The 288,358-nt window shown below is 41.9% G+C and overlaps 6 protein-coding genes and 2 long non-coding RNA genes across 17 annotated transcripts; 6 read left to right on the top strand and 2 right to left on the bottom strand.

Moving 5' to 3' along the window:
* Window positions 1-45,228: 45,228 nt before the first annotated feature.
* Window positions 45,229-47,412, top strand: LOC135497167 (uncharacterized). Its single transcript, XM_064786916.1, has 2 exons — window positions 45,229-45,532; window positions 45,875-47,412. Exons 1-2 carry the CDS (start codon window positions 45,229-45,231, stop codon window positions 47,410-47,412), a joined length of 1,842 nt encoding a protein of 613 aa, XP_064642986.1.
* A 163-nt stretch (window positions 47,413-47,575) lies between these two features.
* On the top strand, window positions 47,576-49,283 carry LOC135497159 (uncharacterized). Its single transcript, XM_064786905.1, has 2 exons — window positions 47,576-48,444; window positions 48,560-49,283. Exons 1-2 carry the CDS (start codon window positions 47,576-47,578, stop codon window positions 49,281-49,283), a joined length of 1,593 nt encoding a protein of 530 aa, XP_064642975.1.
* A 39,604-nt stretch (window positions 49,284-88,887) lies between these two features.
* LOC135490818 (uncharacterized) lies at window positions 88,888-90,294 on the top strand. Its single transcript, XR_010447777.1, has 3 exons — window positions 88,888-89,240; window positions 89,800-89,988; window positions 90,157-90,294. It is a non-coding gene; the product is annotated as an uncharacterized LOC135490818 (long non-coding RNA).
* Window positions 90,295-93,619: 3,325 nt separating this feature from the next.
* On the bottom strand, window positions 93,620-165,505 carry LOC135497153 (protein qui-1-like). Its single transcript, XM_064786897.1, has 22 exons — window positions 165,464-165,505; window positions 164,104-164,203; window positions 150,741-150,843; window positions 148,506-148,648; window positions 147,330-147,404; window positions 145,041-146,381; window positions 143,495-143,800; window positions 139,254-139,487; window positions 138,652-138,906; window positions 134,697-134,820; window positions 133,863-134,050; window positions 132,216-132,344; window positions 127,333-127,412; window positions 126,669-126,848; window positions 125,675-125,810; window positions 124,742-124,932; window positions 123,246-123,436; window positions 121,790-121,952; window positions 119,071-119,266; window positions 118,184-118,525; window positions 113,643-113,800; window positions 93,620-97,211 (listed from the first exon to the last, which is right to left on the bottom strand). Exons 1-22 carry the CDS (start codon window positions 165,503-165,505, stop codon window positions 97,056-97,058), a joined length of 4,833 nt encoding a protein of 1,610 aa, XP_064642967.1. The 3' UTR covers window positions 93,620-97,055.
* A 9,188-nt stretch (window positions 165,506-174,693) lies between these two features.
* LOC135488224 (solute carrier family 38 member 10-like) lies at window positions 174,694-232,579 on the top strand. Of its 6 annotated transcripts, none has more exons than XM_064772743.1 (18): window positions 174,694-174,749; window positions 177,882-178,092; window positions 190,101-190,219; window positions 197,289-197,406; window positions 198,159-198,204; window positions 198,624-198,717; window positions 199,267-199,407; window positions 199,950-200,071; window positions 209,719-209,821; window positions 210,998-211,183; window positions 211,798-211,918; window positions 212,578-212,696; window positions 214,768-214,903; window positions 215,254-215,340; window positions 215,946-216,043; window positions 216,425-216,553; window positions 219,724-219,864; window positions 227,575-232,579. In XM_064772743.1, exons 2-18 carry the CDS (start codon window positions 177,945-177,947, stop codon window positions 228,541-228,543), a joined length of 2,877 nt encoding a protein of 958 aa, XP_064628813.1. In that variant the 5' UTR covers window positions 174,694-174,749; window positions 177,882-177,944; the 3' UTR covers window positions 228,544-232,579. The 6 variants fall into 6 exon arrangements, with proteins under 6 accessions (XP_064628813.1, XP_064628822.1, XP_064628805.1 ...); XM_064772752.1 differs by lacking the exon at window positions 174,694-174,749 and adding an exon at window positions 176,818-177,011 and having other exon boundaries at window positions 215,946-216,031; XM_064772735.1 differs by lacking the exon at window positions 174,694-174,749 and adding an exon at window positions 176,818-177,011.
* Window positions 232,580-239,236: 6,657 nt separating this feature from the next.
* LOC135488466 (uncharacterized) lies at window positions 239,237-251,172 on the top strand. 5 transcript variants are annotated; one of them, XM_064774309.1, is made up of 5 exons: window positions 239,237-239,309; window positions 244,414-244,482; window positions 249,710-249,749; window positions 250,163-250,315; window positions 250,580-250,810. In XM_064774309.1, the coding sequence occupies exons 1-5, from the start codon at window positions 239,301-239,303 to the stop codon at window positions 250,693-250,695; spliced, it is 387 nt and encodes a 128-aa protein (XP_064630379.1). In that variant the 5' UTR covers window positions 239,237-239,300; the 3' UTR covers window positions 250,696-250,810. The 5 variants fall into 5 exon arrangements, 3 of the variants coding, with proteins under 3 accessions (XP_064630379.1, XP_064631151.1, XP_064629523.1); XR_010447419.1 differs by lacking the exons at window positions 239,237-239,309; window positions 250,580-250,810 and adding an exon at window positions 244,029-244,071 and having other exon boundaries at window positions 250,163-250,567; XM_064775081.1 differs by lacking the exons at window positions 239,237-239,309; window positions 250,580-250,810 and adding an exon at window positions 250,833-251,172 and having other exon boundaries at window positions 244,264-244,482.
* A 2,339-nt stretch (window positions 251,173-253,511) lies between these two features.
* LOC135487965 (uncharacterized) lies at window positions 253,512-256,563 on the bottom strand. The gene is made up of 5 exons (XR_010446941.1): window positions 256,477-256,563; window positions 255,912-256,151; window positions 255,310-255,472; window positions 254,692-254,885; window positions 253,512-254,377 (listed from the first exon to the last, which is right to left on the bottom strand). It is a non-coding gene; the product is annotated as an uncharacterized LOC135487965 (long non-coding RNA).
* Window positions 256,564-260,239: 3,676 nt separating this feature from the next.
* Window positions 260,240-260,875, top strand: LOC135497145 (uncharacterized). The gene has a single exon (XM_064786883.1). It carries the CDS (start codon window positions 260,240-260,242, stop codon window positions 260,873-260,875), a length of 636 nt encoding a protein of 211 aa, XP_064642953.1.
* Window positions 260,876-288,358: the final 27,483 nt, after the last annotated feature.

The following is a 288,358-nucleotide window of genomic DNA, read 5'->3' as shown; positions in this document are numbered from 1 at the left end:
GGCAGGACCTGCCTGGCATACGGGATTGAACCCGATGCCTGCTGGGGCCTCTCTATCGTTCTAGCGTTAGGTAGAGAGGTCTTGGCCCTCTGTGTCGCAGTGGGGGCATATAATTTGTCCCAATCTTTCTGTGCTTGAGCCACCTCTTGTACAGAATCTGCGAACAGGAAAGAACCGTCCATAGGAGCGGTTCTTAAGGCCCCTTCCAGCTGGAGGGATCTGATGACATTGAGAGAGCCCAGTGCGGCGTCTCTACGGAGTAGGACGCTATTTGCTGCGGTCTTGGCGGACAGAGCAATAGCGTGCCTAATCGAATGTAACAAGGATGTCACAAGCGATTTTGTGTCATCAGATAGTGACTCATTATCCTTTAGGGATCTGGCTAGGGCCAGGTTAGTGTGCTCTGCGTAGGAGAGCACCGCTAACGTGTTTTTGGCCAGATCCTCTTGTGTTCTAAGGTCTCGGTAAGCCGAGGAGGAGGTCACCCCAGGCACAAGTTGGTCCAGCTGTACATCGTCCTTTAATATGGAAGTCGATGCTGCAGTTGGACAGCCGGCCGAGCTGACTCGATAATAGTCAGCGCGGTACTGCCTAACGGGAGGAAGTTGTGCTGTGAACAACTTCCCCGGTTTACACCAAGCTTCCGGTCCGACTGCCGGAAGGACAGGGATGGAAGTACGTTGGTGGGCGCCTTGGGAGTCTCTGATTGTATGCTCCAAAAGTTCAGAGACTGCTACCACCGACGGGGAGGGAGGAAGGAATTCAAGTGCCCGAGTGGAGCCCTGAGAAACCTGTGAATTGGGATCCACTTCCTGTCCCCAAAGTGAAAAGGTCGGTGTTGATAAGGCTGGCAGTTCCGGCGGGGTAGGGCACAGATCCTGCGGGAGGTACGCTCTGATCAAGGATCTGAGTGTCCTCATATCCGACAAGATACTGGCCTCCTCTGGTGACAGCTCCTCCTGATTGGGGGAGCGGTAGCCTGGCTGAGAACTCTCGTTCTCAGAAAATTCCTCTAAAATAGAGGAGTCGGATGGTGGGTATCCGATGGGACCAGGCGCACCAGAGGAACCGGAACCCTGCTCCAGATAGCTGAGTCTATCAGTAAGACCCGCTACCATCTGGATGAGTTGGGACAGTTGCTGTCCCGACTCGGGTTCCGGACCCGACGTGCGGCTTCTCTCAACGACGGGCGGTTGAGGCGAGGGTGAGTGCATAAGCGGACCCTCGAAGCCGTATGTACGGGCGAATGGGTCTTCCGGAAGCGGAGGATGCCCATATTCTGAACCAGAGTTCAGATGTTCTCTCTGCGTAGCTCGTTCCATGGGAACGACGCCTCTGCAACAAGGAGGGGGTGGCACTTCCAGGTGGCTCCACCTAAGAGGTTGGCCAACGTAGGGAGGTGCCTGCATTTCCGGCAGGACGAAGTCCGAAACCGGAAATGCCCGCAACTCCTTCGCCGGTATGGAGCTACCGGTTGCCCTTTTAGAGAGGTTGCCCTTTTAGGAGGTACGGAGGGCGGAAACGCTGTTACCGAAGACGCATGGCGTTTCGGAGGTGGCGTCATAAAGTCCGTCCCTACTCTACTGTGTCCGTGAGGACTGGGGTTATTTTGCAGTAAAGACTGAGAAAAACCCCCAGTAGAGTCTTCGGTTACTGATAAACGGGAACCCGCGTCAGCAACCGGAACTGCAATCGGTGGACCAGAAGCAGGGTGCTCCCGCGGGTACAAAGGGCTTGTACTCGGGGGAGCGGACGACAGAGGAACCGGAAGGTTCCCTGAGGTCCGGGGTATATTAAACCCTTGGAGACTTACTGGATGTAAGTCTCCCTTGGGACCACAGACATTGATAATGTCTGATCCCGCATCCTTCGCAGCCGCGGCCGGAACCGGAACTCGGCTGACGGAAGGGGTGGTGGCGGGAGGTTTGGTAGACCTCCGGGTTATATGCCCAGAAACAGAACCGGAATAGGGTTTAGGCGTCTTCGCGGCCCGTTTCCCGCCACCAGACGCATTCCTTTGTGGTGAGACAAAGGATGCCGTCGGAGGGGTACGCCATATAAAAAATGGTACCAATGACAATAAAAACACTGGAAACCCCAAGTAGGCCAGAAAGGACGCAATTATTAATGGAAAGGAAAACATGCCTACTTGAATTAAACACTATTGCAATGGATCTGAGTCTTGTTCATTACAATAGAGCGGAGAATAGCCTACGTAAATCTACCCTACCAAGATCAAAATAATGGAGCCGGGTCGACTAAGCTAGCTAAGAAAGGTCTATAATTAAATAGACTGGACAATACTAATGCCAAGATTAGTTTGGCGGTCTACTCCGTAGGTGAATGAACCCAAAAATCGTCTAGACTTGGCTGGTTGAATTTGGTTTTAAATCGAATTCACGGCAGCTTTGAAAACACGATGTGCTTCGTAGAAGCACAAGAGTAAAGACTGAATATGGCGGCATGAGATCGGCGCGATCTCGCGGGATCGGTCAGGGCGCCGCCTGGCGGCCGAGCTGTTTACTCAGTTCTCCCTTTAGAAAATTAAAGGGATACTCTTGTGTTTGAGCCCAAATGGAGTAACATGCAAAAGTGTTCCATAGGTAAGTTTGAATGACACAAAATGGCCAGGGCCATTGTGCTCACCTGTCGATATGAAAGGGAGAGTATGAGGAAGAACTTGTCATTATTAGGGGTTAATCATGCAATAGTTGTGGGATGGTGTGGTTTGTCTTGAAAAAGTGGAGTTAGTCGTATTGTTTTCCACGTGCACATGTTACTGACGTTGGAATAAGTGAATCGTTATTTGTGGGATAAGCTGAAAAATGTTTTCTGGCCAATTAAGACGGGTTTACATGTGTCTTAGCTATTCAGTGAATATTGAAAATTAACAGCGCATTTACATTTTGTAAAACCTGCTGTCATTGGCCGAAATTTCAAATGAATGGGATGTACCTGTGGAATTGCGTGTGAATACGCTAAATTTTAGAGTTCGATCTCTGTGACCTTGAAATGAAGGTCAAATCAAAAACCTGTGTGATATGTGATGTATCTTTATTAGATACACCCACCATAAAATTTCATTGCTCTAGCTTTAACCATAAGCTTCAAAATGACAAAAATAGGTTTTCAAAGAGCACCCCCCTATATGGCAGACCAGCAGTCAAATTGCGCTGATTTTCATTCTGAAGGAAGGTCTTGCCAGGGGTACCCACACACCAAGTATGAACTTTCTGGGTCAAGCGGTTAAGAAACGTGCCACGATTTTGTCAAAAGTTAACGACGGACGACGACGACGACGACGACGGACGACGACGGACGCCAGACGCCGCGGTATCGTCTTAGCTCACCTAACAGGTGAACTAAAAAGGCGAGATGAAACGAAGGCGAATTGACAACAAGGCAAAATAGAACAAAGGCAAGATAAGCAAAGGCGGACTGATAAAAGGCGAGGTGAGATATGGCGAAACGAGAGAAGGCAAAATGGGACGAAGGCGTAGTGAGACAAATGCAAAGTAAAAAAAGGCGAGATGAAACGAAGGCGAATTGACAACAAGGCAAAATAGAACAAAGGCAAGAAAAGCAAAGGCGGATATGGCGAAACGGGAGAAGGCAAAATGGGAAGAAGGCGAATTGACACAAAGGTCAATCAAGAAAAGGCAAGATGAGATAAGGCAGGATGGAACCAAGGCAGAATAGGACAAAGGCGAAATAAGAAAAGGCAAACTTGGATGAGGCAAGATGAGAGGAAGGCGAGTTAGGAAGAAGGCCAATTGAAACAAAGGCGAGATAAGACGATGGCGAAATCGTAGAAGGCGAATTGAGAAAAGGCAAGTTAGGAGAAGGCTAAATGGGAGAAGGCAAAATTGGATAAGGCGAATAAGGTTAAGGCGGAATGGGCAGAAGGTTAAGGCGGAACCGTCTGCAGTCTCATGTCGCCATCTTGGTTTCGTGCCTCCATTTCATGTGTAAACAAAGATCGATTTGGTCATCTTTAAAGGGATGGATGGTCAAAATATTAGGTTTGGCACATAGATAAAACATTCCTTCTTATTTATTGATAATTATTTTGAGAACAATTGTTGGTAATTCGCCGATGTTGAGTGATTAGTATTGGTCTCTGATCTTGTGTTCACGTACATAGTTGGTAATTCGCCGATGTCGAGTGATTAGTATTGGTCTCTGATGCTTGTGTTCACGTGTTCACGTACATGATGTATGTATATACAGTGAGCCATTCATGACGAACAGAAAAAAAGACACAGTTCCACAGAATCACTTTCTATGAACTGAATATAGCAACAACACGCCATTTGCGTCCATGGAGGGCTCGGGGTTGTTACAGGTCAGATGCACAGCAATTTTCATGTAAATATGTTGTGTTTCCATCGAAGTACAGACAGTTCAAAGTCACTTCGTAACATTAAAAGATTCGTAATAATAGGTGCCCAGATATATACTAGCACTTTCCACAGTATGTGGCGAATTTAAGTTGGCCTGTGCCTCATATCTTTCTTTACCTCTTGCAGTAACTATGTCATCGCCGCCATCATCATCATCATTATCATCATCATCATCATCAGCAGCAGCATCATCATCATCATCATCATCAGCAGCATCATCGACGTCATCATCAGCAGCATCGGCATCAGCTTCACCTTGAAGATAACGTACTCCACAACCACAAATTACACCACCCCTTCAAAGAACACTTCATCATCAACTTCAATGACATCATCCCCATCACCCTTGAAGAGATCGTCTACAAGCTCAAATTACACTACCCCTTCGAAGAAAACGTCGGCGGCGTCATCATCACCAGCCACGCAAGGCAAGCAGGAAGTTGTCGTTGGAACATAAGTGTCAACTCAGGTCATTGTTAAATGAGCATTGTATAGTTGTTGGCCGTTGTTTGGCCTTTTAGAACCTGTAGACTGACACCAGAAGGATGTGCTTTTGTCTTCCAAGCCTCTGTACGTTCAGTTGGTCTAGCAACGGACAGGTGGCAGCACCTTAAGGTACCTGGATGTGACATGAATGTGACTTTGTCTTTCTGACACATTGTCTTTGTTATTGTCATAGCTACGGACAGGTGGCAGCACCTGACGGTACTTAGATGTGACTTTGTCTTCTTGACACATTGTCTTTGTTATTGCCGTTTCAGTTTACATGATGATTTTGCGATGAATAAAAGATTAAGAAGATAAATATATAATTATTCTGGAGTCGTTATAGTAATGTTTTAATGAGTTTAACGACTGAAAATATTTATCACTTTCCGTATTCTTCTTTCAGTGATGACCATTGGGTGGATGCTATTCACAGTGGATTGTTTTTTATGCTCAAAGCCAGGTGTGCAGAGGGAGAGAAGTCAATAGATCGAGGTATTCGTCTTGGCAAAACTAAAATCGCACAACTTACATTTCAACTAAACAACTCCAAGCAGGAGATTGCTGACTTGAAATCAAAGTTATTGTCTGCGCAACAACATGGAGATTTCAAGCATCGAAAAATGGTTACTGCCAACAAACTTTGTGAGGAGAAGAACTTAGAAATTTCTGCCCTTCAGCTAGAATTGGCCACAAAGGGCGACCATGACGACGGCAAGTTACTGCTGGCCACTTCAGCAGTCGCACTTCAGGAAGATGGCCCCAGTGCCCCATCTCATCCAGACACAGAGGAGAATGCCGAAAATGGTGTACCTGAACAAGAATAAACATTTCCTCCACAACTCTATTTGAGAGGCGCGGGGGATACTACATGTACTTACAATTAGTGAGGTCACATCAAATTTGGAAATAATTTATGAGTACATGTCTTCTTATGTCTGTGTACCAGTGCAAAAACACCTAATATTGCGATAATAACCATTTCAAAACGATCCCCATCAAGCTCAGCTGGCCCAGAACGCAATGGGGTGCCACCATCGCAAATTACTTTCTTCACTTTAGGTCAGACCAATTATTTTATCTGAATAGCAGGCCCGCCGACATTGTTTTTGCTGTTTTCGGAAAAATTTAAGGTCACATTTCAAAAAAAAAATGTTTACATTTTAAAAATTAAAAAAAATAAATAAATCAGGAAATGACCTCCTGATTCGATTTATCCACCTTAAAATGCTATATTATGACCCCAAAAACTTTAAAAAGCCTGTGAAGTCCTTCACATCTTCAAATAGGACTTGTTAAGTGTCTCTTGCCAAACTTTCATTTTTATTCCTCCCACCGACAAGACATTTTTGGCACCTCAGCCCGCTATTCAGATAAAATAATTGGTCTGTCCTTAACAACGAAACTTTACACATTATTTTTTGTACGGTACAAAAATAAATTTAAAAAAAAAAAAAATTATTGCCAAACACTTTCTTGCCATTTTCGCCATGAATCGAGACATAAACACTCATGTATTTCACACAGGTAAAGTGTACTGCTGAAGCTGGCCACCCTATTATAATGGTCATTTAAATAGTCATCATCACTGGTGAATTTGCCTGCAAGCCTCGCAAATGTTACAATAGTCATTTCAAAACGCAACATAACTGCTGAATTTGCCTGTAACCGTCTTAAAGTTTATGAAAAGTTAGAAATAAATACTCATATTTTGAAACTACCCTACTCTTCCTTCCATTTTTAAGGTCACCATGCCTAGAGGAAAAAAAGGAACAGCGCGAACTCCGCTGCAGGTGCAAGAAGCAGATCGCACACGTAAACAACAAGAACATGCCCAGAACAGATATACTCGCCTCCTCCAGCATGGTATGTCGCCTAGCAGTCCCAAAGAACCTTCACTTATGGACGCCTATTTTCGGGACCAAGGTCAGAAGTACTTCACGCAAATAGCCCCTCGCCCCAGTACATCAACAGACTATTGTACGCCAGTGCCAGTGCAAACTCCTAATCATTCGCCCAAACTTGCCCAGGCACGGACTAGATATTCTACAGATCCAACCTACTCTGCTGAAAAGAAGCAGCGTTCTAGAGAACAGTATGCAAAAAAAATATCTGAACGATCAGTAGCCGTAAAACGCCCCAGAGACATTAGTCCTTCCACCCACAATAAGGAACACAAGCGGGCACGTTATGCTCTTGACCCTGAATATGCAGCTGCTAAAAAGCAGAGTGCCCATCAACAATATCGTCACAACCTGTCACAACCACTGTTGTCTAACGATATTAACAACAACATTGCTGTATTCAAAGCCCAGTGCCAGAAAGGACCCATCCACTCATGTGTGTGCTGTAACCGCCTTCTTTTCAGAAAGCAAGTACTTCCTTTTTCAGTAAGTAGATATGCCACCTGTCCATATGTACCACAAGATAATATCGAAGACAAGTGGATCTGTCATTGTTGTGACACAGCTCTTAAAAAGGGCAACATGCCTTCACAGGCAACAGAGAACAAACTCAATTTGCCTAAAATCCCCCAGCAACTTGCTGACCTCAATTCAAATTGAACGACACTTACTGGCAAAAGTCATTCCATTCATGAAAATTCTAAGCCTTCCGTCTGGAGGTCAAAGAGGTGTCCATGGTCCTGTAGTCTGTGTACCTTCTGATGTTAAAACAACCACAAATATACTCCCACGAATACCAACAAATGACCAACTCATAAAATTAAAATTAAAACGCAGCTTGCAATACAAAGGCCATTACTCATATCAGTTTGTCTCACCTCTAAAATTGGACACTGCCTTGGATTACCTGAAGGCAAACAATTTCTTGTACAAAGATGTTGTTAAAACGGATTACAGTTCCAATCAACTTGCCACTGGCCTCCCAGCACCCCCCACTGAAACAGCAGATGAACTTGAAACAGATCGCACCCAATTGACACGCCCTCCAGAAATGCCGCAACCTCCAGCTGCCACAAATGATGAGCCATTGTCAACCACACACCCCAGTCAGCAACCTCCATCTAAGAACAACCAGCCTAGAGACAACCCACCCTTGGTTACGCAAAACCTGATGCCAACTACTGCCATGGCCCCAACAGATGTCAACAACAACAACACCGACACCTCCGCACCAGCCACATCCACTCAGCAGCAAACAACGGAATTACCCCCACCTGATCCTGCATCAACAGTCGCAGCACCCACAGATGAGAACACCAACTTCATGTTCCAAATATCCCTGCAGCCGACCAATATCGGACAGCAATTCCTGGACACAACAGATTCAGAGAGACGTTTACTGCTTAGCACCAGCACAGAAATTCACTCCGATCAGCATTTTCACCTGGCCCCACTGTGAGGAAAAGGCCTTCCCAAGACTATTCCCAACTGGAAAATTCAGCTACAGCGTTCAATGCCCTAAAAAAAACTTTCCCTCACCCGCTATTTCAACTCGCGTTTATTTAACACCGACACACGCTTTGCCCAGGACCAAGACTATATATTCTTCGCACAATATGCTTCAGAAATACATTAAATTCAGTCAAATATATCCATTGCCCTTCGCAAAGCCACACCAACAACCACAGATGGAAGACAGATACCACCACCTGACCTCACCAACAACGACTCTCTCAAGAAATTCTTCAAACAAGATCAAGGGTATCGCTTCCTCCAACCAGTCCGAGGAACCCCAGCCTACTGGGAACGAACTCTGAAAGACCTCATGGCGATGATACAACAGCTTGGCATCCCAACATGGTTCTGCAGCTTTTCAGCCGCCGACAGAAGATGGCCAGAAATTGTCAATGTGATCTTGTAACAACAAAAAAAAGCCCATCCCAGACACCATCAGCTGGAAGCGTCACCAAGAGATTATAGCCAGCAATCCAGTCACCGCTGCCCGCATGTTTGAGTATCGTGTTCAGACTTTCATCAAGACGATAATTCTCTCACCCGCTGAACCAATCGGCCCTGTACGGGAGTACTTCTATCGTACCGAATTCCAACAGAGAGGCTGGCCACACATCCACTGCTTATTCTGGATAAAGGGGGTGCCACTGTTTGACGTTCAGACAGATCAAGAAATCTCCCTCTTTATAGACAAATACATCACCTGCAAGATGCCCGATGAACAGTACAACAAGGAGTTGTATGACATTGTCTCAAAAGTGCAGATGCATAGCAAAGACCACACCGCAACATGTAGAAAAGGGAACCGTGTGTGCCGATTCAACTTCCCACGACCACCAGCAAGTATAACCTTCATTTCAAGACGCAACACCGAAGATGATTTCACAGAAGCCGAAAAATAATAAGCCCGAGAAAACATCAAGAAAGTCTGTGAGGCAATCCAAACAAATACAGCCGCCAATGTATTCGAAACCGCAGGCCTACAAGAAGACGACTTCAAAAAGAGTTTATCCATGACCACGAAAAAGGATACAGTCGTGTTAAAAAGACAACAAGATGATTGCTGGGTCAATCCATATAACGAACCGCTGTCATATCGCGTAATACGAGGCCCAGATGTTTCATTCAAATTTCCCGCCAATGACGTCAACGTGTGTCATTTGTTTTTAACAATGTCGCAATTTTGGTCGGTAGGACACTTTAAAGTAAAATATGAAATTATTCCAAGTAGTCTTGGGGTGAAATTAGGGTTTAACATTGATAAATTACGGAACATGCAATTAATCAATACAGATTGATCTTTTTTGCGACAGCCGTCAACCACGGCGTACAGGCGGGAAAGTCATCATCATGTGTTTCTACAATTTGCGCCCCAGGCCAAGGCCTTCCCGAATTGCTAAAAACTGCGGTGCGTGTGATGAAACTACAAACAGAATCAAGACCAGAAGAAAACAGAAAGGACCGTATTGGCCTTGCGAGGTTAACGACTACGACTTCGACACAGACAAGTAAGTTGCAACTGAAATACTAGCTAGGTGCGTGTGATTGTGCCCCCACATCGGGTGTGTCAACTCACTGTCGTGTGTATACTACATACCATGCATACAACCAATGTACGCACAGGCTACAAAGGCAGACATGTCAGCCTTGATCATGTATGTACAATAATTAAATTGGCCCTATGTCATGTATATGTCAATGATGTTTCACTCCTCAGCCAGCAGGACACAAAGCTGCCTCACAGTATTGGGGAACAGTAGCCTAGGCCTACCGGTATTTGCTCCCCCCCCCCGCTCACACTGAGGACAATTATTCATTGCCCAGTCAGATGCTTTCCAAGATACTATTTACCCTGGGGCAACTAGTGCATATACATCATGAATTGTCTTTCTTATATTTCCAGGTATTTCGTCCACTACACAGGCTATAGTGGAAAGTGGGACCAGTGGGTGTCAGCAGATGCAGTCAAATCAATTTTTTCAAGGACAGAGGACACAACATTCATCCAAGAATTACTTGAACTTTTCCAGAAAAGTTTAACTATCGGAAGACAAGGCATTAGAAAGGTCCAATTTTCGCTACCGACAACGACAGCCAAGTTCGGAAGGGTATTTCCCAAGCACAAACTTAGAAAGCTTCCACAAAGTGAACAGAGGGGATTGCTGTACACGGTAAAGAACTTCCGTTGTATGGACAATTTCTTCGGCCAGTATTGGGAAACGCGAATTATGAACAATCACGGTGACCATGCAAGTATCGTATTACCAACACTTCGGATGTGGTTGCAAACACCGAGATGTATCTCAAGACGATTTTACCAAGGAATTGGAAGCGCTGGCTACCCCTACGATCAAAAGGACAATATCAAACGACAATTGAGATTGCATGTCTCCTTCGTAAAGAAGCTTGGTAATAAGAATGATCTCCAACAGCCAGCATCCTACACCAATGAAAGAAGGCGCGGTGCGCATTAAAAAGTAAGTTATGAATGAATTTTAAAAACCTCAGAGTCAGACATAATAGTATTTTGCATCTCCTCGGTCCTTCTACCCTACACAGTAGAAGAGATGAAAGGAGCAGGTCTTGCTTCAGCTATAGTTGGAAGCATAAAGGCACTGGTATATGTACTGGTAACTGGAAATTTTCACTTTGCAGCAAATTTACTTCAACAACCCCTCTCACGGTATGAAAGAAAATAGGGTGTTTTTCTGATATTCCATACAAATATGTTGTCGTCAACATTGGATTAAAATGTCAGTCTGCAAGCAACTTAATTGCACTTTCCATTTCAGGTCTTTCATACTTGAGCAGCTCATCCAGAAAGATGCTGTGAAAGCGCCATTGACAAAGACGACAGTTGTAGAAATTCTCGTGGCCATCTCCAAAGACAAGTGCATTGACATTAAACAATCAGAACAGACTATGGCAAACCTGAAAAATTGTCTTCACAAGATTCGAAAATGTTACAAAGAAGCCTGCCGAAAAGGCGGTCAAACAAAGATAAACTTTGAAAAAAAACTTCATTCTGGTATAGTCCATGGGCTGAGTAGGCCTACCTTGCACCCCCCCCCCTAAAACTGATGAAAATACATGCAAGTTGTAGTATTTGATCTATATTTTCATATTTTTTATGTTGCCATGGAAAATGTAGGGACTCAATACCACTCTTGGGGTGTTTTTGTGGGCGTGGCTCCTTTTTTTTTCTGCGGCCAGTCTTGGGGTAGGGGAAATCTAAATTGACTTTCCTCTTGACTGGTTTATCATAGGAAAGTGTATGACCCATCAAAATGTTTGTCTTGAGCCACTCTAGACTTCAAGATAATCAATATGCAAATTAACTCAATATGTAGGTCAACAGAGGTCAAAAGGTCACGAAATTTAAGGAATGCCTAAAATCTGGAAGCCGGGCCTGCAAATGTTCCCCGAGGTTCTGAAATTTGGAACAATTGAGCTAGGAGCCTACAATATCTTTTACTGACATCCCTTCATATATTTAATCCACCAATATTCAATTATTTTCAAAACTTATGGCTCTGAGGTTAACGCGAAAAGGTCAAATTTCGAAAATGGCCAAAAAATCAGTGATTTTTATGCGGTAAGGCTATAATTCTTTAACTCATTGATATCCTTTTCTAGATATTGTTTTTCAGCCCTGAGACTGGAGCTCCACCTGTCAAGTGTGACAAAAATCAAACTCAAACTCAGTAGTGCCATCACTTGCCCCTCATGTAAATCACACTAAAACAATAGAAGCATGAAGCATGGAAGCTGAATCTTCTTGAAATGAAATCACTCTTTTTCTCATATTTCCCAAATGAATCACGACTGTTGATCAGATGAATGTATAAAAATTTACTCATCACGTAAGTAATTTCTTTATCTTATTTGATGATTAATAAATTGAATTAAGAACGCACAAATCTTGCAAGAAAGTGAAAGTGGCTCTGTGTACACGCTTAGCATTTCTGCATGCAGGTGCATGCCTAGATGTACCGTATGTTTAGGAGTACACACATGTTGTATGAGCTTGTCTAAATACCTGAAAATCTGTGTTTTTGAATTAAGAAGTCAACAACACTAGTGTAGAATGGTTAAGTATGCATTGTTAAATGGCCATGTTTCACTTATGGTGCCATCCTTGCCTGTTTCAGGTAGCCTGATATCAGCAGAAATGTCAAAAAGAAAGGCGAGCACTGAAAGGCCAGCACCCATCGACAAAGACATCTGCATCATTCACGACAGTAAGACGAAAACAACTGACTTCATACGTTTTTCTAATTTACCGAAACCACAGGAACGATTGGACCAAATCCTCGAAATCCGGGATAAGAGACAAGCTCAGCCGCCCGGGTCAGAACATCGACAGGATGTCATTTGTGCTCAAATTCCTGAATCCCTTGGTGACAATCATGGTTACCATCGTGAATGTTACTCAAAATTTACCAACCATCTTAACCACCTGAAACCAAGTGTTGCAACTAATGATGATCGGCCTACAAGTACGAGACAAAGTCGTCGCAGTTCAACTGAAAAGATCCTGTTTGAGCAGAACTGTATCTTCTGTAAAAGTTATGGGCGAAAGAAATACGTGGACAAAGGGTCGTGGACCTCAGAGGGTCTGTCGCACTTTGCCCATGGTGGTCGGGACTCAATACTCCCCATAGCAGAGCAAAGAGGCGATGAAGAACTCGTCACCCGTATTCGAGGATACGATCTCTTTGCTTCAGAGGCACGTTATCATAAACATTGTCGCATGAAATATATCGATACATCAACATGGAAGAGCACTGACGAAGACGCTGAGCAGGATGTCAAAGACCGTGAAAGAACTCATGAACTCTGCTTCTCGAAGATTTGTGAGGCTATTGATCAGAGGATAATCATTGGCCATGAAATAATGAAAACGACTGACCTAAGAGACATGTACATTGAACACGTCGCGCAGCAACAAGAGGAGAATGGAAGCTACCCAAACACATTCTAGTTTGCATGACCTTACGCCATCTTTTCCAAAGCGCGCAGCTCAACACCCTCATGAATCGACTTGGGCATGCTGAGAGTTATTCCTACTCACTTGAACTTGAAACTGCTCTTGCAACTGCACTTGAAGAGGCTTCCAGTGTCCTTACTCCCCATATTGTGCGTAACCCTTCTGGTCCAGCAGTGTTCCACATCGACTTTGACAATTTCGACCAATACGTCAATGATCTTTCAGGTAGTGGATCAGTACACACAGCCCATGGCATCATGTTGCAGAACGTGCGGAAGGATCAGGTCGTGTCTGATCCACTCATCCCCTCAGTACCGAAGACAGGAAGGAGGTCCTTGGACATCAACGAACCAGACAGTCTCCCTGCTTGTTTCATCAGTCAGAGGAACAGCCCGCAGATGACAATAAAACATCTATCTGTTCCTGAAAGTGAGGGTGCCTTGACGAAATCAGAGGCGGTGAACTTTGCCTGGTGCATTATCAGAATGCTGAGTAGTGCAACAAGTCAGTGTGTCCCAGGATGGGGTGGTTTCATATCCGAAACTGGGATCCCTCCCACCAACCTGACTAGCATAGACTACTATCCTGTGATAAACCAACCCATTACAGACAACAGCACAGTTCAGGAGTGCCTAAGGATGTCAAAGCAGTGCTCAGATGAAGTCGGCCAGAGATATGCAATCACAACCTTTGACTTGGGTGTATGCATGAAGGTGTTAACTAGCTGGTCGGTCCTGGTTATAAAAATCTGTGGTAATTGTTTGTTTGGTGAGCCATACGAAAGGGGCTTTTATTGGGACAGTAATTCTTCTGGTATGCGATACTTTTAGTGACTTAGAATGTAAGCCTTATGAAACGCGTAGGCCTGGACGATAATTATTTGGGATAGGTTCCGAGGGAGTTATAAGACATGAAATGGGGTCTGATTGGATATATTCGGGGCTGGGTTAATTTACATACGACATCGAGGGGCGATAGGATTTTTGTTGTAGTTAGTTCTCCTTAGGATTGAAAAGGTGCTAATGGCAACGCAACGTTACGGAGGCAAATCGGAGACGACATCCGAATCGGAGAGCGAAGGAAACAACACAATCACCTTTAAGTACGAGAAACCAAACGGTAAGAACTTTTCAACTGATCTGGACGACACATTGAAAATGCCTAATTACCGTCTGTATGGGGACGATAATCACGAAGAAACAGCCACAACATCGGCCAGGACATACCTCTTTGATGAAAACCCCGTCGTTAGGACGGCACCCAGGAGTAGCTCGTCGACGTGGTATGGAGCATATAGTCCTGCTATCGATGCGATTCACCAGGAACCGGGTATGTCGTCAACAGCCGACAGCAGCCCGTCATCACTGTATCATCCCCTACCGGAGCCGACTTCCTTAGCGTCAGAAAGGAGCGGTGAGAGATGTGACCTGCTCAATTCCGACAGATACCGGTCAACACCGACCACCTCCTCGTCTAATACGCCCAGCATGAAGCAGGAGGCATTCGGGTCAGTATACTCAAGCTATGGCTCCAGATCAATGTCCGGACCCTCAAGCATCGCGTCGTCATCATATGCTCCGCTGAGGGAGAGTACCCCATCGGCGGCAAGGTCAATTGGAGTGAGATTTAACCCCATGATTTACCAATCGACACCAGTAATGACGTCGGTGACTACACCAATCGGAAGGCTTGGTACACTCGGAACCAACTGTTCAGACCCGTTTCCATTTAGGCCAGCATCCTCCATTCGGGGAGCGGTTAGCCCAGGAGTCACCCAATTCGCGCCAATGAGTTATCCGGGAGTTGACGACACGTCCAATAATACTTTAATGGCATTGACACGGGCCGAAGAACGGATTGCGCGCCTCGAAAAAAGGCTCACGGACGATAAATCGTCAGGGGGCTACAAATTTCAGGGTGCCAAGGTTGAAACTTTTAGCGGTGGTCACGATGCTAATGCGTTTTTGAAAAGTTTTGACGCATATTGCGCAAATATCAGGCTGCCCAGAGGGGAAAAGGCTGGATGGTTTGGTCATCAGCTCAAAGGTGACGCCAAATCGTGGCTGTATGAGCAGAGCGAGGACGTCAGGACAAACTATGACAGGTTAGTGGAAGCGTTTAAGGGCCATTTTATGAGCCAGACTCTGGCCAACGTGAGAAGGCAACCATTGCATGCGAGGACGATGGCTCCAGGCGAAACCGTTGACGGCTCTTCCGCTGATATAGCCCGGAGATGCGGTGAGCAAGGAATGGGGGATAAGGAGCGATTGGGATTTTTCATCAGAGGTCTTAATGGGGATCTTGCATCGTATGTTATACGCATGAATCCTGCGAATTTTCGGGAAGCGGTCTCTTTTGCCCAACTCCACGAGGCGTCTGAGAGGCCGGTGGCGGTTCGCGTTATGGAAAAGACATCCCTTCAAGTCGAACACCAAAATCATGTTCTTCAATCTCTGACAAAAACAGTGGAAGGTTTGGCAAAGGGGATGGAGATGATGAAAAGGACATTGGCGCAAAATCCCAGCGCAAGAGATATAAGGAGTCCCAGCGGTGGTGTTGTATGCTCTTTCTGTTCCGGTAATCATCATGTCTCGAAATGTTCTCAGCGTCAGCCGCAGGCGGATAGATATTGCCCTTTTCATAGATCTCGGGGACACAATACGGACGAATGTTATACATTGCGGAACGGAAATGCTAGGAACGGAAACGGACCCCCCAGGAATCAGGATCAGGGGCGTCCTTTAAACTAGACGTGGTCCGTGTAGCCTCGGATCCACACGGTATACACGGACCAGCAACCAGAGTTGAAACGGGACCAGAATATCAGCGTAACGAAATACAACATGACAATTTTTTGTTAATAGACGATGTGACAACGATTCATCGGGAAACCAAGAAGCAGGATCGGAGAGGTCTCTTGAGGTAGGGGCAAAATCATACAATTATATAATAAACGATAGCGGCGAATCACAGCATGCTGGTATCAGGCGCAATACCGATTATGTCCGAACACACATGGAGACTTCAGACAAACAGAATTCGAGAAAGAAGTTATTAGAATGGCTCGACACCCTGGGGACCTCTTCAATGACCCCCGCAGAGAGCAAATGCCAACCCGCAGCTATAGATTATGATAATACAATCACTTCAGCTAAATCATTACGGCCTAATCAGGCGGACGCGCTAACCACTTACCAAAATAAAATAAGTCTGCCAGGACAAAAGGTAAAGGTAGCGGATCAGACAGCTGACGAAGCGGAAAAGGTAAACATGACCCCAAATGACATGGGCAAGTCTAATAAGACAGAAAACATAAATGCTAACGCGGACGAGGACATGGGGATAACTGTAAGTCAGGAGGATTCCCTCATATTGGACGGAGACTCGCTTGAAATTATGATGGCGTCTAGGTCCCATGGGATAGATAAGACAGACCGTAAATCTGTGAAGGATGATTATTACCTGCCGTCGCCGGATAAAGATGATATCGCCAGGAGGACAGGTTTTGAGCAGCCAGATTCGGGGGCATTGACCCAAGCCTCCGTAATCGGTCCCGGCCCCAAGGTGAAGATGAAAGAGATAGACAACGAATCACATAACTTACAGACTACGACTCCCTGCATCGGGCAGCCGGACTCTGGCGCGGGAATACAGGCGTCAGTACTAACACCAGGGCCGAAGGTGAAATTTAAGGAGGAAGTCGAGGAGATTGCAGACAATGGTTCCTCGTCACACTGCCCTCTACTGGCCGGACTAACCAGTTGCCTGGAAGCGGAGATCGAGGGGAAGAAGATCGTAGCCCTTGTGGATAGCGGAGCTGAAATATCGGTAATATTACACAAGTTTTGGAAGAGCCATCCTATATTAAGCCAACTGAAGCCGGAGAAGCCAACTACTACCGAATGCCAAGCGGCAAACGGGGGACGAATTGATGTAGTTGGTACGATTACCGTCAAGATACAATTATCAGGACGTATAGTCTCCCATAAGTTTTCAATAATCGATCAACCTATTAGTATTCCAATCATACTGGGTTGCGACTTTTTAGAAGCCCACGGCGCTGAACTATCATTCGCCCGGAAGGAGCTAATATTGGACGCGGACCTCAGAATTCCTATGTTGGGCTCCATTAGCATACGAGAATCTGCCCACCTGGAATTAGAAAAGAAGCAGGTGATACCCCCTGAGTGCGAAATTATCGTATCGGGCAAGCTCGTCTGCAAGCGGAGCGAAAATGAGTCTAAGCTGGATGGATTTCTGGCATATATGGAGGCCGACAACCGACTCCCGACGGAACACGGACTCATGGCAGCCAAGACTCTGGGTACGATCAGAGGCGGTACAGTTCCCTTATACATTATAAATGTTTTTGATCATCCAGTGGAGCTTCAGGCGGGAACCTTTCTGGGTCAAATTGACCTAGTACACGATGATGACATAATAGCACTGGCGGAAGGGCCTGATGACTTGATGGGCGATGACGCGACACAGCAAAAGGCGGGAGGTACCGAAGCGGTTGACAATTTAGATTTGGACACGTGTGACTGCACGGCCGAGGAAAAGGAGAGGTTGAAGAAACTGTTGTATGAATATCACGATCTCTTAGCGTCAGGTCCTATGGACTTAGGGCAGTGCACAGTAGGCGAAGTTAACGTGGAGCTACTTCCTGGAACTGCGCCAATATACCAGCGACCGTATAGGGTAAGCTACTCCCAGAGGGAAATCTTGAACCGAGAATTGCGGAAAATGGAGGAAAAAGGGGTTCTTAGTAAGTCCAGATCGTCTTGGGCGTCACCCCTAGTGATGGTACCTAAGCGCGGGAAACCGGGGCAACCAATCAAGTGGAGAATATGTGCAGATATGCGCGCAATTAATAAGGTTATCAAGGCCGATCGACATCCACTTCCTTCCCCGGAAACCTTACTCTCCCAGGACTTAGGATATCAGGCGCCAAAATATTTCAGATGTATTGATATGGCCAGCGGATTCTGGCAACTAAAGCTATCACCAGGTAGTCGTGAAATTTGCAGCGTCTCTTCGATGGACCATCTATATTCCTTTAACGTTTTACCATTCGGCCTTAAAATATCAGGGAGTGAGTTCGCCCGAACGATGAACATCGTGCTCGACGGATTGCTATGTACTGCGTGTCTTTGCTACATCGATGACGTCATCATTCACGGTGCAACTTTTGACATACATCTTGACCGCCTGCGACAGGTATTTGAAAGATTCCGTAAATATAACCTCAGATTACAGCCGGATAAGTGTTCCTGGGCTAAAATAAAGGTCAAATACCTCGGACACATAGTTTCGGAACACGGAGTATCACCGGATTCAGCAAAGTGCGACATCATAATGAATATGAGCGCCCCGGCAGACTGCGCGGCACTGCGACGGTTTCTAGGGATGTCAGGATATTATCGCCGATTTATCAAGGACTACGCCCGGATCTGCGCGCCGCTAACCAGACTATTGCAAAAGGGGCTATGCTATGAGTGGATGAGCGAATGCCAAGGAGCATTCGAGACATTGAAACGGGCGTTGTGCACAGAACCAATCATGCTGTCGTTCCCAGAAGCGAATGTTGAATTCAAGCTTTACGTGGACGCGTGCGGAGTGAGCATTGGGTCAATGCTATGCCAAGAAGTGGACAAGGTTATGCGCGTTATTTCATATGGAGGTCGTTCGCTGTCAAAGTGTGAGCGAACATATGGCATTAGTGAAAAAGAGTTGAGAGCAATACTAGACGGAGTTCGACGCTTCCGATCATATCTAAGTGGGACGCATTTTGTCTGTATCACCGACCATTCTTGCCTCCAGTGGCTGAACCGGTTCAAGGACAACAACCCTAGACTATTACGATGGGCGTTGGCTTTACAAGGCTATGATTTCTCGATTGTGCATGAGAAAGGACACCTGATACCAATAACCGATGCCATATCGAGACTGCCATACAACGAACCAGAGGAACCGGGGACGCTAGCCGCTCTATTTGCAGACAACGCCATGGGTCGAAAGCCAGATGATGATCCGGAAAGATTAATGCCAGTCACGGCGAATGACCACGCTATGGATGAGTTGGCAGGAAAGCAACGGGAAGATCAAGACCTGGCGGACATCATAGCATCTATAGAAGGGAGCGAACTACCAAATGACAAACGACGGAGCCAAAGAGTACAGAAGATATCGGCGGAGTATTTCATTGGCGAAGACGACATACTAAAGCATATCTGGACGAGCGAAGGCTCGAACATGGGCCAGCATATGCGGGACCAGGTGGTTATCCCGAAATCCATGCAAAAGGAGATGTTAGTATGGGCACATGATGACCCGCTGGTAGGAGGGCATTTTGGTGTTGATAATACACTTGGAAAGTTAAGAATTAAATACTACTGGGAAGACATGCGCAGAGACGTAGAAAACTGGTGTCGATCATGCTGAGCTTGTCAAGCGCGAAAGTCCCCGTCGAAACTTCCGCGCGCCATGCTCTCACCAATTATCTCCAGTGAACCGATGGAAAGACTTGTCATGGATATCAAAGGCCCATTACGACCCACTCCGCGTGGCTTTAAATACATTTTGGTTCTTCAAGATCATTTCACTAAATACGATATGATCTCAAGGCCAAACATATCAAATACGAAGTGGGTCAACAATGCTGGCTGTGGGTGCCCCGAGTACTCGGTCCGGGATGCAAGCGCACTCTCGGAAAAATTTGGACAGGTCCATACACTATAGTAGAGATGGTTGGCGACTGCAACGTAAAATTACGGGATTGGCGCAATCGCAGGCTTCCTAAGGAGGTACACCATAACAGACTGAAACCTTATTACGGACCGGAGCCGATCGAATGTGGCCCGCCCAATGTGACCCGAGAAGAGGAGGGGGACGATATCCCTATCGAATACATCCCCGATAATCAGTTGCCAAGGGTCGTAGATGACACGGAAGATATGGCAGGGGAGATAGAAGGGCATACAGAATCTGACGACGTGGAAGACGCGGCCGCTTTGGGTGCAGACCAAGAGGAAATAGACACTCAGTCAAACGGAAACGAGGCCAAGGCTTCAAATGAGGAGGAATGGGAGGACGAATACCTTCCGGCTGACAAACTATTAGACAAAAGGTGGCGTAATGGTAGGACGCAATATCGAGTCCTATGGAAAGGAATTCCCAAGTCACAAGCCACCTGGGAACCTATAGATCACATTACGCCCGATCTAATAGATGACTTTGAAAAAGAAAGAAGGGAACGCCGGTCTAAGAAAAAGCGTCGTAAGTGATGCTATAGGCTATGGACACCCCATATGAACTGTCTCTTATATTACCGATAGGTATAACTATGAAATATACTTCAACATGATAACTCTTTTATATGATAACCATGTATGCTTATTAATTCATATAATTTCAGTCGAACTATGGCGTCGCATTCATTGATGTGCTTCCTTATGCTGGTGAGCGGTTACTTGTGTCCAACCTTGGCCGACGACTATGTCCTTAGGAACAACATGGGCGTGGTGTTTCACAGAGTTGCCAGCTCCAACCTAGCTAGGGGAAACTGGAAGGTAACCTATGTGAAGCCGTTCCTTAAGTTACCTGAGCTGGACATCAGTCCGTCAGATTCCTGCGCCGCCACGTTTCCGCCAGACGACGAAGATTCTGCCGACATATGCCGGCAGATCCATCAAGTGATCGACAAATTAGATGATAGGAAGCGCGACGCTATGGTAAAGATAAGGAATCACATGGCTGTTGTAAAGAGTTTGATTACCGCCCGAATCGCGTCAAGGAAACGGAAAAGTCTACTCCCTTTCATGGGGTCTATAGCCAAAAGTTTATTTGGAGTGGCTACGGAGGAGGATGTCCAGGCAGTGAAGCAAAACGTCAATGCGATACGCAGACAAGCGGCCTTAACTGCGGGAGAGGTAAGAAAGGTTGAGGGGAAATTATCATCCTTCATGAACGCAACAGATGAGCGATTTCAGAATGCCTTCCTCGGGATACAGTTGTTACATGTTGATATTTTTGCGATTTCACCTGTGCCGCTACCCATGGCCCATAACGACAAGTATAATTCAACATTAATTTCAGGTCTTCCAGGATATCTGGCAGTTAGCCGGGACGCCCTCTGGTACACGGAATTTGATTTTAGCATTTTTCAGACCTGTATGGGAGAGGAAATTAAACACTGTCCGGCCATGATGAGTCTGAAGTCTCGCACGGAACTTAGTTGTGCAGCAGCAATTTTCTTTGACATGGGGAGGGATGCTCATCGACTGTGCGATATTCGATATCAGCACGGCCCCCCATTCGACGGCGCTATTGCACTGGGAGAGAATACATATTTTGTATCGGGAGCTCGAGAAGATACTTGGTCCCTGATTTGTCCGCCAAAACCCCCATCCCCATCAACGCTTGCTTATTATGCAAACTTGTCTTACCATGTCAATGTGGTGTCCAGGCTAAATACTGGAAGATATTCCCACGAGCCAGTCAATGTGATCAGGGTGTTAGGAATGTAACATTCTTGCACGGCGCGAATCTGCCTGTGTTACATACGTTATACGACCACAAGGATCTGGTCAAGATTCGTGGCAGTACGCTTTTCAAAACACCAGTGTCGGTAGAAGTACCACAGTTTTCAATAAAATCAGCTAACTGGTCGAAGATTACTCAGAAGGAACAAAAATTTTCATTAGATTTTAAGCGCATGGCACACAGTATTAAAAATTCTGAGGCGATTTACGAAACAAAAAGTGATATGTTGGCTGACTCTATGGAAACTAATTCTCAACCTCTCAATCTTACAGACATACATACGAGCTCCTGGATCTGGAACCTAGTTAACTCCGTTATTAGTGTGGCAGCATTGCTGCTAGGGCTTTATTCTATTTTCAAGGGGCGAGCTATGGCAGGCCTTATTCCCGTTGCCACTGGAGTGCCGGTAGCCCGCGCCGCGGTGTCGAATGACACTCTGACGTTCATGTTGCCCGTAGAGAAGGAGATGGAATCCTTGAAGGAAGAAGTGGAGATGATGATAGACCTAGAGATCATTCTTCTTATCACAATATTATGCCTGGGTGTGGTAATTGTGGTATATTATATGATTTCAAAGGTTCATCGTAACCTAATGTATCAATGTGGAACCATAGCCATCTCGGACACGAGAAGGTTAACCTGTTGGTTGACGGCGGAATTGATCGGAAAGACCAAGACGGTAAGGTTGACTTTGGGACCTTTGATAGGCCATCCCTTGGATTTTCAATGTGTGGGGGATGTTGATATTAAGAATACGCCGGTTAACATTTCGGGCACTTGCTGCCGGGAATATGTGGTATTTGGTTGGCGTGAGGAGGTGTATCTACGGCACACGGGAGCTGAGAACAACATCAACTTGCCGAATAAGATAAAACTTTTTACCTTCCACAAAAATGAAATCGCGGAATTGCTGGAAGGCGATTATAGGGTAGCACTCTCCATTTGTCACGGGGGAGTATATTACCCGATTGGACCAAAAAAGGGGGCAAAGCAAAAACGCGAAAAGGGACATAAGTCACCTTTATATCCAGATTTGAATATAGCATAATATAATGATTTTTGTTACAGAATAGCGGAATGGAATCGAGGTGATTGGAATTATCAACCGAGGGATGAGGCCTAATAAAGTTAAATTACATATAGTTATATGACAGAAAATGAACCAGGAACATTGGAATAAGAAGGAGCGAGATTATAAAATAAGTGGGTTGACAGATTTATTTCGGCGGGCAATATACAGGTAATCCAAAGCAAACGGATGCGGAGTTTCAATAAAATCATGGAACAGAATGGTTCCAGGGGAGTATTGAGTTAGTAATGCACTTCTTATTCCAACCAGCACAAAAAAAAGGAAAGGGGGGAATGTTAGTATTTTGCGAGAAGTTCGATATTTTGGGACAATACTGTGTATATGACTTCATAGTTATGTGAATACGGATACAAAAGGAATGTTATGGTCTAAGGAAACTAACAATGTATATGACTTTATAGTATATGGATACGGATACAAGGGAAATTATGATCTAAGGACTCTAACAATATATGACCTTATATTTGTATGGACACGGATGCAAAAGGAAATGAGACGGGGGCAGACGGTCAGTCGCGCGGAATGGATAACCAAGAAGGAAGGAATAGTCAATGTAGTCATTGGGAGCTAAACTGAGTAACTGTATGTCTAAAGCTGAACCAAATAGTACTATGAATAGAATCGAGATCTGAAATTGGCGTGTGATGGAGGCAGTCGGCGATAATGATTTTTGGTCGCCGTGATGGCACAAACCGTCGGCCTGTGTCATGTAATTGGTTAGCCGGACTCAAATTGTGGATATCGCTGCGGAGAAAGCGTTGAACACGCGCTATATGATTAACATTGCTGCGAGGCGATACGATACTGAATGGATAGATTGATAACGGGAATAGTGCCAGTGGTTGATATATGCTGATGTGATTGACGGCCGATGAAGTCGGAACGTTGTTGCGAACCGAAGGGATAGTGGCCAGGATAGTGGCGTTCGGCGGACAAAAGTGCTTGCTAATTATGAACGAGACAATGTATGAAGACCCTAAGTTGGATATGAGAAACGATTCCGTCGGGATAGTATATGTGGGACGTAATTATTAAACTTGATTTTAAAGCGTCAAAAAGCAAAGAGGTCATATTTCACTCTCCTCGTAAAACTATCAATAACCATCCACCTCTGTCTTTGGGTACGGGAGTTATTCCAAGGGGCGCATTCCATAAGCACCTTGGTGTTACACTTGATGAGTGTTTGACTTTTAGCATGCATATCAACAATATTGTAGTAAAATGTAACAACATGTTAAATCCACTGAATGCTTTGAAGTTTACGGTTCAATCAAGGCATCTTGAACGCATGTATCTATCATTTATATTACCTCATCTTGAATATGGATCTATTATATTTGACTTTACCAATCAGGGTCTACTTTCTCAATTAGATAAAATCCATTATAGGGGTGCCATTATAGTCAGTGGTTGTATTCATGGGACTAACACCCAAAAGGTTTTAAAATGTTTGGATTGGATGTCACTTTCTGCTCGGCGTAGGGAAAAAAGATTGGTGCTTATGTATGAGGTACAACACAATTTGGTACCATGTTATGTCAATGAAATCTTTGACATTTATCGTAATCGGGCGCCTCCTGGCCGTTTAAGGACTCAGCGAGACTATGTACTTCCCCCAAGATCATCTGCAAGATTTAGCAAGTCAACTGTGCCATGTGTAATTAGAGATTGGGAGTCTGTGCCTGTCAATATAAAAAACTGCTTCTCAAGAAACTCATTTAAATACAATATCCGAATTTTTCTGAGAGGTAAACATAACCTTCTTACTTCTACAAAATTGGCTCTTACTCGTAAAAATGAACTTTCACTCAATAGGGCAAGGTGTGACTTAGTTTTTCGGTGTCACTTTTATTCCCACAATTTCACCAACGTTTTAAGTCCATCTTGTGATTGCGGGGCTCACTCCCAATCTACTAAACACCTTCTCTTTAATTGCCCTTTATTAAATGATTTACGTAACGATTTCTTGAATGATCCTGGTTTGCTGCCACACCTTACTTCTGTTAGGTTTTTCAATCTTCGTGTTGATGAGAGGCTCCATTTTTTTCTTAATGGTCAATTTTCATTGGACCTTACTTCAAACAGGCTTGTTGTAGAAAAAACAGCCACTTTTCTCAGTAATATTATCGCCTTTTCTGGTAACTAGTGCCAGATCAATGGAACCCCTCATCAATCACTACCTTTGTACAAACTATAACTATTTGTGTTACTTTACCTTTACTTGCATCCCTTTCTTTCCATTCAAAGTACCTTATCTTGATTCAACTTGTTCTTTGTATACCATTGTAACCAGGGCTATTAATGCTTTCAGCCTAAGCCCTGGCAATTGTCTCAATATGTAATTTTGTTTATTTGGATTTAATAAATAATAAATAATAATAAAAAAATCTCAGTTTTACTTAAGGCTTATGTGGCTAAATAGTGAGACTAATAGGGCGGATGACTTGGCGGAAAGGCAGGTTGTCGCCAGACTATATTATTGTACGGACCTCAGACGTTGTGTGGCTCTTAATGTAATGCCACATTGCTCACAAATCACCGGATAGATTGAACCTTGCTTCGATTTTAATTAGAGGATTTACTGGAGCTGATGTTTCATTAAGCGCGACTGGCAATAGGAGAACTTAACGAGGATAGTGGGAGTTGTTGAAATATTATGGAGGACTATCTGCAAGTTATTATGCAGGAACATTAACTTTAAAGTATATATTATGTTGTAGCTGTTGGAGGTTGACGGATCATTTATTACAAAAATCATTCAATCTTAAATCTGTCTGATTCAAGTCTTCTATCGGCTTGAATTAGGACAAGAGCCCCGATCATTCATTCCTCCACGTTTCAAAGGCATACCCTATACTTTGGAAAAGCCCCGACACATACAAAGACCACATCGTGATGATAGGTTCCTTCCACGCAGTGTGTGCCTACTTGAAGATGGTTGGCAAGAAGATGGATGGTTCAGGATTCTCTGAAATCTTGCTGGAGTCAGGACTGACGTCAAGTGGCTCCTTCAAAGGAGTGATCTCTGGAAAGAACTACAGCAGGGCAATGCACTGCCATAAGAGCATGGCTGAGGCCTTAGAAAGAATGCTCCTTCTCAAGTTTCAACAGCTGGAGGGTGAATTGAACCAGAAACTACCAGAAGAATCGATGTCAAAATTGTCTGAGCTCGTTAGTTCCAGAGACAAGGAAAACTTGGATGAAGCCTTAGGGGATGCAGCATTCCAGACGTACATGAGTGATTACGTTGAATTCCGTCTTCAGGTCAGATCAGGAACCCTTGGGAAGACTGCAGCATTTTGGCTATCTTACATGGATCACATCTGGCTTGTGCTATCCCTCCTCATGGCAGTAAAGACAAATGACTTCTATTTGTACGGAGCATGTTTGAACCTGATGGCAAATCTGTTCTTTAGTTTTGATGGCCAAAACTACGCTCGATACCTGACATTCTTCTCTGTTTATTTGGCAAAAATTGAGGAGACGCATCCAGGAGCCACCGAACTGCTGAAACTTGGAGCCATCAGCGTTGCCAGATCTTACACCCCAGGGCCCGTATTCATAAAACTTCCTACATTAGGTGTACTTAAACTCTAAGTGTCACACTAAGCCAGGTATGATACTTATGTTGCTATTCATAAATGACCTTAAGTATCATACCTGGCTGAGTATGATCCCTATATGTAGGCATCATGCCTAAGGAATTTTAACCAGGCCAGTAATCACATTTCAGGGATTATTTTGTTGGTTTCTGTGGTTTGGCCGTATACCATGAGGACGTTACGGGATATTTTCAGCTAAGTTATTGGATTATACAATCATAAATGCATAACTTAATTGGTCGTGTAAATTGTATAGGCCTAGACGAGGGCCTATGGATGCGCCTGCATTCACTTCGATATGGACAAGAGTAAGAGGAAGCCGAATTTCTCAGAGACGGAAAAGTTTCGTCTTTGTGAAGAATATGAAAAAGAATTTGCTGTCATAACGGGTAAATTTAGCGCCATCTTATCGACGAAAAAGAAACATGACGCTTGGATTAGGATTACCAAAGCCATGAATCGTAGAAATCCATCCGTCATCCGTTCCGATGCCGACTTCCTCAAGAAGTAGCAGAACTTATGCTCCAAAATGAAAGATGAGTACAGGGATTACAAGAAAGAATTGGCGAAAACAGGCAAGTGCGATTTCAATTTCAATTTTAATTCCTCTTTGGCATGTTCGATATTGCTATTCGTTAGCCTTTACATTCGACAACACAGCTATCAAAAATTCTTTTTTTCACTGACAGGAGGAGGTCCACCACCAGTTGAGCCGTCCTTGGTCTCGCAGAAAGTAGCATCGATTATCGGTGAAGACGACCCAACTGTTCATGGTATTGAAGGTGGCATTGATAGTTCACAGGCGAAGAAAACACAAGATGTTCCGCAAAGCATGCAATCACGAATTCAAAGCAGCAAGCCTGGGTAAGTTCACGCTTATTATAGCATAACCATGTGCAAGCAAAATATAGTTTTGCTAGTCATACGCCGATACTATCAAAAATGTTTTTGTTGCAGTACGCCTACCAGGAAGACCCCATCTAACACTGCTATCCTCTCAACGAGAAAACCATCAGCCGCTGCAGCAATACCCAATCCTTGCCCTGCGTTGTCAGATGAGGATACTGGTGTAGCTGAAACAAAGAAGCGAAAGGCCACTAATGATGATATCATCACGATGCAGAAAGAGTTGTTGTGTGCTGAAAGGTCAAGAGCGACATTGGAGATACAAAAACTTCAACTAGAAAAAGCTAAGCTTACTTTGGAAATGGAAGTTCTTCAACTTAAGAAGCAAAAACTATCTGTTGACAACCAGTATACAACCGATGAAGAACCATGTGACTACTCTCTGACAACTCTTTGAATAAAACTTGTCTTAAATGGCATCCATGAAGCATATATCTCATGTTTTAATTTGTTTGTACTTACGCCTATCAGAAGTGTTGGTTGACTAGTTGATTTCTTCGCGCAGCCCCATTGTGCCTGTCTGGTAAGACTATGACATTGTCTACATCATTATCTGGTTGTGGACGATATTCTATCGGCTCCTCATGAAAATCAGGCAAACCTCGGTTGATGGCAATATTGTGTAGAATTGCACATGCCGTAATTATCTCACATGATTTCTTTGGTGAATATCGCAGCTGCCCATGCAGGCAATGGAAGCGTCTCTTCCACTGCCCAATCCCTCTTTAAACTAAGCATCTCGTTGCTTTATGAGCGCGATTGTATAGGCGTTGCTGAGCAGTGTTCGGGTTAAGGAAGGGGGTCATCAACCATGACCTCACCGGGTAACCACTGTCGCCTAAAAGCACTACATCGCCATCTCGATGCTCAAAAAATGTTGAAACTCCACTTTCTCTGAGGATAACTGAGTCGTGGGTGCTTTCCGGCCACCTGGCAACAACATTGATGAATCGACATCGAGCGTCCATGACAACTTGGGTATTAATTGAGTAATAGTTTTTCCGGTTGACGTATAGCAATTCGTGTTGTGATGGCCCTAAAATCCAAACATGAGTCCCGTCGATGACCCCCATAACACCTGGAAAGTTTGCAATTTGATGAAACTCTTGCACAACGGTCGGAATGTCTTGAGCACTTGGGAATTTGATAACTCGAGGTAGAAGAGGAAGCAAGGCATGAGTTACCTGAGAGATAACCCGACACAGGGTAGGCTGTGAGACGTGAATAGTATCGCCAGTAACTTGCTGAAAAGACCCCGATGCGTAGAACCGAAGAGCTGCAAGCACTTTAAGTTCCCTTGGGAGAGCATGGTTCCGCAGTGTTGTCGGATCAAGTTCCTCACCGATTGCATCTACCAACTCCAAAATAGTCTGCCGATCCAATCTGTACCGTTGGTATAATTCCAAGTCATTATAAACTTCCAATGGGTGAACTCGATCTCTAAAGACCCTCTCCCGACGCATTGCACGCCGCCTTGCCATTTCGTCTTGCGCTGCGAGCATAAATACTGCCATCCTCGTCAATGTCTCGTCCACAAATGAACGAAGTTAACTCTACACAACCAATATACTTTGACTTAGGACAACCCATGAGGTGTCTTATATATAAGTAGGAAATTGAGTATCATGCTTTGGGTAAGTAGCATATTGAATTCCACTTGAGCATGATACTTGACTTAAGTAGGTAGATAGGTATCATACTTTGACTTAAATACGTTTATGAATATGGGCCCAGGGAATCAATGCGCAGTTGATAAGACTATTGAGGAAACCAAGTCCCACGCTGGAGCAGGGGGAAGAGGAGCTGGGACGTCTGGACTACTAGGCAACTATGAGGCATACAAACGTTGGGCAAAAACGGCTCATGAAAGATCGAGGTACCTCGAGGTGATGCTCCAGATGGTGAATATGGGAGGAGAGACAAGCAGAGATAGCAGGCACCGTGATACCAGACCATCCCAAGTTCAGAAAAGCGAGAAGGCCACCAAGAAAATCATTGATGCAGTGGAGAGTTTCCTCAACCCATTTGACATTGAAGAAGATGGACTGGTCTGCCTCCTCTCTGGTGCATCTGTGCCGCCCCACATTGCCGAGGACATCGAGACTGCTGAGGAAAAAGGGAAACGTGCCAAAGATGTGTTCATAAATGACAGGTTGAAAAATAATCAGGACTTCTTTGCCCCACTTACCAGACAGAAGCTGAAGACATTTGCAGACATTGGCAAGACAGCAATTGTGAAAACGACAAACAACAAAACCATCGAGTACAAACAGCAGGGGAATGTGGCATTCAAATTGTTGGTCAAGTCCCAAGCCTACAAACTAGACTTGCACGAACTCCTCCGATATCCACTCATGCCTGTGCCGTCATCAATTGGGACACCAGATGGGCATCTTCTCAAGACGGACAAGAGCAAGGGCTTTCACAGTCTTGTGAAAGACACAGAGGATGCTTCTGTCCCTCCTGATGAACAGACCATGCACATTGAAGATGGGAATGCCATATTCCACTCAATGAAGGAGCTGCCAAGGACTTTCAAACAGATCTGTCAGAACATGCTATCCATTGCAGTTTCAGCCAAGACAAACATGATTTTCAGCACTGACAGTTCCCTGCCCGACTCGATAAAGTCATTGGAGAGATCAACACGTGGCTGTGGAGAGAAACGTCTTGTTCATGGTGAAAACACACGAAGACCAGAGAACTGGAAGGAGTTCCTCAGCAATGATGAGAACAAGATCCAACTCACTGAATTACTCCTGAAAGTTTGGTGTGCCCATGAAAATCTGCCCAAGTTTGAGGAGAAGAACCTGGTTCTGGTTTGCAAGGGCAAGGCCTACCAACTTGAAGCTGTCAGTGGGAGGATATCTGCATCTGAAATCCCATCTCTGGACTCAACACAAGAGGAGACGGACACACGAGTAATTCTGTACTCATCCTATGCCCAAGAAGAAGGATACAGCTTCGTGCGTGTTCGAAGTCCAGACACAGATGTCTTCTTCATTCTGCTCTACTATGCCCCGAACATGAAGGTTCAACTCCTGTTTGATACTGGCACAGGGAATAGGAGGCGACTGATTGATGTTACGGAGATGTCGAAGGATTTCACCCCAGTATACTGTGCTGCTTTGCTTGGCCTCCATGCCTTCAGTAGATGCGATACCACAAGTGCCTTCAAAGGAATCGGCAAGGTGAAACCTCTGAGGACTTTACAGAAAAAACCAAAGTATCAGGAAGTCTTCAAATGCCTTGGAGAGTCTTGGGAGGTTACCGATGACCTCTTCCTCACTCTTGAAGAATTCACCTGCACAATGTACAGTACGAGTACAAAGACCAAGGAGGTGGACTGTCTCAGATACGAAATGCTGCAGTCAAAGTGTGGTGGAGCATTGGATTCAAAGAAGAACATAGACCTCTCCTCCTTGCCAACCCCAAGAGTGTGTCTTCAGGAGCATATTAAGAGAGCAAATTATCAAGTAGCAATCTGGAAAAGAGGTCACATCCCAAAGCCGGAAATCCCACATCCAGCGGAGGATCATGGTTGGACGATTGATGACGGCCGACTGGAACCGTGTTGGTTCAAAGGAACTGCACTGCCAGCAAGTATGGCAGACATACATGAGAAGACCAAAGAGAATGAGACAGCAGAGAATAGAGACAGCAGTGACGATGACTATAACAGTGACAGTGACGACAATCATGACAGTGACGACAGTGACTTTGACTAAGAACTTGGTACCCGTATCTGTAATATGGATCATTTGCATTGGCCATGGTTTGTCACTGGCATCAGGGGGTTAATCCTACATATTGCATCTTCAGTTGGTATTCCCGTATCTGGATGTATCTGTAAAAATGTCCATTTGACTCCTTGATTATGGTGTACAAATATGTAAATGGCATGTACACACACCACTCCTAGTACATGCTACTTCCATGACTTGACCATTTTGACCTTTAGTATTTGCCTAATTTGCATAATTCAAGAGATAATTTAGGTGAATCATTTAAAATTTTGAAATGTAAAATAAAGCATTCATTGAATGGTATCTAATTGTTGATTTTGTTGTGGCATACATAACTCATAATCACCTATTCCTTTACCACAGATTTAAATCACCATTTTTTTTCATTTTCGAAATTCGATCCATTTGCGTTAATCACAGCGGCATCAGTTTCGAAAATAATTGAACATTGGTGAATTAAATATGTGAAGGGATGTCAGTTAATGATATTATAGGCTCCTAGCTCAATTGTTCCAAATTTCAGAACCTCGGGGAACATTTGCAGGTCCGGCTTCCAGATTTTAAATATTCCCTAAATTTCGTGACCTTTTGACCTCTGTTGACCTACATATTGAGTTAATTTGCATATTGATTATCTTGAAGTCTAGAGTGGCTCAAGACAAACATCTTGATGGGTCATACACTTTCCTATGATAAACCAGTCAAGAGGAAAGTCAATTTAGATTTCCCCTACCCCAAGACTGGCCGCAGAAAAAAAAGGAGCCACGCCCACAAAAACACCCCAAGAGTGGTATTGAGTCCCTACATTTTCCATGGCAACATAAAAAATATGAAAATATAGATCAAATACTACAACTTGCATGTATTTTCATCAGTTTTAGGGGGGGTTGCAAGGTGGGCCTACTCAGCCCATGGACTAGTAAGCTCTACTGGCAATGGCATGTACCATACACTGTTCGACACAGCAACTTGTTGGAAGAATTAGATAACCAAAAAGAAACAACGAGGGTACATCTTCTTGAAAACAAAAAGCTCAAAACTGAGATCTCTGCCCTTGACCAATTCAGAGCAAAACAACTCCTTCTCGAATCAAAAATTAACAAGGGATTCAAATCGTACTCTCGTGCACAAAAATGGCGCCTGAAGAAGAAACTAATGGTAACTTGTAGAAGCAAGTTAAGTTTTGCAAAAGCCCTGCGTCTTGTACCTTCATCTGTCACTTTCTCATATTTGCCTGAAAATGCAACACCATCTGATGAAGGCTTGATTATTGAAATTCTTGAAGAGAAGGAAATGAAAGAAACCTCTGAATTGGCAAGGAAGGAGGAAGTGAACAAAACTTTGATGACCTTAGACAGGCATAATATTTGTGAGCAAGCATATCATGCATTGGCAATGACTCACCGGTATCTACCTCGTCTTCATCATATCAGAAGTGAAAAACAGGGGCTGAATGCTTCATTAGATATGTCAGCATTGACAACAAATGGCATTGATTTGGTGTGTCAGGATTTCGATTTTAAAGTGTCTGAAAGAGTCCGAGGGTTGTGTCAAGCAGGCTTTGAGGGTGACCGCATTGGCATTAAGCTAAATGGAGATGGCTCTCCATTTGGCCGAAATGTCAATGTAGTCAACTTTGGTTTCACAGTGCTGCAAGAACAACGCTGTATGGCAGCTACTGGCAACTATCCTATTCTCCTCTACCATGGGAAGGAAACCTACAAGAATCTCAAGACTGCATTGACTTCTAGTCTCCCAAGCCTAGCAAACAAGGACTCTATTATGGTAAATGGCACCACATACTTGTTAGATCAATACCACTGTGGAGACTATAAGTTTCTGACGTGTGTATGTGGGCTACAAGCACCATCTTCCAACTTCCCTTGCATTTGGTGCAAATGCCCCAAACAACAGTTTTGTGATGCTGAACGAGAATGGTCAATCAAAGATCCGACCAAAGGTTGTAGGACAATGGAAGAAATGAGGCAGTGTCTTCAGGCAAAGGGGAAGAAGCCTTTCTGCATGAAAGAGGAGCCCCTCTTCCCATGGATTCCTGTAGCCAGGATAGTTGTTGACCCTCTGCACATGTTCTTGAGAATTTCAGATCAGCTATTTGATTACATTGTTGATCAGGTCAAGTTTCAAGATGCAGTGGAAAACCCAAAGAAATCTCCTGGTGAAAAAGGTGACCACATGATCAATTTAGAAAATTACATGAACGAACATGGCATCTCCTTCTCATTCTATGTGCAGAAAAGCAACAATCCTGGATTAAAAGCCAAAAGTCTTAGAGGGCCAGAGTATCATGCTTTGCACAAGGTGATTGATGTTGCAAAGATCTTGCCATTTCTATCTCCCGACAAAATCCAAGTCGTTCAAAATCTCTGGAATAGCTTTTATGCTATATACAAAGATGTAACTGGTGAGGAGAACTCAATCACCCCACTGTTAGTTCAGTCAATCAGGGCCAGAACAAAAGCATGGTTGGAAATGTATCTAATCATTCGCCAAGCAAAAGATATCACTCCCTACATGCATCTTTGCAGCGCATTTACCAGAAATGTTTTCCTTGCATGGTAGTCTGCGCAAGTTTACCCAACAGGGATGTGAAAAGTTAAATGATGTTCTGACCAAATCATATTTCCGTGGTTCTAATCACAGGGGCTTAGAAGCTCTCCAGCAGATTTTCCAGAAGTGTAACAGACTTGACATTCTAGAAGACAAAGGAATTGGCGTGAAACAAGTCAAATCACCACACTGCAGCAGGCTTGGATCAATCACTGTCCTGAGACGATGCCAAAGCAAAGTACTAGCATAGTACAGTAACATTTCAAGCTGACATTGAGGGCAAAGTGCCCTGGTATTCGTTTTTGATGATTCAATTACATGTATTACTATGGTTCGCTACTGATAAGCACTTATTTTGGAAGTTTTTCCATTTCCAGTGGAAATGTCATTTTATTAGTTCATACCTACCCAGGTCAGACTTTTGCATGTGTACTCCATTCGGACACACCCGAGGAAGAAATAATCTATTTATAATAAAAATCTCTTAGCTAGTTCGCTTAGCTACACCTAGGCGGCGCCCCTATACAGCCTCTGCCTCATGAGAGCCGCCATTCACTAGTACTTATTACTCGAGCGCACCGAGTAAGTCCCGTTGCTGTGGGGACAGGCAGGGCGGGTAGTCTGACCTGGGTAGGTATGAACTAATAAAATGACATTTCCACAGGAAATGGAAATTTTATGTCGTTCATACTCTACCCAGGTCAGACTTTTGCATCGAATACCAACAACCAAAGGAAGTAGGGTAAACGTTGACTTACCATGTAGTGAAGTGAACTGTCTCCAAGCTGCGCAGCAGAACCCAACGGGTGAGACCAGGGGACCCAGAGAAAGAATGCTTGGGGGAGACCTGAGCTAGAGGTCAACAGGCCCTTTGACAACAAAGGGAAGCATACCTGGGAAAACCCATCCCCTCCTAGATGGGGACAAAGCCACCTCAACACGGTATAAGCTCAGCACATATCGTCAAGAGACACAATGTGGAAAAAAAAATTTTTACAAGAAGGAGAGCACGCCCCAGAATAACCTGGAGCGGCCTCACTGATTAACTCCCAAAAGTCCTAGGCGGCTGAACTCTAGGACAGCTGGACGGGGCGAACGCGCAGGCCCGAAGACCCGGCGACAGTCTATAGAACAACCCCCCCCCCTTAAAAAGGAGGGAGGACTAGACAACCAGCAGGAGAGAAAATCGACGAGTGGTCTGGGCAGGGAAACACCTAGACCACGTGCTGAGCGGCGACAATTGGACCAAGAGACAGCATACCGTCTGTTAACCTGGAACAATCGCGCATATAATACTGGGAGAATGTAGAGTGAGAACTCCATGTAGCCGCATCTAAAACCTTGTTCAGCGCCACTCCCTTATACTCGTGAATGGACGCCAACTCGACCGCCCTCTCGTGTGCGAAATTGCATCCCCACGAAGACATAATCCTGAGCTGCGTCCAGCTCGGATTTGTCCCAATTTTTACAACCACCCCGCCTGTCTGGTTGTGACGAGCAGAAACTTTGCCCGCTTTCCCAGACGGCGATGAGCCTGGTGCCATAGCAGCCAGTCGTCGAGATAGCAATGGAGCTTTAAGCCCATGGCGTGAAAAGGCGCGGCAAACGCCTTGACGACTGTTGTGAAAATCAGCGGAGCAGAAGCCAGGCCGAAAGGAAGGGCCTGAAATTGATAAACCTTTCCTTCGAAGAAAAAACGAAGGAAGGGCCGAAACTCTGGATGGACCGGGACGTGTAAATACGCGTCCTGAAGGTCCAGAGAGATAGCCCAATCGTTGGGCTGCACCGCGACCGCTACTGACCTGGTTGTCTCCATCTTGAAGCTGGGGACCCGGAGGAACCGATTCAAGGTGGACAGGTCGATGACCAGTCTCCACTTCCCCGACTTCGTGGGGACCAAGAAGACGTGGCTGTAAAAGCCCAGGGAGGAATGGTTGTCCACCAGCCTCACTGCCTACTTCTTGAGAAGAGACAGGACCTCCGATCGAAGGGCAAGCGCCCTGACGGGGTCTACTGGCGGGGACACCGGGGTGGGAGTCGACGTCATAGGGGGGACGGGAAAAGTTCAATCGAACACCGTGTCGGAGCATGTCCGGCACGGGGGAGTCTTTTTGACACCACCGGTCCCAAAAGTCTGCGAAGTGTCGCAGTCTGCCACCCATGACGCCAACTGTGGGGCGCCACCTGGAGGCGCAGGAGGAAGGACTAAAGAGTCACTTGCGCTTGCCCCCGCGACCCTTCTCTTGGAAGGAACGCTTGGGCTGCCCGCCGCCCCCGCCCCTGCCTGAGGAGCGGTGGCGCTTATTGGAGCGGCGAGAGGGAGCCGCAGCTTCTGCCTGCCCCTGGGGACGAAAGGAGGAGGAGCCATCGAGGACGAGGGCCCACTGAACCTCGGGGGCGTCGAGACCCCACCTGTTGTCTCCTGCCCGTGGCCTGTGAATAGGAACGCGGACGGGGGGCGGCCTGGGGAGTCAAAACTGACTCCATCAGACAATCAGACTGTGCCTGAGCACCCATGGTGTCAGGCAGGGAGTCATGGAACAAGAAAGGGCCGCTCAATGAAGCGGTCCTTAACGCCCCCCGCAGAAACTGGGACCTGACTGTCACAGCGTTTTAGCACGCCGTTAGCCGCCTGCTTAGCAGTCAGATCGCTGGCATGCTGCAGGGACTGCTTCAGGGACTGCTGGAGGGACATAGCGAGAATACGCTGTTCCTCCGAGGCATCCGCGGCTAAAGACCTGGTAAGGGCAGACAGAGTCAGGTCGGCGCAAGATAACACCGCCTGGATCTCCTTAGCCAGGGCCTCGTCATTCTTCGCATCCAGGCCGAATAAGAGAGGACTTTAGGGGGTACCAAACCTGAAAGTTGGATGTCGTCCTTGAGGAGCGACAGTGAAACCGGGTCGGTTCCCAACGGTGAGACCCGATAATAATCGGGTCTATAGGGCAGGCTTGGAGGGGAAGCGGTCGTGAATCGCTTCCCAGCCTGAGTCCAAGCACCCGGCCCCGTAGACGGGAGCGTCGAGACCAGGGCGCGCTGGTGACCCCCGCAAGAAGGCGCTGTGTCCCTGAGAGCCGTATCCAACCATGTGGAGGCTCTAATCAGGGCCAGAGACGCAGGCAATTCTTGGAAAGCCTGGTCAGGGACCGCATCCGACTCCTGCTCGGAGGCGTCGCCGAACAAGTCGAACGGCACCTTACCGAGAGCGGGGTTGACCGTCGGGAGAGGACATGTGTCTTGCGGCACAAATTGCCGAACAAGAGCGCGCAAGTCGCGCATACCCGCGACAATGGCAGAGTCCTCACCCCCAGAGGGGTGTCAGCCTGAGAGGCCGAAAAAGACTGTGAGTCGCTAAACTCACAGTCCATGGGCTGATGACTCAAATCAAAAGCCACCGGCATCTCAGCCGGGCGAGCCGAGGACCTGTCAGGCTCCTAAGCAACTGCCGTTGCTCCTCCGTGAGAGAGGAAGCAAGAGAAAGAGGCTCAGAGCTCAAACCGGACTCCCGTGGGGCAGACACGGGAGGGGGGAGAGGGGCATGCCTGATCGGCAGCAACACCCGTCAACCCCGACATACCCGACAGAGCAGGGTGGGGTCGGACCGGGGAAATAGACGGTCTGACGGCACCCATAACGGGGGGGGGGGCACCAGGGCCCCTCGCCCGTGAATAGTGGTTGATCACCGACCCCCTGCCCACACCGGGCAGGACACCTCCGGGTGCGGTGAACAGCGGCAAAGACGGGAAAGTGAAAACCGGTCTTGCCCCGCCAGGGGGCGTCCGAAGAGACGACCAACTCACAGAGTGAGGGTCGGACGGACGAGCCCGCCCCAAAGCGAAGGGGTGGCGGATCCCCGGAGTGGCCGTGGACTCAACCGTGGTGCTGGCAGAGCCAGCTGCCGCCGGCAAGGGCAGCGGCCGCAACCCTGTCGCAAACCCCGGAGGGGGACGGGGGAGCACACCTGAAATAACAGGAGGCTCACCGGGGGCGACGCTGCTCACCAACCCATGACAGGTGGGGGCGTCAGCGAGGGATCGGGACGTAAAACGTCCAGAGTCCCACCCGGGGCCCTGCCCCCTGGAAAGGGGGCAGGGCCAGTCCTGGGGAGTGTCCCTGAATCAGGGTCACCAACACTCAAACCCAAGGACTCCCCCAAAAGAGGGGTGCCCGGCCTGGGGTGAGGGGTCGGGAGGGGTCGAAACCCCCCCCCAGAGCCCCGTGGACCTCGCCGCTTAGCGAGGGTCCGGGAGGAGGGGGAGGGAGAGGGAGTCAAAGACCCCCTTCCCTTTGAGGGCCGTGCCCCTCTCCTCACCTTCTTCATCTTCTTGCCGGCAGTGCCAGGAGAAGAGGAAGGCATCCCGGGGGCGAAAGGGTCTGGCCCAATGGGGCGGAACTACCCACACTCCGACACGGGGAAGAACCGGGCCGGGGACTATGAATCCCCGATACACCCGTAAACGGACCTCGAAAACCCGCCCTGAAGGGCAGGAGGTCCAGAACAAAGGGTGGAACACCCAAAGAAATCAGAAAGGACGGCAATAACGATGTCATTACGTCGACTTTCTAACAGAAAAATCACAAAGGTATAAAACGAACGGTCACGTGACCAACAGCCCGGGAAGACGGAGAAAAAATTTCTTGGGAGACGGCAGAAAAGCACGCTCCAAAAGCATAAATCGAGGGAGGATAGTAAAAGAACGATCTCACCCGTCTCCTAGAATCAATAAGCGTCCCGAAGGTGTCCCGGGGTGTCCTTCTCGAGCGTCGAATCGACCAAATTTGGCGAAAACAACGTAGGAAAAACCCGGCACAGTGTGATACAGTGTGCCGAGGAATAAGTACTGGTGAATGGCGGCTCTCACGAGGCAGAGGCTGTATAGGGGCACCGCCTAGGTGTAGCTAAGCGAACTACCTAAGAGGTTTCTATTATAAATAGATTATTTCTTCCTCGGGTGTGTCCGAATGGAGTACACATGCAAAAGTCTGACCTGGGTAGAGTATGAACGACATAAAATCCTTCATGTTCAAACCATTACTTTAAGATATCTCGGGAGATGATTACTCTCTGAGCTGCTACATATTTTGACTGAGTGGTGGTGGTGGTGGGGGGGGGGGGGGGCAAAGTGCCCTGGTATTATTTGTTTATGTTCTTTTTCTAATTTTATTTTGATTACATTCTGTGATTTTTGAAAATTCCATAGTTTATTTTAGTCAATAAAAACAATTGAAGTAAATGAGAAATGTTTTGTGATGTTGTATTTAACCTTGTCATCATTAGGCATACCATTGGATACCAGGATTAGATTGCAAGTGACTTCACCAAAGATTTAAGACAAGCCACCGCAGGAGAATAAGTGGTCCGAGAGTGACCATAGTGGAGGCCCCTTGTGAATAAGCCGAAGAAGTTGTCCCCATTTGGCAACAGGAGTCTGTCTCTGGTCACGCTGTCACGTCCATCCAAAGTGAATGATTCCCGTCAGGACCCCCTCCTACTCTTCCCTCAGTCCTGACCCCCAGGAATAATTTCCTCCTGGGAGAACATGTTTCACGTTGCTGCCCCCAAACCATGACCCCTGCACAAGCTGACTGAGGAAAATCAGGCCGGATCTCTATTTTATTGGGGCTGGAGATTTAGCCTCCCCCCCTGAAGGAGGTGGGGGCCTGCTGAGTGTTGGTCTTAGTAATCATAGTCAGTAGTCAAAACAAGTCACCCGTTCAATGTGGATTTGCTTTAAAACCCTAGTTGAAATCATTCCTAAAGCCTCATGCAGTCCCTAATACATTCCTAGTGGGCTCGCACCTTATACACCCTATGGAAAATTATCATTTCCGACGCCAATTTCGCCCCCATCATGGTTCTATGAAGCTGTAATTCAAGCTTAGCCTATTAACAATTAGTTTAGTTTGAATCCCGCGAGATGGAGACACTGTACGACTGTAGAAATGCATGTCACATATTGGGAAACGGCATTTAGGCCATGTTGTCCCTTTTGGCGGGTGTCGTTCCGGGTCAGTTCTACACTCGATTCCGGCGGCGAATGAGAGCTTATATTCATTTTTTAGCGTTTTTCAGAGAGAAAACCCTTTTCTACACCAATTTAGAATGGATCTAATTATCAAAAGTGTGTGTACGCGACCCAAAATACCGCGAAACCTCATTTAGCCGTCGACTTCGACGATAGACAGCGTAGTTTTTCATCCAGAATACAGACGGCGCTGCAAGCAAATGAAACGGCACTACGCGATATGTGACAGCCTGGAATGCCAATATGGACATACAGTTTGTCCTTGATGCGTACAGCTGTATAATGTACATTTTATCCTACATCAGCAAAGCTGAATGTGAAATGGGCGCATTGCTCAAACAGGCACAACAAGAGAGTAAGGAAGCAAATGAAGATGTCACGAAAGAAATGCGGCGTCTTGGGAATGTGTACATGACACACAGGGAAGTCAGTGTTCTCGAGGCCGTTTACCGTGTGTGCAGCATGACACTCAAGACCTGCACTACCGATGTTGTCTTCATTCCCACAGACAAAGATAATATTCGTCTCTCCCTCCCTCTTCAGACCATCCAAACCAATCACCACAACAACAACTCGCAGGTCTGGACAAATAATCTTTTAGACCGATACATTGCCAGACCAGCAACACCAGAGTTTGAACAGATGAATCTTGCAGACTTCGCCGCCAACTACCGCATGCATAGCACACAAGGTAACGTTGAAACAAGTTCTGATCAAGATCAAGATACTACAGACCCAATTGTACGTCAACACCAGCCAAAGCACAAGTTACAGCAGCAACTAGGATACATCCAGCAACGCAACAAAAAAGCTGTTATTCGGTTTCCCAAGATCAACAAGGAGAAAAATTCTGAAAAATACTACGAAAACCTTCTTCGACTGTACTTGCCTCACAGGAACGATACCGATCTCAAACCGCCCCCTATGGAGAGCCATGAAGAATACTACACATCAGGCATTATAGGCAAAGACAATATCACCACAATCATCAGAGAGCAACAGCAGAAATATGAACCCAACAAGCACATCATAGACAACGCTCTAGAAATGATACAGGGCAACCCTAATCAGGAGGACGCATGGGCAGAAATGGCTGCTGAAAGTGAGAGGCAAAGACAAGAAGATGAAGAAGAAAAGCAAGACTTCCAGACAAGGACGTTGTCAATGAAGAAGACATTCTCGACCTGCTTAATCCAGAAAACCACCCCCAACAACCAAATACCACCCAAGAACCCCTGATACAGGCTGCTGCTGCAAAATGTCCACCCTCTTTTACAATAGAGCCAACCACTTCAGACACAACAAATAACAGGACGAACATACTGCAGCTCAACGAACAACAAAAACGCCTCTTCAATTATATAAGCTGGTGGTGTACCCAGAGGAGCAAGGACCCCGAATCCACACCTTTCAACATTTTCCTTTCAGGTGGTGCAGGCACAGGTAAATCACACCTTGTGCACTGCATATTCGCAGAAGCAAATAAACAACTTGCCACATCCACATCCACTCCTTCAGATATCAAAGTTCTTACTTTAGCCAGCACAGGACCAGCTGCTAAAAACATTAACGGCCAAACCACACACACTGGCTTGGGAATCCCGCAATATATTGCTCTCCCATATAAACCCATGGGTGAAGATCTCATGAACACTTACCGTGCTAACTACAGTGAACTCCACCTACTGATCATAGACGAAATTTCAATGATTAACCAATGTCTCCTCACCTACATCCACGGCAGACTTCAACAGATCAAGAAATCAACATCCAACACAACAAACTTCGGAAACGTCTCCATTCTGGCAGTAGGGGATTTTTATCAGCTACCACCTGTCCGACCAACTCCACTTTTCAAAGATCCAACAAATCCAACAAACATCTGGCAACACTTCTCAATCTGGAAACTTCAGGAAATCATGCGACAAAAGAACGATCGTCCCTTCGCAGAAATGCTCAACCGACTACGCATAAAGCCAAAAGAAGATCCAATGACACTACAAGACCATGCCATGCTACTGTCTGTTGTGGACAAAACCCCAATCCCTGATGGAACACTCCACATATTCCCAACAAGAAAAGAGGTCAACCAGCACAACCAGGTGCAACTCCACCAAAACTGCAGTAATATTCAGCATATCCCACCTATGGATGTTCATAAATCAAAACCACTGTAAATCTTTGTTGCAATTTTTGGTAGGGTTTGCAGCCGTGAAGACGGCTCCGTCCGGCGCCCCCGGAATTGGTCCGGTGGCCAGGTGCTGATGTTGTTGCGTGTGCGTAAGAAGACGGGAGGAAATGCTAAACCCAGAACAAATAACTGTTTTAAACCGTTTTTAAGAGAAAGAATGTAAGATCAGATGTGTCACGAGAGAGATCATTAAATCATTCATTAAAGGTACAACGCGTTAAGAAGTTATTGATGACATTCGAGGCAGCAGCCACCACAACCAGATTTTCAGTTTAAAACAATTTGATCTGATCGGCTTGCACGCACACACATACATAATGTATTCGATGAGTGAAGCACACGACGGCGCACCGCGGAGTGGAAGGAGAAATGGTCCCGCTGGAAATGTGTCTTTAGAGGTAGCCGAGGCCCTGCTGCAGTTGGCGGACACCAAGTTACCCAGTGGTGCATCTTCATGGGCTAGTAGTAGGCATAACAACAGTTGTAGCAATAGCATAATAGCCACAAGTAGAAGGCCTAGCACTAGCAGTAATAGGTCCACCAAGTCCAGGCAGAGCCAGAGGAAGTTGTTGGAGGCCGAGATGGAGAAGACGAGACTCATCGCTGAACAACAGATGGCTGAGGCCCAGATTGAAACTGAGATGGCAAGAAAACAGGTTCAGATTAATATGGCAATGAGAAGAAGGATGATTGACATTCGCGCAGAGATGAGCGCCACACTTCAGTCTGTAGACCGAGATCTTGAGGAACGGTTGAGGGATTTTGAGGATGAGGACTTAGAGGTCCAAAATCAAGATGAAGAAGCAGTTTCGAAGGATAGAGTCTGCAACGAAGATACAGGTCACAAGTTGTTTGAAGTCCTTGAGTCCCACAAGCAGAATGGTAGGGTTGATGTTGCCGGGGACCGAGATGCCATGCCTGGGCCTTATGCTTTGCTGTCCAGTTGGGGTGATGCTGCCCGAGAGGGTCCAGTCGCTGTTGAGAACAGATCTGTTCATCAAGATATGGGTGATAAGTCGAAACCGGATGATTTCTGCGCTGATGCTGAAGTTAGGAAGTACGCTACCCAGGATAGAAATGAAATTGGTAATGGCAGTCCTACAGGGATCGAGTCTGATGAAGCCCAACAGAAGAACACTGAATCAGCTGATATGGGTGTGAAACCTTGGCTGCCACGTTTCGATACTCACAGTGAAGATGTTCGAGATAGCACCAGCACAAGCGGATACATGCATGCATGTACATGGCTTGCAAAGGATAAAGAAAGGCAGACACATAGTGGATCAGCAGATAGAGTCCAACCCTGGTTATCACATTTCCACACCCAAGATGCTGCTCAAGAGACCAGATCAATGATGGTGCGCACTCATGATATAGGTCAAGAGGTGGAATTTCAGCGGCACACTAGGTCAGAGGATAAGGGTGCGAAACCAGAGCTGACACATTATTCCACACAGAGTCATGATGTGAAGCGAGGTAGCCGTGCCATGATCCCAAGTCATAATGATCACACTGCTAGTATCAATAGTCATAGGGAGGTTAACCAGTTGACACCGCCTGTAAACCTTGGTGGGAAACCAAGCAAAGCCAAGCTACCAGGGCATCTTGATAGCAAAGGTCAAGTTGTTAAATCCTACCCCCTGAATGTTGATGAGAGACCATTTCAACCAAAGCCTGATGAGATTCAAGTTGGTCAAAGCCGAGATGTAGAGCATGTCAGCAGAGAGGGCAGAGGGTACATCTTTCAAGATCAACAGATGAAAGCTGATCAACATCCTAGTTCAACAGGTCATCGTCATGCTGAAGACAGGGGATACAGCTTTCAAGGTCAACAGATGAAAGCTGATCAACATCCTAGTTCAACAGGTCATCGTCACGCTGAAGACAGGGGATACAACTTTCAAGGTCAACAGATGAAAGCTGATCAACATCCTAGTTCAACAGGTCATCGTCACGCTGAAGACAGGGGATACAACTTTCAAGGTCAACAGATGAAAGCTGATCAACATCCTAGTTCAACAGGTCATCGTCACGCTGAAGACAGGGGATACAGCTTTCAAGGTCAACAGATGAAAGCTGATCAACATCCTAGTTCAACAGGTCATCGTCACGCTGAAGACAGGGGATACAACTTTCAAGGTCAACAGATGAAAGCTGATCAACATCCGAGTTCAACAGGTCATCGTCACGCTGAAGACAGGGGATACAGCTTTCAAGGTCAAGGTCAAATGGATCCTAGAGATGCCTTCTTGCCCATAGTCGACCATCTGCAAGCACTCCAGACACGGCTAGAGCTCCCAAGGCCCAAGCTAAAAGGGTTCTCTGGAGACCCGCTTGATTATCCACGATTCACAACAGCATTTAGACAGAACATCGAATCCAGAACCCGTGATCCAGGAGAGTTATACCAGAATCTCAGGAAATACTGCAGTGGAAAGGCCAGCGAAGTCATATTGAAATATGATATGCTAGCGACAGATGAGGCCCGCAGCCAAGCTAAGCGAGAACTGTATCTAAATTTCGGACAGCCTCATCTCATCACGATGGAGTTTCACAGGAAACTGAAGACCCAGGGTGACGTCAAGGCTGGCGACAGGAATGCGATGCGAAAATATGCAGATCTTCTGGAGACCACAGAGTTGTCTCTACGTAGTGTTAACAAGGAAAAGTCACTATATCATCCAGATTACCTAGTCGATGTAATCGCAAAACTACCGATGCATGATCGCCGCAGCTGGTTAAGAAAGGCAGCCAAGATCAGAGAGGAGTACGGGGAGGTCACTTTTTCAGAGTTGTCAGATTCATCAAGGGACTTTCAAGGGAGGTAAACGACAGCGAATTTGCAGCCTTGCTTGAGCATAAGTATGATAAGCGGAAGAACAATGATGCAGTCAAGATCGGAACAAGACCCCCTCCGTAAAGACATACTTTATCACAGATGGCCAGGAGAGCTCGAAGGATGAGAAGTCCAGATCAAATGTCAATAATACTGGCGAAGCTAAGAAGAAAACTGGGAAGAGTACCAAGCAACAAGGATCTGAAAGGACAACCCTGAGTACCAGTAAACCTAGAGTGAAATGTACTCATTGCACCAGTGGACCATCGCATTCCATCTGGGAGTGTTCAAGTGTCAAGAGGTTGCCATGAAAACAGAAGCAGGACATCATAAAGGGAATGGGACTCTGTTTTAATTGCCTGACAACAAGGTCACTGCCCACAACTCAGCCAGGAAATGCCCTCTCCCTAAGGAATGTCAAAAGATGGGATGCAAGTCTACAACTAAGCATCATACTCTCCTACACTTTGACAAGGCTGAAGACAGGGATGGAACCACCCCAACTGTAATTGGTAACAGCTTCCTGGGAAAAACCGAAGATAAAGTCCTGTTCCCAGCATTCCCTGTCATAGTCAGATGTCCAGCTACCAGAAAGGAAATGAAGACTTGGGCAGGAATCGATTCCTACTCCAGCGCCTCTCTGTGTGAAGAAGACGTTCTGCAGGAATTATCCATAGAGCCAGATGAAAAGCCAGTCGAATTGAAGACATTGAATGGAGTTAGTGCGGGTAAAAGCACTAAAATCAGTCTGAAAATTTCCGGATTGGATGGTAACAGCTGGATCGATATTCCTGAAGTATACTCTTGGGAAAGTTTGCCTATGGGAGACAAACACCTGCCGTCTAAGGAAACTTGGTCAAGTTATGAGCATCTGAGAGACTTACCCACCCCAGAGAGTCCAGTTGGAAAGATTAAGGTTTTGATTGGAGGAAACATCCCAGCAGCCCACAAGCAACTCGAATGGAAAGAAGGATCCAAACCAGAGGAGCCAATTGCAGCCAGATATCCATGGGGATGGACGTTGTTAGGTGGCTCCAGTCACAGCTGACTAGAATGTAATCACATTGTAGTCAAGGAGAAGGAATTGAGCGAGCAACTCCTACGATTAGCAGAATTTGATCAAGCTGGGATTGGAACCAAGTATCACTTCACCAAGCCTACGTCAGCTGAAGATGTCAAAGCGAAGGAAATTCTCGACAGCGGCACATACCTATGTGATGGTCATTTGTACATTCCAATACCTCTCGGAGATTCAGCCAAGGAGATACCGAACAACAGAGGGTATGCACTGAAAAGACTTATGGGAGTCAAGGCGAAGTTTAAGAGAGGAAAGTTTGTCAAAGAAAACTTCACAGAGTACGAGGCCTACCGTGACCTGTTCCAGAAATACCGAGAAAAAGGGTATATAAGAAGGATTCCAAGAGATGAGATTGAAGCTGATGAGCCAGTGAATTACGTACCCTTCCATCATGTATACCACCCAGCAAAACCTGGTAAACTGAGGATAGTCTGGGATGCAGCTGCACGCTATGGAGACACCTGCTTAAATGACCATATTTATACAGGAGAAGACAACATGAACTCATTGCTGGGAGTCCTACTCAGATTCCGGACGGGGGGAGAGATAGCATTCCAGGCTGACGTAAATGCTATGTTTAACCAGATCTTCATCACAAGGCAACATTGGAATTTGATGAGGTTCCTATGGTTCAAAGATGATGACTTGGATGCAGAACCTGAAGAATATCAAATCCTCCACAATTTCTTTGGTGGTACCCATGCTCCTGCCCTAGCTGGATATGCTGTAAAGAAGACATGCATCGACAACAGAGATGATTTCCACCCAGAAACAATCAAGACGGGACTCAGAAACAGTTATGTAGATGACATACTTAAGTCTTTGGGGCCTGAGCTGGCAGTCATAGTCGTCTCAGAGATCTTCAAACTTTATGGCAAAACTGGATTTGAGCTGGCCAAGTTTGTAACAACTGAGAGAAGTCTTCTAGAGTTGGTTAAACCAGAGCTGCAGGCACCTTCAATGAAAGAATCTTCCGATCTTGAGATGGGATGTGAACACGAAGAACGAGTCCTTGATGTCAAATGGAATGTCACCGATGACACATTTGGTTTCAAAACAAGAGAAAAGGAAAGGCCTTTAAGAAGAAGAGGGCTGCTCGGTAACATAGCCGCTATGTTCGACCCAGAAGGAAGTGTAGCCCCTGTGACGCTCATACCGAGGCAAATTCTACAAGATATAACAACTAAGGGGTATGGCTGGGACGAGCCATTACCAGAGTTGGAAGCCACTCAAGTTCAGAAATGGCTGCAGTCAATACAGAAGTTGGCAGATTTCAAGAGAGAACGAGCAGTAGTACCAAAGGGATTTGGCAAGATAGTATCAAGAGAGTTGCATGCGTTCTCTGATGGCTCAGAGACAGGAGTTGGATTTGAGATCTTCATAAAGTCGACCAACGAAGAAGGAGCATGTCACATCTCATTCCTGCTTGCAAAGGCCCTGGTAACTCCCACCAAGGTCAAGACGATTCCTAGGATTGAGCTGCAAGCCATGCTGCTGTCGATGAGGGGGGTCAAGTTTGTCATCAAATAGTCGGATTGCAGCTTCCTTAGGATATATCAGTGGACAGACAGCTCGGCAGTTCTCATGATGGTACAGAATTCCAAGAGATGCTTTTTGCCTTTTGTAGCAAACAGGCTGCAGGAAATTAGAGATCTAAAGGAGGAGCTGAAAATCGAGATCTGTCCCAGGAGAGATGAACCTGGCCGATGTATGTAGTCGAGGGTTGACTGTGGAGAACTTTCTGAGACATGAACTGTTCCACCATGGGCCTAGTTTTCTGCAGAACACTGAGGAGGATTGGCTTAGTATGCCGAAGATTGGGAGTCTCCCTGATGACCATCCAGAAGTGAAGAAGGATGTGACTGTTACAGTTCTGGCTACAGAAGTTAAGGAGGACCCCCTGATGAAGTTAGTACATCACCACTCTAGCTGGGCAAAGTTGAGAGTAGTAGCATGGTTAATACGCTTCATCATATGGAACAAGGACACTCACCTTGGACGCAATGCAGTCAACTACACCGGGTTGAAAGGCAGGATTAAAGGAAGTGAAATTCAAGATGCTGGTGAAGCAATAGTTCGATATGTTCAGAGACAGGAATTCAGCAGCGAGATCAAGAAATTGGGGAACGTTGGTCCAAAAATGAAGCATAGTCAATTCCAGAAGCTTTGCCCATTCATCGACCCCAAGGGATCACTGAGAGTTGGAGGCCGTCTTTCTGAGTCGAGTTTGCCATACAACAGGAAACATCAGCTACTTCTGCCAAACAGTCATCACCTGACAATGATCATAGCCGGATACTACCATGAGTCATACATGCACGCCCCACCGAAGACCTTACTGTACATGATCAGGAAACATTATTGGATCATCCACGGGACAAGGCTGAGCTACAAGATACAGGAGACATGCAAAACATGCATTCGGACAGTCGCATTACCCAAGGAGCAAGTACAAGGAACTCTGCCAGTCTCCAGGGTCGCTGTTGGTAGTGCATGGCTGCACACAGGATGTGACATAATGGGTCCTGTACTCAGCAAGATGGGACGCAGCACGCCAAAACGGTACATCCTGGGACTGGTGTCATACAATCAAGGCCGTTCATTTCGAAGTCTTGCCCGATATGACCGTGCCTGCATTCCTGAACGCTCTAAGAAGATTCATTGCCCGTCGATCCAGGCCCCAGAAGCTGTCGACTGATTGTGCTGGGACATTTGCGGCAGGGATAAAGGAACTGAATGAACTTCAAGATGTCTACAACAACTCAGCAGTAGAAGATTTCTTGAGACAGAAGGAAATCTGCTGGGTCCCGAACATTCCCAAGGCATCGAATCGGAATGGTCTCTTTGAAAGGCCATTCAGGTCACTGCGAAGAGCCCTCCTAGGAACATTAAAAGACAGGACGCCAACAGAGGACCAGCTGTTGACGATCGTTGCTGAATGTGAGTTCCTCTACAATAGTCGTCCTCTATGTGCTCAGAGCAACAGCCCTGACGACATACAGCCGTTAACGCCAAACGATCTCCTCAATCCAGAACCAGCTGCAGCCTATGCTCCAGGGGTATTTGTCGACCGTGACTTGATGGTTCGCAACCACTTCCGTCAAGTTCAAGCCATGGTCGACATTTTCTGGCATCGATTTCGTCTCGAGTACTTGACCTCACTGCAAGAGAGGACAAAACAGCTCAAGGAAACACGTAACTTCCAAGTTGGCGACGTCGTTCTACTCGTCGAAGACATGAAACTTGGACATCGAGGACATTACCCAATGGGACGAATCACCGCTGTAAATCCGTCAACAGCAGACAACAACGTGCGAACGGTGCAACTCAAGACAAGCAAGGGAACGTATGCCAGGCCAGTGAAGAGCATCGTACCACTGGAGGCTGAAGGAACAGACTAACGTGTCGAAATATGAGCTACTCGCGTCAATATTATATATTTGTGTCAGGAATATGCGGACACTAATAAGACTAAAATGAGTCTCATCCAAACGTAAACTGAACTACAAGGATTGCGTAATTCAGAAATAATTTGGTGGTGCATATAATGCCTGCATCTTGCTCGCGATAAACTGGAACTGTGCCGAGGGGCATAATAATCCCCTGTTCCAGTCTTCTTATTGTTGGGTTGGGCAGTCTACCCATTCCAACGCATTATCATATTTCTAAAGTTTCGCATAAGACATCAGAACAATCCGCTGTTTCAATTGTCTTCTCCAGTTTGAGAGTGCAGATATAATCTATGTTGTGTTAAGAATTTATTTCAAAACGCGCCGTAATCATTGCGCTTTGTGCCTAAATTGAGATTTCCATTGAGATTAATATTACTGCGCTTTAATTCGCATTCTGTGTTTGTTGGACTATATATCAGTATAAACTGATATCTTCCTGATCATGGACTATATCGGTATAAACTAATATCTTCCGAAGAGTGGACTATCTTTGTGTGATAATTACTAGTATTTCATTCTTGTGAAGATTGTGCTGGAATTTGGAAACTTGTCTTTTCCATAGGAATTTTGCAAAGATTTTTATTGATGTTGGAATCATCATTGTGATGATTCGGGGGGAGTGTAAATCTTTGTTGCAATTTTTGGTAGGGTTTGCAGCCGCGAAGACAGCTCCGTCCGGCGCCGCCGGAATTGGTCCGGTGGCCAGGTGCTGATGTTGTTGCGTGTGCGTAAGAAGACGGGAGGAAATGCTAAACCCAGAACAAATAACTGTTTTAAACCGTTTTTAAGAGAAAGAATGTAAGATCAGATGTGTTACGAGAGAGATCATTAAATCATTCATTAACCCTTTAAGGACGGATGACGGCCATAGCAGCATCTTTTTCCAAGCCCCGGTGGCGGATGACGGCTATAGCAGCAAAGGTAGTACCCCTAAATCGAACGGTTCTAGCACTTGAACGGGTAAACCCAAGCCCCTAGCAACGGTTTTCAATGATAAATAGTATACTCAGCTAAGCCCAGACGGCAGCACAAGTCGATATGTCGTCTGCTTCTGCCAATTTGCGCGGTTCTATGCACGTTCTTTTTGCATGCAAAAATGGCGAGTTCGAGAAAGTCGAAACTTACGACTTCTCAAGTTGTAGCCGATTTGATGGCCAGTAGCTGTTCTGAAGACCTTGATAATGATAACGAATCTTCTGGAGAGTCAAGTGGGGATGATTCTTATGCAGGTAGGCATGACCAGGATGCCTTAGACGATGATTCTGGAGGTGAATCAGTCAGTGAACATAATGAAAGTGAAATTTTTGATGCTGATTTAGAATTTGACAATGATTATGCAGGTTATGAGACTGATACGAATGAAAACAGTGCTGAAGCCAATTCAGACCAATCAGATGATGATGCCAACTCAATATTTGGTTCTCTACCTCGAGTTTGTTGTCACACCGATAGGCGCCGCCACATGACGGCGGTATCAACCCAACTTTCGGTTTACAATCGTCAGTGTAAACAGCATAAACAGTAGGTTTCGCATGGAATAATTCTGTGTTTCATGCCTTTTTACCACACCCAATGATTAAATTAAGGAGTTTTCCATTCATATGAGTGCTCTGTCAGCGGCCACAGCATATTTTCTTTGCAGAATTATTAGTATTCAGTGTAGTTTCAGACGAAAACTATGCACGTCAACTCAAACTGTGACAGTTGTGTACTTTATACATTGTACATGTAGATTTAGTACATGTGGAGCTGTACTCATGTACTGAAACCGTCCATGGGGAACATTCTATGTAGTACATGTACTATAAGGATGTGTGTAACCCTACTATTCTATATTGTGAGCCTTGCTGCAAACGGCCCACCCACTCCTGGAATAGCTAGTACTCCACTATCACACCAGTAATCTGCTCATTCCTGACCTGGTGTCTTGTGATACACTCATTCATACTGCAGTGCTGGGTGCAGGTCCGGGGGGGGGGGGGGGGGGGGGGATGCCATGAGGTGAGGATGAATCTTGACTTCAGATACAGCAGAATTAAACTGAAGTGAAGGGGTAGGAAAAAGTATTAGCTACTTTGCATGAGGCATCCAGCACAGTTTGAGTTTCTGATTGGGTTGATTGTGCCCTCACAGTACACCTTTATTATTTCAGGTATACGTTCCGTCCTGTCATTCCTGTAGACATCTGCCTTTGCTTTCTCCATCGTAAAGATGTCTGCACCCCATCTGTCTGCAGCGCTTATCAGCTTACCTATCTGAACTAACCATCCTTCGTCTTTGCTTGTTGGTGGCGGGAATTTTGAAAAGATGCCTCACAGGACTTGTGCTGTTGTTGATTGTGTGAATAATGCAAGACAACTGACTCTTAGGTGCTCACGTGTTTGCACTATTCATAACAGTAACTTTGGAAGTGAAGGATGTACCTGTCCACCCCCATTTCTATTGTTTCCTTTTCCTTCCGAGAAAGAGAAACCAGAACTGTTCAGATTGTGGGTAAAAATGGTGAACAGAACTGAAGGTAAAGGTAAAATATGGTTACCGAAGATATCATCCAGTATTTGTTCTGACCATTTCGTTGATGGTGAACCATCAGAATCCAATCCCTACCCGACTAAACGTTTAGGTTATGAACTGAAAGCATCTGATATTCCCCACAGACGGCCTGTGAGAAGGAAGTTGTTGGTGCCAAAGCGTACAGTGCCCATTAGGCCGCTGAAAAAAGCAAAGTTGTCTGCCACCATTTCATCTGATTCTGGGCATCATACATCCCAGCTTCCTACAACAAACGATGAGGAGCAAAATGACTATGAACACCATGATGACATGCTTGATTTTCCTGATATGCTTCCTCTTGCTCTTCCTCAAGAAACTGTTGAAATTACTTGTAATGAAATGCAGAACTTGAATCCTCCATGTGTCTCGCCCCCTTTGGATGAAGATAATGTATTTCATACGAGTTCTTCCTGTCAGAATTGTGGTATCAAAGATGAAGAAATTTCTAGATTAAAGACCAAAATAGACGAACTACAAAAACTGTTGGGACAAAATTGTAAAGCCAGTTCTGGTAGATTTTCTCATCTAAATATAAGTAAGGACAAAGACATTCAGTTTTACACAGGCCTTCCTAATAGGAAATTTTTTGATGATTTGTATCAGATTTTGCAGCCAAAAGCAATGAAACTTAGGTATTGGCGTGGCCCAGCTGTTGTATCCTCTAAGGTAAAGAGAAAATTTTCCATATTCCCAAAGTCTCCCAGAAAAAGCAGCAATGAGAGAAAACTTGTGTTAAAGGATGAGTTTCTCTTGACCCTTATGAGACTGAGAGTTGGCCTACTGGAGAAGGATTTAGCACACAGGTTTGGAATGTCCTTGGCAGGCGTGTCGCGAATTCTGATAACTTGGATAAAATTTCTTGCTCGTGAATTGAAAGGCTTGATTTTTGTCCCACCAGCTGAAGTAGTACAAGAACATCGCCCTCCTGCTTTCAAAGAGTATCCAAAGGTGAAACATATCATAGATTGTTCGGAAGTGTTCACAGAACAATTAGATGACCCTGTGATACAGGCAGCTACTTGGTCAAGCTACAAACATCACAATACTGTGAAATTTCTTGTGAGTATCACAGGTTATAGTGTATATAGCACTAAAAATCACCCAAGCCCTTATACAAAGGCATTTGCAGTAAAAATGTAAAAAACGTTCCCCAATAAATACCAATGAACCGGGGCTTTGGTGATCTTCCACATTTTTAGCTGAGGATTTTAATGTTTTGGGTTTGGGCGGGGATTAAAGCAAACCAAGAGTGCATATAAAACCCTAGTAAACCTTACTCTGCATGTTTACCAAAGTTCATGTGTACCCAGTTCGGTATAAGTGTGAACCCCCGAGAGTTCGAAAAATAGCTGGAAGAAATTTGCATACCACCATTTTTGGCTCACCTGTGGTGAGCCTATGTCATAGCGCAGCGTCATCCGTCGTCGTCGTCGTCCATCGTTAGACATTGGTGGCAAGTTTCGTAACCGCTAAAGCTACTGACTTCAAACTTGGTACACATGTACCCCTTGGTGACAGCTACTTGGAGACTGAATCACGACCTTATTTGATTTGTCGTTTGGCCACCAGGGGGCCAAATGTAAAAAATGAAAGAATTCAATAACTCCTTTAACACAAATTTTGAATTTTTTATGGCAGGTACTTGTAGCTAGGATACATCACATATCCTCCGGGTTTTTGATTTGACCTACATTTCAAGGTCCCAGAGGTCAAAAACAAGAAAATGAACTTTTTTTTTACCTCTGTGACCTTGGAAAGAGGGCCTAATCATGTGGTATCGTGTATCTCCACTAGATACACCTATGATAAAAATTTGGCAAATATCTGGTCAATAATAAGGGAGTAATCACATTTTTTTTTGTTTTGTATTAAACCGCATTAGCTCATAGCTTAACAAAGATTCTCTCTCCTTTGTGTCCTTGGTTACCAGGTGAGCACATGGTCCATGGACCATTTCATCAATATGTATTATTACACACATGTAATTGGAACAAGAGGCCCAAGGGCCTGGCGCTCAGCTGGATCACCTAATAACATAGGACTGAGGGTGTAAAGTAGTAAATATCAGCTTTATACTACTGTTTGAAGGTCAAGAGAACACGTTATACCACTAAGATTTCCAATGCAGAGCTGCCAGCTGGATGAAATATGATTGAACTAATCAGCCATGGTATGTAAATATTACAGGAGGCAACGGAAGATATCCCTAGTTCAGTATGTTGTATCGGTAGCTTTACAGAAAAGAAGTGTCAGAGAGGATGAGACTTCTCCATGGACAACTGTGGTATGTCCAGGCTGGGTTGTACAGCACAAGGATTCAAAATGCTGTCTGTAATTGAGAGGTATCCTGATTTAACAGAGGTCAAAATAAATAGAAATGACCAGTTTGGGACTAACACCACTGTCTTTTTTTTGATAAGGTAGAGATTACAGGAGTCAACAAAATTAATTTTATTGAGAGAAATTGACCTGTCCTGCAGGTGATTGGAATTTACAATACAAAGGGTCGTTTTCATATTTGAAAATCCCTTCATAATCAAGGGCTACCTCTGACTAAAACAGCACCCATAAACAATAGACCGCCAATTTGACCCCAGCTCCTAACTGCGGGAAAACCCAAGTCCAGCAACCAAAAGTACCAAAAATACATTTTTGTTTACATTTGAACTGCACACATGCGTTTGTTTACAATTTCCCGCGAAATCTCGAAAATCAGGTGACCTGCAATCGTGGATTGAAAATAACATTTATCTGGGTTCAGCAGGTCAGCAGGTATACCGGCTGTTCCAATCATCCCCCTACAGCCAGCTGTTCAAAAGGTAATGTTATTCACCCCAAAGGGAGTGCAGGTAATCGATTAAGCCCCTGCATAACTTAACAGCAATGGCTTGGCTTCTGTGAGTGGTAAGGAGAATTGACAGTGTGCGATTAAAAATCCCTCATTTCTGCTCCGCTGAAGTAAATTTTTGAATAAAACCAAGACGTTGCATCAGGGTAAGGTGTCACCACCATTCATGCAAAATTTCAAGGCGATCCAACGCCTCTAAATGTGACTTTATTCGTCCCCCTTCTAATATTATTATATAGAAGATTGAGACCAGCGATGACGTCATTTCTGGTGATTCCCTACGTTGTCCAATGAACGCTTTTTAAAGTGTGCCATTTGGCATACATTAGCAATGTATTTTATCAGCGCTGACAATTGCCGAACAGAATGCCGTAGCTCCGTCAATTTGCAATCAATTTTTATGGGAGTAACATTATTGTGTTGCTTAAAACGTCTACTTTTTACTCATGTAAGAATCGTAGTACTAAAAACTAATATGCAAACAGAATCATGCTGATTCACTGCACATACTGTGGGAATTCTCCACTTCATCAAAATACATCGCGAACAGAGCGTGCACTTCCGATATCGTTTTCACAGAATTGTGGCCAAATTTTCAAGAACTAATTTCTGAAAGTATTCCCTTAAGACCTTATGACTACCCACTGAAAGGAACTAGTGATAATATCGCCTACTTGACTAGTTTTTAGCAGAAAATTGATTACTTGTTGCAAAATCAATCTTCCATCTTTACACTGGTCACAGTGGGTATGCTGAAATATAGTCTGGTTCCCTGGCCAATTCAATGCGCAGAATACAACTGCGCAACTATACGTCATAACCCGGGCTTTTGAATCGTCAAAAAATCTGTCAAATGTGCCTGTAGCGCCAACTGGTGGTGAAAACTAAACTAATTCCATTACAAGTCAAAATGAAAAATTATTAAAAAATATTCGGCCAGATTTGAAAACAATATTTCCTCTGTGGCCCGAGGTATAAAGGAAAGAAGTTTAAACTTCCCGATGACCTCATTCGCCGAATGTAGGTCGGATCGCGCTGATTTTTGGTTTCCGAGTTCCCCTTGGGCTACTCCTAATTTAGCAGCGTCAACAAAGTGCCTAGGTCTTACGGTTACAAAATGCCCAAAATTGACATGGAAGGATGGCAGGATGGCAGGAAGGACGGACACCATTCCCTTAGTAATATTACCAGCTTCGCTGACTTTGTCAGCTGAGCTAAAAAAGCTACATATACTGCTGTTGAACCTGAGTAGAAAGGTTTGTCACTTATGATTACCTATGCACATGTTTGTCACATATGGTGACATATGCAGTTGCGTGGAGAACCGATGCCATGGCCTTTAAAAACAATAAAAGAGAAGTCCTCTGTTTTAAGTATGTCCTCTTTTTGTTGGTTTGCTTCAATACAAGTCCTTTGTTTCATTAATGTATACATGTTATATATCAAATGGCACAGTCACAAAGTGAGAAACTTTCTTTTGCAATTTGTTTTGCATCAAACCACATCTTTGACTGGACTGACTACAAGTCATGCAAAGGAAAAGATGATCTGGTACTGGAAACTGGAACAGGGACATAGATACTGTAACCCAGGAAAATGTTGGCGGATTTGCAAATTTTCAGTCAAAGAAGTATATTTTGTGCATTTTAATTTCAGGGATTGTGGTGCCATGTAAGTGTTTAGTTATAAGAACAGAATAAATTTTGCACATTTTATTTTTGCGGGTCAGAGCTGACCGCAAAATTTTCCTGCCCGCTAAGTTTACCCGGTTTACAGTAGTGGGGCCATAGAGATGCTGTAACAAAAATGTAATGCATGCACATTGAAGTTGATATATGGTGTGGCCCTTAGATGGTGTGGCCCTTGATTAGCATTGTAAGCCTTGAAACCTGGCAGGGCTCCCACCGCTCCTATATTTCCTATATTTTTGTGATCTGAGCTAGATAATTCCTATATTCCTATATTTCCTATATATCCATGATTTTTTCCTATATTTCCTATATTTTCATGCATCCTGTTTCCAACGACTGTAAAAATAGCAAATTGCGCATAAGTGGAGGGTTCGTCCGACCCTCATGTCTGGAACTGCACCGCGACGTCGTTGTGGCCTCGCTTCCCAAAGGTTGTTCATACGTGGCATTTGTACATAAGGGCCCCGTAGAATGGCGTTCGGAGTGAGGTTGACTACTTATTGATGGGCTAAAGCAAAAATCGCCCAAGTCATTTTCCGAGAATACAACAGATGTTTTTTTGCCTAGTTTGCCCAATTCCGAAATTGATGACTTGGGCAAAAATGTTCAAATGTGAATGTATCCATCTTGATAACGCCTTATACAACACAACCCTATCCTTGTGTATACTAGGGAGGCCTACATGAGTGGTAGAGAGCCATCTATTGGTTGGCAAAGAAAATCTGACAAGAGATGAATTATCGGACTTGGGCATTTCGACTTGGGCAATATTGACTTTCCTTTATTGCTTCATTATAAATTTGTATGGAAATAGTTATGGTTTCTTCTGGTAGAGGGGATACAGGGCTACATTTTGGTACCCAAGTTGCAAAATCACCCAAGTCTGACTTGGGCACTTTTTGCTCTAGCCCGTCGTTATTCTCGCATCCATTCTCTCCTATATTTCCTATGTTATTTTAACCAACATGTGAGGGAGCCCTGACCTGGTGTAAATACTGGTATAATCCTACACTATTGACAGAACGTCTGATTACTGGAGAGCTTGGATCAAAAGATACACTCCTTCGTAATAAAATAATATGTTGAGCTACCAACAGAATAGCAAGAGGTACGGTAAACTTTACATATAACGTAGTAACTACTAGCTGGGACCAACGATTTTTGTCTGTTATATATGCGAAGTCCATTATATGTGACACTGATTTAATGGAAATGCATTTAAATGTACCCGGATATTTCGTATGTTATATGCGGAAGTCCAGTATATGCGAGTCTTTACTGTATATTATGGGCCCATGTATCATTTGTGTCAATTTGAAATTTGCAAAGGGGGAAAATCCACCAAAATTATCTGCACCTAACAATTTGACGAACAATAATGTTTATTCAACATGTAAAACCTGTTGGTGACCATTTGGTCAGTTCTTCATGTTCTTTCATCCTATATGGGTTTATCTAGGCTTGGGATTAGACCATACCTTCATGTATGTATCAGATGTGCTGTGAAATAAAGAAAATTTCATTACTTTTCCTACACCGTATATTTGTTACTTCTTTGATTGAATAGGATTACTCTTCACGGCCATCACACTATTGTCTTCAAGTTTTTCCTCGACTTCAGGTCCTATCTTTGGAAATCAGCTTACTGATGTAAGTTCCCATCTCCCCCCCCCCCCCCCCAATCCGCTAGTATGTAAATAAAAGCTGAGCATTTGCACAAACATGAATGGGAGGACTGTCTCTTGGACACACAGAAAAACAAAGGACCTTTTGAAAAGAGGGGACATGAATCGTGGTCCTCTCTCTGCAGCCTGCTGTGAATCAAATTTGGACTACTCCAATGTTGTGTTTTTCAATGTCCGAAGTCCTTCATTTTGATGTTCGTCTCTAGGGATAAAGAGAGGACCGTTTGCCAGTATGTGACATACAATGTAGATAAGACACTGTTTTGGCAGTTCCTCTGGTGGGGGGGGGGGGGTGCATGTCGCACTAGTATATCTTACTCCCCTCCTATTAGTATTACCAACACTCCTCAGTTTCTAACCGCTGGTCCCCCACCATACATTTGATCTTGCCTCGTCTTTTAGAGCGGTCCCCACTCCTTGGGAGAAATCGACCATCTCTCCGATGATGCCACCCCCCCATGGTGGGTGTCTATTTGCGAAATGGACCAGTGATCCTCCACTAGTTCTTATTAAGACTGGTTCATGAATCCCCTGTCCTTGACTCCACATAAATTTAAGGATGTGCTTTTGCCAAGTCCTGTCATGTCACATTGGGAGTTTGGAGGACAATATCAAATCGATATTCCCTTGCCCATGCTCCATTATGACACATCCATGTATGCCCATGTATTTGTCTAGTGGGGGGGGGGGGAGTTCTGCCCTTGGCAAGGATGATGTCTTTCATCATCTTAAAATTTCGTCTGATATCTTACAATGATGTAAGTTAGACAAAATAATTTGTAAGATTGCAGAGCTCCTCCGGGGGATGAAAGACACCGTCCTCACAAAGGACAGGAGAACCCAAGACAAATACATATCCAGTTGAAACATGCATCCTCTTAACGTGGGATTTAAGGGTAATTGCACTCCGGTGTATACAGTGGAACCCCGGTTGGCGACCACCCCGGTAACGCGACCACCCCGCTAACGCGACCACGATTCTCCGGTCCCGAATGGTTTCCTCTCTAATTACCATTAAGAGACCCCGCTAAGACGACCACCCCGGTACCCCGACCGCGACCACTGGCTTGGCCGGTCCCAAACTGAAAATCAACCCCGCTAACCCGACCACCAGGCCTAATTGCCGTAATCGGTCGCGACCGCGGCATAGTAATTAGCACCTCGCTGCCAAGCTTTGTTGAGACGGGGACAATGGCCATGGGAATACATATGAAAACAAAAAATACAATGTGATTTTGCAGGTATGATCAATTGTATAAGTGTAAATGAATAAATAAACTTTCCTTTTCAAACGTTTTCATGGTTTGTTTTCATTACTGAGCCAGTTCAGTACCAGACATGCGCACTCAGCAGCAGCAAAATCATGTGATTTGCGTGATTTGCATATGAACTTATAATAAACGGCGGGTAGTTTGAAGACCACACTTATGACAATAACAAGCTTGCGAGACGTTTGAATGTTTTATGATATGGAGAACTTGGTTGATTTACTGCAGTATCATTTTATATTTCTTTAAATATTTTGACTGAAAATAGATTTGATTAAAACTGTAGCATTACTCAACTCATCATTCACGTGGAATCATACGACAAGTTTACTTCAATCGTCACAAACAGTCGGGTACATGGAGGATGATTCACCAAATTGCCCGCAAATGCGTCACGTCGGGCAGATAATGAAACTTTGTGGATAAAATGAGTTACAAAATTACCTTTTCTAACTCATTCTGAGAATGTAACATGTAATTTTATCGACGAACTGTTCTTGCGAGGCATGATAACAAAACTTTGGAGCGTGCATCATCTCAATCAGGCAGCGTTGCTATGGTAGTACAGCGTACACACATGCCATGCAGTCGGCAATTTTGGCGGGAAAAATAATCATGTATTTCGTCTGGGGATTCCCAACCTCGCTAACACGACCACCCTGGTAACACGACCACTCCGACCACGGTCCCATGAGTGGTCGTGTTACCGGGGTTCCACTGTACAAACTAGAGAATGATGAATGTTTATTCAGGATAGAGTCTGAGAAAGAGGGGGTGTTCCTCGAGAGAAAAGAGGGGACACCCTGATGTATTTTATGTTCAATGTCCCAAATTCATGGTTGATTTCAAACAATGAAGGGGCGCGCACTGGCGCCCCCCCCCTCTAAATCAACCCCCGATAGTAGTATTTGTACAACAGAACAATTGCCACATTCTTATCTTCAATTGTCCTCAACTGAAGGTCCTATTTTTTCCAGCCCTTTTTACACATATGTATGAGAATACTCTGTTCTACCTATCGACTAATGTGAATTAATATAAAGATTAAGTCTCAACATATACCTGATGGACACAATACTCGATGCCCCATCATATCACATAATATGAATATCTCCTCTTTATTATCAGTGTGCAAATGTTTCATGATCATTGTTTCCAAAATTTGACTATAAATTTGAGTTATTTTATTTCAACATCCCACTTTTAGAAGACACCTGTATACATAATCATTAAAGTATTGATTGTGGGTTTGTGACTAGAGCTACACGCATCCACGCATAGAACAGGTATGTTTACCTATGTGTGTGTGGAGTAGTCCACGGTAGGTGACCCCCGCTCGTACAGGTTACGATGCCTATGTCCTTAGTTTTGGGGGTTGGCCCACGGCACCATTGCATAGATTCGTAGAAGGATGAAAGAGTGGACCTCCGTACTTAAACACACCAACAACGAGAGGACTTTTACAAAAGAGAGGACATATTTTCGGGTCCTCTCTTTTTTACGTCAGATTTTGCTCTCTAAGTTGGTGGGAATATCTAATAATGGATGACTTAAAATATACCTGAAAGGTGGTGAAGTGTGTTTTTGAGTGTTCAAAGGTGTTCCAAGGTGTTTGTTCCAAAACACCCATTGGATGGGTTCGGACACCCTTCAAGTGAAGGGTTCCAAGGGATGTTCAATGGTATCTCTAGGGTGTTTGGGTACTCAAGAGAAACCATTGACAACCCCTCAGACACCCTTCACTTGACCTAGTCATATTGTTTAGCAGAATAGCTGTCACATCCTTGTCTTCAGGTTTGTCCTTAACTTCTCTGTGGGCGTGCTTTCATTTGTGAGTCCTCTATTTCATTCATAGACCACATGCACAATAATTTGGGTACAGGTTTTGTGCCTCATCATATTCCCACAAGGAACATTTTACCTCTATATAATGCAAGCTCAACAAAATAAGGAGCAATGTCATATTTCCCACCATGATGGCTCAACAAAATACTTCAAAGTCATCTCTCATTACATCACAGCATTTTGTCTTTGTCTCGTATTCAAGACACAAACAAAAATTTAATGTACGATTAGTGTACATCACACATAATTGCATTATTATCCAACAAAACCTGTCGAGGAGTTGATCATATTGATGCAACAGTACAACTATATGCCATATACTTGTCTGTATGTTCATCGCGACTGTCACATCTTTGTCTTCAAGTTTGTCCTTAAACCCTGGTCCTGTCTTTGTTGGTGTGCTTTCATATGGGTCCTCACTTCCACCGATCGACAAATTTGATTTTGCTTTATCATACCCACAACTTCAGAAATGATTAACCACGTACTATTATATATCACATCTTTCAAAATCACCTCTCATAGCATTATTCACCTCACCTCCTAGGTACTATACCGTTTCTTGATAGCCCCACAGACGTAGGTATTTTTCTTTTACCACTATTGATCACTGCAACCTTGGTTTCTGATCATGATCCCTGCAATGGTCTTTAACTCTATCGCTACCACAATGGTTTAACTTGATCCAGTAGCCCCTTCGACCTGAGCCCACTCAAAAACCCTGCGTAATGTTTTTTAATGTTCCCCATATCCTAGAAGTCCCACCAATAGATTCACGGGTTACGCGTTGATATAACTCCACCTTACCTAAGCCCTCAACAAGGAGACCTATTCATAGGGGAACACTAGGAAACAGAATCACTGTGACATTTACACGGCGGTGTAATAGAATGTGATGCCCCCCCCCCCCCCCCTTATGTGATCCCACCCCTACAATAGGTTGACAGATTAAGCGGACAGTCTCAATGGGAAAACTAACCCTAACCAAGCAATTTAATCCGTGGTGCTATTGTATGGGGGGGGGGGGGAGCATGGAATAGCAGAAGCATCTGATTCCATGACACCGTCACATTCCAGGTGTGGTAGTATATACATGTTAAAAATAATGTCATATTTACATGTATATGACATAGGCCTGTTTTTTTACACTTGCAGTGTTGGTCCATCACTTACAATGCACCCTATGTCCACAACAAATGGAAGCCACAGATTGTGTACATTGAAGGGGGGGGGGGGGTTATGATGATATCCTAAAAACAAGCAAAACAGAAGTATTAAACATACAATGTAATTGTTCGAGACCAGGAAATGGAGGACATTTCTTATTTCGAAACTACAATTGGAGGATTTCCATATTAGGAAGTCCTCCCATTGTAATTTCCAAATATGGAAAGTCCTCCAATTGCTAGTCTGGAGCAGCTATGTTAAATAACTGAGATATTACTTTCTACTTTTGTTCTTTACTTTGTCACCATTTACCCAGCCATTATGCAAAATTTCATTCAAACTGCACCAAGGAAAAACTGGTCCTCTGTATGCATGTTGGAGGCCAGGTCCTTCTTTTGTACTATATACACGTATGTATGAGCGCCTCAAAAAACAGTCACTGCAGTCGGGATCACTCATGTTCCAACAGAGCAAAGTACTGTAGATGTAATTCTTACAACCATAGTATTGAGTCTCTATTGTTAACAGAGAAATGTATAAATATTATAACAGATCCATAACAAGTAGGGGAGAACCGGGAAAGAACAAAGGTGGACCAAAATTAAATTATTGAAACAATACTCCTTATCCTCCATCCACCAGGTACAGAAAGTTCATTTGAATACAATAATACAAAATCCAACCTTTCATGATAAACATTCCAAATGCAAAATTATCCAGTACAAGAGCTTTCCACCGCCTGCAGCTAAAACAAGAATATTACTGGAGCTGCCACTTGGACATGAGGGCAAAATAGAAAAGAGGGAAGGGGGGTTGAGTGTGACAAAATTCAATTAAACACTTGGACATTTAATTCTTATGAATACAAGACTAATGGACTAATGGACATCAATTCATAATGTGGCAATATCAGAATTCAAAAGGATCTTCTACGAAAACATTATTATTTCATACTTATGTATGGGCAGTTATTACCGCAAATAAAGACAAACCAATGCAAAGACACTTGTGTAGCATATCAAGGACACGTAGATTGATACTCCTATGTGTGCCACATCAAAGACATCTTGAATGCATGTCTATCCCAGAGAGGTTGCGGTCTAGTTTTATCTATGCTGTATCAAACAAAAACAAAACATGCATTCCAGATGTCTTTGATGTGGCACACATAGGAGTATCAATCTACGTGTCCTTGATATGCTACACAAGTGTCTTTGCTTTGGTTTGTCTTTATTTGCGGTAATAACCGCCCATACTTATGAGTGATGGACATCAATTCGAAACATGTGATAGGATTCAAATGGATTAAATGGACTAATGGACATCAATTCATAATGTGGCAATATCAGAATTCAAAAGGATCTACTACGAAAACATTATTATTTCATTCTTATGAGTGATGGACATCAATTCGAAACATGTGATAGGATTCAAATAGATTACTGAACACACATTAATACAATCTCATGAATTATTGGGCACAAGATTTTGGTACCATAGCGAACATTGGTTGCAGAGTCAGAGGAAACTTGAAACAACACTACTGGCACAGGATTACACAACACTGCAAAAATCATGTAATTATTGCAAATGTTCAACACCGTTCTTTTTAGGCATCAGAATTTCAATGAAATTTTAAATAATCCCTTTCATCAATCACTGAGGACCAAATATTACAGACCTATCTTGCAGTATTGGCTAATCTTTTATATCAAATAATGCTACATTTTTATCATTTCATTTCAGAATACACGTACAGCTATTATTTCTTTAAACTAACAAAACTTTAACTTGCAATAACTTAAATATAAATGGAACTCAATCAATCAACAGAAACACCTAAAAAAATTACACATTATGCATAATCTAAATCTTTCATTCCATTTCAGACTCTTGACGACTTCACAAAAATGGCTTCCAACAAACCACATGATCAAAAACCAAGCACTTCGAAATCAAGCACGTCGACCAAAAGATCATTGCCTCTAACTCAAAGTCCTAACAAGAAACCACCTGCTGAGGAAGACTTACGTCACATAGGGTTCTTGCATGATACATCCCCAATAAAAAGATCATCAACCAATCATGACTATTTCAACTCAACTCTACAGACTGGACCAAAAGACTATCAGCGTGTAGTCTGTTTCGCCAAAAGGTTTCATTCCCAGTTCAAAACGGCAGAAGAAAAACTAGGTAAGTCAGACTCAAAAATTTTCTGAGGCCAGTATACTTATGAACTTCATCACATCAAATCCAGCTATTCCGTTCAGCAAAAAAAATCCATGCTATTACGCTGAACGCCTCATTAAATTATTTCCTGTTCAATTTATTCAAAATGTGAAGAAACAATGTAATAAAATTGAAAATAATGGAACAATAAAAACAAGATAAAAAAACATCACAAATACATATGAACAACTTACTTCTTTTCAGGAGCCCTGTAAAGATCATCAATGCTGAGACTGATGAAAACTGGCAAGACCACTCCAAAAAAGATCTAAAGCTGAACTCAAAAAGCCTCATGGAAACACTTCAACTTCAACCGCCCTACCAGCACAAACCACCAATAGCCATCAAAGCCCTTCAAACAACAGTTACCAATTTCACCAACAATATTTCATCTACCGAAAGAAGGAAGGTAAGTCACATCTATTGCGTTGTCAAGCACAATTATTATACATGTTTAAAAAATGCTTTGTTTTAAAGAAGAATAAGACATATATTAGGCGCCCAATCGCTACTCCACAACAACCATTTAATTCAAACCTACCAAAGAAACTTCAGTCTTAACGTCTTCATAAAAATTTGCTACATGTTTTCAAATACAACAAAACTGTTTCAACAACCAAAGTCAACCAGAACTATAACCAATCAAATTTCCTTTGCAGATCGACTTAACAGGCCATATTACTAAAGTCGTCAAGGACGAAATTGACCAGACCACCCGATTCAGCAAGACAAGTATCAAAATGAAAGTTTTTGCATTGTCGGACAATGAAGCCTCTGTAAACCTTACAGCTTGGGGAAATATGACATCTGCTATTCAACTTAACACAACATATAACTTCACTGCCCTGTCTGTCTCGGATTACGACACTAAACATCTCCAGACCACATCGACAACGACAATAACTCCAGTAGATAAGATAGAAACCCATGCATGGAAGAACCACAACAAGGAGAGCACACCCGCATAGAAAATGCTGAATGTGATTCAGTCCAGGCAGAAATATCGTACTCTTGCAACGCCTGCAAGAAACCATTGGATATAGAGCAGATCTTTGCCTTAAAAACTGCAACATTCCAGTGCCCACTTTGTAACATGAGACAAAATGCCTCTTCGATCATTACAAAAGTTAAGGTGAAACTCAACATATCATCCAATCACCAGAAATACCGAGTCACAGGATATGATCCAATCATAACAGATTTCCTTCCAAGCACAGGATGCGTCTCATGAAACTCCACAGCAGATTGAAGAATTTTTCCTTCAGCTTGAAACCTTTTCACTGTCCGTCAATTCTAAATTGGTTGTAACAGCATTGTCATCCTAAACAGCAAGAAATATTACCATTACCACTAAGCAGCTCTATTTCTAAGAACTGAAGTAAAATTTAAAACTTTCTTACTATTTGAATTGAACTATTATGTCACCAAAGTGAAAATATCTCTAAAGTTGCAACTGGATAGATAATCCTTTCATGATTCATCATGTTTAATTCAATACAAAATTGTTCTGCTGTATTTGTATAGAACCCACAACATACCATCAGCAGTTACCAATCACAGTTAAACAAATCCTGTTGTTAGCAATTTATTAGATACATAATCACATGTTGTATTCTCTGAACAACTGTTATTGAATAATTCCACCGTTAAGCTATAAATCTTTTCTTTCGAAACTACTTCAAGATCTAAAGCTCCAACTTTGCCATGAATTCCAGTCATCTAGTGACATTCTCAAATCTCTCTTGATCATTGTTTATTTGACGAAACACCCTTGTATTAAAATGTTCCTATATTTCATATTTTCTTATATTGAAGAGATTCATCAATTTGAAATAATAATCAACCATTTTCAATCAGACATACCACTAGATAACTAGAATTCAGTTTCAGAGTTGAAGTCAAATTGAGAGTGCTGCAAGCACATGTTGCACAACCGCACTATCAGCATTGTTTTACGTAAACAGCCTTCAACCACTATTCATTGGCACTGAAATCTACAATTCAAGTAGATTCAAAACTTGTCAACATGTGTACCTCAATCTTAGTTTTAACTGAGTTTGACTGTAAATATTACAATATTGTAATTGCTTATGTAGTCATGATTTATTAGACCTGTGATCAAACTGCTACTTCACTATGTACAAGTTGATAGTGACTACTAGTATTTAGTATTAAAATTGTTCAGTTCTGACCCAACGCAATATGTAACTTTCCATAATAAACCCTGTTGCAACAATTTTTCAAGAAAAAACAACTATCACTTTTAACCTAAAACATAACCTACCTAATACATTCCACATCATCCATTGTCACCAACATTTTGAAATACTACCTTAAACCTTGAAAATTCGTTGCACTTAAGATTCACTGCATTTTACATGTCATTGTGCTTTATATTTGTGACTTCATTCTGTAATCTGACTAGTAATTCATTATCAGATCAGGGCAAAGCCTTAATATTTATGTTAACACTGCTTTTTACATGTCTGTGCTTTATAAAAGGCAAGTCAACAAAAAGGTCATCCACAACTACAGCGGTAACCAACTTCTACTTTATCATGCAACCATCATTTCACCCAAAACATTTTTCCCGTACCTATTGAAAATTTACTCTTGGATTACCTTTTTATTGACTTGCCCTGTATCGATCGTTTTCCATGACACCATCTTGATCTCCTTGCTGGTTGATTCCAGACAATGCTCATTCACAATGGCACTTTGCAAAGGTCTAATTTGATCAACATTGACACCATTACAAGTAATTCTTGAATTAACATTTTATTTCACATTTCCTTCAAGTCATAAACTTATCAATCGAAAAAATCATCTGAGTAAATAGTGGCTCTATTTTCCTTAATCCAACTCGAAAAAAACATCAAAATTTCGATGATTTGGGCACCACAAAATGCACAATGCCCAATTTCTTGGAGTCACCTGACAACAATGTCAATTCGGTGCTACAGAAAACAATCTACCATTAATCTTATTTTAATTGTGTTTAACCACTTCGCCATTAGTGATTCTGATGTGATTTTTTTACTTTTAAACTTGTTTAGGGACCATCACAAAAGTATTTTGAAACCAAAACAACTAGGGCACTTAATGTAAGAGGAAGGGGGTTTTTGATTTTAAAATTGCCACTTAATCTTTATTATTACTTTCCACTTCGGGATGTAGCCAAAGTGGACTGCCCATTTAGTTTTTGAGGGGGGAGGGGGTCAGACCCAAGTCTTAAGTGACTTAGTCTTTTTGGCTTCAAAATACTTTTCACATGGTCCCTTATCACATTTTCCATACATGTATCACTGATTCTCATGTGATTTTCGTAAATAATTTTAATCAACATTTGTAAAATTTCAATCACCTGCTGGTCAGGTCAATCTTTTATCAATACAGTTCATTTTGTTAAGCCCCTCTTTATCTTATTTTCTTCACAAACAATATCCACTTCATCAGTGTCCAGACAATATTGAGTTCATTTGACCATTGTACAGCACCAGGCTCGAGTTCACAAAAAAGGCAATAGGGCCTGGGTTAGATCCTGGGGAGAACCCAGGATTTGTCCTCTGGATGAACCGGCGTGGATTTAAGGAACTAAAATTCCTGGCTCTTCACAGTCCTTTGAATGAGACTTACAACCGAGATTCCTTGTATCTGGTGTCTTTGCCAGGGCAAGAAAAAGACCCCACCACGTGAGAAACATGGCCCTTGCCTTCACCTATCCTTTTCAGCTGAGCGCCAGGCCCTTGGGCCTCTTGTAGTGGCAAAATGTTTACTTTAGTTTCAATCCATAAGTCCTAGCTGTCAAAGAGACTTCCATATTTTAGTAATTTTATTATTTTATGTGCAATGTTCAGTGAAATTAGTGTTGAGAGCTAATTACTGGGAATCTGCTGTGAATTAATCCTAAACTGTATTGTTTTTCAGGTAGTGGATGTGCCAATCTGTGTGCCAATCTGTGTGCCATGACATGTCATGATGTGTAGTAGATTGTTATGTTATGATTGTTCTATTTTTTTTTTTTTTTGTACATACTTAGTGTTCAGAAATTCTCAGGTTGACCGTTACCAGTATCAAAACCAGGCATTAAATAAACACCAAATTTTAGCAACAACTCATATTGTGTTAACCTTTATTTTGTAGTCCTGGATAAAGAAAACAGCAGCATTTTTGTTCCAAAGTACCCCCCCCCCCCCAAATACAACAGTGTAAGAGTGATTTTACAGTTATCTGACTCGCAACTAACTTGAGAGTCCTGAAAAAATTGAAATCTACAGAAAAAAGTCCTGAAGGGCTAAATCAGGGGTTGGCAGCTATGCATAGGGGATAGCCGAGGCCAAGGGATGGAGCTGGTGATACAATGGGGTAGGCAGGAAGAGGCGAGGGACACGAGAGGAAAGGGTTGGGCAGGGACGACAGTGTGAGGAGTGACAAAGGGGATAGCCAAGAGATGGAGCTGCTGATACAATGGGGTAAGGCAGGAAGGGGTGAGGGGCACAAGAGGAAAGGGTTGGGCATAGAAGGATGGGGAGTGACACAGGGGATAGCCAAGGGATGGAGCTGGTGTACAATGAGGTAAGGCAGGCAGGCAGGAAGGGGTGAGGGACATGAGAGGAAAGGGTTGGGCATGGACAGAGTGGGGAATGACATAGGGGATAGCCAAGGGATGGAGCTGGTAAAATAATGGGGTAAGGCAGGAAGGGATGAGGGACACAAGAGGAAGGGGTGAGGAGTGGGTACAGGCCGGGCAGTTGTGGGATGTGCGAGTTGAGTGTGACAAGGGGGTGGCACTTGGGAGTGTCTTTTTTGTGTTTGTTTTGGGTGCTAGAAGGAGGGGGGCCCTGATAATTTGGATCTTAAGTACGCAATAACATGAGTGGGTGAGGGAGGGAGGTCGGAAGCTAGTGCTGGAGAGACTAGGGTGGTACTCTGGGTGACGCCCCGGGAGTGGCAGGTAGGGAGGCTGGGAATGATCCCAGTAACTCTGGCCCCTGTGTTGTTCCCGTTACCAGACTGGCGGGGCTCAGCTCTTTCGTTTCACCTAGTGGAAGGCGTTTTTTATCAGTACTGCACCGGCGCATGTAAGTTCACCTAACCCTTTCGCTGCGGATGTACGCATTTTTGCGACCAAAAAAAATTTCCGACCTGTGCGGATGTACGCAGAACTGCGACTTGGGAGAGACCTGAATCAGACGATGTTTTCAATAGCAAATTAGTACAGGAACTTGTCGTTAGGTGTCCTGCCATGTTGTTTACCGCTAGAACTTCCGATTTCTAGGTGAAAACTTCGGTGTTTTTATTCAAAGTTTAGGCGATATTTTGAGTCCAAAGTTTTGTAAACAAATTTAAATGCCTCAGTCACGTGTTCGACGAACTGCAGAATCAATAATTGATGAAATAGTGAATTCGAGGCGTTAGAAGACGAGTCTGTTTAGTGATTATGATTCTGAACATAATGCCGATGTACACAGCGTGCATGGGGATTGAAAGTGTGCATGATTCAGGGTCCGAGGGGGATGATAGTGATAGCCTGGGTCAAGATGAAAAATGGTGTTTTTCTCCTCGTTGATTAATACTAATTAGCGTTATTTAGTTAATTAACATAATTTCAGGTGATTGACAAATGCATAATTTGAAAGTCCATGCTGTCCCCAACAACCTTTTCCAATAGTCCAAAGCTCTATCTCTTCTCCTTCAGGCTGTATATTGGCCTCAAAGTTACCTATGTTAAAATTGGCTTTTACAGTATTTTGGGGGCAGCAAGGAATCAATATTGAAATAATTTTGAGCGGCGCAGCGAAAGGGTTAAAGTGCGGTTGAGTAGCCCCAAGCCAAACCAGGAGACTGTAAACGGTGCAGGAGGACGAACGGCGGAGGCGGAGTGGATCTGTTTCAAGCCGTTACCAAAAATGAAAAAAAAAAAAATGGGGATGATGTAAGTTTCGAAAAGAACATTTTGGTCTTTAAATTTCATCAAATTTGATTGAAAATTGACCGATTTAGATTGATTTGTCAATGTGGAGTGCCAATGAACTTTCTTACTCCTTTGGCTTTTATTGTAAAACTTTATATGAATAAAAATGTTGAGATACTTATACTATAGGCCTATCTATTCGCTCATTCATTGCCTTGATTGTTGTTGGTATTGTTGATATTCTATATAAATCTAAAAGGAGTAGCCTACACAGGCAGGAACTGACATTTGAATCCATTCCATCATTGAGAAGAGTTGTCTTTGATTGACAGGTTGCATACATACATGTATATACTCTAGACTCGATCTTGTAAGGACAGACAATACTAGGATACAGACAATACAGTAAACCCACCTGCTCCACGCGGTACTGAATAGGCTTTACTATTCCTTAATGTACAAGGGCCAATGACTCGCTTGACTAAGGTCTAGGCGTCACAACTGCACTGCATATGCCCGCCTTGCGTTTCTCTTCGGAAAGCCATTGGTGATGTCATGCGTGTACAATGCTTTGTGAGGCCTGGGGACTGGACACATGTACTGTTTGTTGCCGAGGTTAACCGGTTTAATTGAGTAGAACGGCTAAAACCAGCCACATGTCAACATACAGGGTGACCCAGCAAATACGATTTGACATTTTCAATGAAGTCCTATCTGGGGTCCTTTACACCTAGGCCTAATCCAGTTCATGTTCAGGGTGCCATTTCATCCTCTTGATCATCATTGCCATCGGCAGGTAATTTGAGCGGTCCGTCGTCAATGTTGTCTGGACGAAAAGCCGTCTCAAAGCCATTGACGACGACCTGGACCTCCACTGCTTCCCATGCCCGACTGACAATGTTGATCACATTAACTAGGAAATCTGGTCACAGGCACCCTGTTCATTAGTGTTTGTACTTTTCCAGTCCTTCCATTCGTTCCTGGCATGTTTCTTAAACGATGCCATAATAGACACATCTAAAGGCTGTGCAATTGAGGTACACCCCGCAGGTACCAAATCTATGATTCCCCCAGTTCCATCACTGCGTTCCCAAAGACCTCTGTTAGATGAACTCTGTATCGGTCCACGATAATAAAGAACTGATCGCAGTTTTCTCCCTGCACATACGGCTCAAGAACAGTATCTGTCCAGTGTTCAATGGTGTCTTGCCTCATCCAGCCAGTATCAGAAGTGGTAACTTTCACATTATGTGGCAGTTCTTGCTGAGCAACTTGCTCCATCTGCCTCACAAATCCACGACGAGGAAATGTTATGTGAGCTGGAATTTTTACTCCTGTAGCAGCAATGCACAATGTAACGGTGCAACCTAACTTGGCATTTGCACGAGATGTCCGGATATCGACCGATTGCGCCCCTGTGGTTTCACATGTATACACAGGACGACAATCCAATAGCAAGAAAGTTTCATCCATGTTGAAAAAGAATCCCATTGGTATCTGAAACTGTTCAAATACCCCAGCGACATCATTTCTGAATTGTGCGACTCTAGCTGCGGCGTCTGCAGGGATCGTAGTAGTGTTTTTATTAGTCTTCCGAAAAGAAATGTTCTTTCTCTTCATGAAATCGGTCACCCAACCTGCTGAGGCGTGGAATTCATGCCGAATCGGTCTGGAACGGACAATTTCATTCCGTCTGTCTTCTGCCAAGTTGTCCCACCACGTTTGGAAAAGATCAAGTGCTTTTACTTGGAGGTCCGAGACAGACACAACCAGACGCTTTCGCCTTTCACCTACGAACCACTCATGGAGATTAGTTTCTACTTCAGGCCATGTTCCGACATGATTTTCTCGTATTTTACGAATTTTACCATTTTTCTCGTACAGTACGGCATCTAGCTCCTCTCGGTCCCATTTCCGAAAGGTGGAGGGCGGAATTCTGTGATGATTTGCAAATTCATCACTACTGGCGACTGTCCCGTTCGCCAAGGCCTCTTCGCAATCGGTTAGATACCGAATTTGTTCACTGATACCGTAGCTACGTCGACGCTTTCTTAGCGGTGGTACATCCATGACAGCACATGTAGGCCTACAGCAAGCCAGAGTGTACAGGCCAAAAATGACATGACAGTAACGGCTTATGAAGATGACCCAGTAAACGTCAGCTAGGCCTATAAACCTCATCAATTTCATAATGCAATAGTATTGTGAAGAATTCGGAAGACTCGCCCATGACAATTGGCCTACAATTCCAGGTTACCACTCTGATCTGCATGACATCACAGAGAGTTGGACTTGACCAAGAGTGGTGGTCACCTGCAGGGTTGGTTGATCGGACACATTGATTTTGGTCCTAGGAGTCACATGGCCCCTCCACACAAAAGAAAAGTAACGCCTATTCAGTACCGCGTGGAGTGGGTGGGTTTACTGGGGTTGTATTGTCTGTCCTTACAAGATCGAGTCTAGAGTATGTACGAAAGATCTGTAGCATATAGGCCTAGTTTCCCCCGAGGTCAGACAGAATAGGACATATGTTGACAAGTAAATGGTGTGAGTGATATACCAGGCTGGTGTTTACCCTTTCCTGGCAGAGATCAGAGATAGTTGATATGGATCATACAGCCGTCCTTTACTTTACAATGAAGATAGTCGACTAGGTGAAAATAATATTCACCTAGTTGAATAGCACCTAGGTGAAAATAATTTTCACCTAGGTGAGAATGGTATTCACCTGAGGATAATATTCACCTGGGTAAAAATTACTATCACCTTGGTGAAAATAGTTTTCACCCAGGTGAGAATGGTAATCACCTGAGAATGATATTCACCTGGGTGAAAATAGTTTTCACCTGGGTGGAAATAATTTTCATCTGGGCCCTCTTCTGTTGGCTCAGGGCCAAAGTAGCAAGGTTTCTCTTACTGCCCCCTGATGTAGGCGAAGGTAGGTAGATCTTTGAGGATAACAAAAAATGTTTCTGTATTCCACTAACAGGGCAGCCATTCCCGGGTGCATCATCGTTAGCCTTTACTGAACAAGCCGATGGAGAAAAAGACAAGTATGTTGTATCCGCCAAATATGGTGTTTTCAAAGTGCCACCTGGAGGGTGGGAAAAGGCCGGCCGGAAGTATTTTGTTATAAAAGGTACAAATTATTTGATATCGAACTGATTAACCCCTTGAACCCAAGCAACTCTCAGGCAAGTCTACGCATACCCTAGCGACCCAAACGAAAAATCCTAGGACTTTTTTATTTTGGCGGGCCCTAGCCTTGTTAGATTATTTTTAGGCACTGCTCATTAAAGATGTGCAATAAATGATGCTATAGGGATATCCTAACGTCTTACCCTCAGATGCCTGGAAAATGCATATTTAGCCATTTTGATTTTTCTGTGGGAGAGGGTTAAATACGGCCCTGATAGCATTCCATTCAGAAATTCACGTATGACTGAATGATGCTGTATCTAAATAATATCTAATTCTCTCTCAGGTGCCAGCCGCGGAACAACAAATGATGCTAAGATTAAAGACATAATGAAGACAATAAAGCTTGGGAAAGGGAAAGGATTTGTAGCAAAGAAACAAAAGACTACACTTGAAACGACAGTAGGCCAAAAGGTGAGTTGGAGGGGGTGGCTACAAAACAAAGACCCAACTACAAAACAAGGACCACCCTACTACAAAACAAAGGCTCAAATAATACTGAACAGTGTTTGATCTGGTCTTTGTTTGTAGTAGGGGTGGTCTTTGTTTTATAGTTGGGTCTTGTTTTGTAGTAGGGGATCTTTGTTTAGGTCTTGGGTATTGAGTCTTTGTTTTGTAGTCACCCGAGTTGGAGGAGCCGCCTGTCGGTGATCATAGAATGTCATTTGAGAATTTCAGACATACTGGCAAGTAGGCCTGCATGTAAGTTTGACTCATTTCCCATACCCCCTGATCTCTTTAAATATGTATTATTCAAATTTACGGAGACTTGGTTCTATGTCAGGTTTGTTTAAAAGACATAAGGAATGTTCATCAGGAATGTGCATAACAATTATTCTATGGAACGATTTGAAAATCATCTGACAGTGAAATATTCTCACCTCTTCCACCTTTCTATTCCAGGGCAGCAGTGGTTCAGCGAAGATGTCGAGGTCAAGAAACCCACTCGTCCGTCTCGGTTGGAAGCACTTTAAGGGTGCATGTTTCAAACAGATCTTTCTGAAGGACGGTGGTGGGGTTAAAAGTATTCCTACGAACCAATCCCTAGATATGAGTGTGGAGGACATAATAGAAGAAGGCCAGCGGTTGTTTTTTATGGATGGAAAGTCGAAGTTTGGGTTACTGTGCGATATGGAAGTTAGCTTTGGTGACCCTTAAGGACAGATTATATCGAAATTCGAAGACGTCAATGGCAACAATTGCAACTATGGACAGTATCTTAAATCTCATGGACTATTTTCTTCGAACTGCACTCTTTATATGATGACTACTAAGAAAATAGATGGCACTTTCCCTACATCAGATACTGAAACGCATGACAATGATGCAGCAGATTCAGCAGGTGCCGAAGCCACAGTGATGCCTGCAAACAGACGTGATGTAACAACGAATGAGATGAGTGTTATTGTAGTTTCTCCAACATTGAGGAAGCTGACCAAGGAAGGTGCACCGGATTCCCCGGCTATTTCAGTCACGTACGGCCGGGAAATGACATCAATGTACTCGGCAAATGCAAGCTATCTGAAATGTTGCAGCATTTCACAATGCAAAGACCACGCCAACATCGACACCTTGCCTGATGACGAATGGTATAGCTCCGGCACAGATGGCTTCACTGTTTCTTCTGTTGTTGTGGGCGAAAGAAAACTCCTTAAAAATTATCTACAACGAGACGAATGAACAAGGCACAAAAGAAGTAATTTGTCAATATCCATATGCCCCTAAAAGGACAGGGTCGGATGTTGCGGTAAAAGAAATTCTTTTACCGAAACGTTCGAGACTTTCCATGACAGAAACGATCCAGAAGGAGACAATGGTGAATACAAAGCTCAGGCATCCAAACATCGTCCAGTTTCTTGCAACTGCTAAAGACACCGGTGGTGTTTACCTGGTCAGCGAATTCATTAAAGGCTCCAATATGGATGATGCCATCTTCGACCTAGATATTAAGAAGGCGATGGGAATAAAACCTGAAGATAAGCTGGGTATTATCAAGCAGGTCATGCAGGGAATTGCATATATGCATTCCCTTAGGCCTATGGTGCTACATCGAGACATAAAGCCTGGGAACATTCTGATAAAAGAACATTGGGTGATATGAATAAAGACTAGCAAATGCTTTTACTTCAATTTTGTACAGAAAGGCCTGTGTAAATGTACATGGAGTTTTAGATAAAAGCATTTGCTAGTCTTTATTCATATCACCCATTGTCTCACAATCAAACTGTGCGACTTGGGAGTAAGTCGAGTCAAGTCCTTACTTGCTGCAACAACAACATCAGTAGGCAGCGTCCCTGGGTCACCTTCGTATATGGCCCCTGGGTGTTTACTGGGTGAAGAATTATCATCAGCTGCTTCCGATGTGTGGTCTGTTGGTATCACAATGATAGAGTTTTTCGCTGAATGGGATGCGTGGAATGTGGACCAATCGCTGACTACAGTTGATGATATCAAGAAACTTATGAAGGAACGCAAGCCACCTCTGAGGACGGATGACAAGGTTCCAATGGAGATGCGATCATTGATAGATCAGTGTACTAGCTATGATGTAGGCAAGCGTCCACCGGTCATTGATATTCTAAAATCAATCAAATAGGCTCATCATCTCCTCTGAATCTGGTGTTGATCTCATGATCAAGATGTAAAGACGCGTCGTTTTGCTCTTTATATCCCTCTTGTGTATTTATACATAATTTTTTGCCATGGTCGAAAAGAAAAGCTATCTAGCTTTTAGCACCTTTTACTTTAAGTAACAAGTTTTAGGTTCGGGTTTGAATAGATGCATTGAAATCAGCAGTATGGTGATCGCTCTTGTTTATTGTAGCAATTTCTTCGTTCTTGTTATCCTTGGCTTATGTCATGCTCATACAGTCTCATGGACCAGTTTCCCGGGATACCTCCCCTTAGCACAGTTCCCACCGTAGAGAATCAACTGCACCCTCGCCGAGCATCTCCAACCTCTCCGAGTATAATGGCTCAGCACCTCACCTAGCACATCAAACATCTGACTATTAAATAATGTCCTCATATGGACCGCTCATCGAAAGCCAGAACATGGATCATTGGGTATCTTGGCATAGCCTCGCCACAGTGAGGAAGTTGTAAGTGGGATAAACGGTCAATACGAGGACCTTGTCTACAGAGAGGTCGGAGATCTAGATGCTCAACGAGGGTGCAGTTCTCCGTGGCGGTGGTTCTCGTCAAAGGGACCAAAGTAAATTGCAAGAGGCATTATTTTATTGATTTATTTAGGATAACCCTTTTTAAATCTTACCGTAATCTGTTGATGTATGGGCGCATTAAAATGTAGCATTTATGCAATTTTGACTCCAGCAGAAGGACTTATTGTGGAAGATTAATACTTATAATCAAGTAGCGTACTGTATACTATTAGGCCTACTGTAAGGTAATTATATTTGTGTTTTGTCGTTAATGTGAACATAACTCTGTGTCAGAATTCAACATAGTAGAAAATTCATCATTATTGTATGTCACCGCCGAGTGCAATCCTGTATATATAATAATTATCAGAACGAAATTTTTTTGATTAAAAAGTGGTCTTTATAACCTCAACATATTTCGTTTTGAATTTGTACAATCTTTAGGAGGACTGGTTGCCACGTGGCATCTTAATTGTGGCATGTCTCACCAAGGATTGAAAAGGAAAAATGATGCCTGCATACATGTGAGCGTAAAGTGTCTCTAAATGCTAGAAAGATATATCTACACTTGTCGACACCTTGTGACAAAATAGAAGACCAATCAATATCAATAGTCATAAACAATTATTACACGTACTTAATTGCCTACCACACAAACTGAGGGTTGAAAAAAAGACGACTCTAGTTCAAAGTGGATTTCCGACAATTCTGAACAGTATCTGATGTTGAGTCGCTTGTTGTATGGCGATACAACATTTTACAACCTACCACATGGCTCAGTGTCTCCCCCCTAGTGGTTGTAGCGATTGATTTCCTTCATGAAGAGTTCATACAGATCCGCAGCTTCGTTCACATTTGTTGGTCGTCTTGCATTCGGCAACATGAGATTCACAAGTTCAATGAAGTCGGAAGAGCATCCATGCAAGGGCCGTTCTTGACCATAACTTTGTTTACATTGCTGTATGGTCGCCGAATCGCAAGTAACTCGATGGTCATAAGTATCGTACTTGACCGGTGTAAAAAACATTACATCTGGCTTTCCCTTCGGACTGTCACAATTCTTTTTAACTTGAATGGTGTGCTGATTCCATTGAATAGCGACTTCGCTGAGTTCCTCTTGCAGAACATCCATAAAACAATACCGTATACAATCAACATGAAGGGGATCACCATCATTGAATACGTTTGCGTCGCGCAAGGCCTTAAAGAAAGTAATCCACCAATCAGCATTATGACGACGTAGAATGCTCCACCATGCTTCGATACGCTGATTCGATGTACTTTTCCCATAAATAAAACAAGCATCTTCTTCCTCATCATTCAGTGCATGGAAAAGGGTCTGCAAGTCCTCAATTGTTCCGTTTTCAGTCCCAAGATCACACCTACAAACTCGCGGACAGCCTTTCAGTTGCTCCACTGCATCAAGAAAATAGTGTGCAGTCACGGCAGGGTTGTTGTTACTTGGGCCAACCTTCAGTCCGCATACCGAGAGGGTCACTCGGTGGAAACAGCACTTCTAAAGGTGCACAACGATATCAACTCTGCTCTTGAATCACGGAAGTGCGTAGTGCTAGTTTTGTTAGACTTAAGCGCTGCATTCGACACGGTCAATCATGCTGTTCTTCTGGCTCGTCTCAAGTCGATGGGAGTCGACGGGATGGTACTGACTTGGCTTCGCTCGTACCTGTCTGATAGGTCCGAACGTGTCCGCATTGGCAGTGAAGTGTCAAAACCTGTCAAGCTTGGTTATGGCGTCCCACAGGGATCCGTCCTTGGTCCGTTGTTGTTCACACTCTACACGAACCCACTCGCGGATATCCTGGAAACGGCTTCCGATGCGAACACTGACAATGCAGATCATCTATACGCCGATGATACACAGGACTACCTGGCATTTCGCATTGTTAGTCTGTCATCTGCGATTTGTACTGTAGGGAAATGCGTGTCAGATGCTAGTGCATGATGGTTGAACATGGTCTGTCTTGTAATAATGACAAAACAGAGTTCATGTTTATCAGGTCACAGTACATGCGTTCCCTTCCAGCAATACCGGGCATAAAGGTAGTGGACTGTATCGTCGATTCTACAGACACTGCCCGGAATCTTGGCGTTATATTTGATAAACATTTCTCCTTCAAGGCCCACGTGTCGGCCACCGTCAAGCGGGCAAATCTCGCAATTCGTAACATTGCTCGTGTCAGAAAATATCTTACAATGGACACAGCAAAGTTGTTTGCCAGTCTGCTTGTGACATCAAAGATTGACTTCTGTAACTCTCTCCTTGTCGGTTTGCCCTCTACAACTATTCTTCCACTCCAAAGAGTTCAAAACTCCGCTGCGCGACTCGTAACAAGAACCCGGAAGTCAGCGCATATTACTCCAATCCTCGAGGAACTGCACTGGCTTCCCGTCGCGCAGCGGATTCATTACAAAATCCTGGTTTTTGCGTTCAAGGCAATTCACAATCTTGCCCCATCCTACCTCTGTGAACTGGTCAGTGTGAAGCGTCCGTCCCGGGCGCTCCGATCATCAGTTGGTGTTCATTTGTCACAGCAAAGGTCAATCATCCCATCATATGGGGACCGGGCCTTTCCTGTGGCGGCTTCGGCGATGTGGAACGAGTTGCCTTTGCCTTTGGGGCTGACGCTTTGCACTGACATCAACATCTTTAAATCAAATATAAAGAGCCTTCTGTAAAGCGCCTTGAGCGGGACTAGTGCCTGGATACGTGCGCTATAACAAGTTGCATTATTATTATTATTAAGTCCATTTCATCCAGTCAGATGCTTCGATTAGTGTCACATGACAAAATGCCCGACAAACTGTGTGGCTCCAAAGTCACTCTGGGTCAAAATAAGCCGAAAATGAAGAGAAAAACACTGAATGAAGGAAATTTTGGATCTACTAGATAGGTAGGTATCCTTAGAAGTTTTAAATGGCCCTGGCTAATAGTAAACCTGTGGCAAACTTCCACAGTGTACGACTGCTGAAGCTCATTGGAGATAGAACCTGCTGACACCCATGTTCAGGGAATTTGTCACACTGGTAGTTAGTACAGTGGAGATCAGATAGAACCTGATGGCATTTGCAACAAATTACAAAAGGACTTTGTTCTCTTACAATTTTTGCAAACCTTTCAGTCTCCTTCAAATGTCAATAAGCCCTATTTACACGGTGCCTGTTCGATCTGCATCGAGGCCACTTGCACTTCAGGTATAGGCCGGTTATAAAAGCACCATCTAAATGCGATTCAACGAGCCTGAATCCGGATTGAGGCGCGTTCCAAATTTCAGTCTCGGGCTGGCGTTCAGTGGATTTAGGCTAGTTTAGGCCGGTTGTATTTTGTCGTCTATAATATATGTGAACGCGCCTCGGGCTGGTTCGTAGTGGCTACTTTACTGTACTTTAGCTCAATCTAGATCGAGGCTTGTTTGACTAAATGAAATTTTATATCTCATGCTCAAGTGAGACTAATGGTTACGTGCGTGTATCTGTGTAAATAAACTGTTGTCTATGGATCTGAAATCTCGCAATGATTTTCTGACGGATCCGTGATCGTTGGTGCCGGAGTAAACTCCATCGGACGCAATCTCTGGGCGTTGATGAATTCTGCTTGATCATGACAGAAAGGGATGGTTGGGAGGGGTTACCCTATAAGCCCCTACGGCAGAGAGGGATGGTTTGGGTAGGGATTAGCCTATAGTATCGGTTTCTGAAAGAGAAGGGGACAGGATTTGGGAGGGTACCCAAATGGCCTTGGTTATAGTCAAACTTTAAGGAGGATCTGAAATTGTCAATGGTGACACCTGTGTTGACTAACATCTATAGGCGAAGCCTGAAATGCACTACTGCTCAAAATACACAAAAACAAAAGATTATTATCAGACAGTTATATCACCAAAGCCCATAGGCCTACTGTTCATGGACACTGCTTATAATGTACCCCCAAAATTTTTAATCACTCTCAGCACTTACATGACTGTACGCACCCACTAAAAATATATAAATGCCTAAATATCATGATTAATAATGCATTCTCTCTTGCAGGAGTTCAGAATTCAGTGAAGCAGAGGATGACTCAGATCTGGATGCTGACTTTAAACTCAATGAGGGTGACATGGAGGATGAGTCGACAACTAGCAGTTCAGAAGATGAAAAAGAAAACCAAAGGAAAATTAGAAAGAAGATGAAGGGACAGAAGAGGAGCAAGGTAAGCTGGAGCAAAAAACTCAAAGCCCGCTGAATTAAAATCATGCATGATTGTAATAATGTGACAGGATTACATGACATTGTTGGCCAAGGACTTGCATTGTTCAAAATCAACGCAGTTTAGTGGTTGTAAGCCCCAAAGCGTGTGGTCATAGATAAATCGTAGATTCCTGCATGTTAACAAGAGGCCCAAGGGCCTGGCGCTCAGCTGAGTTGTTGCTGCGTTGTTCGTATATATTACATTACTCGTCAAACTCTACTAAACTAAGGACTCAAAGCCTAAGGATATTAGCTTCTGGATGTGTAACAGTGAATTACGGTAGACTGGCGCAATCTACTTCAAGCAAGCTCCACCCTTGCAATGTGTGCGCAAACAGATAACCTAACCTATATTGGACCATCAATTCTACACACAGCAACATGATTCATCCTCAGCTGTTACCATGATGATGATGATGATGATCCTTTTCGCAAATTGGTCGTCTTCTGTCTTTCTTCCATACTTCAGTGCCACCGGATGTAGTCTGCCCTTGTGGAGGGATCCTTTCAGCACCGGGACACAAGAATCCATGCGAATTGAATCACATGGAGAGACTAGCCCAATCACCCGCTTTTGGCTGGGTAGAAATGGGTAAATCTCGCAGACTGGACCTTAAACTCTACTGCCGACGTGTGAGGCCGGTCTGACAGATGAGTAAGTGGGGTCCACCTAATGCAGAAGGCACCAGTTTCCCTAACTAAAAGGGTAACATTAACAAAATGCTCTACCCAACTCTATTATTGCCTAAAGGCCTGTGTACACTAGTAAAATACAGGGCCTTGAAGGGCTTGTTGCAAAATTGTTGTAAAAATGTTGGTAAAATGTTGGTAAAATGTTGGTAAAATGTTGGTAAAATGTTGGTAAAATGTTGCTAATATTTTACTAGTGTACACCCTGCTTAAGTCAAGTGAAACTCTTAACAAACCTTAGCAGAATGCCACCATTGAAATGTTGATAATAATGATAGCAAGTAAAAACTTTAAACAGATAGACTTGATTTTTTTAACCAACTGCCACACGCGGTTTTCTTTATTTAGTAAATTTTGAGGTAAGTATTACAGAATGAAATACTTGAATACTAGAATTGCCTGGCTCTTCTGATGATTGCACTGGTGAACACCGAAGTCGATGGGATGTGCAAAGTCATAGCTCGATCCTCTCTCTTGGTCATCTTTGAGATGTAGTCACCAAATATGTTCAAATGCAGCTGCAGATCATTCCTGTCCTGCAAAACATGATGAGGAGATAACATTTTAATTTTGATAGAATAGGTAAGCTAGCCAAGTTTTATATCAAATACAAGGCCAACAACAACTGATAAGGCGCTAGGGCCGAATGATCAAGGAAGTTCATTGATATGATTGGGAATACATTGTGATAAGAGTGATGAATCGGCCCCGTTTGAAGCATTGTGCTATGTACAGTGTGCAAGTGTCAGTGTGTATCATATCGCATTTACTGTTTGTTGACATTTCAAATCGCTGGCGTCGATCCTCAATTACACTGTTTATGTACATTGGCAACCTTACCCGATGATATCAGAACGATGTTTATTATTGTCTTGTTTATTCACATTAGTTCTGCTATGTGACAAGAGTTATTTGTTGAGAAATCCATGATTTAAAGCCGGACTTTGACATCGTTTCTCAGACCAACCAAGCTGCATTTCGCAGATCGTTTTTCAACGATCGTCGACGAACTATTTCAAATTAATCACATCCAATTAAACAATCCAAGCCTTCCCTAATGTCATCAACATGCAATAACACAAGCAGCCAAATATTGTCGCCTATGAAATTGTGAATTTAATGAGAACTTACCTCTGAATTGACAGAACGCGATCTATTCCATAGCATGGTCTCCTTACGTCTGAACTGCGCAGACTCGAGACGTGACGTTCGCTGCATGTGTGATTGGACGTGGGATAACTCGCGCGAAATTTAAAATGCTCTTCTTGGGGGGTGCTCACTAAATTGCGCCAGTAACACCACCTGGTGAGAAATTCATGAACTACGCCTATTGATAATGAAAGAGAAAGCTTTGCTCTATAAAATTAGATTTGATTCATGATCCCCAACTGAGAAATCAGCTGCTGGAAAAGTTTTTGGAAAATTTCGCTTGGTGCCACCTAGTGGCCAAACCGCTCATCCTGCCGGACCCACATTTGGTCTATTCAGGAGTCCTGAAGGGCCTCAACGCCTCAGAGGGAAAATCTATCGCCTATCCGCCATAGTTTTGAAACGTGCCTGTTTAACGGACAGACAGACAGACAGACAGACAGACAGACAGACAGACAGACAGACAGACAGACAGACAGACAGACAGACAGACAGACGGACACTCATTCTACCATTTACTCATATGAATAGCTTTTCAGCTGAGCTAAAAAAATGAATTCATTCACCTGAACCTGTCATTTTGTGTTTCTTTTAGGTCAATCATAGGCCTGCCCAAGACAAAGTTACCCGACCCACTGCTCAGGCCGAGATCGCCGACACTTCAGAACAGAACAGAGCTGATCATCATGCTGATCAGGATGAAGGTACCCGTCCCACTGCTCAGGCCGAGATCGCGGACACTACAGAACCGAACAGAGCTGATCATCATGCTGACCAGGATGAAGTTTCCTGTCCCACTGCTCAGGCCGAGATCGCCAACACTACAGAACAGAGGAGAGCCGATCATCATGCTGACCAGGATGGTTTACGTCCAACTGTACGTAGGCATCAGAGAACTGATAAACCCCTGACAAGGAAACGTCAGAGGCACCCAGAATCCTGGAAGCGCAATGTTCGGAAAAAGTTGAGACAAAGTGGGTCACAATATATTGATTGCAATGGTAAAGCACAGCCAGCAAGGGGGATAAAAACAAAAAAAGATTGCACAAAATGCAGATTCAAGTGTACACTAAACTTTTCAGAAGAGGATCAAGAGCGCATTTTTAATGATTTTTGGACCCAAGATGCTAATGAAAAAAGGCAGTTCTAGGCTAGGACAACATTAGTAGCATTACCAGAAAGAAAGCGTACCAAAAGTGATGTCAGTCGCAAGAAGAAGAGTTTACTGTACTACCTTCCATCCGACGGCAAAAATGTTTGTGTCTGCAAAACTTTCTATCTGACGTCGTTAGATATCAGTCAAAAGAGAGTTATAAACCACTACAAAACAAACCAAGATGCAGCAGGAACACCAACGCACCATCTTTGGGGGAAAAAAACTAACAAATCAGTACCAGAGAGTGTGAAAAATGATATAAGAAACCATCTAAATTCCCTTCCACGTGTTGAACCCCACTATGCCAGGGCAGACACAAATAAGGAATATGTTTGCCAGTGGGGGCTATCCGTCACAGCTTTGTACCGAAAGTATGTTGAGTGGTGTGAAACCCAAGGGAAGATGGCTGGAAAACTTCACCTATACAATATCGCGTTCCATTTCCCGAAAAAAGACAGGTGCGACAAGTGTGAAGAGAAAAAGGCCAACAGCAATCTAACAGATGAAGAACGAGCACAGTACAAAAAACACATGAAGGACAAGCTTGAAACCAAGGAGGAAAGGGACAGAGATCGCCTAAACAGAGACTCATTCACCATCTGCTTTGATCTCGAAAATGTGTTTGCACTTCCCCACACTAATGTTTCAAATTTCTTCTATAAGAGAAAGTTGAACGTGTTCAACATGACAGCACATTGTTCGGTCGACAAAAAAGGTTATGGGGCTATTTGGAATGAAGCTCAGAAGGGACGAAGTGGTGATGATATTGCAAGTTCAGTGGTGAAAGTCATTGACGCCATTGTAACTGACCATGCAGAAGACCCCGCATTAGCAAAATAACACTCTGGAGTGATTCATGCGTGCCGCAAAAACAGGAATAGTGTGTTCTCTACTGCCATAAAACATTTCTTGACCACTCATCCCATTGTGAATGAGATAGAGCACAAGTATTGTGCACCAGGTCATAGCTCCATTCAGGAAGTGGATAATATCCACAGTAAAATTGAAATTGCCTGTGGACCTGCAGAAATCTACAGTCCAGTCAGTCTGATGAGAATCCTCACAACCTTCAACAATTTGCAGGTAATTCAAATGAGACCAGAGGATTTCAAGAACTATCAGGATATTTCAGGCAAGTGCAGGAAATATTCCGAAGTACCGTACACAAAAGTGAAGAGTCTGTTATACACGAGGGATGAAACTAAAATCATCACGTACAAAACCAGTTTTTCACAAGATGAGGATTTCAAGGCGGTGACTGTAATTAGTAGAGTGGAGACAAGAAATGTAGCTCCAAATAGACCGACTGATATAATTGCTGATCTATTCCGAGGGTTAAAGACAGCACGGTGCAACCAGGGTGTTTCAGATGCCAAAAAGAAAGATATCAAAGCAATGTTGAAGTATATGCCTCATACAGACAAGGCATACATGTCCATTCTTGCTGAAAATTAAGTTCCAGTTTGGATGCATGCACATGTATGATATTGATTGTACTGGTGACAAGCAAGACCCTTTCTGAGGGGGCCGCGTAATGGGCGTCCGGAGATAAAATCTGTGTGAATATGGGCATTTTTATGGTTAATATGTTATGTACCTACGTATCTACAGTTAAGAAAAGAAATGAAGAAATGACTTTGTGGTACCGGGTAACAGTTTTTCTGAGGTGCGTCCAGAAAGTGGGTAGGAATCGAGATCTGGGGATGCGGAGGTCTCGAGAAAATCTGTTTTCACAAAATCATTGGCGTTTTTTCCCCATTTCTTTTCTAAACTGTAGACAAATATGTATATTACACATTAAAACCCACAAAAATGCCCATATTCACACAGGAATGTGTTGCCGACACGCAGATTTTATCTCCGAACGCACAGAAAAGTTCTCGACGCCCATTAGGCGGTCCATTTCTGAGGCCCAGCCAACTCTCTTGCCTCAGGCCTAAATATCATATGATGTCAGCGCCCATGTCGGCAGCAACGAGTAGTCTATTTCCCTCTTGAGTTTGCTAATGATTCAGATCCCATAGCAATGGTACATGTATTGGCAATTGTTTCTTAAAATGATACAGAATTCAAGTAGTCTCATAGATGTCCAAAAAATGCTGGAGAAAAGGGCAATCACAGAAGTAGTCAACCGAAGCACAGACTTATTTCTGAGTCACATCTTCCTTCGGCAGAAGAAAGATGGGACTTACAGACCAGTGTTCAATCTGAAGAATCTGAATGCATTCATCCCATACGAACACTTCAAAATGGAAACCACCCCAATGTTAAATGAAATGGCCAGGGGCCATTGTGCTCACCGTAAGTATTTTTAGTAGACAGTTACAGAAAGTGCTACAGTATGACAATGGTGAATATATTTTTAACTTTGACCTCAGTGACCCTGACAGGTAGGTCAAATAACAAACCAGAGTGATATGTGATGTAGACACATCCACCTGACCATAACAATTTCATCACTCGTTACACTACAGCAATCGGCAAAAAACGATTTCCAAGATGGCCGCCTAATTAAATCTATGGCACCAAATAAATAAAAAAATGAAGAAAATGTAAGATAGAACTCAGAAAAGAAAAAAGGAAAAGATGAAAAATAAAAATATTTTTGGCTGTCCTTGACCGGGATTTTGAACTCACGACCTTTGGATTGCCACAATACGAGGAAAAACCCACAAAACATGCAAATTCGGCCATATTTTAATTCCGATCTGGCTGAAACTTGGCATACAAATAGTGGCTTCTTAGATGCATCATTACACAAAATTAAAACTCTTTACATTGAACAACGACAAAACGTACCAAGAACGGTAAAGTTTTCAACTTTGACCTCTGTGAACTTGAAAGGTGGGTCAAATCAAAAACCCGTAAGATATGTGATGTATCCTTGCTAGGAGTACCTACCATGAAATTTTATCAAAAACAAATCAGTAATAAGCGAGAAATCACACTTTTTGAGTTTTGAGTTTGGGCCCCCTGGTGGCCAAGTCAATAATCAGACCGAACCAAAATTCCGTGTAAAAGGTCAACTGACCTAGGGGGTCATTTGTTCAAAGTTTCAAGTTCATTACTGTTGCGGTTGAGAAACGTGCCATAGTTACACTCAAACGGCAAATTTACGCCATTTGACCTCTGCGACCTTAAAAAGTAGGTCAAATCCGAAAAATCGTGCAACATCTGAGGTAACCTTGCTAGGGGTCATGCCATAAAAATTTCATCAAAAACAATTTGCTAATAAGCAGGCTACTGCACTTCTTACTTTTTCTGTATTGGCCCCCTGGTGGCAAGGCAAGAATCAGATCAGGCTGAAATTCAGCACCAGAGGTTATCTGATATAGGGGGTTATATGTACCAAGTTTCAAGCTCATAGCTTTGGTGGTTGAGAAACGTGCCATAGTTACACTCAAACGGCCAATTCACGCCATTTGACCTCTGCGACCTTGAAAAGTAGATCAAATTAAAAACCCGTTAGATATATGATGTATCCTTGCTATGAGTACCTACCACAAAAGTTTTATCGAAAACAAGTCACTAATAAGCGAGATATCACACTTTTTAGATATCCACATTTGGCCCCCTGGTGGCCAAGTAGAGAATCAGATCGGACAGAAATTTAATGTCACGGGTCATCTGACCTAGGGGGTCATGTGTATAAAGTTTTAAGTTCATAGGCCTAGCGGTTAAAAAACGTGCCACTGTTTTTGAACTAGGATACGACGGACAACGACGACGACGACGACGACGACGGACACTGCGGTATTGTATAGACTCCCCTACGGTGAGCCAAAAACCTACTGCAGCCAGGGGACTGGATGGTAAAAATAGACCTGAAAGATGCATAATTTTGCGTCCCAATGGCAGAAAACACAAGAAGGTTTCTTTGCTTCCAATGGAGGGGTAAGGCATACAAGTATCGGGTTCTTCCATTTGGCTTAGGCCCAGTTACACGGCTTTTCACCAAAATCCTGAAGGCCCCAAGAGACGACTGGGCTTCAGGCTAATGCTATTTTGGACGACCTCATTCTACTACACAAGGACCCATTGGTACTACAGAAGCAACTCCAGACCTGTGTTTGGTTGCTTCAGGCACTAGGCTTCATAATAAATTGGACCAAGTCAATCCTGAATCCATGCCAAGTGATGGATTCTTACCTAGGTTTTGTTGTAGACTCCATATACATACAGCTACAGTTACCAGAGGACAAGATTGTGCAGATATAAGCCAAATGCAAGGACATGGTGGCAGAGGACCAGACAACAGTCCGAGAGTTGGCACAACTAATAGGGAAATTAGCGGCGACAACCAGTGCGATTCTTTCCGGCCCCATGCACTCCAGAAACCTGCAGATGCTGAAGAGAGTAGCCTACGTTTGAGGGGTCAATCTTACGAGACCACAGTTACGCTCAACCCAGACTGCAAAGCAGACCTATTAGGGAGTTTCAAAATCCAAACGATAAACATAACCTTTACGACATTGAGGTGGCCATAATATTCCACTAGGGTTTGAACGTTTTCTGCTAACGTGCGATAAACCAGGTAATATGCCATTGTAAATGCTTCACTCTCCCGTACCGATTTACATGTGTCAATTGTATTGAATTCTATTTGGGAGAAGATTGTGGTGAACTAGGCCAAACGCCTTGACCCGAAGCATTAAGGTACATCATAATTAAGTCATGAAATGTCGTCTTCATGGCTTTACCGGACGGTGAAACCTCATATGGGGCCTTTTGTAGTGAAGTTGTCACGTGAACGCTGAACATTGGTGTCGGGATATATAAAAGACTTAGGCCTACACCACTTTGACTCTGACTTGGGGAGATAAACTGCAGCTATGTCGGCAGAAAAGAAGGAAGCAGAAAAGAGGAAAAAGTTTCGCTTTACAAGGGAGCAGGATGTTTACCTGCTCAGAGAGGTCTTGGCCGTGAATCCGTACGACGGCCCCGATCAAAAGAGCCAGAAAGCTAAATGGTGTATTGTTGCCACTCATCTGAATGACACTGAACAGGAGTTCAATGTTATCCATCGGCTCTGCAGAGAGCACACAGACTTACTACTCAAGAAATTTAAGAAAGACAATTGAGAAAGCCTGAAAAAGTGAAAAAAGTGAGTACAAATTATTTCCATCCATTGATGATTTCATAGGAGCCGTAGAGACATGGGAATTTCAGTAATTATGGTTCCCAGATCTTTCAGATCTGGGAACCATATTGTGCTTGGTCTTGGTGTCTGTGTGTCTGTGTGTGTGTCTGTTTGTGTGTCCGCTTGCCACACCTTTTTCAGAACTCCTGTACCAGTTACATCAACAATGTCCTCGCGCATTTTGCGTCATGGCGTCACCATGACTTCAATGCATTTTTCAAAATACAGACGACGTCGTTGGGCGTCACATCTGCTGTCGTGAGGACATTTCAAGATTGAATACAGTGGTCCTTTAAGGGTCAGAGGTCAAGGTCAAATGAAATTGTTCATAACTGCTTGTAGGCCATGGGAATTGTTCCCAGCTCATTTACAAATCACATAAATCTGGCGGGAACCATACGACATCAATCCGATGTCCCTTTCTTGTTTTGTATTTTTAATGCATAGGCTAATGGTCACATGTGACCACTGTATATGACAACTGTATGCATAAAAGGGTTTTAATGGCTAATTCTTTTTTCAGGAGTGGAGTTGATGAATGGTATGATGAACTGATGCAACTCCTTCAAGAACTCGTGGATCTTGTAAATGAACAGGAGACGGCATCAGAGGTAAAAAAAAGCGGAAACTAGTAACAAGAAGGAGGCTGCTCGAGAGAAAGCAGAACGCATCAGAGAAAATGCCATGAAGGGACAGGAAAGAAATGACAAAGGTAGGCTATGTATATCATGTACTTTATTCAGAGACGTCATGCAGTATCACTGGGATGAACTCCGGTACAAGACAAATGAAACGAAATAAATGGTGTCATGCAATACATGTACATGAAGATGTCTCCCCCATGAATGATATGCCTACTCTTTTTTTCATCTTTGTGCAGATTCGTAGTCGGAGATACAGCAGAAGAAAGAAGGCAAGGGTAGAAAACGCTATGCAAAAGATGATGTAATAAGGTACCTGGGAAAAAAGAATAAATCTGACGAACAACTGAAACGGGAGGAATTAAGTATCCGGCGCGAAGAACTCGAACTGGAAAAACGTAAAGTTGCAATCGAAGAGCAGAAATTAGAAGTAGACCGAAAAGAACGTGAAAATCGTTCTAAATTAGAGACGCAATAGAGAAGCCTTATTCTAGAAACATTGAAGGGAAAACTTTGAATGAACTAACTGTAACCTTTTACATCATGGACGGCTGTTAAGGATCAACTAATTAGTAAATCGCCATTTTGGAAAATGCCAGAAATAAATTTAATCAGTCTGGCCTAATTACTATGGGGTGCCGTTTGTAAATAAAGTATTTTGCAACTTTATATGCATATAATTTTATTATATTGCGACATGTCTGTGGTTGATGGATCCAGTACAAATGCATATGCATTTGTTAGTTTGGCCAGACTGGCATTCTGATTTCTGGATTTTTCCTACATTTTCCGAAATGGCGATTCACTTCAGTTGACCATTAATTTTGTTTTTGAAAAGTGAACCAAGACCTACAAGGTTGATATTTATTGGAAGTGGTGTGGCTAGCAGTATCCAACAAAACCAAGTTGTGTGATAGGTTTTCAGCACTTATTCACTTTTCGACTTTTTGCCTCAAAAAATCAGGGTTCAAATTGTTAAATAAATGCTGTACAGAGCAGGTAAAATGAATTAAATACTTGTCCTCGTTTTTACTTCCACACTCAAAGTTTTAATTGTCAAAACTAGCGCCGAGGTTCGTCTCCCCATTTCGGACTCCAAGGAAAAGTTCTAATTAATGACCATTTAAATACTCCTCAAGGCCAGGAGCTTCCAAGCCAAAGTACAATCCTGTTTGACTGCCATATAAACATGTATGGCAATTGGTTAGTATGGTGCCGACTATGTAGTACATGCCTACAGGCTGTAAGTACAACTTCAAGTTCTTTTTGTAATCCAGAAAGGCGAAATACTGGATTATCTTAGAGAACCCCCACTCAACACTTTGACAACACCTGCTCATATCATGGTTAAATTGTTGCTGCTGCTCATCAATGTTGGCACCACGAAATGGCGCCATAAGCGTTGGTCTCAGGGGGTGTGCTGGGTCGCCGTAAAGATAGAACAGTTCTTCATTATTTGCACCTTGAAATAATTCAAACTGATCCAACAAGTGGCTCTCTGCCAACATTGCAGAGTCATGGCGCCGACCTTCCATCGGTCCCCAGAGATTCGCAACTAGTCCATTCGGAATGACCACTGACTGAAACTTGAGTCCATGAACCCGCTTGTGTCCATTGTAGACCTCTTGTTGATCGTGGCCCATCGACAGATAGGACGAACTGTTCCATCTATAAATCCCCAACAGCGCGGGCGGGAAGTTCAGTGCATCTCGCAGCCTGATAAGCGAGTTTCTATCGAATCGAAACATCTCCACACAAGTTTCATTGGATATATCCATTAATCTGAATCGCTGTGGAGCGTCCCTCCTCGGTCCTAAAGGACCCCGTCTAGGCCCAAGGGCATCGTACAGGAGTAAGACCTCGATGTCATCCTCTGCGAAAAGAAGTGCATCCATTCTTGTTACAGTAAATGTTCGTCTGAGTATGTGCGATCTGTGTGTAGGCCTAGGGGTTATATACACCACTTCAGCCAGACTTTTCGCAATACAAAATAGTTATGCAAGTCTTTTACGAAAACCCGCTGCCCGATTATTCTTTCTGGTTGAGTGGTCTTCGGATTTACCGTTTACGCTTACGTTCATGGGTAAATTTCAATCTTAACTGTGTTTACGTCATTACCAATTCACGAACGACAAACTGCCTTCGTCGTAAAGTTTACGTTTATCGTTTGGATTCTGAAACTCCTTAATGTGGTGGATAGAACAGCTTCGAAACCACAATGGGAAGGCAACAATATCGGCCAACCCAGCACTGACGTTTACGACAGATGCCTCGTTGACGGGATGGGGAGTGGTCCTAGAAACGACGAAGGAAGCAGCACAGGGACGATGGACCAAAGTAGAGTCAAAACTACAAATCAATGTCTTAGAGTTGAAAGTAGTGGAGATTGCCCTGAAATCTCAGAAAATTGCCACATACACTTCAGGTTGGACAACTCGTCAGCCATTGCCCAGATCAACAAATTGGGGGGGGGGAAGATCCCAAGACTTGCTGAAGATCACCCAAGAAGTATGTAAGTATCCAGAGAAACATCTCATTGACAGCAGAACACCTCCCAGGGGTGAAGAATGTGGAAGGAGACCAAGTCTCCAGGGTATTCAGCAACTCCAGCGACTGGCACCTGAACCAGAAAATCTTCCGAGAGATCGAGAAAGTTCTAGGCAGACAGACCATAGACCTGTTTGCCAGCCGACACAACAGACAGAAACAGCAATATGTCAGCTGGAAACCAGACCCAGAGGCGATAACATTCAACGCGTTTGCACTAGATTGGGGGACATTGGAGGCATATGCATTTCCACCTTTTTGCCTGATCGGACGATGCTTGGCAAAGGTCAAGGAAGACAAGGCGAACATGACCTTGATCACACCAGTGTGGCAGGGACAACAGTGGTACCCGACGCTACTAGAAATGGTGGTAGACCGACCAATATTACTTACCCCGACAACAGACCTGCTGACGGACCCCAAGGGGGACAGCCACCCCCTAGTTCGCGGCCAGAAAATGTACCTGGCGGCATGGAAAATTTCAGGCAGACGAGCCGAACACCAGGTTTTTCTGAATCAGCTGCAGCACTCTACAGAAGAGGCTGGAGAAAGGGAACTGAGGCTGCTTATGCATATGTAAAATACATGAATCTGCTATGTGGGACAGCTGAGATATCCTGCATGACAGTTTTGTAAAGACGAAGGCTCGGTGGCCATTTTGGCTACCTACTTAACATAATTTATGCAAAAATATTTTTTTTAAATTTAGTTCAATTCTTGTACTTCAGCTTGGTACTTAAGTATTTTGGCTAGCTTCAATAGTTTGAAAAATGGATTTAAAAGGCACTTGCTACATTAACGGTGGTTACAGGACATTTACTTGTCATCTGCAGTGCTACAACTAGACTTTTTGCAGGTGTCACTGGTTTCATATTAGAAACAGCGAAGTTTTTGGCGCCCTTTTTTGAATGTCGCGCCACATTTTAGACTGTCCCTTGTCACGTGGTAACGCGGGGTATCAGGTGCTTTTGCCAAACATGATTTTGAGAGGTTCGCTGTCTCGGGGCTCGTCCCCGCTCTTTTCCGTCCTACTCACCGTAAATGCGACTAACTGACGGAGGCAACAGAGGTAAATGATTAATGAATATGTATAGACTGCACTGAACACTAAGATAGAAATCTTGCTGGCCTAAGATGGCCATATAAAGGGTCAAAACGATGCGTCTCAAGCGCACCCTGCAATGAGCTTTATTTCTAAATGTAACGACAGATGGCAGCACCGCATAGCGGAGGTGCCAGAAAATATTGTCAACAAAGGAAAAAAGGAGATATCTGTGCACTTTAATAGAAATGTATTCAGACCTAAGGACATTTACTTGCTCTGTGAATAGGCCCAGTCAATGTAATACTATCTAGATGTAAAATAAGCTACGGGTCATGCCCAAATTTCCATTCGATTTATCTCCTCCTAGCCCTAGTCTTCTGCAGGCTTGCTCTTCTTTCATCTGTATCTTGGTATCCGGCTTGGTTTCATTTTTCTTATGTTTGTTCAATTTTATATACTTTCAGTTATTACGTGATCTGTGATCTGCGGAAATGGGAAATGTTAAGACCAAAAGAGATGACCAATTAAAATAGTTAAAAGGACATTTGACTTCGTTAAATAAATGGGCTAACGCCGTCACAGCTGGTGTTGACGGTGGTTACAGGACATTCATTTTTTCTCATGGGACCAGAGATTTTCTCAGAAAATTCGATGGTTTACTGGTAGGTTTTACCCTGGAAAAAAAAAGTGGTGGTAATTACCCAGAATATCCTTTAAAAAAAATTCACGGGGGGTGAATGAACCCAGGAGTAAAGCTGCAGGTGTGAGACACATCCACTGATAGGCAATCATTCGAAATACTGGTAGTTCCGGTACGATCAAGGTGATCACAACTGACTGAATTTATGTGCCAAATATTGAAATCCATTGGGTATTAAATTTGGCCATTCAAGGGGCAAATATATTGGCACCAAAAAAAGATGTCATCTGTGGGTGCTGCGAATCCCATAACTCTAAAGTAGACCTCGAGATCAAGACACAAATACCAAATATTAATCTATGGTCATTAATGAATCTGAAACTAACATAAGCTTTAGAACAAGAGTGTCTCATAACAACCGGAGCTTTTTTTGGATGAGCAACGCCTACAAAATCCAGATAAATATTTCAAACGTTCGCTGACCATATACATTATGGTTTAATTCAGGAATTATTATAGATTAAAATAACTCCCGTACCTCTAGCCTTCTCATCTTGGGACATAATAGAAAGGCTCTGACTAGATGTAATAATATTATCTCTAGTCAGAGCCTTTCTAATACGCCACTTAATTCTATCAAAAAAATAATCATTGAACCCTACTAATGCCCACGAAAGAATTATTTACCGGCAGAAGCTACTCACACTGACGGCTGCATTCTTTTCCAAACCTGTCTCATTTCCACCTTAACCAAATCTACCGTATTTAGGCACACTGCACTTATATTCAGGGTGCGCTTATCTCCCGAATATTAGCGCATGCGCTTAACAATGAGAAAACATAAAGCGAAGGTAACTTACAAAACCTGTGTTGTTTAGTGTTCCAAGTAAACGAATGCTGGTTATATTTAATCTAATATCTATTGTTTATAATCCAAAACGAACATATGTATGTGTAATAATACAATAATAATTCCACAACCTGGCAGGGATCAGGGTGCGAGGTAAAGCAGAGTTGCATCGGCCATACAAGAATCCCACACTTCTGGGACACTGCGCAGTCACATGCACACGACGCAGTATAAGAAACAGTATAGTATAGAATTGACCCCACAAAATTTATAGGCGCATGCGCTTAAGAATGGCAAATTGGACCAGGTAAAACACGGGCGAAAACAAGCGGTTTTCGTTTATATGCGCATGCGCCTAAATACTCATAAATACGGTAATGGTTTTGGTAAATTGATGTGATAAATCCCCCAGCATAAACAATTATCATATGATTGAAATATGGAATTCCTTTGCATCAGTTTGAAAGACAAGTCATATTTACACTCACTCACATCTCTACTCGGCAATCAGATCTGCACAAAGGGTAATTAGTTGCTACGGGTAATCATAACGAGTAAGGCATGTAATGAATCCTTGCAAATTACCTTAGCGAACTTCTCAACTGATTTGAGCATTGATTAAGGAAAATAAGAACATTGCGATTATTAACACCTCAACTCTGAGTCTGAAGTAGATACATGTAATTAGTTTTCCCATGTCTCAATCATTTTTTGTTGTGTGAACTAACTTGAACTTGCAAACTCTATGTTCATGTTTGTAGGTTACCAATCCATGGTGACAACTTGTACTAACCATCTTCGGGAACCATCTAGCCTGTAATGACCTTATTTTACACTTGCAGTCTTTGAATAAACCTCATACACAAAGCATGCATCGTTTCGAACACTGTCGTCCTTTGCATGAACCTACTCATGCGCACTTAACCTGGCTAGCAGGTTGTTACGTGCCATACAACTGGCGGCAGAGTACAGACATCTCAAGACAAATATGAATCAACAGGTAGGCTGTCTACCATTAACCCTATAACACCTGTAGGCGCCCGATGACGCTCAAACACCCATATTCAAATTTCGCGCGCTAAGCTACCGATTTCCTTCAAAGCGCCGCCTATTATTAATCTATGAAACTTAAGCTTTCAAATGCCCGGATGAACAATGGTGGTTGCTGTAGAACTTTTTGAGATATCTGACAATTAAGTTTTTCTTTCTCTTCAAGCCAGTACATGCTGGTTGGACATTTGAATTGCTGAAATGGATTTTTTGGTTTGATTCCAATTCAGATGTACCCTACCTAATAGGAAATTTCATCTTCTTTCAAATAAACGGAACTTGTAATACATTATTTGGAAGTTCACCTATGTCATTTTGTGAAAAGCTGGACCCAACGCAAAAAATTTGATTTCCAGGTAAAATTACGTCGGGGCCTAGGGGAATAAGTTCTCGCGCTGGCAGTTGGTCTAGGTGTTATAGGGTTAAAAAACTGTCTAGTTCAATATACCGAGTGTCAATTAAGATACCTTCTAAAAAGTAGAAGGGCTCAGACATCATTAGCAGCCGCCTGACTCCATCACCGATGTATTATGAGTTGATTCTCTTTTTGCGTTCTTCATCATCAACTGCACAAGGGTTTTCCAGAAGTACGTTCATACTCCCTTGCAAAACAGGAATAGTCCATCATCGACTCGTAAGCACTCTCCCACCACAAACTCTTTTCTCTCCCTAGATTCAGGGCATTCCCTAGTGTTTCTGATCCATAGGATCTCTGCGAAAAGCGAATGCCCTCTGATGGCAACAGAACACTGTAAAATGGACGTTTTAGGTGGGTTAAATTTTCCAAATTTTTTGTAAACTAGTGTGCATACATTCATGTAAATCAACTCGGACTGAGAGTAGTGATGCTGCTAACCGGTCAAACTGAACAATTGAGCGCAGTTTCCAATAGGACTTGAATTCGGAGTCGGGGCGGATGCTAATCTTGTCTATTATGAATAGATAACACTGACCGTTTTAAAGTCTGCATACAGATAAAGTATGGTCAACTGGACAGATTGTTTCTCTACAAAATATCACAGATCTTTGAGCTCTTCTTGTTGGCTGTATTATTGAGGGAGTTCTTCGCCACTTTTTCCTTCAGCGATTCCTTGTATTTCCGTTTCTTCTCACGTGACTCCAACGCCATCTTGATTGGCGCTTTCACAGGTGATGACTGCAACTGGAAAATGATAATAATCATATACATGACAACACCATGAACATAAACGGCCTTTCAGATCCATTTCAATCGATCTACAAAGTTGGCCATTCTACTGAGACGGCCCCGCCTCAAAATAAAGGCTGACATGGACGCTACTCTCGACAAAGGCAAAGGAGTGATACTTGTACTGCTTGACATGTCGGGCGCATTCGACACTATAAGCCATGACATACTTGTTTCACAACTTGAAAGCAGACTGGGTGTCAAGGGCACGGCCCTGAGTTGGTTCTGATCGTACCTCACGGCCCGAAATAAGAGTGTTATTGTGGACGGCAAAAAATCCAAACCAATGACCCTGATTTCGGGGGTACCCCAGGTTTCTGTTCTTGGCCCCCTAATGTTTTCAATTTACATTCAGCCACTAGGCACTGTTATAGAGAGGCATGATATGGATCGGCATGGGTTTGCTGATGATGTCCAATTATACGAAGAATTTGACGCACACCGGAAGGTTTACGTTTAGCTATCACCAAAGCGGAATCATGTGTTAAGGAGGTCAGGGAGTGGCTTACACCTAACCATCTCAAGGGAAATGATGACAAAACAGAATTTATCATTATTGCCTCTAAACTAAAAATTTCTAGGCTACAGCCACTCCCTGGCATCCAAATTGGAGCTGTAAACATCAAAGCCTCTCCTGTGGTTTGGAACGTGGGCACCAAGTTTGATTCAAACCTAACGATGACGCAACAGGTTTCAAGAAGGGTTCAGTCGACATACTTTCAAATCTTCAGGTTGGCAAAGATACGGAATCACCTTGATGATGTGTCATGTGCCAGAGTTCTCTATACCCTTGTTGCATCACAGCTGGACTTTAATGAAACGGCCAGGGGCCATTGTGCTCACCGTATAGATATTTGGTGCTTTGGAATTCAACCAGGTCAAGAAACATTGTACATGTATAGTATATAGGTCAAACCAAAGTCGGTATGACATGTGATGTATCGTTGCTTGGAGTAAGTACCATAAGAATATCATCAAAAACAAGTCACTAATAAACGAGATATTGCACTTTTTACCTATTTTAGTTTTGGCCTCCTGGTGGCCAAGCTGAGTACCAGATCAGATCCAAATTCGGTGTCAGAGGTTATATGATGTAGGGAGTCATGTGTACCAAATTTTAAGTTCATAGCCTTGTTGGTTAAGAAACGTGCCAAATTTATGCCATTTGACCTCTGTGACCTTGAAAAGTAGGTCAAATCAAAAACACGTATGATATGTGATATATCCTTGCTAGGAGAACCTACCATAAAAATTTCATCAAAAACAAATCACTAATAAGTGAGATATCACACTATTTATGTTTTCAGTTTTGGCCCCCTAGTGACCAAGTCAACAATCAGACCGGACCGAAATTCAGTGTCAAAGGTCATCTGGCCTAGGGGGTCATGCAAACAAAGTTTTGAGTCCATAGCCCTAGCGGTTAAGAAACGTGCCACTGTTTTAGAAATAGGATACAACGACGATGACGAACGAGAGACACTGCAGTGTTGTATAGACTCCCCTACGGTGAGTCAACAACAGCCTTCTACTGGGTTTACCAGAGTGTGAACATTCGAGACTGCAGAAGGCGCAAAACTCTGCTGCTGGGCTTTTAACCCGTACAAAAAAACGATAACACATAACACCTGTTTTAAAAGAACTTCACTGACTGCCTGTGAGACTGCGCATTGAATATAAGACTCTTCTTATAGTTCATTATTCTCTCCACAAGGATTGCAGCCCAATTCATCTGCGTGAGTTCCTTAAGTCTGCGGAAGCCGGGTCGCTTGCTGCATTCTGCCAAGGACAGCTGGCTCCTGGACTTAAATAACCCAAGGGCAAAACATATGGGGACCACTCATTCTGTGTCCTGTCTCCCAGACTGTGGAATTCACTGCCGGCTGCCTTGCGCAGTTTCACAGACAGTGATATTTTTAAGAAGCACCTTAAAATGCACCTTTTTAGAAAACACTTTTATTAATCATTCTTTTTATTATATACCACCTGTCTTTCAACAATCTATAATCTGAGACTATGTAAATCTATGTTTTTATTATTGTAAAGTGCTTAGAAAATGTATGCACATTTTTTTTCACTATGATCTGAATAAATTATTATTATTATTATTATTATTAATTCTGTTCAGTAGTTTTTGTTGTAGAGACTCGTTCATAAAGCAAGGTTGGAGTGACTTGGCCAGGTTCAATGCAGAAAAATGCCCATTTCCTTACAAGAAATGACCATTTTGTTAGTTCATACTTACCTATGGAACACTTTTGCATGTTACTCCATTTGGGCTCAAACACAAGAGTATCCCTTTAATTTTATAAAGGGAGAACTGAGTTAACAGCTCAGCCGCCAGGCGGCGCCCTGACCGATCCCGCGAGATCACGCCGATCTCATGCCACCATATTCAGTCTTACTCTTGAGCGTTAACGAAGAGTATGTCCCATTTGTGGGGACGGCGGGAGGGCCGTGTTCCATAGGTAAGTATGAACTAACAAAATGGCCATTTCTTGTAAGGAAATGGGCATTTTGTGTCATTCAAACTTACCTATGAAACACTTCTGCATCGAATCCCAGCAACCTATTGGAGGTGGGAAACGAGGACTTACCTAAGGCTGAGCTGTTGTTCCAACAAGGAGGCACCAGCGGCATAGTAGCTTAGGAGGACCGCCAGGGGAAAGAAATGGGGAGAACCGGGGGACCGGTATTTTGATCTCGGTATTACAATCGTATTTATAGAGAGTAATAGACCCATTCTCCGGAAAGCGCTAGAATTGCATAATAAAAACCATCTTCTTTCCGGCAACAGAGCTTAGAGCAAGTAAGGCATGTTCAAGGGTGTAGAATGAGTTATTGCTAAACAACAATTGCGTCCTTTCTAGTCTACTAGGGGTTGCCTGGATTGTTGAAGATAGGGCATATCAAAAAATGGCGCAAGATGCGCGTTTGACTCTTCAATCGGGCTCCCCCTCTTTTGATCTAGCCAGGATCAAACAACCTGCCCCGCAGACACAATCGGGCCGATTGTGTGCATGCCATCTACGAGGGAAGAAACGTCTCGTAGGTAGAAACGAGAGAATGTGGAGTGATTACTCCAACATGCAGCGGAAACGACTTCTTAAAGAGCAACTCCTCGGTCGTTAGCCCAGGAGGTGGCTAGTGCTCTAACTTCGTGCGCTGAGATGTTAGCTAGCACATGAAGATCAGAGGAAGTCCTCAAGGTGTTGTAGGAAAGACGAATAGTCTCCACAATCCACCTTGAAATAGTGGCGGCCGCTATCTCTCGTTTATTTCCCTCCTTATAGGACAAAAACAAACGCTCTCTCCCCCGGCGGATACCGGGAGGTTTTGTCCTATTTATGTAGAACTTTAGGGCCCTGACGGGACATAAAGTTCTGTAAGGAAGATCATAAGAGATCGTTCTTGACAGAGAGGGAATAGTAACCGGGGGCCGAGAGGCGGCCGGTCCCAGGTTCTTCGCCAGAAAGCCTGGTATGAAAGCCAGGATAACCTCCCCTCCCTCTCTAAAAGCCAGCTGAAAGTGCATGGAGCTCTGATCTCTGTTGGGCGGTAGCCAAGGCTACTAGAAAGACCGTTTTGAGTGCGAGATATTTCATGGATGAAATAGACATGGGTTCAAAAGGATGCCTCATGAGCACCTTAAGGACAACAGAAAGATCCCATTTAGTGGTTATGTGAACCGGTCTAGGACGCTCTAATAACATTCCTCTGAAAAGAGGGGTTATTTGGTCCTACCAACGAAGATCCCAGGTGCTTAAAAACACGGAGGGTAGAAGCGATGGTGGACTTGTACCCTTTTATAGCCGTGACAGATAGTTGTCTTTCCGTGAATAATTCAATAAAGAAATCAACTAATCTGTATAGAGGGAGAAATCGGATTAACTCCGTTCTCCCTGCACCAGAAAGTGAAGGTAGACCACTTTCCTTGATACACATTAAGGGTTGACCCCCTTTGAGGTGCGGACATGCGTTTGACAGCGATGTCCGAAAAGCCTCTCTGGTGGAGATGCAACTGGATAAGTTCCAGGCGTGAAACTTGAAAAATCCAGGGTTCTGGTGGTAGCATCTCCCCAGGGGGTGCCACAGGAGGTGCTTCCAAGTCGGAAGACTCCTGGGGTGGTCTATCAGGAGCTCCAGCAAAGCTGGGAACCAGGCCTGATTTGGCCAGCAAGGTGCGATGAGAGTTATTCTCACCGGGTGGCTGGTCAAGATCTTGTTCAGGACTGGTTGGATGAGAGGGAGGGCTGGAAACACATAAGCGTTCAGCCCGACCCAAGAGGCTGTAAGGCTGTTGACTTCCAGGGCCTCTTCGTTCGGAAGTGGAGAGTAATAGATGGGAAGGCGATTGTTCAGCCTGGTGGCGAACAGATCAACCTACAAAGATTGCCGAAGGCGACAAAGGTCGTCTACAATCTCCTGATGGAGTGTCCACTCTGTCTGGACTAGTTTGTCCTGACGGGACAGGGCGTCGGCAAGGATGTTGCGTTTGCCCGGTATGTGTCTGGCACATATCGATACTCCAAGGTCGGCACAAAGATGGTAAAGCTCCCAAGTTAGCTGGCAAAGAATGCCGGACTTTGTGCCTCCCTGTCTCCTGACATATGCTACAACTGTAGAATTGTCGGAGAACAGGGTTACTCTCCGATTTTTCAGGTGAAGGGAAAGAGCCCTCACGGCAAGAAGGACAGCCTTCATTTCCAATATATTTATTAAAAGATTGGTCTCCTCCCTTGTCCATAGACCCCTTATGGACCTGTCCCCGTTGTTCAGATGTGCTCCCCACCCTAGTAGAGAAGCATCTGTGAACAGGGACACTTCTGGGGGCGGTGGAGCAAGATCTACACCGCTTTGGAGATGAGTTTCCGACTCCCAGAAGTTCCAGATGTTCTTGAGTAGGTATTGAGGTATCAATACCAACTTGTCTAATGGGTCCCTGTGGGGTTTCCATAGAGATATCAGAAACATCTGGATGGGACGCATATATAGACGGCCGAGAGGGATTTGGTCTGCTGCCGAATTCAGAAGGCCCAAAAGGCTCAAGCATCGCCTTGCGGGAGCTTGAGTCCTTCCTCTGAATTCTGCGATGAGATGAAGAATTTTCGTTATCCTGTCTAGGGGGGGAAGCATTTTCCCTATGGACGTAAGGAACCGAACTCCAACGTAAACGAAGTCTTGGGATGGCGCGAATTCTGACTTTGTTTCGTTGATAATCCAACCTGCGGAGACTACTTTTTGATTTAGAACATGAAGTTGTTGCAGTAGTAGTTTCCGCGATTTGCAACGGAGAAGCCAATCGTCTAGGTAGTGATGGAGCTTGAACCCCATCACGTGAAAGGGAGCGACGAAGGCTGTGACTATCATTGTAAAAATTAGGGGTGCCAATGCCAGACCGAACGGCAGGGTCCTGAATTGATACGTCTTTCCTTCGTAATGGAAACGAAGGAAGTGTTGATAGTCTGGATGGATCGGTACATGTAAGTACGCATCCGTTAGATCCATCGATACTGCCCAATCGTTGGGCTGTATCGCCGTTGCTATAGACCTGGTGGTTTCCATCTTGAAATAAGGAACATTCAAGAAGGTGTATAACCTGGAAAGGTCTATGATCAGCCTCCATGTCCCTGCTTTCTTGGGAACCAAGTAAATGTGGCTGTAAAAGCCGGGGGAACATGGATTTTGAAGGACCTGGATAGCTTGCTTCTCCAGTAATGTCGCGACCTCTGCTTGGAGGGCAGAGGCCTTGACTGGGTCCTTCAGTGGCTGAACTGGGGTTGGATATATGGTAGTCGGGGGGGGGGGGGGGGGCGGTTGAAATCTAGTTTCACTCCGTACCTCAACATGCTGGGGACTGGGGACCCCTTGGGGCACCAATCGTCCCAAACGTCTGCAAATTTTTGCAGACAGCCCCCGACTACTGGAGTCGGCTCCTTTTTGCGTCCGGGAGGAGAAAGGAGGGGGGAGTCACTTCTTCCGGCCTGCACCCCTTGGACGAAAGGAGTGCCTAGTCGGACCGGATCCACCCTGGTTAGAGGAAGTATTTTTCCTCTTCCCAGTCCGGCGACCCTCCGCTTCCTGTCGGAAGGATCCAGCAGGAGCAGGCTGACTAGACGGGGTAGGCCTAGGCAGGACCTGCCTGGCGTACGGGATTGAACCCGATGCCTGCTGGGGCCTCTCTATCTTTCTAGCGTTAGGTAGAGAGGTCTTGGCCCTCTGTGTCGCAGTGGGGGCATATAATTTGTCCCTTTCTGTACTTGAGCCGCCTCTTGTACAGAATCTGCGAACAGGAAAGAACCGTCCATAGGAGCGGTTCTTAAGGCCCCTTCCAGCTGGAGGGATCTGATGACATTGAGAGAGCCCAGGGCGGTGTCTCTACGGAGTAGGACGCTATTTGCTGCGGTCTTGGAGGACAGAGCAATAGCGTGCCTAATCGAATGTGACAAGGATGTCACAAGCGATTTTGTGTCATCAGATAGTGACTCATTATCCTTTAGGGATCTGGCTAGGGCCAGGTTAGTGTGCTCTGCGTAGGAGAGCACCGCTAACGTGTTTTTGGCCAGACCCTCTTGTGCTCTTAGTTCTCGGTAAGCCGAGGAGGAGGTCACCCTAGGCACAAGTTGGTACAGCTGTACATCGTCCTTTAACGTGGAATTCAATGCTGCAGCTGGACAGCCGGCCGAGCTGACTCGATAATAGTCAGCGCGGTACTGCCTAACGGGAGGAAGTTGTGCCGTAAACAACTTCCCCCGTTTACACCAAGCTTCCGATCCGGCTGCCGGAAGGACAGGGATGGAAGTACGTTGGTGGGAGCCTTGGGAGTCTCTGATTGTACGCTCTAATAGTTCAGAGACTGCTACCACCGACGGGGAGGGAGGAAGGAATTCAAGGGCCCGAGTGGAGCCCTGAGAGACCTGTGGATTGGGATTCACTTCCTGTCCCCAAAGTGAAAAGGTCGGTGCCGATAAAGCTGGCAGTTCCGGCGGGGTAGGGCACAGATCCTGCGGGAGGTACGCTCTGATCAAGGATCGGAGTGTCCTCATATCCGACAGGATACTGGCCTCCTCTGGTGACAGCTCCTCCTGATTGGGGGAGCGGTAGCCTGGCTGAGAACTCTCGTTCTCAGAAATTTCCTCTAAAATAGAGGAGTCGGATGGTGGGTATCCGATGGGACCAGGCGCACCAGAGGAACCGGAACCCTACTCCAGATGGCTGAGTCTATCAGTAAGACCCGCTACCATCTGGATGAGCTGGGACAGTTGCTGTCCCGACTCGGGTTCCGGACCCGACGTGCGGCTTCTCTCAACGACGGGCGGTTGTGGAGAAGGTGGGCGCACAGGCGAACCCTCGAAGCCGTATGTACGAGCGAATGGGTCTTCCGGAAGCGGAAGATGCCCATATTCTGAACAAGAGTTCAGATGTCCCCTCTGTGTAGGTAGGGAGGTACGGGGGACCCTTGGGACCACAGACATTGATAATGTCTGATCCCGCATCCTTCGCAGCCGCGGCCGGAACCGGAACTCGGCTGACCGAAGGGGTGGTGGCGGAAGGTCTGGTAGACCTCCGGGTTATCTGCCCGGAAACGGAACCGGAAGAGGGTTTAGGCGTTTTCGCGGCCCGTTTCCCGCCACCAGACGAAGTCCTTTGTGGTGAGACAAAGGACGCCGTCGGAGGGGTACGCCATATAAAAAATGGTACCAATGACAATAAAAACACTGGAAACCCCAAGTAGGCCAGAAAGGACGCAATTATTAATGGAAAAGAAAACATGCCTACTTGAATTAAACACTATTGCAATGGATCTGAGTCTTGTTCATTACAATAGAGAGGAGAATAGCCTACGTAAATCTACCCTACCAAGATCAAAATAATGGAGCCAGGTCTACTAAGCTAGCTAAGAAAGGTCTATAATTAAATAGACTGGACAATACTAATGCCAAGATTAGTTTGGCGGTCTACTCCGTAGGTGAATGAACCCAAAAATCGTCTAGACTTGGCTGGTTGAATTTGGTTTTAAATCGAATTCACGGCAGCTTTGAAAAAACGATGTGCTTCGTAGAAGCACAAGAGTAAAGACTGAATATGGCGGCATGAGATCGGCGCGATCTCGCGGGATCGGTCAAGGCCAACTCAGTTCTCCCTTTAGAAAATTAAAGGGATACTCTTGTGTTTGAGCCCAAATGGAGTAACATGCAAAAGTGTTCCATAGGTAAGTTTGAATGACACAAAATGGAACGGTTCTGTTGTAGGTTATAACCATCTCGGTGGTGTGCTTAGGCCTGGCCATGCTTAATGCTTACACAACCTCTAGTTGGATGCAAATGGTCACTAACGCTCTTGTTGACAATACCTCGTATCAGCATTATTACCTAATATTTAATCCACCTGCTTACTAAGTTGAATTTACCAACACAGTTCACCTATTTCACTGTGCGAATGAACCTGGACAAATTGTCTCTAAAACAGAAACTACTGAACCAGGCAATCTTGGTATTGTCATGATATTCAATTTGGTGTTGTGGTAGTCTTGAGATGGTCCCTTTTAATATCATTTTGTAAGGTGCTTCCACCTACATGTGGCTTCGGAAACTACTTCCGGCATGGCGCTCATTCAATAAAATTATCGTTGTTGAAGTCCGCTCTTATCTATTCTATAGTGGACTCTAAACAGGTCCACAGGAACGTTTATATGGTGTCCGAAGTTATAAGAACCTGCTAGACAAGATGGACTCGCTCGCTCCCCCTAAAGAATTAGATTTCACAGGTAATATGGCCGAGAACTGGCGCCATTGACGTCAACAGTTCACATACTACATGCATGCATCTGGGCATACAGAAAAAGACCCTGATGTACAGTGCGCCACGTTGTTCCACTGTGCAGGGGAGACTGCACAGGAGATCTTCAATACGTTTCCGATCCCTGATGATAAGAAGAATGCACAGGGTAGGTGCAAGGATGTGCCTTGGTTGTGCGAACAATTCGAACAGTACTGTACACCCAAAAAGAATGTGACACTTGAAAGACATACTTTGAACTCAAGAAATCAGAAACCAGATGAAAAGTTTGACCACTTTCTCACCGATTTACGCATTATAATGAAGAATTGTGAGTATGGTGAACTGTCGGATCAAGTTTTGAAGGACCATATAGTCGAGGGGATTCGTGATAAGCCTGTTCGGGCGAGGCTGTTGAGAGAGAGTGATTTAGCGCTAAAGAAATGCATAGACATTTGTAAAGCTGCCGAGGCATCAGACTCTCACCTGAAAACGCTTGCTGAAAGTGGCAGAGAAGGTGCGCACGTACACGCCGTTAAGAAGAAAACACAAGGTGCTAGCAGAGGTCAAAGTAGGCCAAGTTGTGGACACAAAGGCGAAAACCTGTGTTCAATAAGGAAAAATCGAGTTCGTCTTCAGATAAGTGTTCGCGGTGTGGTTATGACAATCACACAGGTGGGTGTAAGTGTCCGGCAATCGGCCGTACATGCGCCAAATGTTCAAAAGCTGATCACTTCGCATCACAGTGCCACTCAAAAGTGACACAAAAGTCCAGATCGTCCAAAGTGGATGCAGTCTCAGAGCAACAGTACGATGATGAAGATTTCTTCATTGATTCCGTCAGTGCAGATAATGATTCAAAGCCGTGGATTGTGCCAGTCTTGGTAAATAAGACGATTGTTCTGATGAAGCTTGACACAGGTAGTGATGTCAATATCCTGAGTGATGCTGATTTTCGGAGGCTAAAGGAGAAACCGCCGTCACATGATCATAGATCAAGCTCACTGCTTACGATGGTGGTGAGGTTCCTGTGAAAGGACGCGCTATCCTTTCAACGTCGGTGAAAGGTCGTGTGTACAAGACCGCGTTTGTCATCAGTGACAGTGATGTGGTGCCAATCATCGGAAGGAAATCCTGTGATGAACTTGGTTTGGTGAAACGTGTACATTCGGTGGCTCAAACGGAAACTCCTTCAGAGTATGGACAGTACTACGAGGAATACGCCAAAGTATTCTCAGGGCTAGGGTGTCTCCCTGGTCAAGTTCACATATCGACCCGCGATGATGTGAATCCAGTGGTTGAACCTTGCCGCAAGGTTCCGTTTGGACTAAATGAATCCTTAAGGGAAGAACTGGACAGGATGGTTGCAATGAAGGTGATCACACCGGTTACAGAGCCCACTGAATGGGTTAGCTCGATTGTAGTGGTTAAGAAACCATCGGGAAAGCTAAGAATTTGTCTGGATCCCCAGAACCTGAATCGAGCCATCAGAAGGGAACATTTGAAGCTTCCTACTAGGGATGAAATATCAGCTAAATTTAGCGGTAGCAAATATTTCTCTAAATTAGATGCAAAAAATGGCTACTGGATGTGCCAGTTAGATAAGGAGAGTTCATACCTCACATGTTTTAATAGCCCTCAAGGCCAATTCAGGTACCTGAGGCTTCCGATGGGTGCAGCTTGCCATAGTGAAATTTTTCAGAGAAAAATAAACGAGTTATTTGGTGATATAACTGGCGTAGAAGTTTCACAAGATGATCTTTGTGTGCATGCGGACACAAAGGTGTTACATGATCAAATTTTGAAAAAGTCTTTGGAATAGCCAAGGACAAGGGTGTGAAGTTCAACCTAGATAAGTGTGTGCTAGGAGTTAATGCCATTATCTTCCTAGGTGACAAGTACACAGATGAGGGCATGAAAATTGATGACAGCAAAGTTGAGGCGATTGCCAAGTAAGCCCGTCCAAGCAACAAGACTGAGTTGCAAAGTTTTCTTGGTGTGATAAATTTTCTAGCAAGGTACACACCAGATCTCTCATCAAGATCGGCACCTCTCAGATCCCTACTGGAAAAGCAGAACCAGTGGAAATGGGAGCATGATCAAGAGAGAGCATGGTTAGATCTGAAGAGATTGGTCTCAAGTGAACCAGTGTTGCAATATTATGATGTAAAAAAACAATTGAAAATTTCTAGTGATGCTAGCAAGGGTGGTTTAGGTTGTGTACAATTGACTTGTGATTCCTTAGAGAAACAAAACTGAATACCTGTAGCATATGGTTCAAGGGCCTTGACAGAATGTGAGCAAAGGTATGCTCAAATAGAGAAAGAGGCATTGGGTATTACCTTTGCCTGTGAGCACTTCCATCAGTATGTGTATGGAAAGTTTGTAGAGATCGAAACTGATCACAAGCCTCTGATCCCTATTTTCAAGAAGTCACTCAATGATAGTCCTGCAAGGTTGCAAAGGTTGAGGCTTAGACTACAGAAATATGACTTTGATTTGTATTTCAAACCAGGCAGATACTTGTACACAGCTGATGCTTTGAGTAGGAATTACCCTCCTGATACTGGGTCAGGTGAAATTGAGCTGGTTGTGCAGGCCCAGGTAGACTGTGTTATGGAAAATATTCCAATTCATGATAGAAAACTAGAACAGATAAAACTTGAGACAGGAAAAGATGAAGTTCTATGTACACTCAGAGAGGTGATCTTGAAGGATTGGCCTGATAAGAGACACCGATGTCCCAACAGGTTGTTACCATTTTGGAAAAACAGAGATAAACTCACTGTAATAAATGATGTGATCATGAAAGGCATGAGAGTTGTCATACCTCAGAGTCTGAGGAAAGAGATGTTAGACAAAATTCATGCTGGGCACTTAGGAATTGAAAACAAGAGGCCCAAGGGCCTGGCGCTCAGCTGAGTTAATATCATTAATATCTTCCCGGTGTTTAGTTCATTATGCATGAAAATGGCATGCTCCATGGTATTTGATATCCTTTTGCGTTCACTACGGTACCAATGTTTTTGGTTGACATAATTATGCCACTGTTCATTCCTCAATCCTGATCATAATTCGGGTGAAATCATCGTATGAAAATATTTACCGTAACATGAAGTTTATGCCATGAATGAGCATACTCATTGTCATAGCCTCGTTTACAAGTTGGAAGTATTTTCCCGCGAATATTCAAAACTGCTTGGCTCCTTGCCAGTAAAATAACATGTGACTATACACAAAATAGAAAACTTTGATGCAAATTGTAAATCATTTTTTTATCTATCAGGGGAAAACAAGCTGATGATGATCAAGTAAATCATTCATGAGAAATTGTTTTGTTGCTGAAGCTTGCATGACGAAGTTAATGCTAAACCTTTTCTTGTGCTCCACTGCGCCACCGTAGTTTTCTATTTAGACCAGCGATGACGACATTTCTGGTGATTCCCTAGGTTGTCCAATAAGCGCTTTTTAAAATGTGCCATTTGGTATTGTACAGTATGCAATGTATTTTTTCAGCGCTGCCAGTTGCCGAACAGAATGCCGTACTCCCTCAATTTCCAATCAATTTTTATGGGAGTGACATTATTGTATTGCTTAGAATGTCTACTTTTTACTTATGAAAGAATCGTAGAACTAAAACTTAATAGGCGAACAGAATCATGCCGATTCACTGCACATACTGTGGGAATTCTCCACTTCAAAATACATCGGCGATGTCATCGCGAACAGAGCATGCACTTCCGATATCGTTTTCACAGAAATGTGGCCAAATTTTCAAGAACTAATTTCTGAAAGTAGTCCCTAAAGACCTTATGACTACCACTGAAACGAACTAGTGATAATATCGCCTACCAGACTACTTTTTAAGCAGAAAATTGGGTTCCTTCCCACGGTACGACCGTAGTACCAGCCCGTAGGCATAGCGGGCCATCGTCATCGAGCTGAGTACTCATTGAGCTCCAAGATTATTGCACATGGCGTAAACAACATGCCGCCATTTTGTCTCCGCTTCGGTATTTCGCAGGCCGCTTATAATGCACCTTCTCAATTAAAACCAACATAATAAGGCCTTACATCATTGATTGAATAGGAACACCACACAAAACACAATAAAGTGGGGGTACAATCGATTACGAAGCTGAAGTGAACAATGATTTATTCCTGGAGCTACTGCTGCTTTGTTTTGTAGCTGCCATGTTTTGAGAACTGGCAAATAGGAGACTTCATTGATGGCTGACGTCATCGGGCGGGAATTTGAATCGGCAGAAATAATTAAAAGGCAGGTAGCGCCCTATCCTGTTAAAATTTTGAACTTTTTCTCAATAAAATAGTTTTTTAAGAATTTTATCTTAATATTAAAGCATATTTCCACTAATTCTGCTACTCCTAGGCCGATATAGGCCAGTTACCTTCATGTGCTCTCACTCGCAGGAAGTAGGTCGAATGGCGACAAATTTTGTTTTGAAAGTAGAGTTTGACCAGAAGTATCCAGAAATGCAAAATTGAAGTCTCTAGGTCTTACGGTTACAAAATGTGCACCATGGGTTTAACGAACGGACGGACAGACGGACGCCACTGAGCAGCTAAAAACAGAAAAAGAGCCAGAAGGTCTGTGTTTTGGCCTCTTATCAATCAGGACATTGAAAACATGGTCAAGACATGTGATGCATGTATCACTTACAGTAGACAACAGGCTGATGAGCCTCTAATTCCCCATGAGATCCCAGATGTTCTGTGGCAGAAAGTCGCAACTGACTTGTTTCACTGTGGCAAGAATGATTACATCATTTCGGTTGATTGTTACTCGTGTTACCCAGAGGTCAGTAGGATTGCAAACCAAACTAGTGAGACAGTCATCAAGGGGTTGAAGAATGTGTTCTCTAGACATGGTGTACCAAAGGCTTTATTCTCTGACAATGGCCCGTGCTATGATTCTGCAGAGTTTACAAAGTTTAGTGCTGATTGGAATTTTCGGCATGTCACCTCTAGTCCGACATACCCCAAGTCGAACGGTCAAGCAGAAAAGACTGTGCAAATAGTAAAAAACATCCTCAAGAAATCACACCATTCTGGTGATGATCCATTTGTTGGTCTTTTGGCTTGTAGGTCTACCCCTGTAGTTGAAGACTTTTCCCCAGCGGAAATGTATATGGGTAGAAGACTGCGGTCTAATTTGCCAATCAATGATAGTCTGTTGAAGGTGAATAACCAAAAGTTGGTTGTAGGCCTAAAGAAACAAACCAGAGACAAGCAAAAGATGTAATATGATAGAGGTACCAAAGAGCTGCCTGCATTGAAAGAAGGTGATGTTGTGAGAATCCGAGACAAAATGAAGCAGAACTGGTTTGTAAAGGCCATAGTCTTTAAAAAGGTTGCTACGCGATCTTATGATGTTAAGACAGAGTCTGGAGGTGTGTACAGGCGAAATCGTGCTGACTTGCTGAAAACTCGAGAACAATTCAAGTCTCGTCCTGGCTATGATGAGCCAATTTCTGATCTTCCTGCATCTGGTCCTCCTAATGTCGCTGTAAGACAAACTCCAAACACTGTCTCTGTAGGTCCTGTTTGTGACAAGGTAAACTCCTACCAATAGTGTTGATCCCAACACAACTGTTCTGAACAATGGTGGTTCAAATTCACCTGGAGGTGAAACTGGTATAGGCACTCCCCAGCCTACTGGTGTTGTTAGTACTCCGGTGTCTGCTGAGAGACATCAACCAGAACCAAGAAGGTCTCACAGGACACATAAACCTGTGCAGAGATTGATTGAAAACATGTAGTTATGACACACTTGGAAGGTTGCCAATTTCTGGTATGGTGGACATTACAGTAGTGTGACTAAACATAAGTTTGTAGTTGGTATTACTAGCTTTTGTAACTTTTGTGTCCAAGATTATTTTCGAAGCTCGGACAGAGTGTATGTTACCTGTGTAAATGTGTCAAGCTTATATTGCTTGATTCCTGGTTTATTGTGTTTATCTAGTTTGGGTAATTTCAAGTTAATTTTAGAAGTTTATCATAGAAGCTTTTAGGTTTATCAGTTATGATCATTTGATCTGGATTTTGTGTTAGTCTGAATGAAATGGCCAGGGGCCATTGTGCTCACCGTATACATCTTTTAGTAGGCAGGATCATGCTTAGTTTAGAGGTGAATATGGTGAACACAATCAGGCATGAAGACTTTTTTTAGATGTGTACTGATGTCAAGTAATAAAACAGGGCAGTATATATAAGTTTATGATCCAACCAATAATTGTCTATGACATCAACAAGATCAATATCATGTGATTGCTAAGAGTCCCTGCAATAAAAATTTCATCGAAAAAAAGTCATTAATAAGCGAGATATTGCACTTTTTAGATTTCCACTTTTGGCCCCCTGGTGGCAAAGTTGAGAATCAGATCAAACTGAAATTCAGCATCAGAGGCCATGTGATATAGGGGGTTATATGTACCAAGTTTCAAGTTCATAGCTTTAGTGGTTAAGAAACGTGCCATAGTTTACACTCTAACGGCCAATTTACGCCATATGACCTCTGTGACCTTGAAAAGTAGGTCAAATTAAAAGATGTATATTTGCTATGAGTACCTACAACAAAAGTTTCATCGAAAACAAGTCACTAATAAGCGAGATATCACACTTTTTAGATATCGACATTTGGCCCCCTGGTGGCCAAGTTGAGAATCAGATCAGACCGAAATTCAGTGTCAGAGGTCACCTGACCTAGGGGGTGCTGTGTACAAAGTTTCAAGTTCATAGCCCTAGCGGTTAAGAAACGTGCCACTGTTTCTGAAACAGGATACGACGGACGACGACGACGACGCCGCCGCCGGAAACAGCGCTATCGTATTGACTCCCCTTACGGTGAGCCAAAAAGGGGAGATGTCATGATACTCACTTTGGTGTTGTGGTAGTCTTGAGATGGTCCCTTTTAATATCATCTGTGAGGTGCTTCGACCTACATGTGGCTTCGGAAACTACTTCCGGCATGGCGCTCATTCAATAAACTTATCGTTGTTGAAGTCCGACTTTTATCTAGTTTATAGTGGACTCTGAACAGGTCCACAGGAACGTTTATAGGTATCATTCTTCTTTTAGAAAGATTCTCCATCCACTGATGTCAATCGTGTTAACCCCTGTTGGTGGAAGTATCTGGTCTGTGTTTTTTTCTGGACCACCCTGTATAGCCATCTTGATGCAGTAGTGTATATCAATAATATCAAGTACGACACGTCAATTATGACGATACGAGCCGATGGGATGTAGGTGACTCTCCCTGTTCGGACTGCGATTCATCGGGCCGACCTCGTATAGTACAGCGACACAATCAGGGTATGATTCGACGACGGTATGACACGATACTTTCTGGTACTAGCTGTATCTAAATTAGCAGTTTACACAAAGCCAGAGATGTGATTTAGCCATTCGTTCAAAACAACTTGGCACACATTGACACAAGACCTTGTTCAACCACAGTCAGTGCTGGCAGTGAAACAGTTAACCTTGTACTGTCAGGACACTTCCATGTTGGGTCCCACTGCTGTGTTTGCAGGGCCAGGATCACTATACATGTACAAGCACTCGCATCCAAAACATAACTTTGTGTCTTACCGATATTGGTACTCTGGTGGTTTCTGGAGCTGCGGTTGAGGACGATGAAGTGGAGGGGGACGGTTTTCTCTCCCTGTCTACATCCAGGTTTGATGATGGTAATGGATTAGGGCGATGGATAGTTCGTAACTTTGGTGGAATAGGAAGAATCGGTGTATCTAAAACGGAAAGAGAATCATGGGGTTCAAACAGGGGGCAATCTAGCTCATGATTTTGTTTGCAAAAATGACCTCTGTCCACAACGACATATTTGCCAATTATTATTTTTTATTTATCCTTGTGAAGATTAGTCATCCAGGTATCGTATTAATTCCAAGAAAGGTTAAGTCAAATAACTACTGATTGAGAGAGAAACGTACAGAACATTTCGAATAGCATCCACCAATCCTCGTCAGCTGATCTACTGCGGCTAACTGGACTTTGCGCAAAGAAAGCAACGAGCACAATGAGGGAGCGACCATTATTTTGACCCCGCCATTTTGTCTTCCTAAAATAAACTTTGGGCTAACGCGGCCACAGAATAGCCGTACCTCCATTATAATGCTTGGTCATGGATTCGATTCTTGGGATTAACTCCTCAAACAAATTCGTAAGCCATGGGTTTAACCTGGATATTTAGTCCTCAATGTGATGGTGTAGTGCCTTGGTCATAGGTAAAAAACTTAATAGTTACTCCTCAATGAGTAGTGTTTCGGTCATGGGTTCGATTCTTGACATATTCTCTTCAATGGGGTGGTGTAGTGCTTCGGTCATGGGTTCGATTCTTGAGATATTCTCTTCAATGGGGTAGTGCTTCGGGTATGGGTTTGATTTTGAGATTAACTCTTTGGTGTGGTGCGGGTCTCGGCCCCGTTTACCTCGTAGTCCCTATATTGATGACCATAGCAGCAAATATATGGACAGTTAGATGCTGGCGCCACCTATCAATCCCCATGAACCAGCCAAAATTGATATTCCCAACTATCCTAATGTCACAAGCTCCCTTTAACTGCCAGTGATTTGCACTGGTAGTGCCCTCTATGACCATAAAGGCAAATATGTGCTCGGTTAGATGCTGGTGCCACCTGTCCATCACCATGAACTTTAGCCAAACTCATATTCCAAACTAACCTAATGTGACCAGACAATAATTGTCCCTTCAACTGCCAGTGAATCTCCTGTGATTAAAAATAGTAGTCGTACTTCCACCTATCAAATCCCCGTGTCTTTTGCGCTTACACCCATGAATTGCCGTGTCTAAATAGACCTGTGTGTCAAATCCCCTTGTCTATCAGCCCCATCAAGCTCGATGGGGCAACTTTGGGGCTAATTTAGACCCGTGTTCAACACCGGTTTTGTGATAGGTGGAATCTGAATAGACACGGCAATTGCAAGTTCTAAGATCCGGCGACAGATGGCGCGGTGTAGTTGTCTCGGTATTGCGCATGCGTGAACATCGTAAACATTCCCGCTAAATTTCTCAGTCTGACAGTTCCCGAACAACACGATCTTTTTGACAGTTTTAACCTAATTCTCTTGCACAAAATGCCACCTGAAAGAAACCATTGGACGGAGGAGGAGTCACTGGCGCTTCCGACGATTTGGGAGCGTGAACGAATCTCGAAATTCCCCTCCAACGGGAAAGAAACACAGGAGAGCTCCCTACCTACAGTGAACCTGTCGCCGGGGCTATTAATCATTATCTAACGCCACTGATAGGTGTAAGTGCGCCCCGGGTTTTTTGACACACGGCAAAGACACGGGTCTAGAAATTCCATCGCTTCGGCTGCCAGGCCATACCATGTAACCTTATTTGTACAGGAGTGCCAGAACTAGCATTACACTTATCCACGACTTATCACATGACACTGTGATCACTTTCATATTACGCACGTTGTCACATTACTTCATTGCATTTTATGTTATACTGCTCAGTGTACGGGGACTTGGCAATAAGATTTTATAGAAGACACATGTAGTTCCTGAGTTCCTCCTTTCCCAAATTAAACTATACAATCATCCCACACAAGGAGTTCGATGTCATGGCTTGTATCTGCTAGAGTTATGTGCGCTAGCTTGATTGACTCCAGCTTGCGTTTGGCCTACTTTTGCAATGATAACTCCCCACGTAACCACGTTCCTAGGATGACCAGGCTGTGAATTGTATATAGGAAAATACACCTGCACTTGTTGCGTTGCATTGCTTTCTTAAGTACCCAGGGACAGGGGGTTACCAAGGCCCATGTCACAATCCCGTACATCCACGGTATATCCGAGGAAACTCCCGCGAATTTTCCAGACATTCGAGATCTCGGCGCATTTTAAGCCACACACCACACTATAGCAGCGGCTGGTGCACCCCAAAGACCGAGCTAAAGAAAAGAAGAGCGGGCTGGTTTACAAACTCAACCGTCAGGACTGTGATTCATCCTATGCGGGGGAGACCTCACAGGCCCTCAAGGACCATTTCAACCAGCACTGTAGACCCAGCGCCGGTGGCTACTCGTCAGCCATTTTCCACCATACTAAGGAACAACAAGGACATTCGTTCAGTCTGGAATCCACTGAGATTCTGTCACGGATATCTCGATGGCACAAACGCGGCATCAAGGCGGCTATATTTGAAAGACTGCATGCCCTGGACCTTGACCACAAAGGCGGCCTACGAGTGCAACTTTCAGGCATCTGGGACACCGCCCTCTCGAGGCACACTTCCGAAAGTTCTTGTACCGAACAACGACAACAACAACAGCAGTAGATCAGCTGACAAGGAATGACGGATGCTATTCGAAACGTTCTGTAAGTTTCTCTCTCAATCCAGTAGTTATTTGGCTTAACCTTTCATGGAATTATTGTTTATTTAGCACTCATCATTTTAAACTGGAAGGATTCTTTTCAGAAGGTACAAAAGTAGATACAAAATTAAATACACAAAGCCCATATATGTGACCAGCCACGCAAAAAGGCCGGTAGGGACCAAATTCATGAAATTGAGTTATTAGTGGATTGAAATACCTTATAACATGTAATTTCAGAATAACTTAAAATATTTTGAAAATTTTAATTAATTAGCATGTTATGACATCATATTCAAGATATCACCGCTCGCCATTGTTCAAAAATTCGTTCAAATTTCACACTTTTCATGAAATAAAAGATAATTTTGTGGACAATTCATATGCTAAACCACTCAGAGTCAATAGGGGATTCCCCATGATGTCAGCGCTCGAATTGGCTGGTGTTAAAAACCCATCGAACCAGATAGTAAACACGCTACACGTGGGTTTTACGCGCGAGATTTAAAAGGCCTATTTCTCGATAACAATGTCACCGCGTGGAGGTACCTTTTTGCGTGGCTGGTCACATATTGTAGCAAAGTAATCCAGTCATTAGTCCGAAACAACTAGGGCCGCAGTTAGCAGTAGCACACGTTGACGCAATGCCTAGTTCGAACACAGTCACAGTAGGTAGTGAAATAGGAAATATTTGTAATTTGCTATTAACTTGCCATCCCAAACCAATGACAGATTTATTACAAGACATTACAGGAACAGTGGAATCTCGTTATAGTGAACACTTTAACAGTGAGTACATGGTTAGAGTGAACAACTTTCCAAGTCCCACCTGAATACAATGTGAGTTCAAGTAAACACACAAACATGACAATTAAACAACACTGACACCTGCAATCGTGGTCTCAATATCCGTTGAGAGGTCAGACTAGGACTCTGAACGCTCCAGCTCAAACCCAAAGCTATCTCATGGTGCAGCTGAATGACGAGCCCCTTCCATGACTGACAGTGCGGACCATGACGGAAAGTCTCTACCCACCACAAACAATGTCCTGCACAGCTAGCTGTGAAGGACTAGGATTGTACCCGGGCATTCAGATCGAGGGTCTATCTTCTTGTTCAGACCACAACCATGTACTCGATGTACAGCTCATGCACATCAGGACTACAGAGCATAAGAACGGCTGCAACCAAATCTGGGCACCCAAATTGACCCCACAAAATTACCCTCAGTAGAGACCTTAAATTAGTCCAATATCACTTGAAACTTCGTTAGCCGTATCTTTATGACCTAGAGTTACACCTCGAGTACATGGTTTTGGTGGTGCAAACGAAAAGATAGACCCGCGAACTACCGGTAGGTACAACCCTAGTCCTTCACAGCCGTCTGTGGCACAAAACTGTGTATCAGTCACAAAGATTTAGTGTTCAGACATTGATCGACATCATGAAAAAATACCAATCTGAAATTTGCCGAGACTTGAACAGCTAAGCTGTTCACTCAGAAATATTTGTCTGCCTTTTATACATGCTGACAGATAATTGCAGAAATATCTACGAAAAATTAAAATCGAATTGAAATTACTGTTTTAGGTTGTTAAAAATGCTATGCTCAATTAAAGGTATGCAACAGTTGCAATTTCATGAAATCGTGATTTCCGAGTTACAGTAGATGCACAAGATGTATTGAGAACGATAACGGTCAGTGATAATCACTCACAAACACAGTGTCCATTCCAGCTCTTGTGACCAACAATATCTCCAACTTACCATTCAGTATGCGGACCTTAAGAGCGCCTGATCTGTTGGTATCAATGAATAAAACATCATCATTGAATTGGATGCTGACTGCAGGACTAAGGCGGCGAGTCTCTTGACGACTCTGGCGCTTACCGTGTCCATATTTGACAATTTCTTCACTGGATTTGACATCTGTTGCCGGAGTATTGTGGAGGCACATCAGTGGTATGTGGTGGCTGTCTTCGAGGCAGACAATGATATGGCTGGCATCATGAGTGATCTGCAGGTCCACCACCGCCACATGCATGTCGAATATTGTAATTAGGCACCCCTGGTTGACACCCCACACTCGCAAGGTGCCATCTTTTGATCCTATCATGCATTGAAAAAAATATGTGACAGTTTAGAAAGTAATAACTATTTTGATTCAACAACTTACTTCTACACTCACTACCTGACAAATTATATCACATATTTATACTGGTGGTTTGAATTTGGAAACAAAAGGTAATGTAGCTTTTAAAAGCTCAAACAAATTTTAACATGCCCTTAATTTTAAGGATATGGGTCAGGTGAAGAGAACAAATCGCCCCCAAAGTTGTTGGTTCAGAAAAAATGTATCATTAACAAAGGATAAGGCAATTTTGGCATGCTGTTGGATTTTTTCTCATGGCTAAAACTTTACACAGCCATCATCTTACTGATTACATCACATACGTTCATATGTATATCATATCCATGTATTCCTACGCAAAATATCATTTATTCCTGGGCACACTCCTCAAGATATGTGATGTGACGAATTATTACTCATTTGATACATTGTACACTTTTGCAGTTGTCCCCACAGTTGAAGCCAGGCCAAATTAGTAAGATCAAGTTGCACAGCAATTTTTCATGCTGGACCTGAACCTTACCAGATATGAGAACAGTGCCATCTGATGTGAGCCTCAAAGCAGTGACAGTGCCACTATGGCCAGAAAGGTGATGTTCCACAGTTCCAGTAGTCAAGTTCCACACCAATATCTTTGTGTCCGCGGAGCCAGACACGACATGCTGGTTGCAGTTAGTGACGGCGATGGTAGTTATCATGGCATCATGTTCAACAAGAACCTGAGGATGAAATGGTCACATTAAATGAGAGGCAGTCAATGTGTGACTCTTACAAAACATTACAAAGTTATGAAAACAAATCACTAATAAGCGAGATATCACACTTTCTAGGTTTTCACTTTTGGCCCCCTGGTGGCCAAGTCGAGAATCAGACCGGACTGAAATTCAGGGTCAGAAGTCAGCTGACCTAGGGGGTCCTTTGTACAAAGTCTCAAGTTCATAGCCTTAGGTGTTAACAAACGTGCCACAGTTAAGCTCAAATGGCCAATTTACGCCTTTGACCTCTGTGACCTTGACAAGTATGTCAAATCAAAAACCCGAATCATATGTGATGTATCCTTGCTAAGAGTACCTACCATAACATTTTTACCAAAAACTAATCAGTAATAAGCGAGATATGGCACTATTCAAATATTTGGTTTTGGCCTCCTGGTGGCCAAGTTAAGAACCAGACAGGACCGAAAATCAGTATAACAAGTCATCTGACCTAGGGGATCATGTGTACCAAGTTTAAAGTTCATAGCTTTAGTGGTTAAGAAACGTGCCATAGTTACACACAAACGGCCAATTCACACCATTTGACCTCTGTGACCTTGAAAATAAGGTCAAATCAAAAACCCGTAGGATATGTGATGAATCCTTGCTCTGAGTACCTACCATAAAAATAAAATTGAAAACAAGTCACTATTAAGCGAAATATTGCACTTTTTACTTTTTTTAGTTTTAGCCCCCTGGTGGTCAAGTTTAGAATCAGATTAGACCGAAATTCGGTGTCAGATGTTATATGATGTAGGGAGTCATGTGTACCAAATTCCAAGTTCATAGCTTTATTGGTTAAGAAACGTGCCACAGTTACACTCAAACTGCAAATTTATGCCATTTGTCCTCTGTGACCTTGAAAAGTACGTCAAATCAAAAACATGTATGATATGTGATATATCCTTGCTAGGAGAACCTACCATAAAAATTTCATCAAAAACAAATCACTAACTAGACTGAGAAATTTGCTTACCAGCAAATTTGATGGGCCCAAGGATTGTGGAGGAAGCATTGGTACCTGATGATGGTATCCATATGCGTAGAGGGGGAGGGGGATATGACAAGAGCGGAGAAATTACTATGTCCGGAAATAGATCATCCGACAATCGAAAGTATATCATTTTTACGAATCCTAGAGGTCCGACGTCAATGGGCATGTACTAGGCCTATACTTCTACTTCAGCGTTCGCTCTGCACTTGGAGGGGTCATTCTCCTATAGGAGTAATCCTCCTCCAAGGCGGGATGAGCGTATCCTGCGTGCCACTACGGTTAGGCGCCAATTGGGTTTATTGGCCGACTTTGGCGAGAGAGATAGAGTCCACGCAAGCTACTCATGTTTCTCACTTGGTGGGGTCTTAGCTTGCCCTGGCATAGACAAAAGGTACAAGGAACCTCAGTTTGAGTCTCATTCGAAGGACTGTGAAGAGCCAGGAATTTTAGTTCATCCAAACATCAGTCCGGGGTTCTCCCCGGGATCGAACCCGGGCCCTATTGCGTGGTGGCCAGCAGTGTAAACCACTAGGCCATGAGGCTCCTTAGGCCTATACTATAGTCTATAGAAATGCACTAACGTTAGAAACCCCAAAACACTACTCGTTACAAGCGTCAGGCGACCAAACACATTGATATAAGGACTACTAGGACTACAGGGAGTCTCATACGCCCTAGAGAGTTGATCAGGAACCAATCTATCAATGGTCTGCCTTGGCTTCAAATGCGTATGCGTGAACCGAGTAAGCCGAGTTATAAGCCGAGTTAACTGTTTTATATGAGAATGCCAACACACGGATTGAACACGGGTTTTAGTGATGTCATCGAATCGAACTCGTGTTACGTGACGTCACCAGAATCGCTTAGGAGATTTTCAAACAAATCAGAAAATCCGAGCATAAAAACGCTTCAAAGTCATCGAAATGATCCGAATTTTGAAAATCGTTTTGCGATATTCCATGGATCAAGTTGAGTTTGATGGAACTGGGGTGATTGATTTTCGGTATATTCAGCAGTTTCGCTGGACTACCTCCATAAATGTTCATGGAAGAAGAATAAGAAACGAGAACCTAGTACCTGAGTGATATCAATATGGTCTCCACTGTAGTATGGAGCCCATAATAAGTGAAATATCACACTATTTATGTTTTCCGTTTTGGCCCCCTAGTGGCCAAATCCAGAATCAGACCGGACCAAAATTCAGTGTCAAAAGTCATCTGACCTAGGGGGTCATGCACACAAAGTTTTGAGTCCATAGCCCTAGCGGTTAAGCAACGTGCCACTGTTTTAGAAATAGGATACGACGACGCCGGACGACTGACACTGCAGTGTATAGACTCCCCTACGGTGAGCCAAAAATCAACCTGTATACCGTATAAACCTGAAATATTCCATGAACGCAACACCAGTATTGACATTCAATTCATCAGATTTTCATGGATGAAACCCTGCTTTCTGCGTTCCAGCAAAAAAATGGATTGAGCCCTTCATACCTGTGTTAATTTTCCTGTTTGGGTCTCCCAGACTTTCAATGATTTGTCCACAGAACCTGTGACGATGTACTGCGAATCGAACGTGAATACGACACAGGTTATCCTCTCCGCATGGCTCACCGACTTGATCTGATCACCATCTAATACTGTCCAAATGTTCAAACTGAAAGATTGAGCGTAAAAACAGTTTTCACGGCATACCTGTAGTCAGTCGCAAAGGCAAAATTCATTGAGATACTATTTTTTCCTCTGGACGCATTTTTGTAATATGCGTTTTTATTTCTACTCTTGAAGACAATAGAATTATAATACAGTTGATTTATTTTTGATGAACAAAGTACAGGTGCAGAGCACCAGTCGTGTGTTTTGCTCTTTTAGTCAGAAAAGTCTAGTTGACACTTGTTTTGTTTGGACTGACGGGATATGGACAAGAGTGGAGCCACCCTGAGTGCAATTTCTGGGTGGCACCAAGCAGTGCATATCCAAAGAGGAGTAGTAAAATAAATGTATGACATATCACTGGTGGGACATTCACTACAATGTGTCAATTCTTAAGGTCACGCTCAACAGTTTTCCCAAAAGTGTGTGACGTCAGGATGTTCTCTCAGTTGCAAATGAGACCTATTTCAAAATGCATTTTGAAGGCATTTTTCAAAGAATGACTGATTGGTGCTATATACCAAGAGAAAGGCCGTGATCTCATCTTTCTACACCAACTTATCTCATTTATTTAATGAATACAAGTCAGTAATTAGCGCAGGATTGGCTCCAAAGACTTGAGGCCACCCCAAACTAAAAATTTTAAACCAGACCCCCAAAATCACTAAAAACTGTGATTTAAAAAAAAAATCTTATTGGAATATTCAATAATACCGGTTTTTACGTGAAGCACCTTAGCCAATGCGCGAGAAAAATGAGAAAAAAATAGTTTAGTCAGCTCATTTTGAAAATATTTTGATTTTCTCCAAAACAGGAAAAACACACAAAACTGGACAGGGCAACAACTGATCACCCGGCCGACACACAATCTCCAATCCAGTGAACGCCTATGCTGCAATAATTACAATACTGTCTTCATTCTTATACCATTCTATTGAACAATGCAACCGGTTTCAGAAACTCTGCATGACATGTCCCAACCCGTACAGGTGCTGGTTCAGTGCTAAACTCAATAGGCAGCAGGAAGTCCAACATTTTTTAGGAACTACGGTTAGGGGTTGCAAGGCGGATGAATCCACGGAAACTATTTAAAGGCACCTTAACGAAAATTCTTTCATTCTGATTCTGAATGCAAATGAATTCAATCGCCAAATGCTATTCAAATTTGATAAATTATCAAAATAACTCCCCTAACAATATTCCGGGCAAGGAACAGCTTGAAACCTTTTGGCAATTGCTGCAGAAAGATCAAGTTTTAATGCTGCATGGTGTAATATCTTTGTTGTCGTGAACTTACCATGTCGACGCGCCTGAAGCTGAAAACAATCCACATGGAGAAACAGCCATGACCTCAGCATGGCCAGAAAACGTCAACTTGGTATGGCCATGATCAGCTTTCCACAGCTTGAGAACGCCACCAACATCGGTCGACAGGATACACAAGTTGTCCTTGAGGATACAGACATTGCTGATTTCATGGAGATGTTCCTGAAGTTTAAATAATGAGTCTTTACCCTCTAGAATCAAAATCTTGAACTCCGGGCATTTTTTGCCAAGTGCATGTTCCCAGTCATCTGGTATTCCTGAATTCCATTTTCCTCGATAGTTTCCAAAATTGGCGCTCCCATGGCATACCTAATAATGGTAGTATTTAACTAATGCGTTTTGGATCAAGAGGTACTGGCCTGCTATGGACTGATTTCAAGCACCACATCTCTGCTAAGGTGGTGTTTTTAACAGTTATCGCGCATGGTTCCTGCGTCAATGTGCCGCTGTATTGCACCTGCGCCAATCGCGACTTTAAACCAATTTTGCAACAAGGAAGCACCCCGACCGTCTGGTTTATTTATTTTTTATCTTTGTATTAGAGGAGTCGTAAACCTTCAGGTACAGTACAATAATGTACACTATCGCATGTAAGTGATCATTCGCTCATCGCCTCACCACAGTCTGATTTCATTGCGCGTTTTATCTTTCTAGATATCTTAAATTGCCAAAACTGTTCTGCTTATACTTTGTTTCCTCTTCTGTAACTGTAACTAAATATGCTGACCTATGATGAAATTTGCTGTCGGCTCTATGAATGTTGTATAATATCAGTCCTTTGATGGAACATTCTTTACATGCACCTTTTGTCTATTTGTCTCTATTGTATAGGAGAATCTCTTTCCGTATATTTTCATAATGTTATTAGATTATCAAACAAGTTTTAGCAATATGCTATTATTAGAAGAACAACTTCATTATTAATATTCTGGATGAATTCCCATTCGCCACAGGTGGCACGACAGAGCAAAAGATCATAAGCATGGGTAACAAAAGTTTTTCACTTGTTTCAGCCTGTTTGGTTAGAACTCCATCGCGTCTTGGAAGGAAGGGAGTGCTGTTTTCCGAAATGAAGTTGAGGGACTTCAGGAATATGAGATGACTCGGAACCTGGATTTGGCAAGTTCAGGATTATGATTCTCCGGGGTGGTTTTGGTGCAGAGATAGTGATGGTGAGACGTCCGTCTCAGTGAACAATGTAAGAGACAATAAGAAATCAGTTCAAAAAACATCGGCTTTCAACTACGACTTGGAATTCACCCACACCCTGTGATGTTTTAATTGTCTATTTGGAAAACATCAGATTCAATTGCATAATTGAATTGAGCCAATGCTTTCCAAATCAGCGGGCTTATAGCCTTGTATATAAAAACACAGGAGGACTCCACCACATACCTACTACACAAACAATTGATTCCCCCTCCCTGGACAAGTGACCATAATAACATTACTGAAATGAAGGTCTACCTTAAAGTTAGTCACCACAATTCCAAGTGAATTACTCCAGACTTTGACCATTTTGTCCTCCGATCCTGACACAATGAAAGCATCATCACTGGCCATGGCCACACAGGTTATGGGGCCGTTATGAGCATCGAGGGTATCCACGAGATCACTCACTTCAAGGTTCCACACTTTCACTGTACCATCTTTACTGCCTGAAAGACAATGGCAAATTCACCTTCTGACGCGTAAATCAGAAAGATATGGGCTTAAACTCAATACCGCAAGGTTTAATCTTCAGCTGCAAGTCCATCCAGAGCAGACGCCTGGGGGCTAACATCCATATTCACCATTTTCACCTCTCAACATAGAAAAAACATCCAAATACAATGAAATTCAAAACAGTATCTACAATGAAATTCCCCTCATGGGAGACATATAGCATTTTCTCTAGGCAGCAAACATCCTGGAAATTAAAGTTGCTATTATATAGTGATGATCACCAGCAAAAGGGCTAACAGTAAAGCTTTGCATGACCCGGTCCTGAAGAATTCTGACAGCTCACTATTTTGGTTACCACACAGCGTGTGCTAGATGTGTCTATTCTATCACTTTGCTCTTTTGCTTCCGTACCCGGTATTGACCGGGTCTGTACACTGCGTACTGTAAGCCTGCAGTAATCTCTACTGCAGAATTTCCCCAAGTTCTATCCTTAACCACAGTCCCAAGAAGTTTTTGCTTGGACACCTGAAAAATCAAGATATGGCAGAACTGCACTTGATTCAATGAAGACCGTGTCTCTACGATTGGGAATTCCAAGCTGTTTCAGAATGAAACTTTTCCTTAGCCAAGTCGAGAACCAGGCTGCCCCGTCTATACCAGGTGTGGGCCAAGGGTACTTCCAAAACCTCGAGGTAGCGAAAAGAGTTAAAGCTCAGTAACAAAGTGCTCCCTTACCTGAAATAGCAGTCTTGCCATCATTTGAAACAGCAATACAAGTGACGACATCAGTATGCTCGTCTTCTGTCCTAACATCTTGGCTGTCTACCTTCAAGTCTTGATCTTGATTAAGTTTCCAAAAATAGACATGATCCTGAAAAATTTGTTAATAAAATTTGCTTATAACAAAGGATTGTCTAATAATTGCCAGTACTAATATGAAATAGCTCGTTATGCATCAAATAACATCAGATAAATTGTTGAAAACTAGGCCAAATCAAAAACCCATATTATTCCGAAATTAGAAGTAGCTATTGTCAAAATTTGGATACGATACCTTAGTTGTCGTTAGCTGAGGAAATAGTCAAGAATCAGAATGAATTCGAATTTGTTCATTGAGGTTATCTGACCTAAAGGTACACGTGTACAAATTTTCTGTCCCAAAGTCCCAGTGGGTACGAAACATGCCATGCTTACAGAAAAACAAAGACTACAATGGACGGCACTGTATTGCATACACGTCAGCTCCCAATAGACTGGGCCAATAGGCAAGTCAAAAAGATTTCTAGTTGTTGGTTTGCGGCAACGTGCAATACTTTAGACCAGAAAATATTCAACGCCATCCTATCTGGCAGTGTTATGAAATTGTACATGTACCTTGAATTTAGCGTTTCGAAAACCCTCTAACTTCAACCATTACATATCTTTTTCGCAGCGATATGATAAGGTTTCGCATTTAAAAAGGTGAAAAAAACGAATATAAAAGGCCAACGAACATTTCAGAGTTTACCATACTTCTTTGAAACAATTAAACAATCTGCGACCATTGTCAAATCTAAAGTTGAATGCACATGTATGTTGACCTGGAAACGTTCTGAATTAGATATTCTCTGAGTATTGCAGATGACTCTTGCAAGTCTGTTAGTTCCCTATGATGGTTGCGGCATTATAATAGCAAGTCTCTGCCAGCCTTGAAATATTACAGGGGAGGTCTTATTCGGCCTATGATTACCTTGGTTGAACCCATGACATAGGAATCATTGCCGCTGATGGCCACAGACGTGATAGCCTGAGATAAATCTGAGTAAGTCTTCTGTAGTTTTCGGCTCCTGAAGTTATAGATATGTAGCTTTCCATCTGCGCATCCGATGGCAGCTTGAAAGCAATTCCGTGCTACTGCTATACTGGTCACCTGCATTAGAAATAGGATATACATGAACGTGTAACTAGACATAGCCTGAATGAGCATTTTTGCAATGTATGCCCACACAGTGGGTAATGAACAATCAAATAAAATACTGTAAACCAGCAAATTTTTGTTAGTTTTATTTTTTGGCAGATAGTGTTGATTCGCGAAATTAAAAAATGGTAAAAGAAATTCGTTTCTGTAAGAATTTTGGCAAATTGCAAGTAAAAATGTGAGGAAATTTGGCGGTTTATAGTTCCAGAGATGAACTTTAGGCAACAGCTGGCTGAAATAAAATTTTCTAAAATTTCTGTTTTCAGCTGGTTTTCTGACGAAACTTACGACCTCATCCAAGCTCAAATGTAGGGCATTTGTACTTAAGACAAAGTTGCAGAATCCAGTTTTAAAGCAGCATTCCAACTCTTGCATGTCTGGTCACATCTGAAACAATGTCGATTTGAAGATGAGGACTTGCGTGAGCAGTTCCTACCTTTGATTTATGCTCATCTAACTGATGCAGATATGTTCCTGTTATAAATGCAGCCAGGTGAACTGTCTTGTCCTCACAGCCTGTGGAGATAAAGAAGTATTATTAGAGAGTTGAACTATGTCATAGAGAAAGTTTGCCAAACTGGGGTCACTCCCATAGAAAGGGGTATGCATATCTGTGTCCCGGAAAAAGATGGCAAAGGGTGGTTATTTTCATCAAAGCAGCGGGCCCACATGGAAGAACCTTAGCCCAATTTAGCAGAGCTCTGCAAGCAAAAGCCCATAGAATTGCTAAACCATCTTCTTTGGCATACATAGTGAAGACTAGATTTGCCAGTTGCAATTGCAATTTATAATGAGTAAAAGCATGATTACGAAGGGTTACTATATACTCTTAGTATGTTGACCATTCAACAGGCAGGTGAAGGCATGACATTATGTACATGATTGTATGAAATTATTTGAAAACACCACTCAATTACGGGAACTGAAATAAATGCCTTATTTTGTGCTACGTGCATAAAAGTTACAAAACTTGTCTACCACAGATCGCAGCAACGGATATTCGTCACTCATCCACTGTTCGACTCTTTTACCCTGTACCATGAATTTTCCGAATTTAGATTTTCCTCCGGTGAGGTATACGGTTATCACGAAAAGTATTCCTTCCTTACTGTCGGCCTGTCCCAAAGTGTATACTTTAATTTTGTCCTCGACATGTGATTCACTTTTGTCTGAAACCTCCTTCCACACAATGTCCACCTCATTTTTTAACATTTCGTAGTAGCGATGGAGAAGGAGTTTCTTCCAAATGTTGAATCTCTCTTTAGAATCGGGGTGAATGATTGCACAAATACCACCATTTCCCCTTCTCGATTTAGTTTCGACAGTATCACAGCCACCAATAATGCCTGTATCGTCATCATTATGTATACTGTCCTGTACCGTGCGTATATCGGCCTGTACATCGACCTGTACACTGTCCTGTACATTGGTACTGTGTATTTTTGCACTTGCACTGACGGAAATTTCGGGCGACACTTCTTGTGCCAGATTCGCCAATTTCTTGGCTTTTTTACTACCAAGTTCGTATTTTCGACTTTCCTTGTTGTCTATCCAAAAAACCATCTTGATTTCGTTATTTTCAACTGTCAAATGACTGATCTAACGCCAAGAAAAGGACAAAATAACATTCACATTTTAAAAACACGAGGGCCTTGCCGCCATCTTGAATGAGCATGCGCAAATGGATACATGCACTCGACCCAATCGACCAAACTCGCACAGTGCCGAAATTAAAATTCAATTTCAGACACTGGAATTGGTAAAATTCCACCATCTTGGATATCGGCATCCTGAGATTCAGGTGTTTTCAACACTGCGTCACCACCACTTCAAACTCCAAAGTCTTATCCAGGCCTAGTAAGTGCCACCTTCTTTCATAAAATGGCTTGTTTTATAAATAAATAACAAAATATGATCTTTGTAAATAAAACCTGAGATGTTCTGGTGTGTTTTTACGTGAATTTATTGCAAACTATCAATGCAGCGTAGTGCAGTCATCGTGTTCTCGGGCGTAGTGGTGATGCGATAGCCTCTTTGCAATTGTAAAGATTCTTTACATTTCCACATGCGCGGTACTGCTTTTCAAGATGGTGGCAATTTAGCAGTGCTGGAGCCGTTGTTTAGGAACGACATCAGCGCCTCTAGTGTCAAGATTGCCAATCGAGGTCATCGAGCATTGATTCGGGAAAGTCCGGAAGCGGGTTCGGCAAAGTCCGGAAAATATTCTCGGCCAAAAATTGACCAAACAAGAGGCCCAAGGGCCTGGCGCTCAGCTGGATGACCTAATAACATAGGACTGAGGGTGTAAAGTAGTAAATATCGGCTTTATACTACTGTTTGAAGGTCAAGAGAACACGTTATACCACTAAAATTTCCAATGCAGAGCTGCCAGCTGGATGAAATATGATTGAACTAATCAGCCATGGTATGTAAATATTACAGGAGGCAACGGAATATATCCCTAGTTCAGTATGTTGTATCGGTAGCTTTACAGAAAAGAAGTGTCAGAGAGGATGAGACTTCTCCATGGACAACTGCGGTATGTCCAGGCTGGGTTGTACAGCACAAGGATACAAAATGCTGTCTGTAATTGAGAGGTATCCTGATTTAACAGAGGTCAAAATAAATAGAAATGACCAGTTTGGGACTAACACCACTGTCTTTTTTTTAATAAGGTAAGGTTACAGGAGTCAACAAAATTAATTTTATTGAGAGAAATTGACCTGTCCTGCAGGTGGTTGGAATTTACAATACAAAGGGTCATGACATTGTGCTCTACTGCGTATCCCTAGTGAGTCGATCTATCCTTGGCGCAGACAGGTTCAAATTGGCTACATCTTGAATAGATTGAATTGCGATGAAAATCTAATGCAATAAAGGAGCAATATCGAAGAGACAAATTAATCAAACCAATTGTCCACAGACTCAGACCCTGAAATGGCGTGATGTATGCGTGCATATAAAAGTATATCAATTGGTCCGATAGAGATGATGAGGCAATGTCAATATGCCTTGTTCCTTAGTCAGCAATATGCCCCTTTTTATACGGAGAAGAAGGAGAACCCAGATAGGCCTTCACATGTCGGCTTCCAAATGGCTCGAACCAACTGTACTATCACTACTATAAATTTAAAATGCGTGCTCCTCCTACATGTAGCAATGTCTCGGTCAAAAAGGCACTTAGTCGACAGGCAAGCTAGAAGTTCAGCACCGTGAGGAGCTCCTTGGTAAGGCCATGTCAGGTTCCGCACGCCTCTTCATATCCATCAAGTATTGAAAATGAAAGCTGTGGTGAGCACATAAAAAGACCACGGTCACCTTAATTTGAAAATCCCTTCATTTCATAATCAAGGGCTACCTCTGACTAAAACAGCACCCATAAACAATTGACCACCAATTTGACCCCAGCTCCTAACTGCGGGAAAACCCAAGTCCAGCAACCAAAAGTACCAAAAATACATTTTTGTTTACATTTGAACTGCACACATGCAAGGCACACATGCGTTTGTTTACAATTTCATTTCCCGCGAAATCTAGAAAATCAGGTGACCTGCAATCGTGGATTGAAAATAACATTAACCTGGGTTCAGCAGGTCAGCAGGTATACCGGCTGTTCCAATCATCCCCCTACAGCAAGCTGTTCAAAAGGTAATGTTATTCACCCCACAGGGAGTGCAGGTAATTGATTAAGCCCCTGCATAACTTAACACTATAACAGCGATGGCTTGGCTTCTGTGGTAAGGAGAATTGACAGTTTTTTTACGGGAGTAACATTATTGTGCTGCTTAAAACGTCTACTTTTTACTCATGTAAGAATCGTAGTACTAATAATAACTTCAACTTATTTTCCGGTTATGATAACACAACACGCATCTTTATGATCATGATCTTTCTCAAACTAACTGAATGACCTAATCGCCTTGGACGCACAACCACATATCAATCCGCCCCGACGATCAACAACAAAGTTTTCGTGCTTTTAGCTGTCAACATCAATGGCTATAATATACTCCTGCAGAATAGTAGAATTAATAGAACTAATTTCCGAAGTTTCCAATAGTTTGAACACAAATCAGAACATCACCCATCAGCTGGACTCAGATCTGCATAAATTACGATAAATAATGAGGTCGTCGCTTCAATTTCGCAAAGAAAGTTGACTCCATTCGAAGGTTGTTTTGACCAAATTCCGTTGAACTCATCGTTATGAGGGCATTTGAACACATTCTCGTTGATCTTTTCTATAAACGTGTGAAGTTTCGTACCAAAATACATTTCCGTAAAGGCTTAAATAAGAAAATTTGTCACTTGCAAATCATCGCTCCGGTAGAAATAAAAAGGTCGCCGCCATTTTCTTGATGATAGTTCTCCACGTAATCTCGGCGGGAAATTTAAAGCGGGGTCATCCGGGGTCAAACAACAGTTTTGCTCACTACCGCCAACTGGTGACATAAATCGACACTAATCTATTTTATATCAAAACTTCTGTATCATGAAGACCTTTTCAACTTTATTTCAAGCTTTTATCTGCTGGAATAGAGCGTCCAAAAAATTTTTTTTCATTTACGCATTTTGCCCCCTGGGGAGCTGAATTTGAGTCCAATCGCCCAAATTTTTTTCCGTAAGCAACATTTTCTGCGGTGTTTATAAGCAAGACTAGATTTGAAGTGCCTCGGTTGTATGATTACAAAATGCCCAACTTTGTCTACAGATGGCTGGATGGATGGAAGGATGGATGGAAGGACGGACACCAATTGAATAGCTATTTGACTAGCTCCGCTGACTTTGTCAGCTGAGCTAAAAACGCTTCAAAGTCATGGAAATAATGAGAATATTGAAAATCTTTTTGTGATATTCCATGCATCGAATTTCCTTCAATGGGATTGGAGTGATTGATCCTTGATCTATTCAGCAGTTTGGCTGGACAAGCTCCATAAATGTTTTGTGGAAGAAGAACAAGAAACAGAACCTACCTACCTACTACCTAGTGATATCAAGATGGTCTCCACTGAGAGTGTGGAGACCATAATTAGTGCATTTGCTGCCATGTTAGAGGCTGTAAAACAGCAAATTTGTTGTATCTGTCCTTACTTCTTAAGGAAGAATAGAACTCAAAGGATGTGTATTGGTCACTTCCAAACTAACAACATCTCAATGAGCAAACAGCCCTGTGCCTCAATACCTTTCAGAGAGGTGATTTCATTAATGTTACAGAGAAATGCAACAAAAAAACTCCTTGTCTAAATACCTCACTGAGAGGTGATATTTTTCATTAAAATTGTTGAGAAATGTATAAACAAAAACATTAGAATGACTTACCTACGATGAGGAATGAATTGTCTATTGATAAGGCCATGGAGTGTATAGGGCTCCTACTGCCAAAGTCAATCACATTCATCAGTACCAACTCATCAATGCACCACACCCTCACCTTACAATCATGAGATCCTGTCCAGAGAAAATATCATTATTCTTACAACTGCCTCAGGCAACTTATCACACAAAGTCAAACCAAAGTTTCATTTTCATGTCAGCACAACATGTTGTTCACTTTCGAACATCGGCTTTGCCATCATGGCACTGTGGAGGTATACGGTAAAAAAGGTACAGGAAAAAAAGGTACAGAAAAAAAAGGTACAGAAATAAAGGTACAGGAAATAAAAGTCCTGGAAATAAAAGTACTGGAAATAAAGGGACCGGAAAAAAAGGTACCGGAAAAAAGGTACACAAACTGGCATAAATAGGTAAAAAAGGTACAACAGTTTTTTTAGAATATTATTCTCTACAACTGGTTCAGACTCGTCCTATGTATTAATCTTTTATTGCCCATTTTCTTCTTCTGTGACTAAGGTGGTGCCTTAAAATAGTTTAATACATTGCGGACAATTTTGTTACGGAATGAATTTGAGGAAAATTCATGGAAGAAGTTGCCCAACCGGGGAGCAGACGTTGTTTTGGTAATAACTACATTCATGTTCTTTTAAATTTTAAAATACTCGAGTCGTATTCTTATTAGGGGCGGATCCAGGATCTTGGGAAAGGGAGGCGCACCTGGCATTTCACATTAAGATTCTCGTCAATTTCCCTAAATAGCTTGTGTTTGGTCTTAAATCTAGTAATTTGTCTGTTCGGACCTAATTGGCCAGGCACATTGTTAATTGGATCCAGCCCTATGATGAATGTTAATTGAATTATTGCAATTTAACTTGAACATTGGTACATTTATCAGTTAACCCTTTTGCAGAGGGAATTGTCCTAGAATCTTTGCAATCATCATGATCTTGATAGCCGTGTTTTCACTTTTGAAAACCATAACGGTATACCAGAAATTTGATATACCTATTTCTAAGGCCTATGCAATGCCTACGCAACAAACAAAGTTAAAGTTATGAATAAAAAAAGAGAGAATTCAAAAGAGCTATTTGTGATAGAGATATATTTGCTGGCGAACAGTCTCGTTCCCAAAAGTGACGCTGCACAATATTTCATCTTTTATTTCTTTGGTGGGGAGGAAACATTCCCGAGATACACAAACTGAACGGCTAATCCCTCATAATACCTAGGCAGTCTTGATGAAATGGACCCACCAAAAGGGCTAAAACAGGGGGTCCTTACGGAAAAATCATTAAGGGCAGAGAAACATAATGTCTTCTAATGCTTGGTAACGCATGCAGTCAATACGTGTATGTTTGTATAAATTTTCAACTGCTAAATGTAGGCCGTACATGTACATAATAAAGTTGAATATAAATTGGCACTGGAACGTACTGTACTGTAAGGTAAGTTTAAACCTTTCACTGGGCAAAAATCTGCCAAACCCAGCTGGTAGTTGTAGGTGCAGTTTATATGGCTGTGACAAGCAGGGTTTTCAAAGCAATAACCAAGCAACAACCACCATTTTTCTCAGTTGAACATGAACATGGTATATAGGCCTTCAAGAGTTAAACTCATCACCCCTGAACTCACCTGTAGCAAAAACTGTATCATTACTGTTGACAATTATGCACGTGACTGCCCCCTGGTGGCAAGCAACTGTACCTTGAAGTTCAAATGGTTCTAACGTCATCACTTTGAAGTTTTTATCCTTGGAACCACTTATGAGGACATGATTTTTGTGGGTGATGGCTAAACACAGGATGGAACTTTTGTGTTCTCTGCAATTAGAGGAAGATAAGGATTAGTATATGGTGAAACCAGCAATAGCCCTTAAGGCTACAGAGAAATTATAAGAATTGTCTTTATATTCCCTGAATGCAATCTCAGCTGTTAAAGTTTCAACTCAGACACATAAAGCAAAAAAAAACACCAAGTGTTAGACTTTGCTCATCATCCTGATCAAATCGTGTACTAGTGTACTAGTCAATATAAAAGTTGGAATGGAAATGTTTATCAACAATGAAGAACAGCTTGGACGAATATCAGCCCAAAGCAGAGGTGATTTAAAGCACTCCCAAGAGATAGAAAAACAAGACTTCTTCTCATGAAACCTCCAGCCATAAAAAGGATGCTTAGAGAATAGACCAGTTGCTTTCAATTCTATGCTGAAGTACATTAGGGAAGAGAATCCTGTATAGAAAAAGTTTGAGAGAGGAGGGCGGGTTTGGGCAGTATGGTGTGTAACGCAAATTCAAGGGGGAGGGTTTGGGTGGTACGGTGTGTGATGAGTTTAAAAAGTTCAATTGACGACACTGGGCTATTACTTTGACTCAAAAATAGACTGTTGACAAGGACATGGGAAAGTTTTGACAAGGGCATAGGAGTTGATGTAACGGCTTGTGGGTTACAACAACGTGATCTTACCTGAAGACATGCAACTCCTTGCCAGTGGCTGCACTCCATACCACCACCATCCCATCTGAGGATCCAGTACATAGCAGTCGGTTGTCATACGACAACAGCATTGATCGCAACTTCCCATTGTTGGCTGGAAGTGCATCATAGCATAAAGGAATAAACATAAAGGTATCGCTATTGATTACATTGATTTATAATCATAGTAAACAATTGAAGAGCAGGAGTGGTTTTGAACACTGAAGCCAAATAGGTCTAATTACATAAAGGGAAGCTATGGGAATATATTGATGCAGCAGAATCAAATATTTTTTTAAACAAATACATACCAAGTTACATGACAAACAAATACTCTACACCAAGGATATGATGAATATTCCTAGATAATGCAGAAAATTGCATTTAATAAGCAGTTTGCGGGGGTAGCCATGTTTGTTCAAATCTCCCGGGCGAATGACGTCATGGATGCAGTGGGGTTTTTTCATCAAGGCGAGTACTACTCGTTTCCACTAAGTTTTCAGACCTTTTTCTGCCCCGGTACCTTGGCTCAAACGCATAGGGAACTAGACCTGCTCGTTCTTCTGCTGATGCACGGTTGTAATCGAAGGATTCATCGCCGGACGTCAACGAAGAACCAGAAGAAATCGAAGAACTGTCATCTGTCATTCCAAGCATTCGCCATTATTCGAACAGCTGATTGTCACAATGGCTGCATCCATGACGTCATTGCTCTCCGTTTGGAGGAGAGAACAGATTAAAATCCACCAAGATGGCGGCATACTTGATTCAAAAACAAGACGAGACAATACCACAATTGTTTTTTTAAGCCTTTTAGCAGTTAAATTGTCAATGTTTGACCGCGACGCATCAAAGAACGCGTGGTGTTGTGAATCTGAAATTAATATTATGTTATTCTGGACAGTCGGGCAAGTAAATGGTGAAAAATAAAATGGTGATTGACCACGGAAATGTTTTGATAATCGACAAATAAGACAGACTTTGATATTTCCACTCTTTTCAGCCAACTGGCAGAAAAAACTCAAAACACGCCCCCTATTACCCAATTAGCAAAACTCGAAATTAATTTTTTCATCAAATAATTTCTTTATATCTGTAGACTTGCCACAACAAATATTTTTTCAATACCTCTCCAAATATGTACTTGAGAGTAAAAAACATGCACTCGTCTAATTGATAGGCCTCGACCCTCCAACCTATGAATATTCATTAGTGGTCTTGTCTCAGACATAACACGATTCGTGTGAATCGCAATGTATGCCCCCGCTGAGTGGGCATATTTTTAATGTTGGGTAGGTTGAAGGAAATGAATTTAAGTGTTTATACTGGTAGTAATCTGCTTACTGTATTTATGCGCATTTTAGCGCACTGCACGCGCTAATTGAGGGTGCAGTTAAATTCAATTATAAGCGCAGTTTAAGCGCAGTGCGCTAATAATTGAACAAAAATGTTCTTGATGTGCGTGTTGATTGGTGGCAGGAGAGGGGTCATTCCACCTGGAATGAACAGCAGTTGTGTGTTTTGCTGCTAAAAAGTGTCTTTCTCTTTGTCTTTCATGTGGCAGTGCGCGTTATTCAGAGTTAACATGCTAGAGTACCAGCGGGGTTAAACATGGAAGCATGCAGCACGGGACTGTGACAGTTTGTTCACGTATTCTTCCAGCATGTTATTAGAAGTCATGCAGCCTCCCTTCGATGCAGTGACGATGACGTCTCCGAAAAATATTAGCACATGCGTTTATAATCGGGCAAAGTGAAGGCTGAAAATATACCCTAAAACATGCGATTTTTGTTTATAAGCGCATGTGCTAAAATGTGCATAAATACAGTATGTAGTGTGACAAGTTTTCATCAACCAGTCATGAAAGGACTGATGATGGGCATCGTAATTTGGGTTTGGAGAGTACCTTTGGAGACAGTGGTCATGGTGAAAACCGTGTCCTTGTGCAGTAATCAGCCATGAAAGGACTGATTATGAGCACTGTAACTGGTGTTCTGAGAGCAGCTCTGGAGGTGGTTACAGTGGAAAGAAGTGTCCTTGGTGGAGTAATCAGCCTTAAAGCGGTGATTGGCATCGTAATCGGTGTTCGGAGAGCAGCTGTGGATCAAGGCAGTCGTCACAGTGGAAACGGTTTGCTTGTTACAGCTTTTGGGCATTCGTCCGCCATTGCTTTATATGGAAGAAGCCGAATTTGTAGGTTGGTGTGTTGGGCGGAGGTGGGAGTTGAGGAACATCAATTGGATGGGTATCGTAGCTGGTGTTCTGGCAGCAGCTGTGGAGGCAGTGGTCGAAGTGCTTCCAAGGGATGCCGAGTGGCCACTCTATTACTGATTGAACGTATAGTAGACTGGGTTGTGGTAGCTGTAGTATGTTCTGCACACTCCTGCATGTGTTTCATCAGGATGCGACTTGATATAGATGTTTCTAACAGTGTGCAGTTGAGTGTTGTAGGTTCCTTGATGAGTTGTTGAAATGAATGGAGCGGGTGTTCCGGCACTTGAAGACGTTCTTTGAGTAGGTTGTAGTTGAAATCTCCGCCGATCACAGTATGCAATGGAGATGGAATGGTTCTCGGGTTAAACTGTTATAGGGCGGAATGCAAAAATCAAGTTTGTGGCCTGGCGGCCATCTTGGATTTTGGGTCGGGCCCAAAATCAATAGGGCACCTCCCCTTCACTAGAACATCACACCACAGAAGTTTCAGGTTTATCACTCACTCGGTTCTCAAGTTATGAGGCGGAATAAAAAAAACAAAGATGGCTGCCTCAGCCATGATGGATTTTAGGTCAGGCCCAAAATCGATAGCGCACCTCCCCTACACTAGAGCATCACACCACAGAAGTTTCAAGTTTATCACTCACTCAGTTCTATAGTTAGGCGGCGGAATGCAAAAAACCAATATGGTGGCCTGGCGGCCATCTTGGATTTGGGCTTTGGCCCAAAATCAATAGGGAACCTTCGAGACCCTAGGCCTTCACACCATAAAAATTTCAAGTCTACCGGACAAGCGGTTCCCGAGTTATAGAGTGCGGACGCGGACGCACCCCTTCACTTGAACATCACACCACAGAAGTTTCAGATTTATCACTCACTCGGTTCTCAAGTTATTGGGCGGAATAAAAAAAACAAAGATGGCCGCCTGGCGGCCATGATGGATTTTAGGTCGGGCCCAAAATCCATAGCGCACCTCCCCTACACTAGAGCATCACACCACTGAAGTTCCAGGTTTATCACTCACTCGGTTCTTAAGTTATGGGGCAGAATGCGAAAAACAAAGATGGCCGCCTAGCGGCCATGATGGATTTTAGTTCGGGCCCAGAATCGATAGGGCACCTCCCCTACACTAGAGCATTACACCACAGAAGTTTCAGGTTTATCACTCACTCAGTTCTATAGTTAGGCGGCGGAATGCAAAAAAACAATATGGTGGCCTGGCGGCCATCTTGGATTTGGGCTTTGGCCCAAAATCAATAGGGAACCTTCGAGACCCTAGGCCTTCACACCATAAAAATTTCAAGTCTACCGGACAAGCGGTTCCTGAGTTATAGAGCGGAATAGAGTGCGGACGCGGAAACCAGCCAAGAACATAATGCCCCCATCTCAACTTCGTTGAGCGGGGGCATAATAAGCAATTAAAATCATCCATTTCACTCATTAATGTTTGTTTATTTATAAAACCAAGAGCCACAGTTGTTTTTAAGAATACGCAGTTTACGTAGATGTTAAGGTTGTAACTGTTGGTCGAATGGGGAATAATTCCCATAGCTTCCCTTTAAAGATCTTTTGCTAGGTCTTTTTAAACCTTTGTACAGTGCCCTGGAGAAAGGCAAGCTTCAACAGGGTACTACCACAATTGGTATTTTATTTTTCTATCATGATTGTCCCTAGCGTCATCATCATCCTCATCCTCATCATCATCATAATTATTCTTTCAAGAAATGATTACCTTTATAAGCTTTGATCGTCTTCTTGGATGCTATGTGGTACATAGAAACATCCGATCCATTGGTGCAGAAGACGTGCTGGCAACTCTGGTTAGTGGCAGCTATTCCAATGTTATTTGGACAATCAATGCGTCCGATGAGTTCAAGGGTTGGACATGGCAGCCAAGACGTGAGAGGAATCAGTAGAGGAAGGCTGTAGGAGTCGCACCATTGCATCGACTGCACCACTAGACTGTTGAGGTGATCTGGGTAACAACCTAGACAAAGACACAACATCAACACCTCATTCAATGGTTTAGACAATTCATATTCATCTATATTGACTGTTTATGTTTGGAAATCAACCCGTTGAATGATTTTGAGCACAATCTCCAATCCACTGAGAACATAATGCCCATCCAGGTCATAAGCATGGGCATGATAATTGCACAATCTGCCTTTTTGCCTTACGGGCCTGACGGGCGTGAACTCCCTGGCACTAGAGATAAGAGTAAACCCTAATAGTTATATCTGACTTGTCTTTCTTTAGTTAGACGAGGGCGACACAATAACAAGTAAACTTTAAAAACTTCCTATGGGTTTGGGGATCATTCTATGACCTCACCTCTTATCTTTCTCAGCTGTCCAATAAGTTCACTCGCAAGCTGGAGAGTATCTTCAGTCAGGATAGCCTCAGATGCCTTGATTGCCTTGGCAACCAGATATAGCTCGGCATCGAGCAGCTTAGTCTGCATCACCTCAAGGTCACTCAAAAGTACCTGGATGGATGTGGCATGCATCTTAGCTAGCAGGTATTCAAAGTTACAAAAACACTGCTCTTTGAATGCAGATATTTCACCTGAAAATAAAAGATCAAAATTCAATACTATTTATGGCTAGATTCTATGTGTGTACCCAAAGACGGATAAGTTCAAAAAATCCTCTAACTTGGATTTCCTGAGACAGAAGAAGACATAATTCGCACATCTGTTTTTGGCCAAAACTGCCCGTCATGAGAGTGTGATGGTGATGAGGAGTACAAAGTGCCACAATATTCCAATAGAGCGCGCATAGATTGATTTGCATATATACCACTAAACCAACACACATAACTCCTCCCACCAACTTGCTGTGCGATTGCTTGTAGGCCTAATTAGCTATACAAGTGGCATAAAGCTTTGCAAAACATCCATGAATGGAAATGTCATGTAATATGAATAACATGTCAATTCACCAAGCTCTTACATCGCTGTTCTTAGCCATGCAGTCAACATACTTCAGGATTATCTAATAAAATTTCTGCAAAGGCCACAGATTTGTCATATGCTTAAACATATAAATTTGTAGGCCTATGCCCATATCTGTACATCTGCCTTTAGTGCAAGGTTGGTCCAAAACTGGTTCCTTTCAAAACCTCATGATTAAGCCCATTGGAAAAAATTGAATGAAACGGCCAGGGGCCATTGTGCTCACCGTATACATCTTTTAGTAGGCAGGATCATGCTTAGTTTACAGGTGAATATGGTGAACACAATCAGGCATGAAGACTTTTTTTAGATGTGTATTGATGTCAAGTAATAAGACAGGGCAGTATATATAAGTTTATGATCCAACCAATAATTGTCTATGACATCAACAAGATCAATATCGTGTGATTGCTAAGAGTCCCTGCAATAAAAATTTCATCGAAAAAAAGTCATCAATAAGCGAGATATTGCACATCCTACCTTTCAGTTTTGACCCCCTGGTGGCCAAATCAAGAATCAGATCAGGCCAAAATTCGGTGTCCGAGATTATCTGATGTAGGGGGTTACATGTACCAACTTTCAAGTTCATAGCTTCAGCAGTTAAGAAACGTGCCATAGTTACACTCTAACGGCCAATTTACGCCATTTGACCTCTGTGACCTAGAAAAGGAGGTCAAATCCAAAAATCGTAGGACATGTGGTGTATCCTTGCTAGAAGTCCCTGCCATAAAAAATTTATCGAAAAAAATTCACTCAAATAAGCAAGATATTGCACATCTTACTTATTCCATTATGGCCCCCTGGTGGCCGAATAAAGAATCAGATCGGGCCAAAATTCGGCATCAGAGGTTATCTGATGTAGGGGGTTATATGCACCAAGTTTCAAGTTCATAGCTTGGTTAAGAAACGTGCCATAGTTTACACTCTAACGGCCAATTTACGCCATATGACCTCTGTGACCTTGAAAAGTAGGTCAAATTGAAAACCCGTAAGATATGTGATTTATTCTTCCTAAGAGTACCTACCATAAATAATTTATCGAAAACAAGTCACTTATAAGCGAGATATCACACTTTTTAGATTTCCACTTTTGGCCCCCTGGTGGCAAAGTTGAGAATCAGATCAAACTGAAATTCAGCACCAGAGGCTATGTGATATAGGGGGTTATATGTACCAAGTTTCAAGTTCATAGCTTTAGTGGTTAAGAAACGTGCCATAGTTTACACTCTAATGGCCAATTTACGCCATATGACCTCTGTGACCTTGAAAACAAGGTCAAATTAAAAACCGGTATAATACAAAATGTATATTTGCTATGAGTACCTACAACAAAAGTTTTATCGAAAACAAGTCACTAATAAGCGAGATATCACACTTTTTAGATATCGACATTTGGCCCCCTGGTGGCCAAACAGAGAAACAGATCGGACCGAAAATCAGTGTCAGAGGTCAGCTGACCTAGGGCATTCTGTGTACAAAGTTTCAAGTTCATAGCCCTAGCAGTTAAGAAACGTGCCACTGTTAGGATACGACGACGACGACGACGACGACGACGACGACGACGACAGACACAGCGCTATCATATAGGCTCCCCTTACGGTGAGCCAAAAAGCTGCAAATAAAATCACCATTTTTCTCACTATCTACATGTTGGTGATTTTTTTTGCAAAATGCCAGCTTTTCCAAGCAATGACCATTATTCACACATTGATAAGGTTTCGGGCAGAGAAAAGTCAACAAGTTTGCTTATTCCTTACATCAAAATATTCTTTTGTTTTTCATAATTAGGAAGATTTGTCAACCTGAAAGACTGTTTCATTTATTCAATATTTGTTACTGACCTCAGATATATCTTTGATAAGTTAGCAAGCAGCATTCTTTATTTTATTTCATATTTTAGGTTTTGATAGACTTTGGACAGTTCTATGAATACAATAGAAAGGAATGTTCTGTCACTGTTCCAACCAATATTACATTTCAATGGTTACTTGGCCTGAAATGATTACGAGATGACAGATAGATCACGGTCATGATCAATTATAAACTGACACACCTGCATCAAAGGGGTCTTATCCACCGAATACTACATGCACACACTACAAAGTTTTCACATAGTATATTACTTGTAACCTTCTTGTTGAAGAGTACAAAAGGAATCTAATCAAAGTAGATTATATTTTTAAACACAGTGAGCTATTATTGCTAATTTCCATATTACTACCCACCCACTCGATTGGCCTAAGCTCCACCATGACAACACTCATTACTTATTCATGTGTGTGTACACTAGTGGCACATAGGGGGATAAATGAACACAACAGGATCATTGCCTCAAAATTTGGCTCAGTTGTAAAAACAGTTGTACATACAATGCAAGATGGTGATGAATTGTTAACTAAAAAACTAAGAAGTAAATGCCATTGGGTAGTAGAGAGCAAATGCAGCTCAGTGGTACAAGAATCGTCTGAATCGGTAGACTGGTGCCTGATCTACAGCAGCCGAAAAAAGGCTATATTTCTGGTTTTTAAGTTAAAGGGTTTTTTTTAACTAATCAGTCTTAGGTGTACCTAATAGCTTACCTGCAGCTATTAGCTGGAACCAGAGTTAGAATATATTAGTGTACTCATTAGCTAATACCTGCAGCTATAAGCTGGAGCCACACTTCGAGTGCTTTTAAGGTTATGCAGCTATCACCAGGAACCCAAGTTAGAATCTTTTAGTGCGCAGCTTACCTGCAGCTATCACCAGGAACCATGGTTTAGAATCTACTGTGAGTACCTGTATCTGCAGCTATTAGCTGGGACCACAGAAAGAATCTATGAGTGAACCCATTAGCTTACCTGCAGCTATTAGCTGGAACCACAGTAAGAATCTATGAGTGTACCCCATTACAGTTTGAGAAATGTTAGAATTCGGATACACATCCGAATTCAGAAGACCATATCAGAATTCGGATACTTAGGGTATCAAGAGTTCTGATACCTTGGATCAGATTTTCACAAATATGTCCATTGGGGGAGGAGCATAGATAGGACAGCAGTTTATGTTCGCATGATTTAGTAAAAAATGGGCACAACACTGTTAAACCATCTTTTGAAAATTCTCCGGATCATTTGCTTGTAAGCAGCAATTATATCTAGCCCCTGTACATTTCCCTGTGCATCATATGTGTACAATATTCGTACTGAAGAATTCGGTGCTTTCTAAAAGGGTGCAAATGATGGGGTCCAAAATCTGGAGTCAGCTTCAGAAATGGAAGCCAAGAAAAGCTCTAACATCTGTCTTCACAAAGGTGGTAGCCCTGGGTGGCTAGTGGGTGTGTCCTTCAGTTAAGCCCTTTACTAAAGATTTAGGGGTATCCAAATTTCGATATTGGGTATCTGAATTCTGATAGGGTATCTGAATTCCGATACGTAACAGAATTCTAACAATTCGCAAACTGATTAGCTTACCTGCAGCTATTAGCCGGAACCACAGTAAGAATCTATGAGCATACTCATTAGCTTACCTGGAGCTGTTTGCGGGAACCACAGTTAGAATTGTTAGTGTAATCTTTAGCTTAGCCGCAGCTTTTAGCTGGAACCACAATAAGAATCGATTAGTGCCCTAATTAGCTTACCTGCAGCTATTAGCTGGAACCACAGTTCATTCAATCTCCTACGGTTGTACTTTGTTTCTGAATAAAGTAGTGGTTGTGGGCAAATCCACCGTTGTCCAAATTCTACAATATGGATAGAACGCTCGGGCATAACTAATGGACGTGATTCCAAATATGTCTCAAGAAACAAATTTGCAATATCTCGATGACTAGCTCGGATGTGATCAATCGTTTTCAGGTATCTGTGGACGGCAACTTGATAAATGCAGTGGTGGCGCCACCTTAAAAGCACTTTTCCGTCTCGATTATATTCCTCGATGAGTGGACCTGAAACATTTAGAATGATTAAAGATCATAAGAACTCCTTTTTTACGAATGAAGTAATGAGGATTGATATGTACATATGTAGGCACACCCAAAGATTTGGCTCACCACTGCAGTCAGGACATAAGGTAGATAAGAACAGCTGTGGGGGGGGGGGGGTCTCCAGTTTTCTCCTGCTTACATTACAATCATCCAATATTGTTTATGGAGTTAATAATGTCCTATCTGACTCTCAGTTCTCAGTTCTCAACTCTCAATATTTTAAATAATTTAATAGCCGGTAGGTAGTCTGTTTCATTGCTCTCTGTTAAAAGCAAAATGATGGCGTGGCTTGCTCTTTCTTCCTTCATTTAGTTAAAATTACTAAAAGTGCATCATGTGGTAGGTTGCGTACTGAAGGGTCACATGTACATGAACAACTGAATTTCAAAAGTTGTCTGCAAAATGACAAATCGTCCACTTAGTGTAAGGGATGATATTACTCACACTATGCCTAGTTCCATGCCTGAGGAGCCATTGAAGTAATAGGATTTGCTTGGGATGAACGCTGGTTGTTTAAGAGATATCAGCACACACTCCCATAATTCAATGACATAATTATCATGTATTTTTCTCTGCACTGAGATTGTGATACTATAGATCTGAACTTAGTATTTGGACCCATGTTTACCATATCTGACAGGAACACATTTTCTAAATGACTTAAAGCCAACGGTATCAGCACGCTTCATCCCAATACCAAATATATCAATGGAATCACAATTGCCCCATGGTGAACAGAAGTGTAGTTAATGGCAAACAAGATTAGAAAAGCAAAATTAATTTTAAAGTTTAGAAAAATCACCCCATGTTCGACTTGACATTATTTCCAATGTTTTGATGTGCTTTCCACCCTGTGTACAGTGTTACAACCACATCTTGAGCGACATTGAGCAAATTTTTACTCATTTGTCGCAATCCCAATCATGAAGCTTGAAATCAAGTCGCGATAGAAGGCTCATATCTAATCCGAAATATGTGGAAAAATATTTTTTGTGGATCTGATTTCAAATAACTTTTTGAACCAACATGATTAAAATGTCGTCATTGTCTTCACCAAGCTGTAAAAATAGTCACACATGAGGGTATGTAAAATGTTCTTCTTGATTGGCCCCAAACCCAGTACACTTTTATGGTCACCACTGCCAGTAGGGAGACTCCCGATATTGGACTTAAAGTGACATTCATACATGAACAAACTTACCAAGAGCACATTTCAGATCAATCCACAGAGCACATTGAAATCTTAGCATATCAGGGATGGTGACTGGGTAGCACTCAGCCAGGGCAGTATTGTTGCATGACAGAATGTCAAGCAGTTCCATTTCAGAGAGACCACAGAATGAGGCGGATAGATACTGAGCAATATGGCGGACGGTTGACACACCAAATACGTCTTCGATACAGACAAAATATTCTATCACAGCATTTTCAAGAGATTCTGGGTAGGCATCGGAGTTTGATATGTCATGGTCACTCGCAAAGTCACACAATAATTTCATTAATAATGGTGTAGGACGGTTTGAGATGGCTTTTAAAACTTCTGAGAAATATGCAGAGGTAGACGGAATATCTTTGAGCAAAACAGCCATCATTTCTTTGGTTTGTGGCACATCTAATTCTGGGGTTTGTATTATGGTTTCCTTTTTTACAAGTTTCTTCGACATTTTGATGAACGCGTCTGATTTTGGAATTGATGATGAATATGAGAATATCACATGGATGAATGGTCTAAATTCCATAAACAACCAATCCAGTCTAGTCCAAGAGTCATTAATCACAAGTTTCTCAACCCCATCGATGACAAACACCCAATGCACTGAATTCTTTGTCAACGTGGCTTGGAAATTATTAAAAGAATCCACTAATTCCTCATACGAATATCCTTCAAAGTCTAATTCTAACTTTAATACTGAGTTTATATGGTGGCATATACTTCGCAAAATTCCTTCTGATGTCCGACAATCTGTGGTAAGGTCGACACACCTCACCACGCAGAAAAATTTTGAACCAAACAAGTCTGCTGCAATGCACCAAGCCTGCAAGAGGAGCGAACTCTTTCCACTTCCATCAGGCCCCTCCACCATGATAGCAAAGTGATCCCCTCGCACTCCTCTTTCAAGTAAAGTTCTAAATCTTAACTCGGCACCATTAAAACCAAACAGCGGTTTCTTCCACGTTTGTAAATACTGAAGATGAATATTGGCACTTGTGTAGCTCTGCAGCTTCTTCCCCAGAGGCACATGAGGCTTGAGACTCATGCCCCGACCACGCTGGGCAAACTCAATTCCAGTCCGCAGCATATAAGTCACAGACGCAATGAAATTTTGTAAATAATCCATGTGTTCCGAATACGTTTCGGGACTAAATCCACTGCTTTTCCATGGGACAATGAAGTAATTCTTGTTCGTTTCCTTCAGCTGCTGAGCAATCTCTTCTTGGAGGTTTCGCAAGCGAACCATACTGTCACCTTCTGAAATGTTTGTTGTCGAATCCCAGTCTGTGTAGTTGGACACCACTGCATCAGCTTGCTTTAAAGGTACACCTGAAATAGGAAAGTCACATACTGTAGCGAATGACTTAATTTTAGAAAAAGACCCGCAGCCGTTCATGTACATTTTGAAAGCTCATCTGTTGACGACCGAGGACGTTAACCTACATTCAACATCAGTTCTTCAGAAATCCACCAGATGTCTCCCCAATAGATTGGTTGTATCTTGGCTATTGACAGTCATCCTGAGGAACGAGAATGGGGACACCTCAGGGTTAGCTCGCAAAGATTTCTCTACTGTGCCAACTTGTGGTCAGTTTGGGAACTAAAATGGCTTATCTATAAGCATCAGAGGAACTGGGTTAAAATATTTTATTTCAAAGTGACGAATCAGGAAAATGCTATGAGAGAGGTAAAGTGACTTTTTATGAGGATTTTAAATTTTTAAATTTGCAAAAGTGTGAGATTCATTGGTGGTCAGGTAATATTGCCACTTTTAGCTCTTGCGACGAAAGAATTAAAAGAAAAGTCAATGAGACTTTTATGATATGATAAAGGATGTCAGCTATGTTCACATGATCTGCTGCTATTGCACTTGTCTTATGGTCATGCCTATCAGTTTCCAGCATAGGCCAAGTTATTCCATCTTCAGCTACCTGCAGAGGATCCTAGTCACACGCTGGTAACACACTCTGACCCCTTTTGGAATATTTTGCCTTGCTTGGCATACTCTGGTACAAGAGTTTGGTAGGGGAAATAGAGTAAGGAAAAGTACTTTCCCACTGGGTCACCTGAAGTTCAACGTTCTCCCTGAATTCAAACCTGGGCCAAATTATGCGGTATATCAAAACATTGAAGTATGCAAGTCATTGTGTGTAAATTCTGAGAATGATTTCTCACTCTTCTTGAAAATTTCGAGACAATGTACACAGGACCAAGAATTAATAAAGAGTAGTCTTTATTAATTCTTGAAAGCACATAGACGGACAGCTAGCATTTTACCTTTAAGGTTGCGAACAATACAATGACATCCATTAGTGGAAGCTGAGAGGGCTGTCTTCACTTCCAATGCAACACCTAGAGATGAAAAGAATATATGTATGCAAAATACCAAGAGGCATCTTTCATTACGAGTGCACTATTCTTTTCAACCAACTATGAAAACCCATGCATGATAGAAATGAAATATATTTACCCATGTGCTCTATGGTACAAATGGCATATTGTTACCATATTTAGTTCACAGAAAGTCATTTTCTCGGCGGTCTGAATGTATCATTTATGTAACAGGTTATGCCAAATCGTCCGATAGATGGATTTGAAGTTCCCACCTTGCAGGTCTTGGTTTTCTCTGTGTCGACATCTAGCGTAGAAACTTTAAACCTGTTGGCTGATCGGTATTTGCTTGTGATGTTGCGTTGAATGACGTGAGCTACTTTGGAACTCAGAAAGTGAATAATCTCTCTAGTAAAAGGTGCCCCTTTTATTGCAAAATCTCCTCGTCATTTCATAATGTGTGAAAAATCACCATAATTTCTGTCCATCAGCCACCTTTGATTAATAATTAATTTTTTCTAATTTCTCTACTAACGCATATTCGCCGCAACACTGACAAAACCGCGTGGATTTATGAGTGTCCGTTGACACAATAGGCCTATGTAATTAGTTGAAAAGACGAGTAAACAAATGCCGCGGCTTAATTAGGATACAAAAACACAATGCCATGGGGTAATTACGTTGATTAATTACGCAAATATCACACCTGTCGGGCCTACTTAACTCTCCAAGCGCACGTGGGAAACCATTGTTTTTGCCTACTGTCCGTAATTGGGAGGGAATTGGACCAAATATTGGCCATCGCCCTTTCCGCAATTCGGAGTAGAGAGGTGTCCGCCGTACAGAGGTTTTTGTTATTGGAAATGACTTAGAAAAAATTGGGACTGGCCGGACGTGTCCGTAATGTAGAGATGTCTGCCTGGCAGAGGTGTCCGCTAAGGGAGGTTCTACTGTATTAGAAGATTTGTTGACGAAAAATGATGTCCCAATTTAAAAGTGATTCAAGGCGCTAAAATGCAGGATATGCAAATAAATTATGGGTAAAATTGCAAAATAAGTGTTGGCTTAATAAAGTCAATAAAGGTCAATTCAGCCAAGCCATCCATAGCAAACATAACTTACCTGATGTAAATGCTTCCTTGAGATTTTGTTTGAGGTTAGAGTGACCTGTCGCTGCTGCATGATTTATCACCTCACACATTTCACCATAAATATGGGACCATTCCTTCACATCTTTAGCATGCTTCTCGATATCTCTGCTCTCCCTGCAATGACAAGTCACACAGAATGGTATCAAATATCCAACAGTCTTTCAACTAGTCACACTCAGCTTTAGTGATATCAAGTAAGAGTGCCCAGTGAGACCAAATTTCTCTCGCTGTTTTCTAAAGTAAAGTTTTTTGGCAATTGCTTGTTGACACAAATGTCTTATCATAGCAAAACATAAATATTGCTTCTACATTTAAAATTTGAGTTAATTGAAATAATTCGATCAATCAATCAACAATGTCTTATAGAGCGCCAAACTCCAGGTAAACCTGCTCAAGGCGCTACCTCCCCACCAAGAAATGCTTCCTCGAACAGCCAGGATTTTAGGAGTCGTTTAAAAGCAAGCAGCGCGTCCGCCCCCCTGATGTGCTCCGGTAGGGCATTCCACAACCGGGGACCACATGATGAGAAGCAGCGGTCACCGAATCCCGTCTTTATCCGCATACACGCCAATGACGTGTCATTAGATGACCTGGTGACACGCTGCCTCTCAACATGTTTGAGGCTCAGGTATGCAGGTGCATAACCCCGGACCACCTTGAAACACATCAGGAGGACCTTGAAAATGACACGCTGCTTCACCGGGAGCCAGTGAAGAGACCTAAGAACCGGTGAGATGTGGTCATACTTTCACGTCCCGGTCAAGATCCTGGCTGCCCGGTTCTGGAGTCTCTGGAGGGGAGCCAGCGCCTTGTCAGGGAGACCGTAGAGAATCCCATTATTGGAGTCAAGGCGTGACATGACAAAGGCATGGATAAGCCTCTCGATGCTACTTGTGTCGAGAAATTTTTTTAATTCGGCTTATCTTATACAAGGCAGCATTTACATTCTTGCAAATCGCCTTGATTTGCTCCTGCATTGTCATGCCCTCATCCAGCCACACCCCGAGATCCCGAACAATTCTGCTGTCTGAGCTGAAATCCTTGCATTGAGATACAACGGAAGTTTATCATATTATGTTTGACGCATAGTCAATATATGTGGCACTGACTGTGATGTGATTTTCAAACTTAAAGGATCCAGTCTTGGCACAAGTCTTCATTTAGATTTAGCTGAACGCGGTAAAAATAACTAAATTGGTGATTAGTTCTTATGCAGCTCATTGGCTACATAATCACCTACCTGAGGGGAACTCGAACCTGCTAACATTTCTCAATGGAAGCTTATTCCCACCTTAGGTTTTAACCGGGCCGTTCAAAACTCCCCATTTTCATAAGCGTTTCGCTATAGGTTGCCTTATCCTGAGCAAGCACAGTACTTATAGTTTCAAGCAAGAGGCATTTTTTAATCTGGTAATCATCAGGTTCAGTTCCATTCTGTTCGCGTGATTCTTCATCATGTTTAGCATACACTGTGTACTTGGAGGAGTTATTCTCCAGGGAGTATTTCTCCTCCAAGTCGATAGCCGAGACAGGCATTTCTGCAACCATGCTGCATTATTTTACGTATTAATTTGGGTTGCCGGTCAAGTGACTTCAGCATTGTTCAGCCTAAAAACCAAAGGGAGAGCCCATCGCAAGCTACTGAACACTTTTTAATAGATGGGAAGTGATTTCCTTGCTTTACTAGAGACATCAGGTACAGTGAACCTTGGTTTTTGTATCTTATTCAAAGAACAGAGCTGTTGAAGTTAAAGCAAATTGTTCAGGGTTGTAAACCCGACCTTGGCAATTCCAGGATTCAAACCCACAAACCTTTTAAGAAACCATGCTGCTCTTCGAGTGACATCATAATTGCTTTGGGATGAAAGGGCAATACCACTCGATCAGGCACAGACTTTTAAGTCTAAAGCTGTCTGGTAGTTTAACCCTTAAACTGCCACCGTTGCCGAATTGCGACAAGCGCCTCTGCGCTATTTATCAAGATTCATTGAAAAGATTGTCTGCTCTGCAGTTTTCCCGCGTACTGATAGATGGTGTGCAGGGAGTATATCGTTTCTATGGCAGCTTCGAGGAAACTAAATCTTCTCTGGAGACTGTTTCAAGCTACAGTCTTTTAAAAACTGGTTTAGGGACAATATTAACAAATTTTAAAAAATATTCTGCAGTTAAAGGGTTAAGCTAAAACAGTAAAAGTATACACACACACCTGAGGTAGTAGTACTTGAATTTTGATGAAATTGGTTGGAGGTAGTAAACGCCTGAAATTGATGCATCATTTTTCCTGTACCACGAAGCAACAAGGTCTGCATCTGAAAGAAAATGTACCGTTATAGAATGAATATGACAAGCAGGGAAGAATATGCAGGGAATGAAGACATGACACCAAAAATCAGTAAGACTACAGATTCTCAAAGGAAAGCCATTGCTTTGGCTGACATGTATATCAATTATTAATTAGTTCCGTCATTTCTTGCTACTATGTGCTTAAGGCTAGTGAATATCCTGCTTCACTAGCCTTGAGTACATACTTAGTACAGGATTTTGGTCAGGCCCAAAATCGATAGGGAACTAGGTCATTACACCACAGAAGTTTCAGGTTTGCCACTTAATCGGTTCTCGAGTTATTGGGCGGAATGCGAAAACAAAGATGGTGGCCTGGCGGCCATGTTAGATATGCATAATCAGATGGGCCTTCATAGACATCTGATAAATACACCTTTTAAGAGCTTTATATGTGTATAAAATAATCCACAACCTTCAACATTAATGTGCTTTGGCTCGGTTTTTACTCTGGCAAATGATTTTCATTGTCTCATATTTCATGATACGTGTCACTATGAAAAAATTTGGCAGAATAAACCTCATTCACAAAAGTAAGGGATGTCCAAACCATGAACTAACTCGCAATATAACAGCATTTTTTAGAAGAAAGTGCTTTGGTTAGTAAATTTCCATGGCCGAAAGAATGAAAAAAGGGGCCTTTGTGCTCACTGTCTAGATATTTGGTGGTTAGGAATTCATGCTGGTTAAGAAACATGCGCTTAGGATCATACAATGTATGTATAAAAATAACAGAACTTTAAAAATCAATATATTCATAATATACACATGCAAATTGCTACACAAGTTTCAAGTTCATCCCTTAAGTGGTTAAGAAATGTGCCATAGTTACACTCAAATGGCCAATTTTCACCAATTGACCTCTGTGACCTTAAAAAGTAGGTAAAATCAAAAACCTGTAGGATACATGTATGTGATGTATCCTTGCTTTGAGTACTTGCCATAAAATATCATCGAAAAGAAGTCACTAATAAGCGAGATATCGCACTTTTTACCATTTTTAGTTTTGGCTCCGTGGTGGCCAAGTTCAGAATCAGATCAGACAGAAATTTGGTGTCCGAGGTTATATGACGTAGGGAGTCACATGTACCAAATGTCAAGTTCATAGCTTTAGGGTTAACGTGCTATAGTTACACACAAAGAGCCAATTTACGCCTTTTGACATCTGTGACCTTGAAAATTTGGTTAACATAGAAACCCCTATGGTATGACACTTTTTAGGTTTCCACTTTGGCCCCCTGCTGACCAAGTCAAGCATCAGATCTGACTGAAACTCAGGGTCAGAGATCACCTGACCTGGGGGTCCTGTGTTCAAAATCTTCACAGTTCACAGACCTATCGGTAAGGAAATGTGCCACTGTTTTTGAAACAGGATACAGTCGACGATAACTGAAGATGGACAACGGACACAGCAGTATTGTATAGACTCCCCTACGGTTTAGCTTAAGTGCGGTCGTTTAGAACTCTCATAAATCTTTTTACAAGTACGTTGTCGAAAATGGCAAATGTTGACTGAAATTCACCATCAATTTTTGGTTATAGTTCAATAGCCATGCACTGAAGGGTTAATTGGTAAATAAAGCCAATATATTTAGTGAAAGCTACTCAAGAGTGGTAGTAATATCATTCTAAAGTTTCAAACATGATATCACTTTTGAAATTTTCTTAGTACCAAAATTTCTCATAACTTATTGGTCACCCGCAGTTTGAACACTTGGAGTTCTAAAGCTCGGGACATTATCCATAATTGAGATGCAAGAGCACTACATCATCGCAGAAATATTGCATATCTAAGTCTTGGTCCATAGGGGTGTGGTTCAGAGATCTTTGTATTGGGTGTGGGCCACAAATGGATGTTAAAGCTGACATGAATGCATAAAAACCCTAGCGACAAGCTAGACATTCTGGTTAAGAAATGTGCTATGATAGTTTATTAGCTAAATGGCCAATGTTAGCCTTTTGAACTGTTACCTTGAAAAGTAGGTAAAATCCCAAACCCGGGTAATATGTGATTTTAAAGTCTTATCAGATACCACCACCATAAAAATTTGGTCACTCTATAGCTACTGCCGTGGGCTTTTGATCTCCATGAGGGTAAAGCATAAGTAACAAGTACATAACCAAGCTAATGTCATAATTGGAAAGGATACAACATTTCCATGAAATTACCCTTCGTCCATAATACTATTTATTCTTAAATTGGTACTCAATCCTCTCACTTATGGCAGCATGGCAAATTGAGACAAACAGCCATGTTCAGCCATGTTTTTTATGACATCACATGCATGCGCCCGGGCAGAGCAATGTGGACAACATGAGCACATAAAAAATTCTCTAGGCCAATCAGCATCTGCGGTCGATGAGATGAATGATGTGATCTTGACCGGCCGTGAGGTAGACAAAATTGAATAAGCAATTAGACATTTACATAAAAACATGGCAAACACGACCAATCATTTTATTTGCCCTCTGCCATCTGTAGGGCAGGTACCAAACTAATTTCTTACGTGCATCTTGAGACAACCCCTTAAAGTAAAAAGCTCGCTGCATTCTTTGATGTCTACAATCAACAGGTAAAATCAATGTGGGAACGATGGGAGAAATAATTGGTAAATATCGTAACCATGGCAATGCAAGGACAACTTAATCAGTAAATGGTCCATCAGATCGATATTAGTTGGTTCACAATGAACTGAACAAATGCTTTTAGTGACCATTTTTTTCGTAAATATGATGTTGAGTAATGAAACAATTGATATTTTTGCTCATATCGGCACTTGTCGATAAGATGATCATGGAACTGATTGGAATAACACAAACATAGCCGTAAATGAAATGTCCTGGGGACATTGTGCTCACTTGGGAATCATTTGGTTGCAGATGAAATGACATATGTGACCCTTTCTAGCAAAACCAGTCGCATGTCGCACGTAAGATGAGCCTAGATGACACCAGGAGAGAATAGAAGAAATTGATGTCGTCAGATTACACAAAAGGCAGACAATAGTGAAATGAACAAAAAGACCGTCTCAACCTCCCAAGCTCATAGCGACATGTGACTGGTTTTGCTGGAACAGGTCACATATGAAGGTTAAATTGACTTTTAGATATGACAAAATGTGGCACTGTCAATGACACTTTTTAAATAGAGTTTGACCTCTGTGAACTTGATAAACTAGGTCACAATTGACCTAAATTGGGTCAACTTGTACAGATGCCCAATAGGTGCCTCCATATAAAATTTGAAGAATCTCAGACAAACAGTAGTGAAACGTATCAACTTTAGTGGAATTTCGGACCTGTGAAACTAGGTCAAGGTCAAAATGTTATATGCTCTATGACAATCTTGATCATATCGATCAATGATGCACCATTGAGGATCACACAGTGAAGGTTTCTTGATATAACTGACATCGAGTTTTATGACCTGACCTACTTACACCTGAAAAGTATCGAAATCAGAAATCAGATGGATCCATAGATTGCGCACTGTAGCTCCGCTGGGACTCTATGTCCTAGACTAGTATGTACTGTACACATACATTGCCACGTCTTTTAATAACTTTTCCCTATGTGTACTCTACAGGGTTCCCCCAGTCTTACTCCAAAGACAGGGGCAGCATTACTTAAACCGTATCCCGACACACTCCATGTCATATCCTATCCACTCATGACAGGCTATCCGTCAAGCTATTGACCCCTGGAACTAACATCGGGACCATTCCGGTCCCAGACTGTCAGACGTGCAAAATACTTACAGGTCAACTGGATATGCGGCCTTTTACTCCCCACAGCCGCACAACTAGGATAGGAACATTTTTCTATCAACAGTTCACGGCCCGCCTCTGCAGGGCCAACCCTTCTTGATCAATATTGCCTTTATAAGTGTCTGATGAGCAACTCCTGCGAAACCGTTCACACCACCCCTGGCATAACCCATATGGCGCGCCCCTCCGCCATTCCGCGCATCTTTGCCGCCATGCTCCCTAGGAGCATGACGTCATGTCCGTCTCAAAGCCATGACGTCATAAAGGAGCCCAGCATCACGTCAACCACTGCGTCTTGACATCAGTTCCAACACCCCACACGGTTTCAGAGATCAAGCGAAGACTTTTGAGCCTTCACAACGGTCACACAAGCCAAGCTGGTCGCATCTCATCGCATTGCAAATAATAATAACACCTGGAAAGTAGGTCACATTGATCTGAGTTTTTGTTAATATGTACAGATGCCCAATAGGTGTCTACATATCAAATTTGAAGAGTCTAGGACAACTAATGACAAATCGTACTACCTCGCCGAAATTTTAGTTTGACCTCTGTGACCTTCAAAACTAGGTCAAATTAAAAACTCGTATATTAATTCATGTAGTCTCATCAGAAGTATTGACAGTAAAAATTTCCTTGTTCTAGCTATCAGCGTTCATGAGATATTGACAAAAAAAGGTTTTCAAAATGGCCGCCTGGAGCCCAGAAAGTAGGTCAAATGGTGATGATTTTGTTAGAGTCAAGGAGAACCTACCATAAAAATGTTATTGAAAACGAATCACTAATAAACGAGATATCACACTTTCTAGGTTTTCACTTTTGGCCCCCTGGTGGCCAAGTCGAGAATCAGACCGGACTGAAATTTAGGGTCAGAGGTCAGCTGACCTAGGGGGTCCTTTGTACAAAGTATCAAGTTCATAGCCTAAGGGGTTAACAAACGTTCCACAGTTACGCTCAAATGGCCAATTGACCTCTGTGACCTTGACAAGTAGGTCAAATCAAAAACCCGTATCATATGTGATGTATCCTTGCTAAGAGTATCTACCATAAAATTTTTACCAAAAACTAATCAGTAACGAGATATCACACTTTCTAGGTTTTCACTTTTGGCTCCCTGGTGGCCAAGTCGAGAATCAGACTGGACTGAAATTCAGGGTCAGCTGACCTAGGGGGTCCTTTGTACAAAGTCTCAAGTTCATAGCCTTAGGGGTTAACAAACGTTCCACAGTTACGCACAAATGGCCAATTTACGCCATTTGACCTCTGTGACCTTGACAAGCACGTCAAATCAAAAACCCGTATCATATGTGATATATCCTTGCTAAGAGTATCTACCATAAAATTTTTACCAAAAACTAATCAGTAATAAGCGAGATATGGCACTATTCAAATTTTTGGTTTTGGCCCCCTGGTGGTCAAGTTAAGAATCAGACCGGACCGAAAATCAATGTCATAGGTCATCTGACCTAGGGGGTCATGTGTACTAAGTTTAAAGTTCATAGCTTTAGTGGTTAAGAAACGTGACATATAAACACACAAACATGTGACATTGAAAGGTACGCCACATCGACCTGACTTTTTGTCAACATGAACAGCTACGTAACAGGTGTCTACATACCAAATTTAAAGACTATAGGACGAATAAAGACAAAACGTGCCACTATCGGGGAAATTTTAGAGTTTGACCTCTGTGACCTTGACCAGTAGGTCAAATCAAAAACCCGTATGATATGTGATGTATCCTTGCTAGGGGTTGAAGACTCGGATACTCGGATGTTCAATATATAGTTTTATTTGAAACCTGAAACATATGGACTACATTTAGCACCGGACAGTAAAATAGACATGAATTACAAACAGTGACATACAAAAGTGAAAAAGAATAATTTTTGGTATTTTAAGAATAGATGTAAAGAAGGAACCTACAAGACAGTAATACAACGTGGAACTAAATGAAATGCATAAAAATAAATACTTACAAATCCGAAACTACCGAAACCGAAATGTGTGTTTATCCGGGACAAAGAACCTGCCCTTACTATATGTATACTTCCAGACCAAGTGCAGTAAAAATTGTGAATGACAAAAAGGGCGTAAAAGAAGCCTAAAAGGTAAAATTAGCTCGTGACGTAAAAAGTGCCGCCAAAACCGAAGTGTGAAGTGCGCGAAATTTAAACCTGGTAAATAGAATAAAAGAAAGTCCAAGATTCGCATTATCAGCGAAACACTCTCCCACCTCGACGACGAAGGCAAACGCTCTGTAGCCAAATCAATCATCCTCAGACCAGCCTTCTGCGGGGAGCAGAACAACTATTTTGCTTATTGGCCTTTCGTATTCAGTTGTCGCGGTTTTAACGGTGACGTTGCGCACTTTATCGTTGGACCCGCGGAAAACCCTTGTAATTAGCCCATTTTTCCAATGGCTGCGGAACGGATTTGTTTCCATGACTATCACAAAATCTCCTACGGACACATCTCTTCTCATGGTTTGCCATTTTTTGCGCGGGACGAGCGACGGGAACACATCCCTATACCATCGGTTCCAGAATGCTTCAACAATCTTCTGGCAAAATTCCACGCGATGCCTGGGATTGTTTGAATGGAATGGTCCCTGCGGCACTGTGGTTCATGCACGACCCAAGAGCATGTCGTTTGGGCATAGATATGCGCCATCGTCAGGGTCACCGGACGTTCTTCCAATTGGTCTTTCGTTGATCAGGTTTGCCACTTCAAACAGTACAGTTTGTAACTCCAATGCAGTAAGTACTTGCTCGCCAATAGCATGTTTCAATGCGGATTTGCACGACCGAATCAATGATTCCGCACACCCATTTTGGTGCGCCGCGGTGGGCGTACAGAATTGCCATTCTGTTCCTCTCTCACAGCACCATTCCTTTATTTTGGCAGCTGATCCTACTAGTTGCGGGCCTCGGTCACTCAGAATTGTAGCTGGAATCCCACGAACGGACATAAACCTTCGGATGACTTGGCAGAACTCCATGGTTGAATAATTGGCTGTAAGATCCAAGTATACTGCCCGTACGTTTAAGCACGTGAACAAAACACCGTAATGCTTGTCATGCTTGTTTCTGCTGATGCGTACTTGAAACGGACCAAATAAATCTACTGCTGTATGAAGGAAGGGTGGTGTCATGGGTTTTAGACATATCTCCGGGAGGTCGGCCATGAACTGGGTTTCCGCCTGGGCTGCTGTCTTTCGACAGAAAACGCAGCGATACTTCTCAGTTTTTGCAATGCGTGTCACTCCTATGATCCAGTATTTCCTGCGTACCTTCGCAGCAGTGGCCGAAACTCCTAAGTGCCCAAACCTGTGTGCCCGATGAAAGATGAGGCGCGATAACCAATGTCCCTGTGGTAGAAGTGCTGGATGTTGCATCCCGAACCTAACAGGGGCTTTGTCTACTCGGCCGCCGACCCGTATGATTCCATCTTCGTCCATGTACGGAGAGAGAGTAGCCAGGCCTTGTTTACCTAACATGGGATGCAGTGCAGATTGGGCATGAGTTAAGAGTTTCTTCTCATCAGTGTTGAGTTGACTGACAGACAGTGGCCCTGAATGTTTTTGACGCTTGTTACCCCATTTTGCACAGAAGTTGTGTACAAATCGTATGAGTGTCGCAGTAACACGAGTAGCACGCATCAGTGATGAGAATTTTTCCATTTGTGCCAATATGGGCGCTTCTACGGAGAAAGTTGTCACTGTACATCTCATCTTAAGTTCCCTTTCGCTTCCCCTTTGGTCTCGATGTCCTGTTGTCACGTTCGTAAGAGGCCACTCGTCTTCTGGCAGCTTAAGAAATCCAGGACCGCATATCCAGCGTTCTTGCACTTCATCCACAGTTCGACCCCGGCTTACATCATCCGCGACATTAAGTTCGGAGGGACAATACCGCCAGTCCAGTGCGTTCGATTTCATCTGAATCTCGCCAACGCGATTTGACACAAATGTTTTGAAATTCCTAGGTTCCTGCTTTATCCATGAGAGAACAATCATTGAATCCGAAAAAAGAATGGTTTTCTCCAGTTGAAGTCAGGTTTCAGCTCGGATGAAGTCATTTAGCCTGCTAGCCATCACAGCAGCTTGTAATTCCAACCGCGGAATAGTAAGTGGCTTTAGGGGGGCCACTCGTGACTTTGCCATAACGAACCGAATCTGATAACCGTCTGTGGTTGCCCACCTGAGATATGCAACACTGCCGAACCCACTCAGAGACGCATCACAAAAGATTACAAGTACTGGACGTCCCTCGCACGCCAACGGAGTCAGACAGCGTTCAAACTTGAGCGTTTTCAGGCGTTCCAAACTTGTGAACCAATTCAACCATTTGGTTCTGACGGATTCAGGGAGTTCCTGGTCCCATTGGTAACCTTCCTTCCACAAGTCTTGTAGACCAATTTTTGCAGTCAGGATAACGGGTGTAACGAGGCCTATAACGTCATACACTCCTGCCAACACGCTTAGAACTATCCGTTTTGTTAGTTTGTCAGGCATGTTCCAGCATGTGCGTTCCACGGTTGCTGAGAAACATTTGGGTATCTTCATGGGTATTGATATGTTGTCCTGGTCCCTGTCCCACAACACTCCCAAAAACTTTTCGTCTCCCATCTGATCCGAATTATCCGATGCTGGGTTTCCATTTCTCCCAAGTTGTTCATTCGAAATCCATTCTTTTATTTTGAAGTGTCCGCTATCGAATATTTCATCGATCTCCTCAGTACGTTTGGTTGCTGCTTGGATAGTAGGTAACGAATCGCCGATGTCATCCATGTAGCGACACCGCTTGATCGTGGCCACAGCCTCCGGGAAGGTCTCTTCGTATTCTTCTGTGGTGAGGTCAATAGCTGTGTTAGCTAGTGCTGGTGATGAGACATCTCCAAATGTTAGCACCTGCTTAACATACACGTCTGGCGCGCGCTTTTCTAAGTCCCGCCATAAGAATCGATGGGTGTGTGCATCACGTACGGGATCAACTAGAATTTGGTGATACATTTTTGATACATCCCCTACGATGGCTACGTGGTTCTCTCGAAATCGTGTTAGCACCCCCAGAAGATTATTGAGCAAATCTGGTCCTTTCCGCAAATATTCGTTTAGTACATGTCCCTGATAACTCGCCGCTGAATTGAAGACGATGCGACACGGAGTTGTCTTCTTTTCTGGACAGTATACTGCGTGATGACTAATGTAGTGTACAGGCCCTGTATGCGTTTGGATCTCCTCTTGAGTTAGTTTCCTTGCTGATCCCTTTTCCACAAGCGCTTTGATTTGTCCATCATACATTTTCCCATGCTCAGGGTTTCTCATCAATCGTTTTTCTGTGCTGACAAGTTTGGCCTTTGCTTGATTATAGTTGTCTGGTAACTCGGCAGGATCACGACGCCATGGTAGTGGTATCATCCAACGGTTCCCAACCTTTGTTGCGCTGTCCCGAATCATCGTTGCTTCCCTCTTCTCGATCAACCCAAGTGGCTTATCTTGACTCTTCTTCACACCTGCACAACACGGGTTCAATGCTACTCCCATTTCTTCAGTAGACCAGAAAGTTGACATATCAACGGGTTTTAATAGAGAAACCTGATAAAGTCCATGTGTCATTCCATGGTTGACTGCCATCGCCCCAAAAATCACCGTCCCAAGAATTGAATGATGAATGGCAAATCTCCCCTGGACATCTGTGCTCCCACTGAAAAACTTTGCGTGGTCAATACCAATGAGAATATCGACGGGGCCTGCTCCTCGATTTAGTAACGCTGAGTTGTTTTCGCACATATTCAAGCATTTTGGATCAACCGAAGCGATATCAGCACTTATCTTATCAATCGCGATGACTCTAATTGTATACTGAGATTTTCCATCGAGTGACTGCACCTGTAACTTGTGAACTTGTGTTTCGAGCAATTCCTCTTGACCCCCAACTTTGCTGATGTTTATGACTATGTTTTCACCACTTAAGCCTAAGGTGCGGGCGTAGTCGGAACGAATCAATGAAAGCTGTGACTCACTATCAAAAAGAAGAATGCCACTTTTGCTTCCATTGGTTCTAGGATTAATACCATTAACTTTCAGAACAGGCAACAAATTACTACTACACATGCTGACGGAAGTGTTTGATGCAGCTTGGTCAAAAGGGGCACCATGCAGCAACGGATGGTGACTATAAGGACAACTTTCACTACCAGTGACAATTTCACAGCGTTTTCGACTGCGACACAGAGCCCTATGTATATTCAAGCAAAAGTAACACGCCCGAGCTTTCCTCACTACAGTCAATCGCCTTTCTAAGTTCATATCTTTAAAAGTTTGACAGTCTTCAGGCTTGTGCTGAACATCTTTATTGCAAACCCAGCAGTTCCAACTTGTACGTCTCGACGGCACCTGGCCGATTTCCGCTGGCTTTTGGTAGGTTGAATTGTCAACAAACGGCACCTCTGTCCCATGTTGTGATCGGGCCTGTGGTTGCGGTGATGTAACATCCTTATCGTCTGTCCCGACCAGGTTTACAGCATGTTTACTCTGTGAAGAATGTACACTGCGAATTTCAGCACCAGCGACTTGTCGAATCCAAATCTCGCCTTTCATCCACTCAAGCAAGGTACTGACTGACGGTTGAATGCCCTTGGTTTGTTGATGCGTGGCCCATTTCAAACGATCCGAGAATGGAAGCTTTTTCTCTATTAGTCCAATAGTAGTAGAATTGTCAATATCTGACGCACGTTTCAGTTCGTCTAGGGCGTTATAGATTTTCTTGACCAAGTGGTGCAATGCTACGAATTGAGACAATTCATTTGGCTGGACAGATTTGAATTTGTCCAAAGTTCCGATTAACACATCCGATGCCAAACGCGGGTTGCCGTATTTATCGTCGAGCGCCTCCCACGCAGATATATAGTCTTTCTCACCCTGTAACCAGTCCGCTGGCTCCTGGCGGAGGCAGGTTCGTAAGACGTAAAGTGCCTCCTGGGGTGCGTAGCGTCCGTCCACCAAGAACCGAAAATCACGTTTAAAATCAAAATAGTCCAGAATATTCCCACTGAACTTAGGCAACGGTGCCTTTTGAGTCCTGATACGGAGGTTATTGGATGATTTGCCCATTGTTGAAACTGTACCCCTTAAGTCGTCCACTGATTTCAACATATCTGCGTCATCTTCCTGAAGCTCGGTTTTATAATCGTTGATAGACCAGGATAGTTTATCGGATTTTTCAATGATGTCTTCGATCCACGTATTTTCCCCATCTATCTAGGAGATAATGCTCATGCACTTTATTTACTTTGGCCAATGCTTCCTTGAATTTGTGTTCCGCCTCTATCACTTCGTTCAAAGGTCTACTGTGGTCAAGAATGTTTTTCACTGAAGTCATAGTGCGGGTTAGAACTGATTTTGCCACTGACCGTGCCTTCCTAGTTGCCTCCACGTCGCCCATGATTAACAGACGTGAAACTGATGATACCAAAGAACGTTTGGGCGTAGTTTTCCCGACAGCTCCTGATCGAACTCCTCCGGAAAGAACGGGCGTGATGGCCCCTGGTCGAGCCTCCTCCAGGACGAGCGAGCGTGATTTCCCCGACGGTGATTGCTGCGGGTCAGTTCTTTGTCCTTGACGGTTGTTTCAAATGGTGAAGACTCGGATGTTCAATATATAGTTTTATTTGAAACCTGAAACATATGGACTACATTTAGCACCGGACAGTAAAATAGACATGAATTACAAACAGTGACATACAAAAGTGAAAAAGAATAATTTTTGGTATTTTAAGAATAGATGTAAAGAAGGAACCTACAAGACAGTAATACAACGTGGAACTAAATGAAATGCATAAAAATAAATACTTACAAATCCGAAACTACCGAAACCGAAATGTGTGTTTATCCGGGACAAAGAACCTGCCCTTACTATATGTATACTTCCAGACCAAGTGCAGTAAAAATTGTGAATGACAAAAAGGGCGTAAAAGAAGCCTAAAAGGTAAAATTAGCTCGTGACGTAAAAAGTGCCGCCAAAACCGAAGTGCGAAGTGCGCGAAATTTAAACCTGGTAAATAGAATAAAAGAAAGTCCAAGATTCGCATTATCAGCAAAACAGGGGTAACCACCATAAAATTTCTAGCAAAAACAAATCAGTAAAAAACGAGTTGTCGCATTTTTTAATTTTTTGGTTTTAGCCCCCTGGTGGCCAGGTGAAGAATCAGACCGGACCGAAATTGGCTGTCAGAGGTCATGTGACCTAGGTCATAATGTGTACAAAGTTTCAAGTTCATAGCACAAGCGGTTAAGAAACGTGCCACAGAGGATACGGACGACGACGACAACGACGACGACGATTGGACACAGGGCTATCGTATAGACTCCCCTAACGGTGAGCCAAAAACTGCATGTTACCTTTGCTACATCGCAAAGGACCTGCAATCATGATTGCTCAACTGCACAGGTCTCTCACTCATTTGCGAGAGACCATGGGCAGGTGCTGCAATCCACCATTATCGCAGGTCAGAGTGATTTTTAAAATTGCTCGCTTGCAGGGCACTTAATGGCAGGAATTAATCAAGACCACTTGACTTTATCTATTCTTGATAATGTCAATGACAAGTTTCGACACTGGAAGGAGCTTTGAATGACTTTAGATGGCAATAAAGGAACCTAGAAATATTTCTCTGTTTTTTAACATTTTTATATAATTTTTTAACCCAATAGAGTAATAATTTGTTTTTTGAGGATTTCACAAATTCAGACATGAATTTTTCAATGATCTTTATGGAGTGTTGGAATCAAAATCATGTATTACAATTTTTGGTTGGGGGTCAACCTTTGGTGACCTCTGACCTTGTCAGATTCCCCATCATCTAGAGGTCCTAAATCATTGTCAGAGTCATCAAATTCATGAATAACTTGATCCAATCGTCGTAAATTCCTCGCCATCTCAGAGCCAAGCTCACTTGATTGCTATAGAAAGATGCAAGTGGCAACCTGACAGTGACACCAAGAATAGAAACCTGCATATTTTATTCCGTATTTGGATAGCCCAGTGCATTGACTCAATGATAACAATACAATGACGTAGCCTGGGATTCCCAAGTTGGGTATTCCAACCATTTTAAAGGCGGTCGTGGCGGCTCGTAGCAAGGCGGCAATGGCTCTATCGAGGTAAAGTTTAGAGATAATTGAGAAATTATATGGCCAATTATAAGGTTTTCTTAATTGAAATTACTGTCACAAGGTTGTCAAAACTCTAGATTATAGGTACGCCTAGGTCACAATTACACAAAACATTGAAATAAAACGGCCCAAATTTATTTCCGCATTTACAGTATTTGATGGTTAGGAACGAGTGTTTGAATGTTAGTAATAACAGGAATAATCTGCTGCAGGTTGTATTTCTACATGGTTGGTTTAGCTTTTCGCTACGTCATCGAAATGCCCTGAAACAAGATTTAATATATTACCTTTTTCTAACTTTGAAGCAGATGATTTGAGAAGTTGGAATTCACTTTCTTCTAGTTGAGCCGGCAGGGGTGACAACCCATACTTGTTTCCTATCAGACACTGAAAAAGAATTTTATTCAGCAATTAAACATTTTTATTAAGCATCATAAATAACATCCACAAGAAATCATCCCAAAAGTCATTGTTACATCGATTTCAAATATTTATAATGGAAAATATGTTAAGCTTTGCTTTTATTGCAGGGATCCTTGGTGTCACAACCAAGGACTGCTCAGTTTAAAGTTGATTGTATAAGGCCCTTGTGTCACAATCAGGAACTGCTTGATTTAAATTTAATCGTAAAATGCCCTTGGTGCCACAGCCAAGGACTGCTTGGGTTAAATTTGATCAAAAAATGTCCTTGGTGTCACAATAAAGGACTGCTCAGTTTAAAGTTGATTGCAAAAGCAATACTACCCAATGTGCCAGCAACGCATGTTGAAGGAGCACCCATTCCCTAAAGGCCTTAACCAGTAGCTTTGAGAACAGTTAAGGGAATATTTCAGTTGTTTCTTCATTGTATCTAGTGTACAAAGCTCAGAAAATGTAGAATATGTATTCCTGCCAACAAAGAGAATATAATTATTAACTATCTTGCGAGACCAGATGAGATGATAGAACAAGCGTACGGCAAAGCGGCATCAATATACACCTGTCGCTCCGAAAACGAATGTACGGTAAATTGACGGGTAATTTATGGTTGTATGGTGTAGTGGTAAAGCATTTCTATCACTTGAGAATGTAGCTTGTACATTTTACATTATGCATACATGTAGGTGGTATATTTCTATAATGGAAGACCATCACACGGGCAGCCAGATGGCACCTCTCCCACCCCACCCAATCATGCTACAGATAATTGAAAGCCATGGGTTGTCTTATTTGGCAGTTACAGTCCTGAATGCATGAGCCAGGATGGCCACCTGGAAGCCACATTGGATATCCGTTCAGGCCCAAAACTGATCAGGCACCAGCTCTCCAACCCCTGCCAATCAATTATCATATTCATGCCACACAAAATTTCTAGCCCATGAGGCAACTCGTTCTGCAGTTACAATCGAGGATGTAAAATCCAAGATGGCCACCTAATAGCCATATTTCATATTGGATAAGGCCCAAAATCAATGGGTCACTTCTTCAACCCCACTCCATCATATTTCACATCATATTCATGCCTGTGGGGCAACTCATTCTGCAGTTACAGTCCAGATGGCCGCCTGGCAGCCATATTTGATACTGGATCAGGCCCAAAATCAAAAGGTCACCCCACCCCTTGTCACAGAAAATTCACTCCCATGGGGCAACTTGTTCTACAGTTACAGTCGAGGATATGTAAATTCCAAGATGCTGCCTGGCAGCCATCTTTGATGTCGGATCGGGCCAAAAATCAATGAGTGACCTCTCCCATCCCACCCCAGCATTTCAGAAAAATACAAGCCCATCAGGTTTCAGGTTCAGCGCTTACAATCTAATGTAAAAACCAAGATTGCCACCTGGCGCCCATACCAGATATTGGAATGAGCAGTGGTTATGAAATATGAATATTTCTTAATTTGACATGATCTTTGATCTCTGTGACCTTGAAAAGGTCAAAACCAGTACAGCACGTTATGGCCCCTCATAAGAAGTACCTGCCATAAAAATTTCAGCAAGCTGCAACCAATATCAAGCGAGTTATCCCAAGTCTTGTGTTTTTACAGGTGGTCAAATCAGGAACAATATCCATGTATTAGGTCGAAAGACGGTTACTGTCACCTTCATGTAGGGGTACATATGAACAGAGATTGGGATCAATAGCTTCCGAAATTTGAAAATTTTGCAATTTGACACGAACTTTGACCTCTGTGACCTTGAAAGGTAGGTCAAGTTCAAAACCGGTATGATATATTATGTCACCTCCCAAGAGGTATCTGCCATAAAAGTTTCAGCAAGCTGCGACTAACATTAGCAGAGTTATTGCAATTTTTTGTGTTTTCGCATAATGCCCCCTAGTGGCCAAAGTGTAGATAAGATCACGACGGAAATCGAACTCAACCTTATCAGTCTCCTGTTCTCACTACCAAAAAAAATGAGAGTGAAATCTTTTGCGGCTCTAAAGTCATAGCCCGGACACACGAGGCATGACAGGCCAATACCATATTACAGCCGTCTTGCGACGGGCGTATAAAAACTCTTTACAACTCCTTGCTATGATTGGTCACCACAATCTCAGTTATTTCAATGATCGTACTCAGTTGGTGGTCTATTTAAATGTGCAGCCGGTCCACATGGGCATTTGAGGCTACACTTTTTTCCAAATAATAACACAAGTCGCAACAGTTAAAGGTTGTTAGATCAAATAACATTGGAAAATCATCCAATATCTTCAGCGCTTAGGGTCATACAATGTATGTATAGAGATAACAGAACTTTAAAAAATCAATATATTCATACTATACACATGCAAATTGCTACACAGGTAGTAACTGAAATGAAAAGGTCAGGGGCCATTGTGCTCACCATATCGATATATGGTGGTTAGGAATTCATCCTGATTAAGAAACAAGCTACAGTACAACCTCTCTATTGCGGACACCCATGGGACTGGGCGTTGGTGTCCGTAATGTAGAGGTGTCCTTTATAGGGAGGTTATGCCATTATTGTCCAAAAAGTTTATTCTAGTGGAGATAATATTAATTTGCCAACATTGATATATGCAGGTTATTTTCGCACGCTACTTACATGTAATACATAGACAGTGTACATCCTTACAGTTGTATAGAAGCATTTGATTGAGCTACCACACATCAAGCTTTATTCTTTGTAATTAGAGCACAAGAGCACAAACTACTCAATGGACTGCAATTAATGTTACCATATAAAGTAGCTTGGCAATGTGATGCACAGTGAAGATAATTAAACAATGCATTCGGTTTAATAATTAGGAGAGCAACGGACATTAAATTCATTCCACCATGTAATTAACCAGACTTAGTGTCTAATCATGTTCATCAATTACACAAACTTCACACCTGTAAGGTCTGTTTACTGTCCGCAATTGCGAGGTCATTGGACCAAAAAGTCACCATGGCCGTGTCCGTGATTCGGAGTAGAGAGGTGTCCGCCCTACAGTGGTTCTAGTTCAAGCAAATGACTTAGAAAAATATGGGACTGAACAAACATATTCGTAATGCGGAGGTGTCTGCAAGGGGAGGTTCTACTGTACATGTATAGTATATACTGAAAACAAGACACTAATAAACGAGATATTACACCTTTTACCTTTTCAGTTTTGGCTCCCTGGTGGCCATGTTGAGAATCATATTAAACAGTCATATTGAGTCATATTGAGTGAAATTTGGTGTCAGAGGTTTAATATCTGACCTAGAGGGTCATGTGGACCAAGTTTCAAGTTGTTAGCATAAGCGGTTAAGAAATGCGTCATTGTTACATTTACACTCAAACAGCCAATTTCTGCCGTTTGACTCTTTGACCTTGAAAAGATAGTCAAATGAAAAGCTCATACGACAAGCGATATATGCTTGCTTGGAGTATACTTACCATAAAAATATTATTGAAAGCAAGTCGCTAATAAGCAAGATATCGCACTGGTGGTCAAGTTGAGAATCAGATTGGACCGAAATTCGGCATCAAAGGTTATAATACGACATAGGGAGTCATGTGTACTGATTTCCAAGTTCACAGCTTTAGCGGTTAAGGAATGTGCCATATGCTATAGTTACACTCAAATGGCCAATTTACGTCATTTGACCTCTGTGACCTTGAAAATTAGGTCAAATCAAAAACCTGTGGAATCTGATGGACCCTTGCTAGGAGAACCTACCATAATTTTTTTATTGAAAACTAATCACTTAAGATAGATATCATGCTTTTTAGGTTTCCACTTGTGGCCAAGTCAAGAATCAGATCAGACCAAAATTCAGTGCCAGAGGTCACCTGACATGGGGGTCATGTGTACAAAGTTTCAAGTTCATAGCTCTAGGGGTTAAGAAACATGCGGCTGTTATTGAAACAGGATACAGACGACGAGGAACGCAGGACACTGCGGTATTGTATAGACTCCCCTACAGTGAGCCAAAAATAAATTAATGCATCAGAGAACGGTGAGCATGTCTCCAGGGTGGAATATAAATATTAAAGGAAGATTTGTTGCAACTGATATCATTGTCAAGTGTCAGGAAATGACCCTGAAGCCAGTGTCAGTCATTATATCATAGCTTGTTCGTCCTTATTTAATCATAGGATGTCCTGGTCTCAGTGTAGTATAAAATATCATTGCAAGTTCTGGTCCCAACATATTACATCATAGCAAGCTCTGGTTCCAGTGTATCATATCAATTATAGCATGTTCTAGTCTCAGCATACCATAGCATTTTCTTGTCCTAGCATATAATATCATAGCATATGCTGGTCCCAGTGTATCATATCATAGCATTTTCTGGTCCTATCATAGCATATGCTGGTCCCAGTGTATCATATCATAGCATTTTCTGGTCCTAGCATATGCTGGTCCCAGTGTATTATATATGATAACATGTTCTGGTCCCAGTGTATTATATCAGAGCATGTGGTGGTCCCAGTGAATTATATCAGAGCATGTTCTGGCCCCACTGTAATTCACCATTATGAGGCTTCATAATCATCAAATAGCGATCATGAATTGTAATTTTGCCAATGTTCCCAATAATGGTGTAATCGGTGAGCACAATCAGAGAAATATGGTATCATCGTTACTATGCAAATGATACAGAGAGAATAATAATAAGAGAACCATTGAATAGATCTAATCAAGTAAAATAATGCCAATCAGTCACTATGATGCAAAATACAGGTACATGTATGTATTGCGACTATCATAAATGATTTATTAGTCACTCCTCTGCTATCTGATTGAACATTGATGCCTGCATGAGAAGTTGCACTGCTTTACTGGACATCAACACTGTAAAAGTCAGAAGTCAAAATTCCACTAAATAATTTTTCATGGACGATGGTCACGTCTGCCTTTGTCTGCCTCTGTTTTCCGGTGGTGAGCTGCTACCTGATGCAGGAAACCGTTATTGATTTCTGTTGCTGGTCAAATGTTAGGGGTGAATTATAGGACAAGGAATATCAATATGTCAAGATCTTATTCTATAAACCCTTTGGAGTTCATGCATGTTATTCAAATATGCTACCCCTTAGACATGTTGGAGTTCAAGCATGTTCTTGGCTTTTTTGTCATTTTTGTCATTTTTGGTAGCCTGTAGCTCAGAAATCACTGGTCTGATAATATTGGAGTAATAGAAAAGTTTGTTAATTACATCAAGGGTTTTCTTATGAGTGCAGTTGTAAGCGTAATATCATCATCCATTTTTGGGTAAAAACACCAAAAATTGTTGAGAAATCAAAAAAATTGTGGATAATACTTGGAAAAATGAATAAAGTAACAAAAGTATTTTTGTGTGTGTTTTATTCATTCTAATAGTAACACAGGAACAATGCAGAACATAATGATTTCGGTCAAATTCGAAGTGTTTCGGGGTGAAAAACATGTTTTTGAAACTTCTCAAAATCTGTGATTTCTGAGTTAACTTCAACTCAAAATTGCACCAAGCTTCATTGAATAGTAGAAGTAAAACTGGATACCGTCACTGTAGTTTACAACAATGTCCATCGGTCCCTATTGTTGGGCTGTTGTGTTGCTCCACCGATGATACACACGGACCAGACAATAAAATCAGAATAGTAGAAGTAAAACTGGATACCGTCACTGTAGTTTACAACAATGTCCATCGGTCCCTATTGTTGGGCTGTTGTGTTGCTCCACCGACGCGCGTTTCTGCCCCTCTATCCAGTTTTACTTCTACTATTCTGATTTTATTGTCTGGTCCGTGTGTATCATCGTTTGATCCTGTACTTCTCAACATGTGCCATTTGGACAGCCCACCTGTTTGACTACAACAGAATGTTTCAACAACAGAGTCGCAACAAAGTCTATAACGTCACAACGTCATTGAGAAACCACCCCTGAGTCATGATGTCATTCAAACTGTGAACTTCGAACAAGACAGATGCGAGTCAACCCCAGCCACCCTGATGAAGCCTAGAGGGGCAGAAACGCGCGTCGGTGGAGCAACACAACAGCCCAACAATAGGGCTCGATGGACATTGTTGTAAACTACAGTGACGGTATCCAGTTTTACTTCTACTATACCAAGCTTCATTGAAACAACCCAACGAAAAATAGGTACCAATCGATTGTTAGCGGCGCCAGCTATCCCATAGAAAATGAACTAAACGTGGAATGCCCACAACTGCGTATATATCAATAGGTTTTCAATGCCAAATCTACTGGCGACCTGTGGTAGGTACGTCACGATTCGCGGGTGGTGCTGGGATCCTGGCTGTTCAGATTTGCATGCACTAGATCCGTTTCCAATATGGCGGTCAGTTTCACGTGCGGGCAGCAACACAAATTCAGTCATAAAATCTATGCAAATGAGAATTTACTATGATACCACTTCATTTTTAGCCAATCAGAGACAAGCCTGATATCATACGACCATTCCTCATCTAAAATGTTGACCTTCTGATTTCTGTATGACGATGGAAAACTTTCTCAAATTCGCAGCATTGAGCAAAATCTCAATGCAATCTTAGACTTATGATTAGAACTATCTAAAGCATCTTTTCAAGATTTATATACTGTTTTATACCACTTGTAAATAAAATTGGTTAAGGCGGTGCCGAGTTATGCAACACGCAAGCAGTAGTGTCCGGTCTGCCATCTCGATTTATAGCAGAACAGAGAGACATATCACCCTGCAGCCAGAGAAATAATTGGATCATTTTTTATGCATTTTATTGGCTGAGCAATTGTTTGCTGACAATTAAATGCCATGTGGAATCCCGCCTAAATGGAATCAGGTCATGTCAGTAGGTTTTTTATTTCAAAACAGTAGAAAGAAGAACCATCCCAGCCGTTAAGTTACATGTACACTTGAATGGACTCAATTGGTTTCTTGAGTCCGACAGCAGATTTGATTGATAAGAACACAACACTGTACCTACCAAAAAGAACGGTCCAAGGGATAGTTGACAGGCATGCTTCACCTCCCTCAGGTGTCTGTCAAAGGCGTGGCGATCAAGCACATGGTCGAGATCTGTACCAAGATGCACATCAACAAACTGGACATCGAAACCGAAGTGAACAAAATAATTCTGCAGCTCGGGAAGAACGGATGACCACAAGTGTTTACGTTCAATTTCAAAGTCTGCAAAGAAAGAGAATTGAGAGGGATGGTTGTATACTACTTTGGCAAAAATGCAATGTAGAAAGAACCAATAATTTTTTCATCAAGACATCACTCAGTGAATCACCATCCCAAGCCCTGTGTACAAAAATATACTGACCGTGAGTTTGAAACAGTGTTTTTTTAGAATACATGAAATACTGTGCTAAAGTGCACCTAATACTCCTTGGCCCAAGACAAAGTTCAGGTGGGAGAGTGGGTCATGTTGATACACACCATCTCCTGTAGTTGTGACCATACGGTGTAATTATGGAGCAATGACATATGATTCAACATCAAACTCAGTTGAGTTGTACAGGAGCAACTGCATTTTTTTGGTCTTCAGGAAAAGCCTGCTAAAGTGGTCATACTGTGAATGGTATGGAGTCAATTTTCAATAGCGAACAGTATCCACTGGAAAAGGAAATCTTGAAACATTAGAGAGATTAAGATTTTGATCCGAGAATGAGAACGAGGTGTTTTTTTTGTCAGGTTGACGTCATCAAGTCCAACTGATTGCTTTGTATTATTATTTTTAGGCATACCAGGCATTATAAACACACTGTTTCATTTCGTTTCTGACAACAGGCAATATGGTATCTATCGTCAGAATACCATCTTGTTTTCATTCTTGTATCGAAAAATCTTAACCTATCTATTGTAAAGTAAGAGTATTTGTCTGATTGATGGAATGCAACAATGATAAGCTATTGAAATTTAACCGCTGCGTCCTTGAAAATTAGGTCAAAGCATGAACTGAAACGAGTCAATTTTCAATAGCAAACAGTGCCTAAAGACGTGCTACACATTTACCGCATATCAAAAGAACATCTTGAAGCATGCTCAAGTAAGAGTGCCTTGACGGACTAACGAACAGACCGACAGATGCCAAAGAGGACAACAATACCCCTCTGCCAAGCTGGCACGTTGGCTGTGGGGGCAAAACTCAATGCATGACTGTCATAAATATGACATCGTTGAAATAGCCTCTTTTTGCAGTTTCTCCAAGAGAGCCATTCGTAAAGATGAAACGGCCAGGGGCCATTGTGCTCACCGTATAGATATTTGGTGCTTTGTAATTCATCCAGATTAAGAAACATTGTACATGTATAGTATATAGGTCAAACCAAAGTCGGTATGACATGTGATGTATCGTTGCTTGGAGTAAGTACCATAAGAATATCATCAAAAACAAGTCAATAATAAACGAGATATTGCACTTTTTACCTATTTTAGTTTTGGCCTCCTGGTGGCCGAGTTGAGTACCAGATCAGATCGAAATTCGGTGTCCGAGGTTACATGACGTAGGGAGTCATGTGTATCAAATTTCAAGTTCAAAGCTTTAGTGGTTAAGAAACGTGCCATAGTTACAATCAAACGACAAATTTACGCCATTTGACCTCTGTGACCTTGAAAAGCAGGTCAGATCAAAAACTCATATGATATGTGATGTATCCTTGCTAGGAGAACCTACCATAAAAATGTTATTGAAAACGAATCACTAAAAAATAAGCAAGATATTGCACTTCTTACTTTTTCCATTATGGCCCCCTGGTGGCCGAATAAAGAATCAGATCGAGCCAAAATTTGGCATCAGAGGTTATCTGATGTAGGGGGTTATATGCACCAAGTTTCAAGTTCATAGCTTTACTGGTTAAGAAACGTGCCATAGTTTACACTCTAACGGCCAATTTACGCCATATGACCTCTGTGACCTTGAAAAGTAGGTCAAATTGAAAACCCGTAAGATATGTGATGTATTCTTCCAAAGGGTACCTACCATAAAAATTTTATCGAAAACAAGTCACTTATAAGCGAGATATCACACTTTTTAGATTTCCACTTTTGGCCCCCTGGTGGCAAAGTTGAGAATCAGATCAAACTGAAATTCAGCACCAGAGGCTATGTGATATAGGGGGTTATATGTACTAAGTTTCAAGTTCATAGCTTTAGTGGTTAAGAAACGTGCCATAGTTTACACTCTAACGGCCAATTTACGCCATATGACCTCTGTGACCTTGAAAAGTAGGTCAAATTGAAAACCCGTAAGATATGTGATGTATTCTTCCTAAGGGTACCTACCATAAAAATTTTATCGAAAACAAGTCACTTATAAGCGAGATATCACACTTTTTAGATATCCACATTTGGCCCCCTGGTGGCAAAGTTGAGAATCAGATCAAACTGAAATTCAGCACCAGAGGCTATGTGATATAGGGGGTTATATGTACCAAGTTTCAAGTTCATAGCTTTAGTGGTTAAGAAACGTGCCATAGTTTACACTCTAACGGCCAATTTACGCCATATGACCTCTGTGACCTTGAAAAGTAGGTCAAATTAAAAACCCGTATGATATAAGATGAATATTTGCTATGAGTACCTACAACAAAAGTTTCATCGAAAACAAGTCACTAATAAGCGAGATATCACACTTTTTAGATATCCACATTTGGCCCCCTGGTGGCCAAGTAGAGAATCAGATCGGAGAGAAATTTAGTGTCACGGGTCATCTGACCTAGGGGGTCATGTGTACAAAGTTTTAAGTTCATAGGCCTAGCGGTTAAGAAACGTGCCACTGTTTTTGAACTAGGATACGACGGACGACGACGACGACGACGACGACGACGACGACGACGGACGACGGACACTGCGGTATTGTATAGACTACCCTACGGTGAGCCAAAAACATGTATGTCCCAAACCACACCTTTCTTTCAGTATTCATCTCTTACACCATTGTGTTTCACAATTCTGATACGGTCAAGAAGGGGGAGGGGGGTAAATGGATTGTTAATATTGATTTTTGTCAGATAAAACATTGTTCCATAAAGTAAGAATTTTTAATGTTTACATTAGGACTAGGGGGGGGGGGGGGGTCAAACCCAATCCCAACATTGTATTTAATGTGAAAGAAATAGATGTTTATGGACAATCCCAAAGTGCTTTCCAAATGTGTGCTTTCTATTGCCTAATCTACCCATGACAAAATGATAATTGACATGATTGAAACATAAAAACATAACCAAACAACGGACACTTTAGAGTCATCGTCATATTTTCATGGCTGCGTTACAGGTAGCCGCAACAGAAACACTCCATTGTAAAACGCTCCAGGCATTCCATTGAGTAAATAAAGAAGAAGAATTGTTATAAAAATCATGCCATGTTGAGCAACTCCGGCAGAAATCAATCAACTCAATATCTGCTAGTGATGTGCCCACCATATGTGACCAGGCACATTATTTGTTTTATATATTGAGAGATAGGCAGAAAGATGGTATTGGTACATGACACACTTTGTGTGCCTGGTGCGCCTGTCTTGGTGGGATCTGGTAAGAAATCAACGATAACAAAAAGGCAGAAGCTAGTACTGTTTCAGGCATGAAATTTTTTATTAGAGTCAGAATATATGGCTGTCTTGATACATGTACTTGAAGTATGGTACATCACTGGCAGTTAGTAAAATGAACATATTTAAGCGATTTTAGGCAGAGCATGGCCCATCTGAGGGGATTACCACATAAAGCACATTCAGAGAAGATGATGATGACAAAAGCAATATGTCTCTCTCTAGACCTTCTGCTTTGTGACACAACAATACTGAAATTATCTAATATACTGACTGACCTTTAAGTTGGACGGTTTGAGAAAGACTTGTCACACAAGTGAATTTATCTTTTCTTGCATCAGACTGTTCAGAACTACATATACTGAGGGCTTTATAACATGCAACATATCAATCAATGTTGCATCTTCATTGCTTTTATCTCTTATGTCAAAAAAAGGAGTTAAGTCACCTTACTTTTCATGGTGAGAGGAAAAAGGCATCACAAATTGAGGTTTAAGGTGTGATAGTACTAGTTGGCTTCTACTGGACAGTGATTGAAGTTGAACATTGAGCTCTACAAAAGCAATTGCAACTTTCTATTTCGGACAATTTTATGGGGCCAGTTGTGAAACCCTGAATCAGATGAGGCCGATATTCAGTAGCAAATAATGCCGACTGATATGCTATACATTTACTGCATATTAAAGGGACAACTTTGGCGTAGGAGTTACCTAGCCGAGAGGATAATACCCCAGCTTGACACCATGCGGCGCCACCTGTAGTACCACACTGATGCTGATCCCTGTGAACGATTTTTCGCCAGTGTTGCGAGGCAGCATTGGACATGGTTTGTAAATTTCAAACAGGCTAAAGGTTACACACCGTTTTAGTGCATTGTGTTAGTGCATTAGTGTATTGCAGTTCAATGACTTTTCAATTATTCTCTTTGTATAAGTAACAGTCCTGCTGGAAGCCATTTTTGTATGGAAAACCAACATATCTATGCCCTACTTCACCCTTTAAAAGAAGGTCTTGAAGCAGTCTCCGATTAGAGCGTCTTCGTCGCAAGTCAAGGGAAGAATAATTACGTTTTGAACTCCGACCTCTGTGACCTTGAAAATGAGGTCACACCAAAAAGTTGTGTAACAGTATGATCCTGGGTAGTAGATAGACTTACCATATAAAATTCATCAAATTCTGTTGAGTTCTTATAAAAAGAATAATTGCAGTTTTTCCACTTTCCGCTTACATGGCTTATGCCCCCAAGCAGTGAAACTGCAAATTGGATCAGGCCAATTTTCATGAGCCTACAGTGCCTATGCTCTATATTTACCGAATCTCAAAACAAAACATTTTCTAAAGTTAGAGCCCCTATCGACGAACAGACTGTGGGGTCCAGAGAAGGTGGGAAAGTTGTATCCACATTGGGTCAGGAAGAATGAGCTTCGGGCCATCCACCACATAGTTTGTAGTAGGGAAAACATGCAAATGAACAGATGCTGAAGGCAAGATATTCTTTCCAACTCTGATTTTATCGTATAAAACAACACAATGATATAGGCTATAAAATACATACAACGGGACAATTGGTTAAGAGATTTTTAGACTGTTAGATATTGTGATTGACAGATAATACAAATGAAGAAGACTAGCTGCATAAGGCAAGCTGCTGGTTTTGTGATTGCAACACTGAGAGACAGACAGACAGATGGACGGACTGACCCTTAGACGCACAGACAGACAGACGCCTGAAGAGTAGGACAATACCCCTCAGCCATGCCAGTGGCTGAGGGGTAAAAACTTTCTAGGCAATAATAGCACTAAATGTTGTGCTGGTGATTGAATGGCAAATGCTCATCTGCTGGGCCTTATGGAAAATTATTGAGGTCAATATATGACACACATGACTAGGTCCAGTGTGAAGAGGAACCTAATACCCTCAAAGTCATTGACAATTTTATACACAATGAACACTTCATCATAAACTGGGTTATACTTCTGTGCCATAGTCAGTCATAGAGAATACTAAATGTAGTAACGCCAGAATGTGCATTTTGAACAACAATTCAAAGCAATACATGCTTCAGTTTTCAAGTCAACAGAGCTGTGTACACAATATCTCAAATACACATACCACAAAATATGAACACATCCTTTAATCACTTAACAGTATGTGTGGTTGTCATGAACAATACTGCTGAATATTTGACAAACGATTGTGCCTATGATGTCTCTAAAGAGATAATATCTGGAGTGTCTGATGCGAGTAAGTATCCTTTTAAAACCTCCACCCTCTTTACCCTAACTGTTCTTTTAAAAATCCTCTTTCTCTACAACCCAGCTACATAATATAGTCTGGAAATCTGATAATAAATCATTCCCCCAATGTATGTTATAACTAGTAGGAAAGATAGGAGAGAATACATGATCCACTATTAACAGAATGGCTGGACATCAAAATTTACATCAGATTTGCCATTTTATGTGGAAAAACAATTTTATAAGTTCATACCCACCCCCGGCCCTACTGTTAATCCTAACTGACTGATGACCAAAGTCAAATGCCACCAGGTCTAGAGCCATGACCCATTGGACGTTACACAGCTAGGTAGGGGGAATTATACCCATTCTGTTGCCAACACATAATATTTATAAGTTCAAGAAATAGATATATGATGACAGCTTATCGATAATTCAAAAGTTCATGTTTTCACAATTTAGAAACATTTCAGAGACGTTTTCATTACGCATTATTAAAAAATTGTCTTGGTTTTTTTCTTCCGTTAAAACAAATTTCCAAATGGCAGCTAAGGACAATGCCTAACAATTGAAAAGTGACATCAAGTCCTTGAAATTGCTGTTAATAACTGCAAATATGGGAATTCATAGAAATCCACAAAAACCATGGGGTGAAATACATTCATGGTATCAAATCAGGAATAGAAATCAACAATAACCTTGGGGTGAAATACATTCATGGTATCAAATCTACTTCTGTCCAGATTAGAAAAACATTTAAACACCTGATGCACACTCTATGTCCATGAGAACAATCAATAGTAATTTTGTCCTGTTTGTGTCAGAGTGGCATGCGACAGGATGTAACAGGACATTGATTATTTTGGTTGCCTTTCAGTTACCATCCATTAACGAGTTTAAACCAGACGACAATGGCATTAAAACAATATGATTGAAGACAATGACATCTCGGCAGCAACATAGTACATCTGTTAACTTGCTTGAAATAGATGGCATGGATATGCAGGAAGAGATACAAGGGCTTTGCAGTGAAGTTGATAATGATAGAATATACAATGATATGCCTGAAGCACCACAATCACATATTGGTAAGTCAATATTTCAGGAAATTTCAAATCCCAAATATTTACCAACTCTTCAAAACTCACAATTAAAGCTGACAGGTCAAATACATATTCCCGAGTCAGGCCGAAGCTGAGCAAACAGGAATGTTCAAGATGTGCATTTGGAATAGGGAATTGATTCCCGACTGGAAGTATTGGTTGTCTCACCAGAACCAGCTAAAATTTTGACCAAAACCAAGCCGGCGCCAGGGTTTTCGCCAATTTTGCTTCACCCGAGCGTTTTTGATGAGACATTCAATACCCAGGGAGGCATCAATTTCTATTCACCAAGATCTCAAATTAAACAACGAAGAATATGTTTTTAAATGCTTTTTGACAGCTTCCAGATTTTGCACCAACCAAGCGGTTTTGGTGCCTAACCACAGCCGCTAAATTCAAAATGAGGCTTTGTAGGCGCAAAATGCCTTTACACTGTAAACTGTGGTTCATAATAAATCCAGAAGTATTAAGGTAGCAGGAAGGGTTGGGCGTTTGTGGTTTCTGAGTCTGAGGGGGTTGGTGTCTGTTGACTGTGATTTAAGAGAGACTAGGCATGGCCCCAGTCTCTCTTTTAAAGCACAGTCAACAGGCATTTGGTCTCAGTATTTGGGTAAGTACAGAATCAAGCCAGCTCAGAGAGCAATGATTGAACGATGCTGTGGACGAGTCCAAGGATACTGCATCAGTCACAACCAACTTCTCATCAGAAAGCGTCACCACCAGCATATTCAATGTTCAGTTCCAACCTGTACCAGTCCAATGCACTCCTGTCATGGTCAGCAGTGGTCAGCTTAGCGCGATATGGAACATTCTTCCGAAACTCTAGCGAGGGAAGTCTGCTCATTAGCATATCTCGCGCACTGCTCCTTCTGGTCAAACATCGTAGTGAAATCGTAACGGAAAACGTCTGGCTTGGCGCCAGACTAATAAGTGAAGAACTAATAGGTAAAGAACTTCTACTTGCGCGAGACTGCTGTGATAAAATTATCATTCCAGAGACTCTGGTGACGTACACATATATTTTTTACAATCAAAAATGCCCTCAAAAGACGACATGGAATGATTATTTTATTGATATTTCCTACTATATACCTTCCAATTATCACTTTATACAAATAGATCGGCGTTAGGTCGCATGCTTTTCTTTCCTGGTGACACTATAAAGCAAAATAGTTGCAACCCCGTAAATGCGCTATAAGTCCGATAATAAGTGACGGTGACCCGTTATAAATGTTTCGCCAGCTTCGCTTTTTTGCCGCTACGCGGCGTGTTGGGCCCTTGCGTCTAGATATTTAAGAATCTTCTACTGAATATACCCATTACCCCCAGTGCACAAACCTCAAAAGCAAGGCATTCTCTGAAGTCACAGTAGGATGCACTTCGAGTGAAAGCCATGAGATCAGTATAAAGTATTCAGACAAAAAAGTTCTAACACGATGCAATCACTGGCCTCAGCACTGTATCAGGAAAGCTTTCACTATGGTAATGCAAAGATAAATTGACCGAACTATTTGTATCTTTTGTTAATCAACACCAACATATCACCCTAATTTCTTTGGTTTATCATTAGGTTGGTCGTCTCAAAGTACATTCTTAAAATTCTCAAAACACATTCCAATTTGAGATCTCGTATTTCAATGAAGTGAAACTGGAATATAATTTTTTTTTAAATAAGTCACATAATCAAAATTGTTACTGTTGAAAGTTTTTCGACCCCCTGCAACTAGATAATAAACCCAAGAAATTGGAGTGATATGTTGGCGTTGATTTTTTAAAGATACAAATAGTTTGGTCAATATATCTTTGCATTCCATGTTTTCCATGTTTTTATGAAAGGGGTTGAGTAGCACATCGAGGAATGGCCAGTTCGTGTTTTAGATTTCTTTGAGTGATGACATTATTCCCAATAATAACCGATTTTCAGCTGTTTTTGAAATCTTTCACTTGGGTTCAGTTACTGTTAGATCTAATGACCTGACCGATGAAAAATAATTGCACAAGACTCATATTCGATGGACCTTACAGATGAAAAGCAGACCGGGTGTGCTGAACAAGTGGAAAGAAAAAAAAAGACCTTTTTTTATGGTGAATCCGTAACACCATACTAAAATAAGTTATTTGGCCAAAATCCATACAAAATACAGAAATCCATAACGGGTTGGCAGCTCTGCTAATGTACCAAGTGCATGTAGCAGCATGCATAACTTCCCTGCTAAGCAGATGTGAGGGTGTTAGACGACTACCCAGGTATCCTGTAACTATGGGACAGTACACGTGGACCAATACTGAGTTTGGTGGAGATCCGTTGACTAATTTGGTGGCAATGAGGAACCTGCAGAACTCAAAATCCAGATGGCCGCACCAGTACTAAAAGGGACACTTCCAGTGCATTTTTCCATTAAAATTCAGTTTTGTTGATTTTCGCCCTTAAAATCATCAAAATAGAATTAAGGACCAATAAAACAACATTTTTGGTGCTATTTCCCGTTGTAGAGTAATTGAGGGACGAAATATTCAATAATCATTGACCTGGGAAATGGCTTTCTCATTACAACCATGGTCCGGCCACTTGCCTGCAGGGCCCCCTATTGTTGCGCAGGTTCCTCATTGGCCTGTTTGTGTAATTCTGACCTTTGAGCTTGACTTTTGACCTTGTCAACCCCTTAAATTCACTCTGCGGGTCAAACTGCACATGTATGGCAAATGGGCAACAGGTCTTCTAGCAGGAGTAGTTGAACAAACAGACAGACAGACAAACCGTCCTCGAATTATCGTGTAATGATTCAGATTCCAATATCAAATTGAAATTATGCACATACCACCACTGGCACTGCTACTCTTTTCTCTTACTCTCAAGCACTGCTACTCTTTTAGCTTACTCTCCTGAACCTTTTTTTGAAATAAAATTGTGGTCGAGGATATGTACACAGCATGATGTGTACGGAACAGAAAAATTCCACAGGATGATGCGAGTGCAAGCAAGCAACGCGCTTTCGTACACATCACGGTGAGAGCAACAGACAGTAGCTTTTTCTGTTCACAGCATTTATATCAACATTCATTAGGCTCATTATAAAGCTCTGCCTCCGACTTTATGCTGCACGCTGTGCAAGTCCCAGTCATACACATAATGTAGTCAATGTACATTACTCAGCCCTACACACACAAGACATGCAAGAAGCATGGAGCTATTGAACAGACGTGTATGTCACTGCATGTCCTGTGTGTAGGCCATGCCAATCGACTCAGTCTCAGACCGACAATACAGCTCGGCTTAGTATTGGCCCAACATCAAAATGCCAAGTGGCTAAAGCCTGCAGCACACTAGCCGCAAACTTCGGCGTTCACAGGTGCTTTTTGCCGCAAGAGTCCTGAATGCCTGAAAAATCCCTAGTCTGCTACGAACGGCGTCGGCGAACGCGACTTGACACCACTTGCCGCAACTAAACGCCAAATATGTTTCATTTTTGACGCGTGTCGCCGCGCTTGAACGCAAGAAGAAGCCAGGTGTGCTACGGATGGCCGCCTGACTTGGCGTCGGCGACGAGGCTATGGCCATTAGGCTTGCGTCTTGATGTCACATGATTTCAAAAGGGCAGCCTAAAGTGGCGGAAAATACACTACTGGACGCAAATTCTGGGCATGTGTGCTCTGACCGGGATCCACTGGCCGCCAACTTTGGCGTCGAGAGGCATCAGCCGAACGCTTCTTGTCGCCAAAGTTGGCGGCCTGTCAATTTATTGACCATTCATAATCATAGACATAGGAATAAGCCACATATGGCGGATGGCCCAAAAACTGCTCTATTTATTTGCATTGATTGTGCGTTGATGGACCTTGAGTGGTGAAATACAAATCCAAAGTTATGTTCCCCATGATAATGAAAAAGAGCTTGTTGGAGCGACTGAAATTAGCTTTATTTTGAATTGAAGCATCCACCGCCGCCGCCATTTTTTTCGCCAGCTGACGTGGTAACGCTGTGGATGCAACTAATTTGTTCGGCTGCGTACACAATAGACATGCTGTGTACATAGCCACTTCGTAAATTTTTAACAAGGTATACTGGCATGACTGGGAAACCATCTTACCTGTCTTAGTAGAGCTCACATAGATCTTGACAACATTTGTTGGTATCTTTGGATATTTTCCTGCTGGATGACCTCTCAGGACCTTTTTGACATCTTCATCACTGGGAGGCTGCATTTTGCACATGCATGATTTATCTACATGTGCCTACTATAGGATGAGCAACAGCCTAAAAGACATCAAAAGATGGAGTTAGTTCAACCAGTGAGAAATCAATCATTCAAGCAATTTTTAATATTTTGGGACCAAAAATTTTGACACTCAGACTCAGGTGCTTTCATATTGCTCTCCTTTTCAGTTTCTCTTGGATTATCATTTAAAAACAAAACCCAAATGAATCTCTACATCATGATCATGTCCCGTCGCTTATCCATTCAAAACTTCGAAAATGATGACTTCGTGCAGGATGGCGCATCATGATGACATACTGCCAACAGACCATCTGGAGCATGTGCTTTGTTGTTTATCATGACATTTCGGCAATGGCACCGATATCCCTTTTGTACAACATGAGACGAGTGTGGTAAAAAAGTCCTGTGCTGTAACCTCGGCCCCTATTTCTAGAGCGATTGTGGTTGGAATGAATGGATTAATTACAGTGGGACATGTGGGACAGGATGTACAGATTAATTTGAGGTAGGTTTGATGAAAATCCAAGACCATTATTTGTGAAAACAAGATCTGAGAATTCACAGGAAGTGAATTCATGACTCCAAGAGACATTTTTGGTGCGTTGTGGGCGTGGTACACCTCAATTTACACCAATAATATATCGTGTCCGCTTATATAGTATTTAAGTGAAATGATCCTTTGGTGAGATAGAACAATTCCAATGTATTAGAATGATTTTAAGGGTCTAGGACATTTACCCCCCGGATCTTTACCCCCTTGGACAATTGCCCCCTTGACATTTACCCCCAGACTTTTATCCACTAAGACAATTACCCCCTGGACTTCTACCCCCTAGACATTTACCCTCCAGGACTTTTACCCCCTATGACAATTCCCCCCTGGGGTTTATTCGTGTCAGATTTTAAAAGCATAAAATCAATCCAATACTACACTGCTGTGTGAAAATATCATATACAAAAGTTTTACTAATTTTTAAGTAAAAAGTAGTATTAGTGTCCTTTCTAAAAAGTATTCGTTCCAGGGGTCCAAGGGTACAGTACAAAAGTATGTGGATTGTTAACTGTGTGATGTTATTCCTCGTCGCCTGATTTGGCAACGGTCCAAGTGATGCATGTGTAGTGCATTTTTAGAATCCGCATAAAGGGCACAGGGTTGTAGGATGTCGGATACAGCAGTTGCTGTCTCATACTATCAAAGTGTTAGTGGAGTGGTTCCCCGAGATTGGTTCTGCAATAAATATTGCAAGTCTGAGGCCCACAGGTGTTGACTATCAACATGCTGCTTTGCTGGACAATATCACCGTTGTTGCACTTAGGAAATCGAAAGCCCCACCCTAGATGGGATCAAAACCTATCACAATCACTGGATAAAATGACAAAAAGACGAAATATACATCAATGCATTATTGTACATTTACGCAAACATGTCTTGCAAGCGACATCATTGATTTATAGTGATACTTATATAGCGCAGTATCCAGAATAGTTTTCGCTCAATGCGCTGTATAATAGAAAACTCAACCAAAAGCCAACCGAAACAGGTGGATCTTCAGGAGAACCTTGAAAGAATTTAGGTTGTCACACGATCTGTCGCTCGGGTAGAGCACTCCAGAGTCGTAGGGCCGCGAAAGAGAAAGCCCGGTCACTGTATGATGGGACAACTGGCTTTGGCCTCCACACTCGCAGCCTCACTCACCCCAGTCCAGAGATATCAGGTGAAACGAATGAGACTGTGAAAACGAGCTCGGAAATAGCTTGGAAATTTCCAATGAAGGCAACACCTTGTCATCCCTACCTTTTTACTCTCAACAGAAGAACACACCACTCAGCCCAGCATCAACAGGTCCATCAAGCTCTATTCCCATCTTGTTAAAGAAGAATCAATGCCATATAATATAGAGCTATTTGCTCGAGACCAATTCCTATCATCAAGTGCTGCAGATTCTCTGGAACTATTGTCAACTCTCCGAACAGCCTACCTGCCAACGATTTCCATGGCAACTGGAAGCTTTTCATGTAAAGATGTCGTGTGGTCTTGGTAACACCTGAAAACATAAACAGAACAATAGACATGTCAATAGAGAATTCTGGTTGAGATGAATCTCTGGAAGTCAGATCATTCCTGTCCAAAACTGACAATATATATGAAATGTTTGATGGTAAAAAAGAATCAACTGCTGTATTTTGTACCACATTCATGAATAAATTCATTCAGTTGGCAGTATGAGTATGAAAGAAATGCTCATGTACCGTAAACAAAAATGTTACCGGTGTCCGTGCTAAAATTTTACACCTTGGTCACATCTGAGGTGTGACTGTTGTTTTCCATCTGTAATTGCCAGCTGAGAAAACAACAACCGCACCTCAGTCTGGCTCAGTTTTGAACAAGGTGTCCGAGAAAAGACATTGACTGCCAGCTGAGAAAAAACCCAAACGCACCTCAGTCTGGCTCAGTTTTGAACAAGGTGTGCGAGAAAAGACATTGACTGCCAGCTGAGAAAAAAACCCAAACGCACCTCAGTCTGGCTCAGATTTGATCAAGGTGTCCGAGAAAAGACATTTCAATTGACCAAGCAGAACAATATGGCTATTTCAAGAGAGCACACTTTCAGCAATAGAATGTGTGTTCAGGTGTGCTCTATTTCGCTGGAATGGCAAAGCATTGTCTGGTCTCCACAGTGTGTCCCATAAAATTGCATATTTTGTTATATCTCAACCACAGTCCCTATACAAGTCTTTGGTTAGTTACACCAGATTGCAGCACTGCACTCAACTCAATGCAAACCTTGTAAGATTGGGTAATTTTAGCCACAATGAAACATTTCCTAAGCCAAGTTGGGCCAGGGAATGGTAGTTGGTGCACTTCAAAAACCGTATGACAGCGAAAGGGTCAAAAACTGAAAAAATCTTTCTTTGTAGTTTGACTCCCTCTCCCGAAGTGACGTAAAGCTAGGCATACACACCATTAAACAGTGTGTATACTTTGTAATTGAGAGGTCAGAGGGCCCAGGGATGAATTGGAAATGAATAGAGTCAAGCGCAGTCAGTATTCAAGTGTGTATAATTATTTGGTATTTATTGAGAGATCACAGGGACGAATTGGTAACGAAAATAGTCAAGAGCAGTCAGTATTCAAGTTCCTCTTTGAGCTACGTGGTGAGGGGGGGGGACATAGGCTATCCCTCTCATACCCAATCTTATCCAGTGCACTGCAATGACAGTTACTGACACTCCAAACGTAATGAGCCATACTGAATTATTTTCTTCTGTGTGTACTCCTGTGTATTCTCCATGTAGGAATATACCGCCTTTTGAGTATTTGTGTGTGCACTACGGTTGGGTGCCTATTGGGTCTATTGGACTAGCAATCTGTCTTCAACCAAACCCGGTAATCTAACTATGAAACCAATACTTTCCAACTCATTATTTCTGTGTCAATATCTCAATGTCAAAGAACATAATTCATAAAAATAGATGAGGAACATGCCTGATTGTAGCATAAAGGAGCATGTAAGCTCACTGAACCAACTGACAGGGTGTGTCTATCGATCTCATACTTAGTACTTTTTTTCCCTGTGCAACAATATTGAACAAGATCAGTTTAACATCAGAAAATTTATTCAGGAGTTTGTTCAATCAATACATGTCACACCATTGTAGGTATGCGTATCTGATGTAAATTTTCATTCAAGGGTGCACATACCCTTGGTGGAATTTTAAAAAGAGATTCTGGCTTCAGATTGTATTGTAGAACTCACTGATCGAGACAAGTAGCAAGCCCAAACAATATATATGGTCTCTACCAGAGGATACATTTTACATACCCTAAATGAAAAGGCCAAGGGGCCATTGTGCTCACCGTATAGATATTTGAAAATCATTTGGTGGTAAGAATTCATGCTGGTTAAGAAACATGCTACATGTATAGTATAGGTCAAATCAAAATCGGTATGGTCCTGTGTACAAATTTTCAAGTTCATAGCTTTTGAAACAGGATACAGACGACAACAACAATGGATGGACGATGGCGGACGACGGACACTGCGGTATTGCATGGACTCCCCTATGGTGTCAGGTGAGCCAAAGAAGTTGAGGGTAAATTGAGGGTACAGGGTACAGTTTTAAGAGCAAAAGTAACCTTCTAGAAAAACCTACTCTTCCGTGAATTGGACCTTCTTTCCACAATTCCGCACCGCAATTCAGTACATGTCGGACTGGCTATTCTCTCCAAAAATCAAAATATGAAGGTCAAGTTATCCAAGCATCTTGAACACAATTTTACAGTAATTGCCATTAATCAAATATGCTTCAAAAGTTGAGAAGAGCAGGTCTGAAGTTTAGAAGAAGACCTTTTCTTAATCAAAAAATTATTCTCGGGGATGAATTTTCCAGGGACAAATTTTCTGGGGACGAATTTTGCACAACTTTTAAATGCATCCCTTCCATCAATAATAGATTCTTCCATGGTGGTAGGTAATTGCAAAGTTCATACAACATCAGCATGCACAATAAATCAAAAGTGTAAATAATTATAAATCACAGCTTTGAAGTTCGGAGACAATGTTTTTTTTTATGATGTAATCATAACTACTCAGGGTGCAAATGATGGGGTCCAATATCTGGTGTCACTGTCAGCTTGAGATATGGAAGCCAAGAATAGCTCTTACAATCTGTCTTCACAAAGGTGGTAGCACTTGGTGGGTACTGGGCGTGTCTTTCAGTTAAGCCCTTGACTAAAAATTTGGGGGTATCCGAATTTGGATATGGGGTATCCGAATTCTGATAGGGTATCCGAATTCCGATACGTATCCGAATTCTAACAATTTGCGAACTGAGATTGGCATGACGAGATATAAAAATCCAAGAGGAAATGTGAATATTAGATGGATAGGCCCCTATCTTTGTTTAATGATGTCACGTCACACAGAAATCAAGATGTTTCACTACCCGCATCCAGGCGCCTTACCGGAGTTACCCCACTCAGAGGCCGGAGCCAGAGGCAGAGGGTGACATGGCATAACAATTTCAAGACTGTGCGGTTGATCCATAGTCAGATTCACCCGTATGGAGTTCTATACTTAACAGTTAACTTACCTCATAGTCATGACTTGCATGCGGGTTATTTCAGAATAAAACCCAAATTATACGTTGATGACTTTGTCTCCTTGCCGCGAGTTAGGCTAAGCATGCATGCATGTAACCACATGAGCAAGTCATGCAGGTAGCCCCCTATACCATGGCAAGGCCTATAGGCCTAGGCTACCAACCAGGGCCATCCTACTACTTTTGTTCAAAAGTCCAAGCAAGTCATAGTGCAATCAACTCAACTGATATTTCATGAACTGAATGATATTGTTCGTATGTATTGCCTTCCCATGCACTGTCCCCTTTTCACTGCTGGTTTAATAGGTGGCGCTAAGCATGCTAAGTTCGACCTGCACCTCCCTGCATCCAGTCAACATCAGACATCATGGAACATGGGAAGAGACTAGAGAAGCAGGTCCAGGACAGATTGCCGCGAAAATTTAAAAATAGTTCGGGAAACTTATAACATCCTCTTGCAGCATCCTCTTGCAAACAGGGCCTACTCCTTACGCATCTTTCTGATTGAGGGAGTAGGCTAAACATATCGAGGCCACATATCGAGTGATCGATGGCCGGATTTGTCAGGATGTCAAGCCAGCTTCCCAAACTATTTATAAATTTTCGCGGCAATCTGTCCTGGACCTGCTTCTCTAGCCTTCGGTCAAGCATGCCGCCACTGCAGACGGAAAATCGACAGAAGTCTTTATTTCATACCTACCCTCAGTTTGATTATTTGACGAAAGAGCGCGTAAGTGATGCCACGTCAAAATATAATTTTGTCGTATGGGACTATGATGCGATATTTTACTATTTATCAGCAACAGTACGATAATTTTTGAAGAGATTTATGTATTCATTATAAAGTAAGGATATAACAGATACGAAATAGGTACATTTCTGATTGATAAACGATCATATCCACAGGTTTTATGGTGTCCGACAATGGCTACAGTTCATAATTTTTTTTCGACCGCACTCCTGATTCCGAATACGTGTCAGTTTACGGGTCCGTATGTTTGTACACTCGTTTGTCGGATTTTCTGTCGCCGATCCAACATGTCCAAGACTATACTGTAGTGTAGGATTACGGGGCAACTCGGCCTATTACCAACTGGGCCCACCAACTCGGCCTGGGTTATAAATCATCGGTTTATTGGCATAAGTTTTCCTTATATTGTTTTTTTTTGTTGCTATATATATAGGCCTACTATTTATTCATTCCTGTTGGAAATTTGAAGAGAATTCATCAAGATTTGGAGGATAAATCCATGAAATCACAGTCATGAATGTGCATTTGGAGTGCTACCGCGACTTTTCCACACTCGCCGCCGTTATTTCATGGATTTCTCCTTCAAATCCCAATAAATTTTCTTCAAATTTCCAACAGGAATGAATACATAGTAGGCCTATATATACCAACAAAAAACAAAAAAATATAAGAAAAACTTATGCCAATAAACCAATGATTTATAACCCAGGCCGAGTTGGTAGGGTGAGTTGGTAATAGGCCGAGTTGGTCATACACCGTAGTGTAGTGTAGACAATGGCATCATCATCATGGAGATCACTGTCTTATCCATATGCCTGGTTCTTAATCAAACCATAACTAACATTGTCCTTTCTGCCTTAGTAATCACTCACAGTCAAATAATAGGTCTCTTCGAAGAGGACGAATCAGTGCCAAAACAAATTAAATAATACTAGGCCTAGGCCAACTGAAATAGACAACCAGCAAAAATTAATTTCAGCAATTTTGATAAAGGCTTTTTCACAGGCAACGTTTGTTTACCATGGCATAAAATTAACAATAGACAAGTTTTTTCAAGCAATCCACCAGTTAAGGCCATAGGCATAGGCCTACCCTTGTTGATAAACAAATTCTTGGTTCCAGGTAGAAGTGTAATGAAACATTTAGGCATGGTCGAATTTAACTTCATGGCCTGGACACAAGGCCTGTTGGAAACAGTATCCAGGCCATGTGGGACATGATGTCCATATCAGGCACTGTACATCGGAATGAATGTTTACCTGGAGACAAGAATTTGTCTATCAAGAAGGGTATGGCCTAAACTGGGGGATTTACTTGAAGTTGTCCATGTCTTCCAATGTTTATGATATTTTGAATGGTTTAGGTGATTATTTGATTTAAAATATGACTTTTATGTCATGGTAAACGACGTACGCTGCCTGTGAAAAAGCTTTTTGCAAAATGGCAGAAATTTATTTTCGCAGGTTGTGCATGCACACACTCGAAACACGTCAGAAGCTCTCCATGAGCATTATCGGATTGTTTTATTCTGTGACCATGTCATGCCTGTGTGTTGTCCCTTGTCTGCCACCCTCTTCTCTGCAGCTAATTCAGTACTTACTTCAACCTGTGAAACACAAAGCGACAATTTGAACAGGAATTCGAAGCCACAACCCTTTGATTGTGAGTCTGACACTATAGATCCATGCATTTGATTGGGACCAACGTTTACAAAAACGTCGCGTCTCGTCACGTTACAGTAATGTAAAATGCATGGTGACGTGACGACGGCCAACACTACGTCATGTGAACGTTGTTCCCAATCAAGTGCATGAATCTATAGTGACAGCTGAACAAGTCTTAAATCTTCATTTCGTAGAATAGACCTTGATCAGAATGTTAACTTGTTTGCTTATTCTATCATGTTTGTTCCTCGATTTCAGGTATTCCTCCCGGGAGTGGCACATCCAAGATGAAGCAGAATCACTGGCCATTCATCATTAACCTTGGGAACAGTATCATTGGTGTCAGTGTGCTGGCTATGCCATTTTGTTTTAAACAGGTATGCAATAAACTATTTTACTGTCCTTCCTTACCTCACCTAGTCACCAATTAGGAGCTTTCGTAAAGAGATCCAGTATAGTGACTCAAGTCTTTATTTAGACTAGCTGAACATAGTAAAAATAACTTAATTGGTGATTACCTCTTATGCAGTTCATTGGAGTCATGCAGCCAGCGTTATGGAATGTTACCCAGATGCCCAGCAGATATAATCTACTACCTGGGGAACTCGAAATTGCTAATATTTATCAATGGACGCTTTTTCCCGCCTTAGGTTTTAACCGGGCCGTTCAAAAATCCCCATTTTTATAAGCGTTTCGCTACAGGTTTCCTTTAAGTCGATAAAGATAGATTGATATTTTCCAGTCTTGCGGTTTTGCTGTTAGGAAATGGTCTGAAATTTCATCTCGGCTCATCACAATTAAAATGTGGGGGGGTGGAGGGAGCCCAAAAACCCTTAGAAGAACTGCAAAAGTAGGCTCAATAGAGTGCATGGAGGTGCTGACTTTCAAATATGAATGTTACCCTTTCAAAAAAGTCCGTAAAATCCAATGAACTTTGGAAAATGTGCTTCATTTCCACAGTTGCCTTTTTCATGGCAACTGTGAAATTGCTAGAAATTGCGGTCATCCTAAAACATCATTCCTAGTGTCCACTTAGCACTAGCGTCCACCAAGTTTAAAAGCAAGTTTAACACCTTCAGCGCCGGCGTTTCACCACCCAACACCCCATTTTCCGACCCCCAGAAGAAAAAAGTATAAGAGATGACTGCATAAGGTCTTTTGCAGTAACTTATCCAAGACATGGCCTTCTTGAATCAATAGAGCTATGTTTGCTGTACACTCCTTTACTATATCTTATTTTTTGGTTGAAAAATTACCAAAAATAACCAAAATGACCAAAAATAACCAAAATGACCCCTTTTTCCAACACCCCCAACCCCCCTAAAAATTCCCGGTGTCGGAACAGCTTTATTTTGTTATTCAGTGGTGTGGTCTTTTCAGTTCCTACCTTGCCCTGAAGATGGCGATGGCGTAGTTCTTTTATGAAGTCCATAACCAGCTCGAAGGGGGAGATTTGGGCCACGTCGATCTACGTGGTTCGGCACTGAAGGTGTTAATGTTTAACTTAATACATCAAAATCAAATCTAATGGTCATAAATGAAATAAGCAGGACATCTTCCACATTTCCTGAACGTTTCATAACATTAACATTTGTGTGCTAGATTTATAGCGAGTTGTCTAAAATTTACCAGCGTCCACCACCCTGTCGATGGTACATTTGACTTGGACTTAGACTAGAGGTTTGGTGGTTGCAGAATTCCACTGTTGGAAGATCCCAAACTGTTCTTGAGGGTAAACAAAAGAAATTGTCAACTCCACATCTTCGTTATTCCATGGACATTTGTCCCTTTGTTGGATACATAGACATTATGCGAATTGGGGCTATCGGAGTGTCACAGTGGGAATATCGCTAATGCCCTAACTCGTCAGTCCTTGGTGATGTGAGTCATTGTGACAGAGAATGTGATCTTCTCCTTCAGCTGAGTTTTCCTACGGGTCTTTGGTTTCCTCTTACTATGTACTTTACATCAAAGATTACCCAATATTGTTAATACATGTCCTGCATGTCGTAATGTCGTGTACAATGTACGCATTATGATGTCAAAATGTCAAGCATGCGCCATCCTCCTGGTTGAAAAAACATATTTCGGAAGTCATTTCTGTTCAGTTGCCGATGGGCGTTCCGAAAGAAGATAACGATGGATTTAAACTCTGAACACTTGAAGTATATTTCTAGAACATGACAGCCATTTTGTACAGTACCCTAATCTATCACGAGGTGGCAGCACCTCAAACTCTATGACCCATTTATTCAGATTACACTACATCCCCCTTTCAGTCCTTTGAAAGTCCAATTTCCAATAACCCAGGATGCATCACAACCTAAAGTCTGGTCTAGGCAAACTATGTGTACAGACATACAAACACGTAGAAAATTAGCTTAACTAAGTCAAAACTAAAATGCTGTGGAAATATATCTCAAATCCTACTCGGCTACTACTGACTCCTGTCTATACTTAAGACAAACGAAAGTCCAAAATACGTTGGAGAGTAAACACTACTTATGTGAAAGATATTGAAACTCTAAACATAAACATTTTAACTCGATAACTTCCAACTAATCCGAATATGAAATCACATCCTCAAGTATAGAGAGAATACCACAAAAGCACTATTTGAAAATCATTACTTAGATTTCTCTATGAAATGTCACTGAAATTTCAGATTAACCCTCGGTCACTCTCACACCCTAAAGATCTAGTTTAATGACAGATTTTGAAACCCTGCCTGACCTGGTTACATATTGATCAGAACAACTAGCAGATCGTCCTGGAGAATTATTCACAGTCGTGCTAGAGACACTTTGATCTGATTGAACATTATTCTGGCCATTCTCAGAAGATTGTCCAGCATTTGGCAACACAATACTCTGTCTCTCTGGGGGAGGCAAAATGTTCTCCTGCACTGATTCATCAGCTGGATTGTCCTGGAGATTCAGTCTCGGAGCAAGCCGACGTAGACTCCTGCGATTTCGTCTCAAAGATGATCCTGTTTCAGTCTCCAGAGTATACGACCGCGGTGTTTCAGCATTTCCCGTGATTATGGCGGGAATGTTTTTATCGCACACCCAAACTTTCTCTCCTTCGCAAAGATCTGACAACACCTGTACACCATGACGCCTGTCTGCGTTTTTCGCCATTTTCATGCGATAATCCTGTTCTGTTTGTACAAGATTGTTTAGATCTGGCCATGCTGGGGCCAGCATATTTGGATGTTGCGGTAAGTTCGTACGAAGACGTCTCCCAAACAAAAGTTCGGCGGGACTGTACCCATGGTACAGTGGTGTAGCTCTGTAAGTCAGCAAAGCTAAATATGGATCCTTGCCTTTCTTCACTAGTCCTTTAACAGTTTTTACAGCACGTTCAACTTCTGCGTTCCCTTGCGGGTAAAGCGGGGAACTTGTAACATGTTGAAATGTGTACACATCGGCAAAGTCTGCGAAGTCCTGCGCTGAATACTGAGGGCCATTGTCAGAACGTACCCGTTCTGGCACACCATGTCTAGCAAAGATCGATTTAAGATGATTGATAGTAGCCCCCGACGAGAGCTCGGTCAGCTTAGCAATTTCGATATAGCGAGAAAAATAGTCCACCACTACTAGATAATGGCGCTTTTTAAACTCGAACAAGTCAGTGCCAACAACCTGCCATGGTCTCTTAGGGAATTCGGTGGTAATATTTGGTTCATGCCTTACTACCCGCTCTCGAGCACAAATGTTACAGTTCTGGACTAGTGACTCTATTTGTGAACTGAGTCCTGGCCACCAAATTGATTCTTGGGCTCGCCTTCTGCACTTAGTGATACCTTGGTGGCCCTCATGGATTTTGTCCAACAGTTCTAAGCGCATACATGTAGGAATGACTATTCTGGTTCCCTTCATCAATAGTCCATCCATAACAGTCAGTTCACCGGCAACCTGGTAATATGGCAGTATTGCCCCTTTAACAAATGGTCTGTCCGGCCATCCATCTTGACAATACTTGACAACCTGACGGCAAACTTCGTCTTCTTCCTGTTTTTGACGGATTTCCTTGAGCCTTTTCTCCGTCGCAGGTAAGTGTTCAACAACCATGTCAACATACGCTTTTACATCCTGCGCAAATCCTTCCTCGACAGTAGACAATGGCGAAGATATAGGTGCCCTGGACAACGTATCTGCAGTATAAAGTTCTTTCCCCGGAACATGTACGATGTCATATGAGAAACGCATCATACGCAGTTTAAAACGTTGAACTCTCGCAGGCAGTTCATCGACACTCTTCGAACCTAGTAGCGCAACAAGCGGTTTATGGTCCGTTTCTAGGGTAAAGCGCTTACCCAGAAGATACACTTGGAATCGGTCGCAGGCCCAGGCTGACGCCAATGCTTCCTTTTCCACCTGCGCATACCTTTTCTCAGTGTCCGATAATGATCGCGACGCATATGCAATAGGCTTCCACATATCGTCCTCCTGCTTCTGTTTTATCACGGCACCTAACCCGAAAGAGGATGAATCCGCAGAAACAACAGTGTCCCGGCTTGGGTCGTACATTCCGAGTACCGTTGTAGAAGACAAACATGCTTTCAAATCCTGGAAAGCATGGTCCTGAGATGACCCCCAACACCATTGATTCTTCTTGCTGAGAAGAGACCTAAGAGGCTCGGTTTTGTCCGCTAAATTAGGAATAAACTTTCCCAACTGATTTACCATGCCAAGGAAACGCCTAATGTCTGACACATTTTGCGGTTTTGCCATTTTCTGGATAGCGTTTATCTTGTCACTATCTGGAAATATTCCCTCGGCTGTGATCAAGTACCCAAGATACTTAACCCTGTCAACTGAAAACTCACACTTGGCCTCATTAAGTGTGACACCAGCATCTTTAAGTCTCTGAAGAACAGCTTTGAGTCTCTCATCATGTTCTGCCTGATCAGCCCCAAACACTAGAATATCGTCCATGTGGCACACTACCCCTTCCAGACCATCTAACATCTCCTGCATCCTGCGCTGGAAGATTTCAGGAGCTGATGAAATCCCGAAAGGAAGGCGGTTGAAAACAAATCTCCCGAATGGCGTTATGAAACAGCAAAGACGGGACGACTCCTTGCTAAGAGGAATTTGCCAAAAGCCAGAATTTGCATCTAGCTTAGAGAAAACTTTGGCTCCACTGAGCCGCGCTAGTGTAGAGTCAACTGATGGCAGAATGAAATTCTCACGTTTTACACTCTCATTTAACTTGGTTAGGTCCACACAGATCCTAACAGTTCCATTGGATTTTGGAACAACGACTATTCCCGCGCACCAATTGGTAGGCTCAGTTATTCTTGAGATCACCCCTAATTTTTCCATACGTAACAGTTCAGCTTTCACTTTATTATAGAGCGGTATGGGAACTCTACGTGGTGATGAAATTGCGTACGGATTCGCACTGTCTTCCAACTTGATCTCGTACTCACCAGTCATTTTCCCAAGATTTGCGAAAAGTTCTGGGAACTGTTTTTTCCATTTGGTGAGTTGACTTTTACAAACGGCGCGGACTACTGACACAAGATTTAGCTTACGAATCGCTTTATCTCCTAGCAACGGTTTTGCTAGGCCGCGCACAACATACACCTCTGCCAATGTGGCGTGCTGCCCTTTAGCAAGCTTAGCATGAAACATTCCAAGAACATCAAGCTTGTTACTGCCAGCTCCAACTAAGACTTTATTGGACTTGTGAAGTTTTCCGAAACTCTCACGATAATCGCGTAGCGGCAGGCATGTTACTTCAGCGCCTGTATCGATTTTCCAATCAAGCTCATGACCAGAAATTTTTACACGACTCGACCATAAGTTAAAATCGTCGTCCTCAGATTCCACGTTTACCGATCCTAGAAATGCGGTTTGCTGATCTTCCGAAATCTGGATTTCGTTGACCCGTTTGCGCGTTCTACAACACTTCTTGTAGTGACCTACTTTCGCACAAAAATGACATTCCGCGTCCTTAGCTGGGCACGGCCTTTTATCATGGTTGAGACCGCAGTTCTGACACGATTTACCCTTTCCTTTAGGCTTGGCCTGAGGTTTACCTTCAGCTGGCCTGCTTGGTTTGTCCTGCTGTTTTGCTTTATGACTGCCTGACTTTTTTCCTTTTTGGAACCCAACTTTGGCCACAACAGCCGGAGAAGTTGCTGCACGAAGAACACCTTGTTGCTTCTTGATTGATTCACTCTGGCGAGTTTTATCCATGGCCGTCTTTAACGAGAGGTCAGCGTCAAGTTGCAACCGTTCTGAAAGTTTACTGTCCCGTAACCCAACGACAATTCGATCGCGAATTAATTCATCGTGCAAAGTTCCAAAGTCACATTTCTCCGCGAGTGTATGCAAGTCAGTTATGAAAGTATCGACACTTTCACCTTCTCGCTGGAAACGTTGGTTAAATTTCGCCCGTTCAAAGATCACATTTCTCTTAGGTTCAAAATAACCTTGTAATTTGGTTTTGATTACTTCGTAATCTTTCTTCTCGTCATTAGTGAGTCTCAACGAGGTCAGAATGTCCTCTGCCTCATCTCCCATGGAGTACACCAGCGTGTTGACCTGCTCCTCTCCTGACTTGGCAGCAAGGCCAGACACCTGTCGAAATCTGTCAAATCGCCGGATCCACTTATTCCACCCTTCAGGCTTACCAAAGTCAAAAGACTCAGGTGGCTGCACTTGGAATTGTGCCATTGTTGTAATAACAGTAACAGGGAAGGGCAAAATGTCACGAAAGTTCCTTAGATTATCTTCAGATTCATCATTCATGGGCGCAACTCACTGTTCAGCACATGAAAAGTCACTGCACAGCACCTTTATACACATGATGCACACGAGATGTACATGCAGTCATCAGAAACATTTCCTCTGACTGGGGAAAGATTCACGAATCTTGGCTCAAAGCTCATCAACATCGACATCTCTCAACAAAATAACAGTCTCTCCCAGTTCATGAGAGTCTTCTTTAACTTCTGACACCATGTTCAGTTGCCGATGGGCGTTCCGAAAGAAGATAACGATGGATTTAAACTCTGAACACTTGAAGTATATTTCTAGAACATGACAGCCATTTTGTACAGTACCCTAATCTATCACGAGGTGGCAGCACCTCAAACTCTATGACCCATTTATTCAGATTACACTACAATTTCCAGTAGCTTTGGGATCCAAAATCGGCAAGATTGGCTTGATGGAACTGGCTGAAATTTTATGCTGTATAGAATTCAGGTAGTGCTATCAGTACGCAAGATCAAGTGAAGTTTCGACAGTCCAAAGTGAATATATGTAAGTTTAAAAAACGCATTCTTCCAACCAGCCGCAGTGCGCACGTCAAGAGTAGCCTAGCTCGAAAATGTTCCGAGAGATTACATCGTCAAAGTCATGTCTGGAGACTGGATCTCAGCTCTCAGCTGTTCATTGCTAAATGTTGTTGGAATTGTCTTCCTTTCAGTGCGGTATCATTCTTGGTGCTTTACTCCTTCTTGGAAGTGCTTGGCTGACAAATGTCTCCTGCAATTTACTCATGAAAGCTGCCATTACTTCAAAACGAAGATCTTACGAATTCCTAGGTAAGTATGGCATAACTTTGCCATGGTTATGAATGACATTTCATTGATAAACTCTCTATTTTCTTAACCAGAACAGTTGCCTTTCAAGTCAATCAAGAATAGGAAATCATGGTATTTCTGCAACAATGTGATAAATGGGATGAACTGGGACATACCTGTTATCTTTTGCTGATAATGGATAGCATTTTTTGTTTTGTTGGAGATAAAGGTTTTTAGCATGGTACATGGGACATCAGTGTCACGGTGGTTAGAGGGTCTGGCTAGTAATCAGGAGATTGTGGGTTCCAATATCCGAAAGAGCACCACTGTTTCCTATTTTGTGTCCTTGAACAAGACACTAACCTGAATCGCTTTGTCCTTCAAATGAGACCTAAAGCCGTGTTTTTTTGCACCTGGTGCCATTGCCAGGGCCAGGGGAAACAAAAGACTTCATCTAAGCAAACAGTAGCTTGCAATGAACTGCACTCCCTGGCTGAAAATGGAGTCACTAGACCAATTATTCAGGCCTAACCATAGTGGCATGCAAAATGCTTAATCCTGCCTTGGAGAAGTAATACATCCTAGAGAATAACTCCATAGCGGCAGAGGAAACGCATGGCACAGATCCATGGAACAGTAATTTTGTCATTTCTGGTCAATCAGTACTAAACAACACCGTGAGCAGCATTTCATATGATGTATTTTTGCAGAAGCAAATTTAATGTACAGCAGTACTAAGATTATGGTCTATGTTGTTGTTTTCTACCTTTCAGCACTACAGACTTTTGGTGCAGCTGGAAAACTTGCTGTGGAAGTGTGGTATGTGTTTTTCAATTTTTCTATCAAGCTATATATTGATTTTTAGAAGGGAAATTATACATATACATCATGTAAACAACAAAACAACATATTGTAATTGTATTAAGAAGAGGAAAAAAATTGTGGGTTCCAATCTCCTGAAGAGCACCACTGTTTCCTATTTTGTATCTTTAGCAAGACTCTTTACCCTGAGTTGCTTTGTCCTTCAAATGAGGCTAACCATATTGGCATGCAAAATGCATTTCTTGAAACCTTGGTCATAGAAAGTTCTCATAGATGTTGCACACTTTTTAGATTGAAGTAGGTCAGTGTTGTTGATTAAATCTCGAGAAAAGCCTCAGTGTATTATCACAAATATACATGTTTGTCATAGAGAAATATCTTAACAAACTTGACATAATGACACTTTCTTTTCACAGCATTATTGGTCTTCTAATAGGGACCTGTATAGCCTTCTATGTTGTCATCGGTGATCTGGGACCATTGATTATTTCAAAAGTTTTGCAGGTAGAGGTGTGTAAACTTTTCCGCTATCCAAAAAGTAATTTGTTGCGTTGGCAAGCACATGCACTCAAAAAATACAAGTTCTTTGCTTTAGGGTGCACTTTACACATAATAAAGTTTTTTGTTGTTTTATCATGTACATACTGTGAATGTTTGCATCGATTCATTTCACTATTCACGACTAACTATTTCCAGTAAAGACCTTGATGCCGCTTACATTCCTTATGCCAGTGCCAAGCGATCTAGATTACTGGATCCCAAGTGAATCACTGATAATAATAATGAAGTGTATGCTGCAGCTGTGGCTGTCAAGTGATTAAACCCGCAGCTGTTGTACTATTACGACAGGTTCATCTCAAAGTTGCATGAACAAATTCAAAGTGGTTAAAACCCTTCAATGCTCAGAATTACTACTCTGGGAATTTAATGGTACCTACATGTATCAAATGGCCTTACATGTAGCTCCTATTTTTCTTTCTGGTGCCAACTTCTGCAATTTCTATGTTCCTCATGTTTCTTAACCTGCTGTATCACAATGTTATCTTGTTGTCATTTCAGAACAATCAGACGTTACGTGTGTCGATACTTATGGTATTAGCAGTGATAGTTGTGACCCCTCTAGGCCTGCTCAGGAGTATAGAAAGCTTAAGCAATATCAGTGCAATATCGATAGCATTTTATTTGGTTTTTGTCGTCTTAGTAAGTACTTGCTGTCGTCAGTGGGCCAAGTGTGCATATTCAACAACGAGCTTAAATGCCCCCATATCTTATGGTTCATTTCTTTTTTAAATTGTTCTCCTGGTCTAATAAGTGTAATATCTAAGAGTGCACCAGGTTTAAAATGATAGTATATTTGTCAAAAATTGGAGATGGATACTCTAGTTTCACTGACCTAAGACCTTTTCCAAGTATTCAGGTGAGGCACCCAAGGCCAAGCACCATAGCCTAGTTGTTAACACTCTGGGCTACCGAGCAATAGGGCCCAGACTTGATCATGGGGACGACACAGGATTTGTTTTTCTGGATGAACTGGCATGGATTTGAGGAACTAAAATTCCTGGCTATTCACACTCCATGCAAATGACACTTCCTTCTGCATGGTGTTACGCCAGGACAGTCATGAAAAAGCAAAAGACGTCACCAAAAAGTTGCTCGATTTGGTGGTCTTCTTTAAATTTCTAACTTAACTGTTATCATAATGTTGAATGATGTATTGCTAATATTCTCCAATTGATTTTCAGATATTTTTCACATCCTTACCAAATATTATTGAGGGTGTGTGGTTAGAGAAAATCGTGCTATGGCGAACAGAAGGAATATTTCAGAGTTTGCCAATATTTTCCATGGCATTTGGTTGCCAAACGTAAGTAAACTGTCAGATGATTGATTTTTGGCTCACCGTAGGGGAGTCTATGTAATCCCGCAGTCGTCGTATCCTATTTAAAAAACAGTGGCACGTTTCTTAACCGCTAGGGCTATGAACTTGAAAATTTGTACACAGCACCCCCTAGGTCAGGTGACCTCTGACACTGAATTTCGATCCGATCTGATTCTCAACTTGGCCACCAGGGGGCCAAATGTCGATATCTAAAAAGTGTGATATCTCGCTTATTAGTGACTTGTTTTCGATGAAACTTGTGTTGTAGGTACTCATAGCAAATATACATCTATATCATACGGGTTTTTAATTTGACCTACTTTTCAAGTTCACAGAGGTCATATGGCGTAAATTGGCCGTTAGAGTGTAAACTATGGCACGTTTCTTAACCACTAAAGCTATGAACTTCAAACTTAGTACATATAACCCCCTATATCACATAGCCTCTGGTGCTGAATTTCAGTTTGATCTGATCCTCAACTTTGCCACCAGGGGGCCAAAAGTGGAAATCTAAAAAGTGTGATATCTCGCTTATAAGTGACTTGTTTTGAATAACATTTTTATGGTAGGTACTCTTAGGAAGAATACATCACATATCTTACGGGTTTTCAATTTGACCTACTTTTCAAGGTCACAGAGGTCATATGGCGTAAATTGGCCGTTGGAGTGTAAACTATGGCACGTTTCTTAAAGGGCCATATGGTACTGGTGACTAGTGGACAATCTGGAGGTTGTTCTATAAACACAGCATGTGGTATCTAACCTGACCTGATTGGCCATTCACAGCTGATGAGTATCTGTCATGCTATCTTGTGATGTCACTCCCGCCAAATTTCCACATGGCTACAGTATTTATTGAGTGGTTTTGCATTTGAGCAGTGTGGTTATGTTCAGTTAATTCAACAGCTTTTGAAATAGTTTGAACATGTGGCCAGACTTTCTTACTCATAAGCCAAAGAAAGGTCAAGCAAATTGTCAGCTTCTTGCCTTGTTCATCAATGTAAAAGTTCATTGTTTTTGTTTAATCTAATTTTCTTAAAATTGGACAAGAAGCAATAAAATCACATTACAAATTTACAGAAGTCAGTTGCCAGGGGGTACTTATAAACTTGCTATCTGAAGTTATTTATTCTCATCCTGTTGCATCAGGCTGTGCCAGGACACTGGTAATTAGCCGGACTGTACCATTTCTGGGTAAGATAGGTTAAATAACTGTTATACTGAAGCCCTCAAAATTGCAGTAGAAGTTGAAATGACAACAATGGAAAGTGAAATGAACATTCTTGCTAGTAGTGAAGGGGTCCGGGATGTAGACCTAGGCCTGGAGAGATTCCGTGATGAGAACCGCCAACAGCATTCGAGGAAACGAAAAAGTACCAATCGATCGAGAAATGAGGCAACTGAGACGAAGAAAGCTCTTGTGAAAGGAGGACTGAATTTTTATTGCGCAAACGATGAAGAAAAGGTGAACTTTTTTAACAAAATGGACAGGATAAAGGCAAAACTTGGTGGAGGGATATGTTCAGTGGTCTCCAACTATCAATTCCTGAATGAAGTGATTGACTTTTATGTGGAAAATAATGCGACTCACAATGAAAATGATGACGCTTCATCACCAGCAATGACCAGCACAACTGTGCCTCAAGTAACACCCAGTTACCAGCTTTGTGCAAGAGAAGATATCAAGCAGCCACTTTTTGTCTGTACCGGGTCCTCTATCAGGAACTTGATTGGCAGGGTACAGACCCATTCCCTAAATTGCAAGGGCAATCTGCACACGAAGGAGTTCAGAAGGGATGGTCACACAGCTTGTTTGACCTTAGCATGCCAAGGAACGGAGCAGCACAATCTCCACTGGACCTCTTCCCCACATGTTGAGAATGGTGGCAAGTTTCTTGTCAATGCGAGGCTAGCCCATGGCTTTTTTACATCAGGACTACTGCCAGTGCAATACACCAAATTCGTGGAAAGCTCTGACATTGGAGTGCTATCATCAGAAACCCTGAACAGATTTATGGACACTTATTGTCCGATCGTGCAGCAACAGGCTGAAGAGTCAAAACAAGATGATATCCTCATGGAAAGTAGCCTTTCAATGGCAAATGGTGTAGAAGCGATAGATATTTCGACAGATGCTCGCCACTGCTGGCGCAAGAATGCCGAATTTAGTGATGTTGTTTGCCTTGGCGACCAGAGCAACAAGGTGCTCCACATCGCTACCATTTCGAAGACGGTGGATGATCCTGTGACACAAAGACATGAGCTGATCGGTGTGAAAGAGATTTATAAAGTACTCGATGACCAACAAGTTCCTGTACGTTATCACAGTCATGATCACAACAACAGCATAACAAAGTTTGTTACCGAGGAGAGAAAAGAAACACGAAACGCCGAAGACATCTGGCATACCACGAAGGGTATTGCCAAGAGTGTAAGGAAGATAACGCAAGGCCCAAAAAAGGACATGGGGAAAAAATGGCATCAACAGCAAGCTGACAAAGCTGCGTCGATTAAGACGCATGTGTACTGGTGCATTAAAAACTGTGACGCAGATGAACAGAAACTGAGAGCTGGGATTGGTAATATCATTGACCATTATCAAGGCAACCACAGCAAATGCAGCAAAGATTCGCGATGCCAGGAGGAACATTACGAGCCCTCGAAGAAACTGATTACGGACACAGTCGCAGAGAAATTGCTAAAAGACTATCTCTACAAATTGGACATATATAAAAGACCCCAAAATTATGCTGGATCAAAAGACACACTGTACGTAGAATCATTCAACAACGCCCTCCTCCAATTTCACGACAAAAGGATTGTCTTTGGAGAGAGGTCCTACAAACTGAGGACAAATCTGGCTTTGATCGACTGGAACGCGAATGTTAACCGTGACCATACCTCCGTCAAATTTGTGTTTGATGCCAAGGCACCAAGGCGACAAGTGGGGAAGCCAGTGTTGGTGAAAAAAACTTATGACTACCGTGATGAGATTCTGGATAGGTGGATGCACACATCCATGCACCCCCACGCTTGGACTGTCCCATTCATAGTGAATTTGGCGGGCCTGTTCCAGGTTCAAGTCAGTAGATTGTAGATCACACCATGGCAGAAGAATTGAAGGTTGTTTCCCTTGCACTTACTACTGAACAAAGGGAAGCTATACATGCTTTTTTTAATTTCTATAATTGGGACTATGTTGAATTAGACCATCCTCCAAATGAGGAGAATCAAGCACTGCAAGATGATATACAGAATGAGGGGAATATTCAAGGAGATAATGATGAGCTGGAACCTTTGCCTGTGCCTGGTGGTGTAGTTGATCCACCCCCACCACAACCACAGGAGGAGGACCATGAACTATCCGAACCAGTTATTGCTCCTGTGCCAGGGGCAGATATGTGCCAACATTGCAATTCTTCTCCATGTGTGACTACTCATCCACAAAGATGGCTGGGAAATGGACAAGCACCCAGAAATGGAAATAATTTGATCAGGAAACAACTTTACAAAAAGTTTTGGAAAATGATGGAGGACCGGGGATCCTGGAACCATCCTCTCTATATTGGCAAAAAACAGCAGATGCAACAGCAGTATATGGCAGATGACCCATCAATAGTTTGGACATGTCGTGAAGTGATGCCAGATTGTGTTTTGGAGACTGTGAGAAATCTTTATCCAAATCCGCCAGGGATTCCATACATGGGCCATAAGTGGCAATAGGTTTCAGCAGCACTGATAGATAGACTACATTATTTTTTTGAGAAGGTGTTTTGGACGATTTTGAAATTTACAGTGCACTTTGACAAATTTGTGACAGTTTTAATTTTCGAGGATTCTAGGATTTTGCTCCTTGTTTCAATCATAGATACCATGGATATCTATCATAATACTTATGCGGATTAGCAAATATATATGCTTTAGAATTATAGAATTGCGTAGACTACCCTATCATAGACAAGGATCATCTAAACAAAACAATATTCAGTAGGATTGTGACATCACATAGTTATAGACTTGGATTATTAGTATCATATACAATGTACATTATTCAGTAGGATTAAAATATATATAATTCAGTAGGATAAGGATATATACTTATGGACTAAAGGATACAGAAAACAGACCAAAATCACTTTGGTAGGAAACTCTTTATTATGCATGATCTCCAGCATATCTAGTTCTTTCCTGCATGCTCACTCATGATTATTAGCCATGTGCTCAATGTTTGTAAATAATGCATCACCAGGGCTATAACCAATCAGATTCAAGCTGGTAAATTCAACTTCAAGGCTTTTCAACAGTGCTGTGTAAAAAAGTTCCATAATCTCATAACATAGACGATTTCTCAGGTTGATTTTAATACATCATGTTCCTATGTTATTCATAAGTGTCTGATATCAAATTCATTCAAATGTGTTTGATAGTGACAAAGAATTTTTTTAAAACATTGTGAAAAGCCCAGGAGCTCTCTTCATGATAGTAACAGGCAGACATTTGCATGCTATCATCCCCTCCCACACTATTTATACTCCAGGTGCCCCTTTAACCACTAAAGCTATGAACTTGAAACTTAGTACATATAACCCCCTATATCACATAGCCTCTGGTGCTGAATTTCTGATTCTCAACTTTGCCACCAGGGGACCAAAAGTGGATATCTAAAAAGTGTGATATCTCGCTTATAAGTGACTTGTTTTCGATAAAATTTTTATGGTAGGTACTCTTAGGAAGAATACATCACATGTCTTACGGGTTTTCAATTTGACCTACTTTTCAAGGTCACAGAGGTCATATGGCGTAAATTCGCCGTTAGAGTGTAAACTATGGCACGTCTCTTAACCAGTAAAGCTATGAACTTGAAACTTGGTGCATATAGCCCCCTACATCAGATAACCTTTGATGCCGAATTTTGGCTCGATCTGATTCTTTATTCGGCCACCAGCAGGGCTCAAAATAAGCGGTATCGCATCGCAATTTGCGACAGAAATTTTAGGAATTGCGATATAAACGATCTTGGGCAAAAACAAAATCGCGATACATCTATTTTTAGCTACACCCCGTAATTTTCAAGCACAGGGGTTGACAAATCCGCTCGCCAATTCGCCAAAGGCGAGTAGAAATACGGTCTTGGCACTTAAAATGAAAGAAGTATGCGTTTTCTGGCGATACAAATATGTTTTAAAATACCAGTTTACTCGCCGCGCCGCCATAGCATGCATGCATGTACATGATATAGTGAAATGCATTGTTTGGATCCAAGTTATCCTAGTCCCCAGCGCTTTTGAAGTACGGCGAATGAGTGGTCTACTGCATTGCGTATCAGCAGCGGGAACAAGGTTCTTTGACAGTGGGAGGCAAAGAGAATGTCCGCAGGTGTGGCGCAAGGCATCATGGGTGGTTGTTCTAATTTACTCCCACTGAAACGATTGTCAAAATCTGTCGTCTGCTCCAAAATGTCGAGGCAACTGGACCATTTTGGAAACCGCACTCCCGCATTACCACTTGCCACAGAACGCAAGCGATCGGCAGAAACACCCCAGGCCCTTCCAAAAGATGCCAAGAGGGCATACGAGGAGACAAGACAGCGTTTAGTAAAGGATGATTGGAAAACGCACAATATTCACAAGTCAGATTAGCGTTAAACAGCCTACAAAACGCACGTGGTTTTGACTGGTCTTGGTGACATCTGCTTTTATATTGATTTCTCTTGGTCTAGCTCTGTTTGTGAATAAAAGATGATGTCACAATATGTAATAGGAAGATTTTGGAGCCAGTTCCCGTCAAAGCGGAGAAGAGTTGCTAAACTTTGTTTTCAAGTGGCAATATCTCGCAAGCTTTTATTCAAGACTAATATAAACTTATTGGTGTACTGTTACTTGATGTTAGTTTCAAATGAATAAATTGAAGAAAAACAGCATTCTCTCTATTTTTTCTTGTGATTCATTTATCATTTTCACCAGTTTCTGATAAATAAAGGCAAATAATAATGAAAGTAAGTCTTTTTTATTCATTTATTGAAATATCAACGCACGTTGGTCCGATGTCGGAAAAAGTTGCTATACATAGCTTCAAAACTGCTATACAAGTCAAGACCTTGTATAGCAACTTTGCTATACAAGTGAAAAAAAGTTATTTTGAGCCTTGACCAGGGGGCCATAATGGATGAAACGGCCAGGGGCCATTGTGCTCACCGTATAGATATTTGGTGCTTTGGAATTCATCCAGGTTAAGAAACATTGTACATGTATAGTATATAGGTCAAACCAAAGTCGGTATGACATGTGATGTATCGTTGCTTGGAGTAAGTACCATTATGGTAACCATAAGAATATCATCAAAAACAAGTCACTAATAAACAAGATATTGCACTTTTTACCAATTTTAGTTTTGGCCTCTTGGTGGCCAAGTTGAGTACCAGATCAGATCGAAATTCGGTGTCCAAGGTGACATGACGTAGGGAGTCATGTGCACCAAATTTCAAGTTCATAGCTATAGTGGTTAAGAAACGTGCCATAGTTACACTCAAACGACCAATCTCATATGATATGTGATGTATCCCTGCTAGGAGAACCTACCATAAAAATGTTATTGAAAACGAATCACTAATAAGCGAGATATCACACTTTCTAGGTTTTCACTTTTGGCCCCCTGGTGGCCAAGTCGAGAATCAAACCGGACTGAAATTCAGGGTCAGAGGTCAGCTGACCTAGAGGGTCCTTTGTACAAAGTCTCAAGTTCATAGCCTTAAGGGTTAACAAACGTGCCACAGTTACGCTAAAATGGCCAATTTAAGCCGTTTGACCTCTGCGACCTTGACAAGAACATCAAATCAAAAACCCATATCATATGTGATGTATCCTTGCTAAGAGTATCTACCATAACATTTTTACCAAAAACTAATCAGTAATAAGCGAGATATGGCGCTATTCAAATTTTTTGTTTTGGCCCCCTGGTGGCCCAGTTAAGAATCAGACCAGACCGAAAATCAGTGTCACAGGTCATCTGACCTAGGGAGTCATGTGTACGAGGTTTAAAGTTCATAGCTTTAGTGGTTAAGAAACGTGCCATAGTTACACACAAACAGCCAATTCACACCATTTGACCTCTGTGACCTTGAAAATAAGGTCAAATCAAAAACCGTAGGATATGTGATGTATCTTGCTCTGAGTACCTACCATAAAAATAGAATTGAAAACAAGTTACTATTAAGCGAGATATTGCACTTTTTACTTTTTTTAGTTTTGGCCCCCTGGTGGCCAAGTCGAGAATCAGATCACACTGAAATTCGGTGTAAGAGGTTAAATGATGTAGGGAATCAGGTGCACCAAATTTCAAGTTCATAGCTTTATTGGTTAAGAAACGTGCCCCAGTTACACTCAAACGGCAAATTTACGCCATTTGACCTCTGTGACCTTGAAAAGTAGGTCAAATCAAAAACACGTATGATATGTGATATACCCTTGCTAGGAAAACCTACCATAAAAATTTCATCAAAAACAAATCACTAATAAGTGAGATATCACACTTTTTAGATTTCCACTTTTGGCCCCCTGGTGGCAAAGTTAGGAATCAGATCGAACCAAAATTCAGCACCAGAGGCTATGTGATATAGGGGGTTATATGTACCAAGTTTCAAGTTCATAGCTTTAGTAGTTAAGAAACGTGCCATAGTTTACACTCTAATGGCCAATTTACGCCATATGACCTCTGTTACCTTGAAAACAAGGTCAAATTAAAAACCCGTATAATATAAAATGTATATTTGCTATGAGTACCTACAACAAAAGTTTTATCGAAAACAAGTCACTAATAAGCGAGATATCACACTTTTTAGATATCGACATTTGGCCCCCTGGTGGCCAAACAGAGAATCAGATCGGACCGAAAATCAGTGTCAGAGGTCAGCTGACCTAGGGCATTCTGTGTACAAAGTTTCAAGTTCATAGCCCTAGCAGTTAAGAAACGTGCCACTGTTAGGATACGACGACGACGACGACGGACACAGCGCTATCATATAGACTCCCCTTACGGTGAGCCAAAAAAGGAAGAAGTGCAATATCTTGCTTATTTGAGTGAATTGTTTTCGATAAAATTTTTATGGCAGGGACTTCTAGCAAGGATACACCACATGTCCTACGATTTTTGGATTTGACCTCCTTTTCTAGGTCACAGAGGTCAAATGGCGTAAATTGGCCATTAGAGTGTAACTATGGCACGTTTCTTAACTGCTGAAGCTATGAACTTGAAAGTTGTTACATGTAACCCCCTACATCAGATAATCTCTGACACCGAATTTTGGCCTGATCTGATTCTTGATTTGGCCACCAGGGGGTCAAAACTGGAAAAGTAGGACGTGCAATATCTCGCTTATTAATGACTTTTTTTCGATGAATTTTTTATTGCAGGGACTCTTAGCAATCACACGATATTGATCTTGTTGATGTCATAGACAATTATTGGTTGGATCATAAACTTATATATACTGCCCTGTCTTATTACTTGACATCAATACACATCTAAAAAAAGTCTTCATGCCTGATTGTGTTCACCATATTCACCTCTAAACTATTAAGCATGATCCTGCCTACTAAAAGATGTATACGGTGAGCACAATGGCCCCTGGCCGTTTCATTTAAAATGACTAGAGTGTTTTGATTTTGCATGCATTGTCAACAACTGATGTTTGTTAATGCTGTTCAGCGTAGACAGAGACGTTTGAAACAAAACTGGCTTATTAAGGTACCGGGTATCTATTCTTGCCCAGGGCATACATCTCGTCTTTTTAGCCTACATTTTAGATAGTAGCACTACTGATTTATCAGCTTGGGCTGGCTAGAACCCAGATTTGGATGAAGTAGCTTGAGCATGTTGAGTTTACAGAAGGTAATAGTCCTTACTTTTGTAGTGAATATGCGATCTGCTGTCTTCAAAATTGTGCACACATTTGTCTGTGCATTGCAAGAAGCAGGAAGTCATACTGTTAAGGATTCAATTTGGCTGTTATCAGGTATACCTCAGAGAGCCAGTTAGCCATTGTTTCTCCATTGACTGTAGTTTCATCTATAGTTACATTCAACTGTGATTTATGATGCTCAGAGGCATCTCAGTAGTGGAAGACAAGCCTTGAGAACACCGAAAAGCATCTTTTTGAACCATGAAGTGGAGCCAAGGACCGTAAAATCAAAATTGTTACTAGAGCACCGGGCTTATAACCTGGAGGTTGTAGGTTCAATACTTAGACGGATCAGCACGGTTTCATCTTTGTGTCCTTGGGCAAGGCACTAAACCCTACTTGCTTCTCTCCACCCAGGAATAAATAGGTACCAGGCTTGACTGGGAAGTTAACCTGGGATAGAACAGCATCCTATTCAGCGGAAGTAATACTCCTAGTTGTTTAATGCTTCAGAAAACAGGATAAGCTCCTGCCGGATGAGCTGTTTGCGGCTCGGGCTATAGTCGAGCTGATTTTAACTTTTTTTAACTGTCAAGAAAGTCTAGGTCAAGCTCTGTGATGACATTGACATTATGAAAACCCAAAAGGTGGTGAGATTGTCATATGGTGTACATACATGTAACAGTGAGTACAAGCGGTACCATTGGCTCATTCGTGCTCATATGTTTATTTGCAGTCAATTATTTGTGATGTACGATGCCCTCCAAGAGCCTTCACTGAAGCAGATGACATTAATCATCAAAGGTGCCATTAGTCTATGCACCTCTGTTTACCTGATGGTAAGTATGATTTGCACTCGTCACAACGAGTCCAAATCAGCACAGTCCAAAGTATAATATATACACCTCGAAGAGTGTGCATCAGAATTTCTTGACACTTTATACTTGCTTATGTTATAGTAACAATTTTGTTACTGCTGACTGGATTGGCATGAATTTTATAACATGAGTGCATTGAAGGACCACTGATGATATGTCGGGTGATCTAAAAACATATCCTGTTTCAAAAGTTCGATAACGCAGTCAGTTTTGCATCGATATCTTTAAAATTCAGCCCTGATCTAGCTTCGGATATCTTGAGTAAGCTTTCAAAATTTCAGTTTGATAGGCCCTATATTACTGATATGTTAGTGTCAAGAATGTGATCTCAGTGGATATAGAAAACTGCCTTGTATTAGCAGGTGCTCAATGTGACCACCTTCTTCCACAACTACGGTACGCAGACTTATTTTCAGGTTGAAGTGCTTCTTCTTACTTCATCCTAGGAAATTTTGTTCCAACTTCCCACAAATTTTTGTTTGAAATCCACTTCATCATGTGAAATTTTTTCAGATTGATCACCGATAAACCTTTGATACATTGTACTTTAAAAAGCAGGACGTTTTTCTAGATCACCCAATATGTCACCCTGGTATTTGATTAAACAATCTTTCAAGGTCACACATTGACTGTTTGACTTTTGTAATTATACCAGCACGTCTCTTATCTAAAGCTCAGCTGGTGTGCACAATGGCCCCTGGCCGCTTCTTCGAGCTACAATGTATACATTGTTAGAATTGGTGTATTTTTAAAGCCGACCTGATATGTGACCCACCACAGCAAAGTGGGTCACATGTCGCACAGAAGATGAGCCTAAAATGACACCAAGAGGTAATAGAAGAAATTGATACACTCAGATTTCACAAAAGGCAGACTATAGTGAAATGAACAACCAGTCTGTCTCAACCTGACAAGCTCAGAGCGACATGTGACTCATTTTGCAGTAGTAGGTCACATATGTCTATAGAATTAGGACATATACTATTTGTTGTAAAAAAATATTTATTAATGTTGATTGATTGTGCATTATGATGCCTGATTCTGAAGCTAATGCATCCAACAATTTCCCAAATATCAATATATTGCATTGTAACTTTGCAACAAATAACCAGAATATGACATATGACCTATTTGCAGGTTGGTTTCTTTGGCTACATAGCCTTCTACAACGTGGAGATTGCCGGCGATGTCCTCACCAATCTCAAGTCCTCTGTGTTCACAGAAGTGGTCAAGTTTGGCTTTGTCTTGTCGATAGCTGTGAGCTTCCCTCTGTGTATCTTCCCTTGTCGTGCTGCCATTCACACGCTTCTCTTTGCTCATGAGGTAAGTCTGAAACTCTTGCAGCATGTTGGGCTTTACTTTATCATTTCCTGGCATATCAGGCTTTCATCATAAAATGAGGGGATGTTCAATATGTGACCCGTCGCAGCAAAACCAGGCACATGTCGCACAGAAGATGAGACTAAATGACACCAGGAGATAATGGGAGAAATTGATGTGCTCATATTTCACAAAAGGAAGACAATAGAGAAATGAACAAACAGTCCGTCTCAACCTGCCTAGCTCAGAGCGACATGCACCTGCTTTTGCTGTGATGGGTCACATATACACTTTTGTATGGAAAAGTTCTATTCATTTGTACAAAGTTGTTTTTGGGAGCATTCATTGGTGCAGTGAAGTTCACACTGGATCAGAGATGGGCAACAACTGTAACTTCTCTCCACGCTGTGTCTGCAAAAATCAATCTAAAAATAAATGAAAGGCGAGCAAAAAGTCATTCTTTCGCAGAACCTGGACAACATTGCCATTTTTGATATGCTCAGACAAAAAGGGCAAAAAACAGTGTAGATGAGTTTGCACAATTACATCACATTACGCAGTAGAACTCTTAAATTGTTCAGTTGCTAAAGGATGCTTTCACTTATTCTATTTGGTAGCAAAAGACATCATACCATGATAACATTGGAGGCAGTACCCGCATTCCAGAAGGGCGTTTCCGTTTGATCACCATGGGTATTATCATCTGCACATTCATGGTGGGTGTGGTTGTGCCGAATGGTAAGCTTTTCTTTTTGTAATATAAATCTATCAAGAATTATCCATGTATGTTATTATGATTACTGGCTAATGGTTTTGAAACACCCTGAAATTATTTCTTTACTAATAATCTATTTTCTACTGAAAACTACATACAAGCTTACATTTCTTCAATGTAAAAGACCTATTGACAACACATTTAGCAGTCATGTGTGCTTCTCCTCCTTATTCAAAACACTTGCTATCCTTGAAGAAATTCATTAGTTGTTTATAATGTATCCAGAATAGAGAGAAATTCGTCAATCAAGTACTATTTAAATGGTTACATAAAATAACCTTCCAAATTTGCAATGTCTACTGAGGTGTATGTTGATAAAACCAACAGATCATTTTGGCTAAGGAATTAGCAGGTCGAGGACAGTCTTTTAGCTGGAAGATGATCTTTACCGCAAAGACCATTTTTAGGGTTAGAGACAAACCCCAACCACCCACACTAAGTATCAAGAATTCAGATCGCTTATTGGTAGAGTAGCACAGTTTGAAGTTTATAGCCATAAAATCTACTCCTTTCACTCTATAAGGTTCTGAGACTTGAAATGAGTCAGATTCAGATACTTTCAGAAAAAACCCTTTTGAAAGTAGCTATGAAATTTACATTGTCTTTTCTTCTTTACTTTCAGTTGAATTTGTGCTTGGTTTAACTGGTGCCACAATGGGTACAATGATCTGTTACCTTTTCCCTGCCATTATGTTTATTCGGGTGATGTCGCTCGCGTCAAATGGTAAAGCTGTAGCACAGGTAGGGCCACCAGTAGTTTGTAACCATTATTGCTCTTGACAGTTTGACAAAGAAACCTGCCAAATTTTGGCGCCTAATTCTTGAAAATCACCCAAAGAGCCCACTCTGACATATACGAAAAAATACATATTATTAGCTCAGCTGACTAAGTCAGCCGAGCTTGTCAAATAAGTTGTTCAGTGGCGTCCGTCTGTCCATCCATCCATCCATCCATCCATCCATCCATCCATCCATCCATCCATCCATCCATCCATCCATCCATCTATCCATCCGTCCATCCGTTAAACCCATGGTGCACATTTTGTAACCGTAAGACCCAGAGACTTCAATTTTGCATTTCTGGATACTTCTGGTCAAACTCTACTTTCATAACAAAATTTGTCGCCATTCGACCTACTTCCTGCGAGCGAGAGTGCATGAAGGAAACTGGCCTATATCGGCCTAGGAGCAGCAGAATTAGTCGAAATATGCTCTAATATTAAGATAAAATTCTTGAAAATCTATTTTATTGAGAAAAAGTTCAAAATTTTAACAGGAGAGGGCGCTACCTGCCTTTTAATTATTTCTGCCGATTCAAATTCCCGCCCGATGATGTCAGCCATCAATGAAGTCTCCTATTTGCCAGTTCTCAAAACATGGCAGCTACACAACAAAAGCAGTAGCTCCAGGAATAAATCACTGTTAACTTCAGCTTCGTAATCGATTGTACCCCCACTTTATTGTGTTTTGTGTGGTGTTCCTATTCAATCAACGATGTAAGGCCTTATTATGTTGGTTTTAATTGAGAAGGTGCATTATAAGCGGCGTACGAAATACCGAAGCGGAGACAAAATGGCGGCATGTTGTTTACGCCATGTGCAATAATCTTGGAGCTCAATGACACTCAAGTACCCAATTTTCTGCTTAAAAAGGAGTCTGGTAGGCAATATTATCACTAGTTCATTTCAGTGGAAGTCATAAGGTCTTTAGGGACTACTTTCAGAAATTAGTTCTTGAAAATTTGGCCACATTTCTGTGAAAACGATATCGGAACTGCATGCTCTGTTCGCGATGACATCGCCGATGTATTTTGAAGTGGAGAATTCCCACAGTAAGTGCAGTGAATCGGCATGATTCTGTTCGCCTATTAAGTTTTAGTTCTACGATTCTTTCATGAGTAAAAAGTAGACATTCTAAGCAATACAATAATGTCACTCCCATAAAAATTGATTGGAAATTGAGGGAGCTACGGCATTCTGTTCAGCAACTGGCAGCGCTGAAAAAATACATTGCATACTGTACAATACCAAATGGCACATTTTAAAAAGCGCTCATTGGACAACGTAGGGAATCACCAGAAATGACGTCATCGCTGGTCCAAATAGAAAACTACGGTGGCGCAGTAGAGCACAAGAAAAGGTTTAGCATTAACTTCGTCATGCAAGCTTCAGCAACAAAACGATTTCTCATGAATGATTTATTTGATCATCATCAGCTTGTTTCCCCTGATAGATAAAAAAATGATTTACAATTTCCATCAAAGTTTTCTATTTTGTGTACAGTCACATGTTATTTAACTGGCAAGGAGCCAAGCAGTTTTGAATATTCGCGGGAAAATACTTCGTACTTGTAAACGAGGCTATGACAATGAGTATCCTCATTCATGGCATAAACTTCATGTTTCGGTAAATATTTTCATACGATGATTTCACCCGAATTATGGTCAGGATTGAGGAATGAACAGTGGCATAATTATGTCAACCAAAAACATTGGTACCGTAGTGAACGCAAAAGGATATCAAATACCATGGAGCATGCCATTTTCATGCATAATGAACTAAACACCGGGAAGATATTAATGATATTAACTCAGCTGAGCGCCAGTCCCTTGGGCCTCTTGTCTACAACACCCGTCCAGTCAGCTTGTGGTGGTACAGCTGACTTAAAAATGTCAAGTTGTAGGAGTGAGTGAGTGAGTGAGTCCATTCAGCAATACACAGAAAATGGCTACTTCATCAAGTATGAAGCATTATCTCTTAAAATCTTCAATTAAAAAGAGCTCACTGATGAAGACTTTTGAATTTCCTTTCAGATCGTCCTTGTGCTGGGCTTGATCATTCTCTTTGCAAGTACATACACCACACTGTATTCACATGACCGGACGAAACATGTCGCTGTCGATGTCGCTGCTAATGTCAATAAACCTGACATGCCTCTAGACAATATTGGTGAGTAATGTACGCAGGCTGACGTTTCTGTTATAGAATCATTGATGGACCCATGGTAGAATCCATGAGGATTACCTCAAATCACATTTTACATCGGAGGCCTGTGGTAGATTCTATGATGGCCCGTGGGAGATTCTATGATGGCCCGTGGGAGATTCTATGATGGCCCGTGGTAGATTCTATGATTAGAATTCCAGTTCCAATTCTCAATAACTTAATTGATCAGTAAAAAATCATGCAAACTTCCAAATACATGAAGTGTCATCACAGTTGATTATGCACTGGCAGTGCCTTATACTTCGTCCAGATAGCGCTCCTAAAGCTGTTTAGCACGTTTTGTCTGTTTTCAGATAAAAGGATTCCAGACAGTCCTTTAGAGGGTGGAAAGGATATAAAGGATAAGAAAGATCCTGTTAAAGATCCTCCAAAGCTTGATGGTAAGCCGCATATCTGCCCAACTGATCAATTCGTTGATCTGGAGTTCTCATTGTCATGAATGGCCATTACAGTTCCAAATTAAAAACATGACTTTTCACTGCAGTTTTGTCTAAGTGTTGAGTGTAGGCTATGAATTGTAGCAAATTTTATATGAACTCTTGAAGTTAGTAGTGACGCTTTTTGGTGCCATTTCAAGAAAATATAATTTTTTTGTCGTCTTTGAAAAGGGTTTCATGACTACACTGTCTTCAATAAAGCTTTTTTAGCTTTTGAAAAATCTTATAAGGTTTTTTGGCAAACACTAATAACCTCCCTGTAGAGATTTTTTTGGTTAAAATTAAAAATCCCTCATGGTTTTTGAGAGTCTGAAAATCCTCTAAGGATTTTTCATTTCACTGAAAAAAAACCCATTGGGAGCAGATTTGTGTTGGCTGAAAAAACAATACAGGTTTTTCGAAGGCTAAAAGAACAGGAAATTCACCCCAATGGTTTTTGATACCAGCGAAATTAAATCCAAGGGAACGTTCCATTAGCCCACAGCTTGTTTAAAGCACTGATAAAAATGCAGTGTAGGGTGTTGCATTTTCTAATTTCTTTGTTGTAGTTCCTAAAGGAGATGAAAAGAGGAGGGAACCACCTAATCCACATGCACCCGATGATACTGCTGAGAAAAAAGAGAGTAAAGAAGAAGTAAAGAAAAAAGTTGGTGTCTAGTTTAAAAAAGAACTAAGCGATTATATTCTCTGAAGCAAAACAAATGTTTAATTCACTTTCAAATAGTACTTTTTGGCCACAAAAACCCTGACCGAAACTAAAGTTGGGAGCACTTGGCCAAAAAACCCAATTGGGGTGTACCTGTAGCGGCGGGCAAAAACGCTTATTCCACCATGATGAAATACTCTCTAACTCGTAAAAGTGTACAGTGTAGAGCGATTGAAAAGAGGATCCGAAAGCTTGTTTCATATTGCTCCTATACACGGGCGGTTTATGCAACCTAAAATTGTTGATTTTTATTATAATAGTGTCCAAAATTGCTGGGAGGTAAAATGATAAACCTGTGTTAATGAGTGTCCCCTCTTACAGGAAACTGAATTGAAGCCAACAGTCAAGGCCGAGGCGAAGACCCTTCCTGCGCCAATAGAAAAGGGTGTTGAGAAAGAGGGAGAAAAGGAGGAAAGTCCCCCCAAAACGCAAGAGAACAAGAAGGCTGAGGTAATGAAAGTTTCATCTCGAAATTAAGATTTAGGGCAATTTTAAAACTGATGGTGACGGTGCTTTTTGTTTATGGAACAGTTAAAGGGTGCACAGTATTTTTGTCACTTGTCTTTATCAGTGATCTGTCCATCTCAAAATATTTTTGCCAGGTTCTTACATCTGTTTTTTTTCTGTGGATAACTTTAAATGAAACTGTTCTCCATTGTCCAGTCACAACAATACACAAGTGGAACGATGAGATGGGGGAGACACCAATAAATGTATTGGAGCACTGATGTTCCCATCAGCGATAATAGTCATTTCCTGGTTTTAAAATTTTGCACTGCAATACCATACATCTGAATAATATTGTCCTCAATCTTTCATGTTAAATATAAGTGATATCAAGAACCCATTTTGAAGTAATGGATTTTTGGTGATATGTATGTAAATACAGCGTCTAGCTTTTGATCTTTAAGCAGAATCTCTTATCTTGCAATGCACAAGATGTTGTACATGTACATGTAGGCTTGATATGGCAATCTTAAATTGCACTCTGCCACTCTTACTCAACACACAATGATGTTAATGTAACAATCTAGAAGGCAGCACGCTTCAACCACTGTTCTTTATGACTGTTGTTCCATACTATCAAGCATTCCCTAAATCTATGTTTGATACTATTCATGCAACATAAATTATGTTTTTTTGTACCCAATTATATGTTCTTACAATTTTGCGTAAAATTGTGCAAAATCACCTGACACTTAAGACTGCTTTATAATAGCAACCTAAGAGTGTAGTATGCTTTGTAATTCTATCTTCATGTACACTCATTCTACCCTGATTCTTCTAACATGAATTGCTTTCATTGATGTAACAGTTTGCTAATACTGGGCATTTTCTCAGGTGTGAAATAAATTGTTCACTTCAGATCAAGTGATCTTGTCTTAAACGCTATAATGCTAGTTTTCGTTTCACTGGGTCGTTGCTGTGAAAAAAAGTTATACAGAGGTTGGCGTGCCCCTGCTGAAAGGCTATTGTTCCAGTACATTGATTTGTTATTGTTGATGTACATGTATCTGGGGAAAAACCAAGGGAATGCTGGGATCCTGTCAGTTTTCTTCTCAGTCTGGCCCAGTATTTTTTGAAGCAACAGTTACAGTTAGCAGAAAAGATTGTTTGATGAACTGATTAAGTTCAAATGTCTTTGGGATAGAAATTTGTTGTTGCAATTCAGTTGAAGTTGTGCACTCGTGAAGATGTCTACATTTCCAGGCTTACTCCTCACTGTCAATTCAACTCTTTGAGTGTCTAGTTTCCATGGTGTATCCTATCCCTTTAGTGTCAGGTTTCAACATGTTCAAGGAAGAATATTATTTTTCTCGAGAAGCTCTGTTAATGAAGCCTTGTCACTGAGAACTATTAACTCCTGCCACCTTATAGTGAAGAAACAATTTTTATCCCTGATCATTGTTTATAGCAGTATCCTAAACTAAATTGATTTTCACTGTGAATTTGATGATGTGTGGTGAAATGTTACAGTGATCTCGCCAGGCCTCTCAATCGATTAAATCTCGGGAGCAAAACTGTGCTCGCCTTAAAATGCTGCACCCCAATTAAGATCACCTGTACCACACTCAAATCGAAGCATAAAGTACTCCACAAAGAGCTCATAGCTCTAACCTTAATCGGTTTCAAACATTGCCCTTTGCGCAAGGCTTACCACTAAGCACATTCCCAGCACCAGACATCGCAATTATACATCCATGAGTAATGCTTTCTTGGGACAGAATGCTCAAATCTCCCTTCAGACGCCCGGAAATTGCACCTCCGGGCATCTAAATTTCAAATTTCAGATCCCCGCTCCGTAGCACGCCAGCGGTCACTGACGTTGCATGGTCATTGTAAATTCGATCTTTCATCAGAAATTTTGTGATGACTTTTGTATGTTTGTCTCTGAGCAAAAACCAGAGCATACTGTGATGACAATTGAATTATATATTTGCCATTTTCTTAGACTAAATCACCAGTAACCTGGTGTTGCCTCTGACACTAAAGAAGTAGGATCTCTCATTCAACCCCGGGTTGCCGCTGACACTCAAGAGGCTTATTAGTTTCGGGACAGAAGTGAATTGGTTTATAGAGTCATTAATGAAGTAATTTCAACGAGTAGGGTACCCTGGCCTGTTACACTATCAAAGCAATTCCATGAACACCTTCCTCTAATTAAAGTAGAACATTTCTTATGCATTTTTAGCTCAGCTGACAAGCTGAGCTATTCATATGAGTAAATGGTAGAATGAATGTCCGTCTGTCTGTCTGTCTGTCTGTCTGTCTGTCCGTTAAACAGGCACGTTTCAAAACTATGGCGGATAGGCGATAGATTTTCCCTATAAGCCATTTAGACCCTTCAGGACTCCTGAATAGACCAAGTGTGGGTCCGGCAGGATTAACAGTTTGGCCACCAGGGGGCAAAAAGCCTAAATCACAAAACAATTTTTTGGCGCTTTATTCAAGCAGATAGAAGCTTGAAATAAAGTTGAAAAGGACCGCATGCATGTAGGTCTTGAAACTACTAAGAGTAGTTTTGATTGATACTACCAGTTGGCGTTACTGAGCCAAAATCTGTGTTGACCTAGTTTAAGCTTGATTTGAATTTCCCGCTCTTGTATGACTCTGAAGGTTGTGGGTTCCAATCCCACTTCGGGTCAATTTTTTTTTTTTTTAATTTTTACTTTTTTCACTTGTAAATACATTTTCTTTACTTTTTTGAATAATTTGGTGGGCGGCCATCTTGGTTTTTTTTTCTATTTTAAAGCCTTTGCTGTATCCAGAGTGACATGAATTTTATGGTTGGTGTACAATAAGTCTCCTTTACATGATATCACATGGGCTTTCTATTTTACCTACTTTTCAAGGTCAGCCTGGCTCAGGCACTTAGATTTGACTAATAAGTGGCATATTTGTCACCATTTAAAAGTCTTTTTACTTTGGTATGTTTGCCTGATATATTGACAAAACTGAGGTTGAAAGAGATCTATCGGGTACTTTCAATGTTCATATATTTTAGCTGAGCGCCAGGCCCTTGGGCCTCTTGTTTTACATGTAATCCATTATAAAATCCTACGGCAACTGGACTGGATAATCACCGGTAAGTACATAATAGACGTTTTCTATCCTGACAGGCTGAAGTTCAAAACAACTTAAAGAAACAGGACGAGATACTGCACCAACTTGCTGAACAGCAGCAAGAACAGAAGAAATTGATCGCTGAGCATAAGCAACTGATCCAGGAGTTGAAGGATCATAAGAAAGAACACGACAAGGTCAGTCCTTTAAACTTGGCAGCATAAAAAGTGTTTCTGTCTTGTAGTTGTGTGCTTGTTGCCTGTTTGTTCTCTTCTTCATGCTGAAAGTCTTTGTTGTGGAAGCAAGAGCATTTACGGTGTTGAATGTTTCCGGTCACATACCCAGAACATAGCATGAAACAAACCTGGAATTTATTCCAATTCCCGCATCGCCAATGAAATGCTTTTTTGGTTGACAACAGTGATTACAACTTTTGCAATAAGTTGAGATGTTTATCTATCTGAATGAATTTTGAGGGTAAGATGAGGAATTTAGGAACCTACTGTAACCCGGGAAAGACAAAATGTATTTGCATCCATTTTATTTCATGGTTTTTTGTATTGCAAGTTTTGCATACTTTTAGTTGTAGCATTTTAACAACTCTGTTACAGTAATTTCAGTTACTGTTTAGCTCAACTCCAGAGAGGTGAGCTTAGGATCCATGTCCGTCATCGTCGTTGTCGTCATCCGTTAGCAAGGCACGTTTTGTAACTGCTGGAGCTATCGACTTGAAACTTGGTTCACCTGGTAGACCAAATTTTGGACCGGTGTGCATTTTACCTGTTTTAGTTTTGCATTCTGTATCTTGTGTTGACAAACAATTAGATAATACAGGAAAAAGACAATTTGATATTAATTACTGTAACAGTGTTTTCAAAAGGTTTTAATTAAAACTACACCAAAGATGCAATTTCAGAAACCCCGAACTGAAATAACGATGAATATTTCCCGGGTTACAGTAATCTAGCAGATATAAAATTTGGTTGAAGAAAGTGTGAGTATTATAGTGAGCTTTCCCACCTGCACAGTTAGCCTAACAACTACCTTAAGCTATGTGTAGCCTATATCCTTTATGGCACGCATACTTGGTTATGGTATGACGGTTAGTTTAGATCTGTTGGATGCAGTTAATAGGTTTAGAGTGATAGATCCACTGTTCATGCCAAAGCTCACCAGGCTGATTCACGCATTTCAATTCTGGTCATCGGTTTCTTTTGTAGAGTTTCAGTCTGCTAAAAATAGTTGCGGTTCCACTACAGCCAAGTGCGGACAACATCCGAATTAGTTGTGCTATCATTACAGCTAATCCGGACTACAGAAGTCCGGATCTCACTAAGAGCGGTCTTATTAAGTTCGGATAGGATAAGCGGATTTATAGCCGAACTTAGAATAGACCCGGATCTAAAGCAGAAATTACCTGTAATGGAACCGCATTAGTCCGGATTATGATCAAGTTACTAAGTACAGCTACAGGTGGCGTATCAATGTGAACGTATTGCGCATGAGCGGGGCGTATTACGTATTACTCAGTGGGGCAAGCACAAAACCAGTTTATGCATATGTACACTATCCACAGATTAACCGGTGGTGCATTTTTCTCTCTATTAGTATGTGATGCAAGTTGTGCCTGAAAAAGTCATGTAAGATAAACACAGTGCTATTTTGTTGGAAGACTCGAACAACACGATTTTTCCAACATTATCGAAAACTTATTCTCCTTGGCCAGGACAGGCCAGCCAGCTGGGCAAGTTGGAAGGCCTGCCTGATTCTCCTTGATTCTCAGCAATCTGGGTAATTGATTCTCCAACTTTTTCGTGTCTTGTTTTTGCTTTTTGCGGAACAAAGCATGCCTCCCTCCCCTTGTTTTACCAAGATACTTTTTTCATGAGTCATACATGTGTTTTACCAACTTGATATGCCAGCTGATAGTGTTGAATTACTTTGCTGTGGTATAAATGGATTTTTTTGTTTTTCTGGTTATTGCCAATTTGCAGTAAAACTGGTGTCTATGTATAAAGATAATCATAAATGATTTTATGGCACGCATACTTGGTTATGGTATGACGGTTAGTTTAGATCTGTTGGATGCAGTTAATAGGTTTAGAGTGATAGATCCACTGTTCATGCCAAAGCTCACCAGGCTGATTCACGCATTTCAATTCTGGTCATCGGTTTCTTTTGTAGGGTTTCAGTCTGCTAAAAATAGTTGCGGTTCCACTACAGCCAAGTGCGGACAACATCCGAATTAGTTGTGCTATCATTACAGCTAATCCGGACTACAGAAGTCCGGATCTCACTAAGAGCGGTCTTATTAAGTTCGGATAGGATAAGCGGATTTATAGCCGAACTTAGAATAGACCCGGATCTAAAGCAGAAATTACCTGTAATGGAACCGCATTAGTCCGGATTATGATCAAGTTACTAAGTACAGCTACAGGTGGCGTATCAATGTGAACGTATTGCGCATGAGCGGGGCGTATTACGTATTACTCAGTGGGGCAAGCACAAAACCAGTTTATGCATATGTACACTATCCACAGATTAACCGGTGGTGCATTTTTCTATCTATCAGTATGTGATGCAGGTTGTGCCTGAAAAAGTCATGTAAGATAAACACAGTGCTATTTTGTTGGAAGACTCGAACAACACAATTTTTCCAACATTATCGAAAACTTATTCTCCTTGGCCAGCTGGGCAAGTTGGAAGGCCTGCCTGATTCTCCTTGATTCTCAGCAATCTGGGTAATTGATTCTCCAACTTTTTCGTGTCCTGTTTTTGCTTTTTGCGGAACAAAGCATGCCTCCCTCCCCTTGTTTTACCAAGATACTTTTTTCATGAGTCATACATGTGTTTTACCAACTTGATATGCCAGCTGATAGTGTTGAATTACTTTGCTGTGGTATAAATGGATTTTTTTGTTTTTCTGGTTATTGCCAATTTGCAGTAAAACTGGTGTCTATGTATAAAGATAATCATAAATGATAACGTGATAGAATAAATATGCCATGGGCAAGCAAGAAAAACAACTCATTTTAAGTTGGTACATGAACCTGATGTGAAAGACTCTGTGGACATTTTGCTCGGGTTTTTTACTACATCTTCTTGTATTTGATCTGAAAAATATCACCAGTACCATCATCTGCCTTCTTCTTTCTGTGAATTCCTCCCGTTAGAATCGAGGAAACCCTGTTAGAGCAGGTGGTTGAGTTTGTAGTCTCTGGCAATATAAAGTCTGTGACAAATTAAACTACATAGAGAGTTAGCCCTATTGGTATTAGATTTTGATGAAATTATTGAAGTGTTCGGATTTTAGCTTACCTTAGTTTGGGTGTTGCCATTCAGTGTGTATGTAGTATGTTAGGTCAGCACATCCACCTGGTATCCCCAGCCATTCAAAATCGCATAGTACAACTCTGTCTTCATCCGTGGAGGGGGTAGTCCATCTCCCTGGCATAGACTGCATAGTGCAGAAATCAGTGTCCCCCCCAACTCTACCAACCAGAAGTCTTGCTCTTGTAGTTGCCTCTGTAACTAGATGTTGCCTCCCTTTACAAGCTTGCCACAGAGGGTGGGGGCGACCTGTCCATGCCCGGTCGAAGATCATCCATTGGAGGATTTTCCTAACTTGGGAGTAAGAAACTAAGGCGCTGGTCCAGGAATCCTTAATCAACATTGCGGTGTTATCTTTCCAGTGGCATTTCTTCCAAGGGTGTTGAAGGGCCTGGTGGATGTTGATGCCATACTTTTTGGCTGTTATAAGTATCTTGTTGAACCAGCTCTTCGAGGTGCTTGATTTAAGGGATAGTTGTCTTAGCACTTTACTTGCCATAGAGGGTTGTTTCTGTCGAGTCTTGAGATGGCTCCAAATAGGGAGTTGACATGAAATGTTGCCTCGATTGGTGTTGTTCCTAGAAGAAGGTAGATGGCTGACTTAGCTGTGCTTTCTGGTTGTACTCTAAATCAGTCTTAGCGCCTTTCGGTGAAAGAGATCGAGCTGGGAAACATGAGCTGTGGACAAGTTGGTGGCTTCCAGTCCATGCAAAAGTCTTGGGATGACAAACGTGGCATAGATTTTCATTGACGTGGAAGGGTCTAGACCATTATAGCTGTGAAGACCGACACCCATGAGAGCATATGCTGTCCTTCTTGCCAGAGTAATCATCAGTGATGTGTCAGGGGATGTATTTCCCTTTTGCCATATAAGCTGAAATTATTAATTATCTGCCTTCAGAGTCTGAAGATGTGGAATACTTTCAATAATCTGATATTGTTTTCCAGACAACCTTAGCACCTCCAGTGAAGAAGTCAAAGGTTTGGATTGCGTTTGTTGGATTTGTTAGCTATTTGAATTTGGTTCTCAGATTTTTATATTTCATTCATGTTACATTACAATTCTTTTTCCTCATATCCGCCTCTTTGGTCCTGAAGTTCACCTCTTAAAAACAGACAGTTTTCTTAAACTAGAAAAAAAGATTTTGTGTTAAATTGAACCTCTGTAATAGGAAGGACATAAAAAAGACAGTTTTCCTCAACTAGAAAGAATTTTGTGTGTTAAGTTGAACCCCTGTGGTAGAAAACCATAGCAAAAGGACAGTTTTTCTAAGTGAACCTCTGTAGTAGAAAAGCCACAGCAAAAAAGACAATTTTCCTGAACCAGAAAATAATTTTGTGTTGTAAAGTAAACCCCTGCAGTAGAAAAGCCATAGAAAAAGACAGTTTTCCTAAACCAGAAAAAATATGTGTCTTCAGCTAAAACCCTGTAGTAGAGATACCATTTAAATTCAATTTTGGGGAAATTTCCTGACATGGCATCCAGGCCTTGAATATCTTTGCTTGTAGGTAAACTGACAATTAGCATATTTTGACAGTTTTTAATCTGATAACATATGATAATTAACAATAGATAGAATCAAACATATTACAGCAGAAAATGTGGAATTTGTTATTGTGCAAGCCTCCCGGTGTTACGTTGTCACATGGAAATAATGATGTCATAGTCATTACTACGTGTAGAACCGAGTTGAATGCCGCACCTTGCAAACAGGAAAGAAAAACATACATATTCACATGGTGTGACGTATTTTTCTTTTTCGGGATATGACCTACTTTCTGGCCTCCAGGCAGCCATCTTGGAAATTGTTGTTTTGCCTTTTTGAAGCTAATGGTTGTACGTAGAGTTACAAAAATTTTATGGTGGGTGTATCTATATCTCAATATATACATATCACCCGGGTTTTTGATTTGACCTACTTTTCAAGGTCACAGAGGTCAGAGTTCACTAAATCACCGATAGGTGGCATGTTTTGTTTCTATTTGAGCTGGAAGGTTCTAAACTTGTGAGGACATGTATCTAGGGACCCTCTTTTCTACCCCCAAAATTTGTCCCACTCGAACTCCAAATATGGCCGCCAGGCGGCAAACTTAGAAATTAAACAAAGTCGGATTGCAACGAAATTTCATGTGATTGTATATCTATGTACTCTCTACAACATCTCTGATTTTCAGTCATCTTGAAAATTAAACAAAGTTCTATTACTCCGAAACTAATGATCGGATTGTAACCAAACTTCATGTGATTATGTATCTAGGTACTCTTATCAATATCCCTATTTTTCAGTCAAATCCCTTGACAAATATGGCCACCAGGCCGCCATCTTGAAAATCCAACGAAGTCCTATTACTCTTAAACTGAACAGATGTCAACCAATTTCATTGGTTGACGTGGTATCCTAGAGTCATGGAGCAATATCTGCCATGATAAGTTGAGGACTTCTAATTAAAATTAAAGTAATTTTTTTCTTAGACTACGAGTGGACATTATGGCAGTGTGACTGGCAGTAAAACTTCAAGGAGGTATTTGCATCTTAAACCTTTCATTTATAGCTCATCTTAGGGGAGCTTGGGTACAATACTGTGACGTCTGTAGTCATCGCACTTTCTGCAACTTTTGGGGTATGACTGAAATTTGGTGTGATTGTGGACAATTTAGCGGGATGCATTTTTCTTTCTTTTTTGCTCATCGTAGGGGAGCCTGTTGTCGTCGTCCGTGAACATTGCACCAAAACAGAGGTCTGATACTTAACCAATTTAGCTATGAACTTGAAACTTGGTATGACATCTAACACTAAATTTCGGTCAGTCTGGTTCTTAACCTGGCCACCAGGGGGCAACACTGAAAACTTTATAAGTGTTATTTCTCACTTACATGTGTTATCAATCGATTTTAATATCAATTTTGTTATAGTGTATGCACTCTTTAGCAAGAATACATCGCACGTCATACAGGTTTTTGATTTATAGTACATTTCAAAGTCACAGAGGTCAGATGGTGTAAATTGGATGTAAAGAGTGCAAGTATTGCACATTTTTCAACCACTAATTGACATGAATTCTATAACACGAGTGCACTGGAGCACACATAATACTCATAATATCTCACCCAGGAATTTGATTTGACCAATCATGGTCACACATGTCAAATGACACATTTCAGCTGTTGTAACCTTTGTAATTGGGTGTACAGTGGAACCTCTCTTAGCGGACACCTCTTTACTAAGGACATCCTCTCTATTAAGGACACTGCATTTGGTCCCAAGTCAATGTAGAATCGAACAGTGACCTACTTTTCAGGTAAACATAACATCAAGTTGATAAAGTATGTTGTGGGAAATCTTTGAAGGAATCTTCACTGTGGACAATCTTTGCGCAATATGCCCAGCTGTATTTTTTCCTCGCAATTTGACCAACTTTTTGCCACCAACACCAGACGGCCATCTTGAAAATCTGACAATTTTCAACACCTGTTCACCGAAAACAAGTTCAGGTGTAAGAAGGTCATTCATTATTTAATATAACATTATATGGTAACCTTATCCCCTTCACTGACAACAGGTGAACACATGGCCCCTGACTATTTCATTTTATAATACATGAGATAAACCCAATCTTACATGTATGATTTTATTTATTCATTTATTTGGGATTCATGCTAGTTGCTCCTCTTCAATTGCATTTGATAATAATAAACCCCATATGATTTCATTCGGTTTTTTTATGGGATTTAAGCTTGCTGCTCTTCTAAACGTGTAGTTTGGTTTTATTTCATCCTTTGAATTTATTCATTCTTTTATGGGATTTAAGCTAGCTCTTTTACTTTATCTTTTTTTTCAACCAATGTTCTAGGTTTGAATCTGGTGTGGTCCACTGCAGGACTTTTGCAGCGGTCTTTTAGATTTATAGCAAGTCTATAACCCAGATGACTTGTGTCAATCATGTAATAAAGCCTATACTACATGACTACAGATACTGCCATTTTTCTTGCTAGCAATGTGATGGTAGTGATAGGCTTCAGTATAATTCATTTCAGCCCTTTGACAATTTAATGACCATTTCAAATTTGTAGATCTGGAGGAGACGCTTTCCTTTGCAGTTATAACAAACAGAAACCATTATGATACTGTAGTAATGCCACTCTTTTAATAGCAATGTCATAAATGATCTTCACGGAACTACTTCAGATACGGTGAGGCAGCAAAAAGTCTCCCTGCGATAGCATAAACATGTCAATCAATACATGTAGGTGCCATAATGACAGGAGTTTGACAGAGGGAAGCACAGCTTTAAAGTCCAATCAATGAACCACCTGAATAGTCCCTCATGCTTCAATTCCAAGGGCAATTCCAGCCTTGTGGAACATGCTGAAATCTTACCATGTTAGCCATATTGATAAAGATATTATGATTACTTATGAAATATTTGAGAAAATTATTATTGATACATGTATTTCTGTATGTTTGGTTTAAATCACCCTATATCTTGGTTGACATTAGGAAATGTAAATCAAGCCCCACCTTTTAAGCAATGTGTCCATCATCATCCTGCTTACTGTTTCCTTCATGATTTTTCAGGAGGATGCTGTCAACCGAATTGTCAACAGTGCTAACGCCGACCTCCTAAGGGATCTTGACTTCAAAGCAGTAGCCAACAAGCAAGCACAAGTTCCAGTACTGAATCAATCGCCAAATGTTGCAAAACCAAACAGTCAGAATCTGGTTCAACAAAGTATTGGGCAGGCTGGGCAACAGAAGCCGGTTGTCCAACAAAATGTAGGTCAGCAACCACCAGTTCAAAATGTTGCCAAGCAACCAGTTCAAAATCTTGCTCAACAACCAGTCCAAAACATGGCCCAGCAACCAGTCGCCCAGCAGCCAGCTCAGAATGTTCCCCAACAACCAGTCGGAAATAATGCCCAGCAACCAGTTCAGAATGTTGCCCAACAGCCTCCACAGAATTTAATGCAGCAACCAATGAAAAATGCAGTCCAACAACCTGTTCAGAACGCTGCTCAGCAACCTGTTCAGAAAGTTGTTAAGCAACCTATTCCGAATGCTGCTCAGCAACCTTTTCAGAATGCTGGTCAGCAACCTGTTCAGAATGCTGGTCAGCAACCTGTTCAGAATGCTGTTCAGCAACCGGTTAAGAATGTTGTTCAGCAACCTGATCAGAATGCAGCCCAGCTACCAGTGCAAAAGATTGCTCGACAACCTGTTCAAAATGTAGTTCAGCAACCTGTTAAAAATATCGCCCAGCAACCAGTCCCTAATGTGGCAAAGCAGCCTGTTCAAAATGCTGCTGTTCAACAGCCAGCTCAAAAGTCAAATGTGGTGAATCAGAATGTTCAGCAACCTGTTAAAAAATTGAGCCCGGTAGCGGCCCCGGTACCGCCAGTAAAAGATTTTGCCAAACAGGCTCCTCTTGGGGAAAATGCAATTAAACAGTCACAAAATGTTAATGCTGGTCCAGCGGCAGCCCTTGATAAGGTGGTACCAAATGATCCTCATGGGGCAAAGGAAGCTGTGAAAGATAATTTGAAGTGAGCGGGCCTAAGAGGATGCCATATTTGATGCAGTAAAGGTAAAAATGTTGTGATATATTGAGTATGGCATGTATTTTCTTACTGCGAACCGTGGAATGTTTGGAAAGCTTAAAGTTGGCAAGTGTGCTCAATTTTGTTTGGATATGGATGAAACTAAGCTGTCAAAATTGGTTGATAAGATGCATTGTTGAGTTGAAATTTGAAATCGTGTTTGCCTCCCAAATCACAAAAAAGTGGTTGCAGTATTTGGTAAAAAAATAGGAGATTATCACTGCACAGGATTATTCTGTGAAACACTATTATTCTAAAGCACCTTCTTAAACATCATGCATTGTGTAATTTTCTATGGAAAATGCATTATTGTATAGTCCAAATCACAATTGTCAACTTTGACGCTCGACCCAGTGCATTTGTCGTACATAAGCATAATTTACGGAGAACATAGATAAATAAGCATGTTACTGGTGTGTCATTGGCGCACACGCACATACATTGCAGTGACACGAAGCGGACGGATGTCAATTGTGATTTGGACTGTACCTCTTTTAATGGTAGTGGTTTTGGTGTTGTACCCATAACTGTTCGGTTTGATACCAGCTGTCACAATCAGTCAATTTCAATGTTTAGTTGTAGTGTTTTAGAAATTGATCCCACAATAGAAGTACATGTATTGTTTGTGTCACCAAATGTCGCAAGGGCAGAGCTGTCATTTTGCCCAAAACCTCAGCGAGGCACCTTGGTTTTGGGCTACATTTTAGTTCAATCCTTGCAGTGCTTGGTGAGACAACCAGTATCAATTTCCCTAAATACTGTGAAGATCTTATTTGTGTCAAATGTATTGGTCCTTATAGGACTGTTGATATGGTGCATTTAAGGCATTTTGATAATGTTTATTGTTGATTTGAATGAGGTTAAATAGCTGATTATTTGGAGAAATAACCCATTTTGAATATTTGGTAGGGGGTAGTTTGATATAATATCCTATTATCTTATCATGTTTTCATATGATTTTGACCAAGTGTAAAGCTGTCTTACTTGGGAGGAGTTAATCTATGTCAGTGATGGCTAAAGGATGACCATGCTAGATGTGCGCATTATTACTAATATGCTCTGTGCTGGAAATCATCATTTAGAGATGTACCAACAATTTTCATCAATTAAAACCGTGTAAAAAGTTGTTTTGTACCAACTCTCCCGAAGTCATCCACTCGACATTTCTCGGAAATGTCTCATTTCTCCAGCACTGCAGTATAACTTACAACGTTGTTATAACAGGGTCAATGATGACCCCCCAGTCCCCATCATGACCCCAATGCCCCACAAAGATTTCAAATTCTAATTGGACCACATCATGTTTATGGGACTATGTACTGGGGTCTTTGCACTTTCTAGCTCAAGGCACGTCTGTATTTTCCCCTGTGTTGACATGAGTAGAAAGTGTATTTCAAGGCGGGAACTCTTTTAGCGCCAATAAACTCCTTTGACATTTTAAATCTATTCAAAACAACTGTATTTCTGCTGTTCGGGAAAAACTACATCTTAAAATTTTACGTCTTTTGAGGAAACATTCTGCACAAACTGAAAACCAAGCCAAAAAGAATGATGCTGTCAGTTAGCGTGGTTATCCTTTAAAAGTTCATGTATCTTTACAAAGGTTACTATTAAGGTGTGTGTGTCAATTTGTTCTGAAGCTAAGACTTTCAGAAGACCAAAACCATTTTGCACGATTCCTTGTTGGGTACACTTGGATCTGCTTGTTGGGTAGGCTGGGAGATCTGGGCTTGATTGCATGACATTTGCAGCTCTTGTCGATGAGTTGTTTATATTTACAACGATCAGTTATGCCGATGAGGAGGTGATAATACTCATGGTAGGTTTCCTCTAAAGGCCCACACCATTTGTTAGATTTTGACATTTTTAATCGAATTTGAAAATTTCCCACTGCGTAAATATGTACTGAATATAAATTTCAACAATGCTGTTGTTTTGACAGATATGCACGTTTCAGCAAAGTTGCTTTCATGATAGCTGCACCAGGGTATTGTGTATAACTGCACTTCTAGTTTCCTGGCCCACGATTAAATACGAACGGCATGCCCCTTTAAAGGCAGACTACTAGTAGGAGGTAGGTGGGCCAGATTAAGTTAAATGAAGTGGCCAATATGTGTCTCTGAAATCGCTAAGTCAAACCAGAACAGTTGCCAAACTGGGTGTAACAGTCACCTGTAATGTTCATAACTTGATGCAAGAACTTTGGCAATTTCTGCAGATCAATAGAAAGTGACATCTATCAGTTCAAATGACTTCAGAAGATTTTGTCAAAAGATTCATCACACAATTCGGTTGGAATAAGATGTTTATCAATCAAATATCACAAAGACTTTCCAATAACTGGTTTCAGTAAATCGTAGACCGACCTTCAGTTGGACACCAGCTCCTGCCTGTAGTCATCTGCTGCAGCAGTTTTGCTCTTGTGTTGTATATTAATGCAGTTTGCAGCAGACAATATGTGGTTAAGAAAGAATGTTGGTAATTAGAGCACATGGCAACTCTTTTGTACATGTAATATTTTGTACTTAATGATTTTAAATGGTCCAAAAGTTTTAATTTTTTAAAACTTTAGTTTAAACATTTACATCGGTTTAACTTTGAATAATCTTTTAAAAGTAGAATAGCAGGCAAAACTACTTTTCAACTTTTAAAAGATTTTTTCCGATTAATTGAATTAATTAAGCTAGGTTCCCTATGATATGCTGCATATTCATGTACATTGTATGGCTTTATAAATATCACCGAGCTAAGTTGAGGGAAATAATCAAGTGAGGTCTCTTCTGTACCTATTGACAGATCTCAGTGCTTTGTTTTGCATTTAGTGTGTAATATTATTTAATGTACTTTATTCTTATATTTGGGAAGTTCTCTAATTATATGATTCAAAAAAAATCTGTGTACAGAGTGAAATATGTGGAACAAATTCTCAAAATAATAATCGATACCCCACACCCTGTAGCGTAGATGTACTGCAATCTTGACCACCCCAGCTATTTAGCTTTCCCTTAACCTGGAGAACATTACAGTTGTGCCATACTCCCACGGGGACGAGAGGCCTTGTACTGTCACCTACGCACCATTCGTATCAGTTAGTCTGGAACAAATCAGTTAGTTTGCAAAAAATGGATGGAAATTGCAGGTACCAGTGGATGGCAATCACTGTTGTCTCTGTCTGTGCTCTTCGAGGTGTTTCATTATGGAGTGGAATATTATATGCTCTAGTGATTTGCATGATACTGATGTGAGAGACACAGGGTGGTACATGTAGTTGGCTGGTGTGGATTTACTCCCTTTCTTGTGGATTGCACATACGTTTTCCCTACGCTAGTCAGATGGCACCTCCCCTTGTCTGAGTGACTGGTTAAATATCCTCGTTACTGGTAGGACCATCTCTTCTCCGCAGTCCTTCATTTACCCTCACTGGGATTTCATCTTGGCCACAGGCTTTGGATGGGTTGAGTTTTAAAGCAGCTTCTCGACCCCCTCCTCAGTCGCTGTGATGGTCCTGATTGCTGTACTGTTGGTTGAGCATATTGGCTTTACTGGCTTTGTTGATCAGTGTTGGGATGCCCCTTGCATCCCTCTTCTTTTAGAAAAATGTGATTGGAGAGAATAAAAAGCGCAAACAATTATTTTTTCATTGGAAAAATGATTAAAAACTTTCGGAGCCCCTCAAAATATAAATAGTGAAAAATTTGTTGTTAGAATATTAATGCACAGAAATGATTAGGTGCAAAAATATGTCTGTCTACATTATAGAAATTATTTCACTGAGCCGAGACTTTTCCAGCAAGTTCTTGGGACCAGGTATGGGAAGTACTAGGGATGGAAAGTGTTATGTAATATACTGGAAAATTGTTTAATTGATACATGTAGGTCTTCACATTCCTCAGGAAAGGGATATTATAATTTCTAATTGTAGAATGTAAATTGTTTGTACAGCACAGATAAATTAATATTATTTTATAATAAATGGCTTATAGAAATATCGTGTTTTATTTTCTGTATAATGGAACTGAGCTCATTTCAAGATTCCATCATGTTGGTTGCATCAAAGACCAGGACGTCATCATGTTGGTTGTGTCACAAAGACCAAGACTCAATCAGGTGGTTGTATCGAAGTCCAAGACTCCATTATGTTGATTGTGTCATATTAACAAAGACTCAATCAGGTGGTTGTATCGAATTCCAAGACTCCATTATGTTGATTGTGTCATATTAACAAAGACTCCATCTATTTTGTTGTATCAAGGAACAAGACTCCATCTATTCGGTTGTATCAAAAAACAAGACTATGTCTATTTGGTTGTATCAAAGACCAAGACTCCATCTATTCGGTTGTATCAAAAAACAAGACTCCATTATGTTGGTTGTGTCAAGAACCACAACTCCATCTATGTCCAAGACTACATCTATTTGGTTGTATCGTAGACCCAGACTCCATTTATATCAATTGCATCAAAGACCAACTCTCCATTATGTTGGTTGCATTAAAGACCAATAATCAGCCATGTTTGTTGTAACAAGGACCAAGACTCATTATGTTGGTTGTATCAGAGACCAAGACTTCATCAGGTAGTCATATCAAAGACCAAGATGTTAGCAGGACTTATCATGTTGGGTGTGTCACTCCAAGACTCCACTAGGTTTGTTGTTTCAATGACCAAGACTTCATCATGGTGGTTGTACCAAAGACCAGAATTTACTCATGTTGGTTGTACCAATAACTATAAATACAGTTACTCCATCAGGTTGGTTGTACCAAAGACCAAGACTTCATCATGTTGTTGTAACAATGACCAGGACTTAATCATGTTGGTTGCACCAAAAACGAATACTCCATCAGGTTAGTTGTACAAAAGACCAAGACAAGAATTCCAAGAATTGCTAGTGTTAATGCTGAAGCTGCCATTCCTACCAACCATACTCGCATTTCGCATAATCGATTGTCATGGAACGATGCACACGCTAACGAGTTTAAAAATGACTTGGAGAACGCAATAGACAAACTTACAAAAGATCTACAGCCCATACCGGCGAATGAATTGGAAGTAAATCAGTCTGTAGAACTCGTTACCTCAACATTACAGTCAATTGGGGATAAAATATTTTTCTCAAGAAGTGTTCTTTCGTGATCCCGCTAGGAAACACTCCCAACCGTGGTTCAAACGTGAATGTTATGATAAAATGAAATGCCACAAGGCCGCGCTAAATGTGTACAAAAGGAGCCGGTCTAGGCCCGACTGTGAACTGCTAGGCCCATATTCATAAACGATGTTTTTCAGTTAAACACCGTTGTCTTGTTTAAACAGTGTTTAAACAGGTGATAATCGGGCACACAAGTTAGACAGCATTTCATAAAGGGTGATTAGCATGTCCCATGTTTAGGCGGTTGCTAAACAAGATCGCCTGTTTAAGGATGACAAAAGAAATTTTAAACGTCGAAAGGGGCTTGTTTAACTGCTGATCAGTCGGTCATTTCTCTTCTGGCGAGCGTCGAGAGTACAATGGATGCGCTAGTTGTGGTCGAATTTGCTGCGGAAGAAGCCGCAGAGGCTGGGCAAGAAGTGCCGCGTGGCGTTTTACGTGTCTTCAAGGACCGTAGTAACCCCCTGGAGGAGTACACTGATCGGACATTTAAAGGCGATACAGAATATCAAAGGATTCATTCCGTTATGTTCTTGACCTAATTGGACCCCAGATAGAGCATCCCACGAGAATAAGGAATCGAGCCCTTCTTCCGATAGAGCAACTTGCTGTTGCACTCCGGTTTTATGCTTTTGGTTGTTTTCAAATCGAATTTGGGGATTCAAGTGGTGTCTCGCAAGCTACGTGGTGTCGTGTGGTGCGTCGTGATTCCGAAGCGATCTGTGGATGGAAGGAACGCTTCATCCCGTTTCCACAGCGGAGGAGAGACGGGTGGTGATGCAAGGGTTCTATGAAATTGCCGAGTTCCCAGGCGTGATTGGCGCTATCGACGGAACCCACGTAGCAATCGTGAGCCCAGGAGGTGCCGATGTTAATAATAATAATAATAAATTTACATTTATACCCGCAAAATCCAATTTAGAATTGCTCTAATGCGGTCCAAAACAAGTTCGAAAAAGGTGCGTTTTAAGACCCCGTCTGAAGATTTGCTCACTAACTGCATTCTGCAGATCAGGACTGAGGCTATTCCACAGCCTGCATGCTTGGACTGTGAAGCTCCTGCCACCATATGTCCGAAGGCGAAACCTGGGGATCCTGAGAAGACATTTGTCTTCAGACCTCAACGATCGTCCAGGCACATACAATGGCAGGAGTTCTGAGATGTAAGTGGGTGAAAGTCCCTTCAGAGATTTAAAGACTAGTAGAAGAACCTTGAATTGGATTCTCTGGTGAACAGGCAGCCAGTGGAGAGACCTAAGGACTGGGGTGATGTGGTCAGATTTACGTGACCTTGTAACTATGCGTGCAGCAAGATTTTGCACTTTTTGCAACTTATTCAACACCTTATCGTCAATGCCAACAAGCAGACTATTGCAGTAGTCCAACCTGGATATTACTGTTGAGTGAACAAGAAGTTTAGTGGCAGCCTCTGTCAGAAACCTTCGCATGCGCCCAATATTTCTGAGTTGAAATGTTGCCCACTGAACCACCCGGTTCACATGTGAACACATAGACAGTGTCTGATCGAACATGACCCCAAGGTTTCTGACAGGGTCTGCTGTAACAATAACCTCCGTGCCAGCAACTGATAGGGTATGAATGTTAAGTGAGTTCAGAGAATTTTGTGACCCAAAGAGCTTGACTTCAGTCTTGGCAGGATTGCCCTGAAGTTTGTTCTCGGTCAGTCATTTCTGGACAGAGTGAAGACAGTCCTCAAGATGGAGTATCCGCTGGTCCGCCGAGCAAATCGGTAGGGCGATATATAGCTGGGTGTCATCAGCATAACCATGGCGGAGAGTGAGTCCTTGATCAATAAGATGTCCTAGCGGTAAGATATAAATGGGAAACAGAATAGGGCCAAGCACAGATCCCTGAGGCACACCATAAGACAGTTCCCGGGCCGTTGAACGAGTGTCACTGATCTGGACGCATTGGGTTATGTTTGTCAAATAAGATCTAAACCACTCTAGCGCAGGACCACGTATGCCTATTAGCCGTTCAAGTCGATCAAGGAGAATACCGTGATCTATAGTATCAAAGGCGGCACTTAAATCCAGTAAAACGAGGATCGCTGCTCCTTGTTGGTCAACCATCATCCTAATGTCATTCTGTACACGTAGTAGAGCGGTTTCAGTGCTATGGTGGCGCTTGTACGCGGACTGTAAGACGTATGTGTCCATGTGGTCGGTCAGGCGGATTGCGACGACTCGCTCTAGGATCTTCGATAGCAGTGATAGATTGCTCACAGGGCGGTAATTTTGGAGGATCTCTGGGTCAAGTTGTGGTTTCTTTAGCAGCGGTGACACGAGGGCAACCTTAAGCGATTCAGGAACCTGGCCATCTTTCAGCGATGCGTTTATCGTGTTGACTAGGATTGGTGCTAATTCGTCAATGGAAGCCTTAACCATCCAGTAGGGAGAGGATCGAGTCTGCAGGACTTGCAAGGTGATTTTTTCACGATGGTGACCAGCTCTTTAAGACAGACCGGCTTCAGTTCTTGGAGGAGCTGACCGGAGTTGGCAGTGAGCTGGGACACATTGCTATTGTCATCAGATGCTAGCCCCAGTCGAATAACTTGAATCTTTTCCTGGAAAAAGTCAGCAAATCTGTTTGCTAGGCTAGCACTATCTGAATGCATGGCCATGGGAAGCTTCATCTCCCGTGCTGTGCGTGCAACAGTTTATGGAAAACCCTTTGCATTTCCTTGGAATTCGAACCTGCAGCTTCGATTTGGCCATTGAAATAGGTCACCTTGGCTGCAGTCAATTGAATGTTGAAGGCATTTCGTGCCTCAAGGAACGCTTCTTTGTGGACGGTAAGCAACGTTCGGCGCCATCTCTGTTCAGCTTTCCTCTTCATGCGCTTAGCTACGGTAAGTTCTGCAGTGAACCTTTGCTGTGATGGACGGATGGTTACTGTTTTAACAACCTCTGGAGCATGGTGATTGAGGAGACTGTTGAGTTCCTGCCAATACGCATCACACAAAGGCTCTACGTTAGCATCAGCAGCAGGCCATTCTAATTTCGTAATGTCCTCATTGAACAATGACTGGTTGATATTTCTCAGCTTGCGTATAGTTACTCTAACCCGTTGGTACGAGGGTTTATAGGGTAATGAATTTTTGCCACAACTAGATTATGGTCAGAGATCATATCTCCTTGCGCAATACTAGAAGTGATGTTATTGTCAAGAAAGGGGGATAGCGAAGTCAAGAGTATGTAGTGATCGATGGGTGGGGAAGTCTATGGCCCGTATTCTTGAACCCTCCTTTAACACTAAGGGAGACTTTAAGTCAACCTTTAGCTAAATTTCATTTCAAGAACCAACCTTTATTTCTGGCTAAAGGACTCCTTTATGTATCTTCCTTAAGCAAAGGTTGGGCCATTTCTGGAACCTTCCTTCATTACAGGAAATGCTTTAAATTGCTGTAAGGAGGCCTTTAAACATAAGGTTGGTCTGGAGTATCCTTTAGTCTCCCTTTAGTAGCCGATGTGGAAGGATCTCTTCTGATAACTCAGCGATGGGCGATTATGTCAACCGACTAGTGCGTCTTTATGACGTCAATGTGCGTATGCCACGCATCCGGACACTGCTTCCTCAGTTTCGAGAGGATGATTTCAGTGACGACGCCTTTTTTGATCGATTTCGGTTCACCAAGGATGGATTTAACCAGCTGATGCACTTCATTGGCGACGACATCCCGGAACCTGAGAACAATCATGGACACCCCATATCACCAAGGACCCAAGTGCTAGTTGCACTCCGTTACTATGCGACAGGTTCGTTTCAGATCGTTCACGGAGATTTGCAAGGAGTGTCCCAGCCATCGGCTTCAAGAATTGTCAAAAGGGTTTCAGGACTGTTAGCAAGAAAACGGGCCGAAGTAATTCGTTTTCCAATTGGACAGGAAGCTGTTGAAAATAAAAGGAAATTCTATGAACAGTATGGTTTTCCTGATGTGCTAGGTTGCGTTGACGGAGTTCATGTGCCCATCGAAGCCCCAAGCTTGGACGAACGTGAAATTTATAGATGTCGCTGAATGTTCAAGGCATCGCAGATACATATCTGAAATTCATCAACATTGTTAATCGATGGCCGGGGTCAACTCATGATTCACGTATTTTCGATAACAGCCGGATTTGTTTCCAGCTTGAACAACGCCAATTCGAAGGCCTTCTGCTTGGAGATAAAGGCTACGCTTGCCTACCATTTTTAATGACGCCATTTCGGAACCCAGCTGGCCGTGCACAAAGGCGATACAACAGATCACACAAGAGTACACGATCTGCAGTTGAAAGAATGTTTGGCATATGGAAACGCAAATTTCCGTGTTTGAAACAGGGTATAAGAGTGAAGCTTGACACAGCAATGTCCGTCATCACTGCGACTGCAGTATTGCACAATATTGCCATTGATCTGAAGGAGCCAGATGTTGGTGAAGAGGCTGAGGCTGAGGATGACGATATCCCTGTAGTCGATAGGGATGATAATGTCATGGGTGCTGCTATCAGACAAACAATTGTTCAACAAACATTTTCAATAAGCACAATTTATTGACAATTATTTTGATCCAACGTAGTCTCCTCCAAACAAACGTGGTATATGTACGATTGACATCTGGCCTTTATATCGTGGGCATTCTACGATTAATGAACAGCCAATCAGGAGTACGTTATAGTGAAGGAGGTTAGGTTGTTGATCTTTTGTTTTAATATATGGTCACTGCCCGCTCGTCCCCGCTCCCCGGGCGCCCGCCCGCCCGCCCGCCCGCCCGCCCCCCCTCCGATTCCACCCTACCATAGACCCCGCATTTAGGCCCTACCCTTTTTAGTGCAGGCAATGCTTTGAATTACCGAACATCTGCCTTTGACGTCCCCGTTATGCGCTCCGACCGTTCGCCCCGACCAGTACGAACTGCCGGTGTAAAAGTAGAAAATGTCCCCTGGAAAAAGTGTCCGGCCCTATTGTATTCTGCTATAATAATAATATTTTCATGGTCCTATTATCTGGTCTATCGAGACCATGACTGACAATGCAATAGCTCAGAGATTGAAGCGCATAATAGAATCCTTTGTTTCCCGGACATTCTATCCTAGGACATTTTAAACTTCTACACCGGTCCAGTGTAATCGTTATTGTAGTCCTCTGAAGATATCAGCCCGAGTCAGCTTGCAAGCACAAGGAAAATAGTGGAAGAGTATACCCTCCCCTGATCCCCACCCATAAACGTGCCCGCCCACGGACCCCAACCACCACCACGCCTTTGGCTGCACATTGATTTTTTTACTCTCTCCGCCTCACGTTTGACTGGAAATGCCCCCAAGCTCAGGATGATAGGCCTACTTTTTCCTATTCCGCTGGGTGATGAGTCAACCGAACGTAATCACGACGCCAACGGAGGTTCTTCGAATGCATTGCGAAAGTGACGAAATCAGCGCCTCCAGTCTCAAGATTGCGAAATGCCCGGTTAGCAGAATTTCTTAAAGAATCGGACCTCAATTCATTTGTCGTAATATATCGCTTACCATCGGGACGAAATGGATTCTACCAGTAACAATAATGATACAGGTAATTACGGTGGCTCCTAAGTGCCAGAACAAATATTTAGCCACAAAATTAAAAAGAGATGCTGAAAATAAAATAACATAGGTCGAAAAATATTTTCATACAATCGAAATATTTTTATCGAAAAAAAATTACACAAAGTAGCAAAAGTAAACAAAATCCGCACGTAAAATATATCCTAGCCCACTGAAACAAAATTAGGGCACACACAAGTAATCTACGGCAAACAAATACATAAAGTAGAACACGAAACAAAATAAGAGCACGCACGCACGAAATTAACTCACAACGAAACAAAATAAGAGCATGCACGAACGAAATTAACTCACAACGGAAGTCAATGCTACACGAAATTAACTCACAACGAAACACAATTTGAGCACGCACGCACGAAATTAACTCACAACGAAACAAAATAAGAGCATGCACGCACGAAATTAAAGCGAACTGGAACCGCCGAGCGATTTATTCAACTTTTCGACTTTCACCGCCCGAGAAAGTCAAACTTCCAACTTCCTATTCGAGTTCAGATTTGTAGCTCCGCCCCCAGTGCCCGAGCATGCGCAGTTCAATTTGTTATTATTGAGAATCATGTGAGAATCACGTGAGTCATGCGATCTTTCATTCATGAATTTTCGTAGTAAATTCCATAGTAGTGACGTCACTGAATGATTGACAGCTAGGCGCCATGTTTCATTCATGCCTCGTTCTGATCACCCGATACGCGGGAAATGAAAACTAGGTCATACGAACTGGCTTGGCGGTTCCAGTTCGCTTTAACTCACAACGGAAGTCAATGCTACACGAAATTAACTCACAACGAAACACAATTTGAGCACGCACGCACAAAATTAACTCACAACGGAAGTCAAACACAGAACGGAAGTAGAACCCAAAAACGGATATGCGCATGGGATATGCGCAGGGGATATGCGCAGTTGGGTTCTCGTCATGTGATCTATCATGGCTTCCTTGTCAGCACCACTGCGGAATATTCGAGATTTTGATGGTGCGTTGATAGTGATGTGCATAGCCAGACTCAAGTTACGCAATCTGGCAGATGTGCGAAAAAATTAGGTCAGTCGAAGATTACAAGCATCACACAATGTATGCTCGAGAGAATTCTTCTCTCAAAGACCAGTGACCTATGTCTGGCGAAACAAAACTTTAATTACAGTTTATACAGGCCGTCGGAATGGGTCGAAATCAGAGCTGAGATCAGCCAAAAAAGGGCTTCGAGGGTTCCTTTTTTGAGGGTGACTAATCTGTATCAACAAATCCACGCATACTGCTTGCGGCTGTTTATATTTAATTAAATCTACCCCAACCCTGATACTTCCTGTCCATGTAATGTTATAAGCGCGCAGCAGAAAAGCCGAAGGCTTTTCTGCGAAGCGCTACTATGGTTAACGTGCATACGACGTCATCCAACGTAAACAATGTTTCTCAAGTCCATGGATTCGTTTCAAATGGCTTAAATTTGACTTAAAATGGCCGCCAGAAGAGATAAACGCGCGAAAGTAGCAACTCGACTATTCTGAGCTCCGAGAGAGAACCACACGATTATTCTCACTGTTTTTAATCAAACTTCAATTTCTGGGGGTTTAACCCCCGATATATGTGTTTTGATTTTTGATACTTTAGTAACAGTATCCAAAAGATGCTTAAAATGGATATAATCCCGAAATAATGAAGCAAAAGACGGGCAGGCGTTCGAGAAAAAAAAAATTATTTTGAGATTTCAATAAACCTTTTGAACGAATTCCACATGGGCCGTGGTGGGATCCGAAGACACCTCAAGGAGGAATGTATGTTTTTATGGGGTACCATTGGTTTTGCAGATCTTCTGGTTTTTTCTAAAGAATAATCAATATTCGCTAGCAGGCTTTTTATGCTCCCAGGTATGAAGAGGGTTCTATGTTCCTCAGGTTCTTTGTTCATCAGTCTGGTGTTCCTCAAGAGTCAAGTGTCTTCCAGTCTCTTGGCCTGCAAAAACCCTTTCCAACCAATTTTTTATGCATTAACCATTCGGCAACATGTTGGTGGGGGAAAAACCTGATCCCTAGATCCCTGACCCCTTGAATTGGTTGCCCAGGTACGACCACAAGCAATTGTCTCAAGGAAGCCACCAGTACGACCTCTTGGGAGTCTTGCCAATATCATGCCAGTGAAAAGGAAGGGTAATGATGGTTGAGGGTTGCAGTTAGGGTACCATCAAGGGAGTACCTCTTCCTCGCTCTGGGTTAAACGTGTCAAAGGACTGCACCATCATGAAGATTTCGGGGTTCCACTCGAGCGCCCCAGGGTAAGCAGCTCGGAAGGACTTATTGAGAGGCCAATAGGGGGTTTGAGGGGCCTTTCCCCCAATGCACTGGCTAAAACATGTCAGAAGGACGGGGGTTGGGGGGGGGCTCTCCATGGCGACAGTTGCGCGAGTTCAATAGAGCTTGCACTTTACATTAGAATCTGCCAGAGTCCCAGACTACGATAGTCTGGACACCTTTCGGGGGGGGGGGGACATTTTCCATTTCTTTGCCGGCTATTAATATGACGATGGAGTTGAGTTACTGCTAATGCGATACACGGAGAAAACTGTCTATCAAAACAAAAAATTGGCGGAAGGAACTATAGCAGGGTCCCAACCAGGGGGTTTGGGGGGTTTCCCCCCAACCTAAAGGCGCTGCGCGCTTACTAGGGCACTGCACTGATAATATTATAAGGATGAGTCATGGATTGATTTGGTTGATACGAATAGTAGGCTACAGTTTCTTTATTGATGCAGAAAAGCACAGTATAGAGTACTCGTGCGTTGATTTGTCTCAGATGTCTACGAACTTTCGTCAAAATATGTGTATAAACAAAATTTCTTGCTCGTTGAAATTGCATTAAAGTGCGTTGGGTACGACATCAACGCCTCTAGTGTCAAGATTGTTCCCTCACATATACGGCCCCTGACGTTACAACCGAACTGCGCATGTCCCACGCGCATATCCGTTTTCGAGTTCTACTTCCGTTCTGTGTTTGACTTCCGTTGTGAGTTAATTTCGTGTAGCCTTGACTTCCGTTGTGAGTTAATTTCGTGCGTGCGTGCTCAAATTGTGTTTCGTTGTGAGTTAATTTCGTGTAGCATTGACTTCCGTTGTGAGTTAATTTCGTGCGTGCATGCTCAAATTGTGTTTCGTTGTGAGTTAATTTCGTGTAGCATTGACTTCCGTTGTGAGTTAATTTCGTGCGTGCGTGCTCAAATTGTGTTTCGTTGTGAGTTAATTTCGTGTAGCATTGACTTCCGTTGTGAGTTAATTTGGTGCGTGTATGCTCTTATTTTGTTTTGTTGTAAGTTAATTTCGTGCGTCCGTGCTCTTATTTTGTTTCGTTGTGAGTTAATTTGGTGCGCGCGTGCTCTTATTTTGTTTTGTTGCGAGTTAATTTCGTGTAGCCTTGACTTCCGTTGTGAGTTAATTTCGTTCGTGCATGCTCTTATTTTGTTTCGTGTTCTACTTTATGTATTTGTTTGCCGTAGATTACTTGTGTGTGCCCTAATTTTATTTCAGTGGGCTAGGATATATTTTACGTGCGGATTTTGTTTACTTTTGCTACTTTGTGTAATTTTTTTTCGATAAAAATATTTCGATTGTATGAAAATATTTTTCGACCTATGTTATTTTATTTTCAGCATCTCTTTTTAATTTTGTGGCTAAATATTTGTTCTGGCACTGTACAAACCAGCCAGCCCTGCATACAATGTCTATAACATAGGCCTATGATGATGCATCGAATGTAACTGAAATGAAATGCATGAACAGCAGGCAGCTGCTGTGCAGACTGACAGAGGTATAAAGTTATTTATGGACCCTTGACATTTAATAATAAGCGGAATCTTGATTTGTTTGCTTGTTTCACCTATAGGAGATGGGTAGGCCTATTACTAGTATTGACACTAGTATTATTGTTAATGTTATGTTAGGTGAGCACACTCACTGACACTCACACTCACGGGCCATCATGGCCATGGCCATGCAGACGCAGTGACAGTGTGGGCTATTATAAATCACATAAACTGTGAGATGCAAACTTGTGATATCGCGATATGGGTAGGTAATCATTAAGTGCATCTCACGGTTTATTATAAGCCCACAGTGTGACGACAATCGCTGACAATTGAATAATGTCGATGCCAAAATCATGAAATGCGAGTATCGTATAGGCCTAGTGAGGCTATAGTTTTGTCCAAGTTGTTATGTAATCTTGGAAATCTGGACTTTTACTACAGCAAATACATTACAGTCATAGGCTTACTCTGAAAAGGTTCCCTTCAAACCTGGTACATGTGCAAACACAATTGGCATTTGGATTGTGAAAAAAAAGGATGCAACTGTGACTCTTTCCCGTTTCCCTCTCTCTGCAACCAAACAATGGAGAGAATAAAGTTTTAATCCTTCTCGTATTGTTCTGGACACTCTCCACGCATGCGAGGAGTTTGGTCAGGGTCTTTCTCGAGACTGTCTATTGTACTGCCACATCGTGAGAAGATGATGGTATGGTACAAATGTAGATAGCCGTGGTATCTAGCACTGCATTTACAGAAGCTTAGCAGCCCACCAGGCCTTCATGTAGGCCTACCGGTACATTGATTTAGTTAATGAATTATGAGTGACTTCCTCACGCACGCTGTTATTGTAACTGAACCACTGAGGACCAGGAATGGTTATTAAAAGTGGACCAACAATGATTATGATGACAGTACAGTACTGCCACTTTTTAAAGGGTAATTAAATTAGCGCCATGTCTGCATGACAGAAATAGTAAAATGGGGATACAAAGCAGACCTGGCGATATATTATCGTGCAATGTTAGCATCATTGGGAATTGCCATTCTAAATTTTAACTTCTTCATCTTTGCGAAAATTCTGGCTGCTTAGCAGCCATCTTTGAAATCTTTTTTCCGATTTCATTGCCAATGGTTGTATGCAGAGGTACAAATAATACCCAAAAGATTGAGAAGCAGATACACTGCCACTAAAAGTGACTGACAATAATCTTCAGATTGTGGCATGTGACCTCTTTGCTAGACCGTCTGACCCAGATGTGTTTGCCTTCTCTTTTACAGGCTGCACCAGCAAGTAGGCCTGAGGCAACTTCTCAACCTGTGAACAATAGGAAGTCAGTCAAAGCTAAGGTATGTGTGTGACCAAGTTTCCATCACCGAATTCTTTTTAGACCTTGAGATTGTTCAGACTTAACTTGTCATGTCCAATCTGTCATCATGACTTTATTGGAAAACCTGTGGCATGTTTGTCAAGGTTCCGCAGCAAAACATCCCCATAGCATAATGCTGGCAGGCGGTATTTGCACCACGCCACCACGGGCACCACGCGACCACCACGCCACCACGCGAACAGGCGGAGCGATCATAATGACGATATCAAAACAGACCATCAGACCACAGACACTTGAGAGTTGTGGTTACACCTACCAATTATAGATGGCATGTTGGTATACTGCGCTGTTGCCTGACGGGATTTACGAGTATTTATTACTTGTTAATGGCATTCGCAAAAAGCAGGGCTATTATTAAGCCGCTATAATCCGTGTCCAACCGTTTGTCATGAGAGATCTTATCACACCATTATTGTTATCACAATACTGTCACTGCGGAGAAAGTATAGATCGGAAACCTATTATTGCGAATTCGTGTTGTACAGAGACGTGTCCCCGGTAAAGGTCCTGTACGGGGCTTGTGGTATTCGACTCGATGACTCGACGACACGATGACTCGATGACGCGATCAAGTTGGAATCTTTTTAAAGAATATCACTGCTTGGACTGTAATTTATACATAGAATCATAAGTGGAGGAAAATAAAAAAGAACCGATCATTACCAACCCCTTTCCAGCTGTTTTCACCGTATCTAATCCGACCATTTTTCGTTTCCTACAAGTTCGCATTTTTGATAAAACCATGCGCCATGTTGCTATGCAAGCCACTGGTATCTTTACCGTCAATACAGCTAAATACACCTAAATATAGCTGGTTCAGATCAACCTCCTACCCAGGTTCTTTACGAGCAGAAATTCCAATGTTAAAATGACACGCGAGTTCCTGGAGACAAGGTTGGCTCTGGATATCCGTTCAGCACGGCAATATTAAATGTCCTATACACCTTTCCAGAAATGGGGCGCTGAGTGTCCGAAATAGTGATGTCATAAGGGGAAACTAGGCCTGTGGTGGAGGGACAAAGGAGATAGTCATGGTTGACCAACACACTTGAATGCCTTTAATGACGGACAAGGGGGAAAAAGTTAGGCCAGTTCCAATGCAAGCCACCAATTTCGGAAAGCATGTAGAGGGGCTGATGTATGGGGGGGGGGGGGGGGGGGCAGATGTCAAGGGACGGAAGAGGGACTGAGTGACTGAGTCTAAAAAACTGCACATATGCGAAATTCCGATTGTTGACAGACTACCACATGACATCTGACATTGGCCACTAGAAGCTTGTTTGTCAATTAAATCTCCAGTCATTTTGCATGCTATGAAACTTCCGCGAGTCCTTTAAATATCAAAATCAATCGCGGGGACCAATCTTCAGTGGCCATGGCTGGGGGGGGGGGGGGGGGAGGGGCACATCCTTCCACATACCGTAGCTGGGTATGGGAAAGGCCGAGCTAAAACCTCTGCTGTTGCAGCGGTAGCCCGGAGACCAGGATCATGGGATTCCGTATTTTAGCAAAATCCATAGCAACGATCGCGTCATCGAGCCATCGCGTCGTCGAGTCATCGAGTCGAATACCACAAGCCCTGTACGGCATGTACGCTTATGCATTGAAGGCCTATTTGGTACACTAATGTGAAAGTAAATATTGTGACCTGTTTTAAAGGTCCCGCCCTATTGTTCGACAATGGTTCAGTGATTTCAAATACCTGACGGGCTCATCTTGCCTATAGGTGTATTGTCTCATGTGTGAATAGTTTCGACGTCCTGTGAGAGGTGAGATACCCCTATTGGCTACTTCGTGTAACTTTATTTTGCCTACATAGCTGCTGCCTATAGTGTCCCTTTAAACACTATGAAGACTGTGACACTGGTGTGAAAGTAAATATAGTCCACTATTTAAAAGTCCTGTTCTATTGTTTGATGGCATTTCATGAATAGCAATATGGGCCCAGGCTTATACATCGTAGACGTATTACAGTCATTTGAAAGTCAGTGTAGTCCCCAGTTTTAAAAGTCCGGGTGATTTTTCAGGAATTTAAAGATGACTACTGCATTAACTTTCATATCAGGCCATTGATTTTGAACATTCTGCCCTAGGTCATATGCATTCGGAGAGCGCAATCGCTACTGGGGACCTTTTGGTCGCTCGTGGGACCCACTTTGATGATCGCCGCCCAGACCCTCACCAGACCCTCACCCAGCAGCGATCAACTTAGTTCTCCCAGCAGTATTGATTGATTATTGCCAATAATCACTCTTATTCTAATGGAGACAGTACTGAGGGTCCCAGCAGCGATCAAAGGGTCCCAGCAGCGTTCAACTTATAGTGAGTCTCTCACCTCTCACAGTTTGTCCTAACCTAGTCACGCCTGTAACAGGGATACATTCAGTGATGAATCAAATAAGACCTAATGCCCTTACTCTGTTTATAAGTCAGCTAAAGTTGGCCAATTTGACCCCCTGCTCCTACATAGTCCCCCTTTAATGGGAAACTATAGGCAACAGCTAGGTAGGCAAGATAAAGTTACACAAAGTCGCCAATAAGGGTCTCTCACACAACAGTATGTTGAAACTATGCACACATGTTCGAGTGAGTGATAAATCTAACTCCCCCCCCCCCCAACCCACCCCACCCAAACGAACGGCCACCCCTTTAAAGGGAGACTATATAACCCACTCGTACTCGTATGGTTTTTGCAGGTCAGTCGTCAGTTGGAGTAGGTCTAGTTACTCAACGGTAATATGGGCGGTTATTACCGCAAATAAAGACAAACCAAAGCAAAGACACTTGTGTAGCATATCAAGGACACGTAGATTGATACTCCTGGGCGGTTATTACCGCAAATAAAGACAAACCAAAGCAAAGACACTTGTGTAGCATATCAAGGACACGTAGATTGATACTCCTATGTGTGCCACATCAAAGACATCTGGACCATACACCACGTCAAAGATAACGATGCGAAGTCAACAGGCGGCGCCACTGTAGATTGCTGGCGGCCGTATATGCCTGTTGACGTTGTTGTTATTCGCCACCTCTCTCCCCATTATTCCAACAACTTGTTGAAGGAGGTTGACACAGTTTTCTAACTTATCTCTAGGCCTATCCATGGTTATGATATACTAGTATGATTGATGATGTTGAAAAGAAAGGGGATCTCAAAATACGGCAGTCTACTACGAATAGATGCAATAGTGACATAACAACACATGTGCATTTTCCCGCTAGTCGCATATATCAACAAAAACCTATAGTTGTCGAAATCGTTTTTACTTTTCCCAAGACGGTGGCGCCGCCTGTTGACTTCGCATCGTTATCTTTGACGTGGTGTATGGTCCAGAGAGGTATTGCGGTCATGTCTTATCTGTGCTGTGTATGGCTCATGAAAACAACTGTCCATCCCAGAGAGGTTGCGGTCTAGTTTTATCTACGCTGTATCAAACAAAAACAAAACATGCATTCCAGATGTCTTTGATGTTGCACACATAGGAGTATCAATCTACGTGTCCTTGATATGCTACACAAGTGTCTTTGCTTTGGTTTGTCTTTATTTGCGGTAATAACCGCCCATACGGTAATTCAGTACGTATTTCCGTAGTTGGCGTACGCCTTTATTCCAAGAACGGGCATCAGAGAAGCTAGGATAGCAGCCAACGCCATCTATAATTGTTCCAAGAAACCATGATCCAATGAATCGACCGCTATTTTGATATCGTCATTATGATCGCTCCGCCTGTTCGCGTGGTGGCGTGGTGGTCGCGTAGTGCCCGTGGTGGCGTGGTGCAAATACCGCCTGCCCATAATGCTGCCACCTCCGTGCTTCACAGTCGGTACGGTGTTCTTTGGATTACCCCCCCCCCCGTTTTGCCAAACGTACTGCTGGCTTCTTTCTTGCCCTGCAGCTTCGTAGTCCACTACGATGCAAGACCTTCTGGACAGTGGACAGTGACACATTTGTCTCTGTAGCTTCCAATTCCTGGCAGAGGTGTTTCTTGGTCGTCTCAGGGTTAATGTGCACCTTTCTAACCAATGTGGGCTCATCTTTGGCTGTCAGCTTGCGCTTTCTTCCTGACCTTGGTAAGGTTACTGTTGTCCCTGGGTCCCTGTACTTCCGCTTTATTGTCTGAACTGACGCCCGTGGCATATCAAGCTGCTTGAAAATGGCTCTTAGTGAAGTACCAGACTGGTTCAAGTGGACAGGCGACTCTATCAGATCTTGAGAGTACTCCTTTGACTTCCCCATGATGGCTCTAAGCTGGCAAATGACCTGAGCAGAAACCCAGTCCCTTTTATACTGCTACAGTGGCGCCACCTGAGCTATGACATAATCATGATGGTCAACAGGTAGTGGAGACAAGATAAAAGCCATTGCATTGCCCACCTCAAGGCCAAACAACTAGTAGATAAGGTAGGTGTATGTAAACTTATGACACTCTGAAATATGCATTGTTCTCAAATAGAGCTCATAAAAACAATGAAATTAATGAAACAGAAGTATGTTTTTTAGTTGATGACGAGATGTGATGATAGACTTCCTGTAAACTATATACTATTCCCGCGTTCTGTAGTTGCAGAGAAAGAGACAAGGTTATATCATCCTTTGAATTGTATGTAAACTTTCGAGCACGACTGTACTCTCTAATTTTTGCCTTGGCCTCCAGAAATAATAGTGTATTTTCAAATTCTTTCTTACCAAACCTGAGTGTGTGTTATTATTGCACCACCAATATCCAATTTGATAACCAGTACGCATGTACCCAATTGTTTGGTTGTCTAATTATCTAATTGTAATTTCTAATTCTAGTGTAAAAGTCAATAGTTCCCTTTTTTGTCATGGTAATGTTGTGGGCATTTTCTATTCTTGGCTTACATGGGTGAGCTTATATCCTTACGATTTCATCTTGTCCAGCATTGTTGGCTTTGACTTTGTCTGTCGTTAAGCACTTTTATCATATACCCTAAGTGCAGTGATCTGGCAGACGTATATGATAAATAGAAAACTGCACAAGTGTCTGATCCGAGTATCCAGATTGCACTCGATGATTTTCTACGCAGGTCGAGAGCTTTTCAAGCCGTAGAAAATCATCTCGTGCAATCTGGATACTCGGATGAGACACTCGTGCGGTTTTCTTATTGTACATGTACATGTAAGAAGCACTATCAATGGAAACACGTACCACTTTTTTCAGAAAAGAAAAGCCAGCAAGGGAAAAGCAAGCAAGGCGAAGGGTAAGAAATTTTTATTAGATTCAAGTTGCCGTGTTGGAAATAACAGTGGTCATAAGATATATAGAAAATATAGCACTTGTCTTCATGGCATCATTGCATCACATCATCAGGAGGATAGAATTTTTGATAGAAATTTGCAACCATAAGCTGATTTAGAAATTTGCAACCATAAGCTGATTTAGAAATTTAATTTGCGGAGCAAAAACAAACAGTTATGTGATATTTCCATTGAAATAATGGACTCCTCGGAGTGCATGATGCAATGAGATTACAAAGAAACATTTAGCCAAATGTTCAGTTGTTGAAAGGTTTAAAGAGGAACTGACCCCTGTATCCTCATATCCAATCGGGGGGGGGGGGGACAATTTGGTCGCATGGCCATCAGAATTAAATGTAATTGACTTATTTTGCAGGAGACTATTGCGCAGCTGAGAGAATAGACAACTACGACCCCAAAAACAACACGTATTACATAAAGTGGCAAGGATATGATGCGTCCCACAACTCATGGGTGAAAGCGGAAGACGTAACTTCTCCTCTCATCTCTTCTTACAAAGAAAAATTAGGTAAATCATGATTGAAAGGATTATGGCTGTGTGCTCTATGCAGTTGATGTTGTAGTGGTTGTGAGTCAGGCTGATGCAGCAGTTTCTTAGAGGTAGTGCCCAATTCGAACAACTGTAGCTTATCACATAATTATCGTTTATCAGAATTGTGGAGTCAAAAGGAAGGATTGACAATCAATTTATTGAAATTCCTTCAGATGATACATTAAAAGATGTCATAAAACTCACCTGTCCATTCAAAAGGCTTTTGTATTGCAATTAAAGAACGGTTTCTATTCAATAAAAACACTTCGCTGGTGAGAAAATTGTTGGGAACACTTCAAAGCAGTGGAAGTCTTTGGTTCAAAGGCATCTCAAACCAGTATGAGGTTGCAGCATGAATGCAGTGAAATTGAGATTTGCTTGTTTTCTTCGCCTTAATTCCATATATTTTGGTAGTGTACCCTTGAAGAAAATGATATGATGTCGTGTGATACTAATATCTGCATAATAGTGGTTCTTTTAATTTCCTCTATAGGTTCCGGAACGCACAAAAAGTGATGCACCTCATGTCTTTCGATTGTTGAAAATATTGATGTGAATTTGTGCAAATCCTCCCGCCTGTGTTTTTTTGTTCAGTGGAATTCACGTATTTCGGTATACTTTTTTACCTCCACGCATTATTCATTCTGACATAAACTCACATGATCACTTTTGATGAAAGATTACATAATGGATAATATTGAATTGGCACAAATATAGTACAATGTAAACTTATCATATCTTTCATTAAAAGGTCTCATTAAAAGTAAATGTAAGTTACATGTACATGTACTGTGGAATTATTGTTTTTTCAGACAATCTGTGGCTGTTGTATACATGTTTTATTCAATAAACATGGCGTTTTTCATATTATTAGATACATATATAGTCTTTGCTACCTCCCAGCGACTTGACTACATGTATTATAAGGGACCATCTCAAAAGTATTTTGAAGCCTAAAAGACTACGGGTAAGTCATTTAGTCTTTTTGAGTGTGGTCACACCCAAGACTAAGTGACTTGAGTCATTTTTGCTTCAAAAAACATGTACCTGTGAGATGGTCCCTGAATTCATACCTTGAGACAATATCCAGACCGGCACTTGATACTGAGTTCCTCTTGAATTGGCATCAATAGAGAAGTCTGGCTACATGTGCTAGGATTGCAAATTACAGCGTACTTTACATGTGCATTGGACTTGGAGCCTCCCTCGGTGGATACCTCTCTAATAAGGACACCGGTGCTGAATTGGTTTGGGTGGAATTCCACAACCAGGACGCCTTTCAATTGCAGACGATATTGGAGTGTCAAGCAAGGTAACACTTTACTTAGACAACGTCACGTCCAATAAGAATACACCTGCCACATACGGAAATACTGCCTTTGATGACGTCATTCAGAATGTTTGGGTTACTTAAGGATTTGTCACACCCACCCAGAATATACACAAGATGTCATTGAAAATGCTTTAAAAAATGTCACATCCCACCTGAATACCCCGGACCGTATGGAAATACCGTCTCTGAAGAAATTATCCAGAATGGTCGGTTTACTTTATTCGACACAATGTCACATCCAACCTGAATACACCTGATCGTATGGAAATACCGTCTCTGAAGACGTCATCCAGAATGGTCGGTTTACTTTCGACACAATGTCACATCCAACCTGAATACGCCTGATCGTATGGAAATACCGTCTCTGAAGACGTCATCCAGAATGGTCGGTTTACTTTCGACACAATGTCACATCCAACCTGAATACGCCTGATCGTATGGAAATACCGTCTCTGAAGACGTCATCCAGAATGGTCGGTTTACTTTATTCGACACAATGTCACATTCAACCTGAATACGCCTGATCGTATGGAAATACTGTCTCTGAAGACGTCATCCAGAATGGTCGGTTTACTTTATTCGACACAATGTCACATTCAACCTGAATACGCCTGATCGTATGGAAATACCGTCTCTGAAGACGTCATCCAGAATGGTCGGTTTACTTTATTCGACACAATGTCACATTCAACCTGAATACGCCTGATCGTATGGAAATACCGTCTCTGAAGACGTCATCCAGAATGGTCGGTTTACTTTCGACACAATGTCACATCCAACCTGAATACGCCTGATCGTATGGAAATACCGTCTCTGAAGACGTCATCCAGAATGGTCGGTTTACTTTCGACACAATGTCACATCCAACCTGAATGCGCCTGATCGTATGGAAATACTGTCTCTGAAGACGTCATCCAGAATGGTCGGTTTACTTTTGACACAATGTCACATTCAACCTGAATACGCCTGATCGTATGGAAATACCGTCTCTGAAGACATTATCCAGAATGGTCGGTTTACTTAATTCGACACAATGTCACATCCAACCTGAATACGCCTGATCGTATGGAAATACCGTCTCTGAAGACGTCATCCAGAATGGTCGGTTTACTTTCGACACAATGTCACATCCAACCTGAATACGCCTGATCGTATGGAAATACCATCTCTGAAGACGTCATCCAGAATGGTTGGTTTACTTTCGACACAATGTCACATCCAACCTGAATACGCCTTATCGTATGGAAATACCGTCTCTGAAGACGTCATCCAGAATGGTCGGTTTACCTTCGACACAATGTCACATCCAACCTGAATACGCCTGATTGTATGGAAATAATGACTCTGATAATGTCATTCAGAAGAGTTGGGTTTACCTACATGTACGATATAATGTCACTTCTAACCAAAATACTGCAGCTGCATATGGTTTGTAATTCAGAATGACGGTTTACTTGAGACAATGTCACATCCAACCAGAATACACCTACCGCATACTGAAGTACGGTCTTTGAAGATGTCATTCAGAGTAGTTTGATTTTTCTCAGTAATCCAACAGCCCGCTACATGTATACATGTACATGCAGGACAATACAATGGTCAGTCACTTCAAAGCGTGGCCTTCAGGGGATGACACAAGGACAAGGGCAACTTGAATACACAACCTTTCTCAGTCAAGATGAGGCAGATGCTACTTGACCATACACATCTTTGACACCTGTCTGCTCATTTCTGGCAAAAATTGATGTTTCTTTATACATGTAGGCAGCCTGATAGTATCAGCTGTGTTCACCCAAGGTGAGCAACAATGAAAACAAGTGCATGTATTTTGATGCAAGAATCATTTTATTGCTGCTGAAATTCACATTCAGCCAGTAATACAAATCTGCTTATACATAATTGGTGGATTCACAATATATCAGATTACACAAAAGGCATTTTTCAAGGTCCCTAGTGGTCCGGCAATAATTCTAAGTCGTTTTGGGAGTTGCAGGACATCAGCCTAGCCCCCGGCGGTCAGATAAAAAAAAATTTACCAGCAGCAGGTACCCCCCTCATGGTTAAGTTTGTCCCGAGGGCCGGAACATCGCTGTATCGTCGAACAGTTGGCAGATTCCAGAGCGCCAGACGAGCAAAAAAAACTCTCACTGAACAGTTTTGCCTCAGTTGACACTTTTTGCCATACGCCGTCATTTTAGGGTCGTCACAACACCTGATTTGTGGCGTAGTTTCCCAATAAACTGCATTGGAAGTTCGAACTTTCACTACAAAAAGTCACCTTATTCACAAACATGCTTTTTGAGAACCTCTGCAAGGGCCTTAAGAGATGCCACAGAGTTCCGAAAACGTTAGCATCTCGTGGCATACTTTGTTAGCTTCGAGTGACATTTGGGGACACTATACCCTTTTAGGCAAACTTGGACAAAAATCAAGTCGAAAAAGATCGGGATTTCTGAAATAAATCCGGCTTCAAAGGGTTAATTACACGTACTCAATGCCAATGTCATCACAATCCTCCTCCTCAGAGCTAGACGCATCCTCCTCCGAATTTGATTCTTCACCACCAGGTTGCACCTCACCTTCCTCAAAATCCACCACGATCCCTATGTCAGCGTCTATACATTCAAATATATCTGTTGCTTCTAGGAGAAGGTCTGTGTAGAATTCCTTTGATTCCAGCAGCAACTTCACCAATCCATGGTTTTCTTAAATAGAAGGAGAGCTGGACATTAAAATTCTGAAGTCATCAACAAAGGTAATGCACATACATCTGCAAACCAATAGTTTATGTCTGTCCAGTTAGATTAATGAAAGGCATTCGGTTTGAATTAATTCAAAGCAGGGCGTAGTACATTTGTATTAGTAAACTGAACCTGAGCTGGGAAAGAACGAAGTTGCAATCAGATCCAGATCTGCATCCACAGCCCAGGTTAATTCAGAGGTAGTGCCACAGCAAGACAAGTACATGTATGCATCAACCTCCACAAATGTTGGGTAAAAATAATTGCATGGCCACTACCTTGGTTTTTGATGGCCTCATTGTTCACGGTGTTGATTCTGTCTTCTAAGGTGTTGTTTTTTTTCTTGAAGAAAAGAACACTTGATACCATCTCTTGAATGAGCACAGGCAATTCCTCGATGTACCTGGTCATGTGTTCATGTACAGTATATCAACTATTTTCTTCTTCAAAGCAAATGTTTCTCCCTTGTTCCCTGAATTGAAGAAACAAATATTAGGACTACAGGCTAAAAGTTTCTTGCTCCATCCCTCCTACATGTACATACGAAACGCTGGTAAAAATACATGCTGGATATGTCAGAAATGTGACTATAAGATTGAGGCGCAACTTAACATTTTACTTGCAACCAATCCTACATTGCAACCAAATTGTGTTAAATGTACAAGGTAGAATGTACTTTACATCACTTGAAGACCAATGTACCAGTAAGCCTAGGGCAAAATGCCGACCCAGGCTTTAAACCTCAAATTGCTTGATAAACAACAGCTGGATCAATTTCTCTGAACAATCGAAAATGACTGCAGGACATTACCACTTGGAGTTATTTGTGTCCTGGACTTTGTGTTACATGTACTAAGTGAAGTTTGTGGGTAAATGAATATGAAGTGAATGCCAACCTGCAGGATTATGCCAAGGCAACAGATAGTCCTCTTGCATGACTTCGTCCACAGATCGAAACATGACAGTCTGCTTTTGAATTGTACAGTGTAACACAATGCTGAAGTTGCTTTCTCTCCTTTTCAAGACGCTTTCGTAGAGAAGCCCGACTCTTTGAAGCATCTGAAATGAAAATGATAAACTTTTAAACTGATCGATATAGCAGTGAACTCAACATGCATCGTAACTGCACAAACTGCTAATATGAAGAAAGCCCCTTTAATACTGTCATGTTAATTGCTATCTTTCAAATCATGTCATGTTATTTAAACCAATGAACTTTATAAGAATCTGAAAAGAATGAAAGTGTGTATATAATTAAATTGAAAAACTCCCGAAGATAGGGCAGAAGGCTGGAAAACCTGGTCAACAAACTGGGTTGACCATGGCACAAGGGAAAACGGTGGTGTTCTTGCAGCTTCTATCTTCAGCTCCAGACTCTGAATCACATTCTAGAGAACAAGTTGTGTTTTGATTAAAGAGCTGTGTTCCTTCAGTTATTTTTAGTGCCTGTTACATGTACACTTTGAAAACAAATTTATCTCCTATAAATATATCATACCTGATAACAGCTGACGACGCACATGAGACACAAACTGCACATGATGAACTATGTTTTCCCATTTTCCTAAGTATTGACCTCAATACTGGCTCCCGCACCTCCTCCCAACTTTCCTCTTGTCTTTGCTTCCGGTCAGCATGCACAACAAAATGCCTTTCTTCCATTCAGATTCAGTGCCTGGCACTTCAGTACTATTGGAAGCCCGAATCCCATTCAGAAGCTCCATAAGTTCAGCTCTCACTGTAAATTAAAAGTGCATTGATAAATACTACCGGGAAAGAAAAAAAAAGTTCCTAAGTGTTGATTCGAAAATACCATTATTTGCCTTAATCAGCAGCCAGTGTTGCCCAATTAACCTTTAAAAAAGAATAAATCATTTGCAAACTATAAACTGACTTGTGATCAACACAAAATTCAAAATTTAGATGAATCAGTTAAGGTCGTTTGACCTCTGCAGCCGTAAAAAGTATGGTAGGTCAAATCGGAAACTTACTTCTTATAAAATACACAACTTGATTTGTGTCTTGGAATAGAGCCAACTAGCTGATGAATAAAAATCACAAACCTTGCTGGAACACTTGAAAATCGAAAGGTGCATCGATTTCTACTTCATGATTACTTGGTAGCAATTCCTCAGGAAAGTCCTTTAGTTTCTCTGGAAAAACAAGCAATTTTGAAATTAAGGCCAAATGCAGATTACGCCAGAAAAGATGCAATTTCTTCCATGGAATTTCTTACATAACAAGAGGCCCAAGGGCCTGGCGCTCAGCTGAAATGGATAGGTGAAGGCAAGGGCCAAGTGTGTGTCGGTACCGTTATTATGAGGCAACGTGAAGCTATGACGTCTAGCACGCAGAAGTGCTGGTGCGAAGACCTTCTTGCTATATCAGTGCATGCTGAAGTACTGACGTCACCCTGCTATATGACGTAAAGTCATTTCTATTGCCGTTGCAGTAGTGGGGTGTGTGATGACGTCAAGGAGTTGTGTGGTGACGTCAAAGAGTGGAGTCCTTGTCTTCATGCAGCGTAGGTGGAACTAATAACATGCACATGGACACAAGGTACATAATTATTACAGTGTATTTTGTGAGGTGGGGCCTGGTGCTTTACAATGGTCAAATGAACCGACTGTTGTCTGGACATTGATGAAGTGGATGCAGCCAAATGTTTGGGATGGTCTTTTTTGTATGTGAAGAAAAGAAGATAAAGAGTTGGTTAACAAAATGAACTTTATTTATTGGTGTGACAGATATTTGATGCCTTTCGGCAGATATTTGAAGCGCCTTGCGGCAGATATTTGTTGCCTTGCGGCAGATATTTGATAACGCTCTCCAGGAATGGAAAGCAGTAAAACGAGTAAGCACACCTTACTCTGAATGTGGGAACAGCAAGTGCTTTCCTGGACTTGAAATGTGCCAACGACTCCTCTTGCAATAACCAACAACAGTAAATCTGTAAAAAAAGAGAAGAGAAATTAACACTGACTGAATAAATGAAATGGCCAGGGCCATTGTGCTCACCTCACTGTGGAGGAAAGATGGATAAAGATCATGGTTTTGTGTAATGTAGTGTTAGGTTTGATGTAGGTCCAAGCAATTACAATTTCCCCAAAATGGCCAATTTACAGTACATTCGACCTCTGTGACCTTGAAAAGTAGGTCAAATCAAAGAAGACCCGGGTGACACATTGAATGGTTGTTAGAATGAGATGTACCTATGATATAAAATTGGTGCCAATCGGGCAAGTAATTACTAAGAATAATGGCATTTTGAAGAATTTAGGATTTGGCCCCCTCCCTGGAGGCCAAACGGCAAATCAGATCGCACCAAACTTCAGTACCTGAGATCACCTGACCAAGGGGTACATGTGTACTTAATTTGTGATCAATAGTCATTGCAGTTAAGAAACGTGCCATAGTTACGGCCTGACGGCCAATTTACGCCATTTGACCTCTGTGACCTTGACAAGAAGGTCAAATTAAAAACCTGTGTGACATATACTGTATGGCGGTTAGATGTACCCATGATATCAAATTGGTGGCAATCGGGCAAGAAGTTAAGGAATAATCACATTTTTAAGGTTTTTGGATTTTGCCCCCTGGTGGTCAAGTGGTGAATCATATTGGACCAAACTTCGGTCCCTGAGATCACCCGACTAAGGGGTAAATGTGTACCAAATTTGGGATCAATAGTCATTGCAGTTTAGAAACGTGCCATCGTTACATCCTAATGGCCAATTTACACCATTTGACCTCTGTGACCTTGAAAAGTAGGTCAAATCAAAAACCCGTATGATATGTGATGTATCCTTGCTAGGAGTACCTACCATAAAAATGTTATGAAAATCAGACCACTATTAAACGAGCAATCAAACATCTTAACTTTGGACATTAAATTTGGCCCCCGGGTGGCCAAACTAAGAATTTTTCAAGATGCCCGCCTGGGACCCATATTGGCTATCACATTTGATAAAAAATCAAGGATTTAGTAGAGAGTACATAGATATACATCCAGATCAAATTTGGTTGCAATCCGATCATCAGTTTCGGAGTAATAGTACTGTGTTTATTTTTCAAGATGGCTGCCTGGCGGCCATATTTGATTTCCGAACGGCCGAAATTTTAGGGGTGGAATAGAGAATCCCCAGATGCATGTCCACACTGGTTTAAAACCTTCTAGCTAAAATAGATAGGAAACATGCTACTGTTCAGTGAATCAGCAAACTTTGACCTCTGTGACCTTGAAAAGGAGGTCAAATCAAAAACCCGGAGGATATATGATGCACCTTTGCTAGAAGTACCTACCATATTTTTTTCAAAATTTCCCGACTACTATTAAGGGAGATATTGCATATTTTCACTTTTAACGTTTGGCCCCCTGGTGGCCAAACCATGAAACGAATCGGACCGAAACTTGGTCTCCAAGGTCTCATTACATAAGGGTACATGTGTACCAAGTTTCAACTCAATAGCTCTAACAGTTACGAAACGTGCCCTGCCAACGGACGACGGACGACGGACGACGACGACGACGGACGCCACGGTATGGGATAAGCTCACCTCTGCTAAGAGGTGAGCTAAAAAGGGTGACATAGACGGGGAAATGTACACCACCGGATACAGTCTGTGCTTGACCAGGCATCGGTCAGATGATATCCTGAACAAGGCATCTAGAAAGAGACTTAACCTTCGAAGGGCACACTTATTACTCAGTGAAAAGTCAGTCCTGTGGGCTGTTTTCCAATTCAAAATAAAAGTGTAACCTCTTTAAATTAGTCTCACAGACTGAACCATAACACTCAACAGCCAACCGTGCCCACATGATGTGAGCCGAGAGCTGGGCTTAAAGATGAGCGAGTGGTGTACTACATTTTGAAAATTGTCTATCGTCTACGACATGTGACAGAACAGGATCTAGTGGACTTAATGATGAGGTACTATCAAATAAGGTGTCCATTAATTGAATCATGAGGGCCTGTTGAGTTATCCTCTTAGAGTCTTAGGCTATCGTTTTTGTCTTTTTTTACAGCCAACAGTACAACCGGTATCCAGTCAGAACGGCCCCTGGTCAAAACGGCCCCGCTTTAAATAGAGTCAAAACGGCCCCGAGTCAAAACGGCCCCGAGTCAAAACGGCCCCGGGTCAAAACGGCTCTGGGTCAAAACGGCCCTTGGTAGAGTAGTGGTAGTAACCTATCTGAACTAGATAACTTTTTTTACTGCGTGCGTGTAACCAGTGGTAACGAGATAAGAAAGCAGATGTTATGCACTTTTAAAACTTAGAAGTTGCGTTATCTGTTTTTTGGCCTGTTCGCCCATATTATTGTTATTATTATTAATCTTCTCTACATTATTCTCTATATGTAGGGCTAATGTAGGTCTACACCATCGAACTTTATTCAGGTCCGTGATCACACAGAAAAATTTAAGATCATTAATTAAGCAAGGGGAATTAATCAAGGCTACTTTTCGTGATATTTGCTGAGGTTCCTTTTACCTTTAACTTCTAGACATCTATTTTGTTCAATAATTTTACATCTGACCAAATACATATAGAGTGGAGAGGGATCGCACTGTCTCTTTAATCTTGTGACTGAGCTCATTGTGAACAGTGATCACATGCCAAAGGTGATGCGAATTCACTGTCTCTTTGATATTGCGGCTAATTAGAGCTAATTGCGAACACTAATCACATGCCAAAGGTGATGCGAATTCACTGTCTCTTTGATCTTGCGGCTAATTAGAGTACATTGATGGTACATTCAAGGTCGTCAAGGAGCCCTTCACACAACTGCTCAGCGTCCATGCTTTCGTTCGACAAGATGACGACATGAAACAAGTCCCGCTTATGTTCGTCTTGATGTCAGGAAAACGAAAGAAGGACTACCGAAAAGTGTTGAAGTCAATCAAGCGCCTGACACCAGATCGTTCCCTCAAGAAAATCGTCATTGACTTCGAGAGCGCGATGTGGAGAGCCATACCAACAGTGCTACCCGAGGTCAAGATACGAGGTTGTTCGTTCCACTGGGCCCAATGCATCTGGCGCAAGATTCAAGAGATCGGTCTGGCACCCGCATACCTCCACGATGACGTCACACACCAACTCTGCAAAGAACTACTCGCTTTGCCTTACCTCCCACACGAACACATTCGCCAACTCTTTGAAAAGCTTGCAAAACGTGCAACAACAGAAACCCTGGCGACGTTCGTGGACTACATTCGTAGAAACTGGATTGAGACGACACAATGGACCCCTAAAACGTGGAGTGTCTTCAACCAACCCGTTCGCACTAACAACGTCCAAGTCCGTCTTGTGCGTGCCGCCAAACTGAAACGTAGGCAACGAGCCCAATACCGCCAAATCGAGGGAAAACTCTTCGCAGTTTGGGAGGATTACATCAAAGGAAAGAAGAACGCCCGACAGCTGCTCCGTACGTGTTCACATCTCGTTGCCCCAAGTACGTAAAACGGTCAAATGGAATGTGCTTTGAACTTTTTCATGCGCTTGCTCTAGACTCTGTCGTCTAAGTCATGGAATGATGGTTACATTTTGGTAATAAAAACATATTGTTTTAAGATAACAAGTGCATATGAACAAGTGTGATATGGTTTGTCCACAGATGGGTCCCTAGATGGATGGATGGATGGATTGCAGGACGGACACCATTTGAACAGCTATTCTACTAGCTCCGCTGACTTTGTCAGCTGAGCTAAAAAGGGTGGAAAACACTAATTTTTCTGGTTTGATTTTAAAGATTGGTGAGAAATTTTAACGAGGTATAGCAGTGATAGGGTTGGATTTGTAGGCATAAACCATTTGTCCAGAACATGAAATTATCAGTTAATTGCACTAATGTAAGACTAGTCTAGCAGCAATAATGATGAAGTTGTCCACGCATCGAGCATTTACATACATTTACGGCAGCAGCATGGGGATGCATCTCATTCATCAATCAGGTGGTAGGCCTAGCTAGGCACGTGCCCTGCTGGGCCTGGGCCGGGGCTGGGCGGTATCCAGTCAAATCGTCCCCAGTAGCAATCAGTAGTATATGGGCTACTTGGGGAAAATTATGAACTTTTGACCTAGTGACCTACTGACCTACTGACCTACTTTGTGTATGAGAAGTTTGAAAGTTGACCTGACCTAGTGACCTAGTTTGGATATGGTGTAAAATCTCCAGAGTGGGTCATGGCCTAGTAACCTACTTTGGATATAGTGAAATATCCAAAGTGGGTTATGACCATGGCCCATATTGGAGTAACGTTAAAATATCCAAAATAGGGTATGTAGAGGTCATGGTCACATCATCAAAGTAGAGTTTGAAGATCAGTGTTGCAACTAGTTCAATCGTTCACAATTCTTCCCCAAGTAGCCCATGCTACTGTTTTTTATTTTTTGTTAAAGCATTGTACATGATATAAAATAATAAAAATGGCATTAGTAAAAACAAATAACCATAGCACAGCATGCATATTTTAAACATATTATACAAACCAAAAAGAGGAAAAGTATATTCCAACTTGCTTCTCTTTTCCTATCATGCACAAAAGTGATATTAATAATATTCCGATACTAGTCCATATATGATCAAGAGCTAAATAGTCTTCCAAATGCATTGTGTAGGCATTGTCCACAGGTAAATATTTACATGATAGTCTAAGTAATCCCATGCAAGTCTGTATGAAATGCTAACAAATTTCACTCTGCAATCCTTTATGTTGAAAAAAACAGTACTGTACACCTTTTTGAATGTTTCATATATATATATATATATATATATATATATAGTCTTACTGAATGTGGTCCGTTTTAAATCCTCCCGATGCAACAATGGCATTCTCTTTGTCTTCTTCTCCTTCCTCCTCCTCATCATCAGCAACAATACCATCATCGTCATCGTCAGCCTTTTCAATCGACTTAATTTCAGCGATAAGTTCATCAGTCCAATCGTTAAAAGCTCTATTCAACAGATATCTTGGCGTGCGGTTTATTTCAATGCCCAACCCCAGTGCGGTTTCTGCCAGGCGAAGGGTGAAATAAAGAATACTGGTGCTCTTTTTCAGGTTGTCTAGATGATTCCTTCGAATCTGTTTCTGACATTCAGCAAAGTCTTCCTGCATGCAGCAAACATGATCTGTTTGACTAGGCCAATCATTCAGGCATCCATCACACTCAAGATCCACGAAACCTTGACCGATCTTTGAAAGGTACAGCCCTAGTACCTGAATAGTGAGTCGACCGAGTGGAGTTATTTTCAATGAATCCTCACATGTGTGTTCTTTAAACTTGCTCGACATTTCCCTCCATTGAGGGACGCTCAGGAATACACCACATTTAGTCGGCCTGAAAAGAGTTGCTTGCGATTTTTCGGAATCTTTCTCAGGTTCGTTGTCATTGCTGATGAAAAAACGGCGAATGTCAACATTCATTTTATTGTTAAAGAATCTTGTTTGAACAAATATGTGGTCCTCCAGAGTCCAACGTTCCTCATGACTTTCGACGATCCTTTTATCGATGGTATCCACGAGATTCTTCAGATTCAGGAAACCCGTTTTACTGAGACGGATCCATTTCGTACCATAGGAGAATGTAACACCTCTTTCATCGGATCGGATCCGCAATTCAGTCTCTTGTTCTACACGACTCGAGCATTGTGGCAGCATTTCTTTTTCCCTCTCATTGAACGGAGTACGCGCTGCAGCTTTCCTTGCCTTCTTTGGTGCACTAGGAGCATTTGAGAGATCGAGGACTGTAGACCGTACCCCTCTTCGCCTGGTTACTTTCGGAGTTTCCATGATTGTTTCATTCTTCGCAGGTGACTTGGTCTGGGTGGACGTTACTTTATCCATTTCAGCGTTGTTTTTGTGGTTTTTGTTGGTAGTTTCGTTCTCCATTCTCTTGCACTTGCAGGTTTTGAAGTGAATGTGAGCACTCATGGCGTTTTGTCCTTATATATTGCACGTGACTGATGAAAGAGTGATTGTGATTGGACGTTGTCATTCGGGTAACGAATTGTGATTGGTTGCTGTTAATGAGGTCAGTAGAACAAAGATTAACCTCATTCATATATGTCCTTGACCTTAAAACTATTTCACACTAGTTGCAATCGATAACTGATTCCTAAGTTCTGAGGAGATTTTATGATCAGGGTTTTGTCCTTGTTGACATGTCCTGTAATACGAATCATAATATTCAGCAATTCCACCTTGTCCTTCTACAAAACTTAGAAGCAATGTTATGGCTTCTGCCGATAAATGAAGAATCCTCCAAACTTCGGGTGGTATGTTTATCTTTTTTTCACCATCATCGATCTGAATCCTTATTTGCTCCTTTTCCTTCCAAATTGCGAGGATGATCTTCGGTGTTAAGTACAAAACCATACTTGCGGACTTCTGTTTAGACCTGGCCTCAGCTTTCTGTTTCTTTTTCCCATCGTTATGTTGTTCTTCCTCCATCATCACTTCGACTGAGCGTTTATCGTTCCAAGTTAACTGAGCTTGTGCCATGACCTAGTGCCTAATATCCAACTATCAACAGACATATTCATTTTATATAATTTTCATAAGCATTTCTTTGCTTTGATTGGTTGTTGATAACAGAATTATGCAAATGTTCTCTTTAGAAACCTTACAACCTTTTTATCATTAATTTCAAGATCATTTCGAAATCCGGATAAGATGTTCTTTAGAGAGTAACCTAGTGATTTTTTCACCAAGAAGTACAGACAGTATTGACCGCAAAGCAATGAGAAAGGATATTGTAAAACTTTGCTGGAGTATGTCCACCAGGAAGTATTTCTCTTTAAAAATTTAACGATGAGTTTACTTCTTGGCGGTAAACCATACGAATCAAAGAATGTTGCCTTGCACTTACCATCGAACCATATAGCTAACCAGTGTTCACCTTCTTTTCTCATTGGATGTGTATTAATTATGTATGCTGAAGGATAACTATCAACAAATGTAGGTATCTGATCTAGGGCATACACACCTTTGAAATATTTTCGCAATTTCGGGTGTAATTTTGCTACTTTAATCAATTCTAAAGTATTCATCGGAAATCCTTGATGATATTTCTTGCACGATCAATTTCTATTACGTTATCGAATTCGGCATAGACATAAACGGATGTAGTTTCTGTCAAAGCCTCCTCAAATTTCAGATCTAGTCGAAGGTTTCCCTCTTTTACTAGATGAACATGATCACCATCCTCTTTATCTGGTGACAAGTCAAAAACCCAAAGACTGTACCCTTTTCTGAAACTTTCTCTTGTAATATCGTTGCCAATATCGTCGTGAACCTTTCCAGTATCTGTAAACAATGTCATGTATGATCTGATGTATCTATTATTTGTTCCAAAAGATGGTGTCAATGGTTGTGCAGGATATGTGCGACTATTTGCTTCAACGCTTATGAAATTAAGATTATTGTGTTTAAGATTGAATGGATTTTTATTCTTTGCACCCACCAATGCAGCATTATCTGTCATGAAAACAATTACTCGCCTTGGTACTTGACCTAAATATACGTTATCTCGAGTCACAGTTTGCGTGCCCGCATTAACTGAGAATGTTTTCACCTCAACTCTTCTAATGGGGTACTTAGCATTACTGGTATTAAGAGCTTTTGCATGGGCGGTTAGTACAGCAGGGTTAGGCTTGACTTGTTGAACAAGAAGAACAGCTTTCTTTATTTTTGTCACTTCAGTGCCTACATCAGACATGAGGTTGAAATTATTCTTTGTACGATTCAATCTTAATTTCAAATCTACACCATTCAGCAAGTAACGACTCTGATGACATAAATCAAGGTGTAACCTTCCAAACATGTCTAACTGTCTGCTTTTCGCTATAAATTTTGCTCTTGTTTTGAAACCGCCATTAGTGTCTGCTCCGGCTGGGTCGTTTTTCTCAAATTTGCCAGGGTCATCGGCAAACCAAAGTGCTGATTGTAGCTGACTCCTCTTTGCCTCTAGACCATACGATAATAAGGTTTCTATGTAGGCTCTGTATGGGTAAGTGTTGTTAGAGGACGTGACTAATTGACCATTTAATGACAGGTCAATCTGACTAAATAAGGAATGAAAAAAATAGTTGACTGGTCCAACCTTTTCATTTTCATCCAAGTTAGTGCCATCGCTTTTGGTGACTTTCACCTCCAGATAAAGGTACGTTTTAGCCAAATCGATGTACTCATCACCACGATTAGAGATGAAAAATTCTATTGGCGTATCATCATCTAATGACCCCAAAGGTAGATATTCAACATGCTGCGCTTTTTCAATGCTAGTCAGCGTTGGTGGGAGGGAAAATAGTTCCAGTTCGGATTTTGTGCACTCACAGGATCCAACACTGATCATTTTGACAGTCTTATTCAAATATGTCTGCCGACGATTTTGTTGATCTTCTCCGTCGCTTCGCCTGTCTCAGACTGGATGCAGAAGTCTTTGCTTTCCTCTTTTTATTAGAAGCCTTTGTATTACCCTGAGACATTTCCTGAACCGAGGAAAGTACATTTCGACCTATATTCTTCCCAGCTTCAATTGCTCTCTGTTTTGCAGCCTGTTTTAGGTTTCGACCCTTTAGCAGATCTCCGGCAAACTGTGCACCTGACTGAAGGAGAGATTTTCCTGCCGATTTGGCAGCTGATTTAAGCATTGGTATGGCCATTTTTGCCAGACCTGAGAATAAACCCCCTATGCCATGTCCTCGCTGTACAGGGGCACCCATAAACACAGGGAATCCACCACTACCTTTTTGGGTGTAATGTGCATCATAACAATGAGGGTCACAAATATAAACCTTTCTCATATTTTTCGTTTGCGCCTGAAGTGAAGTAGAACATCAACTCTGCCTTTCTCAAATGGTATGGAGTCGCCTGTGTCACTCCTTATATCTATTTCGATTGTCTCAAATGTAGACTTGCTGACAGAGAAATAATGAATATTTTTATATGACTTGCGAATACTCTCATCCTCTTTACCTTCAGCACATACAGTTCTGAGTAAAGGTGTCAATACATCTCCCACCAGTTGATATTGTAATACATCGCTATACACGTACATATCATGAAAATGTCTGAGTATATCTGCTTGATAGGGAGCGGTTGTGTTCTCGTTAAGGGCAATATTGTCTTGATGAAAGCCTAACATATGAGACAGTGGTGATGGTAATAGTATCAGTCTACCTTCTGGGAGCACAAAACTAACTTTTTTTGCAACCCTGTCATAGTTGAGAAAAAAATGTGTATCTTGTTGAACGCTAGTGAGTGCACTTTGAATTTTGAGATTCATTTCCATTACCAATTTGTTGATGTCATTATAGTATTTGATTGGAACTGTTAATGTTTTCCATGTCATGGGTATTTTTCCAGTCTTGGGGTCAGGATCGTCACTGGAAGGGATGTAAATACGAAAATTGTTGTTGGAAAGGTTGATATTACTCCATGTGTGTGGATATTGAAACTCGGCTAATCCTACTTCCCAATTTTCAGTTGAATCTAATCGTATAGCAGTGCTCAGCTTTGTAGTGTAGTGTCCAATTGTATTATCAGGGAAATACTTTAACGAACTATTGCAGGGTAATGAAACATAGAAGTGGTCATTCGTAAAAGCTGCCATGTTATTTCAATTGGAAAAGGTATTCCTTTGCAGAGGATGATGATTATTTTCAGTAGGAAACGACGGGTTTGGTAACAGATAGCCTAGACAGCTGCATAGAAGAGATATCCACAGGTTACTCTCACCATTTGCAAATGCAATGTTAAAAAGAGCTGTGATGACAACGATATAAATGATCACAACTTGAGTAAAGAATATTATTTCTGGTTTTGGAACATTATGCCCAAAAATAATCCAGTTTTTGTGCCGTGAAGTCACCGATTGTCGATCTTCACCCTTGTCTACTTCGTCTTCTCTTTCTACTTCAGACAGAGGTGTATTTCTTTCTATATTTCCATCGGAAAGTTCAATTGACATTTTTTTAGGCAAGATATCTTCATCGACGTTCAACGTCCGAGTGACTAACCCAACTGTTGAATTTTGATGGATAACCCTCCCATTTAACAAAGTATTCCTTTCTCTTACCACGTCCTCTTTCTGCAAGTATTCTTTCTATTTTATAGGTTTTATCAGGGCTTATGCGTACTTTCTGTAATTCTGTTTCATAGAAACTCCCTTGAATGGTGTCTCCGTCATCGTCTTCAATCACGTACAAAGGGGGCCTACTTTTTATTTGTCTTTTTACGGTGAATATTTCCATGGTCCAGTTGGGTAGATAAGATTTCTCAAATGTCATCTTGACTTTGCTTATTCTCACTTTTTCACCAATTTGAAATTTGAATTTGATGTTCTTCAGAGACAGGTTTTCTTTTGAGTAGAGCGTGTGCCAAACATCTGAAGCATTGTCTTCGTTCACTTCACTTGGTTTCATCTTAATACTCCGATGCCATGTGTTGTTATACGAGTGCACAAGTTTTTGGAGAACAGGCACGTATGAGAGAGTATTTCTCTCTGTGAAATATTTCCACATTTTACTTTTAAGGGTCCTATTAAATCGTTCAACTATTGCCGCTTTAACTTCATTATTCGAGGTAAAGAAGCGAATATTTTCTTTTTTCAGATAGGCTTGAAATTTTTTGTTCACAAACTCACCCCCTTTATCAGTTCTCAGATTCTTAGGCTTTCTCTTAGAGGAAGAAATTATCTTTTTAAATGCAGTCACCTGTTCGTCACCTTTTTTTGATTTTAGACCCACAACCCAGGCATATTTTGACAGGGTATCAATTACAGTGAGAAGATATTTAAAGGGTTTATTATACCTGACAATTTTCGATAAATCAACAAGATCGGCCTCCCATTGTTCGTCAATATCAGAAACCACGATACGTCTTCGTATAAAGTGGTGTCTAACTGGTTTGTGAAGTGTGTATGTGTCTTGAGACTGGAGCCATTTTTTTATGTTAGAAGTTGATATCCTCTTACCAACTGCTCTCTTTAAAGCATTTAGCCCGCCAAAACTAGCACTATGATTTGGTTCATAATATATTCTTTTCAATAACTCATTCGATTTCTTACTACCAGTCTTCCCACTCGTCATTGCTTTTACCATGTCTCCTTGGTGTGGTAAAACCCTGAGAAGAGACAGGTGAATTCGAATTCCAGAAGGCCAATGGACTTCTGGTTCTTGCCCTGGGCGTTTTATTCACTGATTTTGGCATTTCACCCACCCCGAGTTCTTTTTTCCATTGCCTATTCGTTACCATATCAGCCGATATGCCACCTGTTTTGTTCAAATAGGACAGGACAGGTTCTATTCCAACCGGTGCAAAGGACTGCTTCTTGTTGGATGAGGCATTCTGGACAATAGTTCTTATATTGCTCCCTTTGATGGGCTCACCGTTTATTGAAATTTCACCTTTTCCATCCCACTGGAATTTAGGATCATTCATTAATGCATTGACTAGTTTTTTTGCCTTTGCTTTGGAGTAGTTCGGTATATTGTTGACTATTGTTTTCTGATCAAGTGGAGAGGTTGCAGGTGGTGTGGTTCCACTTGCAACAACCGCCTCTGGCTCTCTTTCTTGTACAACAGGTTGGTTTGCAGCTGTGGCTGTTGTCGCGCGAACACTAGTGGGAATAGGTTTAGTTAAATCTGAGCCTTCTGAGTGAATTGCTCCTAAATACTTTCGAAGTAACTGTGAATATGCTAAAGCTTTGTCATACTCATTCATATCCTTCCTCGATAGCACTTCCTGCATTTCTCTGTCAATACTCATTGCATGGGTTGCCACTGGTTTTGTGTCCTCTTTGTATCGTTGTTGAGACAAATATTTGTCCACCATTTCATGAGGAATTAGAGACATTTTCCTTATTTGACTCATCTTTAGAATAAGACTGTCTGTCTGCTTTTGAATATCAAACACCGAATATACTCCCTATGGCTTTTATGACTGGACCTAGCAGTGCACCAAGAAATCCACCTCGCTGTATGATTCTTTTACGTTCCTTAAACGATGTTTTCTTGTTGGCCAGTTTGCGAATAGAGTGTCTGTGTTTCCTCAAACAGCTGAACTGTTTCTTATTCAGGGCGACATTGCCTTTTAAACAGTTCTTTGCAGACTCACCAACTGCTTTGAACAGGCCATTATCAGCTGATTCTAAAATCTTTCTCCTATTTTTAGCTCGAGCAGTTTTCAGCTTTTTAAGCTGGTGGACATAATTTTTTATGTGATATTTTGCCATTTCTATGTGTTGTGGCTGTGTCTGTGAATATTCAACAACTGATGTCATATTCGTATTTCATTTGTTTAAGTATACAATTTGGTTTTCATCTGGAAAGATATTAGTCCTCAATCGTAAATCTTCCGAAGTTGAAGGTTTAAAATCTAAAAATAAGTAACCAAAAGGAGGCTTTGTCGCATCTTTAAATGCCTCATTTAGGGCTTTGGTGTTGCCGGGAGAAATTTGCTTTGCCAAATGTGCTATCTGAGAAACATCTCTTGGATTTTTAAAGATAACAAGATAATTCGAGTTCAAGCTAATGGTGCGTTGTTCTCTGCCTTGGTGAAATAAATTCTGGATTATATAGACTACACTCATATTTTGATGATGACAACCCCTTGTGAATATTTTGGTAACCTTTTCATCTGTTTCACACATTAAGTCATCTATAATGAGTAGGGTACGTGCACCTGATGAATTATCTGTGAACTGTAGTCCAGAGATAAATTCAACATTTGGAAAATTTGCAAATGACTCCTGCCATTCGCCTCCATAACACCACACAACTCTTTGAGGGGGTGGATGGATAATATCTCTTGCATAGGAAATAAGTTTTTGTACAAAGAAAGACTTTCCACACATCGTTGGACCGGCCACAAGACATGTGAATGGATGCTTCAAAAGAAGGTCATCGCTTGAAATATCCATGTTGAAACATCAGAACACAATGATTGACACAAGAACAAAATGAGATTTTATACCAAGTTTAATAAATATCATAATGGTGATCCTTGCAATTAATTAACCAATTGATTAATCGAATATTTACAAACATATACATCAATACTCACAAACATAAACAGCAATCCTTTGAATGAATTAATTGAAAATTTACAAAATATATACATCATCTATACGCGTACACAGATTAATATACATTTATATGCAAAAATATTTAAATATCATACAATTTTTCTTTGAGAGAGCAGATGGGATGGAATTTCTTGAGATTCGATTAGAGAAAGAAAAAGCTATTTGTCAATCAGGATGATGATGATGATGATGATGATGATGATGATGATGATGATGATGATGATGATGATGCTGATGATGTAATGACGAAGATTAAACTCATAAAATATCAACATTATTACAGTTGTTAATGTTATTATTCATATTCATATTCATATTCATATTATTATTATTATTATTATTATTATTATTATCATCAATATATTTACAGTTTCAATGCACAGAATGAAATAAATATCACATTGTTTTATCACCATAAAATATGCCAGTATAAACATTTTATCACAGATATATGCCCTTGCAAAAAAATTCAAATCAATCTATGGTTGATATCAGTGTCGTTTTCAAGAATATAGGTACAACAAAATTTATCTTATTATTATAACAAAGAGGTGAAGAATCAATATCCAAATGGGAGGGTGTAAAAATCATCAGCGAGGTAACGTTTGTCATAAACCAAGCCATATTTCTTTTCCTCTTGTACCGTTACAATTTTGAAGTCCTTTCGCCTTTTGATTTTGAAAGGATTTGTGATCGTAATCTTGTCCGAAAAGTTCAATGCTTCCACAAGTTTCTTCATGGAGTCAAAATTTATGTTTTGACTATTTGCATAGTTCAAGGTAAATCCCCGGACTTTACAGACAGTCTCTCCGCTACCTTTAATTCTGTAACCGTAGTTTTTGGGACCGCCGGATATGAATTCTTCTATAGTTTTACCCTCTAATTCATCTTTAAAGTCACCAAGGTAGTCACCCAAGGGTGGATTGTAATGTTGTTCGTTTGTTTCATCAACGACATATATAATGCTATCCGTATCAAAATATAATACCTGTCGCTCCAGCTTCTCTAATTCAGAGTACAGTTTTAAGCGTGCATGAGCGGTGGTATATGCAGCAATAACACAATTCGTGTATGGACATGGTTCGATGAAGTCATCCTTCTCTCTGAATTTCATCAGAACAAACTCTTCATTCACAAGTTGAACATCAGTTACTTCAACACTGTCGTCAGTCAACTTTTTGACATACTCTTCTGGATTATCTGTATATAATGTCTTTGTGAAGTTAGATCTCTGCCCAAATTTTCCCCAGAGCGAATTCAAACAGATTTTAGCGATACTTCGTAGTCCTGGATTAACACCAATTAACCCCCTGTCCAATTGGATTCCCTCGTTTTTCTCATAATCGTCAATGTATTTGTTTTTATCCTCCTCTGTACGACACCATTCTGGCCACCCGCTTGCCTCCTGCTTTTGCTTCAAGAAATGATTGATGTAACCCGCAAATATACCCCCCTCCTTCTCAACCTTATCATACTTGGTTGTTTTTTCGAAATGCCAAATTTCAAAAGTCTCTAGAAGTTTATAGCCTTTTTCAATGGCCTTTTTTACTTCAAAAATAACCCAAGTACCCACAAGTGCTCGGTCTTCATCAGAATGGTTGCATATTTTGGAGGATTCAAGAGCGCATTTGGCACAAAGAGAGAATTTCAATTTCTTGTCTCTACGCATAGGCAATACAGGGAAATAGAGTTTCTTTGGCGGTAATATTTTGCACTTTATGAGGCCTTCGCATTTCATTGGGTCTATTTTCCGAATATTTTCACCTCTAAAAACTTTGGGGTGATCTAGTGGATAGTGTTGGTATTTGTTGACCCAAGGATAAAGAGATGTGAAATCTACATATTTTATACTTTCGTTTTCTGTACATTTGTGATGAAGTTTGACAGCATTTGTGCGACCGCCAAAAAAAGCTTCTCTGGGATTCAAGGGCTCGCTGATGATGATGTCTTTTGTAAATTGAGCAAGTTGGGGGTCGTTTTTAATGTCTTCTCTAAAATCGCATTCACACTTCGTAATGACTGTGAAACCACAACCTTTCAGGAAATTTCGCCGAAACGTTGTGGTTTCACGAAGTTCTCCCATAGTTGTACCAATGCGGGGGTTCATAGTGTCCTTGTGCGGAAAGCATTTTTCACATCCATGCCAGAAACAACCATCAAATTCATAAATGACATTATTCTGTTCGTCGAAACCATCCACTTTGTAATTGGCAATGGATTTTTCACCCCCATTGCCGGCATGACATATGTTGATATCTTTATCTTTGAACATCAACCATTCCAACCATTTTATTCCAATGTTGGACTGCTTGTCAAATGTGTAACCATGAGGTGGCAGAACAGCAATCGAAGAGGGGGTCATGAAGTTTTGTCGAAACACTCTACTACAAGCTGATGCTATAGTTACGCTTTCTTTAAAAGGATTCACCTTTAGCAAGCATTCGAATGAGTCCACAAAGCGAACACAACACCTTCTTAAAATGGTGACGTCACTCTGACAATAGGATTCCAGTTCCTCTTGTAAATCATAGGGTTTTCCAAGTTGGCCATTATACCACAGAAGAAACTTTTTTCTCCCTTCCACGGTCATACTGTCGGGGTCGAAATATTTAATGTCGGGGATTTCTCCGATATATTTTTCATTTGCTTTTGTATTGAAATGGTGTGGAAAGTAGCCTTTTTTCATCTCATTGAAATTAAAGGTTTTGGGAAAGTTGCTAAGAGGCATGTTCAGAAAACTAAGAGAATCGAGAAATTTCACTCCAGCTGCTTCGAATGAAAGAATTTTCTGGCCAACTTGAATAACATCTGTTGGTTTGATCCCTACACTATGAAGATATTGAATGATGAAAAAGGCATCGTAACCCCTGTTGTTGTGTGCCACTGCCACTTTACCTATATTTGAACCGTTGAATAGCCACTCGCAAAAATCTACGACAGTATTTTCCCCACGGAATACTTTCTCTTCTCGTTCATCACCACACAAAATACATTTTAATTCATCATCATTCTTAGCACTTTCCTCTATTCCACAAAAGAGGCAGCAACGATGTGCAATACACAAGTTTGGAATGTGCTCTCGTTCACCATTTTCTAGAATTTTTTCTTGGGTGGATTCAAAGTCGTAAAATACAAATTTCATAAAATCTCTCATTGCACCCTTCTTCTTCTGCTTTGGTTTTTTGATGAAACATCTGTGGTCATGTGGTTTATTCATACCACAAATATGGCAATACGTTGTAAAACATTGGTGTTTGTTTCGTTTATCATATGATTTATCACATTTCAAGCATTTTATGAAAAGTTCACAAACGGAATGAGCGGCATCATTTTTTACAAGGTGTCTTTCATAGCACGCTTGACTTTTGAAAAGACGTCTACATTTGGGACAGTTTGTCCATTTAACTATATCACAACCGGTGTCTGTTTTACAACATGCACACGTAGCTTCGCAGACATGGGTTTTATCGTTTTGGTAACCTTTGTCGCAGTGCGGACAATAATAAGACCTCTCAAAGAACCCTGTCATAGACATGATTGGAGCAAAATGCTCATCATAGTGGTACAGATTTATGCGGTGCGGTGCAGGGGGTCCTCTGTAACACATGCAGTTGAAATATAAACTTGAATATACCACGAGCTGATAATCGGGTGAAAGGTGTGCTTGAAATTTAGCGACGTCTTTGAGGGTGCATTTGGATTTTGGAACACCCGCATTTTCATGAAGCTCGGCCGCCATTTCACCTTGTTTTTTACTATTGGGATGTCTGATTGACTGGTGTTGTGGATGGTTATCTATACGAGTTTTACTAACGATGATGGCTCTGGCTAAACATAATTCGTCATCTTTGTTTTGAATTTCGATGAAGCATGACTTTTCGCGGACTTTTTGATGAAGAGAGGCAATCCCTCTTGCATACAAACCGCCAATGGGAAGAGGGGCGTGTATGAAATTGACGAAAAACTCGCCCTCGAAAAGCCATGAGTCATTTGATTGAGTAACTCTCTCGATTTCACTCATGATCTTTTCGACTGTGAGTTGATCTGGTGAAATGAATGGAATACTGATATGTCTAAGTCCTTGACCAGATATGACAAGTCGGACTCTGTCTTGGGGCTGCACATCCTGAAGGAGACGATTCAAAAGTTCTCCGAAAACATTTGATATGTGAAATAAGATATCATTGAAAGAGGTACCTCGCTCCATTCCAGTTACTTTGATTTTCAAATCTTGACCCATCGTGCCATATTTTCTTATTTTAATGTCCTTGAGCGAGATAATTTGAAAAACAGGCTGTGCATGAGGATGGTTATGTGCTTGCCCATGTATCTCATTGTCTGACTCGTCAACATTTTCATCATCATCATCATCATCATCATCATCATCATCATCATCATCATCATCATCATCATCGGAAGGAGAAGAAGAAGAAAAAGAAGAAGGGCCATTTTGGTTGATGACCTGGTGACCACCAATCTGAGTATTGGCTACGTTTTTTTTGTCGTCTTTTGACGAAGCCCTAAAAAAGACGTCGCCATCTTGGTATCATGGAAAGGGTGTACCACAGAATGTGTGCCACTTAAAATTGCCCGGATGTTGGGATTGTCTTTCTGGGGTACACCATTTCCAACATTACCACCCGGTAGAACACCAATTGCATGAGGAGGTCTCCTTTCATTGGGACTTTTCAAAAGTGATCTCAAGACAGGGTCCCTGTCCTGCCTCCTCTGTCGCTTCTTTGAATTCCCCCCATCGAGGTCAAGCTTCCGCTTAGTAGGATCAGACCTGATATAAGCGGAGGATGTCGATGCAACTTGAGAGGTATGAGGTTCGTTCACCTCTTGCAACTTGTTAGTTGTAAGTGATGAACGCTCCTCAGCCTTGGTGAGGATGTTCGACTCCAGAAACTGCTGGAGTTGGACATCCTGCCCAAGTTGTGATGATTGCAACCCCTCAAGTTGCACTTTCCCATTCGTAATCTCATCAAAGAGATTATGAACTATTTGACATCGAAGAGGAGAATCAGAATCCATGTTTACAATTGGTGTACAGAGTGGTGATTCTGATTGGTTGCCTGTTACATTTGATTCATTATCTGGAAACGATCCTGAAAGATATTTCAGGACGTCCCCATCTGACGAATTTTCTGTCATAGGCAATCCGTTTGGTAATTTGTCTCTTTTTGAATGGCACTTCCTATTTTCTTCATAATATAGCAAGTCCGAGAAGTCTAGCAAAGCAAGATCCTCTGGTGTACATGGCACCCCCTCCAATTCTCTGTTTAGGGGAGGTATTTTTTCTTTGCTATCTTCCCGGACAGTCATCTGTTTCACTAGATCAGGAGAGTCTGGAACAAGAACAACATCCTCATCAGATGGTTGAGGCATTTCAGTTGTCAGATGTTCTTGTTCCAACGCCTCCTGATCTCCAGCAACACACTGATGAAATTCAGGAACAAAAAACACCTCATTCAGGTCTTTACCATCGGGACGATAAATTTGCGAAGGAGGTATTTTTTCTTCCTCATGATCCAAATCAATATTGCTGGATCGTTGCAGCAGATCCCAAAAATGTGGACTATCCCGTACCGTATGCGGCTGATCAGTCACCATAATGACAGATTGATGAGGTGGTGAAGGAGGCGTTTCAGGCACAACATTTTCCTGACAACCAGCATCAGATGACGATGGTAAAAAAAAGAGTGTAGGATTTAAATAAGGCATCATTACCTCAAGAAATTCCTTACGTTCCTTCCCTTCATAATATTTTGGGAGGTACATCTTCCCAACACCTGCTCTCTTCAAAACCCAATCGTTTAAAATGTCTATAAAATCACTGTACGTTCTTTCGCCCATTGTTGTTGTTGTTGACTGCGTTACAGGTGGTGGGAGTGGCGGGGATATTCTTCCAACTTTTCTTTCTTCATCATTTCCAGGGGCTGTTGTTGTTCTTGATGGTGATGGTGGTGAGGGTGTTGGTTCTTCTGGTGGCGTTTTTGTAACTTCTAAATAAAAAAAGTTTTGTTTCAATTCAGGACAATGTAAAAAAGTTTATATCAAACATCCTTCTCAGTTGTTGTTGTTGTTGTTGCTATTATCAATAGTGTAGATCATGTTATTGCTGTGATTTAGATAACAAGAGAATTTTTTTTCATTTTAAGACTATGTAAAATTAGAAAAAAAATTACAAATCAGGATCTCGAACAGTTATGAACACACTTACTCGTTTTTTTTGTTGTCATTCTTGGAGTTGACAGTTGAGTTTTAAATGACCTCTTTTTTAGATAGAGCTTCAAATGGCCTGTGAAGAAAAAAAAGGTGTAATCATTAGATCATACACATTCAATAAATTAAGCATAAATATATATATATATATGGGTTTTTTTTGGGCATATATCAAGACATTTACAAATTTATTTATTTACTACACACCTTTCTTTGCCTCTTTAGGCCTCTTCCTTTCCACTTTTACCCATTCATGTGGTTTAGAAGTGAACTCCTCCTCGGAATCAGGTCCGTCTGAAAAGAAAAAAGACAGTACTCTATTATGAAATTACATTAACTTCGTAAAGTTGGGTTCTTTTTTGTTATAGCATTAAAAAATAAAGCATGAAGAAGAATAAGAAAGAAAAACTTACCAAGAATAGGAAGAGGCTTTTTTCCAGCAACCACATTGGCATATGTCAATTTTTTATTACTAACAGCAGCTGCTGCTGCACATGACCGTTCCATTGTCTTCTTTTCCATTATTATAACTGAAAATAAGTAATATACAGGAATAGAGAAGTGTTTGTTGCGAAGTTTTGTGTTTGACGAGTTCATGTCATAGAAAGAGTTGCTAAATGAATGCATGTCATTGCTGCATACAGGTAATGATTCTGACTCATTGTATAGCAAATAGAAATACGACTCAATTTCAATGACAGGAGCCAAAAGAGTTGTGACTTTGGCAAGTTTGGCGAAAAATTATCAGATTGCGCACAACCAAAACACAAACCTTTTCATATGTGTTGAGAGCAAATGCAATGCCTATCGTGGTATCAGTAGATTGAGTCATTAAATGCTAAATAAAAACAGGGGTCATTTTCATAATAAGCTGTACGGCAGCTTTGCAAAATGAACCATTTTCCAGGAGCAGTTTCTACTTTTGTTATGTGAAATGTGTCCCTTTTTATCACTGTGATTCTCGGATCCTGTACTTGCTCTCGTGAAATTGTACTTGGAACAATTATAACACCTTCACAGTTCTTTAATTCTGGGATGTATGTTGAAAAAGTGAACTGAAATGATCTTCTCACATATTCAGGAGGATGCATGTTTGATACAATCTCGCCATTTGGACACAACTTCCAGCCATTGCTGTTTGATAACACATGAATTGATTTGTATTTAGCAAGTATCTCTAAACATTCTGGAGCGGTGAACACATTAGTTCTCTCCATCTTGAATATTTCATCCATGGTAAAAGGGCCATATTTTTGCCTCGCTGGAATAGTACGATTGAGTACATAGAGATTATCATTTATCATGACATTTCCATGAGAAATTATTTTTCTTTCTTCATTTCCCTCAAGCAGCTCATCAAAGAGCTTCTCCCCAACTACAAAAACTCCATGAACAGGATCCTTTCCTTCAGGATAGAATGCCTGATGCAGACAGAAATTCAGAGTGGCAAGCACAGTTTTGGGGAGCGGTCCTTCCATGTTGACGATCTCGGTCCAAATGGATAACCAAAATGTGTTTGGTGTGTTTTGAGGATAAATTCAAATGAAGTTTGCTCAAGGTCAAGTTTGTCATTGTTCTTTAGCATGTGACCTCTCATAATCACACACTCATATCCAATCAGATTCACTCACAAATATCACATAGTAGATAAAGAATGGACAGCATCTATCAGAGTTCATTTGAGATTAGTGCACCACAATGTCTACATATGAACAACTGCAAGCAAGTGTGCGGAAAGCACTACAACTACCAAACATAGTTATATTTGGCACAAGATTGGAAATTATGCACGGCAGTGTGTGTGATGACTGTATGCTGGGAGATCACCATTTCCAAAACTACCACATCAAGTGTACAAACTGTGAAGCAAAGAGATGTACACACTGCTTCATGAAAAATGTTCAAAAGGACCTAATTTTGAATAACCATATGTGTGCACATTCATGTCCATGTTTATGTACATGTGGAACAATTGATGAAGAGAGGGAATTCCTAGACTTGGAGGAAGCTTCAATCATATACCATAGAAGTTTGACACCATCATCATAAACTTTTCACCCAGGGGCATCAGGAAAAACGGTCCTTTCAGGGCCAAATATACCTCCAAAAATAAATCTCATTGTAGGCCTACAATAAGGAATAATAGATCAAAAATTCTTACCTTAGTTTAATATCCGTGAAGTTTCTGGGTATGAGATTCTCCTGATATCACCAAAGCCACAACACAATAGACATCCGTCTCAAAAGACTATGAGTAACAGAATGATTAAACAATAATATAATCCTGATCTTAAACAAGAATCACACAAGTTGTTGAAAAATATCTGTATGTAACAAAGGGAAAAAAATAATTACCAGTACTTATGGTCAAATTAGGGTCATTAAATAAAACGGTAGCAGCATTTAGGTCGATCATCACAATTATGTTGTTCCATCGTTTATGACCTGATTAGGACAAAAATTACAAAAAATTATACATAATACCCAAACTACCATTTGGTGAATTGCACCAATCATCATTTGCATAATGTCATACATGCATTTTAGTAGAGTGCTTTGTGAAAAGTTCTAGGCAGTTGACTTTAGTCTGTACAGAGTTGGTGTAACTTTGAATGTGATATTTTTCTGAATATTGTTTTAGCAGACTCTGTTGCATGAAATAGAAAAATATTGAATGGCATACCATGTACTAACGCTTTTTGGTCCAAAGGGAAAAAGAGTGGCCAATTGTAATATGAAGTCTTCCTCCTTGAGGTTGATGTAATATATAAATAGTTCATCTATGTCTGTCATACTGTAGTTGTTCCTTATCAAAGCTGTTGCTTGGGGTACCTTATGATAACGCTTCATGTTTCAAAGAGAACAGATTGGTCAATTGCAGTATGAAGTCTGCCCTCTTGTGGTTGGTGTAATATGTAAATACTTCATCTATGCATGTCATGCTACAGTTGTTCCTTATGAATGGTGATAGGTGTACCATGTAATAACGCTTTTTGTTCAAAGAGAACAGAGTGGCCAATTGCCATATGAAGTCTTCCTCCTTGTGGTTAGCATAATATATAAATACTTCATCTATGTCTGTAGTGCTATAGTTGTTCCTTATCAAAGCTGCTTTTGAATGCTGTACATGAACTTGACGTGGTATTCTTAGATATTTTACAACACCCTTAGTATTATATGTGCTGACTCACTCTTATTCTTTTCAGTATCTTCAAGTTAGGTCTACTATGTCACCATGTCACTAGGCTATAACCCAAATTGGTTATTTTTCACAATATCCACAAACTGGTTTACCAAGTCAAGGTCGTCTAAACTTCGGATATCTCAAGTATGTCAGTAGGTCAGTGGGCCATGACCCACTCTGGAGATTTTACACCATATAAAAACTAGGTCACTAGGTCACTAGGTCAGGTCAACTTTGAAAACTTCTCACACAGAAAGTAGGTCAACAGGTCAACAGGTCACTAGGTCAAAAGTTCATAACTTTCCCACTCTGGAGATTTTACACCATATCCAAACTAGGTCACTAGGTCAGGTCCAAAGTAGGTTACTAGGCCATGACCCACTCTGGAGATTTTACACCATATCCAAACTAGGTCACTAGGTCAGGTCAACTTTCAAACTTCTCATACACAAAGTAGGTCAGTAGGTCAGTAGGTCACTAGGTCATCCAAACTAGGTCACTAGGTCAGGTCAACTTTCAAACTTCTCATACACAAAGTAGGTCAGTAGGTCAGTAGGTCACTAGGTCAAAAGTTCATAATTTTCCCCAAGTAGCCCATATACTACTGCAATCGTCCCCGCTCATAGGAGTCAAATCGTCCCCATGTCAAATCGTCCCCGGGTGAAATCGTCCCGGTTTCCGGCGCCGATGACGGACCAGCAACCACTTACACGACGGTCACTGATGGGACGCAGCGAGGGAAAACGAAGTTGGCAGACAGCAACGGTTACACGTACACTGTAAAGAAACGACCACGAACCGCGAAGGGGACCACGACATGGACGTGCAGCGTCAGGAACAAAGTAGTTTGGTGTAAGGCGTCCGTGATGCAAAAAGGAGACAATTTCACACGGGGCTTGCAGCCGCATGTCCACGAGGCACAACTCGGTGCAGCCGTTGCCGCGAAGATCCGAGCGGACGTGAAGAAGACGGCCACCCGGCAGGTATTCACGTCGGCAGCGGAGATTGTGAACCGGGCCTTACTCGACGAAGGCATACACGAAACTTCGGCACCCCTTCCGGCGCTTTCGAAACCAGAGAATCTAGCCAGAGCTGCGAATCGTCACCGTCAGAAGGCCAGACCACAAGATCCTACCACCCTCGATTTCGAAATTGACGAAACATACGTTCCAGCGACATTCCTTCGTGCCGACATCACCGTAGGCGAGAAACGTCACCTAATATTCGCAACTGACAAGATGGTCCAGCTCCTTTCGAAGGCTTGTGGTATTCGACTCGATGACTCGACGACGCGATGGCTCGATGACGCGATCGTTGCTATGGATTTTGCTAAAATACGGAATCCCATGATCCTGGTCTCCGGGCTACCGCTGCAACAGCAGAGGTTTTAGCTCGGCCTTCCCATACCAAGCTACGGTATGTGGAAGGATGTCCCCCCCCCCCCCCAGCCATGGCCACTGAAGATTGGTCCCCGCGATTGATTTTGATATTTAAAGGACTCGTGGAAGTTTCATAGCATGCAAAATGACCGGAGATTTAATTGACAAACAAGCTTCTAGTGGCCAATGTCAGATGTCATGTGGTAGTCTGTCAAGAATCGGAATTTCGCATATGTGCAGTTTTTTAGACTCAGTCACTCAGTCCCTCTTCTGTCCCTTGACATCTGCCCCCCCCCCAATACATCAGCCCCTATACATGCTTTCCGAAATTGGTGGCTTGCATTGGAACTAACTTTTTCCCCCTTGTCCGTCATTAAAGGCATTCAAGTGTGTTGGTCAACCATGACTATCTCCTTTGTCCCTCCACCACAGGCCTAGTTTCCCCTTATGACATCACTATTTCGGACACTCAGCGCCCCATTTCTGGAAAGGTGTATAGGACATTTAATATTGCCGTGCTGAACGGATATCCAGAGCCAACCTTGTCTCCAGGAACTCGCGTGTCATTTTAACATTGGAATTTCTGCTCGTAAAGATCCTGGGTAGGAGGTTGATCTGAACCAGCTATATTTAGGTGTATTAGCTGTATTGACGGTAAGATACCAGTGGCTTGCATAGCAACATGGCGCATGGTTTTATCAAAAATGCGAACTTGTAGGAAACGAAAAATGGTCGGATTAGATACGGTGAAAACAGCTGGAAAGGGGTTGGTAATGATCGGTTCTCTTTTATTTTCCTCCACTTATGATTCTATGTATAAATTACAGTCCAAGCAGTGATATTCTTTAAAAAGATTCCAACCGGATCGCGTCATCGAGTCATCGCGTCGTCGAGTCATCGAGTCGAATACCACAAGCCCCTTTCGAATGCCAAAACGTGGTATATTGACGGGACGTTCAAGTTGGTCAAGGCGCCGTTCACCCAGCTCGCATCCATCCACGCATTCGTGAAGAGCGGAGACAACGTAAAACAAGTACCAGTCGCCTTCATCCTGATGTCGGGGAAACGCAAAAAAGATTACAACAACAGGGGAAGATCTTCACGCTTTGGGACGAGTTTATACAGGAAAAGAAGACGGCAACTCAACTCCTACGAAAGTGCTCGCATCTGGTTGCCAGCAATACGGACAATTAAACAACCTGGTGTTACAAAATCGAACGGACACTGGTGCGCCTAACCATAAACTCTTTAACTGAGGAAGACGTTCTTTTTTAATGGTATAATAATGTGTAAATTAATTGATGAATTGGCGACTGAGTTAGAGTTGTACCGTATGCCTATCACTCTATAACTGTACTATCAGTATCAGGGTTTTATATATACTCTACTATTAAAGGTGTTATCTAATATTACATGTAGTAGGCTATAATAATAATAATAATTTTTATTGTACCCCCCATATTTGGGGAAAGAGAAATAACAATACATTTCATAAAATGGTACATGTAACTGAAGAAAACTCTGGTCAAAGCAGATAGGGCCTACATTTATAAAATATGGAAAGTATATTTTTAAAAACTCTATTTAGAGTAACAGCCTATTAATGTACTTGCCTATTAATGTAGTTATCATCTTCTCGTTTGTAATTGTAACGTGACTCGGATAAACAAAATAAGTGTATGTAATAGGTGTTTTATATGCACAAAGCCCACGTGTTCTGCAATATCATGATGTAGCCTAATTTGCTATTTTTATTTGCCGCAATTGAACAGAAATATGGCGTTCGCCACTATTTTATTGTACCCAAAACATCTTGGAAATTCCTTATATCATGTATATTATGTTCACTAAACTAAACGTTAAATGATTGTGCTGTTGTACTTAATTTTGTTTCTTTTTCATCCTAATAAATCATTGATAACTAAAGTCCGAGTTTATTTCTCCATTATTTTTTAAATATAACAGAATAGGGGGCCAACACTGATACACTGTTCATACCCGGAGCCCCCGCCGAGCGACTGCATCACCCATCCCGAATTCCTGACCCACCCCCGGATACTTGGCTCCCACAACACTATTCTGATGAAAGTCCTCTGCATCACCGGGACCGCATGTAAAAAAACAGACGCAAGAAAGCATCAGGGCCTGTTGTTCAAAACAATTTTTGTCAAGCCTTCAGACGCCAGGGTTGTGACAAAAATTGTTTTGAACAACCAGGCCCAGGTTGTTAGCAGAAGCACATTGTAAATATTTTATTCATTCGAATTAATGTTATGTTAGCCTACATATTGGAGAGGAAGTCCAAAGTCAAAAGTAGGTAGGCCAGGCCTATCCAGCACGCATACCGGTAGCATCCGGTAGGCCTACACATCACCCGAACCCTTTCCCAAGATAACAACTCTATACCCCAAAACGCCATCAATGTTCTACTAAAATTCATATGAGTAGGCCTACATGTATTTTAACTGTAAAAAACTACAATACTGGCCGTTGAGATGACGGAGAAACACGCAACAGAAGTGCAGTATGAAGACGTGGACGACTTGACATGGGGACGATATGACTCGGGGACGATTTGGTATCAGCGGGGACGATTTCTCCAGGGGACGACTTTGATCGGGGACAATTTGACCGGTCGGCTGGGCGACCGCCATGCTTTTTTCTCAGATCGATTTAGGAGAATTAGGTGACAAAAAAACAACACCTTGGCGACCACCTGGCTATACTTACCACCAAATTCCATGGTCAGGATATTTGATGCGGTCCTAACTATGACATGGTCTACGTTTCATAGCCTACCGGTACTTCAAACCGTAAATAGCAATGGAATTGAGCAAAACTGAAATACCACAACACCATCCGATAAATCGAATGTCGCACGTTCTGTATCCCGCGAGATCTCGAAACTACTGCGCACAGGCGCGAGAAATTATATAATAGCTCAATTGCCCCCTACCCCTTCAATTCAGCTCAGGCCCCCTCGACTAACTACCTCCATCCCCCCCCAAATGTAAAATGATATCGTTTTTAGATTTGCTGTCGGTGTAGTCTGGGTTTGTTTGTCAGTCAAGGGGGCAACCGGATCGGACAGGGGGGGGGGGGGGTCTCTAAGTTTCACGTGCCTGTGCTGCTGTTTTAGTAGCGGCAGAGGCGGTGGCTAAAAAAGTAGCACGAGAAACGAGGATGAGCTGATATAGTTCTCCAGTAAAATGGGTTGCCGCAAATATTGACAACTTTAAAACTGTCGAAAACTTGCGTGAAGATTAATCAGAATAATTGAAGAGTCATGAAACTATATGATTACTACAAACCTACTGCAAATCTAAAACATTCATACGGACTGGTTTGCGAATAGATGGATACCTTTGTTTACAAAATGACGTCACTCTGACGTCACGCATAACTTAAAAAAGATACTTCGTTGCTATAGTTCATCATTATCCCACTGTAGCGCAATGTCTGTTTAGTTCCACCCCTAGCTGAAGGGTGGGGCAGCCTGATTTGGATCGTGGGATATGTACGTTATAAGCCACTAATACCAATTCAATTCAATTCAATTCAATTCAATTCAATTCAATTCAATTTATTGCACAACTATCAAAGGATAAGACAGTATGGCAGCACATATATACAAATACAACACATACAAAAATATTTTTAAAAGAAAGTTACATGTATATGGTGATTAAAATAAGACCACAATGACTTATTAATTAGTGCCCCTGAAGAGCTGTTTGTCTTTCTTCAAAGGCTTTCGAGATAAAAATAGCAGTATCTAAAATAAAGTCAGTACTACTCATAATAGAAATAAAATCCAGATTTGAAAATAATTGACTACATTTATAAAAATATATATTTGTGAGATACTCGTCTCTTAATTTATTGTTAGAGGGACATCGTGCAAAAAAGTGGAACTCGTCCTCAATAACGTTACACCCAAAAGGACAGAGACGCTTTTCTAACTGAGTACCAAAATGTCTACCTTTTTCGATGAGTAGGTTGTGATTGCTAAGGCGAAACTTAGCCATTTTTGAAAACAACCCCCTGTTTTTTAGAACATTAAGGTAGGGCTCAAGTTGGTACTCAGTTTTAAAAGTTCTGTAGGTTCTGAGTTTGTTTTTTTGACTAGAATTTGACCTTTTGTCATTTTGTAATACAGAGAAGAAATGAGAATGATACAATAATTCGAGTGAATTGAGAAAAGCGAAACTCCAAATTTCACAGTTATACATGAGAATTGGCCTGATAAAGCTATTAAACAAACGAATAGCAGTACGAGGTTCTATTCGATTGGAGTTAATTGTTTTCATCAGAACATAAAAAGCTTTGGAGCCTTTTTTGGTAAGCACTTTAACTCCAGACTTAAAAGAACCCTTATAGTCAATGGATGTTCCCAGATATGTGAAGTCATACACCCTATCAAGTATAACATTGTCCAGTGTAAAAGGTACCTGATCTGAGAGTTTCTTTTCGAAAACCAAAATCTTTGACTAGTCCAAATTGATTTGAAGTCTCCATGTTTTACAATATTGTGACAAGCCGTTGAGACATGTCTGAAGACCTGTTGAGGTTAGGGAGAAGAGAACCAAATCATCTGCATACAGTAAAGACGACAATTTGGTTGTATCTAATAATGCTGGCGATGGATTAGTCTGATCCAGTACATTTACAATATCATTGATAAAAAGATTAAATAGTGTGGGACTAAGAACATCCCCCTGGCGAGTACCAACTTTGACTTTAAAAATCCGTGACATCCCTTGAGGGAATTTGATACAGCTTGACATAGAACCATAAAAGTTTTTTATATAATTAAGGAAGTTGCCAGAAATATTGACGTTCATCATTTTAGAGAATAAACCACTATGCCAAACACTGTCGAATGCCTTTTTAAGGTCGACAAAACAACAATATATTTTTTTACCTTTGCTGAAGTACTTGTTAACAATGGTTTTGATGATAAAAATGTTGTCACTAGTTCTGGCACTTTTCTTAAAGCCATTCTGACAATTACTGATAACATTATTCCGATCCATATATGATACAAGCCTGGCATTTAGTACAGATGAGAACAGTTTACACAAACAGCTGGAAATAGTAATTCCACGATAATTATTAGGGTCAGTGGGGTCACCTTTTTTTTAAAAAAGAGGGACAATATAACCATATCTCCATTGAGATGGAGAAAGTGAACTACCTAAAATTAGATTGAAAACTTTGGTGAGGAGAGGCAAAAGGTGATCTGAGCCAGTTTTAATCATTTCATTAGAAATTGAATCAAAACCAACTGCCTTACCATTTTTGAGCTTTTTAATGGATTTTTTAATTTCACCAATAGTGAATGGTTTGTTGAGTTCTGCCACTTCTGAATCAGAGATGGAACAGTCATGTGATTGAGCCTGAGGATTGGATCCCTGTACAGAACCACATGTAGGACTACTACTACCTTTAAAGTCTGAAGGAAGAGCAAGATCCTCAAAATGCTTTAAAAAAACCAATGGATTGACATTATTTTGGGCCGGCGTCTGAGCACAGTCATTTAATTGTTTTATAGTTTCCCAGAACATCTTTGGGTCTTTTTTCTCGGACTCGCATAGCTTGTTAACAAGAAAATCCTTATTTTCTCTTTTGGCTCTTTTGATCGCTTTGTTATATTGGTTGCACATAGCTCGAAGACGACCTGCGAGATAAGTATTATTGGGCTCGCGGGCGAGAGTCTTTGATAGACTTCGGATATTAGACCGCAGATATTTGCAGTTTTCGTTATACCAACGTTTGTGCGACTTCTTGGGATTTGTCCTCTGATGAGGTTTAGAGCCTATGGATATTTTTAGACTGACCTCAGCAGCTTCAGTAAAAATACGGTTCACATCACGAATGGCTGAGTCTATACCAGATTGTTCGTTACTGTATTGTATACTTTGAAAGTACCGTAACTGTGCATTAATTGCCTTAGATTCCAATACCTTAGCAAATTTCAGTTTACCTTCATCATTCCATAAATACTTTTTTGGTAATGGAGTCAAATCACACAGTACTCATCAATCCTATCCTTTGTTAATAAATCTATCGGTACATTGATGTCAAAAGAAATCTGACAATGATCGGACAGAGCAAGATCAAAAGGATGTACACAAAAATGGTTTACAGATGCAAACAGCTCTTCAGAGACAAGTGTGTGGTCTATTGCACTTTTAAACACTTTATCCTGGCATACTTTAAAATATGTGAAGTTACCAAAATAATCACCAATGTCTCTACCATTCAAAAATCTAAGTTTGTTTCCAACAGCAATATCAATCAGGGATTTACCATGTCTGTTGAGAACATTATCACGATGAAGCCTCATTGGGATACTGTCATCATCACATACATAATTCAAATGGTCACCAATTGGCAAATGGAGGATGGAATCTTTCTGAATAAAGTCGAGTTCTCCACCGATTCGACTATTGAAATCACCGGATAGTGCTATCATACCCTGACTTTTATACATAAGTACCTCATCCTGGAATAGTTCCCAGGTGTCATTTAAACGAGGTGAACCAGAAGGTGGAATATAAGAAATGCAAAGAAATATTGATTTCTTGAATTTAAAGAAATCAGATTTGAGTTCCAGCCACAGTAAGTTTTCGGACTTACTGCCTAGAATTTTGACCCCCTTTTTGATGGAGTTTTTGATGAAACATAAAATGCCACCCGAGGCACGTCTGGCATGTTTCGATAGGTTCCTATATTTGTTGTAGGTATAATAGTCAGGAAGCTGTATTGAAGAATTCTCTGTTGTCCAAGATTCTAATATACCGAAGATATCACATTTGGCGATTCTATTCAGTAGACTAGAGTCAGAAAGCTTCCATCCGTCAATGCCAGAACCATTTAAATTTAGAGTGCTAACTGTTATACAATTACTCATGTTAAACAAAAGTTTGTGACCATAATGAAATAATTGAGTTCTTTAGAGTTCAGGCCTCATGCTCATCCACGTTGGAAATGAGGAAAGGCAGGCATGCCAGAGTAGGGTCCATACATATGTGGGGGACCAGACTGGACTTGTGGCAATTGCAT

The sequence above is a fragment of the Lineus longissimus genome, chromosome 1, assembly GCF_910592395.1.
Source record: "Lineus longissimus chromosome 1, tnLinLong1.2, whole genome shotgun sequence".
NCBI lineage: Eukaryota > Metazoa > Nemertea > Pilidiophora > Heteronemertea > Lineidae > Lineus > Lineus longissimus.
This window is presented reverse-complemented; position numbering and strand designations above follow the sequence as displayed.

Excerpts from the sequence above, each read along its gene's own strand:
- LOC135497159 (XM_064786905.1), top strand. The coding sequence starts at position 47,576 with ATGAACCTGGCCGATGTATGTAGTCGAGGGTTGACTGTGGAGAACTTT. Across the intron at positions 48,445-48,559 it reads GGACGCAGCACGCCAAAACG|GCCCCAGAAGCTGTCGACTG; the intron begins GTACATCCTGGG and ends CCGTCGATCCAG.
- LOC135497153 (XM_064786897.1), bottom strand. The coding sequence starts at position 165,505 with ATGGCTGCCAGGCAGCATCTTGGAATTTACATATCCTCGACT. Across the intron at positions 125,811-126,668 it reads ATGTCATGGGTTCAACCAAG|GATCATGTCTATTTTTGGAA; the intron begins GTAATCATAGGC and ends CAAATTTTTCAG. Across the intron at positions 119,267-121,789 it reads AAACAGGAAAATTAACACAG|GTTCTTGTTGAACATGATGC; the intron begins GTATGAAGGGCT and ends TTTCATCCTCAG.
- LOC135497145 (XM_064786883.1), top strand. The coding sequence starts at position 260,240 with ATGAAACAAGTCCCGCTTATGTTCGTCTTGATGTCAGGAAAACGAAAG.
- LOC135497167 (XM_064786916.1), top strand. The coding sequence starts at position 45,229 with ATGGGATGCAAGTCTACAACTAAGCATCATACTCTCCTACACTTTGAC. Across the intron at positions 45,533-45,874 it reads ATTGAATGGAGTTAGTGCGG|TCAAGGAGAAGGAATTGAGC; the intron begins GTAAAAGCACTA and ends ATCACATTGTAG.
- LOC135488224 (XM_064772743.1), top strand. The coding sequence starts at position 177,945 with ATGACATCTCGGCAGCAACATAGTACATCTGTTAACTTGCTTGAAATA. Across the intron at positions 178,093-190,100 it reads AGCACCACAATCACATATTG|GTATTCCTCCCGGGAGTGGC; the intron begins GTAAGTCAATAT and ends CCTCGATTTCAG. Across the intron at positions 215,341-215,945 it reads AGATCCTCCAAAGCTTGATG|TTCCTAAAGGAGATGAAAAG; the intron begins GTAAGCCGCATA and ends TCTTTGTTGTAG.
- LOC135488466 (XM_064773453.1), top strand. The coding sequence starts at position 244,390 with ATGTGTTTGCCTTCTCTTTTACAGGCTGCACCAGCAAGTAGGCCTGAG. Across the intron at positions 249,750-250,162 it reads AAAAGCAAGCAAGGCGAAGG|GAGACTATTGCGCAGCTGAG; the intron begins GTAAGAAATTTT and ends CTTATTTTGCAG. Across the intron at positions 250,316-250,579 it reads TTCTTACAAAGAAAAATTAG|AACGGTTTCTATTCAATAAA; the intron begins GTAAATCATGAT and ends TTGCAATTAAAG.